Source organism: Vulpes vulpes, chromosome 10, assembly GCF_048418805.1.
Source record: "Vulpes vulpes isolate BD-2025 chromosome 10, VulVul3, whole genome shotgun sequence".
NCBI lineage: Eukaryota > Metazoa > Chordata > Mammalia > Carnivora > Canidae > Vulpes > Vulpes vulpes.
The window spans coordinates 25,415,166-25,663,740 of NC_132789.1; the positions used below are offsets into that span (position 1 = coordinate 25,415,166).

Consider the following 248,575-nt stretch of genomic DNA (forward strand, 5'->3'; position numbering starts at 1 on the left):
ACCCAGGGTCCTCATATCCCGCTGCTGGGAAGGTACATGCTGGGAAGGGGCAACTTTCTGAAAAGTGGTCTGGAGACATGTTTTAAAAGCCTAAGAAGGGCAGCCCTGGTGGCGCAGCGGTTTAGCACCGCCTGCAGCCCAGGGCGTGATCCTGGAGACCCTGGATTGAGTCCCACGTTGGGCTCTCTGCATGGTGCCTGCTCTCTCTCTCTGTCTCTATGAATAAATAAGTAAAATGAATAAATAAGTAAAAAATCTTTTAAAAAAAAGCCTAAGAAATATACTTACCCTTGGACCCAACAATTTCACTTGTAGGCATCTGATGAAACAAGCACAGCTGTGCTTCACAATGTAGGTTCAAGAGTGTTCGCTGGAGCACTGTTTCTACCAATGAAAACGTGAAACCCTCTATATGTCCAATAGTGGGGACCAGTTGCATGAATGAAGGTGTTGGTGCTTGGACTGAGTTAAGATTTTAGCTGAAGATTCGAGGTGCCGTGTGATTCAACCAGCAGCTCCTTCCGGTTGGATTTGTGTGGCTCAACCACACTGTGGAAAGGCAGGCTAGTCCCTGGGGTCCACTCTGGCTCAAGAATTTGGGGTGTCAGGGATGCCTGGGTGGTTCAGCGGTTGGGCATCTGGCATCGACCCCAGGGATCGAGTCCCACATCGGCTCCCTACATGGAGCCTGCTTCTCCCTCTGCCTGTGTCTCTGCCTCTCTCTGTGTATCTCTCATGAATAAATAAATAACATCTTTTAAAAAAAGAATTTGGGGTGTTAATGGTTAATGGTCATCAACCTCAATCCCATGCTGGGGTAAGGATAGGTGGAGATACAAGCAGAAGTTTGCGATTCATAGTTTACATTTACAAAAACATTGTAAAGCCCTTTGAGGTTCCTTCCTGGGATGACTCCCCAGCCCTGATCTGTGCGGACCTGACACTTCAAGATTCACGTGGAGAACCTGGAAAGCCAAGGTGATGGAGTAAATCCACATCCTCAGGACTTCAGGTCTCACTTGGTTCTGAAAATCTGTATATAGCAACTGTAGTACAGAAAATCAGCTGATGTCAGCTTCTTGTCAGACAGAGGTCTGAACCCACTCCCAGTTGTGGGATTTGAGGGAAGTTTACTTTACTTCCCAGAACCTAGGGGGTCCTTATGGGAAATTAGTGAGAATGTTATTATGCCCCGTTGTAAAGTTGTATGCAAATGCTAGCTATTTTGTTGTTATTGTTTTCAATTCAATGTTAAATATTGAATTGAATTGGGATGAGAGAATTGATGAGGGAAGCGCAGGATGAAAACTCAACTCAGGGATGATAAAACTCAGTCTAGGGGAGCAGGCAAGCCTCCTACAGGACGCCACTGACACATTCTGAATGGGAAAGGATAAGGGCCCAGGGTACTTCTTTTCTAGATCATTCTGAAGGAGAATGTAGCACATTCCAATACCAGGAGATTCCCAAACCTGGCTGGGGTGGGGATGAGAAGGTGAAGGGGTTGGGGTGGCGAGTTACAGCTGGGGAACTGCTGTTCCATTCTATGAGAGGCCCCTGGCAAGGCTTTCGACCTTCACCTCAGGCCTGAGGACTCCTAGTTCTCTGGTCCATGGCTTGTTCTCCAAAAGATACACAGAACTGGGAATTGTACCTGAAAACCAGCTGGGGTCTCCAGTCTTTGCGACCCCAGCTAAGTCCCTTCTCTCTAGGGTTCAGTTTGCAACCTTGTAGAACATGCTGGTCAAACTCCCATCCCCCCGAGACCCCCAGGTAACCTGGTGAAGTATGTGGACCCACTGGGGGCTCCAGGGCTGAGGAGGATACTGCAGAAAGAGGCAGCCAGAGTCCAGCCAACTGTGGGGATGTAGGCCCATTGTCGTCAGGTCTTCCTGTTTCTCATGAAAATCTAGAAATTTGAAAACCTCTTGTTTTTAAATGTTTGGTAACTGGTCCAAGCTTTTCAATAAACATTGTGCTAGCCAAATGAAACAGGCCTCTTGGCCAAAGTAGTCTTCCAGCCCCCAATTTATCATCCCTGGATGGCTCTTCTCAGAGTCCACTCATTCACAGTTTGCCATTTTATGTGCCTGGAAATTGTTCTCGGGATTCCTGGGTGGGTCTTTCTCCGCCGATAGTATATAGTGGCTGACCTTGGGCTGCGAGGTCAAGTGCTCTGAGTCTGCAAGCTGTACCCCCACCATAGATAGAAGCGCTCTGAGACTGGACCTGGGCCTTCAAATAAGTCCCTGGTAGCCTCACAGAAACTCAGATCTTTCTTACAAATTCCTAGAAACCCTGGCAGAGTCCCCCAGCCTTGGAAGATTCATCTAATCTATCAGACCCAGGGTGACAAATTGTAAGTCAGAACTTGGATTCACAGGGAGTAAGCCTGGACTGAGTGGTAGGTATCATCTAGTTCGATGACAGCATTTCACAGACCCAGAGTGGGAAGGAATCTGCCCCAAATCCAGAAAGGCCCAGATCCCTGAAGAAGGGACAGTGGTCACTAGTGAGTACTTAGAGGAGTCAGACAGACCCAGGTTCATTCTTTTTTTTTTTTTTTAATATTTTATTATTTATTCATGAGAGACACAAAGAGAGAGAGAGGCAGAGACACAGGCAGAGGGAGGAGCAGGCTCCCCGCAAGGAGCCTGACGCGAGATTCGATCCCAAATCGCAGGATCAGGACCTGAGCCGAAGGCAGACGCTCAACCGCTGAGCCACCCAGGCATCCCCCAGACCCAGGTTCAAATCCTGCCTTTGTCACTTGCCGGGTTCTGATGTTAGCCTTTTTTAAGATAAATAAATCTGTTCCTTAATGCACTTGTTTCTCACTTCTACATCCTTGCCTTGCTCAAATTCCTACAGGAATTCCCCTTTCCCTACATTTTTCTCTCTTTTTTTTAAAATATTTTATTTATTTATTCATGCGGGACACAGAGAGAGAGAGAGAGAGAGGCAGAGATACAGGCAGAGGGAGAAGCAGGCTCCATGCAGGGAGCCCGACATGGGACTTGATCCCGGGTCTTCAGGATCAGGCCCTGGGCTGAAGGTGGTGATAAACCACTGAGCCACCCCGGGCGGCCCCACATTTTTCTCTTAAAAAAAAATCCTTGTAATTTTTCTTTTTTTTTTTTAATTTTTATTTATTTATGATAGTCACAGAGAGAGAGAGAGGCAGAGACACAGGCAGAGGGAGAAGCAGGCTCCATGCACCGGGAGCCCGATGTGGGATTCGATCCCGGGTCTCCAGGATCGCGCCTTGGGCCAAAGGCAGGCGCCAAACCGCTACGCCACCCAGGGATCCCCCCTTGTAATTTTTCAATAGTCTGTTCAGATTTCACCACCTCTCTGAAGGCATTCACCGATCTATTCATTTGAATAGGTAACATATTCACAAACACATTCAAAATTCAATTGCAGTGAAATCCTTTTTGATTTCTAGCCTCTATCCCAGTGGTTTTGAGCTTTCCCACCATTAAGTTTCCCCAGTGTCCAGAATAGGGTTTTGCAATGAAGGAAGAATGGTTGTGAAAATAAGATTCAGCTCTGGGAGGAAATCCTATGCAGCCATTAAAAATGAAATGGACAGATTGGGGAAAATATTTGCAAATTGTTGCTGAGTTGAAAGAGTTGGTTACCCCTTCCTGAAAAACAGTAGGATTCTAATTTTGCCAGGCAAAAAAAGACCTAACTTATGGCTTTTAATCAGAGGCAGAATTATAGTTTTTTTCTATTTCCTTTTAAAAAAAAGATTTTATTTATTTATTCATGAGAGACACAGACTGAGAGAGAGAGAGAGAGAGAGAGGCAGAGACATAGGCAGAGGGAGAAGCAGGCTCCTTCCGGGGAGCCTGATGCAGGACTCAATCCCGGATCCCCGGGATCATGCCCTGAGCCAAAGGCAGATGCTCAACCGCTGAGCCACACATGCATCCCTCTACTTCTCTTTTCATGTTTTCTTTATTTTCAGAATTTTATACATAACCATGTATTCACTTTGTAGTCATAAAATAACTTCTCTACATCATTGAGTCTCTTATACTCTGTGATCACCCAACAACTCCAGTGATCAGTAAGGTGAGGACTGGTATCCCCATTTTACAGGTGCAGAGACCAAGATTGGTAAGGGACCGAGGGCTTGCCCAAAGCCTAAAGCTAAGATGCATAGCCACAACGGAAACCCAGATCATCCCAAGTCCTATTCTTTGCTTTCTTAAGGGAAACCCCCCAGTCACTTCCTGCATTCTCTTAGCCGTGCACATGTGGCATCTAACGATTGTGCAAGGGGCAGAGAGGCTGGTAAAAACAGACATGAAGTCACATCTTGTAATAGGGCCAGAGGAGTTTTGTCCAGTGTTAACTTTCACAAACAAGTGAGCATATGTCGATACCTTTGTTGATGCAAATGTGTTTTGGTCAAAGCTCTTTTGGAAGAAACAGCAAAGACCTATTTCAACTAGCTTAAGTGAATAGAATATGAACTTACTGGAAGGGCACTGTCAAATCTTACGGATCCCAAATGTAATGGGGTCTCAGAGGCCTAGAGAGAGACAGAGGAAGGAGTCAGGAGTCTTGACAATCTGTTAGAGCTCTCTTGGGTGCAGGTAACAAAGTCAATTCAAACTTGGTAAATGAAAAAGGACTCTATTTGAAAGACACCAGGGTGTTTTCTAGAACAAAATAGGAATGCCAGAGTTCCAGAAGGAGGGACAAGAGCACTCTGGGGATCGAGGTTGTTCTTTCTCTCCATCATTTATCTCCAACATGCTTTTCTCAGGCTGTCGACCATTTTCTCTGCTTCTCTGGTCTCAATGGGGAATAGAACATGTGTGCCACCCCCATCAGCTCCTTGGAGTCACATGTGTAGTTCTAGCAAACAGAAAGCCTGGACGTCTCACTAAATTCCTAGGAGAAAGACTAACTGGCCAGACTTGGATCTGCTGTCACATGGATCCAGTCAGCTATGGTCAAAGGCAGGATTCTACAAACAGAGCTGCCAGGAGCCAGCTCTTGTTTCTTCTTTCCCTTGAGCATCCTTGCCCTCTACAGATTGGTTTTACAAAATTTTTTCAAATTTTGTTATGTTCCTCATCCCAGCCACACTAGAAACTGACTAGAATTGCTGAGCTCATTGCTGAAGCCCTTGGAGAGAGAACTGGATGAGTCCAACTCAGATCCCTTATCCACCCTGGTGCCAGCCTGTGGCTCGGAGAAAGGGAGGGGTCTTGTCCTACCAAATGGTTGCCCTGGCCCCCACATGCGGAGAGGGCAGTTCTCAGAAAATGTGGATTGTAATGATCTGGTCAGATACCTCACAAGATGCTGGTTCTTCCTGCTGCAATTACATCATGTTGCGCTGCTAAGCCTGAAAGCATCTTCATAAATGAGGCGCTCGCTTCATTATCTTCTCTTGAAGCCCCAGAAAAACTAGGGCATCTTTTCATTTCAAGGACACTGGCATTAGAAACCTTTGTGCACAGCAACTAATTCAATTTGGCCAACATATTGAGCGCCTACCTTAAGCTAGGCGCTGTGCCAGGCCCTGACCATCCAAAGACCATCAAATATCATCTCTGCTCAGTAGATTCCTCCCTCTGCCCCCATTATTGTGTTTATATCAGTCAAGCTCATTTAGAAATCTGTTATTTCCGACACAGCTGCTTTGGAACTTCCATCTGACTGCATTAGGAGGCACTAAATTGCATGAATTCATCTGAGAGTCAAGATCACAGGAACTAATAATGTACTTGATCTCCTTACTCCGAATCATCATTTTTTAAAACAAAAATATCATGAAGGCCATTGACAGTGGTGAAATTAATATCCGTTTGGGATTTCCCAAGCAGCCGTGGAGGCCCATCATTATGGAGTGGAATCTGGGCCAGACACACTCGTGATGCTCTCCAGTGTCTGAGTTGGCTTGTTGTGGTATGAATGGTTCGGCTGAAAGAAAGCATGAGGGGAACACACACAATACGGTAGGCAGAGCTCTCTGGATGTAAGTCCTGACTCTTCTATGTATTAGCTGGGTCACTGTGGATGGTTCATGCCCTCTGTCTGAGCCTCGGCCACCATCTGTCTGGAAGAGGGCACAGAACCACAGATTAGCTGCTGATTCTTCTGGGAGGAGTGGAAATTCCAGTGAGCAGCAAAAGGAAATTTTCACATACTGCTTCATCAGATGTTGTCTGAATTAACTACACAGAGCTGCTGTTTCTGTGAACATTTTCAAAACAAATTTTTATTTTTATTATTTTTAAAATATCTTATTTATTTATTCATGTGAGACACACACACACACACACACACACACACAGAGAGAGAGAGAGAGAGAGGCAGAGGGAGAAAGGGAGGGGTCTTGTCCTACCAAATGGCTCTCCTGGCCAGGGAGCCTGACATGGGACTCGATCCCGGAACCCGAGGATCATGCCCTGGGCCGAAGGCAGTGCTAAACCACTACGCCACCCAGGGATCCCCTTGAAACAAATTTTAAAAACTCAAAGTAAGATAGACAAAGGTAGGTTTTAAAAAAAAAAGTTGCATATCAGCTTTTTTTTTGTTTTCTTATGAATTGGGTAGCATCCCATGCAGCAAACGGAGAGATACTCTCTACATATTCGCTTTTAACATGTCTAGACACAGATTGCTGCTAATCTCATCTTGTACTCAAGCCAGATAAATGGTGCTGCTGCTTCAGCTGGGCTTTTTCTTTTACCTTGAGCATCTCACTCAATGGCAGAGATCCTAGGATTTCTTGGATCTCAGCTGCCCCCAGGGCTGGCTATATAATTTGTGGGATCCTATGCAAAATTAAAACGTGGGTCCCCTTGTACAAAAAGCAGAGAAAAGTGCTATTAAAGGTAATAATACACACACACACACACACGCACACACAAAATAAGAACACGTACAGTCTTTTCCTTTCTTCTGCAATCTCTCTCCACTGTTGTTTCCTATTTATTTGCTATTAATGTCCTTCTCAGGAAAAAAAAATTAAGTTATTAGCATGAATTTAACCACTCATGTTTTATGGCATGTGGTGCTGGTTTCAAACACAAAAAATATGAGAATTTAACTCATGTGTGGAATCACCAGATTTACACAATTGACGTAACTTGCAATGCATTTGTATTTTGCTCTAGCTGCAGTAGTGGAAATGCTGCACAAAATAAACTCAACTTTTTTTTTCTTAAGATTTTTTTTTTCTTAAAAAAAAGATTTTTTTTCTTAAGATTTTTATTCATTTATTCATGAGAGACACAGAGAGAGAGAGAGGCAGAGACATAGGCAGAGGGAGAAGCAGGCTCCCTCTCAGGAGCCCGATGTGGGACTTGATCCTGGGACCCCGAGATCATGACCTGAGCGGAAGGCGGACGCTCAACCACTGAGCCACCTACCCGCCCCAAACTTAACTGTTTTATTTCACTTCTTGATACATCTACATTCTACCAATACTCTCAGTTCACCAATGAGTGCGCAAAGATTGAAAGGAAAAGCAACTATGCGTTGTCTATCTCTCCCTTTTATTCTGGCATTATCAGCATAAGTAGTTAGCTAATACGGATAAGGCACATGTGTAAAAAAGAATATGATAGAGTTCTTTGGTCATTCATGTTCTTTTTGTTGTTGTTGTTGTTGTTTTAAGATTTTAAGAGAGTGCGTGCAGGAACAATGGGGGAGGGGCAAAGAGGGAAGCAAGCTTCCCACTGAGCAGGGGGGAGCCCAACACAGGGCTTCATCCCAGGACTCCAAGATCATGACCTGAGCTAAAGGTAGATGTTTAATCAACTGAGCCACCCTGTTGTCCCAGTCATTCATGTTTCTAGGAGCATTAGTGACTTCTTTCTGTGTTCAAACAAGTTCTGATTCAACCGAAGGGCATGTCTTCTCAGGGCTGTGCCCCCACTTACTCAGTCTTTGAGCACCCCATCTACCTTGTACTTGCTTTGAGTCTTGCTGAATTCCCATGCTGTTGGGGGGTTCACTGGAATTCTGTGCTCATGGGACATCAAGAATGCTATGACCATTCTTGATATATAAGTGTATATAGTTAGATATAAGAACATGGGGAAAAAAAAAGAACATGGGTATTGTACTTATCTCCTTTGCTCCATCTTCCCATGTGATTTAACTTATAAAATGCCATTTCAAAGATAAAATTATTAAGAATTTCTGGGGCGCCGGAGTTGGCTCAGTTGGTTAAGTGTCTGCCTTCGGCTCAGGTCATGATCCTGGGGTCCAGGGATTGAGCCTCACATCAGGCTCTCTGCTCAGAGAGGAGCCTGTTTCTCCCTCTCCCTCTGTGGCTCCCCCTGCTTGTGCTTGCTCGCTCTCTCTCTCTGTCAGATGAATAAATAAAATCTTTTTTAAAAAACATGAGTTGAAAAGAATTTCAAGATGGTGACAGCAGAGCATTACATCCCAAGCTCAAGGCCTTTCTACATGAGGAGCCCTGTGGGACTGCATAGGTTGCACACCCATGATGCCAGCATTGGCTGTCCCCTCCTCAGCACAGTGGAATCCACACACTACATGGGCCACCATCAAAACTTTGGGTGGAGAGTTAGGAGTCACATTCTGGCTCTAGAAATGCTGCTTGTTTGGGCAGGAACTTGGATTAAATATCTTTACTTTATCAGCTTCCGGATAAACCTAGAAGATTATTCCTCTGCTAGCTCCAAAGCCTACCCCTGCCTCCTCTTGGTTTTGGGTCTCAGTTCAAATGTCATGTCCTTACAAAAGCTTCCCTGGACTATCCAAACAAATCCTGCCCCCCACATTGTTTTTATCTCTACACCCTCTTTTTAGTTCCTTCAGAACATGTTCTCCAAATTGTGATTATTTAATGATTTGTGTGTTTGTTTTTTTTCTACCTCCTTTACCAGAGTGGAAACTCTACCAGCCCAGGTAATGTGTTGGGTTGGTTTCTGGTTATAGCACAGAGCAGGTGCTCAGTTAATATCTGCTTGAATGAGAGTTTAACTCCAGAAGCATTTCTGCACAGGGATTCTAATGAGCCAAAAACTGTTAATGAAGATAAAAAATGTTCATGATATAATATTGAGTTCAAAGAAATAGGGGTACGAAACTGGTTATGAAAAAATGATCCCCTGGTGGTTTCCAGAAGGAAGGCAGTAGGAGGATAGGTGAAATAGGTAAAGGGAATTAAGAGGCATAAACTTCCAATTACAAAATAAATAAGTCATGGGGAAGAAAAGCACAGCATCGGGAGCATAGTCAATAATACTGTGATAACTTTATATGGTGACAGAAGGTAATTACACTTCTTAATGTATGGAATAGTTGAATTACTGTGTTGTATACCTGAAGTGAATATAATATTGTATATAAACTATATTTTGACTAAAAATAAAAGTTCCAAAAAAAGAAGAATGATCTCCAATTTTTTTTTTTTATTTATGATAGTCCCACAGAGAGAGAGAGGCAGAGACACAGGCAGAGGGAGAAGCAGGCTCCATGCACCAGGAGCCTGACGTGGGATTTGATCCCGGGTCTCCAGGATCGCGCCCTGGGCCAAAGGCAGGCGGTAAACCGCTGCGCCACCCAAGGATCCCTGATCTCCAATTTTGTGCAGGCTGCAGGCTACATGTGATCTTCATCTTCTTTTTGGGTATCTGTGTTTTCTAAAGTTTCTGTACTGAACATTTATTACTTTTGTAATAAGAAAAAATTAAATCTGAGCTACTACATGTGCATTGAAAGAAGGCTTATAAGAAAACATACAAAAACTATGATAGTGGATGGTGCAGTTGTAGGTGTTTTACTTTCCTTTAGATTTATACCCTTGAGGTCCATCCATGCAAATGGCAAACTCTCATTCTTTTTTATGGCTGAGTAATATTCCATTACACACACACACATACACACACACAAACACACACCACATCATCTTTACCCATTCATCCAGGGTGGAATGGACACTTGGGTTGCTTCCATGTTTTGGCTATTGTAAATAATGCTGCAATGAATGTAGGGGTGCATATATCCTCTCAACCTAGTGTTTTTGTTTTCTTTGAGTAAATAGCAAGTAGTGAAATTACTGGATCATATGATAATTCTAGTTTTTATTTTTTATTTTTTTATTTTTTAATATTTATTTATTTTTAAATTCTAGTTTTTAAAAATATTTATTTCTTTATTTGAGAGAGAGAGAGAGAGAGCACAAGTGTGCACGAGCAGGTGGAGGGGAGGAGGGAAAGAGGGAGACTCTCAAGCAGACTCCTAGATGAGCATGCAGCCCTACACTGGGCTTGATCCCATGACCCTGAGACCAGGACCTGAGCTGAAACCAAGAGTCTATGCTCAACAGACTGAGCCACCCAGGTGCCCTGGTAATTCTATTTTTAATTTTTTTGTGGAATCTCCTTACTATTTTCCACATTGGCTGTACCAGTTTTCATTCCCACCAACAGTGCACGAGGGTTCTTTTTTCTCTGCATCCTCACCAAAACTTGTTGTTTCTTATGTTTTTTATTTTAGCCATTCTGACAGAGGTAAGGTGATACCTCAGTGTGGCTTTGATTTGCATTTCCCTGATGATTAGCGATACTGAGCATCTTTTCCTGTGTTTGTTGGCTGGGATCATTGGCTGTACCAGTTTACAGAAAATCTGAGGAGATGGTAGTATAGAGAGAGGTCCCATAAACTACACACCCAGTTTCCCCTATTATTAACATCTTACATTAGGATGGTACATTTATTATAGTTAATGAGCAATATTGATACGTTAACAAAGGTCCATAGTTTACGTAAGATTTCCTTGGTTTAACCTACTATCCTAGATCCTATCCAGGATACATTACGTTTAACTGTGAAGTCTCCTTAGGCTCCTCTTAGCTGTGACAGTTTTTCAGACTTGCCATGTTTTTGATAACCTTGACAGTTTTGGAGGAGTACTTATCAGGTATTTTGTAGAATGTCCCTCTATTGGAATTTCTCTGATGTTTCCCTTATAATCAGACTATTGGTTATTGGTTATTGGTTTGGGGCAGGAAGTTATTGGTTTGGAGCAGGAAGACTGTAGAGGTAAAGTGCCATTTTCATCACATCATATCAAGGGTACGTATTATCTACATGACTTACCACTGATTATTTTGATATTGACCTTGATCACCTGGCTAAGACAGAGTTTGTCAGGGTTCTCTGCCAAGGAACTCTCTGCCCACCCCCAGCCCCCATACACACTATACTCTTTAGAAGAGTCATCATGTAGAGCCCACACCTAAGTACTGGAGATTTATGTTCCCTTTCCTTGTTGATGGAGTGTCTATATAAGTTTTTATTTTACTTTATTTATTCATTCATGAGAGACACATATAGAGAGGTAGAGACAGGCAGGAGAAGCAGGCTCCCCGTGGGGAGCCCAATGAGGGACTCGATCCCAGGACTCCAGGATCACAACCTGAGCAAAAGGCAGACGCTCAACTACACATTCTAAACAACTCTTTTAAAGAAAGTAAGAAAACAGGGGCTCCTGGCTGGCTTAGTCGGTAGAGCAAATGACTCTTGATCTTGGGGTCCTGAGCTCAAGCCCCATGTTGAATGTGGAGCCTACTTAGAATAAAAAATAAAAAGAAAAGAAAACATAAAAGACAAATTTTCCAGTTTCACTGAGATATAGTGTTAACCTACAATAGAGAAGATAATTTTTAAAATATTTATCTACATATTTATCATTTCCAGTGCTCTTTATTCCTTATTGCAGATCTGAGTTTTATCTGGTATCATTTCTATTTAACCTGGAGAATTTCCTTTAGTATTTCGTATGTTTGGCAATGGACTATCTTTAACTTTTGTTTATCTGAACACGTCTTTATTTCACTCTCTCCCTCTTTTTTTTAAAGATTTTATTTATCTATTCATGAGAGACCCAGAGAGAGAGAGAGAGGCAGAAACAGGCAGAGGGAGAAGCAGGCTCCATGCAGGGAGCCCGATGTGGGACTCGATCCCAGGACTCCAGGATCATGCCCTGGACCAAAAGGCAGGCGCCACACCACTGGGCCACTAAGGCATCCCTGGATTGACACTTTCTTATTTCACCATTTTTATCTATTTTTTTAAAGCTCTCTCTCAACTCAGCGTGGGGCTCGAACTCACAACCTCAAGATCAAGACCCGCATACTCTCCTGGCTGAGCCAGCCAGGTGTCCCCCTATTTCAGCACTTTAAAGATCTTGCTTTAGTATCTTCTGGCATTTGTTTTTGTCTTTGATGAGAAGTGAATTGTCATATTTATTATTTTCTACCTCTATGTAAATGTGTCTTTACCCCTCTGGCTACTGCTTAGATTTTTCTCTTTATTTGTAGTTTCAGAGCTTTGAATTTTGTGTTCCTAAGAGTGTGTTTGTATATACCTTACTTGAAGTTTGCTGGGCTTCTTGGATCTGCAGGATGATGTTTTCTGCTAAATTTGGGCTCTTAATTGTTCCAGTGGTTTTTCTACCCCTTTATCTCTCCTTTACTTTTGGGCTCTTATTACAGATAGGTTACAGTTTGATATTGCCCTATGGGACACTAAGACTCTCTTCATTTTTTTCTCAAATTTTTTCCCTTTGTTTTTCAATTTAGATAACTTGTTTTGATCCTTCAAGCTTATTGAAGCTTTACTCTGCACTTCTTCATCTTTTGTTAATTACACATGGTGACTTTTTCATTTCAGATATTGTATTTACTTGCTCTACAGATCTCATTTTTTATATTTTCCATTTCTCTGCTGAGTGGTTACCTCATTATATTTATTTTTTTCCTTTAAATCATTGAACATGTTTATTATAGTTGTGTTAAATCCTTTTCTAATTCCAACATGTAGGTCCTCTTGGGGGTCTTTTTCCACTGACTTTCTGATTGCTTATCTCATTTTCCTTTATCTTTGCATATGTAATAATTTTTTTATTGTATGATAGGCATGAATGACACATCTAGGGAATCTGGATTTTATTGCATTCTTTTCAAGGGTTTTGAGTTTTGTTCTGGTAGGTAGTTAAATTACCGGTGGAGTCTCTCTTACCTATCAGGTTTGGTTTTAAGTTTTGTTTGCTACTGTCTCTTGGTTTTTGTCTTTGGTCCTAGGGCATGGCCCTGACTCTAGGACATAGTCCTTACTCCTATAACATGGCCTTTTGGGGGCTCAACTGAATGCCCAAAATGTTTAGGATGTCTACTCTGGTTGGGCTTAAATTCTAACATGTTCCAACATTGAGCAAACTCTGCTATCTCTGATCAGCTCTCACCCCTGAGTGAGCGGTTGTTCTCAGCTAAGCCTCACTGAGTCTCACTCTACACACACAGCCCACAGCTCAGCCTTCTTTGGCCAAACACTCAAGAATTCTGATGTAGTCTTTGGGTCTTCCCACCCCTTGTTGTGTTTATTCTCTGCTTTTCTGTATCCTGACCTGAAAATTCCTCCTGCTTCAGCACCCCCCAAATACTGATTTCTGCCTCTTAAACTCAGGAAGACCACTTCTTTGCTTGGGATTCACTGTAGTTGGGAAATTGTCCCCAGGCAGAAAGCCAGGACAAACATGGAACTCATCTAGTCTATTGCTCTTTTCTCAAAAATCATAGTGTTTGCTTCCTGTTTTCCAATGCCTGAAAACAATTATCTCCAGTTTTATAGTTGTTTAGGATTAGAGGATTAACTCATCAACACTAGAAGTGGAAGTCCCACTTTCTTTGTCTTTTCATAAACATCTTTTAGGAGGTATCATTGACATATAATACATTGTACATGTTTAAAGTGCACAATGATGAGTTTTGATTTATGCACATACCCATGGACCATCGCCACAATGAAGAAATGATAGTGAACATATCCACCACCTCAAGTTTCCTCTTGTTATTTAAAATCAAAGACGTCGAGGGGCAGCCCGGGTGGCTCAGTGATTTAGCGCTGCCTTCAGCCCAGGGCGATGTCCTGGAGACCCGGGTTCGAGTCCTATATTGGGCTCCCTGAATGGAGTCTGGCTGTGTCTCTCCCTCTCTGTGTGTCTCTCATGAATAAATAAATAAAATCTTTTAAAAAATATTAAAAATAAATAAATAAAATCAAAGACATCGGGACGCCTGGGTGGCTCAGTGGTTGAGCAGTCTGCCTTCTGCCCAGGGCGTGATCCTGGAGTCCTGGGATTGAGTCTGACGTTGGGCTCCCTGCATGGAGCCTCCTTCTCCCTTTGCCTGTGTCTCTGCCTCTCTCTCTGTGTCTGTCATGAATAAATAAATAAAATCTTACAAAAAAAAGTCGAAGACATTTCAGGCTTCCGGGCTGGCTCAGTCAGTTAAGTGTTTGCCTTTAGCTCAGGCCATAATCCCAGGATCCTAGGATGGAGTCCTGAGTCAGGCTCCTTTCTCAGTAGGAAGCCTGCTTCTCCCTCTCCCTCTGCCCCTCTTCTGCTTGTGCTCTCTCTCTGTATGTCAAATAAATAAATAAAATCTTAAAAAATAAATAAAATTGGAAATATCTCCATTGTAAAACCATCTGTACCTGATGCCTTCTTAGATAATTGATAATTACCTTTCTAGTCTCTCTCTCTCCCCCCTTTTTTAAAAAAAAGATTTATTTATTTATTCATGAGAGAAACAGACTGAGAGAGAGAGGCAGAGACATAGGTAGAGGGAAAAGCAGGCTCCCTGCAGGGAGCTTGATGCAGGACTTGATCCTGGACTCCAGGATCATGACCTGAGCCGAAGGCAGGCACCCAACAGTTGAGCCACCCAGGCATCCCTTTAGTCTCTTTTATCATTAGTTTACTTAGGCCTTCTTTCTCTTCTTGGAGTAATTACAGGTTGGGTGGGTTTTTTTTGTTTTTTGTTTTTTTTTTGTTTACCAGGAAGTTGTTATTTCCTCTAGATTTTCTAATTATTTGGCAGTGAGTTACACATACAACCTCTTTTAATTAGTGTTGTTGGTGGTTATATTTCCTTTCTTATTCATGATTGCTGTTTATCATTTTTTCTATACTTTACCCTTTATTTAGTCTTGCCAACATATTTTTCCTTTCTATTTTATCAGTCCCTTGAAATCTTTTAAACTATTTTTGACAAATTGTTGTTTTAGATTTAAATTTAGATTTAAAAAAAAATTTAGATTTTAGATTTTAATTCTTTTTGAATTTTCCTTTTCTCTTATTTTGGTTTACATGCTTTTTTTCCCTCCAAGATTCTGTTTGTCTCTTCATGAGACACACAGAGAGAGGCAGAGACACAGGAAGAGGGAGAAGTAGGCTCCCTGTGGGTAGCCTAATGCAGGACTCAATCCCAGGACCCTGGGACCACGACCTGAGCCAAAGTCAGATGCCCAACCACTGAGCCACCCAGGCACCAGGAGTTACATGGTTCTTATACTATTTTAAATTTTGAATATTCAATTCATTTATCTTTTTTTAAACAATACAAACCTTTAAGACTAAACAATTTCTTCTAACTACAGATTTAGCAGCATTCCTGTTTCATTTTCTTTTTAAGATTTTATTTATTTATTTATTTATTTATTTATTTATTTATTTATTCATGAGAGAGAGAGAGAGAGGCAGAGACACAGGCAGAGGGGAAGCGGCTCCATGCAGGGAGCCCGACGTGGGACTGGATCCTGGGTCCCCAGGATCACGCCCTGGGCCAAAGGCAGCGCTAAACCGCTGAGCCACCTGGGCTGCCAACATTCCTGTTTCATATGAGTGTTTTGTTGTTGTTGTTTTGTTTTTAAGATTTATTTATTTATTTATTTATTTATTTATTTATTTATTTATTTATTTTAGGTTGTGGAGAGAGCAGGGGGAGGAGCAGAGGGAGAGGGACAAGCAGACCCCACACTGAGTCTGAGCCTAGAGCCCTAGGAGGTGCTTGATGTGGGACTCAATTCCATGACTCTGAGATGGTGACTGGAGCTGAAACCAAGAATCGGATGCTTAAGTGACCAAGCTACCCAGGAGCTCCTGGTTTGAAGTGTTTTATTCGTAAGATTATAGATGATTTGAAAAATTACCTTTTTGTTTTTACTTTAGGGAAGTGTTTCTTATTATCCAAGTGGTTACATTTTCCTGCTGCCTTTGCTGCTGATATTTACTGGATTTTGTTCAGAGAATGCAGCCTGTGTAATCTCTACTGTTTGGAGTACTTGAAAGATTTTTTAAAACATTCTTGCCTTTTTTTTTTTTTTTTTTTTACTACATTAGCTTTCAGTGTATTTACAAGGTTATGCAGTTATCAACACAATCAAGTTTATAACATTGTCATTGCCTCAAAAATAAACCTTATACCCCTTAGCAGTCATTCCCCCCAGCACTCACCCACCAAACTGTTAGGCAACCACTAGTCTACTTTCTGTCTTTATAGATTAGTCTCTTCTGAACATTTCATATAAGTGGAGTCTTATCATATGTGATCTCTTATGGTTGGCTTTTTTCATTCAGCATAATATTTTTAAGGTTCATGCATATTATAGCATGTATCATACTTCCTTTTTCATTGTTGAATAATATTCCATTCTTCAGTTGATACACATTTAACTGATTTTCACTTTTTACCTATTATGAATAATGCTATTTGTTTTTTGTTTGCATTTATTTGGCATATACTTGACCATGTATGTATCAATTTTCATTCATTAATTCATTTTTTAAAAAGATTTTATTTATTTGACAGAGAGAGAGGGAGCACAAGCAGGGGAAACAAGAGAGAGAGAACCAGGGAGGTGGAAGTGGGGCTCGATCCCAGGACCTGGGGATCATGATCTGAGCTGAAAGCAGATTCTTAACCGACTGAGCCATCCAGGCACCCTGTTCATTCATTTTTAAAAGTAATCTCTACATGCAACATGGGTCTTGAACTTACGACCCCGAGATCAAGAGTCACATGCTCTATGGCTGAGCCAGCTAGGCACTCCCATTTGTTTATTTTTAAATTTTTAACCTTTCTTTGTCACATTGTTTAGATGGGTTATGTATATATACCATATTGAGTGTAGAGATTACTTAAAAATAAAATTCAGCTAGATTTAAGAAAAGCCAATTTGACAATATCTGTTTGAAAGGGGAATTCGACAGTTTATCGCATAACAGATATTTTGGATATTATTCCTTTCATTCTATTTTATGCTTACTATTTATTCTACATTATTATTTCCTCTTTATCCTTTTCCTTACTTTTGCTGCCTTAATCCCATTTCCTTATATCCCTGTTATTTTAGTAATCTCTGCACCCAAAGTGGGTCTCAAACTCATGACCCTGAGATCAAAATCTCATGCTCTTCTGACTGAGTCCACCAGGCACCCCCATTTTCCCTGTTATTTTAGAAGTGCTATAATGCTTTTGAATTCTACCATTGTTACCTTCCCATTGCTAACCAATGTGTATTTCTTTATTAACATACTACAATTAAATAATGACTAAGCCTTTAGGACATATTTATTTCTCTATTCTTTCTCACTCTCAATGTCTCCATTTTGCTATACTAGATTGACATGTGTAGTCTGGGTTTTTGCTTGTTTTTTATAGTCCACAGTTTTTATCTTTAGTTCATTTCTTCTATTTTGAGCATATTTAAGATCAATTAAGTTTTTCAACATTTTTACAGCTTTTTCAAAAGGTAGCTATGGAAGAAAAGTGAATTTTTTTGGTAAAATAGTATTTTGTTTTTTACTAAAAAAAAATATGCCTATGTGACCATATTGATAATTTCAGGTGAACAGGATGTGTGCTGATGTTCAAGAATAATTTTCTGGGGTATATGGGTGGCTCAGTCACTTAACTGACTGACTCTTGACTCTGGCTCAGGTCATGATCTCAGGGTTGTACGATTAAGCCCCGCGTCTGGCTCCAAGCTGAGTGAGGAGCCTGCTTAAGATTCTCCCTCTCCCTCTGCCCCTCCTCCCACACTCCACTCTTTCTCAAAAAAGAAAAATTAATAACTTTCTGTTTTGGGTCAGCATATACAATCTCATCAAGCATTTATGGAGAATCCAGATGTGTAGGGTGCCTCCCTTGACTCTGCCCTTATTCATCTAACTGGAATGTTTCCTTTCTACTATCTCCATTTCTATCTTCCCAGGCTCCTCTCTTTCAGAGCCCTTTTCTGACCCAAACCAGATATGACACTTCTTCCTTTGAACCCTACAAGGTTCCTTGTTTATATCTCTTCTGACACCTCCTTCACTGGGCCTTGTATTACTGAGGTTTGAGTATTTACATACCTTTACTTCTCCCCTCTACTCTTTCTAGAAGGAAAAAAAAGTATCTTGTCTTTGTATCACCAGTGCCTAGCACAGTCCCTGGCACATAATACATATTGAACTTAAATGACCAGAATGTACTATATGGGTCAAAGAATCGCCCACTTGGCAAAAAAAAAGCAGAGTTTGATTTATTTAAGACTTTTTAATATTTTATTTTTAAAGATTTTATTTATTTGTTTATGTGAGACACAGAGAGAGAGAGGCAGAGACATAGGCAGAGGGAGAAGCAGCCTGCTCGAGGGGAACCTGATGTGGGACTCAATCCCAGCACTCCAGGGCCATGCCCTGAGCTGAAGGTAGACGCTCAACCACTGAGCCACCCAGGCACCCCAACTTTTTTGTATTTTAATTATTTGCATCTAAGAAACAAAATGTTTGTAGAAAATTGTCTTCATCATGCCCTAAATGATACTCTTTTTTATTATTTTTTAATTTATTTTTTTAGTATTTTATTTATTTATTTATTTATTTATTTATTTATTTATTTATTTATTTATTTATTTATTTATTCATGAGAGACACAGAAAGAGAGAGAGAGAGGCAGAGACACAGGCAGAGGGAGAAGCAGGCTCCATTCAGGGAGCTTGACGTGGGACTTGATCCCAGGTCTCCAGGATTATACCCCGGGCTGAAGGTGGCGCCAAACCGCTGGGCCATCGGGGCTGCCCTTTTTAAAATGTTTTAAAAAAGGTTTTATTTGTTTATTCATGAGAGAGAGAGAGAGAGAGAGAGAGAGAGAGAGGCAGAGGGAGGAGAAGCAGGCTCCATGCTGGGAGCCCCATGAGGGACTCGATCCTGCATCCTGGGATCAGGCCCTGAGCCAAAGGCAGCCAGCCACTCAACCGCTGAGCCACCCAATCATCCCATCATACCCTAAATGAGCACATTCTCCGGAAATGTGCTCTAAAAGCAAAACATTTATCACTCACTAATAATATGAATAACCATCCTTCATCAAGGGCTTCCTAGAACTCACTACTGCTGCAGCATCCTGGGAATTTTCATCTGTTTAGAAGCTAGGCTTAAAAAAGTGGTAACATGGATTTTTCATGTGTAATCGTGTAACTTTCTCACTCCATGAACAAGAACCAGGTGTTTAGATCTTAATTACTATGGTGTCTGTATAAATGCTCATTTAGGAGGATAAAAAAAAGCAATTTAAATACCTCTTCTGCATCTTAACATTTTTTTCCTGTCTCCTTGTTTTTATTCCCATTTGTTTAATAAGTATGTTTCAAGAGCTTGGTATAGCTGCCTCCATGCTGGTGCTGGAGATATATATATTGATTCTCCCTCATGGGGTCATGGGTTAGCGGAGAATCAGACAAGCAAACAAGCAGAGTGCACTCTGATGGAGGGAAAATCTGTGACTGGAGAACCTAGAGACAGACTAAGGATGTTTCTCAATGACTAAAAGTCTCAGAAGATTATAAGGTTGAGGATGAGTTAGCTACCCTTGAGTGGGTGAAGAAGAAAAGGGTGGGAAAATAGGAGTCTGAGCAGAAAAAATAAGGGCCAGAGAACACCTCTGTACATTTGAAGAAATGCAATTATTTCAGATTGGTTGGAGTGTCCTGGCAAGAGATGAAGCTTTTTTGTGTCTTCTGTTTCATTTAAAAAAAAAAAAAAAAAAAAAAAAAAGCTTTTTTTTTTTCCTTTTTTTTTAAAGAAATGCAGTGCCAAGGCACTAGTGGTTTAGCCATACAGCAAAATAGATCCTCTGTTGCAGTTGGTATCAAGTGCTCCTGGGCTAGCTATGGCTCTTATAAGCTGAGCTTCAAGGCCTGGCCTTGGCCTCCTAACCTAGATATTTCTTAAGTGCAGAGACAGTGTCTGATTCACTCTGCTCTGTTCTTGGCCCTGATACAGTGCCAGGTAGCAGTCAGAGCTTAGTAAAAATTCTGACTGGGATGAATAAGATGGTTACCCAGAAACTTGGGGGAGATATTAACCTTTGGCACAGCTTGGGACCCCTGAGGTGGGTCCTGGGGCGTTCTTGAGCAAAGAAGTTAACTCAGCTGCAGGCCTCCTCCGACAGATTTGCTAAGGGAAACCTACTCACTGAGCAGTGATGCCCTTGACATTGTCACCCAATTAATTCCTAAGTACTTCGAGATAGGAAAGGCCTGCTGATTTGATTTCATCTGTCTTTTAAGATTGATCTATCATCATACCCCATTCCAGCTGGACTTCCTCTCCTCTTCTTCCCTCCTCCATTACCGATGGTACAGGATCTAATTACCTCATCACCCCTTAATTTATTTATGAAAACGCTGAGGTTAAAGAAAAGAAGAATGAAACTCCTGGGTCCTTTAGGGACCTTCTGGAAAAGCTTTCCTTTCCCCATTCCCTCCCTTATGCCTGATAAAACCTCTTTTTCTGTTTCTGGCAAGTTGGAATTGTTCTTACTTACAAATTTAAATAAATAAACTTCCCTCCCAGGGCTGAGTGGAGGCCAGCCCTGTGGGTTAAACCTAGCCTGTGGACTCCCAGTGGATCAATCAATCTATCAACAAGAATTCATTGATCCCACAGGAAGCCGCTTTCAAAAGCAGCACATAGCTCCTGAATATCCCGGCTTCCTCTTCACAAGACACTTGGGGAAGAGGATTCTTTTGAAATTTTAAATTTTATTATTACACGAGTAATACATAGATAACATTCATCTTTTAAGTAATTTAGAAGACACAGGTATGTAGAATAACAAGTGAAAAGTCTTTTTCCCTCTTTCCTTGCATTCCACCCCACTGTTGAGAGCCTGAGACTGTATGCTTTAATTCAGACCTTTAAACAATGCATTTTCATACGTGTACACCTATATAAACAACTAATTTAAGAAATAAAATAAGTGGGATCACAACGTAGGTGCATTTATTCTTTTTTAAGCAATATGTCCTGGACATCCTTCCAGTCAGACCACACAGATCTGCTTTAATGACTGCAATACTTTTTTTTTTTTTTACAGCACACAGGTGCCATTTATTTATCCATTTCCCTACTGATGAGCCTTAACACAGCTTCACATTTTTCAGTATTACAAGCTATGTTGCAAGCACTGGTTCTCGGGCAATTATCTAATCAATCACGCATTTACTGCAGGCTCACCATGTGCCACGCACTGTACTCAGGGCTGGGGATTAACAAAACAGACCCCTAAATATAGCTTTGAGTGACCGAAAGGGTGCATTTTCCTTTTTCAAGAGGGCCAGACAGGCTGAAGATCGGTCTCTATTCAATCCAGGAGGCCGAGGAGTCCGCCGGGGTGTCTCCCCGGGTGTCAGAAGGGGGGCTCAGGACCCCTCGCTGCCGGCGGAGCAGACTGGATCGCCTGAGAGCGCTTTCCGCTCACGCCCCGCGCCCACGCCCCGGGTCGCAGGCTGCGGGTGCAGCCGGCAGTAACCAGAAACCGCTCCTCGCACACCACGAGCCGGGCGCCGGGCGCCGAGCACTGCGTGGGCCCAGGTCCGGCGGGGCGGGGCCGAGCGGCGCGCGACCCTCCGCGCGCTCGGGGAGGTACAGACCCGGGCGGCCTCTCTGGCCCCCGCTCCCGCGGGCTCTATGACACCGCGCTGGCTCGCGGGACGGGGCGGGGTTGGCTGAGGGGGGAAGAGATCACTCCAAGCCGTACGTCTCGCGGTGAGCTGCGCCTTGAACTCTCTCGCGAGACGTAGGAAGTCCCGCGCTTGCGCGCTGCAGTACCGCCTGCTGGCCTGGGCAGGTCCGCCGGCGTTTGTGTGAGGGGTGGTCATCTGTGCGGAGGCCGCTACGCTCCCCAGCGACCTCCCAGGGACTCGCCATCATGAGCAGCACCTTAGCGAAGATCGCGGAGATCGAAGCCGAGGTAATGGGCACAGCTGGCGCTTCACTCTCCCTCGGAGTGTTCTTTCTTAGGTAGCGTTGCTCTTGCCCGTACTTTGTTCAGCCGCGTCAGGACCGGGCCTGCGTTCTCCTACTCCCCTCAGCCGGGCGCCGAGCCCCCCGACTCCCCTCAGCCGGGGCCCGCGTTCCACACCCCTGCTGCTTGGTCAGTGCCCCGTTCTAGTGTTCGGCTCCTGTCCGAATATCGCTCTTCTCAGTCTTCTTTTCTGTGAGCAGCACAGCCCCCCCCCCCCCCCCTCCTGCAGCCCTGACCCGCTCTCGCACCCCAGTATCTTTCATCATCTCCCAGAACCCGTCCCCCTTTCCCCAATCTCTCTACTCGGTAGACCGCGTCTCCCCAGAGTATTGCTCCTAGGCATGGATCTGGGATAACATCTGCGGTAGCCTGTTGATTCCACCTGAATCAGCTGTGCTTCTGTTGTCTGAAGCTCTCAGAGTTCTTTAAAATCTGGAGAGTGGTGACCTTCTGTCAGATGGAGCATACCACCTACAAGCGGTAGAAAAGGACTCCGCAGCTGAGTTTCACTCTGATTTGTGGATGTTAATTTCAGTGACCTTGGTTGGTCGTGTCCCTTCTACTTTGGGCCTCAGTTGACCTCTTTGTAATGAGGGGAATGGGCTGGGTGATGACGAGGATGAATTTTGACTCCAACTCTGACTAAAATGGGTATATTGACCTCAGATAGGATCTAGAAAAAAAAATCATTCACAGTTGGGAGAGCATTCATTCTGGATATTTTACCCTGTAAGAACTGCTTCTGATTTATGACCGTGATTCCTCCCTTGCAGATGGCTCGGACTCAAAAGAACAAGGCCACAGCACACCACCTAGGGCTGCTTAAGGCTCGCCTTGCTAAGCTTCGTAGAGAACTCATTACCCCAAAAGGTGGTGGTGGTGGTGGGCCAGGAGAAGGTTTGTGTTTTTCTTCAATATTGGTGTGTTTTTTTGGTGTAATTTCTTTCAAAATAATACAGGTGTATGGTTTAAAAAGAACTTTAAGCTGTCATATAGAAAAGTGTAGATGTGTATTTTCTAATCCTAAATTCTTGAGTGTGTTTAATTCTGCTGGTTTCAAAGGCCAATGAATGTTGTCTAAGAGATGAACTAGGGTTTTATGCTGTATTTTTTTTTTTAAGTTTATGTTTTTTACACACAACGTGGATCCCGAACTCAAGATCCTGAGATTGAGATTTACGTGCTCCTCCCAACTGAGCCAGCCAGGCACCCTTGTGTGTATCCTATGGTGATCCAAAATAGGTTTTCATTAGTTTATAGGAATACATAAATACTGTATTCCTAGAGGAGGGCCACGAATTTGGCTTTGACGTTGTTTGAGGCCATTATTTAAAAAAAAAAGAAAAGAAAAGAAAACCCGGTCAGTCACACAGTTTTTTTGTTTGTTTGTTTGTTTGTTTTTTAAAGATTTTTAAATTTATTTATTCATGAGAGTCAGAGATATAGAGAAGTAGGCTCCCTGCAAGGAGCCCAATGCGGGACTTGATCCCAGACTCTGAGACCAGGGCCTGAGCCGAAAGCAGGCGCTCCACTGCTGAGCCACCCAGGCATCCCTCCCACAGAGTTTGTAAGACAAAAAAGAAACCCATTTTTCTCTTATTTAATCTTTTAAAAGCTTTTATTTTTTACTTAAATTTGTTTTTAATTTTAGCATTGATTCAACATAGTGTTATATTACTTAGAGGTATACAGTATAGTGAACAATATAGTGATTCAACAGTTTCACTTTTTTTTTTAAAGATTTTATTTATTTGAGAAAGCGCGAGTAGGGAGGGCCAGAGGAGAGGGAGAAGCAGACTCCTCACTGAATGCAGAGTAGGGTTCAATCCTGGGACTGCAGGATCATGACCTGAACTGAAGGCAGACAGTCAATTGACTGAGCCACTCAGGCACCCAGTGATTCAAGGATTCTATACATTACCCAGTGCTCATCACAAGTGCTCTTAATCTCCTTCACCAGTTCACCTGTCTCCCCACTCACCTCTCTTCTAGTGACCATCTGTTTGTTCTCTATGTTTAAGAGTCTGATTTTTTTTTTCTCTTTTTGCTTTTGTTTCTTATATTCCAATTAGGAAGAAACTCATTTTTAAAATATTTATTTGAAAGAGTGTGTACACATACAAACAAAGGGGGGTTAGGGACAAGGACAAGCACAGAGGCTGATATTGGGCTCAGACTCTTAACCCTAAGATCATGAGCTGAGCCAAAATAAAGTCACCTGGCAGCTTAACTGACTGAGCCACCCAGGTGGACCACCCATTTTTTAGATCAGTTATTATATAATCTTTGAGTCTTAAATTCTGTGCGTACTGGAAAGGTGTATAACAGTGTAAGTAGAGGAAGAAAGTTTCTAAATAAATATTCCGGGATCCCTGGGTGGCGCAGCGGTTTGGCGCCTGCCTTTGGCCCAGGGCGCGATCCTGAAGACCCAGGATCGAATCCCACGTTGGGCTCCCGGTGCATGGAGCCTGCTTCTCCCTCTGCCTGTGTCTCTGCCTCTCTCTCTCTCTCTCTCTCTCTCTCTCTCTCTCTCTCTCTCTCTCTCTGTGTGTGACTATCATAAAAAAAAAAAAAATTCCATTGAACAATGTTAATTGCTATTTTGTGTACTTAACCTCTGTAGAGGTAACCTGTAGAAAGTTTGAGAAATATATCCTAGATGGGTAGACTACCAGAATGTGAAAGGAATTTCATGAATCTCAACACTTCAAGAGATAACTTTCCTCTTCTTTTTGATATTTATTGATGTTTTAGGTTTTGATGTGGCCAAGACAGGTGATGCTCGAATTGGGTTTGTGGGTTTTCCATCAGTGGGGAAGTCAACACTGCTTAGTAACCTGGCAGGGGTATATTCTGAGGTGGCAGCCTATGAGTTCACTACTCTGACCACTGTGCCTGGTGTCATCAGATACAAAGGTGCCAAGATCCAGGTGAGTCAGGCCTGCAGGCCACAGAAGGGAAGAAATCTATTGTTTTATTCATTTAAAAAGGACTTATTGGAAGCTTTCTGTATGCCAGGCCTGATCTTTGATCTGTGAGGCCCCTCCTGCCTAGCAAGGGAGATAGAGCAGTATATAAAGAAAGACAGTAATACAATGGGATAGTGCTTGTTAAAACACAGAGAAAGAAGGGACCGCTATTTCACCTAAGGGTATTGGGGAAACGTCTGGTAACACTAAAAAAAGCTTCATGTAGAAAATGGCAGTGCAGATGGGTCTTGAAGTTCAAGTAGAATTTCATCAGCTAGAGAAGATAAAGGGCAGTTTCAGGTAGCCATAGTGGTAAATAGCTTGCTGTGGTGCATGCTGTAGTGTAGATAGGAGTGATAAAACCGAATCAAGAAGAGTAGGTTGGAGCTGAATTATGAAGGGCCTTGTGTGCCTGGTAAGGAAGTTGAATTTTCTCTTCTGTGTAGCCAGGAACCGTCAGAACCTTTTTATTTTTACTTACTTATTTATTTTTCATCAGAACCTTTTTAATAACCTAAGATCCTTTTTATTTTTCATTTTTTTACTTTTTGATAAGTTCCTTTTTATTTTATTTTACTTTTTTAAAGATTTTATTTATTTATTCATGAGAGACAGAGAGAGAGAGAGGCACAGACACAGGTTGAGGGAGAAGCAGGCTCCATGCAGGAAGCCTGATGCAGGACTCGATCCCAGGTCTCCAGGATCGCACCCTGGGCCGAAGGCGGCGCTAAACTGCTGAGCCACCCAGGCTGCCCGATAAGTTCCTTTTTAGAAGATAATTCTTGTCTGTGAGGCCTAGTGAAATTGGTGTTTAGAGAAGTTGTTCGTAGATAGGTAGTGGGTTTAGGGCTCCCAAGTGAAGAGTCCCTTTGGGTATGAAAGAAGGTGTATGCAAGCTTTAATAGGTCATACTCTTGTTGGCTGCACAGCTAAGAAAGCAAGATTCTGAATTCCATGGCATTTGAACTTAGGCTGGAAGTTCCCAGACCTTCTCGTTTCACATCACCCTAGTGTCTCAGGAATTATTTCCTAACACCTCTTCTTGTCCTGGTAATTTTTTTATGGTGCTCCAGGCTAAAAGAAATACTGAATGATTCCATAGTTAGGTCCAAACAACTTAAATATTTATGTCCTTACAGCCATAGTTATTTATTTACCAATGGGATGTGTGCACTGTTGGATACCATATCAGTTCTCAAACCTTGGAATCAGATTGGAAACCACTACATATGTCACATTGGTTTTTATGTGGCGCTTTTTATTATAGCAACTGGTAAAAAATCTGACTTCCCAGACATTTGGATATGACGTAATTGAAAGCAATGTAGTAGGATGTAATGTTGAAATTGTGAGGTAGGGCAGCCCGGGTGGCTCAGCGGTTTAGCACCGCCTTCAGCCCAGGGCGTGATCCTGGAGACTGGGGATCGAGTCCCACATCGGGCTCCCTGCATGGAGCCTGCTTCTCCCTTTGCCTGTGTCTCTGCCTCTCTCTCTCTCTCTCTGTGTCTCTCATGAATGAATAAATAAAATCTTAAAAAAAAAAATTGTGAGCTGTGTGGAGCTAGTAGTTCTTTCATTGTCTGACATTTACCAAGAATTGCTGTTTCTTTCTTTTCTTTTCTTTTCTTTTTTTTTTTAAAGATTTTATTTATTCACGAGAGACACTGAGAGAAAGCAGAGACATAGGCAGTGAGAGAAGCAGACTCCCTGCGGGGAACCTGATGTGGGAGTCTATCCCAGGACCCTGGGATCAGGACCTGAGGCAAAGGCAGACACTCAACCACTGAGCCACCCAGGTGCCCCAAGAATATCTGTTTCTCTTGAAAATTTAGGATATCTCATGGCACCCTTAAGTTCTCTGTGGTGCCCAGAGTACCTTGGCTTGTTGTTTGAGAACTATTAGTGTAAGCATCTGTTTTCCCTCTTGCCGAACTACACAGTGAGTTGTGAGGTGCATTCATGCTTTTTCATTAATCTGAAGTAGGAAAGGACCAGTGTCCAAACATTTTCAATGTTTGTTTTTTTTCCTGCCTACACAGAGACTGCGTTGGGGTGTGGGCCTTTCAGGTACTCCTGTGTCCAAAATGTATATAACTAGAGTGAGGATGCTTAGGCATATATATCTGGACCACTGCTTGATGCCATCTGGTTTTAGCGTCTTGGTGATAATCACAGTTTTGGCAGCTCCGAGAATAACTTCTTCCCTGATGAGATGCTATTGATACCTCTTTCAGGGCTTTGAAGTATATCAGAATGGGAGCTACTTAACCCTCTCTTTTCTTGTCTTTCTCCTAAAGCATTCATTTCAGTGTCTCCTGACCTTTTAGGGGTCCCCCCCCCTTTTTTGCATGATGCTTTCTTTTCTGCCTCTGCACTCTTTCCTCCCCTTCTGACTTTCTCCAGAAACTAAGTTAAGGTGTACATAGCAGGCTGAAGATGACCACTCTTGAATATTCTTTAAATAGCTGTTTTGTGGCAGAGCACTCATCTGTGAAATGGAGGGAGAGGTATACAAAATTAGAACCATTTAGTAAGAATTAATATGGAGGGAGATTTCTGGTTTTTTGTAATGAAGGATGTGCCTAAAAATGGAAGGGTACCTCTTGAGGTAATGAATTACTGTGTCTGGAGGTGTTTAAGTAGTGACTGAATCACCACGTATTGGGGATGTTCTAAAGAAAACTGATTTTTCACACAAGTAGAGATTAGCCTGCAAGGTGGATATTCAGCTTCAAAAATATTTATGGGGCTTATTTTCACCTTGTTTGGTCCCTAGGATTTGTGTTTTCCTTTTTTTTTTTTTTTTTTTTTTGATTTGTGTTTTCCTATATAAACAATTGCACATTTAACTTAACTGCTTTAATCTCTAAAGGCATTTAGTTTGAGTTAGTTTAACATTGAATTCTTAAAATCTACAGTTTCATGATTTAAAGAAATACTTATCTCTTGGATCTAATATGACATTTAGATGCATAAAGCATGGGTTATTTTATTGAATGAAATTTAGTTGCCACGTCTACAGCTATAGCACCCTGAATGTGCCTGACACTCTCTGGAATTTAGTTGCTATGTTTAAATAGTTCCATGTAACGTTAAAAAATCTTTCCCTGTCAAGAAAAGCTAAATTTAGATTGTTTTTACTTTTGTAGAGGCTTCAATAAATTTTCCCGTTTTCAGTTGCAGTACTTAGAAAACCTGTGCTGTTTTTTCTTACACTAGGAGAAATATGGTCTTTTATAGCCATGTTCTAGGTTTAAGAGTTTTAGTTTATCCAGATGGATTTTCCTTTTTGAGTTCTTGATAACATTAGCGAGGCTTAACATACACTAAAGCCTTTTGCTGATGATATATATATATATTTTATCCTATCTCATATATATATATATATTTTTTTTTCTTAGCAGTTCTATATATATAGCAGATACATGTGTAGCAGAATGGAATTTACTAAGTGTTATAGATTCTAGAATCTTTGGGAGAGTTGAAGAGATAGACTCTAGACTTAATTTCTAGGAACAACTGATGATAAACTTTTTGTTTTTTCAGACATCTTTATTGAGGTATAATTCACATACAATAAACTGCAGATAAAGTATACAGTTTGGTAAGTTTTGACATAGCTATATACTGGTGAAAACATCATCATAATTAAGATCATGAACACACCATCCCCAAAAGTTTCTGCATGCCCCTTCCCTCCTGGTCTCCTTCATCTCCAAGCAATTACTTATTTATATTTTTTACTAAGATTAATTTATATGTTGAGTTTTACATAAATGAGACCATGTGTAAATATAAATGTATTCGCTTTTGGTTGGCTTTTTCTTTTTTTTTTCTTTTTTTTTTTTTTTTTTTAGATTTTATTTATTCATGAGAGACACAGAGAGACAAAGGCAGAGACACAGGCAGAGGGAGAAGCAGGCTCCATGCAGGAGCCGTGAACATCCTACATGATCACAGAAGTAGTATCAGGAATAGATTAAGATTGAGGCAGTCATCACTAAACTACAGACCTTATTCAGATATATATATGTATTTTTTAAGATTTATTTATTCAGAGAGAGTGAGAGAGGGATCCCTGGGTGGCGCAGCGGTTTGGCGCCTGCCTTTGGCCCAGGGCGCGATCCTGGAGGCCCGGGATCGAGTCCCACGTCAGGCTCCCGGTGCATGGAGCCTGCTTCTCCCTCTGCCTGTGTCTCTGCCTCTCTCTCTCTCTGTGACTATCATAAATAAATTAATTAAAAAAAAAAAAAAAGAGAGAGAGCGAGAGAGAGACAGAGACACAGGCAGAGGGAGAAGCAGGCTCCATGCAGGAAGCCCGATGTGGGATTCGATCCCGGGTCTCCAGGATCACACCCCGGGCTGCAGGTGGCGCTAAACCGCTGCGCCACCGGGGCTGCCCCCTTATTCATATATTACCAATTTTCCCACCAATGTCCTTTTCCAAGATTTTATCTGGGATCATCCCATGTTGCATTTGTTCTTTTTCCTTATTCTCTTGCCATCTGTAATAATACTCAGTCTTATCCTTTAAGACTTTGATGCTTAGAGTATTGATTAATTATTTTGTAGAGTATCCCTCAGTTTGGGTTTGTCAGATGTTTTCTCACAATTAGACTGAGGTATTATGTATTTTTGTCAAGAAGACACGAAATGATGGTGTATCCTCAGTGTATCTTAGAGAATTCATGACGTTGTATGTCTTAATTGGTGATGTTGACCTTCATCGGTTGGTTAGGGTGGTATCAGCAGGATTTCTCTACTGTAAAGCTACTATCTTTCTTTTTTTTTTAAATTTTCATCTTTCTTTTCATAGTTAAATACCTTGGGGAGGTACTTTGAGAAGATATAAATCCTATCTCTCAAACTTGCCCACTCATTTTAGCATTCATCTGTGGATCCTATCTGCAGCAGTTATTCTGCTTCTTGACAAATGGTGATCCTTTTTCTCTTTCTTACTACATGTTACTACACATTATTAATTTACTTATTTATTTGATAATATGTACCAGTGTGGATTTGTGGATATTTATTTTATTTTATGGGTTATAATCCAGTACTGCCATTATTTTATTGTTTTGTTCCAGCTTTGACAATTAGGAATTCCTTCAGGTTGGTTCCCATGTTCTTTCCATAAGCCCCCATCTTTGTGAGTATTTTCTTATTTGTTGGCGTGACATGATGTTCCATGCTAATCTTAGGTTTTTCCCTACTCTGGCCCTGAGGTCAACCACTTCTAAAGGAGCTCTAATTTTTTTTTTTTTAAGATTTTATTTATTCATGAGAGAGAGAGAGAGAGAGGCAGAGGGAGAAGCAGGTTCCCTACAGGGAGCCTGACATGGGACTTGATCCCGGGTCTCCAGGATCACTCCCTGGGCAGAAGGCAGGTGCTAAACCGCTGAGCCACCCAGGGATCCCCCTCCAATTTCTTTTATTAGAAAATAGTGATTAGAAATCAAGATCTGGTGTGTTCATTACTTTCCATGTATGCATTATGTGTAAATCAGTGTAACTAAAGTTTCCAAGTCAGGACTGATGTATTAACATAAATTATAAAAGGGTAGCTTAGTTTGGTGTATTAGTCTTAGAGGATATAACATTATTATGTAGTGAAGAAGAGGGAGGAACTTTGGGTAGGCTTTTGAAAGGAAAAGTTGAGTTAAGTGCCTCCTGAATTAGTTCTTTTTCATTGTGTTTATTTAATTATTTTTAAAATTTATTCATTGTAAGTAATCTCTACACCTGATGTGGGGCCCAGACTCAAGACTCAGAGATCGAGAACCAGCCAGGTGCCCTCATTGTGGTTTATTTAGTGGGAAGTATGTTTGTATAATGTCAGATAGACTTAAAGCTAAGACTAATTTGAAAGGTTTTCTTTATTCATGAGAGACACAGAGGTAGAGACACAGGCAGAGGGAGAAGCAGGCTCCCTGCAAGAAGCCCGATGTGGAAATCAATCCTGGATCCTGGGATCATGCTCTGAGCTGAAGGCAAATGCTCAACAGCTGAGCCACCCAGGCATCCCAAACTAAGGCTAATTTTATTTTATTTTATTAATTTTTTTTTTAAGATTTTACTTATGTATTCATGAGAGAGACAGAGAGAGAGAGAGAGAGGCAGAGACAAGGCAGAGAGAGAAGCAGGCTCCATTCAGGGAGCCTGACGTGGGACTCCAGGATTACACCCTGGGCTGAAGGCAGATGCTCTACTACTGAGACACCCAGGCATCCCTAAGGCTAATTTTAAATGACGTTTTGATAAGCTGCCACTCTGTTCCTGGTTCATTCATGTGGATAATTCAAGATTGGCCATATAGTGGACCCTTGGTATTTTCAGATTTTATATATGTTCTTAATTGTTGTTAGTGGCCTCTAATAGTTTGTAATTTTGCTGAGATGTGCATTTGAATTGTGTGCTGTGAAGTTGGTTTTTATGTTCACATTGTTATGTACATACACTATGACTTCTATGAAGTTTTCTGTGAAGTTTTACCTTTACTGCATTATCTGGGGAATTAAGCAGTCATTTTTCAACTGAGGACACACATCAGAGTCAGCTATGGAGCCTTGTGAAGTATAGATCAATATATGAACCCTACTTTGTCCTTTTAAGTTAGAATTTGTAGGGATGGATGAATTGTTAATGGTTTTACAGGTGATTATTATATGCTCACCTGGAATATAATATTCACCTGTAAAACTTTTGTGAATTGAGGAATTTGGAGGGTTTGCAAAAGCTCTTAATGTGTATTTTGTGAATATCAAGATCCAACCATTACCTACATTAAGGAATTGGTGTGGAGGCTCAACCTGAAAAAAAAAGGGGGGGACTATTAGAAGGTAGGTATGTATGTGTATTTATTTAGAATAGTGGAGAGGAGCAACAAATAGTGGTGAGGGAGAGCAACAATCTTAAGTAGGCTCCACGCGGAGTGTGGAACCCAGCATGGGGCCCAGTCTCACAATCCTGAGATAATGACCCGAGCCAAAATCAAGAATTGGACACCTAACTGACTGAACCACGCAGGCACCCCAGAAGAGATTAATGCAGAATAATGGGTTTGGCCCTCAAAATGTGAGTTATAATCTTACTTGATTTATTAGGACTGTGATTTTGGGCAAATCCCTTAACCTCTGTGAACCTCAGCTGATATCTCAGAGTTGTTAGGTATTTTAAACTAGGTAAAGTATATAAAAAGGTATATAAAAAACCTGACATTTAAATACACAGTAAAAGTAATATTCAAGTTATCAGGAGGTTGGATTTGGATCTTTTATACTTTGGGTACTTGAAAAATCATTCTGTTTCATCTGTTCAGATTTGTGACTTCTTTTTTCCTTCTCTCCTTACCCTGTCCTTAATTTTGCAGCTCCTGGATCTTCCAGGTATCATTGAGGGTGCCAAGGATGGGAAAGGTAGAGGCCGTCAAGTCATTGCAGGTGAGTTGTCCAAGGCTACCAGCCTGGGATATTATCCCTTTATTGAGTACTATTTCTTTAGTTGGAGACTAAAAACCTTGGACTTAGACCTTGAACTTAGAGATTTTATCACAGTGAAGGGCATAGTTTTACTTGACTTCTTACTGGAATAGAATGTCAGAACTTGAAGGGACCTCAGAAAATAACAGTCCAGATCTCCGTTTGAGGAGAAACACTAAGAAAAGGAGAAGTGAAGTGCTTTAGTCCGTTGTCACACTGGTTGTGGTTATTTAAAGTAAAATATTATAAAAGGCTAATCATAAATTGGCAACAGTCCACTACTCTACCTTTCCTCACTTCCACTGTCATTCCCCATTGGCAACTATTATTAACTTTTCAGCTGTTCCTTTTGTTATTTACCTTCAGATTTTCAAATATTGTGCTTATATTGCTATCTCATGATTAATTTTAGATATCATCTTTTGGTTTCATGTTATGGTGGAGAGTTAGCTCTCTTATACTCTATACCTTTTTACCCATTTTTTTTTAACTTTTTTTTTTTTTTTAAAGATTTATTTTTATTTATTTATGATAGTCACAGAGAGAGGGGCAGAGACACAGGCAGAGGAAGAAGCAGGCCCCATGCACCGGGAGCCGGACGTGGGACTCGATCCCGGGTCCCCAGGATCGCGCCCTGGGCCAAAGGCAGGCGCTAAACCGCTGCGCCACCCAGGGATCCCCCATTTTTTTTTTTAATTTCATTTTAAGTAATCTCTACACCCAACATGAGGCTCTCACTTAAAATCCCTAGATAAGAGTCACATGCTCCACTGACTGAGCCAACTAGGTGCTACCCCCGTTCCTTTCTTTCAAACAAATTATATCAAAATTTTTAGTTAACTTATCAGTTATAGTTTACATTATTATGTATCAAATATGTAACTTTTGTTCAGTGCTAAGATAGGTGGAATATTATGACTTGGTTTCTTTTCTCTTAAAATCTGTTTTTGAAATTTGTTTTTCATGTAGTGGTTTCTTTTTTTTGTTTTACTTTATGTATTTGCTAATATTTTTCAAATGTTCTTTTTTTTTTAAAGATTTTATTTATTTATTAATGAGAGACACACAGAGAGGCAGAGACACAGGCAGAGGGAGAAGCAGGTTCCGTGTGGGGAACCCGATATGGGACTCGATCCCGGGACCCCAGGATCACGCCCTGGGTCAAAGACAGGCACTAAGCTGCTGAGCCACCCAAGGATCCCTGTATTTTTCAAATGTTCTAAGAGATCAAATGCCTATCAGTGTTTTTCTAGATAGTTAAATAATAGCTTCAAATACAGTCTTACTGATTTCATTCTTTCCCCCACAACCCTGGCAGTATCCTCCTGTGCCTTCTTTTCTTGCTTTATTTTATATTTTTTAAAGATTTTATTTATTCACAAGAGACAGAGAGAGAGAGAGAGAGAGAGAGGCAGAGACACAGGCAGAGGGAGGAGTAGGCTCCATGCAGGGAGCCTGATATAAGATTCAATCCTGGATCCCCAGGATCACGCCCTGGGCTGAAGGTAGCACTGAACCACTGAGCCACCCGGGCTGCCCTCTTTTCTTGCTTTAATCTGGATTGGTTGCTTTCTAGATGAGCACTGTCCAATAGAAAAAATGGTCTGAATCTGTGCTCTCCAGTATGGTAGCCCATAGACATGTGTAGTTATTGAGTGCTTTAAATGTGCCTAGGGCAATTGAGGAAGTGAATTTCAAATTTTATTTCATTTTAATTAGTTAATATTTTTAAAAATGTAAACTAACCTATGTTGACAGAAAGCAGATCAGTGGTTGAATGGGAATCAAGGGGAAGGTTGATTTCAGAGGTGATGGAAATGTTCTGTATATTGCTTGTCTGTGGTATTTATACAGATATATAATATATGTTATTATTTTTTTTTAAGATTGTATTTATTTATTCATGAGAGACACACACAGAGAGAGAGAGAGAGGCAGAGACACAAGCAGACTCCATGCAGGGAGCCCGACATGGGACTCGATCCTGGGGATCCAGGCGGCACTAAACTGCGGAGCCACCCGGGCTGCCCTATGTTTGTCATTAAACTGTATTTAACATGGACACTACTTGTTTTTTGTAAATTACACTGATAAGATATATTTGTATATATACGTGATAATGCTGACAGTAAAGTTGACGAAAAATATGCCAAACAGATAGTCTTATGTTTTTAGAATTTTTATTATTTTAAATCTGACTTTTTCCGGGATTTAGGTTATTGCCTGGTTTTTGCCCTCATTCTGACTTGTTTTTCTGCTAGTCTATCTAGAAGTTAACATATCTTCTAGTTACACCAGTGGAAAACAAGGCACACGTTGCATATTGACTTCTGGCAGAGAATTTGGTAACTTTAAGAACTTGATGTGTGTCTGTGTATTTATTAAAAAAAATCCTTTGTCTTAATGGAACTCGACTGCCTCCCTCTCCCCAGCTTTTGAGTATTTGGCTTAGTAAAATCTTTATTGAGCTTTGCTTTGTATAAATTATTTTTTCCATTCTTCAGTGGCTCGAACATGTAACTTGATCCTGATTGTTCTGGATGTCCTGAAACCCTTGGGACATAAAAAGATAATTGAAAATGAGCTGGAAGGCTTTGGCATTCGTTTGAACAGCAAACCCCCCAACATTGGCTTTAAGAAGAAGGATAAAGGAGGCATTAATCTCACGGCCACTGTAAGTGGAGGCGATATGGGCCAGGCTTCTGAAGGTACTGAGGTAGAGAATAGATTGAGGTATAGGGATGTTGAACTTTGGAAATTACCTGGCTTCTGCCAGCACTAACTGAGGTAACAAAATGACCTTGTAGTGACTGACAGAGTAGGAAAAGAATTAATCTCAGCCTTAACTTCATTTCTTCTTTTGGGTTATTTGATGTGGTATGGGACCAGCCTTCATGAAGTAGATGGCTGCTAATATCTTGTGTTTTCATTCATTTAACACAGATTTATAGAGTGCCTGTCATGTGCCATGCATTCTTTTAGGCTCTTGTTTGGTAAGGGAGTAGGTTAGAAGAGAGAGCAAAATAGACAAAAGTCTCTGTCCATACATTCTATGTGGAAAAGTAGTGAACAAAACTAATGAGTTAATACAATATATTAGATGATAAATCTAAGGACAAAAACAGGGAAAAGAGTGTTGGTGGGAGAGTTGATTAGAGAAGTCTTCACTGAGGTGACATGAGGGAGTGAACAAAAGGACTGTCTTGGGGAAGAACATTCCATGTAGAGGAAACATCCAAGTGTAAAGCCCTGAGGTAGAGCATGCTTTTGCATGTTTGGGGAATAGCATAGTGAGCAAGTATGAGAGTGGTAAGAGATGAAGTCATAGCATAGGACCATACATGCTTTTACTTTGCAAGTAAAAGAAATGGATAACTCTTGGTTGGGTTCCAATTTATGGAGTGAGCATGATTTGATTTAGGTTTTGGTGGAATCAGTCTAGTTTGTTGGGAAAAGATTGAATTGGGTTAAGAACAGAAGCAACCAAAGCAGAGAAGCCATTTAAGGGGTTATTTAAAAAAAAAAAAAAGAGGTTATTTCAGTTATCCAGTCAAGAAGTGGTAGTTTTCAGAGCAGAGTTGTAACAATGGGGGAGATAAGTGGTTGATTTATCAAAAGATTTTGAAAGTAGCTGGGTAGGAATTATTTGTGGATTGGATATGAGTTGTGAGAGAGATGACTATAAGTTTTTTTTCCTGAGCTAGAAAAATAGACTCCCATTACTAAAATGGTAAGACTGAGTAGGATGAGGTTGGAGAGGAGGGGAAGATTAGGATGTTCAGTTTGAGATGCTAGTCAGACACCCAGTAGGTATATGAGGAATTATCTAGGCTTGGAGAGGTATACATTTGGTGTTTAGTAACTCTGGAGCCATGAGCTTATCTGAGATAACTAGGAAATGAGTATAAATAGAAAGTAGGTTCAAGGATTTCGCTTTATGGCCCCCCTCAGTGATTAGAGGTTGGGAGATGGGAAGAATCAGCAAATAAGACTTTTTAGACAAAGAAGAAAGAAAACCAGGAAAACCAGTTTCTTTACTTGGTTTCTAAGATTGGAGGAGTGATCAACTCTGTCCAGTGCTGCTTGCTTCTAAGTCATATAATTGAAGATTGAGAGTTTCCTGTAACATTTAACATTCTAGAAGTCCAGATGATATGACTAGCACAGAATTAAGCTGTCCTGCTGAGGAGATCTTTCTCATTATCCTTTCATAATGTTTAAATTTGAACATTTAATGTTTAATATTTCTGTATTTATTTGCTGAGGCTGCCATAGTAAAGTGCTATAGATTGGGTGGCTTAAACAATAGATACTTTTTTTTTTTTTAAAGATTTTATTTATTTATTCATGAGAGAGAGAGAGAGAGAGAGAGAGAGGCAGAGACACAGGCAGAGGGAGAAGCAGGCTCCATGCGGGGAGCCTGATGCAGGACTTGATCTCGGAACTCCAGGATCACGCCCCGGGCCGAAGGCAGGCGCTAAACTGCTGAGCCACCCAGGGATCCCCTACTTATTTTATTTTAATTCTGGAGCACTAGATATCTGAGTTCAAGATATGAGCAGGATTGGTTTCTTTGAGTTCTCTACTTGGTTTGTAGATAGCTATCATCTTCCTGTGCCTTCACACGGTTTTCCCTCTGTGGGTCTGTATCCTAGTCTCCCTTTCTTGTATGGACATTAGTGCCACTTGAATTAGGGCTTATCCATATGACTGATTTCATTTTAACGTAGTTACTTCTTTAAAGACTCTATCTTTAACCCTCACAGTCACATTATGAGATACCTGAGATTTAGGAGGTCAGCATATGAATTTGGGTAGGAGTGATTCAGTCGCTAGCATCTTCATTCGAGTTTGGAAAGATTAATAGTTTTGAAGTATTTTCTAATAAAAGTCAATTACTCTCATCCAGAATAACAGACTTTAGAAATGAATTTATACCTTAGGATTATCCAGGTATAATGATAGATACTCCTGGGAGATTTTTTTGCTCTGTGACCAGTTACTGTCTTCTCTGCACATTCAGTGCCCTCAGAGTGAGCTGGATGCTGAGACTGTGAAGAGCATTCTGGCTGAATACAAAATTCACAATGCTGATGTGACGCTGCGTAGTGATGCCACAGCAGACGACCTCATCGATGTGGTGGAAGGAAACAGGTACTGACCAAGTGTATGATCTGGTGTCTGAATTTGAATTTGAAGCCTTACAGTGGAAACAACATTGGATTATGAATCTGTAAGACATTGATTCTAACTCTAGGTCTGCTACTATCTCATAATAGTGGGCCTTGGCTTTGTTAGCTGTAAATTGGAGGGTTGGTTTTAATTTCTGACATCCTTCTTTGCTCTGAAATTTGATTATGATGGTCGAATTCCCCATTTCTTTTTTCTTTTTCTTTTTCCTTTCTTTTTTTTTTTTTTTAAGATTCTATTCATCTATTCATGGGAGACACAGAGAAGGAGAAGCAGGCTCCAGGCAGGGAGCCTGATGTGGGACTCGATCCCAGGACTCTAGGATCACACCCTGGGCCAAAGGCAGACGCCCAACCACTGAGCCACCCAGGCATCCCTAAATTCCCCATTTCTTTCTTCTTCTTCTTATTATTTTTAAAGATTTTATTTATTCATAGAGACACAGAGAGAGAGGCAGAAATACAGCAGAGGGAGAAGCAGGCTCCACATGGAGAGCCCGACGTGGAACTCGATCCAGGGTCTCCAGGATCACGCCCTTGGCTGCAGGCAGCACTAAACCGCTGTGCCACTGGGGCTGCCCAAATTCCCCATTTCTATTACTTTTTGTGAATTAGTCTGTCCCCTACCTAAGCTGTGTCATAAGATGGTGAAGAGAGTAGTTCTCAATCTGCTCTCCCAGAATCCATCTGAGAAATTCTGTAGGGTACCTATAGAATTCAGAGCATGCTGGGCTGTATATGTTCTAAGGGTAACCTAAAGATATAAACCTAAAGATAACCAAAGGCAGCTAACGTACCATGAAAAACTAGTATTAGTATTTTAAATTAAATAATAATTTAAGCCACTATTAAAGTTTTTCCTGGCATTTGAGCATAATATTTTTTTTAAAAAAAGCTTATTTATTCATGAGACACACAGACTGAGAGAGAGAGGCAGAGACATAGGCAGAGGGAGAAGCATCCTCCTGGCAGGGAGTCTGATGTGGGACTCCATCCTGGATCCCGGGATCACGACCTGAGCCGAAGGCAGGCGCCCAACTGCTGAGCCACCCAGGTGTCCCATGAGCATATTTTTTAATTGCTTTCCTGTTTATTGGATGCATTTATTCGATTCTCATTTGAAAACAAACAAAAGCCAATTCTTTGAGTTAGGCATTGTATAAATGAGGCAATTGAAGCCTGAAAAGTTTTGGCTTGCTATAAATTAATAATAACCTCAGCTGCCATATTGATAGGGACATTAGGATTGTGACATTGTTAGATGTTACATTTTTTATTTTAAAAATTGAATATATTATTAAAAATACATTTACAATTCATAAAACAACTTTGTGGGAAATTGACTCTGAGACTTGCCCAAGGGATTTAGATCTAGGAAGTAACAGAGCTGGGAGTAGGTTTTTGTGTGATTCCAAAGCTTGTGTTCTTATGATGCATCTCAATAATTAGCTGCATGGCTCAGACAGGGTTTGAGTTTTGTTACATCTCAACTCATAGTTCACTTTTTGGACATTGTACTTTATTTTGGTAGGAAGCCTTTTGGGGTCAGGGTTGAGGGGTTGATCTGCTTTTTATGATGCTTTTTATGAGTCTCTGATTTGGGGTTCTGGGCTTGGAGATGCTCATAATCACACTGACAGTCTTTTTAACAGCTCCAGACTAATGTCCTATTTTTCTTCTATTTCTGTAGAGTTTATATCCCTTGTATCTATGTGTTGAATAAGATTGATCAGATCTCCATTGAGGAATTGGATATCATCTATAAGGTGCCTCACTGTGTACCCATTTCTGCCCATCACCGCTGGAATTTTGATGACCTATTGGAAAAGATCTGGGACTATCTGAAACTAGTGAGGATGTAAGTCTTCATGGAAAGGTCATATGGTTGTAGGAATTAAAACAGTGTCCTAAAATGATACTATCTAGAGCTCATTAACACAGTTTGTTTCATCTTGGAGATATAAATAAATAAATCTGCTAGGCCATATTGAGGGCCTTCTTCCTTAATTGGAGGTTATCTGTGTCTGATAATCTCAGGGGTGATGGAGGGTTGATTTGCATTCAGTACATTAAACATTCCAAGAAGTAGGAAACCTCTGCTCCCTCTTTGTTCTAGTTACACCAAACCCAAAGGCCAGTTGCCTGATTACACATCTCCAGTGGTGCTGCCTTATTCCAGGACTACAGTGGAGGATTTCTGCATGAAGATTCATAAAAATCTTATCAAAGAATTTAAATAGTAAGTATCATGGGCATGTAGTGCCTTCTCTTCCCTGTGGGCCACTGATTCCACAAACTAGCAATTCTTAGGGTAGCATTAAGAAAATGGCATCAGGGGGTTGCTAAAATGCTTGCCTGGCTAGAATTCTGCAGTGTCTTCCTATTTATTCATTCATTCATTTGAGACATGGGCAGAGGGAAAAGCAGGCTCCCTTTGGGGAGACTCCGTCCCAGGCCTCCAGGATCATGACTAAGCCAAAGGCAGGTGCTCAACCCTGAGCCACTCAAGTGCCTCTTCAATCCTAAAACCATGCTAAATTGGAGCAAGAAGAGCTTTAGAAGCCTTGTCAGGTCAGGATGGCTGACAGTACACAGCTCTGATTTTCTCTTGTTAATTAGTTTCCCTCTTGGCAAACACAAACGTCAGTTCTTCTTGTCAGCATCATACTGGCCTCCTGTGGGTGCTGAGACCCCCTCTAGACCTTAAGCATGGGTAAATGCCCCTAAATCTCCTACATATACTTTCATTGCTGTTACAGGCTGAAAGAAATTTATAACATCTTATTTTGAGCTAATTGAGCTAATTTTATTTCATTTTTTATTTTTATTTTTATTTAAAGCTTTTATTTATTCATGAGAGAGAGAGAGAGAGAGAGAGGTAGAGACACAGGCAGAGGGAGATGCAGGCTCCATGCAGGGAGCTCCACGCGGGACTCTATCCCAGGTCTCTAGGATCACACCTCGGACTGCAGGCGGCGCCAAACCGCTGTGCCACCGGGGCTGCCCTATTTCATTTTTTAAAGATTTATTTGAGAGAGAAGTGTGCTTGTACACACATGGGTAGGGAGAGGGACAGAGAATCTCAAGCGGATTCCTTACTGAGCACAGAGCCTGACAGAGGGTTTGATCTCATGACCTTGAGACCATGACCTGAACCAAAAGCAAGAGTCAGATTCCCAACCAACTGAGCTACTTCAGGCACCCCTGAGCTAAGTTTAGATTTACAGAAAAGTTGAAAAAATAGTGCAAAGAATTTCTTTATATCCCTCACCACTCTTCTAATATTATCAGCTCACATAACTATAGTATAGTTATCAAGAACAATTTTTTGCCCATCAATTGATGAATGGATGGAGAAGATGATGTGTATATACATACAATAGAATATCAGCCATGAAAGAGAATAAAATCTTGTCATTTGCAATGACATGGATGGAGCTAGAGAGTATTATGCTAAGTGAAATAAGTCAGAAACAAAAAACATGATTTCACTTATATGTGGAATTTAAGAAACAAACGAGCACAAGGGGAAAAAGGAGAAAACAAGAAATAGACTCTTAATTATGGAGAAGGAACTGAAGGTTGCCAGAGGGGAGGTCGTTGGGATGGGTGGGATAGGTGATGGGGATTAAGGAGTGCCCTTGTGATGAGCACTGGGTGAAGCATGTTGAATCACTGTATTGTACGCTGGAACTAATACAACACTTAAGTAACTGGAATTAAGATAAAAACTTAAAAAAAATACTTGTTTCTGATCCTGAGAATACTGAAAGAGTGAAGACCTTTATTAAACTTCACATTCCTTTTATCCAAAATATCTTCTAAGTGCAGGTGCTAGTTTCCACTATCCTCAAACTGTTAAGTTTTGGCATATACTTGAATCAGTGAAGGAGAGTCTTGTAAAGTTAAATATTTTCCTTTTTCAAACCTTAAAGGTTTCTGTATAGCTCTTGCCTTCCATGGTGGCAGAACACTGACACCTCTAGAGTTGTAAGTTAATGAGGGAATTAAATGAGAAGGGAGGAAAATGTTTTAGAGAAGAGACATATCAAAGCAAATAGAATTTTATTTGGTCACTGTTTATGTTTTATTTTGTTTTGTTTTTTATCCCCATTATGGAACAAATAGCACTTTAACTATCTTAATAGAAAAACATGTAGCGGGCAGCCTGGGTGGCTCGGTGGTTCAGCACTGCTTTCGGCCCAACGTGTGATCCTGGAGACCCAGGATCGAGTCCCACGTCGGGCTCCCTGCATGGAGCCTGCTTCTCCCTCTGCCTGTGTTTCTGCTTCTCTCTCTCTCTCTCTCTCTCTCTCTCTCTCTTCCTCTCTCTTTCTCTCTTTCTCTCTTTCTCTCTTTTCTTTCTCTCTCTCTGTCTCTCTGTCTCTCATGAATAAATAAATAAAACCTTAAAAAAAAAAACCAAAAACATTTAGCTTCAGGCCTACTAATTATAACACTTGTCCTTGTTGCATTCCATTTGTGTCCTTGAATACATGCACGTCCTTTGATCATTATGTATTTTCTGTGTTAAAAGAGTCACATCATGTAATCACTTTTTTTTTTTCCTATTTGTTGCTACTTTACATAGTTTTCTTGACTTCACACAAAAACTTTTCCTTTTTAATTTCTTTAATCTGGGATTCATGATAATAAGGCCTTTGATATGTTTTGCTGCATTGCTCTCCAAAAAGGGCTGAACCTTTTTACATTGCCAGCAACAAAATGGAAGGCACTGATGTTACAGCAGGCGTTAAATATGATTGTTAAAAACTAGTTTTCTGGGCAGCCTGGGTGGCTCAGTGGTTTAACGCCGCCTTCAGTCCAGGGTGTTATCCTGGAGTCCTGGGATCGAGTCCCATGTCAGGCTCCCTGCATGGTGCCTGCTTCTCCCTCTGCCTGTGTCTCTGCCTCTCTCTGTGTGTATTATGAATAAATAAAATCTTTAAAAAAAACAAAACAACTAGTTTTCTAGTTCAATATTATAAAATGGTCACGTGCATTTATCTTGCTTGTTAATTCATTGAAAAATTTTATGTATGTTTTATTAATGCTGTTAGTAAAATGCTGTTTTATCTTTTTTGGCAAAGTGAAGTGTTCAGTGTTTTTTTTTTTGAACATAGATTTTCATCACTATTTTTTGAGATTCACTTATTTATTTTAGAGAGTGTGAGAGTAGAGGGGTGCAGAGTCCTATGTGGGGCTCTATCCCACAGCCCAGAGATCACTACCTGAGCCGAAACCATGAATCGGACTGTGCCACCTACATGCCCCAGAACATTGGTTTCTAAAGATGTTTTGTTGCAAAGGCAATATAATAACAACGTGGCTGTCATTTTCTTTCCTTTGGTATATAGTTCTTAGCCTCTGTGAGACAGATCTCAGTATCCTGTTCACCAATTTCCATCACTAGCCCAACATATTTTTAGTATTGGAGGCCTATAGATAAAAATTAATAAATTCTAAAAAATCAGGAGAACATACCAGTTAGGGTATCTTGGGAGGGAGAATTTTCCTAGCATGACTGAGGAGGAGGGCTCTATATTTATTAGTACTCATTGATGGTTTTAGAAAAACTGGTATTTATAATAGTCTATAACTGATAATGTAAGAATCAATTTCCAATCTGAATTATTTGAGTATTTTTCTATAACAAACCCATGCTTTCTTCTTTTAATTTTAAACTAGTCACATTTCTCATTTGTGTTTTTTCTCTCTGATTTTGCTAAATTGGTTCTGGAACAAGAGGAACCGCACAACTTCTAAAAGTCTTTGCCACTTTGCATCTGAGGGCTCCATTGTGCTGTACTGCAGGGGAAGCTAATGCCTTTGGGCTTTGAATGTGGTCCTTGACTGGGGAAAGGGGATGTTGCAAGCCTATGGTGCTTAAGAGCTGGAATGCTAAATCTACGCAGAAAGGTGGCACCCAGGTAGATAGAGTAGAAGCTAGGTGATTATTTACACTGACTCTTTTTTTTTGTTTTCTCCCTTCCATACAGCGCTTTGGTTTGGGGTCTGTCTGTGAAACATAATCCTCAAAAAGTGGGTAAAGACCATACGTTGGAGGACGAGGATGTCATTCAAATTGTGAAGAAGTGAAACCTTCCCTTCTGCCCATCTGCTGGGCCAACCATAGCAGCTTTTCCCGTGACCAAGCACCCTATCCCAAACCCCTTCCGGCTTTGGCAGCCAGTGGATCAGGATTCAGGGGAGGGAGATGGAGGCCCTCAAACTGGAACTTTACTTGTCTTACCTTGGTGTCCCCTTATAAATTCAACTGCATAAAGGACCTGGTAGGCCAGCCAGCTATGTGCAGCTCATGTGTCATTGTCAGAATTTGTTTGGGGATGGACTGAATGAGGATGGGTATATACAGTGAGGTAGCTGCAGAAGGGGTTACTTGGGACCCTGGTCTTAGATGTGAAATGGATTAAAATGTGACTGCAATATCTCAGTTGATGTTTAGTCCTGGGAAACTCTTCTAACTGAATGTGGCTTTCACTCTTCTCAAGTGGTCTTTCACAGGTGATACTGGAAAGAGGAAGGACATGATGTAAATTAACTGAATATTCCCTGCAAGGCTAGCCCATATGGGAGATAGTGTTGTGTGGCAGTTGTAAAGTACTCTGGCCATACACATCAAAAGTTTGAAATGCGTGGCCACTTATAATTAGCTGTGAAACCCTGCATAAATTACACAACCTCTTAACAGTTTGTTTTCTCCTGTAACGAGATAATGCACTTACCTTTTATTTATTTTTAAATGTTTTACTTTTTTTTTTTTTTTTTAAGATTTATTCATGAGAGACACAGAGGCAGAGACACAGGCAGAGAGAGAAGCAGGCTCCATGTAGGGAGCCCCATGTGGGATTCGATCGCGTGACTCCAGGATCATGCCCTGAGCCAAAGGCAGACGCTCAAATGCTGAGCCATCCAGGCGTCCCTGGCACTTCCCTTTTAGAGTGGAGTTTGTTAGTATCAAGGGAGAGGGTACTTGTAAAATCCTTAGCACAGTATCTGGCATGTAAATACTTAGTGAATGTTGGCTCTTATCTCTGGTCCTTTTCCTTTATCTGAACAGAGCAGGTTTGTGTGCAAACGTATGTATGTATGGAGGTGTGATATTAGAAGGAAAGGTGGTGTCAAGACTGTTTAAGAGGGTACTAAGGACATAATGAGAGGTTTTGGGCTGGGAATAGAGGAATATAAAGGGGTCACCCCAATACTGGGAAATTGGCAAAGCAATCTTTGTGCAGTAGACTGGGTTAGTGAGAATAATGGCAGAGGGAGGGTGTAGTCATGTATGTACAGAGAAGTCTAAACTTGGTAATTGATTGACTTGCTCTTCAGTGAAAAAGAAGTGAGAGAATTTCAGTGTGGATTACAGGGACAATAGAGAAGGGTAGTCCCTTAGAAAATCAGGAACGGAAACAGATGTGCAGCAAGACAGAGTTTGATTTTTAGATCAAGTGAGCTAGCGCTTCTAGCAGGTTGTGAGGGATGGGACTGTGGGATTATCCACATACTCAGCCTTTTTCCAGTATTTGTTATTCATGCTACCTTAGTAACAATTGTTTTTCTGATTGTCTTCCTGGAGCTTGGGTTTAGCACTATCTCCAGACCAAGGAGATAAGCCTGGTATCCCCATCACTTTGCAGGTTATAGACCTTGTATCACTGGTGCATTCATCATAGAGGCCATAATCTAGAGCCTACCCAAGCTCTTAGAAAAACATTGGCTTTCAGAGCTACGGGATTTCCAGCAAGGCTTGCTCTCCAGCCACAGCAAATTCTAGGTTTCAGGGAAATCCTCGTGCTCAAATTCACATCATTGAGCAAGAATTTAGCACTGCCAGGGTGTTGGGTAGAGGTTATTGAAATCTAGTTCATCAAGGACCTCAGGATGTGCTTTGAATAGGCCTTGCTTCCATCATTCAGCATCCTCCTCTCCCTTTGTCAGTGGCCCCCTGATACTTGAAGAGAGCATTACCCTACCTTTTAACTCTCTTTCCTTTTTGGGCTTAAACTTGTGAGTTCTGGGAGAGGAATAGTGTCTGGGATAGGACTACTAAGGAGGGGCAGTCCTACAATTAAGGCTTTCTCTTTATGAACTCTTAAAACTACAGTTCCTTGAACCATTTCTTTCCTGAGTTTTATTTATTTTTATTTATTTTTTTATTTTTAAATTTTTCTGAATTTGTTTTAAAGTTTACTTAAGCAACCTCGGGCAGCCCCGGTGGCGCAGCGGTTTAGCGCCGCCTGCAGCCCGGGGCGTGATCCTGGAGGCCCTGGATCGAGTGCCACGTTAGGCTCTCTGTATGATGCCTGCTTCTCCCTCTGCCTGTGTCTCTGCCTCTCTCTCTCTCTCTCTATGAATAAATAAAATCTTAAAAAAAAAAAAAAAGTTTACTTAAGCAACCTCTATATCCAGTGTAGGGCTCGAGCTCATGACCCTGAGATCGAGAGCTGCCTACTCTACCAGCTGAGCCACCATGTGCCCCTTTCCTGGTCTTTTTTAGCATAGCTTAACAGACTCCCAGTCCTTGTCATTAGTTAGAACACTTTTAATTTTGTTTAACAGCAAACTAACATGACCAGCTGAAGTAGAAGGAAACCTGGTCTCATGTAAGCTGTCTGGAGCTCAGATGGGCTTATGGCAGCTGAAATCCCATTGAAGATCCAAATTTTTTCTTCAGCTGACTCTGTCCACTGCAGTTCGTTGGCTTTGCTGAACACCTGGCTCCTCACAATCACAGAATGTCTGCTGCAGTCCCAGGCTTTACACCCAGCATCCAGAAGATAATAGGACTATTTCTTATCTTTTTGGGAAGGTATTTGCCAGAAACTGCCCAAATTGTCCTTGTGTCATGGCCTAAATTGGGTCACAAGCCTATTCTTGAATCAACTGTTGGTAAAGAGAATTAAGAACCAGAGTTTACTCCTATAAGTTATTTTCATTCCTGGATTTTGTGCTCATTTCTTTCATTTACAAAGAAGGGTCAGTGGACCTGGCTACCCTTCTATCTTAGCTACCAAGTATCTTTACAGAGCTCTGCTGCCTCTGTCTTTACAGGCTCTGCTGCCTCCTGAAAGAAGGGATGCGTGTACTAGCCAATTTTTTCCCCCACTTCTCACCGGTACACTGACTTCCAAAGTGAGCTAACTGCTCAGCTGCTGCTTTTGAGAGGCAGTTTTTCCCTCCTCCTACCCGGCCTCCCTCCTTAAAAGTAGGTCTTCCATGAGGTTCTTTGTGATGTTCCACTGTTGTACTTTGAGGTGGCCTTCTACATCCTTAGCTTCTTTTTTAAATTATAGTTGATGCACAATGTTACATTAGTTTCAGGTATACAGTAGTGATTCAGCAAGTCTACACATTAAGCTCACAAGTGTAGCTATCACCATACAGTACCATTTCCTATATTCCCTGTGCTGTATCTTTTATTCCCGATTCTCTTGACCTCTGTGTTGCACATTCTCCTAGACCTGATTGCTTCCAAACTCCTCTCTTGACTGTTAGACTTCCCAAAGTTGCTCCATGTACTCCTCTTAGCCAAGATATCATTTCCTCCTTCCCTGACCCTTTTATCAGGCTCTTAGCTCCTGGAAGATTGCATTAGCTTCCTCTTTTGCTTCCACTCCCTCCCCTGCACCAAATAGGTTTAAAATCTGCCTTCCTCTGTGCTAGTGTTAGCAACATTCCCTTCTTTCTAGCTCTGTCTCCCCAACCACTGGCAAATAGCTTTGCCCATTGCTTGGTGCCTACATTGTGCATTTTGGTCCCGTCAGTTTTTAGCCTGAAAAGAAGCCCTTACTGGGACGCTCCAACCCAGTTCTTCCCACCAAACACAACTTTTGGTTCAACACAAAGAGGAAGTGAAAGGAGAGGTGGAACTGGATTCAGGTGTGTGTTCTCACATTGTTACTTGAGACTGCTTTTTAGCTTCTTCCTGTGGAAACAAAGCATTTGCAAGAATTCTAAACATAGGCTTTATTTCTGAAGCTAAGGAATCCCACTGAGTGCCTGGGGAGTGGGAGGACTGATAAAGTATCAGTAAGAGACCTCATGCTCAATCCTCAAAGCCAGGTTCTGCTGAAAGGCAACCTAGTTTATGTTCCTGGAAGTACTAAGTCAGGGTGGGCAGCTCCAGGTTTATAAGTAACACACCTAACACTGAAAACTCAGGCTTTTTTTACCCTTGTAGTCAAAATCCAATTACCTTGGCCTTCACCTGTGAGAACCACCTCATTCTTTGATTCTCTAGTATGAATCAGAGTAGCTTTGGTGGACAAGTGTTGAGAACTAGGACAAACTGAGTTTGAGAAAGATTTATTACCTTAGAGTAGGACTGAAAAAACTCCAGTCAGGAGACTAAAGATCATACATACGTATAGTATTCTGGTAGAAGCCTCTTCTCTAATGCTGTGCATATGTAGTTAAGGGGAATGAAAATAACTGAGCTGAGGAAAGATATAAAACACAAGGAATCCACTAACATATCAGTCTTGAGGGCAGTTTGATATGAAAGACATTAATGGGTTGAATGAGAACTCTCAGGTCCTGTTTTTTCTTTAGAGGGAGCTTCGAGCTGGAGTACAGGATGCCAACAGACTATTCATCACTTTTACCCCAGTAAATGTGGATTTGTTTGGGAGAGACTACCATACACACGATTACCCAATAAATTGTTTTTACTAGGTGGTTTTAATCTATGATAGTACACATTATAGTCTGGTGTTAACCACAAGGCTTCCTGTAGGGTAGGTCCAGCTTAATTAAGTAGCCATTTGGGTCGATAAGGCTCAAAAAAGGCAGCCCGTGTTGCTTCCTTCTAAATGAGACCAAGAGTTCAGTTCTGAGTTTCAAAGAAAATTAAAACTTAAGATCATTTCACTACTGAACCTCACAGGTCAGCTGGTTGTAAATGAGAAGGAATGAATTCAGCAAGAAATAAACACAAGCCATTAAGTTCATTCACACACTTAGCATATGCAACTTTAATCAACCAAAAGAAAAAGTCCCAAATGTACAAGTGGAAAAAAAAAATGTTGACACAGGCTTAACTAGTATCAGCTACTTTTATGTACAGCTGTATAAGTTCAAAAAAGCTATCCTCTATGTATATACAAAAGTTGTTTATACACAAGTCTGTACATAGGGTCTATACATTTATTTCCTCAGAACCCTTAGGTGCCACCTTTTGGTGAAGACACCAACACTTCATTCACATATCTTACAAAAAAAAAAAAAAAGACTATTTCCAGGATTGATAGCAACACTGCATCCTGGATTCAGACCATGTAGGCTCCATTCACTTGGTTAAGATCCTTCTGTCAGTGCAGACCACACCAGGTGCCTGGGCTTCCCTAAATAGTTTTGCAGAGTGCTCCAAAGTGAAAGTCCGTAAACCAACCCGAGATGAGGAAGCAGAGTCCTAATCAGGGTGCCACCATAGGTCCAGGCATAGGTGAGCCTGCCTGCCCTGTTCATTGACGGTACTCCAATTCATCTACACTGATGACTTTGGCAGGCATGGAGGGCAGGGGTTGCTGTAGCACATCTGAGCCAAACCATTTGGCAAGGCCTACTGGGGAGCTGCTCCTCTGGCTGGGGCGATGTTCCAGCTGGGAGTGCACATGGGGCAGGCCTGACCTGGTGGGCACATTCTGAGGGGTTGTCTGAATGCTGACAGCTGCTGCCGGGGAACCAGAGCCTGGAGGATGAAGAACTATGGGGATAAGAAGGTTATCATTCAGAGCATGTGGGGGAAAGTAGTTCTGTATCAGGCCTTGCCTCATTTCAAATCTTATCCATAAAATTCCAAACAAAATTCTTTACTGGAGGGTTTATTCTAGGGTTTCTTTAACTCCTTTACGAAATGCCGGAATACAGTACCTTGGAAAGCAAAGCTATTCAAAAACCATCTGTATTGAGAAGCCATCCTAAATGACATGACCATTCCTTCCCACGACAAGCAGCCACATCACAGAAGTACTAACATTAGATAGTGAGAGGGCATCTACTCTGGACAGTGTCTATGCTAAACCTGTCAGGATTCTCAGCCTTCTCTAAGAGGCAGACGGCAAAAATATGCCAGAGCATAGTCAGCTCTCCCACTGTCTTTATAGGGAGAGAAATTCCAAATCCCATAGAGGTTGGTTTACTTCATCCTATTCTCTGGCTATCCCCTTACCCAATTTTGTCAGGATAAATTAAAGAATTGTGTTTCCACTGGAAATTGGTCCAAAAGCTTTAAGCCTATTCAGGCCACCCCCAGCTCCCCTGGCCCATTTCTGAACCTACCTGAGCGCTGTAGTTGCTGCTGCATCATTGCCAGATGCAGAGGTGTCCCAGGGCGAGGGTTTAGGAGAGGGTGACTAGCCGTAGGTAAAGGGTAAAAGGGTTGACTCAGGATTGGGCCAGATATTCCCTGTAAAGGAGTCAGGTCGATTCCAGGAGGAAGCACACCTGATGGGCATGGAAAAAAAAAACAAAACAAAACTGGTGAGAAGTAATCTGGAAATTTTTAACCTTTGTTGATTTACAAAGTTTAATTGACAATGCTTATGCTAGGTTCTTCACCTTTAAAGGGACAGTTTGGATTCGACCCACTGCCCATCAGAAAATTCTAGCAACACTTTTTTGAGGGATAAAAAACCTCTTACAGTATAGTATATCATCAGTTCTGGCAACTGCTGTCCTGCTAGGTGAGAAACTCACCAGCTTGGAGCAAACTTGGAAGATGCTGTGGATGTACTCCCTGGGCCAGCATCCTCTGGACCAACCCTGGGTGAAGCTGGTGAGTAGGCCGAACGATTGGGACATGGGGGACAAGGGGAACTTGGTGGACAGGTCGGAGAAAAGGTGTTCCTGGAACTGGGGATGCCAAGGTGGGGGTTTTTCTCCCAGTTGCTTTAGGTCGATAATCTTGTTCTTTGGTGTAACGGTTGGTTTGAGACAGTGGGGTAGAACACGAAGACCGCTGCAACGTTGAAAGTTTGGGATTTGTAGTAGGAGAAGAGTCACGATCAGCACTGGGCACAGAGTTAGATGACAGCAGATTCTCTGTAAGGACCCAGACAGAGAATATTTTGGTATTGGCAAACTTCTCTCAAACATGTTCTTCCCAGTGATCTAGCAAGTCTCATTTCTTAAAAAGTTTATAATCCTTATTTGATCCCCTCAGCAAATTTAGAGGATTTTATCATAGGAACCACCATATGTCTTATGAACAGGCCTAGTTAAGGTCACAGGGGTAGTTAGGGACAGAACTGGAACTAGACCCTAAGATTTCTAGTCTCCAAATACATTGCTGGAACAAAGTTTATTTTTCTTAAAAACTTCTCAACCCAGGAATAGCTATGGGCAAGTGAGCCTGGCTTAAGGCCTGGTGGTCTAATTTAGGCACCTTGCTCTGCCTGCCCATATGGTTGTGGTTCAGATCTGTGTGGGAGCTAGTTGTGCCCTGGTCAATGCCTGGGATTAACCTGCTTTTTAAGCCTAAGGGAAAGATCAAATAAAAGTATAAAATTATACAAATCCATTACAACAGAAATAATAGTCTAGTGAAGGAATGTGAACTCCTTTTAGTGGGACCAATAGGATTTCCTTTTTCCAGAAGCTTTCTCACAGCAAAAAGCTCTCAGACCAGTATTACAGACATGTGTAAACCTAACTTACTAGAACCTATTTCACATCCTTGATAGTCCCAACTCCAATTCCTAAAAACCTCATTCACGGTTTTCTATATACTTCCTTTAAAAAAGAAAAAAAAAATATTTCGTGAGAGAGGGGAGACAGAGTGCATCCAATGCCACCACACAAGCGGGGTCGGGGGGGGGGGGACGACGGTGGGCACAGGGGGAAGGAGAATCTCAAGCAAGCTTCTTGAGCTGAGCATGACCTAAGCTGAAATCAGGAGCTGGATACTTAACTGAGCCACCCAGGCGCCCTTTTCTATATACTTCCAAAAGGCTCTCCACACTTTATGCTTCACCCATTGTACAGATTTTGTTCGATACAGTCTCCATAGACTAGAGAGAATGTTTCAGAAGTAAAACTGGTTGTACCACATTAATTTGCCAAATAATTATACTAATAATTTAACTTTGAAGCCCCAATAGGGACATCTGGGTGGCTCACGGTTGGCTTCTGCCTTCAGCTCAGGTTGTGATCCTGGGGTCCTGGGATGGAGTCCCACATCAAGTTCCCCACAGGGAGCCTGCTTCTCCCTCTGCCTATGTCTCCGCCCCTCTGTCTCTCATGAATAATCTTAAGCAACAAAAAGAAGCCCCAATATAGATTCTAAACTAAAACTCACTCTTCCTCATACTAGCACTAATACCACTATTAGATTGGTCAGAATTTCAAGGGCTAAGAAATTATGAGCTGCTATAATGCTTCTCACGGTCAGACACTGAACTGTGGTCCAAAGCAGGAAGGGAGGGGCTTTGCACAGGGATTTGCAGAGAATCAGGTCAGCTGATTAACACTTAAGCCCATGCTCTATCACATACTTTCTTAGGCAGCACACCCTCAACGGCTCTGCAGTACCTTCACTAGCCTTCTGAGTGTCTTCTTTACTGTCACCAAGAGCTGCTTTTCCAGATGCCGGCTCCTCCTTGCTTTTCTCTTTGCTCTCATACATCTTACGAATCACTGAGGTAGGGGTGAAGGAAGGAGAAAGCTGCAGAGAAAAACAGTATTAGCATGTTCTCTAAATGCCTTTCCTAAAGCCAGGCTTAACTGGTTAAACTACTCAACAAAGTGAAGAATCCCCTTATTGGCTACATGTGGCAGAGACCAACTCCAATGTTCTGGTGTCTAGCTGCTGGAGGAAAAGAAACAGGGTGGGCCAAATAGATGGTGCCCCAAGTGTGTCATCCCTTGCTCACATCGCATTTTCATCAAGACCTTTAGCTCTAGCACAAAGGTAGTTAAAGCACAGAGCTTCAACCTACCCATCTATGTCTGTGGTGATAGGGGCCTACCTATGCAGTCTCTGCTTCAGTCATTTCCCCAGCCCGGGATTAGTCTGAGAACAGGGAGGAACATGGCCAGAAGTATACCCTAGAGCAAGAGTCTGCCTGCTGGGAAAGGACAGTTCAGAACAACTGCAGAACCCAAATTTCTCTTACTCTTAATGTATCCCATCTTACCTTGGCTACCAGAAAATTCAATTATCTAAATATTCTCCTCAGCCCCTAGGATTCACCATTTGGGGTCATTTGTTCCCAACTCTTCACTGCTCATTTTTACTTTGATGATTTTATTGTGCATGTGACTTTGTCACTAACCCTAAATAACTGATGGCATGAGAAAGGGCATGAATTATGAACAAAGAAACCCTTCAGATCCTGTCTTCAAAGTACTTGGTGCAAAGATCCACTTGGGGTCCTGAAGCAGAGTAACAGATTTTCCTCTTGTCTATCAGCTTTGACTAGATGATACAGGTTTCTAGGGGATAAAACTTCAAAACCAAACAAAAACAGCTAATATGCATCAGTTGTAAAACTAGATTTATCACTACAAATAAGCAAACTCCTTTGTCCTAGCTTTAATTCATATCACAGATCTGAATCTGTGAAGTCTGTACCATGTTTCACTGGATTCCGCAAGATCCAACCAGTTCACCCCATCTAGCTCACATCCTGTTTCACTCCTATCATCCTCTCCAATCTCTACTCCAATTGTTCATTTGTTTAAACGCATTATATCACCTTGTAAGTTCTAACCCATATTCCTCTATCTGGTGAAACATACTTTCCCCAATGTAGGGGCTTCACAAAAATCCTTAAGAGTTAGAATGTATCCTGAAAGGGAAATATCTAATAAATAAGCAGGTATGAAAGACTATTAGGTCAGTTATTCCTATGGAAGGCACTTATGGACATTTTGGGGTACACAGTGATAAGACACAGGCACAAGGAAATGGAGAAGCCCTGAAGTCATTCACAGAAGCAAAGGTCACTGACCATGCTTGTGATGGAGGCAGCAGGGGCAGGGGAAGAGGAATTCCCTCGGTGCACGGGTGCTGGTGACTTGGTCACTCGCTGTTGCCTGTGAACAAACCAAGTATCAGTATGAGCTCCAAGTTGCTCAAACTCCAAATCCTAAAACCAAAGACTAGAATACTCAAGAGCAGCCTAGGACTTTATTTTTTAGATTTTATTTATTTTATTCATGAGAGAGAGAGACAGAGACACAGGCAGGGGGGGAAGAAGCAGGCTCCATGCAGGGATCCCGACGTGGGACTCGATCCCGGCACTCTGGGATCAGGCCTTGAGCTGAAGGCAGACGCTCAACCACTGAGCCACCCAGGCATCCCAGCCTGGGACTTTAATATCCCATTTCCCTCATCCATTTCAATTTCCCAAGCATTTATTAAGTGCATAACATATGAAAACCACATGCTAATTTCTGAGGGAAGACAAAACCTTAAACATGATTCTGGGCCTTGCAGGAACTCTTGTCTAGTGGGGAGACACTAAGCCAGGGCAAACTAAGGCATGTACATATAAGATTAACAAGAAGATGGAATGGGAAAACGAGGTACAGGAGTGACACGAAACTCCTCCCGAAGGGACTCTGGGAAAGCTTCTCTGGGAAGGAGCTGCATTAAATTGAGTGTGACCAATGAGAAAGCTCAAGGTGGAGAATGAGGACTCTGGTAGAAGGATCAGGTACAAGGCCTTGGGAACGTAGGGTTATCCAGGGCTGGTATATGGTTTATTTGTAGATTGTGCCGGTGGGGCAGGCTAAGAGCCTTCATTCTGTGGGCAAGGCTGTGCTCCAGAGAGTAGGCAGCAATACTGACGAGCACAGGGCCTGGCACTGAACTGATGCTATGTAAGACACTGTTTCAAATTAGAGGACCAAGAGTCAAGAGTTTCAGCTATTCCAAGACCCAATCATATGCAGCATTGCCCATCACTCCTGGTCCACACACAAGGTTGATACCAGGCCTCCCAAGTTAAGCTTAAAAGAACAGACTTTCCTTTTTTCCCCATTCTAACTCATTCTCCCTTCACTTGGAGAAAACAGGAAACAATTGATGAAGATGTAAAAAGGCTGAGAGAAGAATTATAGGAGCTCACTGGCTAATGAGAATTTGCTGCATTTTAGCTGTTGGACCTTGTACCACGAGGGCCAAAGCCTTAGTCAGTGATTCTGGGAGTTCCTAAATCATAAGCAGATGAAAATCCTAAACCCATGGCTTCTTTCCAGCCTGTCCAGGTAAGCCCTGCTGCTGCCACACTGAGAATCTGAAGAGAATAGTGAGGGAGAAACAGGTCAGCAGTACTGAGAGATCTGGAGGAAATCCTCAAGTCTGGTGGTTCTGCACAACCTAGCATTTATTCCTTCGGATGAACATACTTGAGCACCTGCTATGTGCTAGACACTGGGCGAAAGCGCAAGGCATACAGCAATAAACAAAACAGACAAAAAAATCTCTGGCCTCATTTTTTTGGTTGCAGGATAGAGGGGTTACTATGGGCAGAAAGACAAAAATAAATAGTAACCCAGAAGGTGTTAATTAAAAAAAAAAAAAAAAGACAAGGAGAAAGGTAGGTCTGTTCGGGGGGATACAAGTGTACATGGGTGTTTAGGGAGGGCCCAAGAGGCTGACATTTGATGAATGAGACATTCATGAAACAGCATGAAAGTTCTGCTGACACCGACTTAGGTCTACTTATTCGTTTTGAGGAGTTCGCATTTAAAAAAAAAAAAAATCTGAGTTTCTATATCTGTAAAATGCTGTTATTTATACCATGTACCTCACAGGATTAATGCCAAAAGCAAATAAAATTCTGGATATCAAAAGTGCTTTGAAAATCAATAAACTGATTGGGTGGCTAAGGCATGGCTCCATTGGGAGCCACCTGGGTGGCTCAGCCGTTGAGCCTCTGCATTTGCCTCAGGACATGATCCCGGAGTCCTGGGATAGAGTGCAGCATTGGGCTCCCTGCATAGCTCCCTGCATAGCGTCTGTTTCTCCCTCTGCCTGTGTGTCTGCCCGCCCCTGCCCCTCATTATCTCTCATGAATAAATAATATCTTTAAAAAAAAGTCAATAAATCAAGTCAATTCTTAAACTATATTATGCTACAGAGAGACATCCAGTGAGGGACTCAGCAGACCAGACCTGAGCTCTCTGTTTAGGCTGAGAACTACTATATATAGAATATGTTTATGCAACGATACAGGGTACTTACTGGTTTCAACGTTTTCTGAAAGTGTCAGCACATAAAACCAGCTGGAGCAAGACAATGAGACACTGATATGACAGTTTTAAGAGTCATATCAAAACTAAGTACTTCTTAATTACCAGGTATACAGAATGAGAAGGACTTAATGTTCAGGGATAAACATTTTGGTGATAAAACTGAAAAGATGAAGGTGGTATTTACTTAAATTTTTTTTTTTTTTTTTAAGTAATCCATATACCCAACACGGGGCCTGAACTTACAACCCCAAGATCAAGAGTTCACATGCTTTTTTTTTGTTTTTGTTTTTAAGATTTTATTCATTTATTCATGAGAGACACACAGAGAGAGGCAGAGACATAGGCAGAGGGAGAAGCAGGCTCCAGGCAGGGAGCCTGATGCAGGACTCCATCCCAGGACCTCAGGATCATGACCTGAGCTAAAGGCAGATGCTCAACCACTAAGCCACCCAGGTGCCCAAGAGTTCACACGTTTTGACCGAGCCAGCCAAGTACCTGGATATTTACTTTTTTAAAAAAATATTTTAATATTTTTATTTTTTTGATATTTACTTTTAAAGGCTGGATGCATCTGAGGGAGGGAAGAGGTATTACTGGGACAGGGCACATAGGGAGCTTCTGGTAGCTAACAAAGGAGTTTGTCTTGTAATAAGCTATACATTTGTTTAGCGCAGTTTTCTGTTTTATTTTACAAAAAGAACAGTAGTGTCACCCCTTTCCTCTAATTTATGATTCATTTTACTACTTGCTGCATCTATAGGAAGGAAGAGGAGGAGAGTGAAGCTAGTGTTCATTTGTTAATAGCTTTGACCAACAAATAGCAAATATGCATCAAAGGACAGTTTGGTAATTAAACAAGGAATCTGTAGGGGAGGAAGCTAGGTGGAGTTTTACTTTTCATCATCTTGTAACAAGAAATAAGGAGCTATGCTAGCTAGCTACATTTGTAAAAATGAATCCTTTAAATCAAGAATATAAATAAAATTATATAGAATGAAAAGCCTATGCCCCTGCAGAATTCAATCATACTGCTTCCTCGACTGCACACTTGGAGATGGAATTCTCACCATACACTGTGCAAATGTGTCGGTGTAGTTTTACTGTGGATAACTAACTTGTTTATCTGTAGAAACTAATTTACAGATCCCCACAAGGGTAGGATTAGTTAGTAACTTACCTGTTTCTGAATCCGTCTCTGGTTCTGTCCACTTGTGGCTTGCCAAAACCAGGTTGGTAAAAGTTTGCTGCCTGCATTGCAAGGTCGTGTGGCAGGGCCAGCCCCTCCAAAGCTGCCTGTTGCAATTCTAGCTGGCTCATCTGCTGAATAGAGGGGGCACAGGAAGATCAGAAAAAAATGAGGATAGTCAATACACTTTCTACAGAGGTCTCTCTTCACTCTTAGAAAGGTATATTTAAGCAGCAGCTGAGAGAAATGAGGCACTGCGAACTTGACTAAATTGTGCTGCCATCCACTGAACAGGATTTTAATAAAGTAGGACTTTAATTGTTCACCAATTTTCTAGCATTTACTGAGCTCAAATTGTAGTTCAAAACCACTTCCAAGCATTGCAACAATTTTCCATCCCACAGTCAATAATAAGGATGAAAAGCAAGCAAAAAACTTAGAGAAAAAGTTCAGACAGACCTGGGCCGTGACAGGGCTCATGGGCTTGCGCATGCCTTGGAATGGATCTCCGAGTAGCTGCTGTGGTCCTGGTGTGAAACCTGATGGGAAAGTTGGCAGTATCAGTGAGTATCAAGACAGCACACATCCATTAGAGAGGTATTATCACTAGTACATGCTGCTGCTTATTGAACACCATCTCTTTCAAGCAAGTACTGACTCCAGGCTGACAATGTCCCTCTTCTTCTGTGCCCCTACACTGTCCTATGTGGACCTTAATTAGAGCATTAATGACCCAAATTGCTGGTGTATCCATCTACCCCATTAAGCTGTCAGCTTTGTCCCCTTCAAAACTGAGACCTCTGAGAGAAAAGTGCTTTTCTAGTCAGTGATTTGGCTCACTGTCGCCGAGCCAGCTGATAACCAAAGGAGAGTCCAGGAAGGACTACTATAAAAACTTACTCTCAAGATTGGCCTGAGCCAGAGTGGCGAGCAGCCTAAAGTGGTCCAGGGTGACAGGAACACTGAGAATCTGCACAACACTTATGCTAAGTCCAACACTTCTGGAAGTGCTTCTTCTATTCACATTCTGTATTAGCCATGAAACCTCACAATTGGTTGTGTACCAACTTCATTAGGTTGGTAGAGAGCCATTACCCTGACTTCTCCTCTATCAAGGAAAAACCTCGGAAGCCAAATTATCTTTGAATTGAATTCCCAAAATAAGGAAAAAGACTAAAGAGCTACATCCAATGTATACAATTTTGATCAATCTTACAAAAAACAAAAAACAAACAAAAAAAAAAACGCCTATATTTATCTAGAAGGGCAGCCAGATAAACTATCTTCCAATCTTGTACCTCACCTCCCGCCCCCCCCAAAAAGCACAAAAATTCACACATTTCTTTTTAAACTCTTCAAGGATGCCCATGAAAAAGACTTCACCAATTCTAGGGGACAAGTATGACCTTTGTAGAGGGTTGGGGGGAGAACGGACAGACATCTAAGCACAACATTTACCAACTGGTGATGGTATTCTAGGACGAAGGTAGTCTGCTGAGGCTGCTCGTGTTTGAAACACCTGTGACAAGGGAGGAGAGGGTGCTCTTTGGCCCAGTAAAGGTGTTGTAGGTTCCAAACTCCCCATAAGGCCACTCAGAAGATTGGAAGAAGCAGGTCTCTGAACTGGTGGACCCAGAAGTTCCTAAGGGCAGAAAAAGTCATCCCTGTGAACAAACCAAGTTCTTTTTCCTAGTCAGAGGCTGTGAATTATGGATTAACTTTTGGAAGCCAACGATGAATCTCCCTCATGCTCCACTGAAGGACTTGGCACATGTACATGCAACACACTTCTCTCATCGTTCAGGTAGCAACATTTGCTTTAAGTTAGTGCTACAAATATAGGTTAGATATTTTAAATTTCTATAGAAACTGAAACCTGTAAACTGGAAATCAAGGCTTACTTTGTTATCTTCAGCCACCTCCCCACCCCATGATGAGTTTAACAGCAACACAGAACTAGGTCTGGCAACAACACTATCTTCGATTGCCAGGCCGCACGGATCATTCTCTAAGGCCCAAAGCTGGACCACTACACAAAACCAGTTCAAAGGACTAGTGTTGGGGCAGCCCTGGTGGCTCAGCAGTTTAGCACCACCTTCAGTCCAGGGCGTGATCCTGGAGACCCGGGATTGAGTCCTGCGTCAGGCGCCCTGCATGGGGCCTGCTTCTCCCTCTGCCTGTCTCTGCCTCTCTCTGTGTCTCTCATGAATAAATAAATAAAATCTTAAAAAACAAAAAAACAAAGGACTAGTGTTCAGGACTCCAAGGCCTTGGTGTAAGATGGTGAAGTACCTGCAGGATGTTCTTAGGGACAGGCTGGCCTGGAATCTCAGCAGGGGACATCAAATGGCTTTCAAGGTTTCGCTAAAAAAGTCAAAGGAAAACTGGTTTTAACCTTCTTACACACTTAACTTACAGGTTCACCGGGGACTACAAGAAAGCATTAAAAACTCCCCAGGGAGTTGGCACTTAAGCAGAATGATATCCAAGGCACAGAAAACTAACTTAGATCCACTTGTTCCACTTGCTCATCACACAGGTCCAAAGATCTGGAAATGCAAAGAATCTTCACATGCACATACAAAGTTCACTCAGAGACTCTCAGATGGTCTTTTCCTCCCTGTGGTAACCCTAGTGCATTTCACTGTTTCTAACACTGCGACCAAAAGAAGGGAGAAAGAAAATGGTGAAATAGAGGAGCACTCCTAAGAAGCCACAAGTAGGAAACTAATTTATAGATTTTAATTTTCAAGGCAACCTTTGCTATGCATTATCTTTGAAATAAGATTTATCAACCACAGATGGCAGTTTAAAACTAGTAAATAACACAAAAGTTTGGCCAGAATTGTTATATTTCAGAGTTTCATATTTCAGGAAATTTAAACGTTATTATTTTTAAACAAGCTGTTCCAAAATGGGTCTCACAGGGCAAAATTCAGATCCTCCAGCTCTTTATTCTTTTAAAGCAGTAGCAGTTATCCAACCGAAATTAGCTCCTTCACTTTAGGACATCCTTGTGCCCATTTAGCTTTGCCTGAAGTGCTTTCTCTGGTACAGTTCGCCTTCCACTAGGTGAAGATGCAGAGGTCCACAGCAATGTCCTCAGGTGTGACAAAGAGCCCAAAGATAGCCCAGAGTTTTATTGCGGTTTTAGAATTAGGACTGCTTTTTCTTTTTCTTTCTTTCTTTCTTTTTTTTTTTTTTTGGTAAGTAGGCTTCATGCCTAGTGTGGAGCCCAATGCATGGCTTGAAATCAAGACCCTGAGATCAAGATCTGAGCGGAGATCAAGAGTCGGATGCTCAACCACCTAAGCCACCTACATATCCCCTGATTTTAATAAGCAATGTCCTCAAGAGTCATTTAATTCCACCTACAAAAATGGGCAGCTTTATACTACATGGCTTACTACATTTGGACGGCAGAGTCTCTACAATTCAATTTGAAATAGAGTTTAGATTGAACCAACATGTCCTATTTTGGTGATGAAACAGTATGATTGAACCTAAACAGATGGAGGCAGATCAGAAATAGTATACAACACACACACAGCCATAGTGATTGCAGACTTGATTTTAGAACAGACCATGACTTAACAATAACATGCAAGTCAAGCAATGTTTTGGGATAATATTGGTGTGTTTATTACATTATTTTCCTTGGTGCTTTCTTTTCTAGGTTTGTGTTACTTTTTGTGTAGCAACTTAAATTATATCATCCATCCCAAAGAGGTGTTTGAGGCTCACTGCCTTAGCCACATATATTTCAGAGCACTAAAACCTCAACATCAGTTACCCTCACAGCCCAGGATTTCAAACCCTAGCATTGTATCTGAAACAAAATATTTAAAACATCAGGTAAATTATTGAGTTCCCTTGCTCCCACTTCTCTACTCATTCACACTAAAAGAAGCTACTTACAAGATTTGACCCAAGCTGCTTACAAGCACCTAATCACCAAAACACACATGAGCAAGAAAAAAGGATAGCTTGTGATCTTTTAATCTGGTCCTCATTTGAAAATATCTATAATAATTCATTGTATGGAAATAACTCAAGTAATTCATTATGACAGTGGTTTAAGGGAAACATTCCCCTATAATTGGCATGGTGTGGTCAGATACAAAGAAATTAGTCTACTTGAGATGCCTCCTTTCAGAGGTAGATGTCGGTCCTGGCATTCAGGCCAGGAACAATGGTACCTCTGTTGGCATCTACCACCAACTGCTGGTCAAATATAAAATACCAGTTGCCTTCCTTTGGTACAAGGCACAATGAATCATGACCAACTTGTAGTTCCCAGAAGAGATGTTAGGAGAAAACAAGAGGCAAAACTCCGTTTAATAAATTTGCTGTAACTTAGCAACAAGAATAAATCTTTTTTTTAAATGTTTTTTTCAGGTTTGCCCAGTTTCCTCTCTCACCTTGTATCATCAAGGGACAGCAATACTGACACAAAGGCCATGGCTGAGAGTCACCGCTAATGTGTTATGATAAAGACCAGTATTTGATACACACCTGTGTTTATTGACATTTGGTCACCGCATAACCCAATTTCGCACCCCAAAATGTTTTTACGAGTCACAGCTCTTTTATTTAATAAATTGACAGAATGCAGCTATCCTGAAAAATACTCATCATAGGTATTTTACAAATGATACATAGAACTGCCAACTGCCTAATCAAGAAAGCAGGTAATTCCAGGTATGTAACAGTGATTTAAAAATGTGAAAAGAAAAAAAAAAAAAAAAAAAAAGTGAAAAGACTTCAATCTAAAAATATGGTGAGTTATTTTGGCTTAAGTAGCTGAATAAACAAAAAACTTTCTCTGAAGTGCACTCAAAAAGATGTTTTTATACCTTTTTAAGCAGCGACTTAAAGTTATATCCAAATCTTTCAATCTTTATACCGTCACCCATAAAACATATGGATTAACCACAGCTTGCTTTTTCTAGTAACAAATAGCACAGTAATAATTAAAGAACACACAAAAGCATTAAGGACCAAATGACTATTAAAGAACTTCCAACTTACTCAGGATACCATTTTTTAAGTCCATTTATTATAGTGGGAAATGGAATAGAAAAAGGGAAAAGGAAAAAAGGCTGGGGTTTGTGCCAAATACTTACGCTGACTTTGGGCTGAGAAGGCAAAGTTCCACTTGCCTTCATGGTGCTCACTAGTTTGTTGAATGCAGTCATATCTCCATCTTTCTTAAGCTGTCGATTGCTGGTTACAGCACTCAAGGTCTCCTCTAAGTGTTCTGCCATGAAGGGAGTCGAATTCTTCACTTGCTGGTCCACCTTCAAGCCCTTGAGCCCTGCTTCTACCTCTTCCACTGACAGCACAACTCCTGAATGCGCTGAAAGATTGAGAAAATCTACATGAAGCCAAGCAAGTGAATATGTGGTAGGAATTCTCTTTGGCTACCATGATGGTTAAAGTGAAAATAATTTATTTCACAGCTGAAGGGAGGCTGTCAGAAAAGGCTGATGTCAAAAATAGGCAAACTGAAGACTCTTAAAACCATGGCTACTCAGTGGAAATAAAGCCACAATTATGTACTTAGTAAGAGAGGGCATAAAATAAACCTAGAATGTTTAGATGCTAGAAGCTGGGGGACCACACCATTGGGTGTTGTGCTTTAAGACTTGGTAAAATCCTAATGTGCATCCTGCAGGAGGACCTCTCATAATGAGTCTTCTGTAGACCTGTTACCAGGGACAAAACTCCCAGGTAGCTCTATGTTAGCAAGACTGCTACCCTCACTATGGTCATTATGTCACTAAGGTTTATGCTGAGGGCACATGACCTAAGCAAGAACATGGCAGACTGGTGCAAAGGTGTGAGAAGCTGACAAGTTATGCCCAGGAGGACTACGGCATTGACTGGAGTGTAACAACCAGACTAGGTAAGGAGGAAGACTTGGAGGAGAAGCCCATGACCCACTGACTAGAGATTTCAAGGAGGTGGTACTGTTTGATAAAAACTATGAAACATTAAATAAAACCCATTGATTTAACTTTGAAAACAGCAGTATGTTAGAACGAACTGCCTTAAGACTGAGATGCACACTTCAAATGCCTAAAGCAGACTCTAATAAACACTTACAGCTTTCCTTAAGCTTTTCTTTATTTGCAGAAAGACTGGAAAGAAGAGGTTTTAAATCCACTTTGGCCTTCTGCAGCATTTCTAAAATATCCACTTTATTTTCAGTGTGGTCTTCCAGTGGGATAGGAGCAAAATAATTCCCCGAGTTCTGTCCAGGAGAGAGGATTGCTTGTTCCAGACCTAATATTACGAGTAAATACATTTGTAATTGATTGGTCCCAATAAAGCACTGAAATATATCAACAATATTAAATGGGCACAAATTAAAGGGTTTTCTTTTTGATATCCAGAGACCTTTTAAATCTTAATGGACCCTAACTAATGAAGATAAGATGAACCAGGTCAGAGAAAGCTTAAATCCACATTCAAAGTAAGAATTTATAGCAATTTTACCTGCTAGTCTCTCCAGTTCTTCATGTGGTGTTGACCCAAGACTGCTGGATCGGCTTCCTGATCGGCTCGGATTAGAGAACCATCTACTGAACCGACTTGCAGAGACTGATCCTTCTCCCAAAACATCTTCTATCATCTAAAGGGAAAGACAAAAGGAGCTAAGATGATGGTTTCTAGGTGAAAAGGACAACAAGATTCAAATTTTAAAAAAAGGTCACTTACTTTGAAACTTCCTTTGGTGCTGCTGACCTGAAGGTAAACACCCGCAGAATTTATGATTTTCAACATCTTTAATTTTTCTTCCCCTCCAGGGTCATTTCTGAGTAACCCAAAGGTGGGCATTACTGACCATATACTTTCTAAGCATATAATGAAAAACCTCTGTGTCACAGAGTATGTTCGGCTTTTTATCCTTTGCCTCATTAGAAAGTCCATGAACTACTTAATGTTCTCAGAGGATATAGTTTCAAAATCAAAATCAGCACCACAGTAAAGCATTCCACTGCCAAGCTGATTAGTGGCCTTCAACTAAATATCAAGTATGGAGAGATGATGAAAGAAAGCCCTTGCTTCAAACTTCAACTTTCTCAAGGTTGTGATGAACATGATAAAATTCAATGGTGAGAATTTCAGAAACTAAAAAGTAAAGCACACAGAGATCGTAATTCCAGTCAAAGTTCTGAAAGTGTCAGAATGTGAAAGATGAACTTTAACTGATCTCTAATATTTGTTTGAACTTAACAGGGAGCTTGCAGGTATTTGTTTTCTTTTAAATCCAACCTCAATAGTTTTCAGTTTGGTAAGGATAATTAATTGATGTGCTATGATCAGAAATAATTTCAACACTATTTCATAATAGTTATTTCCATGATCGATCCTTAAAAACTAGATCGATGCATTAAAAGGTGTATTTCAATTCTATTCTATCACAAATCCAGTTACATATCTAAATTGATCTTATGCAGTGTTCTTATCAATATTTAGAAAAGACAAAATAAAACAAATGTTAGTACAAAAAAATGAGGCATATCCTAACAGGCATAAACTTTCATTTTTATACCAATGATAAGCAGAAAATAAGTTTTCCTCCAAACTCGTACATAGGTGGCAAAGTTAGCAACTGTTTTATTTTTTATTTTATTTTATTTTATTTTATTTTATTTTATTTTATTTTATTTTAGCAACTGTTTTATCTAAAGACTGGAACCCACAATTTCCGGTCAAAATTCAGCAACAGGTTAAATTATTTTATTCTCATATGAATTTTCTCATAATGTACCCAAAGTAAGCCATGAAATACTTTTCTTGAACACAAGAATAAGAGATTTTAATCCATGACACTAATTCATTACTTGTGGTACTTCTATTTCCTGAGGTATTATTCAGTTTCAATTGTTCACTTGTAGACTCACACACCTTAAATAATGCTGACCTTCCAGTGTACTACTTTTATCATAATTAAAATATAAGAAGCATTACTAGCAAGTGTTTTACTGTGAAAAATTGAGAATTGTACCTAAAACATAACAACCTTAGGGATAAATAGGAATTATTTTAAAACTAAAAGCTATAGCCATGAAGAAGGTTTTAGCGTTGAAAAGAATTTGGAATTTTACAAATAGCAACAATATCTCTTTGCATTTTAATCCTTTTATTTCCTCTGATCATAGTGTATATGAAAAAAGTTAGAAGATACACAAAAAGAATGTGAATATAAAGTATCTGGACATTTTCTAAAGATATGAGAGTAAGTGTTGAGAAAGTCATTTCCATATTCTGATCAGTGACCAACTTTGTTCCTGTTAGAGCTGTTCTATTATAAGCTACAATATAAACAGTAAAAACAAAGTTACTCTTACACACATATATTGGAAATGCCAATTTCAAAAGGCTAAAGTGTTTTAAGCCCCAAAGAAATCCTAAAAAGTATTTATCTAGTCAGTCATTTTTGCCACACAGCAAAGGGATGATCTACCAGCAGTTAGGTTTCCTGTACCTTGGCTTGGTACAGAAAATGGAGGGGAGGACCTGCTGCTCTGACTTCCTTGGTCAAGACATCCTCTGCAAATGTGTTGTCAGCAGCCATCAGTTAGTCAAGAAAAGGAGCCTTATGAACTGTAATCTGGTATGTTTAAACTGTTCTTTCTACATTTTTAAATAACATTTTAAGGTAACTTATAACTGTTAGCCTGCTCCTTCAAACAAGGTCACTCAGACAAGCCATATTTTATGATTCATATTCTGTCAAACAGATACTATATTTTCTCTCAATTATTAGGTTTTACTGATCAGTGTTCTTCTAGTACCTTCCACTTTCTTTGTGTGTGTACCTTCCACTTTTATGGAAATGTCTACAGTTTTGTATTTGTTTCACTCTAGTTTGATTTTTGGGATTTGTAAAAATGTACTTAAGGCTATACATTTTCTTCTGAGCATACTTTTGATTACGCCGCCAGGATTTTTCTACGCCATGGTCTTTGTTCATCACTCTAAACAGTTTACGATTTCCACTTTCATTTCCTTTTTCTTCGTTCAACATAATAAGCACCTGTTATATGTCAGGCACTGTAATAAGACTCGTATCCTATCTAAAATAAACTTATTTTTAATTATTTAACGAAAATTACTTGCACATGTAATCCAAATGTTCAGTTTGAGATTTTTATGACTTTCAACTTCTAATGTGTAGTTATGCCAATAAACATAACCTAAAATATAATCTGTTTTTATCTATTAATACCTAACACTGGCGGAGCTTACTGAGTACCATGTACTATTTCAAACACTTTATATAATATTTGTTAAGTGATACTCAAATCCTATCTAGTTCTTACTTTTCTTAATTGGTCATTTACTGAGCATAGTATTAGAGTTAACAGCACATTCAAGGGCATTTGTTTTTAACTGATCCCAGTTTAGCTTTTAAGTGAATCATAGAATATATACCTTAATGAGCAGGACCTTCATGAGAAACATGGAGACCTCCTAACCTAGTATCAACTATTGCTCAAGCTTTAGCCAAATTTTGGTTGAGGGTGAGGGCCAGAAGATAAGATACTGTGAAGCTCCTATACCTCCTTTGATGCTTTAGTGGCAGTATAGTTATGAGGAATTAAAAACAAAGATCCTTAACTGAAACTGCATGAATCAAAATTCAGTATCTACAACCGACTAGGTTGTGTGACTTTGGCAAGTTATTTAAGCTTCTGTGCCTGTTTCCGCATCTGCAAAATGGAAACAGTAACCTAATTTACAAGGGTTTGTGAGGATTAGATGACATTATTATATGTAAAGCCTAAAGCAATCAGCACTCTATGCATGTTACCTATTATTTAAAGTTTGGTTTTGAATTCTTCCTCTATGTAGGCACATGGGTTAAGTCTCAGAGGTGCTCACATTTGGAGCTAAGAAGAGGCTTATAAATTCTGACCTTTTCCTGGGAAAACTTCACCTGAGAGAGTGAAGGGGAAAAATAAGTGACTAATGTCCCCTCAAAAGCAAAGAATTTTCCACCAAGGAAACTAAGCTTCTGTCTAAATGCAACCCTTCTGCTCCCGGTGAGCCAAAGGACTATTACTGACCAGCTGACCATAAGTGAGATATCTGGCTAGGGAGCCTTACAGCTAACATTGCTGCTAGAACTTAAGGAACAGAACCAACCACACAGCTGTCAGTTGATTTAGAGCCACATTGCACAAGCTCCTGAAGGATGCTCTAGACAAATGTACTCTTGGACAATATGGAGACAAGTTCAGAGAGTCAAAGTAAATGCTTAGAACTTTATAGCAATTTGGCACTGCCATGACTTTTGTATTTTATACTAAAGTATAGGTTCTCATGGACTGGAAATATAACTTGTGTCTCTCATCACAGAGTATTTCAAATGCTGCCCTAGAACTCACCTATAACCCTATTCCTAGCAGTGCTATGTTGTGTCTGCTCTCCTATGCTACGTGGCCATCTTTTGGGGACTGGGGCCACAAATGACAAAGGAGACGAGCCAATATTATTTTGTTGTGTCATGCCCCGTTCTCTCTGCTCATGCAATAATCAAACAAGGAGCTGCTACAGTTAAGACGAAGAGTCATTTAAATTCCACGAACCACCAATTTTAAAGGACTGTCAAATGTATTTGCTGTAATTGGTATTGTAATTGGGACCTCTATAACAGAGATGCTTTTTGGACAAATGTGGGTTTTTTGTTTTTTAAAGGGGGAGAGAGAGATGGGGAGGGGGCAGAGAGGGTATCTTAAGCAGGTTCCATGCCCAGTGTGGAGCCCCTTGTGGAGCTCAATCTCACAACCCTGAGATCATGACCTGAGCTAAAATCAAGAGTCTGATGCTTAACTGACTGAGCCATGCAGGTGCCCCAAATGTCTCCAAAAATTGTTTCATCACGATTCTATGCATTCTTTCAACAACCACAGAACAATCTCATTTCTGTATGCACAGGTCAGAGTTCTAGCTTTTCTACAACTTGTTGAGGCCACAGTAATCCCTAAGGACCAAAGAGAATATAGGCGCAAGGGCAGGTAGCAAGTGAAGATTTGGAATGTCTTACTGTTTCTACTTTGAAAGTGGAGAAAAGACTGGACCTTCACACTTTAACAGCAACACTGATAGTATTCCAAGGTATTTTTCACTAAAGGTTTTCAGAACCATCACACCACAAAGTTACCACTTAACTAGTCAACCTTACCCAAGGAATGCAGATCAGCATGATGCTAATCACCAGTTATAAAAATCCATCTCCACAGCAAGTCTTTATAACAAATACTTAACTACTTAAAAATAAAAGCAGATGATGTTCTTCACATCTGAAGAATTCTTAGTCCAACGCTACCAGCCTAGAAAAAGAGGTAACTGGTACAGAATTCTCACTTGGTCATTGCCACTAGGCCTCTCAAAGCCACGAAAACTCAAATGATACTTAGGAATAAAAGCCAAAATTCCCCAAATATCTAGCAAAACAATACTTTAAAAAGATACTTAATACTCAGGTCAAATTTAACCATAGTTGCTCCACCTCGTTTGTTAAGTGTGCTGCTACACTCACCGAAGCCAAGCCTGGCACTTTATCAAGGTTAAAGAACTCATTAAAGTCAAATTCTCCTGGGGACTGCTCAGGCAAGACGGCATCCCTTGGCACTTCCTGATCAGCAGCAGGCTCCTGTGCAAGGATGACCTCCACCTCATCCTCTTCGGCCACTCCTCCATTGCACTCGACTATGCCTGAAAGCAAAACCAGGACAAAAATAGTCTGATCAAGTGAACCGCTCTAGACTTATTGTGTGGCCTCAGCCATCATCACATGTGCAAAAGAGCCACAGACAACTTTAAAAGCAGACCTCGTGTGCCAATACAGCATGCAACAGCACGATTCCTTTCCTATGGCTAGGGGAGGAAAAAAGCCTTAATAACAAGCCAGAATGCCAGCACAGTGCAAGAAAGATGATGCACATTCTTTTTCTAATGGGATTTTTTTTTTTTAAAGATAGTTTCTGCAAGTTTCTTACTGCGTAAAAATGGAACCAAATTAATTTGCCCTTGCCTTCATCTGTGTATCTGCATTATCAATCTCAATCAGGGTTTGGCAATCTAAGGTATTCATGTGAAATCTAGCATGAGGGCAATTTTCACTTGCCTTTAGGTTGGCTGTAGCTCATACTTCAAGGCAAAGCTTCTGGGAAACCTGACCTGCCTATTCGTTTTTACCATGCCCAGAAAAATTAATCACTGCCTTCTTTATAACCTTTATGTTGTCTCTCAGAGTACGTTGTCTCTCTGAAGACAGGTAATCTGCTCTAATCAGTTTTGTTTTACTCTGTAGTGCCTGGTAAATTTAAAACCAAGTATCATTCACAGTTACTGTTAGGATATGAAGGTAGGGTGTAAGTGAAGCTACCAAGTGTTAACATTTAGGGAATCTAAGATCTTCGTTTTATCAGGAATATGGGCAAAAGGCAAAATCCTTGGGATAAAAAATGTTTTTCTTTCAAATAAATGCACTGCAAGATACTAGACTTTTTGATTTGAAGAACAGAACTCCCAAAGTCTCACCCTGCAAAACCATCTATGTAAGAGCGGCCTGTAGTTTCAAGATCTACAACAGATATGAAAGACCTTCGTGGTGGCAGAGGGGAGGGAAGGGAAGGATTGCCATCTCCCGGGCCCATCCCTTCTTAAAAGTCCCCAGTAGTTACCTCAGTCTCGTTATTAATCAGACCAAGAGATGCTAAATGCTATCAGTTGCTTTCATTCTAGTAATGCTTCAAAAGCTAGACAGCAAAACAGGAGACTAGGACTAAAGGGCTGGTCTCAATACCAGCCAAATGGCAGAAACTTCAACCCTAAGATGGCATCGATACCGTTCTACACCATGCCGTGTGTATTAAGGCAGCACCATTCCTCCACAGGGGCAGCTGCCACTTAACTACCCTGAGCCTTCTGGAGCCTAGGGCAACCAGTAAGACAAACTTTGTAAGCCACAGACAAGGCAATCAGCAGTCTCTCCATTGGGTTAGCACATGCTTACTGCCAAATAGAAGCAGATACTATTCCTTAAAGACTGACATTTATTTTTATTTATTTATTTTTTAAATAATAAATTTTTTATTGGTGTTCAATTTGCCAACATACAGAATAACACCCAGTGCTCATCCTGTCAAGTGCCCCCCTCAGTGCCTGTCACCCATTCACCCCCACCCCCCACCCTCCCCTCCCCTTCCACCACCCCTAGTTCGTTTCCCAGAGTTAGGAGTCTTTATGTTCTGTCTCCCTTTCTGATATTTACTACCCATTTCTTCTCCCTTCCCTTCTATTCCTTTTCACTATTATTTATATTCCCCAAATGAATGAGAACATATAATGTTTGTCCTTCTCCGATTGACTTATTTCACTCAGCATAATACCCTCCAGTTCCATCCACGTTGAAGCAAATGATGGGTATTTGTCATTTCTAATGGCTGAGTAAAGACTGACATTTAAACTAAAATGACTGCTTTCGTGGAGATAGTAGCCTCACTTTACAAAGAAACAGAGTCCTGGAAAAATGAACATTTCAATAGCCTGATCAATGCCCAGTGTGTATTCTTGTCCACTCGAACACTGTTTCTCCCTGACCCACTTTACCTGGCAGAAGCTGCCTGCCTACCTTAGACTAATGAGGAACATTTTGCTGCAGTTTTGGGTCCCAACTTAAGAATGAAGGGTGGAAATGAGGGTCTGTATTTGGCTCATACATTTGCAAAAGAAACTTTAATATATCTTCTATTCCTCTTATTTTGTGTTGATGTGGAACATCTCAACAGATAAATAGCTTTTGCAAGGTGTAGCAGTGTTCTATATGCAATTTTATGCCACTGTCAAGCTCTGGAAAGCAGATGGGGGCCTGTCAACTGAGAATGGGTCTAAGTTGGTAGGGATGTGTACTGGCAGACAAACACAACTGGCCATTTATGATAATACACTCAAAAGGCAGAGACCCAGGAAAGAGAACTAAGGGGAAGTTTATCATGTTCAGAAGGCCCACATACCTTCATTAGAGAGAACACAATTTTTTTTTTTTTTTTAAAGACCGAAAACATGCAAGCTGTGCAAGGAGGGGCAAAGGGAGAGAGAGAATGTTAAGCAGGCTCCATGCCCAACACAGGGCATGATTTCACAACCCTGAGATTATGACCTCAGCCAAAAGTCAAGAGTCAGACACTTAACTGACTGAGCCACCTAGGCACTCCTAAAATGTTCTTTTCAATCAATGGAGGGTTTTAACCATTTCTGACTTCTTTTTTTCCCCTGGTTACATGTGTTAGTGCATATTCAAATTGTTTTATTACCATTTATACATCACCTAGCACTGGGCCCCATGTAGAGTGAGTAGTTCATTACACATCGGTCTTAAAATCATACAGGAAAGGAATAGGTTTGCTTTGTTTACTGCTATACTCTCAGCACTAGGATGTACCTGCAGAGAATGGCTACATAAAAAAATTCCACAGAGGGGTGCTTGGGTAGTTCAGTAGGTTAAGCGTCTAATGCTTTGATTTTGGCTTAGGTCATGATCTTGGGGTTGTGAGATCAAGCCCTGAGTTGGGCTCCATGCTTGGCGGGGTGTCTACTTGAGATTCTCTGACTCTGCCCCTTGTCCTGGCCCCACTCGCTCTTAAAAAAAAAAAAAAAAAATCCATTGGAAGTTAGAATACAGATACAAAAATGGACTAAAAGGCACTCATCCCCCCCTCCCTTTCATTCTTGTAGCCAAGATGAAATAATGGGATACTGGTTTATCCTAAATACACTAGCTAAAACAGCCTGTGGACTGTCTGCAATTAACTATTGGGGTGAGTGAGCTAGGGCCCCTGGATTTCACTTGAGACTCTGCCATGAAATCCATGTGACAGGGTCTTAGGTTGTCCCCTCTTTCCAGGTCTGTCTCTGTGTGTATAAGATAAGGAGGGGACATTATCACACCATTTGGCTCATCCACTTGTTGATATAATATGAATGGGTGAAATTTAGATTACACCTCAGTTGAGAAAAACATGTGCTTTTCCCTCACATACCCAGCAGCAGCCTTATCTTTATCATTATGTGAAAGACTAATGCTTGGCTGGTACTGCTTTAGCCTGAGAATGACACAAAGGCATGTCTCAAATGCTATTTAAGAGAAATATCTCGCAAGTTACCCATCACTCTTCTGCACCACCCCAGGGAACAATGTGTAACAGCATAAAGATAATGATGATGTCTATTGTGTCTTAAAGATACTAAAAGAAAAGAAAAAAAAAAAAAAAAAAGCAAGTGATTTCTCTCTTTTCCCTAAATAAATTCCACTAGCTCACTTTCTGCTTAAATATATTTTAGCCTCATAATTTTAAGGTGGCACTGATTAAACACTTATATTAAAACAGTTTTCTACTTTTGTTGACTAGTATCAGCCAAAAGGTGTTTTCCAACTAAATCTGAAAGCTGAAGAGAACTAGAATTTACTCAAGAAGTGCCCACAAGAAACTAAGCTCTCATGTTCACATCTGAACTTTAATGCTAAGAGTAACCCTTGAAATTATGAAGTAGACACTATCTTCACCTTACAAAGAACCAAGCCCCCTATCAAGAGTTTTAGCAAAGATTATACATTTGGTAAGCAGAACTCCAATACTCAAACTCACGCTAGCCAGCCTGGCTCTTCACTACCACTTCTCAGGATCATCAGCCCAAGACTGGCCACCCTAAAGCCAGGCTACTGCCCTGAAAATGAGTAGTGGGCCCCCAGCTCTGTATCAGGCACCTCTCACATAGTAGCTCTGGCTTTTTCAGTTTGATAAGGAGATATCCCACCACATCTCATAGCTAACGGAGTCTAGAAGCCAAGTCACAAACAACACATGTAGGAAGGTCTAAAACCACGGTGAAGAAGGTGGGCTCTGAAGTACAAAAGGACTTGTTCAACTCCCAACTTGACTAATTACTTCCTCAGTGTCCACAGACAAGTCCCTCAAGCCTCTTGCGTCTCCATTCACTCAACCAAAGTACCTGCCTCACAGGGCTGTTAGAAGGATTATACAGCCAAAACACTTAGCACTGTGCCCAGTTCTCAATTAATGAGACTCCTTCACTATTTCTACCACTTTTCTGATGTCTAGGGAACCCTTTTGTGTACACAGTGCTCTTACAGGGCAACGTGAGACTTCTCTGTTTAGCACTGCAGGCAGAACAAGTTGAGGATGTAATACACACCTAGTAAATTCACCTGACACTTCCTAGCAATTGGTACAGTTATTCCTAAGTGCATAATTAAGACAATTATAAGCACATCTCATTTTAGAAGAGTAAGCTTCCCTCTCAAAGTTTTTGCTTACCTTCCTTCACGGAGGCCGTCCTTCGCCTTGTTCTCTTTCTCCCCTTGTGATCTTCTTCCAGTATCTTATCATCAAAGCCAGTCAGCTCAATGGTTTCAGATTGACTTGTGGGTCCAGCTGAGAACCATTCTGGTTCTTCTTCTGTGTAGGAATCATTTCTTCTTCGCTCACCAAAGACACGCTTACTATCCCCAAACTCCCTCTGGAAAAGTACACAATGCAAGATAAAAAAACAGGTTCTACTTAAGGCGTTTCGACCTGAGTTAAGGTCTTGATGTGTTAGGTAATGGTCAATTGATACTGCGATTGATACTGCAGATACTATGCTGCAGACATGGAGCCCCTCCCTGCCCCCAGCACTCTGAGCCTCTTTATCTGGCTTAAGAATGGGCTGTGTTCATCTGGCATCTCAAAATAACCTGCTAGAAATGAAGTGCATATGAAGTCCCTAAGCACATGTGGGGTGAAAAGATCTAGAAGACAAACCCTGAATCGCTTGTCCTTATAGTCCCTCTCTCGGTCTCTGTCTCTTAAGTCCCGCAGCTCCTTATCACTAAGACGGTGATCCTTCTCAAAGGTCCGAGCAGAGATTATCCTCCCACTGCCAATCCTTCGTCCGCCAAGCAGGCGAAGCCCATCATTTTCTTTTTCCAACGGGCTTCCTGAGTGCCGGGAACTAACAGCAGCCGTCACGTGGCAGCCCCCTCCAAAGCTTCGTCTTTGTGGGCTGAGAACAACATCTAAGTCATCTTCTTTCACGCGCTCTCGTGGATCTGGAAAAACACCAGAAAGAGAAAGTTAAGCAAACCAGCAGGGTACTTTTCCTTTCTTGGTAGTATGTCCATGATTAGTGGTGATGAGGGTTTTGGAAGAGTCACCACTGAAACAGGTACAGAATAATGTGCATATTTAAGTAAGACTGAGTCTTTTGCTTTTTCTCTCTGGAGCAATAAATGTACTTCATAATAAATGATTTTTCCATGATTGGTCTCCATAATCCCTTTATTTTTGACTAAGGCCTTATCTACATAATTACTAGAAAAATAATTTGCCAATTATAGTTGGTGTATTTGGAAAAAATAACTACCTAAAAAGCTGAAGTGTTTCTTCAAAAAATGGTATTTAACAAGTGGATATCCACATGTAAGAAAATGAACTTGAGGAGTGCCTGGGTGGCTCAGTGTTTGAGTGTCTGCCTTTGGCTCAGGTTGTGATCCTGGGGTCCTGGGATTGAGTCCCACACATCAGGCTCCCCACAAGGAGCTTGATTACCCTCCGCCTCTCTGTGTCTCTCATGAATAAATAAATAAAATCTTAAAAAAAAAAAAAAAGAACTTGAATTGATACCTGGTACCACATACAAAATGCAAAATAGATCATAGATCTAAATGATATAAAACTTCTAGAAGAAAATAAAGGAGGAAATCTTTGTGTCACTGGGTTAAGCAGAGTTTTCTTAGGCACAACACCATGACCACAATCTATTAAATGAAAAACTGGGCTTGATCAAAATTTAAAACTTCTGTTCTTTAAAAGCAAAATAAGATCTTTCAAGGATTTTATCTGACAGAGAGAGAGACAGAGAGAGAGAGAGAGACAGAAACAGAGCAAGCGCGTGCACGTGCATGCATAAAGAAGGGAAATAGTAGAGGGAGAAAGAGAAGCAGACTCTGCTGAGCAGGGAATGTCATGCAGGGCTCCATCCTTGTACCCTGAGATCATTCATGACCTGAGCCATAGGCAGATGCTTAAATGACTGAGCACCCAGGTGCCCCTGAAAGATACTCTTCTAAGAATGCAAAAACAAGCCATAGACTGGAAGAAAATATTTCAAAGTATATCTGATAAAGGAAGGACCTGTATCAGGTACATATAAAAACTCTTCAAAATTAAAAACACAATCAGATTAAAAAATGGACAGGGACACTTGGTTGGCTCAACGGTTGAGCATCTGCATTTGGCTTAGGTTGTGATCCCGGAATCATGGGATTGATCAAGCTCCCCATGGGAAGCCTGCTTCTCCCTCTGCTATGTCTCTGCCTTTCTGTGTCTCTCTTGAATAAATAAAATCTTTTTAACAAAAATAAAAAGTGGACAAATGCTTTGAACAGAGACTAGAGGATATATGGATGGCAAATAGGCATAAAAAAAGATACTCAACATTATTAGCCATTAGGGAAATGCAAATTAAACCATGATACTATTACACATCTAATAGACTGGCTAAAATCTCAAAGACTGATCATTCCAAGTGGTGACAAGGATGCAGAATGAGTGAACCTTCATACATTGTTCATACATTGCTGGTGGAAATGTAAAGTGGTATAACCATGTTGGAAAACAGCTTGGCAGTTTCTCAAAATGTTAAACATACATTTACTATAGGACTCAGCCATTCTACCCTTAGGTATTAACTCAAGAGAAAAGAAAGTATACGCCCATATAGAGACTTATACATGAATGTTCATAGTAGTTTCGGTTAATAGTCAAAAGCTAGAAACAGGGATCCCTGGGTGGTGCAGCGGTTTAGCACCTGCCTTTGGCCCAGGGCGCGATCCTGGAGACCCGGGATCGAGTCCCACGTCGGGCTCCCGGTGCATGGAGCCTGCTTCTCCCTCTGCCTGTGTCTCTGCCTCTCTCTCTTTCTCTCTCTCTCTCTGTGACTATCATAAATAAATAAAAATTAAAAAAAAAAAAAAGCTAGAAACAACCCAAATGTCCATTAACAGGATACATGGATAACCCATGGCAAATTCATAAAACGGACTACTACTAGGCAATAAAAAGGAACTATTTATACAACCAACATCATGACCAAATCTTAAAACTACTGAGTGAAAGAAGCCACCCAAAGGGTGCACACTGTAGGATTCCACTTATACTGAATTCTAGTAAATGTAAACTAATTTGTAGCGATAGAAGGCAAATCAGTGCTTGCCTGCCGGCAAATGGGTGTGTGTATGTGGGGGTGGGGGGGGGAGTATGAAGAGGGATTCAGAGGTACCAGGGAACTTTTGGGGGTGATGGAAAAGCTTATTACTTTGATCATGGTAATGGTTTCAGAGGTGTATACATCTATCAAAACATCAAATGGTACACATTATGTGCAGTCTATTGTCAATTATACTTCAATAAAGATATGAGAAAATCAAACCTGTCACCACACAAAAATCTTTCCTAGAAAAACCAGAAAACTGAAGTCCAAGTGAGAAAACTCCTTCAAACTTTTCACCAGAAACAGTAACTAAAATGGTATGTACTTTTCCAGAATTTTCACACCATGTCTCCATGTTTTCCAAAAACAAGACACAGTATGGGCGAGTTCTTAATTTACAGCTGAACAACTTAATATTTCTACATTTGGACATACCAAAGTCTACGTAACCCATTTCTACCCCTAGACATTGAGTTTGCTTACTAGTTTTCATCATTTAATAAAATCTCTGTGCACATCTTTAATGATTCTAAAATAAATTCTCTGCTCGAGGGATATCACTGTACTAAGTGTACTGTAAGATTGTATAGAAGGATCTTCTATCTCAAACTAGAGTCACACCTATCTTCTTTGCCCAGTTCCAAATTTGTTTTATAATGGGTTTTCCTCTTATCTCAAAAAAAGTTCTTGCAATAAGTTCCTTGACTAACTTCTATACTGCTAGTCCTCCACTTCACATTTCTGTATCTCTCTCTCTCTCTCTTTTTTTTTTTTTTTTTTAAGATTTTTACTTGACACAGAGAGAGGAAGACAGCACACATGGGCACACACAAGTTAAGTGGGCAGAGAAGCAAAGGGAGAGGGAGAAGCAGGCTCCCAGCTGAGCAGAGAGCCTGATGTGAGGCTCAATCCCAGGACCCTGGCATTATGACCTGAGCTGAAGGCAGACAACTGACTGAGCCACCGAGGCACCCCTCTTTTCTGGCTGAAATGGGTAAAAGTATGGAAAACCAAATTTTAGCCCAGTTTCAAACCATATCCAAACCATGTATTCAGACCATAATCCACTATTAAGAATTGTTATTTATTTATTTTTAAAGATTTTTTATTTATTCATGAGAGGCAGAGAGAGAGAGAGAGAGAGGCGCACAGAGACACAGGCAGAGAGAGAGAGAGAGAGAGAGAGAGAGAGAGAGAGAGAGAGAGGGAGGCAGAGACACAGGCAGAGGGAGAAACAGGCTCCCTGCAGGGAGCCCGACGTGGGACTCGATCCCGGGTCTCCAGGATCATGCCCTGGGCCGAAGGCGGAGGTAAACCGCTGAGTCACCGGGGCTGCCCAAGAATTGTTAGATTTATACCAGAGAACTAGTTTCACAGATGAGACTAAGCATAACTGGATTTCTAGCACAGCCTTATGCTCACTACCATGCTCCCTTATCATATTCTTACTCCGTTTCCGCTATCAATGAGGGACAGCACTACTTTTAATTCCAAAGCATACAGTCTAATGCAATCTACTTGCCACTGCTCTATAGAGGAAAGCTGATGTTTCTCTACATAGCAGGTTGATAAATCAGTTTCCTGATAATGACATTTTCTCTGAATGTCATTTCTCTGATAAAACTCTCAGCGAAGAACGAAACCAGTGGCAAAGAAATCTGCAATTCCAAAACTGGTCTCCGACTTGACTTTGCTCTCTAAAACCGCTGCCCCAACTTCTACCTCTCACCTGCTATCCTGCGCACAAGAGAAGGCCGCTCTGCATCCAACTCTTTCTTCAGACTTTCCACTGGCGAGTTCCGCCCTGAAGCTGGGTAGAGAGAGGCATGCCACTTTTCAGGGTCCCAGACACCATCACTACAAATCAAAAGGTACCAAAAGTTAGCACTTGCACCCAGGAACTACATACGTGGTCTAATTCCTAAATTTCTTTATTTTTATTTTTATTTTTTTCCTAAATTTCTTTAGGTAGTAAGTTATGGAAACCACTTTCCAATATAACACTTGTGGTTGCCATCAGAATGGTTAGTTCTTTTAAGATGAAAACAAAAAGCTACAGACAGTCCCTGACGTACAGTGGTTTAACTCAAGACGGTTCTACCTTGCAAAGGTACACAGTCAGTAGAAACCGTATTTTGTTTTTTTGTTTTTGAAAATGTGCTTTGGGGGATCCCTGGGTGGCTCAGCGGTTTAGCGCCTGCCTTTGGCCCAGGGCACGATCCTGGAGTCCTGGGATCGAGTCCCACGTCGGGCTCCCGGCATGGAGCCTACTTCTCCCTCCTCCTGTGTCTTTGCCTCTATCATAAATAAATAAATCTTAAAAAAAAAAAAAAAAAGAAAAGAAAATGTGCTTTGAATTTTGAAAGTTTGATCTTTTCCCAGGCTACCAACATCTGATACAATAACCTCTCGTGATGCTGCACAATGGCTGTGAGCTATAGCTCCCAATCGGCCACTGAAAACACAAGGGTAAACCACACCATTCTGTACCCAACTATTCTGTGTTTTACTTTCAATACAGTATTCAGTAAGTTATAAGATATTCAACACTGTATTATAAAATAGGCTTTGTGTTAGGGTGATTTTGCCCAACAGTAGGCTAGTCTAAGTGTTCTGAGCACTTTTAAGATAGCTAGGGTAAGCTATGATGTTCAACAGGCCAGATGTATTAAATGCATTTTTGACTAAATATTTTCAACTTATGATGGGTTTACTGGAACATACCCTACCGTATGCTGAGGAAGATCTGTATTAATCCAATAATATTTTGTTGTTTTTCATACAACACCAATAGTCAAAGGTGAGTCTGTGGTTTGTGTATGAATGAAACATGAGACCACAAACCCTGGGGTGCATGGGGAGTATAGTAACCATGCCTGTCCTACATAAAGAAGATGCTCCATGAATACTGGCTAGGTTACTGAAGAAAAAAAAAAAACAGTTGACTGAAGATTAGTATACAGGAGGGAGAAAAAGCTCTCACTTGAAGTAGCTCCTGGAATGCTTGATGTTTTACTTTTCCAGAATTTCTATGCATAGTCTGTTTTTCCCCACAGGCAGAACAGACAGCACTCAAGAACATAAAAATGTGTGATACGGGTTCTATTTTGTTACTCCCTAATGATAAGGTGGCAGAGTGCGCAGAGCAGAAGTTCTAGAGTCCGAAGATCTGAGATGGAATTCTAGTTTTGCCGTCACCACCAGGGACATCCTGGACAAGTTAATAAGCTAAGTCCTTGAACTCTTCTTTTGAAAGGACTTCACAACCCCCAGATCAGATCAGGCTGTGCTAAACACTATTAGAGTACTCTGTACTTGTCCTTCACAGCCTGTAATGATGAACTCTTGAGTATTTGTATCCTTCCACAGACCAATGCTCCATTAAGGCAGTATTTGATAGCATGTGACACAGTATTTGCCACAAAGCAGCAGGTACTGACTAAACATTTTTTAGGATTTTATTTATTTATGAAAAACAGAGAGATAGAGACACAACACAGGCAGAGGGAAAAGCAGGCTCCATGCAGGAAGCCCGATGCGGGACTCGACCCTGGGGCTCTGGGACCATGCCCTGATCCAAACACAGATGCTGAACCGCTGAGCCATCCAGGCATCCCTACCGACTAAACATATCTTGAATAACTGAGTCAACCTCTCAATCTCAAACTCCTCACAATAAAGGAGATATTACCCATCTTCTGGTGTGGTTGTAAGGATTACCTGGAATTTAAGAATCAAATTTTAATTCTGAGAAGAGAAATACTGGGATGGGAAGCTCTTTCCTCTTTCTTATTTTTCATTACTATTAATAGCATGTCTCCATTTCAGAATAAAAGTGGATATGTGTACCCTAATAAATTTTATTTTATGCCAAGAAGAAATAGTTGTTTTTTTTTTTTTTTAAGAAGAAATAGTTGTAACAAGAAAATTCAACTTGAGGCATAAAAAAGATGGACAGTTTTATGAAAAATAACCAAAAAACTCCCAGCTTATCTGAGACTCATGAAAAAATCCTAACCAACTGGAACAGCCATTATTCAAATACCATCTTCATCAGGGGAATGAAAGTGGTGAAGAATTGAGACTTAGCAACCTTTTGAAGAGAAGATATACAAATAAAAATAGTATGTCCTATTCAGCTAAGAAATTAAATATAATACACTTTATATGTTAAAAATTTGGGCCATATGAACTATCTACCTTGATATTTAAGAAATAACCTTAAAGTCTTAAGGTGACCATAACGAGTGCAATATAGGGTTATTGTAAAGATTTTCAGACCATAATTTAGCTCTATTCTTCTCAAAACAAAGCCTTCTAACCTCTTATAAAGCAGCCCAAGATGCAAAAGAGCTAATCTGAATAGCTGAATGGGTTTTTTGGCTAGGGGTAGGGAGTGGGGTGGAGTAATGCCACAAGGCTCAGAAACCTCCTGATCAGCCAACGCAGGGCAGGCCCTTGAAGGAACCCCAAAGAACAGTGCAAATACTACTACCGCCAGCAGAGACCCCGAAGGGACTCCTCTGTTTTTGACTATGTGCCTGAAGGGACTCCTGTGTTCAAGTCTTAATCCTCCTTTTTGACTATGTGCCTCTGACCAACTTCTTTTCTTTTTTTTTTTTTAAGATTTTATTTATTTATTTATTTATTTATTTACTTACTTACTTACTTACTTATTCATGAGAGACACAGAGAAAGAGAGAAAGGCAGAGACACAGGCAGAGGGAGAAGCAGGCTCCATGCAGGGAGCCTGACGTGGGACTCGATCCCGGGACTCCAGGATCATGCCCTGGGCTGAAGGTGGCGCTAAACCGCTGAGCCACCCGGGCTGCGCCCAACTCATTTTCCAACTTTAGTTCCATCATCAGTTCATTGAAAGGGAATTGGTTTAGTTGTCCTTAGAGTCCCATGAAGCTCAATTTTTTGAATAGTTTAAAAGCTAATTAATAATAAAACTGATGAAGACAATGCAGTAACGTGCTACTTAGTCCACAGTTTATCTGTGATGTATTTGTGCAGGAGCCCAAAGTCATTATCCCGGAAATCTCTCCACTCATCATTCCAACAAAAAGCTCCAAAACAATTCCTAAATTACCAAGTTTGGTGTAACAAGAAGTTGGACTAGAAGGAGCATACCCCTCCCCCTGCCCCCATACCTGTCATATTTTTCAGAGAGGCATGATGGTCTTTGTTTGGAATGAGGGCGTTCTTTTATATCCAAGAGCTCCTCCTACAAAGAGAAACCAAATGGTAATTTTGAAAAATATTTCTCATGCCATATATTTTCAACTTATATTTGTTGTCAGTAATGACTGGACTATCTTAAGCATGTTACATGGTTCTTATTTATTTATACTTTGACTTAGTCCAGAATTTTTGATTCTTACAAGAAGCACCTCAGGCAGAATTGGGAAATAACTTCATAGTGATCACTTTTTCTTGCTAAAACACAATTCTCCCATAAATTGCTTACCATCCAATAGCGTAGTTAGAGTCTACAACACTGAATGCTCATCGAGGTATAGAAGCTTCAGGCTTAAATAAAACCTCCAGTTAATCTTAATATTCTTAAATGCAATAGATGCCAATTTACAAGCAGATAGATTTTTAAATGTAAAGTTGCAAGAAAACAAAGCACCAAAAATATCCATTTACCTGTTTTGATTTGCCTGTTAACATTTTCTCCCATTTACTTCAGGATTTGGGCTCTCTATACCCTTTTTTTTTTTTTCTAAAGCCACAGGAAGAGTAAATTGTGAAAAGTCATGGTCCTTTACCCCCAAATATTTCAGTGCTTATTTCTCAAGAATGAGGGTATTCTTTCATAGTCTCTTGTCCAATTTCATGAGAGAATTAAGTTCTACAGAAAATAATTTGAGTGACTAGTTTTCCATTCTTCCAAGGATTATACTTGGCCAGTATCAGTGTAGATGCACAGAAGAGAAGCAAATCCATTACATACAACATATATCTTAGGGCATAAGGGCTTACTTTTGTAGAACCTGGTTGAGAAGGGCTACTAGTTTTATAAAATTAGTTACTAATATTACTTCTATCCTAATCTACCCCTCCAGATTCCAATTTGTCAACTGACCCAATGTCCTTTATATTGCTGTAGCCTCCAACAAAGTATCCAGTCTAGAATCAGATATTGTCATATTTCTTTGGAATATTTCTACAACTGGAATCTCTACAATTTCTTTTTTTTTTCTTTTTAAAGATTTTATTTATTTATTCATGAGAGACACAGAGAGAGAGAGGCAGAGACAGGCAGAGGGAGAAGCAGGCTCCATGCAGGGAGCCCGATGCGGGACTCGATCCCGGGTCTCCAGGATCACGCCCTGGGCTGAAGGTGGCGCCAAATCGCTAAGCCACCCGGGCTGCCCAATCTCTACAATTTCTTTCATGTTTTAGTACATTGACATTTCAAAGGATACAGCCTACTTCCCCCCCCCCCCCCCCCCCCCCCCCCCGGTTAGAGAACATTATTCATTTGCAGTTTAATGTTTCCTCATGACTACACTGAGGCTAAGCATCCACGGAATACTAACCTCAGAGATGTTGAGTCCATCTCCAAGCATCACCTCTGGACATCGATGACATCCATCTAGCTTTTAGTAGTGATGCTGATTTTGACCACATGGTCAGGTTGTTCTCCAGTTTCTCTGATGTTCAGTTACTACTTTCCTACTTGCAATTAGTGTGTGATCCGTGGGGAGACTACAAATATCTGGATCTTCATCAAAATTTCCCCTGAATTTAGCACCTAATGATGGATTTTGCCCCCAAACAATCCTGACTTCCCAATTCTAGGTCTCTCTCTCCACATTTACTAGTCAGCAGTTGGCATTTCACTGAGAGGGAAAACCAATGTATTTCCCCCCAATGTATTTACCTATTATTGACATGGGCTCACAGATTCCTAGTTTTTCCAGTGGCATCTAATTCATTCATATCCTTAATTATTTGGGGGTTTAAATTGCAAGCCTCTTCAAGGTGGTTCCTGTGTCCTCTGGACATGCCCTATCATTTTTTAAAAAGCACTTCCTCACTCTGTCTTATCTTACTCATCCTAGCCCTACTGTTAGCCATTTCTTGGAGAAATTGGAGTTCCTTTAAGTGAAGAATGATATCAGAAACCAAAGTCTGGGAACTAGATATCTTCATCTGCTTCTCAGTCCTTTGAGCAGAGCTGGGAAATACATGCAATTACCCATGCATGCATATACATATACACACATGTGTTTACACATATCAGCTCATACATGTGCATAGACACAAAAAGCCATGGCCGCCAACATGCACATGAGAAAATGCTCTGCATCACTTGCCATCAGGGAAATACAAATCAAAACCACAATGAGATACCACCTCACACCAGTGAGAATGGGGAAAATTAACAAGGCAGGAAACAACAAATGTTGGAGAGGATGCGGAGAAAAGGGAACCCTCTTACACTGTTGGTGGGAATGTGAACTGGTGCAGCCACTCTGGAAAACTGTGTGGAGGTTCCTCAAAGAGTTAAAAATAGACCTGCCCTACGACCCAGCAATTGCACTGTTGGGGATTTACCCCAAAGATTCAGATGCAATGAAACGTCGGGACACCTGCACCCCGATGTTTCTATCAGCAATGGCCACAATAGCCAAACTGTGGAAGGAGCCTCGGTGTCCATCGAAAGATGAATGGATAAAGAAGATGTGGTTTATGTATACAATGGAATATTACTCAGCAATTAGAAACGACAAATACCCACCATTTGCTTCAACGTGGATGGAACTGGAGGGTATTATGCTGAGTGAAATAAGTCAATCGGAGAAGGACAAACAGTGTATGTTCTCATTCATTTGGGGAATATAAATAATAGTGAAAGGGAATATAAAGGAAGGGAGAAGAAATGTTGGGAAATATCAGGAAGGGAGACAGAACATAAAGACTCCTAACTCGGGGAAATGAACTAGGGGTGGTGGAAGGGGGGAGGAGGGCGGGTGTTGGAGGGGAATGGGTGATGGGCACTGAGGTGGACACTTAACGGGATGAGCATTGGGTGTTTTTCTGTATGTTGGTAAATTGAACACCAATAAAAATTAATTAAAAAAAAAAAGCCATGGCCTCCTGTTATTTACATTTCAACAATTTCATAATAAAGTATAAAAGGCAATTCTCAACTCTTTAGTGCATAAAATGCTACAACTGCTGCACATAAAAGTATGTGACTGTGGTGTCTGTTTGATACCCCCATCACAGGCCTCACAGCAGAATGCTACTCTATTCCCATATCTTAGTATAAATATAAAGGAATAGATTTACTCTTAGCCTACAGGAATCATTGCACATAAGCATGCCATGAGTTTACTCAGTGTCTTTAGACATTTGAAGGATATAAATATTTTCTCTCTGATACCAAAATGCCCTAGGACCAGATGACATTTTAGTTTCAAAACAGGCATATCAATCATCTGCATTTTTTTTATCATCTGCATTTTTAAAGGATTTATGAATTATGCATTTTTAGTTGGGAAGAAATACCTAGAAAAATTTAGAAGTCTGAGATAAACAGAATTCCAAATACAAGAAAGTATCTAGAAACTGCCCAAAATTCTGAAAACAAAACAAAAAACTGTCAAATGACCTACAACCCAGAAATCACCAGTCAAGAGAGTCCAGTGAAATCTGCAGGACAAACAGTGTCAGCGGTGCAGGGTGGAGGGAGGGTAGATGGACCAACAGTAGTTATAACGATAGTAAATATTACAATACAGAAATCCTGAGGACAGGAAGGCTTAAAACATATTCCAGTAGAAACAGGAAGGACCTTGTAATATAGGAAATATTTATACATACACTACAGGAAAAAATACTGCAAAGCAATTTTCTATTAGAAGCAACCCAAAGATTATTTCAGACGAGATCGGGCGCATTCAGGGTGGTAAGGCCGTAGACCAAAGATTATTTCATATTCCCTTTTCCTTACCACCCTCAAATCCAAATATTAAACGAAGAAACCTTATTATACTATTAAACCAAGAGCAACATATTTTAACCTTAAGTATGTATACTCTCAATATATAAAAGTTACTAAATAATAAGGCTTTGTTTGAATCTTTTAACTCCCAAAGATAATAGAGAGCCCAGGTGATGGGTGTCTTCTATTACTACTACACCTGTTTGCTGAATCTAACAATTTTATTTCGGAGTCAACTGGAAAAGACTAACATTTTAACATAGCCATAAAACACGGATGACCAAATGTTCTTCTATTCATGGGGATCAAAAAAAATATTTTCACAAAGGTTAACAGTCTTACAAAAAGGGAAATGGGGAGACTAAGGAGAAATGACAATTCTATTTAATGTGGAATCCCAAATGAGATCCTGGGACAGAAAAAGAACACTAGGCAAAAACTAAGGACAGGTGAATAAAATGTGAACTTTAGTTAATAACAATGTATCAACACTACCAACTGTAACATATATCACTTATTAATAGGGAAAACTCTACTATGTTCCCATGTTTTCTACAAATCTCACACTGTTCTAAAAAAATAAAGTTTACTTCTATCTCATACTATATACAAAAATGAACTAGAAATATTTCAAAGACCTAGACATAAGAGTTCTAAGTATAAAACTCCTAGAAGAAAATGCAGGTGTAAAAAGTTCATGACCTCAGAATAGGCAATGTTTCTTAACTGGGACACTGAAAAAGCATAAGCAACCAAACGAAAAAAAAAATAGATATAGTGGACTTTTAAGTTTATGAACTTTTGTGCTTCAAGTGACTATCAAGAAAGTGAAAAGGCAACCCACAGAACAGGAAAAAATATTTACAAATCAGGGTCTGGTGTCTAGAATATGGAAAGAACGTGTACAACTCAATAAAAACACAGCAAACAACCCAATTTACAAACAGGTAAAAGATTTCAATAGATTTTTCTCCAAAGAAGGTACACAAAAATGGCCAGCAAGCACATCAAAGATATTCAAAATCATTAGTCATTAAGGAAATACAAGTCAAAACCACAGTGAGATGCCACTTCATGTGTACTAGGATGGCTATTAGAAAAAAGGGGGACTGGGTGGCTCAGTGGTTGAGCATCTGCCTTTGGCTCAGGGTGTGATCCTGGAATCCTGGGATCGAGCCCCACATTAGGTAGGCTTCCTGCATGGAACCTGCTTCCCCTGCCTATGTCTCTGCCTCTCTCTCTCTGTCTCTCATGAATAAATAAAATCTTTAAAGTAAAAAATAAAAAAAAATAAAAAAAGGGGAAAATAACAAATATAGACAAGGATGTAGAGAAAACTGGAACCCTTGTGCATTGTTAATGGGAATGTAAAACAGTATAGCTCCTGTGGAAAAACGGGCAATTTCTCAAAAAGTTAAGCACAGTTTACTCTATTACCCAGCAATTCCATTCCTAGGTATACATCAAAAGGAACTGAAAAAATTAAGTCCACACAAATGCTCATAGCAGCACTATTCACAATAGCAAAAAAAAAAAAAAAAAAAAAAAAAAAAAGAACCCTGTATGCCCATCAACTGATCAACAAAATGTGATAAACCCATACAACAGATTATTTGGCAACAAAAAGGAATAAAGTACTGATATATGCTATAATACAAATCTTGAAAACATGATGTTAAGTGAAAGAAGCCAGACAAAAAAGGCCATGTACACTACGATTCTAAACGCAAAGTTTGGAAAAGGTAAATCCCTGGAGTCCCCCTGCCAGGGGCTGGGGAAAGGGGATAACAGGAGTGACTACTAATGGGTACAGAGTTTGAGGTGATGAAAATATTCTAGAATTAGAGAATAGTAATGGTTGTATAACTTCGTAAATTTACTGACCACCACTGAATGGTACACTCTTAAAGGGGCGAATTTTATATGAACTATATCTTAATAAAAATTATTTTTTGGGGATCCCTGGGTGGCTCAGCGGTTTGGTGCCTGCCTTTGGCCCAGGGTGCGATCCTGGAGTCCCGGGATCGAGTCCCACGTTGGGCTCCCGGCATGGAGCCTGCTTCTCCTTCTGCCTGTGTCTCTGCCTCTCTCTCTCTCTCTCTCTGTCTCTATCATAAATAAATAAATCTTAAAAAAAATTTTTTTTGTTGTAATAATTATTTTTAAGTAAACTATAAGGTATTGTTACCAGAGGTTAGTATTTTATTTAATTTTTCTTACAGACTTACTGCTCTAATCATAGATTGATGAATGCTAACAACCCTCAGACAGGGGTTGCTCAGTTGGTAAAAATGTTTTTATTTTTTTTACCCTCCCATATTATTCCTGTTTTATTTGTTGACTTTATATGCTTGGCATATAGTAGATATGAATAAACATCCCAGCAATTGATTGTACAACAGACCTATAAAAGCACAGGGTAGAGGAGGTACCCAGTTGTACACACTGGCATTAACCATGCCAGCAGCACAAATGGTGCTGCCAAAGAAGTGCTAATGGCTGAAACAGCCCACCTGTTTGTAGAGGATAAAGAGCCATTTTCTTTGGTAACACACTGACAACTGGGAAAACAATAGTTCTTGAATAGTAAAAGCTGCTGGGAATAACTTTATTTTTATTTTTTATTTTTTTTTAAAGATTTTATTTATTTATTCATGAGAGATAGTGAGAGAGGTAGAGACACAGGCAGGGGGAGAAGCAGGCTCCATGCAGGGAGCCTGATGTGGGACTCGATCCCAGGACCCCAGGATCATGCCCTGGGCTGAAGGCAGGCTCTAAACCACTGAGCCACCCAGGGATCCCTGGGAATAACTTTAAACATCTAGGTAAAACTATACTTACTGTTCTTGAAAGCAGAGCTTCTTAAACCAATTTCATGGCTTCAACGAAACCATATGCAAAAAACTTGTGCATTTCTGCAGTGAGTATTCATACCTTCAAGAAATCTCCAATGGACCCCAAAGAGGGTAAGAAGCAGGGTTTTAAATGTATGTTTCTGAAATGTGGCCCAAAGTCCACTTGGACATTTAGGGACAATGAGAGGCCCTCTTCATGGGGTTTAGAGAGTTAAATCTGTTACCTTTCATCAATATCTGAAATTGCATAAGATGATATCCCAGGCTAAGAAGCTTCCCCACATAAGTGGGGAATAGAGAAACTATGCGCTAATACAAAAATTGCTCTTTTCATAGCTATTGAAACATTTCCTGTTGCCAGGCTCTGTATCTAGCATATGCAGATTACTCTTGGCCCCAGCCTCATGGCTCTCCAGTCTCTCAAGAGAAGTGTTCCTGAACTTGCCATCATATCAAGAGCACTTAAAAGCAAGCAATATTCCTGAAAAAGCACCCCTTTGGGATATTTTCAAAGAAAACCTTCAACTTTGGCTAAAGGCAAAATACATGGAACATGCCCACTGAGCTGGGAATGCTCCTTCCCTATGAATAGTCCAGAACGGAATTGATTACCCTTGTGTAGAGTTTTAAGAACCCACAGGAACTTACTAATTGTAAAAAAAAATTCACTACAATCACCATCTTGACAAGAAAAGAGTTAATATCTGAAACCTTATTTTTTGCACAGGTTTTAAAACCTGACTAGGTAAGAATAAGCTACTAATTGCCCAAGAGCAACACAGCCAAAAAAAGTATAAACATTTTCTTAGTTTTAGCAGCCTTCCTTAAAATTTGTCAAGGCTCCCAAAACAATCTATTTGGGACCTACTAATATGTACACCCACTTTTAGTGATTAGTATTAAAGTAGAAAGGAAATGAATCTGACTATAAGCCCAAAACAACAGTGGTTAAAATCCACATCCAGTTTCCTGTTGCAGAAATTCCATGGAGAAGCAGCTATGCATTCTGATGACATTCTGACACTATAAAAGAATTTCACATGAGTCATTCACATAAGATGAAAGGGAAATATTCTTTACCTTTGTAAGTTGAATTCAATTCATAAGAGTAAAAAGCTCAACTTTTAAAAAATTCACAGATGTTTTGTAAAAAACCCAAAGCTTTATTTCATTGTTAATAGTCAAAGCACTCTAGGAATGACCTAGTACCTTACCTGTGTGTGTGTGCGTGCGCCTGACTCTTCCTAAAGAAGGCAAATGTCCCTCAAGCAGTGTTTGGGTTGGGTCATCTGCCTTTGACCTCCTATCCCAGTCCCCACCCTCCACACACCCAGTAGCATTGGGGTTGGTCATCAAGCTCTAGGATGGTTGCTGACTGACCAGATATTCATTCTGCTGAGTCAGATGACTTTTCTGAAAGGATTAGAAAGCTGTTAAAAATAGATCACAACAGGGTAATGGTACCCTCAGATGATAGCCAATGCAATGGCGAACTAACAACATAGAGAGTACATGGGATACATTATACCATCCCCCATTAATGTTTGTTGCTATGGGCACCATTTAGAACAGCTCTTATAGGAAGATCAGGATTTGAACAATCCTGCAGAACTGTTAAGCAGAATTTCACACCTGGATTCATCTAAGCATGAATCAGTGGCTGATTTGATGCAAAGACTTTCTTCTATTAAAAGATCTGAAACTAAGGAAATGGAAACAGGGGGAAAAAAAAGTGTTTTCTCTGTTGATCTGGCCAACACAATAAAAATAAACTTTGGCTTTTAAATGTGTTTATACAACTGATAAAAACAATATAAAATGTTAAGTAGGTAAACACTAGAAGGAAATTTAGAAAAACCATTTTCAGGGTAGTGGCATTATATATTCAATAGGGCTTTCTAGTTTCATATTATTATTATTTTTTTAAAGATTTATTTATTTATTTATGAGACACACGAGAGAGAGGCAGAGACACAGGCAGAGAGAAAAGCAGTCTCCTTGCAGGGAGCCTGACGTGGGACTCAATCCTGGATCCTGGGATCAGGCCCTGAGCCGAAGGCAGACGTTCAACCACTGAGCCACTCGGGTGTCCCACTAGTTTCATATAAAAATCTAAATGGTTACTGTGACATTTAAAAAATAAATATCTTGATCTAAAGTTGGTATCTAAAGAAGGCTGTATCCTTTCTACATCATAAACAGTTTTCAGCACTTATTGTATGCCAGCCACTTTTCTAAGCACTTGATGTGCATTTTCTCATTTATTCCCCACAAAAATTCTATGAGGTTGGGATGCCTGGGTGGCTCAATTGGTTAAGCGTCTACCTTCAGCTCAGGTCATGATCTCTGGGTCCTGAAATCAGGCTTCTTGCTCAGCAGGGAGTCTGCTTCTCTCTCTCTCTCCTTCCTACTGCTTGTTCTCACTCAATTAGACCTTTATTTATTTATTTATTTTTAATTTTTATTTATTTATGATAGTCACAGAGAGATAGAGAGAGAGGCAGAGACACAGGCAGAGGGAGAAGCAGGCTCCATGCACCTGGAGCCCGACGTGGGATTCGATCCCGGGTCTCCAGGATCGCGCCCTGGGCCAAAGGCAGGCGCCAAACCGCTGCGCCACCCAGGGATCCCAAATAAGACCTTTAAATAAGATAAAATCCTATGAAGTAGATACTACTCCACCCATATTCTACAGAGGAAAAAGATGAGAATCAGAGAAGCTAAGTATATGGCTGAAGGCCACACAGAGTAAGTGGTAAAGTAGGGGATCCTAAACCAGGCAGTAGTGGGTCTCCATGCCCCTTATCCTCTCCTCTTCACTACTCCTCTTGAGAGGACAAGGGAAGGTGTCCTGCACCTGTCACTCAGGGTTGGGTTTGTCCTTGTCCAGTGGGACTACTGGGAATCCTGAATCAAAATGCCACATGCTTGGGCAGGCTGTCCTTATGCCAGCCTCCATTCATAGCACCCTTTCCTGAATCAACGGTCCTACCCACAAATTTCTATGTTAAAGGTTCCAGTTGTAAAATGACCGATTCCTTATCTAGCTAGAAGTTCCCACAATGAGCAAGTAGGAGAGGATACTCATGGGGGCAATAGCCCTGGATCCCAACTTTTCAAGATGACTTGAAATTGAAGCAGGTAGGAAACAGCAATTAGAAGACACTATCTATGGTATTGCCAGCCAACCCCCCCTCTAATAACTTCCAGTTAGCTAGGTATTCTGAACAGCTAAAACATCATACTGTATAATGATTTTTCTTACCATGATTCTCCCTTCCCAATATGCATCTTTATGTTAACTTAAGAAGTTTGTAGCAAAATATGTCACTGAAATGCCACCTGTTAGAGGTTACCTCTCAACTCAATTTTTGAAAAATAAGTTACCAAATGAGATCTCTGTATACTTAAATCTGACTATCTGACTACTGACTTCAATCTAGGATTTAAATTCTACTTCCTCTTTTCTCAGAGGCTGCCTGCAACTGATTCTTTCCAAGAAGGCTAGAATTACTTAAATCCATCCACTTCAGGTGCTTGTCTATTTTTTTAATGGTTGTAAAGCAAAGACATAACCATGGCTGTATCACTGTAACTAACTGCCCATCTGCTACAGATCAGGGTGGACTCCTCTGAAGATCCCTACAGACACTGATGACTAAAATGGTGCCAATTTATAACTAGTCAAGGCAATGAAAAGCGCACATGAAATTAAACTCAGATAATCCAATGCCAACTTTTTAGCTGGTAGATCTAACATGTATGATTAACACTGGTCAGCATCAAACTGAATGTTATGAGTGTCTCCTTTTATACCCTGTTCAACTGGCAGGTAATAACATTGAATAAGGAATTAGTGGCAAGATACAGGAGCAAAGGAGGAACAGCACCAAGAATGTATACTCTAAGAGCAGTCTGTCCATTCAAAGAAGAATGTGGATCTGAATAGAGGAACAGCCCAAAGCATTTCTACTCTGTATCTGAAGCAGAAGATGGTATCATTAACAGTAGGTGCTACACCTTAAGAATAGGTATAACAAGGACCTCTGATGAAGGTAAGTTAATGGGTCCCAAAGTTTTCCCATTAATAAGCATGACCATCTCATCTTGCTTTCTAAACCAATGGCTCTCAAATCTGAATTAGAGTCAGAATTCCCTGAAAGATTTAATACATGTGGATGGCTGGGCTCTACCTCTAGAGTCTGATCTAATACCACTGAAATGGGGCCTGAGATTTAATATTTCTAACAGGGTACCAGGTGGTGCTAAATGCTAGTTTAGGGACCATTCTTTGAGAACCACTGTCTAAAGACTTTTTTTTTTTTTTTTTTTTTTTTTTAAGATTTATTTATTTATTCATGAGAGACAGAGAGAAAGAGGCACAAAGGCAGAGGGAGAAAGCAGGCTCCATGCAGTCCCCGACATGGGACTCAATCCCAGGTCTCCAGGATCACACCCTGGGCCAAAGGCAGCGTTAAACCGCTGAGCCACCCAGGCTGCCCAAGACATTTTTAATCCATGATTTTTAGGTGAGATCTCACTCTGTAGCCTCCATAAGTCCTTCAACGTAATCCACTTTATAATGGCACATTTAAGTACCACCAAAACAGTTTTTGGTCTTAGGAATCTGGCCTGGCAAAATGGGCCTGAGTGGGCTTATAAATTAAGGGCTCAAGACTCTCAGGATAACAGGTGCATATGATAAATCCACTTATAACCATCCCAATTAACCAGCACTGAGGCCTAGGGGTAGGCCTGAAAATATCTAACATGACTCTAACTTTACTTCCTGAGACATTCATAGAAACACAATGGACACCAACTGAACCCCAAGGAGTAATTACACATCTGAGTTGCTTGACAACATCAAGATCATATGTTGTTCTGCAAGGAAGACTAAAGCCTTGCTACTCAAAGTATGGTCAGAGGACCAGCAGTATGGGCACCACCTGGGAGCAGGCTAAAAAGCTGGATTTTGAAGCCCACTCATGACCTAACAACCAAAATTCACACTTTACAAGGGTTCATAGGTGATCCCCAGACATATCAATGTTTAGGAAGAATGCTGGACTAAAGAATGTCAGAACACACATGAGACTGTGATATGTAACCCTGAAAAGCACTAGGCCAAACTTCTGAACTCCTCCACCCTTGTGGAAAAAACCCCTAGAATTCTGAACAGACCATTAATGTCATCTCATAAATCAAATGAATGCTAAACTAAGAAAGGTCAAAGGTTAAGGAGCCCTCTCATCTGGTGAATATGTTTTTTGATCTTGTAGTAAACATCCTACGTTTGCAAGTTTTCACAAAACACATCGGTTATATATAAAAATTACTGAGGACAATTTCCTTCTCTTGCTTCTAAACTTTCTAGCCCATGAACTTGAAGTGGCAGAAACATTACTAAATGCTTTATTTATTCTAATAGTTTGATCTCAAACTGGAGATAAGAAGTAGGATGGCTGAAGTATAATTCTAGTTGTGCAATACCTGACCATTTATTACAATTCTCAGAACACAGAATGGCTTCAAGCTTTCTTCAAAGAGAAAGGCTTAGTTTGCCTCAAGTTACCACGTTACTAGAGCATGAGAAACACATATATAAGAAAAAAAGCACCACCCAAAACACTGCCTAAACATGATCCTAAACACTGCCATTAACTAAATCTTCTCTAATGGAGTGGACAGTAAATGAATTTCCAACTAAATTTGGTAGAGAAGACTATTAGATCTAAGCTCCACTGTCAACCTAAAAATTGCTTTTCTTAATCATTTCTTTGAAGCACATTTATCTGAGTATGACAAAATGCTGAGAATGGACTATCAAATGGGCAATGTTGAGCTTCTTAATCTTTACTGTAGACACACATAAGTTCTAGCCTAGGAGACACCAATATCTTCCCCCAAAATGACGTAAGCCTAAATACGGATATAAAGAGGACATATACATGCTACCCTCTGATCGGTGTGAAAGTGACACGAAAGCCTCTCTGTGTGGACTCTACAAGTAGAATACTAGGAACAACTTTAATTCAAAAAGTGCTAGGAGAGTTGAAATCATAAAAGTTTATGAGAGCAGTTCAAATTAGTTCCCCTTCATTTAATAAGCTTTTCTCCATTCAGAATTCACCTGTCAACATTTTAGGTAATGAAGTTGTGAAACATATTCAAGCACTCTCAGGTTTGAGGAAAAACTACATTTGGAAAGGCCAAATCTGAATAAATACAATGCTATCGTTTTTTTAATGCTAAAAATGAATACTCCTCTGACAGCACTGGATACTTTACCAAGTAGGTACGAGCAGTGGCACTAGTACACAAACAAAACCTGACTTCAAACTTTACCCAGTCACTATTCTAGGAAATCAAGGACAATAACCACATCAGAACCCTTGAATGGGTCCATACTTAGGAAACAGAGATATGGGACCAACTAGAACATGACTCTTCTCATCAACAGTCCCAAGCACATTTTGGTACTCTGCCTATCATTTCAGGGAATAAGAAATGAACTCACACCTCACTGAGTCCTGTCAACCCCTTCAGAAACATTCAGGCACCAACAAGATACTGAAGCAATAGCTTCTGTAAATAGAAGACCTTGAATTATCTGCATGCCAAAACTGAAAATCTTATTCTATAGCATATAAGTCAGTAACATACACAGGTGCTAAAGAACATGTGTGTCAACATATGCCGATCCACAAATTCAAATGCCATCTGAGCCAATATTCCCTTCACCCAAAAGCTAATTAGAAGCAAATTCTAGTTTAAACTGCATATTCACACTTGCAGAAAAAGAAATTCAAAGCAATGCTTTACTAGATCTAGTTAATATTTAGTCTATATAGTCAGGATGAGACTCCCACTCTAGATAATACTAATGAAATACCTACACAATGTTACTAACCTCCCCACCTATAAAGAAACACTATTCCATTAGTAACAAAACTTACTTTTGTATAGCGATGGGGGGATTTGGAGGCTGGTTGCTTCTTCAGGTCAAGGAAAGCATCTCCGTTTTCTGTTTCACCAACACTTCTCCTATCCATGGTTCCTTGGTCTACAATTCTTTGCACCTGGGAGATAAATCAGCGAAACTGTCATGGAGAACAATACGTTTTCAGAAGTCTTGACCGTTTAAAACACTGACTCTCTTCTCTCTTAAAAGGACTATTTTTAAAAACAAAAACAAAGCCTCACTCAACAAAACCAGAACCCATTTGGAAATAGAACGACTGGTACTTAGCTGGGGTGCTCTAAGCATTAAAGGGGTAAGGAAGGCATAAGTGGAAGATACTCGAATCAGGGTACAGCTTTTAAGCAGATTTAAGACAAAAAGAAACCAAAATTAGCCACTGCCACCTATGAGGACGTTCAGACAGTAGTGGGGAAGTTTCCTGAGTGGGGGCAGGTAGGAGACCGGCTGGGGTTGGGGATCCGGGAAGTCGGACTGTGGTAAAGTGCCTGTCACTTGCCAATGGACGGCGCCAGCTGCCCCTTGTTATCCAGGGGCCAGGGAGTGGGGCTGCGGCCCGAGCGCCCCTCACCCAGCCGGCGGCACCTGTGGCCATGTCAGGGGCGCCCGTGGCAAAGAAGGGGCGAGCTCCGGATCCAGCTCTGAAACTCGGCTTTCCCGGGCCGCGACCCCAACCACCGGCCTCTCGCGCAGGCCCCGGCCCAGCGGCCTCCTTCGGAAGAAGGGCGGGGACTGTACTCACGGAGGCGAGGCGGGCCGGAGGGAGCGGGGAGGCCGAATCCCCCGGCCCGGCCGCTGCGAGCTGGAGCCGGCGCAGGCCCGCCGCCGTCCGCCCCGGCCCGGCCCGGCGGCTCGGGCCCCGCCAGCCCCGCCAGCCCCGGCCCGCCTGCTGCCCGCCGGCCGCCCCGCCGGCCTCGCGCCCCTGCCCGCCCCCCGCGCGCGCCCCGGCGCTCGCGCTCACGCACGCGACCCCGGGAGCAGCGCGCCCGCGCCCCTGCCCTCCCTGTGCCCTGGGCGCGCGGCGCCCGGCTCCCGCCGCCGCCGGGCCCTTACTCGGTGCCTCCGCCGCTCGGCGGCCCTTCAGCTCGGCCGCCGCTCCCCTCCTCGCCGCCCGCGCCGGTCCGAGGGCTGCTCCGCGCGGCCTTCGCTCTCGCCCCCCCACCCGCTCGGACTGTCTCTCTTCAGCCGCCGTAACCGCGGCCCAGCCCTCCGCTCCTCCTCCGAGGCCCCCTCCCCCTTAATAACTCCCTCCACGCACCCGGGCCCCAGCGCCGCTTTCGCCGCTGCGCGCCCGGATGTGAGGTGGCCGCCGCGGTGCCGGGCGGAAAAGACAGACATCGCGGCGCTCTCCCCAGGCGCCGGCCCCAGCGCGCGCCCGGCGGCGGGGAGGCGGAGGCGGAGGCGGGGACGAGATGGCGGCGGCGGGGAGCGGGCTGGCGCGGCGGCGGCGGAAGCCCTTCCCGGTGCGCACAGGCGGTCGTCCCGGGCAGCCCCGGGGAGGACGCTGCGTTCCCACGCGCGCTTCGAGGCGGGGCGGAACGGGGCGGAACGGGGCGGGCGGTGCTCGCAGCCCGGAGCCCGCGGCCCGCGGCCCGCGGCCCGCGCCCGGCGGTTCTGTCAGGAAGGCGGTGGCTTCAGCGAGGTGGGCTGGGGTCCGCGGCCGGGTGCGACTGGGGAGCGCGTCGGCTGCCGAGTTCGCCCGGTTCGCGACGGCGGGGAGCCCTGGGGCTTCGGCGGTGGCGGTCTGCGGCGAACCTGGGGCGTGTCTTTTGAGCCTGGCATTTGTGGGCTCGAGTCTCGGGTTGTTCGTTAGCAGTGCAATGTTTGGGCAAAGCCCTGACTTTTTCGGGTTTTCTCTCTCCTCCTTTCTAAAACGGCCCCTCCCTGTAAGTTTATGGGGTTGCGTATTGTCGCATTGACAAATTTGCCACGATTGCTTTTGAATGAACGGAAGGCGTCTGACAGGTGTGGGACGGCTTCCCCCGCCCACAACCCGATTCTTTCCGTAACCTGCGCGGGAAGGGGAAGTGCGAGTGTGTTCGGGTGAAACTGAGCCGGCGAACGTCAAGCGCGTAGTACGCAGTGGCGAGACCGGCGGACGGGAGCAGAGCAGTAATAGCAAACATAATTTCCCTGCTCTGAGAAATGAGAGTAAATGCCGTGCCGAGGAGGAGTGATCCGTAAAGATTTGACGGAGACCCCACGTGAGCCCGGTCTGCAGGAACATCCCCGGTCCTGGTTTTTGCCCCATGCGACCGCCCGGGGTTAGTGTGAAACGATACCTAGGCGGAGAGGGAAGCGTAAATTTTCTCACCAAGGGGTAGTGAAGTCTACATTTCTCTGAAGGGTTCTACTGTCTTTGAGCTTCACATGTAAAATCAGGGGATTGGGCATTGAGTGATCGCTAAGTTCCCTTAGGAGTCTTGGCAACCGAGAAAATTACGAAAACATTTTCCTTCTATAATATTGAATAAAAGGTGTCCCCCCCCCCTTTTTTTTTTTTTTTTGAATAAACTGTGTTTCTTACCTATTTTTGCAGGCAAGAGGCAGAGGGAAACGTTTGCAATGTGGGCCCGAGTTTGCATCCCAGCTCTACCACGCTCTACAGGCTGGGGGAGAATTAGGCCATTTCTTTCTTTGTCCTTAGCCTTGGTTTTCTAATCAGTAAAGTTGGAAAGATAACCCACTCACAGGGGCTGTTGTCAAGATTACAAAGGATAAGGTGGGTAAAAAGCCTTATACAACATCCATAAAGCTTCTGGGTGGTTGTTTTTTTAAAGCCTGTTCAGAGACATGTTGTAGGTAATGAAACAGCGCTTGTCTGAATTTAGAAATCAAGCTGCTTTTGGAATCCAGGTTCTTCCTGAGGCTGTCGAAATAGTATAATCCTTTTGCTATTAGGAATAATGAAGAAGGCCCCTTCTTTGAAGCTCTTAAACCCTGGTTCCACCCCTTGGTGTGAAACCTGAGCCAGTCATACCATCTTTCTGGACCTGTTTATTCCTCTGTCAAATAGGGATAGCAGTACCTACTTTTCAGGCTTGTCGTGGGAATTTGAGATGAGATAATATTAAAAACACTGTTCTAGTCATTTATTGCTGTGTAATAAACCCCGTCAAAACTCAGTAGCTTAACTCAATATTTTGCTCTCACACCTGCAGTTTAGGCCACTTCTAGCTGGGACACCGGGTCTCTGCTCCATTCAGATGGGTGGAAAGTTTGGGGCTAGGATCATTTAATGGCTCACATGTTTGGTGCTTGATAGTGGCTTTTGGCTGGAACATTTATATATGCCCTTTCTCTGTGGCCTGAGCTTTTCTCACAACATGGTGGCAGGATTCTAAGTGTGGCCAGTTGCTGAACTCTCTTCTAACCTAGCCTCAGAATCACTCTGTACTGCCACATGCCATATTCTATTAGAAGTTACTATGGGGAAGGGACAGACTGCTTTTATGTGGGAGAAGGGTCAAATAATTTGTAAGCATATTTTTAAATTACCACAAATACACTTAAAATCTGTTCAAGGCATTGTAGCTGGCATGATAGAGGCCTGGCCTGGAGCTAATTTCCTGGACCCTTTGGTCTTTCCTCGTTGGGATACACACTCTTCCACCAAGCTCTCCTTTAGTATCTTGTAGAACCCTGGTCTCAACTCACTTCTGTCTCAGAGACTCCATTTATTCTTATGAAAGGAGTTGCAAATTAGTACCTGGGAATAAAGGTAATAATTTACTAATGAAGAGCATCTATGAATGTCTTTCACCCGTGTCATGCAAAACCTAGATGCTTGCAAATCCTTGTTTCCTTGTAGCTTGTTTTCGGTAGGAATGACTGTAGTTCTAAATGCCCCTTTTTTGCAATTAATAGTGAATTTTCAAATATCCGTATGAGGAGCCTCTTTGAGAGAATAAGAAATTATTTACTCTTATTCTTTACTAAAGGTAAGATTTTAGTTTAGGTTCAATTGTTGGTTCAAAGTTTGGCATAAAGGAACTCCAAAGTTGAGTCAGTTGGGGAAAGCAGCAGTTCAAGAGCAGTAGAGAAGTAAATGAAAATATTGAAATCCTAGTAATTTTGAGAGCAGCCTCATCTCAGAATGTTGGGATTATACCTCAACTAGCTGGTGCCTCTCTAAATGGGCTTTTTTTTTTTTTTTTTTCTGTTCAGTTTTTCTTGCTCTTAGGGTAATCCCAGGTTCTAAGAAAATGAGATTGCAACAGTTTCACAGGTGTGTGGCATCATGTACTCAGGTTAAGGACTATAAGGAAATTAAGGGACTTTTAGAAGACCAAAAAACCAAATTCTTTGCAGAGCCCCTATACTTTCTGGTGCTTTACATGTTTGATTTTATTTATGGGAAGTATTAAAAACAGACCAAACTGAAATCATGTAAGTGCTGCTGCACTAGCTATTGTTAGTCTATACTATTATGTTCTAATCTTTCCTGACAGGAGTAATTACTTGCATTATAACTCAAGTGAAAATGTCTCTCATCCCATCCCAAATTAGTCAAAGTCGAGGGTAGTAAAGGTACATGAGAGGAATAAAGCATCAACAAATCACCTAAAAAACACAAAGTACTTATAAGAAAGACTAATTTTACGGTTAGTAAATATCAGTGTTAATTAGGACTTCGAAACTCCCTAAATTAGTCATCCCTAGAAGATTGGTTCCCGTGTCCTGCTGAAGTGGAACTTCTTTTAAACACCTGTTTTTTAGTTACAGACATTAGCATATATGGAAAACAGCAAAAATGCAAATGACCTGTTTGATTCTATTCCCGGGACATCCAACAAGTTATTTTCATATTTATGATATAAAATCTTTCAAGCATTTAAATACATAATGCTAGCCTTTGCTCTCTCCACCAGAAATCTCAAGTGCTTTTTTTTTTTTTTTTCAAGTGCTTTCAAATGTTTAACAAAGCACAGGAGAAAAGCATATGAAAGTGCCCCACCCATCTTCCCTCACCCCTATTTTAAAAAGATGATCAGAGTTTTAAAAAATTTAACTACCATTTACTAGCAATTAGTGCTTGTTAACTACATTTTTAAAGGAAGGGTTAAGAGAAGATCCCAGCCTGGGATAATTTATAAGTTCGGGGTCAGCGGAACGACCCCTCCCCCTGCCCTCCCGATTGACAACCTCCCCGATACACGCGTGCGCGCGCCCTACTCCTTAGACACCATCCCCCCCCCCCGCTCACTCGCTGAGGAACCACGGAGAACCAAGAGCCAGAGAGGCTCACGCGGGAGCCTGGGGGTGGGGGGAAGGAGGACGTTCGTCAGCGTGGGCCTCCAGACGGGAACCTCATCCCTAGACCTTGCCGCGCGAGGCGTAGCTCGGAGACACTATTCTATAAAGCTCCTGCTCTTGTCGAAGAGTAGGTGTAGGAAGCTGAGCTCTGAGAGGAGCGAGTGGGCCAGGGAGGCCGAGAGCCCACCTTCAGGCCGCTCAGACGGTGCATCCAGCTACGCTCTTTGGGGGCAACTTGGCTTTGCAGCTGCCTCTCAGCAGTAAGAGGGAGGCGTGTCGCCTACTCCACGGAGGCTGCGCGAACTGCAAGTCCCTGGAGGGGCGTTTCACACGCACGCCGCGTCGCCGTGGAGACGGGGGGCGGAGCCGGCGCGAGACTGCAGGGAGGCGCGGGAAGCGCTGAGGCGGCCGGGGGCCTTAGGGCGGGAGGAACCGGGCCGCGTCTGCCGGCTCCCGCAGGGACTTCCTGAGGCGCGAGGCCCGAGTGCTCGACTTGTCAGGTATGAGGCCCGGTCCGAATCGTCACCGGCCTCTGAGAGGCTCGTCTTCCTGGGTTTGGAGTCCGGCGGCGAGCGCGCATCCCTCCGGGCTGGGCCCTCTGCCTCTCCTCTCGGAGCCTCCGCTTCCTTCTCTAGAAGTGCAGGCGATGCCGCCTGCCCACGGACTGTGATCTGGGAGTGGAAGCGGTGTGGAGAGCGCGCGCAGGACTTGGGGAGCCCGCCTTCCTCGCCCTGCGCGGTGCTCGCGTGCTTCCCACCGACGCTGCTGCCCTTCGGCGTCTGGTCGCCCGGGCCCCAGGGGCGCCGCTTCACCCCGCGTCTGGTGCGCTGCAGCCGGGGCTCGGTGCCTGCGTGGGCGCAAGGCTCTTTAGCATGCTCGGTCCGAATCGGAAGATTCTGGGTCCCTGCTGCGTGGCCGGGTGGGGGGTGGGGGGTAGTGTGCACACCTCAGGGGTCCCATCTGAACCCAGAGGGCCCAACAGGGCAAAAACGGTGAAGTCGCCCCAGCAGTGGCAGATAAATACTTCGTTTTTATTTGTAGAACGAATGATAGGGACCTGAGTACCAGTCGTAGCCCTCCTACTTAGCTGGTGGCCTCAGATAATTCGCCTGTAAAATGAAATGGCTACCACCTGTCTGGGTGGTTGTTAAAAAGCAGGTTATTAATGAAAAATGCTAAAAAGAAAAAAAAAAGAAAAGAAAAAAAGAAAAATGCTTAGTTCTATCTATACCTGACACAGATATCGTGGTACCCGCCTAAGTACCACGAACGTATGAAGATTGGGAAGCTTCCTGGAATAAGTAGTTGAAACTTATTCTGGGGCTTAAGATAGAAATTTAAGTCTTTCCTTGCTTTTCTTTAGGAAGATCGTTGATTTTTCAGTTATTGTTAGCAGCTGCAAAATACTGTAGAAACTTCTTTAAGAAGTTAACTTCTATAATTTTTCAAGTTAACATACATGACTTTAAAAACCAGTATTAAAGGCTTATGATAGAAAACAGCCCCACATCCATTTATAATTTCCATTCTGCTAGCTGTTTCTCCTGATTTTATTCACAAATTGGAAATAAATATCCTTATGGGCGATATTTCCTGATTTTTTTAGTTTTACACATAAAGTGTTGACTGTTATTCGTGGAAGATAAGTGCTTAGTTTGAAGTTTTCCTTTTATCATCTCACCAAAGTAGTTATGTTAATTTATTGTTAAATTGATAAGTGTCATATAACATTTCACAGCCATACCAAGTCCTGCAACTGATCTTTCTTGTACATCCCATTATATTTTCTCAAAATTAATAATTGTCTTATTTTCTCATTTGCCTAGTACTCATGCACAGATCATTAAATTCTTTTTCCTGAATGTGTCAGCATTTCTCATGCCTAATTTTCTTTTTTTTTTTTTTTTTTTTTTGCAAAATTACTCTCAAAACTGGCCATTTCATCTTTTACCTGGAAATCTTCCTCTGCTCTAATCTGATTGGTGGCTTTGTACCTGCTATACTCAGTTCTAATCCAGAAACCTCTTTTACATCTATTCTGGGATTTGCTTCTTTTTGTTATTCTCTTACATTGAATTAGCTGTTGCCTGGGTTCCTTTTTTTCCCCTTAATTTGCTTCCTTGGTTTTTAGGACACATTTTCTTTTAATAACTACTGCTTCTACTTCTCCTCCTCCTCTTTTTCTTACTTTAACAGCTTTATTGCAATATAATTCACATAGAATTCAATTCACCAATTGAAAGTGTTCCATGGTTTTTACTATATTCAGTTATACGACCATCATCATAATCAATTTTAGAACATTTTCGTCACCCTGAAAACAAATCATTACTGTTAGAAGTCACTCCCCCTTTCTTTTCAATCCTTCCAGCCCTAGGCAGCCAGGAATTTACTTCATGACTCTAGATTTATCTGATCTGGACATTTCATATAAGTGGAATCATGATATATGGTCCTTTGTGATTGGCTTCTTTTACTGAGCATGTGCCAGCATGCATCCTTGTTTTATTTTAAAGATTTTATTTATTCTTGAGAGACTCACAGAGAGAGAGGCAGAGACATAGGCACAGGGAGAAGCAGGCTCCTTGCAGGAAGCCTGACATGGGACTTGATCCTGGGACTGTGGGATCACGTCACTGAGCCAAAGGCAAGTGCTCAACCCCTGAGCCACCCAGGCGTCCCTGCATCCATGTTTTAACATGTACTAGTACTGCATTTCGTTTTATGGTTGCATGATATTTCATTGTATGGATATAGCATATTTTGTTTGTCCATCCATGTGTTGGTGGACATTTGGGCTTTCGCTTTTTTGCCTGTTATGAATAATGTTGCTGTGAACACGTATAAGTTTTTGTATAGACACTTGTTTTAGGTTCTCTCATCTATGTACCTAGGAATGGATCTGCTGGATCAAATGGTAACTCTGTATTTACCTTTTTGAGGAATTGCCAGTTTTCCAAAGTGGCTGCACCATTTTACATTATCACCATAGTGTATGAGGGTTTCACTTTCTCTACATCCTCACCCAAACACATTACTATCTTCGTTTTTTTTTTTTTTTTTTTAAGTGTATTTATTGAAGTAATCTCTACATCTAGCATGGGACTGGAACTCATGACCTGGAGATCAAGAGTCACATGCTCCTCTGACTGAGCCAGCTAGGTGCCCCAATCTTTCTTTTTTATTGTAACCATACTAATTATTATCTCATTGGGATTTGATTTGCATTTCTCTGATGGGTAATGATATTGAATATCTTATATGCTTATTGGCCACTTATGTATTTTGGGGGAGCAATGTCTATTCATGTCCTTTGTCCATTTTTAAATTGGGTTGTCTTTTTATTGAGTAGCAGGAATTTTTAAAAATATAATCTAGATTTGTCACTTAGCAGATTTGCAAATATTTTTTCCCATTCAGTAAGTTGTCTTTTCACTTTCTTGATGGTGTCCTTTGAAACACAATTGTTTTTAATTTGACAACATCCAGCTTTCTGGTAACTTCTCAAGAACAAGATAGCTTAAGTTTTTTCTCCTTGCATGAGGGAAAAAAGTATTTAATCTCTAACATTTGGCCCCGTGCAGGACATCTCATCTGAGAATTTGCATCTTTCAGTTTTGAGAGACTTTCTTCATTTTTTTTTAAATTTATTTTAGAGAGTGTGTGTGTGCATGTGTGCACATGAACCTGGGGCGGGGCAGAGGGAAAGGGAGAATTTCAAGCAGACTCCGTGCTGAGCTCAGAGCCCAACACCGGGCTTGATCTTCTAACCCTTAGATCAAGACCTGAGCTAAAATCAAGAGTCGAACGCCTAACCAACTGAGCCACCTAGGCATCCTGTGTTTCATGTTTTTTGTTTGACAGTTGGTTTGTAGTTTGTTAAAAATCAAGATCCAAAATCAAAGTCCATACATTGCATTTGATTGATCTACATCTTTTTTTTTTTAAGATTTTATTTATTTATTCATGAGAGACACAGAAAGAGAGGCAGAGGAAGGAGAAGCAGGCTCCATTTAAGGAGCCCAATGTGGGACTCAATCCCAGGAATCCGGGATCAGGCCCTGAGCCAAAGGCAGATGCTCAACCACTGAGCCACCCAGGCATTCCTGATTGATCTACATCTTAAGTGTCTTTTAACATATAAGTTTTCCCCTTTCTTCTTCAGTTTATTTGTTGAAGGAACTGCGTCATTAGTCCCGTGAAGTTTCGTACATCATTGATTTTGCTGATTGCAGAATCATTTGTTCCCTGTATTTTTTGTAAGTTGGTTCTTAGTTGTAGATGAGGCTTAATGATATTTAGACTCAAGTTCTTGGCAGGAATACATCACAGACTGTGGCACTTCCTCAGATTCCTTTGTTTGTTTTGGTCTCTTTCTTGTTGGAGGTCACGTCCAAATGTCTTATAATTCTTGATTGTCTGTTCATTCTTAAGCGTCAGCAGCTGAGAAATTAGTTAGAAGGTCCCAGTATCTGGGCAGAACTTGTAGGTTTAGGAGCTTTTTTTGGGGGGCAAGCCTGCTTTTTCACTGAGGGAAGTAGAGCACAGAAGTGAGAATCTTGAGAGCTTTTAGTTCTTAGCTTCTTCTGCAAAGATTCTTCCAGTCTCCTGACTGGATAACCAATCTAATTGCCAGAATTCTGGAAGCGGTTTGTGGAGAAGAAGCTGTATACTCTGCGTGGCAGGGTTGTGAGGGAGACCAGGGGCCCCAGCCGCTCACCATATAGACTTCATTCAGTCCTCTCCTTTGTGGCCTATAGCTACAATTCTGGGAGCCATTTCTTGTTCCTTCTACTTCTGAGCTCTTCTGAGATTCTGTAGGCCTGCTTCTCATTGGTATCCCACTTTGTAGGTATTCCATAGAATCATTATAACAAGACATAAACCCAAGGCAATGACCCATTTATTATAGCAATGTTTAACCAAATATCCTTACTTGAATTATCCTTTAATTTTAATTTACAGAAATAGTCACTAAAGGAGACCTTTATTACTCGGAGTGTGATACCAGAAACACAAGGAGGAAAAATGTTTGATCTCTGTAAGGACTATTTGTTTTGTATGGATTAAGCGTTTTCTGGCGAATTCCTTCTCTGATTGTCATTGAAATATGTGACCTTCAGTATAAAGGGTGGTTTCATTTTTTTAGAATGAATATTTTATTATGAATGCCTCACAATTACTCAACATAGGACAAGTCAACCTCAATAGCTTTCCTCCACCACGTACTTAAATCTTACTTCTTGAGCAGCCCAGGTGGCTCAGCGGTTTAGCGCCGCCTTCAGCCCAGGGTGTGATCCTGGAGACCCTGGATCGAGCCTGCTTCTCCCTCTCCCTGTGTCTCTGCCTCTCTCTGTCCCACATGAATAAATAAATAAAATATTTTAAAAAATTAAATCTTTCTTCTTTTTCTTACTACTTGAATTAGTTTCCAAAGGCTGCTCAGATGAAATAGTGTAAACTTCATGGCTTATAAACAACAGAAATGTATTGTCTTTTAGTCCTGGAAGCTAGAAATCTGACATCAAGATGTCAGCAGGGCTATCCTCATCCTGAAGGCTTTAGAGGAGGGTCTGTTCCATGCATTTCTCTTCTGGTATTGCCAGCAGTCCTTGGTGTTCCTTGGCTTTACGGACACATCATTCCAGTTTCTACTTTCGTCATCATGTGTCTGTCTTTACATGGCATTGTCCTTCCTGTGTGTGTCTATCCCTCTGTCTCATCTCCTCATTTTATAAAGATGCCCATTGTATTGGATTAAGGGCCCACCTTCTTCCAGTGTGGCTTCATCTTAATTACATCTGCAAAGACTATTTCCAAATCAGGTCAATTCATAGGTACCAGAGGTTGGGACTTCAGCATATCTTTTAGGGGGACACAATCTAACCCACAACATTGCTACTCCTTGCACTAAGTAATAAATAAAAACGATGTTACTTTTTTGGTTCATAATGAATATTATCGGTAGAAATTATACCAAATGAAAATGGAAACTATATAAAGTAATTTACTATTGACCAAAAGTGCCTGGGGATTCTTCTAGGTAACATTAACAACCAAAAAAACTAATCTAGGCAAAAAAAAAAATCTTGGCCTCTACTAGTGCCCTTATGAAGGGAAGTTTAAGGTCTTAAACTTCCCGCTCCTTCCCTAGAGTACCTGGACAGGAAGAATGAGCCAGTTAGAGCTTTTTGAGTATCATTCTTTCTCCTCCCAGTTTTCTTTCTTATAAAATAACTTTTTAAAAATTCAGTTTAAAAAATTTCATAGACTTTCTATGCTCATCTAGTGTTGAATTAAGGAGAGGAGATTAGGAGGTGGCATATAGCTTTTCAGAAATGTGGCTCCTGGGGTGCCTGGATGGCTCAGTCAGTTAAGTGTCTGCCTTCAGCTCAGGTCATGATCCCAGGGCCCTGGGATGAACCCTACGTCATTGGGAAGCCTGCTTCTCCCTCTCCCTCTGCTGCTTCCCCTGCTTGTGCTCTGTCAAATAAATAAATAAAATGTTAAAAAAAAAAAAAAAAAAAAAGAAATGTGACTCCTAAAAGGCTTCAGATAATTTACTCTCCTTTTCCCTCTTTTTTCTTATGGTTTAGAAGGGGAAGATAAACTTTTTGATTCATGAAGAATTTGCTTACTAAGAAGTATATATCAAGCCACTGGCCTAATTTCCATCAAAAAAGAAGGAAGCTGAGAAAGCTGAGAATGCAGAGGAAGGTGGACTCCAGGTAAGTGATAGGACTTAAAATTAAAAAAAAAAAAAAGCAGGGGGGCCCTGGGTGGCTGAGTGGTTGAGCATTTCCCGTTGGCTCAGGTTATGATCCTGGGGTCCCAGGATTGAGTTCAGCATCAGGCTCCCTGGAGGGAGCCTGTTTCTCCCTCTGCTTATGTCTGCCTCTCTCTGTGTGTCTCCATGAATAAATAAATAAAATCTTAAAAAAAAAAAATAGCTGAAATTGTGGCCCATATAAACCTGTAAACATTTTTGTATAAAAATGATAAATAATAAAAAAGTTTCTTACTAAATCATGAGTGGTAAGAAAGGAACTTTGGGTAAGATTTTTTTGTTGATATTTTGGGTTTCTCATCTAGAGTGCAGAATATAATGCACATTTCATACATCATGTTATGGTTCAAAACCATTTTGAGTGTGTGGAAATATCATTAAACTTATGATTCTGAGCAAGAATGAGGATGATTTTGCTGAAGTTGGAAGTTCTTTTTTTTTTTTTTTTTGTCCCCTTCCCCCCCACACACACAAGTACTTTATTGAATTCAATTGCAGACTGATGTGTATATAAAATGCTGTGAGAGGAGTGACAGCCTCAGGCCATGGGCAGCTGCTAATAGCTTCCATAATGTTTTATGACCTCTGAAATTGCTTAGAAAATTATCAGTGATTCAGTGGCCAAAATAACAGTAAATGTAATGATCAGAAGGAGACCCAAGACCAGGGGCCAGATGTTCAGGCACTTGGCAATGGAGGCACAGTCTTGGGCCCGAATCCTATCACCCACCATCTTTTCTGGTCCTTAGACTTCATGGAATAGATGAATTCTGGGAATTCCGCACAAGTTCATGAAGATTTTGTTAAAGAGGGACCAGACTATATGGTTGGGGACTGAAGTCTTGCTGCAGATGTTGATCATGCTGGTAGCCACAGGAGCTGAGCTCTAGGGCACCCTGAGTACAGCCACCTTGTGCTCCTCCTTGAGCATCTCTTAGGTTGTGGAGATGCCGGTGTGGGCACTGGGGAAGAAGGGGTGGGAATTGCAGTTCATTAAACTATTAGATAGAACATGGATTCAGAAAGATGCATAAAATGTACTGTTTACTATATCATTTTGAAACAAATATGTAACCATTACAGGGTAAAGAAATAGTGTATTGTCAACACCTCAGAAGTCCCTTTTTATGTTATTTCCTAATCACTCCTGCTCCTTCCCTAAACCATCATCCTACCTTAATAGTAATCACTTTCTCAAATTTCTTTATATGTTTACATCTCAGAACAATATACTTTAGTTTAGCCCCTTTGTCTTTATATAAATGGAATCCTATTACATGTATTCTTTTTTTTTACATGTATTCTTTTGTATCTTGATTCTTTCTTTTAAGGTTTTAAGATTCCTTTATGTTGTCTGTGGTTGTAGTTCGCTCATTTTCCTGGCTCTATGATACCATGATATAAGAATATTACACAGTTTATCCATATGCAATATTGTTGATGGGCATTTGGGTGTTTCCAGTTTTTGAATGTGATGAACATCTCATATGCATAGAGTGACACTCAGTGGCTCTCAAGTTTGAGCCTGCAACAGAATGAGATTGCTGGACTCCACCATCAGAGTTTCTGATTCAGTAGATCTCGGTCAGACCCAACGGTTTGTATTTCTAGTAACTTCTAAACTGATGCTGTTGGTTCTGGGATCACACTCTGATAAGCATTATTTTGGATATATAATTGGGAATTGGTTTCTGGGCCAGAATAGAAGAGAATCTGCAATTTTGCTAGGTAATTGTTTTCTAAATTGGTGTACCAGTTTGTGCTCTGACTGGTCATGTTCGGGTGTGCTTGTTGCCCCACATCTCCCCAATACTGTGCTTCTGTGGTAGGGTTGTGGTCATAGCTCACTGTGCTTTTTATTTGTATTTCATGATTTCTGTTGTTGGTGAGTACCTGTTTTGGGGCATCTGGATTTTCTTTTTTGAAGTACATATTCAAGTCTTAAACCCACTTTTCTATTCAGTTGTATATTGAATCTTTCCCTCATTTGATATATAGAAATTTTTGTATTTCCAAATATAAATTCTTGGAACGCCTGGGTGGCTCAGAGATTGAGCATCTGCCTTTGGCTCAGGATGTGATCCATAGTCCTAGGATTGAATCCCACATTGGGCTCCCTCTGCCTACATCTCTGCCTTTCTCTTTGTGTCTCTCATGAATAAATAAATTTAAAAATCTTTAAAAAAAATACAAATTCTTTCTATATTTTATGTGTTGCAAATATCTTTTCCGTCTTTGTAGCTCACTTTTTTCATTCTGGTATCTTCTAATGAATTATAGTGTTTTAAACTTTAGTAAAAATGATCAGTCTTTTTAAATATATCTAATCTGTCATGTTTTAAGGGATCTTTTCCTTTCCTGGGGTCATGAAGGTATTCCGTATTGCCTTCAGTGTTTATTATTTTACCATTCACGTTTTTTTCTCTAGACCATTTGAAAGTGATTTTTGTGTGGCATGTGAGTTTAACTTTTTTTTTTTTTTTTTGCCTCCCATGTAGATATCCAGTTGTGCCAGCACAATTGAAAAGACTTCTCTGCAGTGCCATGTTTATCATTAATCAAAAGTCCATTCAAGCTCAGGTCTGTTTCTGGGCTTTCTACTTTGTGCCTATGGTTGGAATTGTCCTTGCCACAAAATCATGATGTCTTGATTACATAGCTTTATAATAAGTCTGAGATCTAAGTAGGGCTTTTTACCTAGTGCTTTTAAGCACTTTAGAAAAAAAGATTTTATTTTGAAGAAATCTCTACACCCAATATGGGGCTCAGCTTAACGACCCTGAGATCAAGAGTCACATGCTCTATTGACTGATCCAGCCAGGCACCCCTCATCAAGTACTTTTTAGAAAAATGACTGTAAGCTATTCTTGGTCTTTGCAGTTTCAGAATCAACTTGACAGGCCTTTTTCCCTCCCTACAAAACAAAAACTGTTGGGGTTTTAATTGGGATTACTTTGAAGCTATAGGTCAGATTGGAGGAAATAACTATTTTGGTGAGTCCTAAAATTTTCCCTACAGAAATGTTTACAACTTTTTTTTTCAGTAAGCCCTTCATCCAGTGTTGACCTTGAACTCACAATCCTAAGAGATCAAAAGTCACATGCTCTACTGACTGAGCCAGCCAGGCACCCCAAATGTTTACAACTTTTTAAAAAGATTTATTTATTTGAAAGAGAGAGAGCATGTGCATGCAAGAAAGCAGGGAGAGAGGAGACAAGCAGATTCCCCACTGTGTGTGGAGCCCTACATAGGACATGATCCCCGGACCCTGAGATCATGACCTGAGTCGATATCAAGAGTTGGGTGCTTAACCGATTGAGCCACCCAGGCACCCATACAACTTTTGTTAGATTTACTCCTGTAGTTGGTGTTTGTGGTTTGAAAATAGTATATAAATATAGTTTTATTTTTGTTGTTAGTCTATAGAAATATATACAGTTGATTCTCGTTATTTGCAGATCCTGAATTTGTGAAGTAACATAATCTCCAAAACTTATTTTATTTATTTATTCATGAGAGACACAGAGAGAGAGAGGCAGAGACACAGGCAGAGGGAGAAGCAGGCTCCATGCAGGGAGGCGGATGTGGGACTCAATCCTGGGGCTCCAGGATCACACCCTGGGCCGAAGGCGGTGCTAAACCACTAAGCCACCCGGGCTGCCCTCAAAAACTTATTTTAATCCCCAGATCTCTCAGCAATTTCTCAGTGTTCTCAGGGTCATTCTTGGACATGGGTAAAGCCTTACAAGATTTGAGTTGCTCAATAGGCACATTCTCAGCTGAGATGAAACAAGGAGTGTTCTGCCCTCCTTTTTAAAGTTTTTATTGAGGTATGATTGAGGTACAACGTTGTTAGTTTCAGGTGTGCAACATAATAATTCCGTATTTGTACATTTGTTCAGGAAATGCTCAGCACAGTAAGTCTAGTTAACGTCATTCGCCATACATCGTTACAAAATTTTTTCTTGTGAGATGGGGAAGGGCTGGATATAGATAGGAAGCCAACAACTTCTAGCTGACGGTGGACGAAGTTGTAGACTTATCCAAAGGCTTGCACCTTCTTCCTCAGTGGCAGAGTCCTTTTTTTTTTTTTTTTTTTTTTTTTTTTTTTTTTAATTCATGAGAGACACAGAGAGAGGCAGAGACATAGGCAGAGGGAGAAGCAGGCTCCCTGCCAGGATCCTGATGCAGGACTCGATCCCAGGACCCCAGGATCACCACCTGAGCTGAAGGCAGATGCTCATCCACTGAACCACTCAGGTGCCCTGAATTTTTTCTTGTGGTGTGAACTTTTAATATTTACTCTCCTAGCAACTTTCAGATATGCAATATGGTTATTAACTCTCACCATGCTGTACATTTTATCCACATAACTGACTTATTTTATAACTGGCAGTTTGTAGCTTTGATTCCCCTCAGGCATTTTGACACCCGCCCTGCCACACCCCACCTCTGGCAATCACCAATCTGTTCTTTTTGTCTGTGAACTTGTTATTTTGTTCCAAGATTCCACTATATATAAAGGAGATCATATGGTATTTGTCTTTTTCTGACCTGTTTCATTTAGCACAGTGCTGTCAAGGCCATTCATGTTGCAAATGGCAGTATTTCATTCTTTTTTATGGCTGAATATATATATATGTATATATATGTATATCACATTTTCTTTATCCATCTGTTAGTAGACACTTAGGTTGTTTCTGTATCTTAGCTATTGTAAATAATGCTGCAGTGTACATGGGGGTGTGTATATATCTTTTAGAGTTAGTGGTTTTTTTTTTCCTTCAGATAAATCCCCAGAAGTGGAATTGTGGATCATATGGTAGGTCTGTTTTTAATTTTTTGAGGAACCTCCATATTGTTTTCCATGGTGGCTGTACCAGATTGCATTCCCATCAGTAGTGTACAAGGATTCTTTCTCCACATCCTTGCTAACAGTTGTTATTTCTTATGTTTTTGACAGAGCCATTCTCAGATGTGAGGTGGTATCTCCTTGTGGTTTCAATGTGTGTTTCCCTGGGCATCTTTTCCTGTATCTGTTTACCATTTGTATGTCTTTGGAAACATGTCTATTCAGATTCTCTGCCCATTTTTAAATTGGAGTGTTTGGATTTTTTTTTTTTTTTTTTTTTTTTGCTATTATGTTGTAAGAGTTCTTTTTCTTTTTTTTTTTTTTCTTTTTTTATGATAGTCACAGAGAGAGAGAGAGAGAGAGAGAGAGAGAGGCAGAGACACAGGCAGAGGGAGAAGCAGGCTCCATGCACCGGGAGCCCGATGTGGGATTCGATCCCGGGTCTCCAGGATCGCGCCCTGGGCCAAAGGCAGGCGCCAAACCGCTGTGCCACCCAGGGATCCCTGTAAGAGTTCTTTATGTAGTTTGGATGTTAACCCCTTATCAGACATATGATTTGCAAATATTTTCTTTCACTCAGTAGATAGCTTTTTCATTTTGTCAATAGTTTCCCTTGCTGTGCAGGAAGCTTTTTAGTTGTAGTCACATGTGTTGATTTGTGCTTTTTGATTTGTTGATTTGTTGATTTGTGTTGCCTTTGCCTTTGATGTCAAATCCAAAAATTCATCACTGAGACCAATGTCAAGGAGCTTACTATCTGTTTTCTTCTGGGGTTTTATGGTTTCAGGTCTTACATTCAAGTCTTTAATTCCTTTTGAGTTAATTTCTGTGTATGGTGTAAGATAGTGGTCTAGTTTTATTCTTTTGCATGTAGCTGTCTGGTTTTTTCAATATCATTTATGAAGACTGTCCTTTGCCCACTGTGGTTTCTTTATCATAATTTTTGAAAGATTTTTGATGAGAGACCCAGAGAGGCGGAGACATAGGCAGAGGGAGAAGCAGGCTCCCTGTAGGGAGCCCGATGCAGGACTTGATCCCAGGACCCTGGGATCATGATGAGGCAAAGGCAGATGCTTAACCACTGAGCCACCCAGGTGCCCCTCTTTATCATAAAATAATTGACTAAATAAGCATGAGTTTATTTCTGGACTCTCTGTTTCATTTATCTGTGTATCTGTTTTTATACCAATGCCATATGGTTTTGAGAACTATAGCTTTGTAATATAGTTTGAGATCAGAACATAGTGTCTGCAGCTTTGTTCTTCTTTCTCAAGATTGCTTTGGCTTGGGATGCCTGGGTGGCTCAGTGGTTGAGCGTCTGCCTTCATGCTCAGGGCGTGATCCTGGGATCTGGGATGGTGTCCCACACAGGGCTCCCTTTGAGGAGCCTGCTTCTCTCTCTCTGCCTGTGTCTCTGCCTCTCTGTGTCTCTCATGAATAAATAAATCTTTTTTTTAAAAAAAAAAAAGATTGCTTTGGCTCTTCAGGGTCTTGGTTCAATACATATTTTAGGATTATTTGTTCTGTTTCTGTGAAAAATATGACTGGGATTTTCATAAGGATTGCATTGAATCTGTAGATGGCTCTGGGTGGCATGGATATTTAAACAATATTGATTCTTCTAATCCATGACAAAGAATATTTGAGGTGACCATAGACTATAATACTGGAAGTAACAAGAATTGACTATATGTATATTTTTGATATTGTCTTTGTATCAAATAGTCTTGCTAAAAACTCATACATTTTAGTAATTTACCTGTAGTCTTTTGGGTTTTCTATATGTATAATCACATTATACGCAAAATGACACTTTATTCCCCCATCTCCAGTCTTTACGACTATAGTTTCTCTTTTTAAAAATATTTTATTTATTTATTTGAGAAAGAGAGAGATAACACAAGAGAGGGGAGGGTCAGGGAAAAGTAGACTCCCTGCTGAGCAAGGAGCCCTATGTGGGGCAAAATCCTGGGACTTTGGGATTATGACCTGAACAGAAGGCAGGCACTTAACAACTGAGCCACCCCGGTGCCCCTAATTTCTCTTTTTTGCTTTACTCTGCCAGCCAGGATCTTCAGTACAGTGTTGTATAGAAGTCGTCCTGTTCATAATCTCAAAGGGGGGCACCTGGGTAGCTCAGTCAGTTAAGTGTCTGCCTTTGGCTCAGGTCATGGTCCCAGGGTCCTGGGATGGAGTCCCTCTTCTCCCTCTTCTCTGCCACTTCCCCTACTTGAGCACACTCTCTTTCTGTCAAATAAATAAATCTTTAAAAAAAAAAAAATCTCAAATGGAAAACCTTAACTATGGTCTCTGAATCAGTTTTTCTTAGGTATCCCTTATCAGGTTTCTCTTTCTAGTCCAAGACCTTTTTGTCATGAATGGGTGTTGAATAGTTTTTAATCTGTCTTTTTTTTGTATCTATTGAAATGATTATATGATTTTCTTAATGATTGATATTTCTAATGTTAATCTTCCCTTTTCATGGAATTAAGTAAGCCTCTATCATACTGTCCTTTTTCTATGTTGCTGACTTGAGTTAGCTGATATTTTGTTTAGATTTTTATATATGTATTCATTAGTGAGCTTGATGTAAATTTTCCTTTCTTAAAATGTCCTTGTTAGGTTTTGTACTAAGGTTATGGCCAGGGCAGCCCGGGTGGCTCAGCAGTTTAGTGCCACCTTCAGTCCACGGGGATCCTGGAGACCTGGGATTGAGTCCCACGTTGGGCTTCCTGCATGGAGCCTGCTTCTCCCTCTGCCGGTGTTTCTGCCTCTCTCTCACTCTCTGTGTCTCTCATGAATAAATGAATAAAAAAAAAAAATAAGGTTATGGCCAGTTTCCCCAAATTACCTGGTTTTATCTAGATTCGGGGTGGGTAGTGTTCTTTTTTTCTTTTTTTTTTCTTTTTTTTTTTTGTGTTCTTTTTTTCAAAAATAATTCTGAGGGGGTGCCTGGGTCGTTTAGTTGGTTGAGTGACTCTTAATTTTGGCTCAGCTCATGATCTCAGGGTTGTGAGATCAAGTCTCCTGTCAGGCTCCGTGCTCTACATGGAGCCTGCTTGAGAGTCTCTCCTTGTCCCTCTGCCCCTCCCCTGTTCTTTCTCTCTTTCTCCAATAATAATAATAATTTAAAAATTAAAAAAAAAAATTTAAAAGCTTTTATTTATTTATTCATGATAGACATAGAGAGAGAGAGGCAGAGACACAGGCAGAGGGAGAAGCAGGTTCCATACCGGGAGCACAACGTGGGACTCGATCCCGGGACTCCAGGATTGCACTCCGGGCCAAAGGCAGGCGCTAAACCGCTGAGCCACTCAGGGATCCCATAAAAAAGAATTCTTAAACTAGTTTATGTGAGATTGGCATGAATTTTTCCTTGCACTTTGGTAGATCTTGACAGCAAGACCATCTAGGCCTGGAGATTTTGTTGCAGGAAGGTTTTTATTACTGTTTATTTTTGCTGATGGTTAATGGACTGTTCACATTTTATACTTGTGTAGTTTGGTAAGTTTGCTTTTCTAGCTGTTTATCCATTTTACTTGTATCTTCAAATTTATTTTTATCATGTTGTTTACAGCATCTTCTTAGGATCTCTAATGATGTGTTTCCCTTTTCCCTCCTAATATTGGTTTTTGGCCTTTTCTCTCTCTCCTTGATCAGTTTCATTGACTGTTAATTTTATCTGTTTTTAAAGAACTAACTTTCCTTTTTTTATCTTCTCCATTATGTTTGTTTTCCATTCATGCAAAAAAGAATTAACATTGCAGGCCTGAGACTGTTTGCCTTAGAAAGTCCTGCTTGCAAAGTTGGCTCTTGACTGGTGTCTAGAAACTTAAACTTCGGGAAGGTTCTCATCATTTCCTGCCTCATAAGAGTAGTTAACTGTGCCTGAGCTGTTTGTACAAACAATGTGGTTTATACTGAGCACCTGCTTCATTCTAGGAATCTAAAATTTTGGTGTGTGATAGGCAGAGGATGCCTGTAGGACCAGCTCCCAGTGAGAACTTTGCCCCCCCGAGTCTCTAATAAGTTTCCCTGATAGACAACACTTCACATGTGTTCACATAATTCAATGCTGGGAGAATTAAGGATACCCTATGTGACTCCCCTGGGAGAGGACTCTTGGAAATATGCACCTAATTTCCAGCAGCCTTTGCCCCATGCCCTTTTTCTCTTTACGGATTTTGGTTTGGGTCCTCTTGCTATAATAAATCTTAGCTGCGAGTACGAGTAAATGCTGAGTCCTTTGAGTCCTATCTAATCATCACTGGGGGGGAGTAGTTTTGGGTATGGTTGACACACCATTGTGAATGGCAGGTATTTCTATCAGAGATTGAGCTGCTTATTGTTCTTGAAGCATAGTTGTTTTTTTTTTTTTTTTTGAAGCATAGTTATTATTAGTCTGAGTCCTTGAGCTTATTTTTTTTAAGATTGTATTTATTTATTCATGAGAGACACATACACAGAGAGAGAGAGGCAGAGACACAGGCAGAGGGAGAAGCAGGCCCCATGCAGGGAGCCCGACGTGGGACTCGATTCTGGGTCTCCAGGATCAGGCCCTGGGCTGAAGGAGACGCTAAACCACTGAGCCACCCAGGTGTCCTTATTTGTTTAATTTCACCCGTGTTAAAAGATATTTTAATGCAGAGATAATTTGATTCTCTCCCTTTCCCAATTGCTCCTCAAATTTAAGGTCTTTTAGGGGCGGTGCAGTTAAGAAACCTTATCCTCCAAAGATATCGGCCAACCAGAAGTCTTCTACCCTCTTGGGGATCCAGAGTAAGATACCTAGTGCCAGTCATCCAGTGCAGTGTCATGCCTCGCATGGTTGGACCCGAAAGAACCGGTTACAAGAATTGCGTATCAGGTGAGCTTATAAGTTGTCATCTGCCTGCAGTGGCTTTTCCATTGTTCTCCCTTCTTGGTTAAAATGAGGGGATGATTCTTATTGTCCTTTGTCAGTTAGTCAGAGACTTTGATGGCAGAGTGTTCAGAAGAAAAGATTTAGGAATCTGCAGACTTAAAATCTATCATTCTGTTTTCATTTACATTCTTTAATTGTGCCCACATGTATAAGCTATAAAGAGTCTTCCAGAAAAAGTCCAAACATAATTCGAGAAAAATTATCATTTCCCAATACTCTTGATTAGGTCCATCAAAGGCATTTATTTATTCATTCAACAAAAATGTATCAGGCCTTCTCTTCCTAAAGGGCTTTTTTTAAAATTAATTTTTATTTATTTATGATAGTCACACACACACAGAGAGAGAGAGAGAGAGAGGCAGAGACACAGGCAGAGGGAGAAGCAGGCTCCATGCACCGGGAGCCCGACGTGGGACTAGATCCCGGGTCTCCAGGATCACGCCCTGGGCCAAACACAGGCGCTAAACCGCTGCGCCACCCAGGGATCCCCAGGCCTTCTCTTCCTTAGAGCCTCCTGCAGAGGTGGTAGCCATACCATACTTGGTTGTCATCATAGCCTGGCTCTGACCTCTGGTGAAGCCCAAGATCATTACAAAGAGGACCAAGAAATTTATCTGCTACCAGTAAGACCGGTGTGTCAAAATTAAGCACAACTGGCAGAAATCCAGATGCATTGACAGTAGGGTGTGCATAAGATTCAAGAGCCAGATCTTTTTTTTTTTCTTCAAAAGATTTTATTTATTTGAGAGAGAATGAGAGAGAGGGTACAAGCAGGGGCAGCAGCAGAAGGATAAGAAGCAGGCTCCCCACTGAGTAAGGATCCTGATGTGGGGCTTGATCCCAGGACCCCAGGATCATGACCTGGACCGAAGGAAGATGCTTAACTGACTGAGCCACCCAGGAGCCCCTCAAGGGCCAGATCTTGATACCAAACATAGGTTATGGGAGCAACAAGAAGAAAAAACACATGCTGCCCAGAGGTTTCTGGAAGTTCCTAATCCACAGGGTCAAGGAGCTTGAAGTCCTGCAGATGTACAACAAATCCACTATGCAGAGATTGCTCACAGTATCTCCTCTAAGAACTGCAAAGCCATGTGGAAAGAGCAGCACGGTAGGCCATCAGAGTCACCAGTCCTAATGCCAGACTGTGCAGCAAAGAAAATGAATAGTCAGCTTATGTGCATATCATATTTGTGTTAAAACCATAAAACTACACAAAAAATTATCAAGTGCTTACTTGGTCAGGTGGTCTGCTCAGTGCTTGAGCATACAAGGTGAATAAGACATTCTTCGTCCATGACCTCATGAAAACTTAAAATCATGTTGGCTTGACAGACTGTTAAGTCATACCAAGAAAGCATGATAAATGCTTTAAGACAAGAGGATGTTGTACTGCAGGCTCACATAGCTAGAACAGCTCCATTAGTGTGGCCAGAGGAACTTCTGGAGGAAGTGGGGTTTAAGTTGAGTCTTAAAAGATAATGTAAGAATAAGCCAGATAAAGGGCATGAGGAAGAAGAATGTTTCAAGCTGAACCTGGAAAAGACAGACCTTGAACTGGCCAGGACAAGCCACCTTTTTTGTGTGTGTACCAGGCATTGTGCTGGGTACTTGGGATACTATAAGACATGGTCCCCGTTCTCAGGGGCTCACAGTACAGAGCCTATTGCTGAGGCTTGGTATCATAACATTATATTACAGTAAGAGTGTTGAAGATACAGAGCTACTCACTGTGTTTGGGTTGGGGAAGGTCCAAGAAGGCTTCACATGGGAGCAGGCATTAAAGATGAGCCTTGATGGATGGGTAAGTGGGCATTTGCTAGGTGTTTTAGGCAGTAAGAATAATGTGAATTAAAGCATTATCATGTACTTCCTTTCCCTCAACTCTGAAGTCTTCACTGACAAAAGACTTTATATTGAAAGTATTTTTCAAAAATAATCAACTTGGGGGGTACCTGGCTGGCTCAGTCAGTAAAGCATGTGACTCTTATCTCGGGGTTGTGAGTTGGAGCCCCACAATGGGGATAGAGATTACTTAAAAAATAAAAATAATAAAAATCATCTGCTTGATCTTGGCTTTATAAATCTGTCCCATCTTATGCTCTATTTGATGCAAGATTAGCTATAATTCACCTTTTGACTCATGCTAGCATCTCTCACCCTGGGACCTTAGTTTCCCTATACTGTTCAGAAAATTGTTGACCCAAGTCAAATGGAGTTATAAAATGTGTATATATCCTTTCTTCCCTTCTTTCAGATGCGTGGCCAGAAAGTTCTTATATTTGTGGATTCGAATGACTTTTGGAAGAGTATTTCCCTCTAAAGCCAGGTAGTATTAGCTCACACCACCAAACTTTTCTGAGTTCATTCTAGGTTTTTGTTTTGTATTAAGCCCACGTGTAACCTTCTCCTCCTACCCAGCCTCCAGCAGGCATATGATATAATGGTACTAACACATGTTAGTTTGACCGAATGAGTGTATGAAGAAATCATAAGTAAACCAGGATAGCTAAGACCATCTCTGAAAAAAAGTATTTGCCCAAAAGTAAATAATCTCTTTCAGGGCACTGTTGAGACTTGTCACATTGATTTGATCTAGGGCAGAACCTGGGGGGAAAGTTGGCGCTGGCAAGGGGCATGAAATTGTAGTTGAGAGAATGTCCCTGGGCCACAGCTTCACTGTGTTTGGGCCACTGCCCCTTGCTGCGGAGTTTGGCTAAAAGTGCTTCAGCTGCAGCATAGAGAGTGTATTGCAAGGGGAGCCAGCAGGCTCAGGGTAGTGGTTGAGCCTGCATGAGGTAGTGGGGTTGGAGGGAAGGGGTCTATTTTAGAGGAATGGTAGGGTCTATTTTAGAGGAGGACTTGGCAGCTATTGAAATGTAAGCTTTTTTTTTTTTTTTTAAATGGCAGTGTTGTGGGTTCTTAACCCCTCTACTCTTCCCTTATTACAACCTTTCTTGTTTCACTTTTCTGACATCGTGGCTTTCCTAATCTGGAACATCATCCAAATCTTTTCATTCAAAGTCATTTAAGCAAATTTGGCCTGTGGGTATCCTCTGAAATCTTTTCTCTGAATATACCACGTGGGGGGCCATGCTGTTCCCATTTCCTTTGTGTGTCTTTATAAGAGAGGCTCCCAGTGTGATAGCAATCCATCCCAGCTGCAGATGTTAGTCATAGTTCACCTCTGCTTCTCCTTCTTCTCCTGGGCCTTGGCCCTGTCCTTTTTCACTTTCTTGGCAGCTTTTCAGTGCCTTTAAATAAAGTTGGTTTTTTTTTTCATTCAGCTGAGTCTTTTATTTATCACTGCCCCCCTCCCCCCGCGTTAGCTTAGAAGTTTTATACTCCTGTTCTTTTTACTGAAAGATATGTATTTTAACATATACCCTAAAGAATATTATATATATATATATCTTTAATTTATCAGTCTAATATTAATTGGCCCTTTTGCCCTCTTCCCAAAGAAGGCAAGGTCCTTAGAACAGTTTAATTCTGTCCCCATCCTCCCTTATATGCCCTTATTGTAAGGTATTTAATTCGGTTTATATTTTAAAATCAGCAGGGCACCCAGATGGCTTAGTTGGTTGAGCATCCAACTCTTGATTTTGGCTCACCTCATGATCTCAGAGTTGTGGGATTGAGCCCCAAGTCAGGTTCCATGCTCAGTGGGGAGTCTGCTGGAGATTCTCTCCCTCTCCATCTGCCCCTCCCCCTGCTCATATGCACGTGCACTCTTGGATAAATAAATCTAAAAATATATATAAAATAAAATTTGCAAAACATTATTCTTGTTTTATATAGTTAACATTCATTTAGACTTATTCACGTATTTACCCCTCCTCTTCTTTTTCTCCCTGCATTTCCAGGTTTCCATCTGTGATTATTTTCCGTCATTGGGACATCCCTGATCATTTGCTTTAAAATAGATTTGCTTGTGATAAATTCTCTCATATTTTGTCTAAAAATGTTTTATTTCACTTTCATTTTTGAAAGATATTTCCCTGTATAGAGAAAACTGGGTTGCCAGTTTTTACCCCCAAATATTTTGAAGATATTTCATTGTCTTATGGCTTCCATTTCTAAGTTGTTAGTCTAATTATTGCTGTTTTGAAGATTCATTATCTTATTTTTCAGAGTTTTAATATGATATGCCTAAGTGTTGACTTATTTTCTTAGAGTCTTTTAGCTCATTCTGAGATAATAGGTTACAGAGTTTTGTATTTTTTGCTTTGTTTTGTGAATACATCTTTCTGGCTTACTTTCTTTGTCCATAGGCATGCTATTCTTCCTTTCCTTTCTCGTACAATAACTTTGTAAAGGATATGACCTCAAATTCTTTGTTGCTCATTTTTATGTGGAATTGATCTTCCTGAATTTTTTAAAGTGAGTCAATCAAGATCAGTTAACTTTCCTATTTCACGGATTCCCATTTCAGTTTCATTTGTAGGGTTAAAAAAATATGGCAGCTTGCTCTATGGAATATCTGGTTCTGTTTCCCTAAAACATTTGGTCTGATCCTCTATTCTTGTCTCTTTTGTCCCTCTCCTGCTCAATTTCTATTCTACTTCCAGCAGTTTTTCCTCATTTATGAAGCTGTGTCCTAAAAGGGAGCCTGGCATGTATGTTGGTTCTGGGACTGCAGGGGCTGGAATGCTCCAACTGTTTCAGTTATGTTCACATGAGCCTTGGTAACAGAGAGGAGAAAGCTCCTCCCAGGTTCAGCAGCTAGTCTCAGATGGGGCCTCTTGCACTTTGCAATGACTGTTTCGAGGTTTTCTCATTCTCATTTGAGGTAGTGTTAGATGTCACTCTCATTGCTCTTCCTTCCTCCTGTAGAAATGTAATACCTTGCAGGTCTTTTGACTATGGATGGTTTGTCCTGGCCTGCTTGCATTTTGGATTCTGGGGATACCTTGTCACCTGGTTTTGTTGTGATTGATACATGAATTTTTTATTTTGCTACCTGTTTGCTGTATTTTATGGGGATTCAGAGACTAGAAAAACTATGTTGTTCCCTCTACTCTCTTCCCCAAATTCTTTTCCTACTTAATTTTACTTAATACTTGACCCATATTTAACTAGAAATGTCTGTTTAAGTAATACCCATTTATATTCTGAGTAGCTGGAAAATGCTGATTATATTAGTTAGAAATGCATTTGACTCTAAGAGAAAGCCTGACAGTGGCTTTAACAAATTGGGATTTGCTTTTTCTCATAAGCAGTCTGGAGGTTGGTGTTGGTTTAGCTGCTCAGTGAGGCCATCAAAGACTCAATTTTATTACCTTTCTTAGTTTATCAATTTAACATATTGGCCCTTGGTCCTCAGAGATGACGCGGCATAGTTACAAAATGACTATTCTGTTTTACACAGGAAGGAGTAAGGAAGGATGGTGTCAGATCTTTCTTACTCAGAAAAACGCTTTCCTGGAAGCAATCAGCTGCATTCTGCTTCTGCCTCATTGTCCAGAGCTGTGTCACTGGCTACTTTCTGCTACAGAGCAGTCTGGGAAAGAAACCTTTCTATCCTCTGCAGGGAATACCTGTGAGGAGGCAGAGGCTTCACAGTGGGTGTTGGGTTAGCCAGTGACTGATGTCTGCTTTAAAATAACCGCTTTATACTCTTTACTTTCTTTGCTCTTCAGTGGCAGCAGGGTCTGGAGGAAAGAATACTACATTGGAATTTGGGAGACCTGAGTTTTGGCCCTAGCCCAGACCCTAGCTAATTGTTTGATCTGGGGACAATTATGGCTCTGGGCCTTAGTTTCTCAAATTGTAAAATGAGAGAGTAAAAATATTGCTTTTTCTCTAGGCATCTACCAGAATTCGAATTTTGATACTGTGTTGACTTAGAAATTTAGGATGGGGCGGTTTTTTGTTGTTTTATGTTGTAATCTCTTTTTAAATCAAGTGGGTTGTTTGTTACTTTGGGGAAAATTGGACATATTGATGTTTGCTTTTTTGTTTTGGTGTTTTTCATGTTATTTACTACTCACTTTTTGGAATATTAGAGGAGAATTATACCAGAGAATGCAGAGTAATGCTTTTATGTTCTTAGAGATTGTTTTAACTTTTATAAACTGCCATTGTTTTGTCATTAATAAACTGAACCAAAATGGCTATCAAACTAGTAGGGCAAAAATAATGCAGTATATGTCCATATATAAGATAGTCTTAAATATGAGATAGTTATTTTCCTGAAGAGATCTGAACAAAATTTTTTGGTTAACTTGGGAAGTAGGTAAAACAGTCATGTCCATTTACAGTATTTAATTCATCAAGATTTCTTCCTCAGCTAATGGCCTTGCTTCCTATTTTCTTGATAGAAACAACAGAAGAGACCCGCATGAGTTCCCTCCATCACATCCACCCACTGCCAGCATCTATCACCATGCAACCTGCTTTCCCACCATGAGGCAGGTGAACTGTCCTTGCTCTCATCTGTGGCAAAATCTTCGGCTTTTGTACCATGTTTCCTTCGTGACTCCTCAAGGCCATTACCCTAGCAATTTTTTTTTTCTCTTTTTCTGCATCAGTTTTTCACTCTTTACTGGATCGTTTGCACCAGCATATGATACCCTTATTTCTCTTATCCTAAAATTTAAAAAAATCTCTTCAACCTTATGTCTTCCTGCAGCTAGCACTCCATCTCTTTGCTCCCCTTTATATCAGTCCCCTGACAATATTCTGTGTCTCCAACACGTCTTATAGTCTCTCTTAAATCCATCCCACTAGACTTTAGATTCTACCCCTCCACCAAATTGTTTTTGTTAAGGTCACTACATTTGTCCAAACCAGTTATAAATTTGGAAACTTCTTCTTACTAGGCCTACCAGGAAGCACGAGACAGTCGTTATTCCCTTCTCCCATAAGCCCTCTCTTCTTCCAGCTTCCAGGTTACACCATCCTCCCATGGCTTGCCTTCTACCTCTTTGACTGCTCCTTCTCTCTTTTGTCGATTCCTCCTCATCTAAATATCCTGTGCTACATCTTTGCATTGCTTCTGTGTACCTCACAACTGTGATGATCTCATCAACTCTCAAAATGATTCCCAAATATATACACCCTGCCCAGACCTCTCCCTTGTCCAGACTGCTACATATGTGACAACTCCACTGTGTGTCTCATAGATGTCACAACTTAATGTGTTCAAAGCCAAAATCAAAATCATCCCCACAAACCTCTCTACCAAGCTTTCTCCCTCCCAGTGAAAGGGAACTCCAATATTTCCAGGAACTCGAGTCAGAAACATGGGAGTCACCTTTGACATTTCTTTTTCTCTCACATCCCAATTTACAATGTCAAATACCAAAATTGTGCTGACTGAGCTTTCAAAATGTATTCAGACTTCACCTCTCTTCAGTACTTCCAGTTACTAACACCCTGGTCCAACTCATCATCATGTCTCCCCTGAATGACCCTAGCAACCTTACAGCCTTCTGCCTCAGTCTATTCCCGACAGGTATTTGGAGTAGATCAAGTCATGTCACTCCTCTGCTCAGATGGCAGGTAGCTTCCCTTCTGGCTGAGATTGCATAAAAGCCATAGTCCTTGCCTTTTTGTTTTTACCTATCTATGAATCTTTTTTTTTTAATTTCTTCTGTCCTATTTTAAATTTCCAACACATCCTTTTTGTTCTTTGCATATTCCTTTATTTAAAAAATAGCATCCCAGGGACGCCTGGGTTGGTTCAGCGATTGAGTGTCTGCCTTCAGCTCAGGTCATGATCCCGAGGCCCAGGGATCCAGTTCTATATCAGGCTCCCAGTGAAGCGCCTGCTTCTCCTCCCTCTGCCTGTGTGTTTGCCTCTCTCTCTGTGTCTCTTGTGAATGAATAAATAAAATCACGAGATAATAAAATAAAATTTATTTATTCATTCATTGCAAGTTTGGCCCCTTGGAGGTGGGTAGTGGTGCCCTAAGCTTGGTTGTAGGCACAGGAGAGGGAATGTGGGCCTCGTAGAATATGTGGACTCTGCTTAAGACCTTCTCCAGAGCTCTTCCTGGTTTTCTGCAGTCCATCCAGTGCCTCTCTGTTCAGCCTCTCCAGAGAGACACCGGAGTCTCTGCTTTGGTGACTAACAGTACCTAGGGGCCTAACCATTTATGCCTAAGCTTGCAAACAATCCTGTGCTTTTATCTCCACCCAGGGCTCCCTCATTCCTTATGCCTCCTGTTCTCTGCCTTTCTGGGGTCTGTGACACCAGCTGATTGTTCCTTGATTCCCTAAGCACAGGAACACTTAGCTGTTCCTCTGCTTTCTCTGATACGCTGATTCAGACGTCACTTGCCTGTCTGCTCTCTGTCACCTAAAATTTGTTGATATCTCTTGTCTATTGTCATTGTTCCTATTCTGTCTTTGTGGGCTTACACCTTTTGAAATAATAGATGTTGGGCAGCCCTGGTGGCCCAGCAGTTTAGTGCCACCTTCAGCCAAGGGTGTGATCCTGGAGACCCGGGATCAAGTCCCACATTGGGCTCCCTGCATGGAGCCTGCTACTCCCTCTGCCTGTGTCTCTGCCTCTCTCTGTGTGTCTCTCATGAATAAATAAATAAAATCTTTAAAAAATGTAATATAGATGTTATTTTAATGGGGTTGGGGGAAGAGAAGGAGGTAAATGGATAGTGGTAGATGGTAGAAGGAAGTACCTGGAAGTGATTCTTTTCCATTAAAATTTTAAAAATCGTGAACAAAGTTGTTTAAAAATTTTTCAAACTATAGATACGTGTAATAGGAAACACCAGTCTCCTACAATCTCTCCCTGAATGATAACCACTGGTAATAGTTTGGTATACTAGAAACCTTTTCAGGCAATATGTATAATATGATTTGTAGATGTACACACAGTGCATGCATATATCCATATATATGTTTTTTATCTATGTATACAAATATGTATGTATATATTATATATAAATATATGTTAATTTGGTATGTATTTTTAAAAATTTGGTATGTATTATATTGATTCCAACATATGGGTCCTGGAAATACAAAAAGAATTAATTTTAAAAAATGGTGTCATACATACTATGAGGTAGCTTTATCATTTCACCTAACAACTTCTCTGGAACATCTCTCCATTTCAGTATCCTTAGGTCTACTTCATTAAAAATGACTCGGCAACATTGATTGAATTTAACCTATCTCCCGTTGAGGGACATTTGTTGTAATTTTCTCTCTCTCTCTCTCTCTTTTTTTTTTATTATGAACAATAGTGAAGTGAATTTCCCTTATGTATATTTTTGCTAGGTAGTCTCCTTACCATGAGTGGTAAGGAGGAAGGACATGTTAGTAACCTGCAGAACCATTAAAAGAAATTCAAAGTGATGGGCAGGCAACAGAGTTCAAATTATCTGTCACCAAAAAAAAACAAAAACAAAAACAAAAAACAAATTATCTGTCACCTTGATAGCACCTGTTAGCATCCACACAATCTGCCATTGCTCTCTTTTTCTCTTTCTTATTGCCTTTGGCCTCCTCTTTATTTCTTCTACCTATATTTTGCTGTTTTCATAACTTCTCTGGCCATATTTCAGTTAAACTGCTATACTTTGTTCCTGTAAGTACTAAGAATACCATTAGGTATTTGCTTATAACTTTTAATCTCCTATATATGTAAATGTGAAGTATAGCTACTACCGCTTTTTACTAATCAAAAATGTTTTAGTCTGATGAAGGAAAAAAACCTTGAGAATAATTTTCAACTCATTTATGGTATTTGAAAAGTCTGATTTTTATTCTACTTTAACCTCTTTAATTGGTAGAAATCTGTAGTATAACATTTTTTAGCTTTGTTTCTAGTTTAAGTAGTTCTAAGATTTTGATCTGGAAAATAACTTCTTTTATTCTGGTGTTGTCAGAGAATGAGCCACACTTTTCTATGAGAAAAGTATTGGCAGTATGAAACTAATTGGGGAATAAATATCCGTTCCCACATCATCATGGATCTCTCTGAATTTTGTTCTTTGCCAAAGGTTTTACTATGAGCAAAGAATACTACGGAAAGTCTTTGAAGAATGGAAAGAAGAGTGGTGGGTTTTCCAGCGAGAGTGGAAACTCTGTGTTCGAGCCGACTGTCACTACAGGTCAGGTTTCATGTTCTGTTACTTTAATTTTACTGCTACACATGATCAAATAGTTATTTGTTGGCATGTCTCTGGTCAGAAGGGGGAAAGTTTTTTGTCCAGAGATTTTATTGAGATATAGTTGACATACATCACTGACTGAGTTTCAGGTGTACAGCATAAAGGTTTGATTTACATATATTGTGAAATGATGATCACAATAAATTTAGTTATCCATCATCTCATACAGATTTAATAAAAAGAACTGACATAAAGAGAAAAAAGCTGGGGTGCCTGGCTGCACAGTTGGTTGAGTGTCTGACTTCAGCTGATGTCATGGTCTCAGGGTAGTGGATCCGACTGGCGTTGTGCTCCCCACTCAGCAGGGAGTCTATCCCTCTCCCTCTGCCCCTCCCCCACTCATGTGTTCTCTCTCTTACTTTAAAAAAAAAAAGCTTTTTAAAGTTATAATGGAAAGTCTTAGGATTTATTCTCTTAACAACTTCCATATATTTCATACAGCGATGGTAACTATAGTCGTCATGTTTTACATTTCATCTCCAGTACTTACCTATTTTATAATTAGAAGTTTGTACCTTTTGACCACTTTCCTCCAGTTCCCTCTCCTCCTACCTTCCCATGGCTCCCTCAGGTAACCACAAATCTGATCTTTTTCTATGAGTTTATTGTGTTTGCTTTTAGATCCACATATAAGTGAGATCTTATAGTACTTGTCTTTGTCTGACTTACTCAGCATAATGCCCTCAGTGTTTGTCCATGTTGTCACACTTGGCAAAATTACTTTTTATTCAATTATATACACACACACACACACACACACACACACACAATAACTTTATCCATTCACTCATCCATGGACACTTAAGATTGTTTCCATGTCTTGGCTATTATAAATAATGCTGCTGTGCACATGGTGGTGCAGATATCTTTTTGAGTTAGTCTTTTCATTTCCATTGAATATATTCCCAGAAGTGAAATTGCTGGATCAAGTGGTAGTTCTACTTTTAATTTTTTGTGGATCCTCCATACTGTTTTCCCTAGTGGCTGTGGCAATTGACAGTCCCACCAAGAGTGCACAAGAATCCCTTTTCTCCACTTTGACACCAGCATTTGTTATCTCTTGTCCTTCTGATGGTCATTATGTGAGATGTGTGTGATGATAGGTGTGTGATTTTCTCATTGTGGTTTTGATTTGTATTTCCCTAATGACTTAATGAGGTTGAGCATCTTTTGATGAACCTATTGGCCTTTCATGTATCTTATTTGGAAAAATATCTATTCAGATTCTTTGCCTATTTTTTATTTGGACTATTAGGGAGGATTGCTATTGAGTTGTATGTGTTTTTAATATATTTTGGATATTAACCCTGTATCAAATATATGGTCTGCAAATATTTTTGCCATTCCATAGGTTTTCTTTTTCATTTTGTTGATTGTTTCTTTTGCTGTGCATAAGTTTTTTGGTTTGATATAGTCTTGTTTATGTTTTATTTCATTGCTTTTGCTTTAGGTGTCATATCAAAAAAATCATTGCTAAGACCTATGTGAAGGAGCTCTTTTCTGGTATTTTCTTTTAGGAGTTTCATGGTTTCAGGTATATGTATGTCTTTAATCTATTGCAAGGTACATCTTGTGAATGGTTTAAGATAGGAAGCTAGTGAGTGAAATAAGTCCATCAGAAAAGGACAAACATTATATGGTCTCATTCATTTGGGGAATATAAAAATTAGTGAAAGGGAATAAAGGGAAAGGAGTGAAAATATCAGTGAGGGTGACAAAACATGAGAGACACCTAACTCTGGGAAATGAACAGGGGTAGTGGAAGGGGAAGTGGGCCGGAGGTTAGGGTGACTGGGTGATGGGCACTGAGAGGGGCACTTGGTGGGATGAGCACTGGGTGTTATGCTATATGTTGGCAAATTTAACTCCAATAAAAAAAAAAGATAGGGAGCTAGTATCATTCTTTTATATGTGAATATTGAATTTTCCCAGCACTATTTATCAAAGAGATTGTCATTTCTCCATTGAGTAGTCTTGGCGCCTTTGTCAAGTATTAGTTGGCCATATATACTTGGGTTTATTTCTTGGGCTTATTCTGTTCCATTGGCCTGCTTTTATGCCAGTACCATTCTGTTTTGATTATTATAGCTTTACAGTATAACTTTAAATCAGGAAATATGATACCTCGGGACAACTGGGTGTCTCAGTGGTTGAGCATCTGCCTTCGGCTCAGGGCGTGATCCCATGGTCCCTGGATCGAGTCCCACATTGGGCTCTCTGCGTGGAGCCTGCTTCTCCCTCTGCCTATGTCTCTGCCTGCCTCACTCTCTCTCATGAATAAATAAAATCTTAAAAAGATTTTTTAGTATTTGCAAAGATAAGTAGAGGAAAAAGTAAAAATTGGAATTATATGAAGTACACATTTTATATCTTTTATAAAATAAAATTAATGTATCTTAGATATTGTATCTTTTAAAAATAGTATTTACTCTCATAATCACTTTTTAAAAAATATTTTATTTATTTATTTGATAGAGCACAGGCAGGGGTGCAACAAGCAGAGGGAAAGGGAGAAGCAGGCTCCTCACTGAGTAGAGAGCCTGACATGGGGCTCAATTCCAGGACCCTGGGTCGTGACCTGACCCAAAGACAGTCACTTAACCAACTGAGCCACCCAGGCACCCCATAATCACTTCTTTAAATAAAGAACCTAAATAGGTTCTTTGGATCAGGGTTTCTGATTTATGGGTATTTCAGATAAAATGAAGACAATGTTTAATCATTCTATAAGCTGGTAGAGCATGAAATCAAGTCTTAGGAAATGGGATAGAGAAAATATGGAAGGGACAATCTTAATGTGTTTCCTTCTCAATACAAGGAAAAGACAAAGGAAAAGTGTCATTGACTATGTTTTGCATAGAGGAGAGGTGATGTTTTACATAATATGGATAATTAAGATGATAAAGATATGACCGTCACAGCTTTGTGAATGCTGAAGGTGAAGTTATTATCAGATAATTCAAGCTATATTTCCTCAGTGATACTGTAAGGTGAGAATGACTCTCCATCAAGGAGAGTAGGTTTCACTGTGACTATGGGAAATAAAATTTTAGCTTCAGATATAGATATGGCTTTTTTGTATCAGAAGCATCCATGTTAATTTCTGAGTACAGAATGGACTGGGTATATTGAATTAGGAGTTTTTTTAGTTTAGGGGATCCCTGGGTGGCTCAGTGGTTTAGCACCTGCCTTTGGCCCAGGGCATGATCCTAGAGTCCCAGGATTGAGTCCCACATCTGGCTCCCTGTATGGAGCCTGCTTCTCCCTCTCCCTGTGTCTCTGCCTCTCTCTCTGTGTCTCTTATGAATAAATAAATAAAATCTTGTAAAAAAAAAAAAAGTTTTTTTGTTTAAAGAAATGCCATTTGGCACACCTGGCTGGCTCAGTCTGTGGAGCATGGGACTCATCATCTCAGGGTTGTGAGTTCAAGTCCCATGTTGGGTGTAGATATTATAAATAAACTTTAGAAAATAAGTAAAGAAAGAAATGTCATTTTTTTCCCTCCTCAGATATTACTTGTACAACCTGATGTTCCAGACTTGGAGGACCTATGTGCATCAGCAGCAGGAGATGAGGAAGAAGTACATTAGAGCTGAGAATCATGGTAAGAAAAGGGAGTACATGTCTAAAGAAAATGCCTTCATTTATTTTATTTTCTTTTATAAAGACTTAACTTTTTGAGAGCAGTTTTAGTTCATAGCACAAAATTGAGGGGGAAAGACACTGATTACCCATATATACCTCTTCCTTCCCCCCCCAATGCATATTCTCTCCCACTATCAGCATCACTCATTAGAGTGGTACATCTGTTACAGTGAACCCACATTGACACATCAGAATCTCTCAAAATCCATAGTTTACACTAGGGTTCACTTTTAGTGTTGTACCTTCTGTGGGCATTTATCCATCATTATGGTATCATACAGAGTGTTTTAAGTGCACTAAAAATCTTCTGTGCTCTACCTATTTAGCTCATCTCCTCCCAGCAACTTTTTTGGGGGTAAAGATTGATTGATTGATTATTGATTGATTTTAGAGACAGCACAAGTGTACACAAATGGGAGGGAGAGAGAATTTCAAGCAGTCTCCACACAGAGCATAGAACCCGATGCAAGGGTCAGTCCCATGACCCTGAGATCATGACCTGAGCTGAAACCAAGAGTCAGACATTCAACTGACTGCACCACCTAGGCCCCCATCCACTCCACCCCCAACAACTTTTTACTGTATTCATAGTTTTGCCTTTTCCAGAGTGTCATATAGTTGAAGTCATACAGTATATAGCCATTTCAATTTGGCTTCTTTTACTTAGTAATGTGCACTTAAGTTTCCTCCATATCAAAAAAAAAAAAAGTTTCCTCCATATCTTTTGTTGTTTGATAGCTCTTTTTAGTGCTGAATAAATATTCCATTGTCTGGATGTACCACAGTTTATCCATTTTGAAGAAGGACATCTTGGTTGCTTCCAATTTTTGGCAGTTATGATTAAAACTGCTGTAAATTTCCATGTGCAAGTTTTTGTACGGACATAAGTTTTCAGGAACTTTGGATAAATACCAAGGATTGCAGTTGCTGGATCATATGGTAAGAATATGTTTAGTTCTGTGAGAAACTGCCAAACTGTCTTCCAGAGTGGCTATGCTATTTTGCATTCCCACTAGCAATGAATGAGAATGTCTGTTCCACATGCTCACCAGCATTTGGTGTTGTCAGTGTTCTGGATTTTGGCCATCCTAATAGGTATGTAGTGGTATCTTGTTTAATATGTATTCTTTGATAGTATATGACATGGAGCATCTTTTCATATACTTATTTGCCATCTGAATATTTTTGCTGAGGTGTCTTTTGCCCATTTTTAAAATTGGATTTTTTGGGATCCCTGAGTGGTGCAGCGGTTTGGCGCCTGCCTTTGGCCCAGGGCGCGATCCTGGAGACCCGGGATCGAATCCCATATCGGGCTCCCGGTGCATGGAGCCTGCTTCTCCCTCTGCCTGTGTCTCTGCCTCTCTCTCTCTCTCTCTGTGACTATCATAAAAAAAATAAATAAATAAATAAATAAATAAATAAATAAATAAATAAATAAATAAAATTGGATTTTTTTTTGTTGAGTTTTAAGAGTTCTTTTTATATTTTGGATAATAATTTTTTTTATTAAATGTGTCTTTTGCACATATTTTCTCCCAGTCTGTGGCTTGTCTTCTCATTCTCTTTTATATTGTCTTTTGCAAAGCAAAAGTTTTTTCATTGTAATAAAGTCCAGCCCATCACATTTTTCTTTAATGGATCATGTTTTTGTTGTTATATCATACCCAAAGTCATCTGAGTTTTCTCCTATGTTATTGTCTAGAAGTTTTATAGTTTTATGTTTTACATTTAGGTCAATAGTCCATTTTGAGTTAATTTTTATGAAGAATGTAAGATCTGTATCTAGATTCTTTTTTTTTTTTTTTTTTGCATGCCTAAATCCAGTTGTTCCTGCACTATTTGTTGAAAAGACTGTTTTTGCTTCATTGTATTTACCCCTGCTCCTTTGTCAAAGAGAAATTGGCTATATTACATGGGTCTGTTTCTGGGCCCTCTCTCTGTTCCATTGATCTATTTGTCAGTTCTTTCACCAGTATCATTTTATTTTGATGTCTGTAGTTTTTTAGTAAGTCTTGAAGTCATTCCTTCAATCTTGTTCTTCTTTAATATTATGTTGGCTATACTATGTCTTTCGTCTCTCTGTATAAACTTTAGAATCAGTTTGTTGATATCCACAAAATAATTTGCTGGGATTTTGTTTAGGATTGCATTGAATCTAGAGATCGAGTTGGGAAGAGTTACATCTTAATTATATTGGGTCTTCCTATCCATGAAAATGGAATATCCCTCCATTTATTTAGTTCTTTGATTTTGTTATCAGAGTTTTACAGTTTTCCCTCATATTGACATTTTATATATTTTGTTAGATTTATACATGAGAATTTCATTTTTGGGGGTGCTAATGTAAATGGCATTGTGCTTTCAATTCCAAATTCCATTTGTTCATTGCTGTTATATAGGAAAGCAATGAACTTTTGTGTATTAGCTTTGCAGCTCTCAACTTTGCTCTGGATTGTTTATTAGTTCTAGGAATTTTTTTGTTTTGTCAATTCTTTTGGGTTCTTTGCCCAGACAGGTGTGTCACTGTGCACAAAGACAGTTTTATTTCTTTCTTCCCAATCTTTATACCTTTTATTGCTTTTTCTTGTCTTGTTGCATTAGCTAGAACTTCTAGTATGATGTTGAAAAGGAGTAATTGAGGGTGCAGGCCATTAGGTGTCCAACTTTTGGTTTTGGCTCAGATCTGATCTCAGGGTTGGTTGTGAGATTGAGCCATGTCAGGTTCTGTGCTCAGCATGGAGTCTGCTTAGATTTTTCTCTCCCTTTCCATCTGCTGCTCCTCCTGCCCCCCCGGCTCGTGCTCGCACTCTCTCTCTCTCTCTCTCTCTCTCTCTCTCAAATAAGTAAAAATAAATATTTTAAGAGAAGAAAAGGAGTAGTTGAAAGGGGTCATTTCTTTTTTGTACCTGATGTTAGTAGGAAAAATTTGAGTTTCTCACCATTAAGCATGATATAGACTTTTGGTATATATTCTTTATCAAGTTGAGGAAGACCCCTCTCTTTTTCCTAGTTCACTGAGAGTCCACATTTACTTTTTCAGAAGCTCTTGGGGAAGACATTACATTACAGAGAGAGAAAATAACTCCAGGTCAAAGGGAACGTTTTTCTGATCCCCTTTCCTATTATGCAAAATGTTTATCTCTGCACAAGAACTATACAGTCATATATTTATAGTTTTCTCCATATGGCATGGTTTAGGCACCCACAACTCATTTAAGCTTGAGTTCTCTGAACCAGCTATTCTTGCCCTCCCATAGCACCCAGAGCTGTTGTCTCTCTATCTGTCAAGAGTCAAGTTGCAGGACTCACTTCTGGTCATCATTGTCCAGGTTGTTCCCTAGTGATCTTGTGGCCAGTTTAGCTCTGGTCAGTATTTGGTTCCTCTGTGAGTTGAGTCCAGAAACCCATGTTGGGAGTCTAAGAGAAAATAGCACCAAGTTTCCAAATGATCACGCAGCCTGTATTAGCAGCTGCCTCATACTCATTTCACATGCATGTCCTGCAGGCATCTCAAACTCAGCCAGTTATAAATACAGCTTGTCAGATGCCTCATATTTAGACCTGCTTTTTCTATTTTTCCTAGCTGACTGAGAAACCTTACTGAGACATGGCCTATCCATTTCTCATGCCTCAGATTATTCAGTTATCTCTGTTTATAATATGGCTCTCTGATGTGTCACTTGCATTCATCCTTTCTTTTTTTTTTTAAGATTTTATTTATTTATTCATGAGAGAAATAGAGGCAGAGACACAGGCAGAGGGAGAAGCAGGCTCCATGCATGGAGCCCGACGTGGGACTTGATTCCAGGTCTCCAGGATCATGCCCTGGGCTGAAGGCGGCGCTAAACTGCTGAGCCACCTGGGCTGCCTGCACTCATCCTTTCTTTGTCACTGCCCAACTAATTCTTATCTTTCCCCCAAAGTTTGTAAGTTCCTCTTCTTTCATCTCCCTGCATTTATTTTCTCCCCCCTTCTCCTTGTCCATATGGCTATAGTAGTGGTACGACATAGGATCGTGTCACTCCTGCACATAAAAATTCGTTTAGCTCCTCTTTGCTAATAAAGTCAACACTCCTTCGGATAGCATACAAGGTATTCACCTATTCTCTTCTGTCCCTTCCATACACCCTACACTCTATACCCTTGCCACATTGAATGTGCACTTCCATATCTTTCCATGTTTGTCCCTGCAGTTCCTCACATTTTATTTTTTTTATTTTTTTTTTGTTCCTCACATTTTAAATATCCTCTTCCCCATGTAGTGTTTTCTTCTGTCCCCCAGCACTGTGAGTTTTTACTTCCCTTGTCTGTTTGCCCAAAATGTAAGAAGCAGTTTCTGAGGCCTCTTAGTTATAGCACTGGATGCATTTTTTCAGTATTTAGCTGGCAAGTTGCTTATGTTTTGTTGTTTCCTTTATAATTTACACAAAATGTCACTCTTTTTGGTGTATAGTGGTTTTTTTTTAAAGATTTTTATTTATTCATGAGAGACACAGAGAGACAGGAGAGACATCGGCAGAGGGAGAAGCTCCTTGAGGGGAGCTTGATGGGACTCCATCCTGAGATTCTGGGACCACGCCCTGAGCTGAAGGCAGACACTTAACCTGTGCACAAAGGTGACTGGTTACCATCCAGGAGTCCCTTAGTGTATAGTTCTTTGAATTTTGAGGAATGTGTAGTTGTGTAACCACCACCACAATCAAGAAACAGAAAGTTCCATCACTCCTGATAGACTCTCTTGTGCTAACCCTCTATAGCGTCTTCCCTCTATACCAGATTCCTAGCAACCACTGATCAGTTGTCACCATTGACTTTGCTTTTCTAGAATGCAATATAAAGGGAAGCATACAGTAGGTAGCATTTTGACACTGCCTTCTTTAGCATAATGCATTTGAGATTCATCCAAGTTATTGCATATATTGGTAGTTCATTCCTATTGCTGAGTAATATCCTATATATTCCATAGCAGAAATGCATGAAAGTTTGCCATTCACTGATTGAAGAACATCTGAGTTGTTTCCAGTTTTAGAAAACAGTTATAAATAATAAATCATAAACCTTTGTGTATAGTTTTCCATGTGAATACTTTTCTTGGGTAGATTAGGCATAATTATCTAGTGTGATTAGGTGTAGGATTGCTGGGATCTTACAGTAGGTGTATATTTAACTTTATAAGAAACTGCAAACTTTCTCAAAGTGGCTGTACCATTTTGCATTCTTACCAGCAGTTTATGAGAATTCTACTTGTTTTGCATCTTATCAGCACTTGTTATTGCCATTTAAAATAAAATTTTAATGGAGTACCTGGGTGGCTTAGTCAGTTAAGCATCTGCCTTTGACCTGGGTCATGATTCCAGGGTTCTGGGATCCAGCCCAGCATCAGCATCAGGCTCTCTGCTCAGCAGGGGGTCTGCTTCTCCCTCTCCCACTCCCCTGCTTGTGTGCATGGGCTTGCTCTCCTGTGTGCTCTCTCTCTGTCAAATAAATAAATAAAATATTAAAAAAATAAAATTTTGACTATACAGATAGGTGCATGCTATTTCATTAAGGTTTTAATTTGTATTTATATAATGATTAATGATTTTGAATATCTTTTTCTATGGTTACTTATTATTTCTCTTTTTGGTGAAGAGTCTATTCAAGATCTTTTGTCCTTTTAAATTGATTGTGTTCTTGTTGAGGATTTTTAAGATCTTTTTTTTAAGATTTTTATTTATTTATTCATGGTAGACATAGAGAGAGAGAGACACAGACAGAGGGAAAAGCAGGCTCCATGCCAGGAGCCCGACGTGGGACTCGATCCTGGGACTCCAGGATCACGCCCTGGGCCAAAGGCAGGCGCTAAACCGCTGAGCCACCCAGGAATCCCCTTTTTTTAAAGATTTTATTTATTTATTCATGAGAGACAGAGAGAGAGAGAGAGGCAGAGACATAGGCAGAGGGAGAAGTAGGCTCCCTGCAGGGAGCCTGATGCGGGACTGGATTCCAGGACCCCGGGTCACGACCTGAGCCAAAGACTCAACCACTGAGCCACCCAGGTGCCCCCTCTTCTTGTTGAGTTATGCTAAAAATATATTCTGGTTATTACAAGTCTTTTGTGAGAAGCATAATTGGCTAATACTTTTCTCCCAGGATATGGCTTGTCTTTTTCATTCTCTCTCTCTCTTTTTTGTCTTTTCATTCTCTTGTCTTTACAGAGCAAAATTTTTTAATTTTTATAAAGTCTAACTTATTAATTTTTTTGTCTTATGGATCCTGTTTTTGATACTATGTCTAGGAACTCCACCTACTTCGAAGTCGCGAAGATTTTCTCCTGTTTTCTTCTTTTTTTTTTCTCCTGTTTTCTTCTAAAAGTTCTGTGGTTTTACATATGGATTCTGCAACCTTGCTAAGTTTATTAGTTATAGGAGGTTTTTTTGTAAATTCCATGGGATTTTCTAAGCAGATAGTTAAGTCATATGTGAACAGAGACAGTTTTATGCCTTCCTTTCCAAATTATTTTTATTGCACTGGCAGAGCGTCCAGGAAAATAATGGAATAGGAGTGATCCCAGTGAACATCCCCACCTTGTTCCTAAACTTAAGGGAAAAACATCCAGTGTTTAATCATAAAATATGATGTTAGCTGTAGGTTTTTTGTAGATGTCCTTTGTTGGTTAAGGAAATTCTCTTCCTAGTTTTCTGAGCATTTTATCAATAAGATGCATTAAATTTTGTCAAATGATTTTTTGTATCTATTGAGGTAATTCACCACTTTTCATTTTTAGTGCATTACTATGGTGAAGCAGCAATTTTCAAATTTTGAACCAGCCTTACATTCCTCATGTTGATGCCATTCTTTATATATTGCTAGGTTCAATTTGCTAAATTTTTTTGTTGAGGATCTTTACATCTGTGTTCATGAGGATATAGGCCTGTACTTTTCTTTTGTTATAAATGTCTTTGGTTTTGGTTCGGGATAATACTGACTTCATAGAATGAGTTGGGGATTATTTTATTGTCTTCTATTTTCTTAAAGGGATTTGTAAAATTTGTATTATTTCTTCCTGAAATATTTGGTAAAATTCTTCAGTAAACTCTTCTGGGCCTGAAGTTTTCTTTGTTAGAGACGTTTGAACTTTGAATTCAAGTTTTTGAGTAGATGTTAGACTATTTAGGTTACCTGTTCCTTCTTGAATGGGTTTGGTAATTTGTTTATCAAGGAATTGGTCCATTTTAAATATGTTGTTGAATTTCTGGTATAGAATCATTTGAAGTATTCCATTATTATAATGTTAATGTCTGCAGGGAATGTAGTGATAGCTCCTTTTTCATTTCTAATATTGATCATTTGTTTTTAGCCTTTTATGTTTGGTAAGTGTGGTTAGAGCTTTATCAGTTTTATCCACCTTTTTAAATAACGAACCTTTGTATTCATTTTCTGTTGTTTTTCTGTTTTCAAGTTCCTTGATTTCTGTTCCTGTTTTTACATTATCTCACTTCTGCAAGGTTTGGTTTTAATTTGCTTTTTCCTTTTTAGTTTCTTAAGATGCAAACTGAGATTATTGATTTGAGGCCTTTCCTTTATTTCAACACAAGCATTTGCTGTAATAAAGTTAGTTACCTTTAAGCATGAGTTTAACTGCACCCCACGGATTTTAATATTTGCAATTCTGTTTTCATTCAGTAGGAAATGTTTTCTAATTTCCGTTAAGACTTCCTTTTTCACCCACAGATTATCTAGAAGTGTGTTTAGTCCCATATTGGAGACTTTCTAATACCTTTCTATATTTATAGAAATAGTTCAAAATATCCTTACTGATTTTCTAGTTTACCCCATTATAATGAAAAAACAGACTTAGTGTGATTTCAGTTCTGTTGGTTCAGATTTATTTTTGTTTGTTTCAGAACATTTATCTTGTGAATATTCCATATTTGAGAAATGCACATTCTGTTATCTTATATTACTTGCGGTTATAATAAACATAGCTATATTATGAAATAGAACGAAAAGTCACTTGAATTCTTCAGATATAATTAGTTGTTTTTGGAGGCACCTGGGTGGCACAGTTGGTTAAGTGTCTGACTCTTGGTTCAGGTTGTGATCTCAGGGTCACGAGATAGCAGTCTGCTTAAGACTCTGCTCTCCCCCCATGCTTGTGGGTGTGTACATGTGCAGCTGTTCTCTCTCTCTCTAAAATAAATAGATAAATCTATTTATTCATGAGAGATACACACGGGGGCGGGGGGCAGAGAGAGAGAGCGGGGCGGGGGGCAGAGACACAGGTAGAGGGAGAAGCAGGCTCCTCCCAGGGAGCCCAATGTGGGACTCAATACTAGATCCTGGGATCATGCCCTGAGCTGAAGGCAGATGCTCAACCGCTGAGCCACCCAAGCGTCCCTAAATAAATCTTTAAAAAAAAAAAAATTGTTTCTGATGTATGACAGTTGTCTCAGGCCATGCCCATAGACCTCAGGGGGTATCTGTTCACTCTTGTACTGTTTTTATTTTATTTTGTTTTATTTTAATTCAGTTAATTAATATATAGTGTATTATAAGTTTCAGAGATAGAGTTCAGGTTGTATCAGTTGTAAAGAACACCCAGTGCTCATCACAACACTTGCCCTCCTTAATGCCCATCATCCAGTTACCTCGTCCCCCAACCCCTTCTCCCCTCTAGCAACCCTCAATTTGTTTCCTATGGTTAAGAGTTTGGGCTCTTTCCACAGTTTGGCTATTGTGGACATTGCTGCTATAATCATTGGGGTGCAGGTGCCCATTTGGATAATTGCATTTGTATCTTTGGGGTAAATATCTAGTAGTACAATTGCTGGGTTGTAGGGTATCTCTATTTTTAACTTCTTAAGGAACCTCCACACTGTTTTCCATTGTAGCTATACCAGCTTGCGTTCCCGCCAGCAGAGTAAGAAGGTTCCCCTTTCTCACCAACATTTGTTGTTTCCTGACTTGTTATTTTTTATCCATTCTGACTGGTGTGAGGTGGTATCTCATTGTTTTGATTTGTATTTCCCTGATGCCAAATAATGTGGAGCATTTTATCATGTGTCTGTTAGCCATTTGTATGTCTTCTCTGGAGAAATATCTGTTCAGGTCTTCTGCCCATTTCTTGACTGGATTATTATTAATTTTTTTAGGTGTTGAGTTTGTTAAGTTCTTGATAGATTTTGGATGCTAACCACTTATCTGATAAAACATTTGCAAATATCTTCTCCCATTCTGTAGGTTGTCTTTTGGTTTTGTTGACTGTTTCCTTAGCTGTGCAGCAACTTTTTATCTTGATGAAGTCCCAATAGTTCGTTTTTGCTTTTGTTTCTCTTGCCTTTGGAGACGTGTCTTGCTAGAAGTTGCTGTGGCTTAGGTCAGAGAGGTCACTGCCTGTGTTCTCCTCTAGGATTTTGATGGATTCCTGTCTCACATTTAGTCTTTCATCCATTTTGAGTCTATTTTTGTGTATGATAAAAGAAAATAGTCCAATTTCGTTCTTCTGCAGGTCTGTCCAACTTATTTGTTGTCTTTTTTTTTTTTCCATTGGATATTCTCTCCTGCTTTGTCAAAGATTAGTTGACCATAGCATTGAGGGTTCATTTCTGGATTCTCTCTTCTGTACCATAGATGTATGTGTCTGTTTTTGTGCCAGTACCATACTGTCTTGATGATCACAGCTCTGTAATATAATTTGAAGTCTGGAATTATGATGCCACCAGCTTTGGTTTTCTGTTTCTGCACTCCTCTGGCTATTCTGGGTCTTTTCTGGTTCCATACAAATTTAGAATTATTTGTTCCAGCTCTATGAAAAATGTTGATGGTATTTTGGGAAGCATAGACAATTTGACAATATTTGTTATTCTAATCCATGAGCATGGACTGTTTTTCCATTTCTTTGTGTCAAGTGTTCTATAGTTTTCAGCCACTCTTGCACTGTTTTTTATTTAACAAAGTACTTTGAAAGTAAAAGTACTTTCAGGCCTTAGGGAAGTGTGGTTCTCAGATTGCCCAGAATCATGGCAGGCACCATTAGTGTAGATTTTTGGGTACCACCCTCAGAAAATAACAGCCTGCTTTTATTAGAGACACTTTTCATCAATGATCTCATTTACTCTTGGCAAACACATCCTTAAGGAAGGTGCCATTTTGCAGATGAGAAATTTGTGCGAGGTTACTCAGCTCAATAACAAACTCAGTATTCAAACCTGGTTTGTCTTAATTCAGGAACCCAAACTCCGAACCACAGCAGGTTGCCCAAGCGGCCTGAGGAAGCTGCATGTTCTCCATATTTTGATTTGTTAATTGCTCTGAAATATAAATATAGCTCTCCTCCTACTGATCACATCTTGGAGAATGTCCTGAAAATGGTTGACATAATTTTGTTTTCTCCTTTGTATTCTAAAAAGAACAGAAATTTATTTCATTAGTGATGACTTTCATAACAAAAAATGGAATTTACCGCAAAGGGAGATCTGTGGACCTTTGCAGTTCCTATATCTAGTAAATAGAAAAGTCTCTTTTCTCCAGGATCAATATTGGTCCTTTTCATTCCGTTTTCCAAGTAGATCTAGATAGTATTCTTCTTTTTCTTATTCTACTTTAGAATTATTGTTTCAGACAGCAAGTTTATGACATGATTTCTTCTTCTGTAACTTTATACTGTGGAAAATTTTAAATTGACAAAATTGAAAGATGGAGTAATGAACCTCCATGTACCTGTCACCCAGCTGCAATACTTACTAGCTCAGACCAGGCTCACTTCTCTGCTTTTTGTTAATCAAATCATTTTATCTGTAAAAATTATAGAACATATCTCTAAAAATAAGGGCTTTAAAACAAAAGATTTCTGAATAGTGCAGTATATTGATTTCCCTGTAATTGTATTTTGTAAATGCCATCACTTAAATATCCATTCTTCACACGTATCTGCATCCTTATTTTTTTTGTAGAGCTTCACAACTTTTCCACCAGGGGGCACTTGAAGGCTGGAAGAATTTAGATATTCAAAAGGAGGGATGATTACAGAGAGTACATGAGCTTTTTATCATAACCCAGAGTAATCTCTCTCTTCCAACTCCTTTTTGAAAATCTTTTTGGTGCATCTAGATGCAAAGCAAAAGATGCGGCAGGCCTGGAAGTCCTGGCTGATCTACGTGGTTTTTCGTAGAACCAAACTTCAGATGCAGACCACCGCCCTGGAGTTTAGGCAGCAGAGTATTTTATGGTGAGTGTGCTCTTTTGCCCTGCAGATCAGCAGTCATAATTTTACCTCAGCCTTGTTTTACAAAACATGAAAACCCACCTTGAGAGCAGTGTTTCAGGGATGCCTGGTTGGCTCAGCGGTTGGGCAGCTGCCTTGGACTCAGGTCGTGATCCCAGGATCTGGGATCGAGTCCCTCACCGGGCTTCTGCAAGGAGCCTGCTTCTCTCTCTGCCTGTGTCTCTGCCTCTGTGTGTGTGTGTGTGTCTCATGAGTAAATATATAAATCTTTAAAAAAAAAAAAAAAAAGCAATGTTTCAAACATAATTGATGCTTAATAAATAGTGACTGACAGCTTTTTCAGCTATACGATCAAGTTTTCACACAATCAGAAGTAACACTAATTGAGTACTTACTGTGTTCCAAACCCTGTGTTAAGCTTGTGTGTGTTAATTTTATAATGTAAAGTCTCATTTAATCATCACTGTTTTTGTAAAGATGAAGATACATATAGAGTCTCAGAAAAGTTGAGTAACTTGTCCGAGCTCAGATGAGTTGTAACTAGCAAAAAAGGGCTCATCTACTCACCTTTCTGATGCCAAAGCCTATGTTCTTAACTGCCCCACACTGCATTTCATCAGCACTGTCCACACTTTGGAGGGACAGGAGTTAGATGACTTTGAAAGCCAGACATATATAACAGTGAGCTACTTTTTATAACGGGACTGATCCCACTGTATCTTCTCTATGGTGGTCCTTTGGCATCCTGAGTGGAACATATTAAAAGCTCAAAAGAGGTGGGCCCTCTATGTAGCATGAATTAGGGCAGAGGCTTTGCAGTTAGACTGACCTGAACTCAAATCCATGTTTCGACGTGTATTATTGGGTCCTTTCCCTCTCCACATTTCTCCTTCCTCATGTGTGAGACAGGCATACTGTTAAGTGTCTTTCAGGGCTGTTATGGGAAATAAATATGGTAATTGCTAAAGTATTTAGCACAGTGTCTTCAGAACATCAGTACACCTGAAAATTCTTTATTTTATTATTTTTTTAAGATTTAATTTATTTATTCATGAGAGACGCAGAGAGAGAGTCAGAGACATAGGTAGAGGGAGAAGCAGGCTCCCTCCGGGGAGCCTGATGTGGGACTTAATCCTGGAACTCCAGGATCAAGCCCTGAGCCGAAGGCAGACACTCAACCACTGAGCCATCCAGGGATCCCTTATTTTTAATTTTAAATAACTTAAAGAAGTTATTTTAAATAACTTAAATAAGTTTTAAGTAACTTAAAGAAGTTATTTTAAATAAGTACTTTAAGTTATTTAAAATTTACTTGGCAAATATTTTTTTAAAAGATTTTTATTTATTTGGGGGCATTAGCGGGAGGTAGGGGCAGAGGGAGAAGCAGACTCACCACTGAGCAAGTTGCTCTATGCAGGGCTACATCTCAGGACCCTGAGATCAAGACCTGAGCCAAAGAGAGGTGCTTAACAGACTAAGCCATCCAGATGCCCCTTGACAAATATTTTTAAATGCTTAATAAGTATGGGTTTCTATTAGAGTCAGTGGGGAATATTTTTACATAATTTTATTTATTGAATATATATTTCTTGGGAGCTTAAAATGTTCCTAGTACTATAGTGGGTGCTGGAACTGCATTCAGGGAACTTGTAATTCCCTAAATGCTTAAAAATATAAGTAGTAATGCAAGATAGCTTGCGATTTTTAAGGGAGTGATATAGCTAAGCCTGGCCCAGGTTCGAACAGAGAGATGTTGCTAGGTTAGAATAGCCAGGCAAAGTGAGTGTTTCTGTACAAAGCAGAGCTTGGAAACTCTCATTTCCTCATTACTGTTTTCCAATAGCTAGCTAACTATAAAATAAGCAGAAAAGAAGCCAAGATTGGAAGTCAAAAAGCCATGTTTTTTACTGATTATTCTGTAAAATCTCCTGATTTTTTAATGTTGTCAGTAATTCATAGATATATTTTTTAAACCTGTGTAGTTCCAAATAGAGCATGTCAAGGCTGCGACCTTAGGAACTATCAGTTTCCAACCCTTAATTGGGTATTTTAGAACTGTTTCTCCATCTTTTTTTTTTTCCAGCAGTGACTCCAGATGTCAATCAGGATGGCACAGTGAGGGATAGGGACTTGAGCCAAAGGTCTGAGGCCCAAGCCTCACTGCCCTTCTCTTTTCTGGGTGGCCTTTTTTGACTGGTTCTATCTTTGATTTGTTCCTTGACAGGCTCTGGTGGAGGCGGTGGAGGCAACAACTGGGACAGGTCTGTGTGGGCCATGCCCTGCATGCGTCAGCCGTGAAGCACAGGGCCCTGAGCCTCCAGCAGCAGGTGAGCACAGCTGACTGTGGCTTTGGTGTCAAGCCCCAAACCCACAGATGGTGGGGTTGGACTCCCAAGTGGAAGGCTGGCCTTCATGCTGCTGCCTCTGTCCTGGGCCCTCCCTGGGTAGGGGGTGGAAGGCAGAAGCAACATGGAAGGCTGGGCTCAGTGGGTAGGGACTGCTATTAGGAATATGCTAAGGTGATTACCAATTATATGTATAGTGTGTCTGCTAGTCATGGTGCTGGAAAGGGATTTATGAATTAGTTATAAATATGATTAAAGAAATAGCAGTATATTCTTTATTTTGTCATTACTATTTTCCTACAACAAGTTGGAAAATAATGAGGGCAGAAAAAAACTAAGTCTGTAAAGAAAGCCTGGCTTCCAAATATAATTTTGCTTGTATTAGAGGAAGCCACTAGCTTTTGGTCAATGACAAAGGCCTAACATCTGACCAAGACTATGCTGTGGTGAAGTTTTCTTATGATCTTTGATAGACTGTGAGTTTCTGTCACTTTTTTGGTCTGCTGGGTACTTCTGGATTTTCCAAGTCAGTTATAGAGAATATAACGGGGAATAGGTCAAAAAGAAGTGTCTCTTACTATACATAGGAGTAAATCTCTTTTTAATCTGACATGTTGAATGGACCATGCAAAATATATGCAGTATTGTGGAAATCACATGCATATAGCATATACAATTATCTGGGTCAGGGGTCTATAGACTAGCCCACAGGTCATATTTGGCCTGCTATCTGTTATTGCAAAAAAAGTTTTTTTGGGATGAAGTTATACGTCTTCATTTATGTATTGTCCAAGAGTGCAGCATTGAGGCTACAAGGACAGAGTTGAGTCGTTTCCATAGAGACTGTGGTGTGCAAAGCCTAAAATAGTTATGATCTGACTTTTAAGAAAAAAGTTGCTGACCTAAGAACTCAGAGACAATAGCAAGAACATTTCTTGACAATGATAATAACAGTAATAAGAATAGCAGCAACAGCAAATAACATTTATGGTGGTCTAGCTTATGCTAGGAGCTGGACTAAGTGCTTTACGTGCATTATCTCAATTAATTTTCATAATTCTTTTTTTTTTTAAGATTTTATTTATTTATTCATGAGAGATACAGAGAGATAGAGAGGCAGAGACACAGGCAGAGGAGAAGCAGGCTCCATGCAGGGAGCCTGATGTGGGACTCGATCCCGGGACTCCAGGATCACGCCTTGGGCCAGAGGCAGGCGCTAAACCGCTGAGCCACCCAGGGATCCCCCCTAATTCTTTTTTTTAAGTTTGTCTTTTTTTTTTTTTTTTTTTAGTAATCTCTATACCCAATTTGGGGCTCAAACTCATGACCCTGAGATCAAGGGTCCCATGCTCTTCTGCTGAGCCAGCCAGATGCCCCTTAATTCTTTTTTAAAATCCCATAGTACTAGGATTATGGAAACTAAGGAGGTTAAATAACTTGAATGAGAGTCAGACACCTAGCAAAGGTCAGAACCAGGGTTTAAGCCCAAGCAGCCTGACAACTACAGAACCATTCTTTTAACCATCCTGCTGCATTGTCCTTAATAGCCTTGTAATCTCAGGAAGGAGAGGGAGCTGACAAATGTGAAAGTGCTATCAACATGGAAACATAACGAGACTGATTTTCTGCTCCTGAGGGACAAGTGTTCTTTCTTTCAGAGAGCTGCTCTGAGGGCCTATAAATTAATTCTGCTGGTACTACTGTTGCTCAGAACACTTCCAGAATTCCCTTTTGACTATTGTCTTGAAAGATGGAACAGCAGATTTGATTGAATATTTCTAGTGATAAAAAAAAAAAAGAATATTTCTAGTGATAGTAGGTTTTCATGGTCAGCAGTTGGTTTTGTTTTGTTTTTTTTTAATTTTATTTATTTATGATAGTCACAGAGAGAGAGAGGCAGAGACACAGGCAGAGGGAGAAGCAGGCTCCGTGCACCAAGAGCCGACGTGGGATTCGATCCCAGGTCTCCAGGATCGCGCCCTGGGCCAAAGTCAGGCGCCAAACCGCTGCGCCACCCAGGGATCCCTCAGCAGTTGGTTTTAACATCTGAAACATCCAAGAGTCATTCAGAATCAAATCCAGTGAAAAATATGAGTCATCAAGATCATATTGATATGGACCAAAAGCTGTGTGAGACTCTAAGACCAGATTTTATTGTGTGGATTATAAGCAATAATGCCTCATGTCTGCTAAGTACCGTATGGCTTACCAAGAACTTACACATAAGTCATTTCTTTTAACCCTCACAACATCTCTGGACTAGACAGGGCAGACATCATGAATTATGGGAAATGGTTACAAATATATATACTTCAAACATAGAAACACTAAATATAATATGTTTATAAAAACATGAATAAATACCCAAGTACCCACCACCCAGATTTAAAAGGTCTTAGCATTCTCCACTCTTGCCCAGACATTGCTTAGGTGCCCCCTTCCCTCCCTCCTGCCACCAGTCCTCCTCAGAGATGGCCTCTGCAGTGATACAAGGTCATTCTCTCATCTTTTTTACTTGTAAAAATGTTCACATACATACCCACAAAGCAGAAATGTTCTGGTTTTGTGTAGTTATGACATTTGTGAATGGTGTTTCTACTGTATATGGACTTTGCACTTGCCTTTTTTATGCAACAGTGTATTTTTGAGGTTTATCCTTGTAGGTGGGTATAGATCTATTAACCTTGTACACTGCTCTTGTCTGAATAAGGCACAGGTTATCTGCTTCAATAGTAGTACTAATACTAATGATGGATTCTTGATGACTTGTACATTTTTGCAATTACTAACGGTGTTGCAGAGAGCATTTTTAAACATATATCCTTTTTTTAAAAGATTTTATTTATTTATTCATAGAGCGAGAGAAAGAGAGAGGCAGAGGGAGAAGCAGGCTTCTATGTAGGGAGACCGACACGGTACTCGATCCTGAGTCCCTAGGATCATGCTCCAGGCCGAAGGCAGCACTAAACCGCTGAGCCACCTGGGCTGCCCTTAAACATATATCCTTGTGCAAGAGTCAGAGATTCTCCAGTCTCGTTCTTAGAAGTGACATTGTTGGATCATTGGGTATTCCATCTCTCCATCCTTACTAAGGATTACCAAGTGCTTTCCAGTATTAGGCCAGTTTATGTGCTGACATTTCACTTCCCGTTTCTTTCAGCCTCTTCAGTGCTTTGCACTGCCAGACTTGGTCCTCTTCACCAACTGGATAGGTGTGGAGTGGTACTTCATTGTTGCTTTAACTTGTATTTCACTGTTGCCTACAGGGGCCCAGCATCTTTTCAGATGCTTGTTTGCATTTGGGCTTCTGCTTTTTTTTTTTTTTTTTTTAAGATTTTTATTTATTTATTCTTGAGAGAGACAGAGAGAGAGACACAGGCAGAGGGAGAAGCAGGCTCCACCCTGGGAGCCTGATATGGGACTCGATCCCAGGTCTCCAGGATCATGCCCCAGGCCGATGGCAGGCGCTAAACTGCTGAGCCACCCGGGCTGCCCTAGGACTTCTGCTTTTGAGCTTGCTTATGTCCCTCACTCTTTTTTCTGTTATTTGGCTTTCTTTTTTTTTTTTTTTAATACTTATTTGTGGACATTGTTGAAGATTCTGCTTCTTCATCTTTTAAGTGTTACATACTTTACAGATGTTTTCTTCCAGTCGATAGCTTGGATTTTGCTTTGCTTATGGAGCCTTTTTTTCCCCCATAAAGATGTTATTAATTTCAACTTAGCCTAATTAATTCTTGTATCTCCAGTTTGGTCTTTTTTTTTTTTTAAAGAAGGATGATTTTTTAAATTTTTATTTATTTATTTATGATAGTCATCACAGAGAGAGGCAGAGACACAGGCAGAAGGAGAAGCAGGCTCCATGCACCGGGAGCCCGACATGGGACTCGATCCGGGGTCTCCAGGATCGCGCCCTGGGCCAAAGGCAAGCGCTAAACCGCTGTGCCACCCAGGGATCCCATCCAGTTTGGTCTTTAATAGGTCTTGGGTTTAATTTTCAAACTGTGTGAAAAAAGTCTTAGTTTGTCACCTTCCATATGGATAATTAATTGCTGCAGCACTGTTTGGTGATTCATCCATTCTTTATCTTTTTTATACTGATTATTAATCTACCTTCATTATAGAGCAAAGTCTCATTTCGTCATGGGTCTGTCCTGGGCTCTCCATTCCACTGGTCTGTATTTCTGTCTCTAAGCCAATACCACACTGTTGTAATTGTGATTTAATGAAGCAGGTAAGGAAGAGCAGATTCTTCCATCAGACCACACAGGTTTCTGCTTCCATGGCCTATTAGCTTTGTACCTTTGAATGAGTTACTTACCTTCCCTATACCTTAGAGTTCATATCTGTAAGTAGATAATAATAGTACCTACCTCATAGGGTTGTTGAGGATTAAGTAATATACTTAAAGCATTATTAATGTAATATGTAATATAATATACTTACAACAATGCCTGGCATATGGAAAGCTCAGTAAGCGTGAGCTGTTTATTACTATCCTTACTTTAATGATCTCTCTCTTAAGTCTTTTTTTAAAGTTGTATTTATTTAAGGAACCTCCATATCCATCATGGAACTCAGACTAATGACCGCAAGATCGAGAGTCCCATGATCCTCTGACTGAGCCCGCCGGGCACCCTTATCTTTTAAGTCTTTATATATGGAAAAAGATAATCTTTTTTATGTTCTTTTTAAAATTGTCTTGGTTGTTCATCTTTACTCCTTATTAATTTTATTTTTTAAAATATTTTATTTATTTATTCATGAGAGACAGAGAGAGAGAGAGAGAGAGAGAGGCAGAGGCACAGGCAGAGGGAGAAGCAGGCTCCATGCAGGGAGCTTGATGTGGGACTCCTATCTCAGGACTCCAGGATCAGGCCCTGGGCTGAAGGTGGCGCTAAACTGCTGAGCCACCCAGGGACCCCCACTCTTTCTTAGTTTTAGTATCAACTTTCAAGTTCCACATCAAAGCCTACTAGGATTTTTATTTATTTATTTTAAAGATGTTATTTATTTATTCATGAGAGACACAGAGAGAGAGGCAGAGACATAGACAGAGGGAGAAGCAGGCTTCATGCAGGGAGCGTGATGTGGGACTGGATCCTGGGACTCCAGGATCATGCCCTGAGCCAAAGGCAGATGCTCAACCGCTGAGCCACCTATGCGTCCCCTACTGGGATTTTTAATACCGACTTTTTACTTTAGATTGGAGGAAATTGTCTTGTCTGTGATACAGTGAGTCGTCCCATCCATGAATTTGATATATCTTGTGATATCTTGAACATGAGAGAGACAGGGAGAATGGGAAGAATTAGGTCATGAGGTAACGAGGAGAGCCTAGGGCCTTGCAGGCTACGCCCATAAAAGCTTTACATTCTCATTCCAGTGGAGGTGAGAAGCTGCTGGCTTTCAGTGAGGGTGATATGACCACACTGACTTCTTAATGGAATCCTTCTGGTTCTTTGTGTGCTGCCTTTGGGGAAGAAAAGGGGTGTATGTATGTGTGCGTGCATGTGTATGCACTTATATTTTTAGGAAGATATAATGGAAAAATAAATCCAAAACTAATAAAAAGTGATTACCTATAGTGGGATGGAGGAAACAGTGGAAACAAAATACTTCTGTGAATTTACTTTGTTATACAATTTTAACTTTAGAACCATGTAAATATTCTATATAATTAAACACGCACATGCACATAAGTAAATCAAAAAGGAAAAAAGCAATTCCCAGAATTTTAAAACATACTGAAACAAACTTAAGTTCATAGCCATGACTACATAGAGAAAAACATTACTTAAAGTAATGTTTATTTTTATTTTAAGATTTATTTTTTTATTTTTTTTTAAGATTTATTTATTTATTTATTCATGAGAGACACAGAGTGTGTGTCAGAGACACAGGCAGAGGGAGAAGCAGGCTCCATGCAGGGAGCCCAATGTGGAACTCGATTTCGGGACTCCAGGATCACACCCTGGGCTGAAGGCGGCGCTAAACTGCTGAGCAACCTGGGCTGTCCTTAGAGTAACTTTAAAATACAGTATTTTGACTGTTAATCCCTAGTGGGATGCATTCTAAGGACTCAGCTGCTAGAAGATTCAAAATCTGCATTCAGTAGTCTTACTGTAAGTGGCAGGTTTAGAATTCTTATGTTGAAACTATTATAGCTACATTGAGAGATAAAGCAAGTTACTATGGCAGTGTCATTAGGAATCATGATCAATGTGAAAGAAAAGATTACAGATATAGAAAATGAAATAAAAGGGATGCCTGGGTGGCTCAGTCAGTTAAGTGTCTCCCTTCAGCCCAGGTCATGATCCTAGGGTCCTGGGATTGAGCCCCTCATTGGGCTTCCTGCTCAGGGGGGGAACCTGCTTCTCTGTCTCCCGTTCCCTCTTCCCCTGCTCAAATAAATAAATAAATAAATAAATAAATAAATAAATAAATAACTTAAAAAAAAAGAAAAGCCCTCTAATTTGAGAATGAAAATATAAATATCAATATGGATTTAGGACATTTTTAACCTTAAAAATATTTTTTTTTGGGATCCCTGGGTGGCACAGCGGTTTGGTGCCTGCCTTTGGCCCAGGGCTCGATCCTGGAGACCTGGGATCGAATCCCACGTCGGGCTCCCGGTGCATGGAGCCTGCTTCTCCCTCTGCCTGTGTCTCTGCCTCTCTCTCTCTCTGTGTGACTATCATAAATAAATAAAAATTTAAAAAAAATTTTTTTTTAAATTTTTTTAATTTTTTTTTTTAAGACTTTATATATTTATTCATGAGAGACACAGGGAGACAGAAAGAGACACAGGCAGCGGGAAAAGCAGGCTCCATGCAGGGAGCCCGATGCGGGTCTCGATCCCGGGTCTCCAGGATCACGCCCCGGGCCAAAGGCAGCACCAAACCGCTGAGCCACCTGGGCTACCCTATTTCTCATTTTATTTACTGAAAAGTTAGAAGCAGTGAGCAGCAAGAATAGATGGCATTTAGCATTCCCAGTGCCCAAGTTGTGGGCTCTGTTTTTCCCTGGCTAAAAGGAACAGAGGCTTCTTGGCGAAATAGCTGACTCCCTGTCTATAGCAAGATATGCATGCACATCATAGGTCTAGGGTATAGTCTGCTGGAGAATGAGGGATTGTCAGGAGGACTTGGGAGCCAAAGGATTCTCCTAGACTAACGATAGAACAATTGGGACATCAAGAAGAATAATGACTGCAGTGAATTGAAAACACATCCAATATATAAAAATTCATGCATGTATAATGAGGGTAAGGGAAGGAACTCACTGGTCATGTACTTGGGTTGTTAGAGCATTAACTCAATTTGAAAACTAGTGAAGGCAAAAATCATGCCTTTATCCTGCCTTTCCTGTATAAATTATATCTTTGCAAAATCCAAGGGTTAATGAGAGAGTGGACTTCTTCATAGAATCTAGTTAGTAGCTGCGGAAGGATTACTAGAATGAGAAAAGTGCTGTTTTGCCACTCCAATGAGAAAATGGACCTAAGGAGCAACCACAGAGTGCTAAGACAGTGGGGGAAATACAATGGAGGGATCAGGCTGGCGCAATCTAAAGCCACAGACGGTCTTGACATTGTTAAAAGTGTGGCAGCCAGCTGTGATGTGCCTCATGATGTGAGGTAATGAGAGGTCCCAGCACCACTTGAGAAGTGTTCTTTCCTAAAAATTTGAACATGGTTTCAACCAAGCCTAACATGAATCTGTCAGTTCCCAGAAAGTACAAGGATCAGAGGAACAAATCAAAGATAACCTTGAGGAGACATCCATCAAATCTAAAATGTGGGATATTTTATAGGATAAATGACCTAGTTTCTCAGAAAAAAAAAAAAATGGTGGCATGTGAGAGGAAAAACTGTCCTATAAAAAGGAGAGATTTAAGTGATGTAACCAAAGCAAACGAAAAAAGGATCACTCTGGCTTTGGAACCAAACAACGTGAGAGTTCATCCATGTGGTGCACAACAAGCCAATAAAAACTGACACGGGCTTTTGCCTTGAAGAAGATAGGGTGTTTATTGGTGTGGTGCCACCCAGGAGAGTAGGGAGCTAATGCTCAAAATCCCTGACTCCCTTATGACTTAACAAGCAGGGGTTTTTAAAGGGTAAAATTCAAGGTAAGGGTCTCAGGGTCTTGGATCATGCTGATTGATTAGGGTTAGGTCAGCTATAACATTTCCTTTTCTTTTTTTTCTTTCTTTCTTTCTTTTTTTTTTTTTTTAAGATTTTATTTATTTGTGAGAGACCAACACAGAGAAGCAGAGGGAGAAGTAGTACTTGATCCCAAGACTCGAAGGCAGACTTTCAACCTCTGAGCCACCCAGGTGTCCCAACATTTCCTTTCTTGATCATCTTCTCTCTTCTGGCATCTCCCTGTGTGGTTTCTGTGTGATTGTAGTGAGGTGGTCATTCTGCTTCAGGGATCTGATCGTTCCACTTTAGGGGCCTAGAGCTGTAAACCATTCTTAGCAGATTGCACCAGCAGTGTCATCTCAAGGGTACAAAGGCAAAAGTTCTACATCCTGTGACTGTCACTGAACTGCAAGTTATTATTATTTTTTCATGCAAACACAGCGCATTATGTTTGTTATCTCAGGCAGAACAGCATCCCACAGACTTTTTGAGAGGCAAGTTTATGTTTTTCCCTAAGGCACCTTTACAGGTTTTTAAAACATTAAGTAAGGGCTACATGCCTCTGGTCAGAGGCAGTTAGAAGCCATATGTCTAAATTGTGGGGCTGGGGCGGGGGGGCTTGCATTCCTGGTTTCAGCTGTTGGGTTAGGAATAGATCATAGAAGATCAAGGATGAAAGCAGGGAGAACAGTCAAGAAGTTATTACAATATCTTAAGTGAGATTCCCGACAAGGTTGATAACAAGATGGTGTTGGAGTCTGGGTATACATGGAAGGTAATGCTGACAAGACTTGCTAATAGATAGTTAAGACGTGAAGTTTCAGAAAAGAATCCAGAGTGACTCCAGGTTTCTGGCCTCAGTATCTGGAACAGTAGAGTTGCCATTTAGTAAAATGGGGAAGATGGAAGGAGAAGCAGATTTGTCGGAAAAGTTCCATTCTGAGCTCCACATCTTCAGCCTGATATTTTGAAGAACCCCAAGGAATTGCAAAGGAAGCAGTTGGATATAGGGGGAGTATGGAGAACTCATCCAGACCTAAGATGTAAATTTGGGAATCCTTGGCATGCAGCTCGTATTTACAGTCATGAGACTGTGAAAACACAAAGGGAGTGAGGGTAGCTAGCTAGTGCAGGGGTCCTGGGACTGAGCCTGGGAGAAATAATGGTGAGATTCCAGGTAACCTGGAGAATCCACAGGTCTGATTGGCCACATCAGTTGCATGTGGCAGGTCAGGGAAGGTGAGGAGTGAGATTTGATCTTTGGATTGAGCAATATGGAGATCATTGATGCACTTGGGAAGAGCAGTGTCCATAGGCCTAATGGGAAGAGGGTTCATGAGAGCTTGCCTGGGGGAAGAGAAATTAGAAAACCGACTGTTCTTTTCAGGAGTCTGGAAAGGAAAGGAAAAAACTTGAGTATTAGCTGGATGGCAGAGTGATCTAGTGGTGGTTTGCTCAAGAATCTGATTTATTCCTTTGAGAAAATATTTTTGTGACAGGAATCTTCTCCCCCCAACTTTCTATTTTTAACAAATATCAAATGATAGGAAAGGGAGATACTGTATTCTCTTCACTGATTTAACCCGTTGCTATCATCTTGCCTCATTTGCTTTCTCTAAGTATATCAATATATTTCTTAAATTTTCTGAATTGCTTTAAAGTTGCAGACATAAAAGTTGACCCTAAGTACTTGAGCTTATATCTCCTAAAAATAACGATGTTCTCCTATATAATTGCAATATCCTCTTATCCAAGACTTTCAACGTTGATATGAGAATATCCTGTCATATCGTATAGTACAGTTCATATTCTAACCATAGATAACTGCCATTTTAGTGTCAGGTCCAGGAACCAATCAGAGGTCGTGAATTGGTTTTGTTTGTCATATCCCTGAAGGGATTTGCTTTTGAGGATGGGAGAAATTGCACACTCATATGCTGATTTTAAAAACCTAGTAGAAGGTGAAAACTAGTGATGCAGAAGGGAGGAAGTTGCTAGTGATAAACTTGAGAAGGTGAGAGACGATGGGATGTATCCATTGTGGAGGTGACTTTTTTTTTTTTAAGATTTTATTTATTTATTCATGAGAGACAGAGAAAGAGAGGCAGAGACACAGGCAGAGGGAGAAGCAGGCTCCATGCAGGGAGCCTGACGTGGGACTCAATCCCGGGACTCCAGGTTCACGCCCTGGGCTGAAGGCAGCACTAAACCACAGAGCCACCGGGGTTGCCCTGTGGGGGTGACTTTTGATTGAAGGGAACATGGACACTTTGTTCAGAGTAGCCAGAGAGAAGGCAGAGTCTGTGGGCAGAGGTGGGTGGGTAGATGTGGGAGGAGCTTGAGAAAATTCTCTTTTGATTGCTTTTATTTTCTTGGCGAAATAGGAAGAATCTTATTCAGCTGAGAGGAAGGAAAGGCAAAGAGGTGTTATAGGTTTAAGAAGGTATGAAGTCATCGTATGAAACCTTCATCTTCAAACTAGGGATGAATATTGCTAAGCACACGTGAAGACTTAGCTGAGGGTGCACATTTATAGACAGTCTTAAAGGAATCCTTCTGTAGACCCTCAGCTGCTGTGGGTAACACTTCCCAGAAATGAATGTGCCTGAGACAATAGGCTTCCTCCTACTTGGAAGAAAAAGGCATTCCAGTTGTCCTGAACCAGGTGGGCGACTGTTTCAGGGGTTTTCTCTTTTGCCCAATCTCCACCTAATAAAGTTCTGAGAGCATGGAAAAGAAAGAAAGAAAGAAAGAGAGAAAGAGAAAAAAGAGAGAAAGAGAGAAAGAAGGAAAGGAGAGGAAAGAAGGAAAGAAAGGAAAGAAAGAAAGAAAAAGGCAGACCCTCACCTGTCCCAAATCTGATTTAAGTAGATCACTCCTTAGGATAGTCCCTGCTTCTTGTGTACTCATTGATTGTATTAGTCCTCTTTTTCCTTGTTGTTCTTAACCCAGGCAGGGAAAAATTACTTTCTAGAAGTAGAATGCTCTTCCTAAAGAGCCTTTCACTGCAAATTTCCATAGATCGTGATCCTTGGGGGTTGCCACTTCCTTGTTTCTACTTTGAGCTTTTCCAATGTGTCTCTCTGTTCCTCTTTTCCTTCATCCGTACCTCACCTCCTTGTTGATTATTGCCTCTTCCCTGGTTTTCAGGCTTGGTCACGGTGGTGGGAACAGTTCCTGCATGTCCAGAGGGAGAGACAAAAGATGGTCTCTGCAGTGAAACACCATCAGCACTGGCAAAAGTGGAAATCCCTGAAGGCCTGGCTCAAATATGTGCAGGTCCGCAGAGTGAAGAGGCAGCTGAACGGTGAGGAGGAATGTCCCAGGCTCTAGAGACAAAGGATCCCATCAAAATGTCCACTCTTGTGCCAGTGATGCTAATTTATTAAGGAAAGATAAAAACATATTCCACAAATGTTGGAAAAAGATTGAGGACAAACATACATCATCTTCAATTCACATTTTAAGTTATTTCCTTCTGGTCTTTTCTCCCACACATATATTTTTTTCAATAGGGTTTAATTATCCTATAAATACTGTGATTATTATGATACGAAAAACTTCGGATCTTGCTTTTTTTCCCCCTACAACTAACAACGTTTTCCTGCATCTCTAAGTAGTCTTCATAAATGTTATTTTTTATTATTTTTTTAATGTTCTTTATTATTAATGATTGCATTTGGTATTTTTCTAATGTTCTTTATTATTAATGATTGCATTTGGCACTATTATTAATGATTGCATTTGCTACCTTAATCTACCTAGCCGTTCTTTGATGGATGTTTGGATTGTTTCTGCTTCTTCCAATTAGGCAATACATGTGATTTATGATGTTGATTTTTTTTTAACACTATTCTTGTGGTTTGGTTTCCCAGTTAGTGTTCAGAACTAATAAAACATAGGTCACAGTCCTTGGTACTTTTTGTTACCTTGGTTTCTTGAGCCCTCCCAGAAGTGAGTCAAGCAGTGTGCCAGACACCAGCTGGCTTTCACCTTGGCCTCCCTGCAGAAACCTCCTGGGTTGCCAGGCCTGTACTGTCTCTCTGGAGAATTTGAATGTGTCTCTTTGAGGATAATGGTGGAGACCCCGTGTCTGGTTGCCCACGCCTGGAAGCTGCAGATATTAAGTTCTTTAGCATGATAAGCTGCAGACTAATGTGCCTCTCATTTCAGTATTTAAATTCCAGGACCAATTTCCTCCCACTTCCTGGACTTAAGTCCTCCCACTTCCTGGACTTAAGTTCCTGGGTCATTGGCTAATTAGTGCAAGTGACCCTGGCAGTCAGGAGGATCTGCCTTTGCCAAAACACCTTTGCTAGCATGGTGACCAAGTTGTAATATTGACTCAGTCTCTAAAGTCCTACCCAAGAGACATCAGTATTAAGAAGCAAAAGTAAAACAGTTGTCTTTGAAAGCAGCAGCTGCCATCCTGCTTCTCAGTAGTTAACTAAAAGCCTCAACACTTTGATATAACTGATTTTGTAGCATCCTCCCTAAAATTCTCTTTCCCTGGAGAGAAGAGGTATAGCTAAGGGCTCCTTTTTTTTTTTTTTTTTTTAAAAGCTAGGGGCTTCTAAATAGCCCTTCCATACCTGAAAAAGCTCTTATTTTAGGCTTCCTTGTAAGAATAGCCTCAAATCCCTGCTGTCTGTCAATAGTAGGATATAGCTTATCCTAAAGATGCTTTCAGTTCATCTCTCAGCCTTGCAAGGGGCAGCACGTAGTGATTTTCTCTCTTGCAGAGATGGCTGAGCGATTCCATCGGGTCACTGTGCTCCAGACACACTTCTGTGATTGGCAGTGGGCCTGGGAACGGAAGGAGAGATTGTACGCCCAGCAGGCCCGGGTGGAGGGGCTAGCCAGGAGGATGACTCTGCGACGGGCCTTTACTCACTGGAAACACTGTATCCTTTTCAGCTGCCCAGTCCTGTCCACCCCCACAGCCGGACAGCAGGAGCTCAGGAATGTATGAGACAGAGGGTGGGGGTAGATGGGAAACAGTTACTGAACAATACAAGGTGGTCCTGATGTCTGTTGATTTCTTTTTAAAAATTTCTTATTTTAACTGGAAGTATGCTTACAAAATAGTATGTATGATGTACATTTACAGTTTAATGAATAGTAATAAAATGAACAACTATGTACCAAACTTAAAAATTAGAACATTGCTAACGCCCTGTCTGCTTATCCCTGATTGCATTCCCTTTCCTCCCTCTCAGAGGTAATGCCACTGTCCTGAATTTTATGTTGTCATTTCATTGCTTTTCTCTACCTACTAGGTGGTGGAAATAGGCATGGTGGTCTTTTTTTTTTTTTTTTTCTTTCCCCAGCCCAAACATTATGATCATGGCTTCCATTTATTGGGCTTTTACTATGGGCAGACATTATGCATTATCTCTTTAATCCTCATAGCAACCCTGTGGAGTAGATGTCACTGTCCCCCATTTTACAGATAAGGAAACAGAGACTCGGGGAAGGGGGCTAAACGATTGTCAAAGTCACAGCATGTCATTGGCCGAGCCAGGAGTTTTAAAACTAGGCCTTTGACTCCAGTGTACATTGTTCTTAATCACTGCCCCTACTATATTTTTTTTCCTTTTTTAAAACATTTAAATTCAATGTAATTGATTTTTTTTTTTTAAGATTTTATTTATTTATTTATAACAGACACACAGAGAGGGAGAGAGGCAGAGACACAGGCAGAGGGAGAAGCAGGCTCCACACAGGGAGCCCGACGTGGGACTCAATCCCAGGTCTCCAGGATCCGGCCCTGGGCTGAAGGCAGCGCTTAAATCGCTGAGCCACCTGGGCTGCCCAATTTAATTGATTTAAATTAATTTAAATTCAAATCAAGGGCAGCCCCAGTGGTGCAGCAGTTTAGCGCCGCCTGCAGCCCAGGGTGTGATCCTGGAGACCTGGGATCGAGGCCCACGTCAGGCTCCCTGCATGGAGCCTGCTTCTCCCTCTGCCTGTGTCTCTGACTTTCTCTCTCTGTGTGTCTCTCATGAATAAATAAATGAAATATTTTTTAAAAATTCAATTCAACAAAAAATAAAATAAAATTCAATTCAAATAGTATAACCCCCAGTGCTCATCCCATCAAGTGTGCCCCTACTATAATATGTGCCCAGGTGTGTAGATTCAGACTGCCCTAGATGTTCATCTGCATGTTCACTTGTTCAGAAAGTTCTTGCTTTGTTTTAAGCTCCTGCCTAAGTTCTGGAATATGGGGAAACTCAAAGACGAATAGCAGTTCGTTGTCTGTTGGGGTATTCAGACATGAAAATGGGGCTTTACAGTGTGGTGTGGTAAGTGCTATCAGAAAGGTTGTATCAAAAAAAAAAAAAAAAAAAAAAAAAAAAAAAAAAAGAAAGGTTGTATCAAGTCCTGTGAATGCTGCTGTGCAGATTCAGCTGAGGAGGTGGCACTTGAGCTGACTTTGTCCTAGAAGATGACAAGGTCACCTAGCAGAGAGACTGGGAAGGGTTTTGGGTGAAACAAATGGTATTTACACAGGCACAGATGAGGAAAAGATCCAAGGACAGCGAAGGGAGTCTTTCATGAGTTGTGGGTGCGTGGACTGCAGTAGGGCAGCACAGGTAGATGCAGGCTGGGGACCAGTTTGTTGAGCCCGACATGCCGTGGTCAGGAGTTTGGACTTTCTCCTGATGGCACTGGGAATCCTCTAGAGGTATTTAAGAAGAGAAGTGATACAGCAGGTTTGTACTTAGAGAACAGATCTAGATTACAGGGGCAAAGCTGGCACAGGGGGAGCAATTATGCCAGACCCCTCCCGTCTGTGTGAGAGCAAGTCAGATGCACTACAGGGTGCTGGGGGCGGGGACAGAAGAGCAGGAGAGATTTCAGAGGAGAGCAGATGGACTTGGCAGCTCATAGATGGAGGGAGTGGGAGGAGAAGGTTTGAAAATAACTCCAAGGCTTTTAGCTGAAACATCTGACTGGGTTGTGGTGCCAAAACAGAGGATGCAGAAAGAGAGGAATGCTTTAGATAGGATGATTTGGAAATGTTTATTGTAATCTGTGGCAATTTATCTCAACTATTTTTACCGGCCATCAAATGGCACAAGAGGGGAGAAAGGCAAGGCCAGCCTGTTTGATAAGCAACTCGCAGGAGTCATCAGGATGAGACAGGTGGATCTCTGCTCACCTGGCCTGCCTGTTATCCCCCACAGCTGAGACCCTTCGGTAGGTCAGTAGGATCGCAGTGTGCGAAGGTGGGAACATTTTTGAAATGAGAAGCCTTAACTCCCTGGCAGATGTGCTGCTGTGTGCCAAAGAAGCGGCCCAGTGGAAGGTGGCAGAAGATCACAGTAGGTGCAGCTTGTTGGTAAGAGCGTGGAAGCCTCATGAGGCTTTTTTTCTTTGCAGGAACCACCCAAGTTTTAGTGTTTAATATTTAACAGCACAGTTGGCCAAGGTCCAAGATGTGAGGTTACCATGTTCAAGAAACTAAGGGGAAATGTCACTATATAAACTCTATAGTATGTGATAAGAAGAACCCACACTTTATAATAGAAAGCCTGTCTACGCATAGTAGGTGCTTCAAAAGGCCATTCTTACCAGGCTTGCCCAGGCATCCATTTTTGGAGTACCCAGGCACACATCATGCTGTTCAGGTGCATCTGGTTATAAGATTAGCTTCATTCATGAAACCCCTGTTCCATTGCAGGTATCCCTGTTTTCATTTTGGATCAGAAATGGCAATGGTGTGGGATCAGGGAGGTCTGGAGCTATAAGGGAGTCTTGGAGGTGATCTAGTCCTGCATTTTTTTTTTTTTTTTACATGGTGGGCCTCTTTTTTATTTTTTGAAGATTTTACTTTTAAGTGATCTCTACATCCAACATGGGGCTTGAAGTCACAACTCCCAGATCAAGAGTCCTATGCTCTACTGACTGACCCAGCCAGGTGCCCCTTTATTATTTGTTTCTAAGTAACCTCTACCCCACCATGGAACTTGAACTCATGACCCAGGGGCTGGCTCCCTTTTTAATATTGGGAGCCTAGTCTGTAAAATCAATCGAAGTAGAGATGCTGTGGATAAAGCAAGATCTGAGAGTAGTCCTTGTTGTACTACTGCTTTCCCCTACCCTTACCACATGAGAAGGTCCTCAAACACCTTGAGGAGCCTTTGGGGTTTCATAGAACAATATGAAAGCCCCTAATTGCTTCACTTCTGTCTCAGAAAACTGGAGCCCAGGACATTGAAGAAAAGGCTTTGTTTGGGTCACGTGTGAGGCAGTACTGATGGAGCTGGAGCCAGTCCCACATGTCTTTGCCACTACCCCAACTCCCCTACTCACCAAGGCTTCCTTCTCTTCCTTCTAGTCTATTCTTGCAAAACTGCATTTGGAATTGTAGAAGTGTGCACATTGACTGCCCCCCACCCCACAACATGGCTTAAAAAAGAAAACAGACAAACCACCATAAGTTAGAAGTCTCTATTTCTGAGAGGCAAAGTTAATGTTTTTAACAACCTTTGTCCATAGTGTTCCCATCTGGGCCACGAGGATCTCTCCTGGTCAAAGGCAAGGGCGTGTTTGTTCCTGGGCAATATCAGTGCATAGCGGGGAGCAGTTCGTCAGCTACTTATTAAGTGCCTACTGGCTTGTGTCAGGCTCCCAGCTGAATCCGAAAGCAGAGAAACAACACTCCAGGACACGGGAGCAGCTGTGAACATTCATGACCAAGCCTCTTACTGCTAGACTTGGGCACTGCTCTTCCTTGTACAGACACTGCTAATTTGTTATCTGGTTGTTCCCTCCTTCTGTTCACAGCACTTCTGTTTTCGAGCCCTAAAAGAAAATGTGACCCATGCTCATCTCCAGCAAATAAGAAGGAATCTCGCTCACCAGCAACGTGACATCACGGTGAGGGCCATCTGTATGAAGAGACCTCTGATGGCCTTTGTCATTTCTTTTAACCTTTGTGCTTGTGCCTCGAGATTTGTCCAGATCTTTTAGATGCCCAAACCTTACTGTCCATTTTCTCTAGTTAGCCATACCAGCCGACAGAGTAACTCTTGGTTTTAACTAGTTTAATCCTGTTTTTTTATCTGTTTGTGAAGAAACTTGATAGTTGACTCAGAGGTCAAGGACTGTGGATTCCAACCCTGACCTAGGGAATACACTTTGAGTCTTGCATTCCAGGCGGCTCGATTGTGTTTGCACTGTACATCTGTTGTCTTCAGTGGTTGGTTTACCTGAGGGCAACAAACATTCTATCTCTACTTACAGATCATGTTTCTGGGTATAGGAGTATGGGTGTTTTTTTGTTTTTCAGTATGAAAATGTTCAAACATACAGAAAAATATAAAGAACAGTCTAATAACCATCTGTATACCTACCATCTAAATCCAAATATTAGCCAGTTGTTAATATTTACTTTTTTTGCTGAATCGTTTCAAAGTAAATTACAGACATCGTGACACATTACACCTAAACATTCTGGCTTGCATTGCCCAAAAATAACATTTTCCTTCATAACCACAGTATCATTATCATCCCTAACAAAATGAACCATCATTCCCTAATTTTATCCAATACCCAGCCCATATTCAAATTTTCACAGTTGTCCCCAAAAGGTCTTTATAGCTGTTCCTTTTCAAACCAGGATTTGAGGCCTTATTTACTTACTGTATTTGGTTATGTCTTGTAAGGCTCTTAATAACAGTTCCACTCCACCCTTCTTTTGTTTAACACATTTTTTAATTGTGGTAAAATACATATAACAAAATTTATCATCTTAACCATAGTTAAGAGTACAGTTTAGTGACATGAAGCACATTCACATTATGCAATCCTCACCATCATCCATCTCCAGGACTTGTTTCATCTTGCAAAACTGAAATTCTGTCCCCATTAAACATTAAACTTCTCATTCTCCTCCTTTCCCCCACCTCCAGCAGCTGGCAACCACCTTTCTCCTTTCTATCTCTATGAATTTGACTACTCTTGGGACTTCATATTTACAGTACATGCCCTTTTGTGACTGACTGACTTCTAGTTTACTATATACTTTTTTTTTTCAATAACACTGATTTTTGGAAAAGGAAGGCCAACTATTTGGCCTCATACAATATTCCATATTCTCGATGTATCTGTTTCCATTTAATGACATTTGACTTTCCTTTTTTTAAATGTTGCTCTTATAAATTAGAGGTTTGATCTAAGGGCATGATTAGATTGAAGTTAAACACTTTTTTTTTTTTTTTGTAAGATTATGTCACAGAGCAGTAATTTGTGATAAGATCAATTTTAACTCTCAAAATGGTATTTTCTGTGAGGTCCAGTTTAGGAACAGCTTCATTCTGATTCCCAGAGACTGGAAAATCTATCTTTTTGCTTTTTATATTGGCCTAGAATAGCTCTGTATAGCTTAGCCATAACTATTTTGTAAGCCTGTTATATGTTGAGTATTCCAAATTGTATAATTCCACCTTTGAGGAGGCTTATAGTCTCATGATAGTAAGGATTTGTTAATAGGTTAAGAGAGATCATTTTACCTTCTGCCTTAAACTTCTGTTTCTTTTCTGTCTTGCTTCAGCTACTACACAGGTTCTGGAACCTCTGGCAGTCTCGGATTGAGCAGAGGGAAGAGAGAGAGCAGCTTCCCTCACTGTGTGCTGCCTGGGCCCACTGCAGGTAGGGACCTTGGCCTTCTCCTTAGGCTCTCCAGGGATTTAGTCACTGTTCTCTAGGAAAGAGCACTTACCCTTCCACTCATTACTAGGCAGATTCAAAAAGATCCCGCTATAAACCAGTGGTTCCTAAGCTTATGTTTTCCTTTTGGTTGATCAGATGAGAGATCAAATAAAGATGATTGTACTGGTTCTTGGTCACCATAGTTTGAAGTATGTGCCCGCTGGTCCCCTGCCTCAATCCTTTAGGCTTTAGTGATGTTCACATCTTAGAATTCAAGCATCGATAGTGTCAAAAAGAAGTCTCAGGCAGGTTGGGTATTTATGGCTTGGTCTTGAAGAGTGTAGAGTCTCCTGAATTGCAAATAAAAGCACCACATGTCTATGAGGAAAACTCAATGTATAGGAAAGTAGGTATAAAGTGAAAAATAAAAGTTGCCTGGATCCCTCCCGCTGATCACTTAGGCTTATTCTTCAGAGGTAACCACTCTTCACTTTATTGCTGCCAGAAATGTTCAATATACCCTCCTCCCACCTAATGATATAATCAATTTAATTTACATAGTTATAGGTCCCATTTTGGAGCCCTTTTTTTAACGAGTCAGTGAGAATCTCAATATTTAATTAAATTTGGAATTATCAGGGTCTATCATTATTCTAAATCCTGGTTTACAGAACTGAATGTGGTTCTCACTCTCATATCACTATTAGAAAGGAGCTTGTCACAGACCCAGGTGGTCCCACACAAGGCTCAGAGTTTCGTCATAAAACCAGCAAGTTCAGGATAGTTAGAAGATTTTATACATACTACCTTAATTAAGTTCCAGAGACATGGTGCTTGGTGGTCTAATTAGGTTTATAAGAGAGTTGTCAAAATTTGGGGCAGGCCATAGCTCCAAATAGGGGCTGACAGATTTTGCATTGAATAATAGGTTCTTACTTCCCTGTTTCCTAGAGTAAAACCAGTGAGGTGCCTTTAACGCTGCAGATGTAACTGCACTCAGATTTTCTGGCCTTAAAAACAAACAACATTTTAAAAACTCTAAACCTGAAAGTACGACAGGCAGTATGTGTTATGTGTTTGATTTCAGAATGACATTGCTACGCAAGTGTATCAAATCATGGTTACAGTATACTCAGAAGAGGCGGTACAAGCAGGTAAGTAACTCATAGCAGGTGGCTCCACAGGCTGACGTTCTTGGACCCATTTGTTCTGGAGAGATTCTCAGAAAAGACCTGTGCTAAGAGGTCGTGGTAGTCTAATTTGGAAGAGAGGCTGCTGTGAAAAGCTCTAAAGTATTTCCCCAGATCCCTTTAGTGATATCAGAAAGTCTGCATAAGCCTTCCTTCATCTGCTGTGAAAATGCAGGTGCTTTCTGAGAATGATGAGCTCTTACTAGTCATTCCATTCACATCATTACTCACGTACTATATTAGCCAGCCATCAGGAAATACTGAGAAAAGTACAGAACATAAGTGCCATGTTCTCACACTGAACAGTGAAACAGGTACCCACAGCAGGTGGGAGGACGTGGGGATCAGTCTGGTGAATTAGTAAAGGCAGATTGAGAAAGGATTCGATTCCGTTTTTTTTTTAAAGTTTTATTTATTTAAGTAATCTCTACACCTGACATGGGGCTCAAACTCACAACCCTGAAGAGTCGCATGTTCTTCTGGCTGAGCCAGCCATGTGCCCTGGATTCAGTTCCATTAAAAAAGACTCATTAAGGGACGCCTGGGTGGCTCAGTGGTGGAGCGTCTGCCTTTGGCCCAGGGCATGATCCTGGAGTCCTGGGATCGAGTCCTACATTGGGCTCCCTGCATGGAGCCTGCTTCTCCCTCTGCCTCTGTCTGTCTGTCTCTCTCTCTGTGTTTCTCATGAATAAATAAATAAAAATCTTAAAAAAAAAGACTCATTGAGCAGACACTGTGCCTCAGACACTGTGCTAAGCACTGATTGTACAGTTGTGATAAAAAGCAGATAGACTTCCTGCTCCCACAGGTCTTGTATTTTAGCACCAGGATGGCAAATACATGTGATCTGGCAGGCCAGCTCTAATGATGGTGGCAGCTGTTTGAGTGGTGAACCAGGAAGGGTTTCAAGGCCACATTTAGGCTTAGGGGAATTTTGTTCCACCCATAGTGTGCACATGGGCATTGCAGTGGTTAGTGTGCTACCCATGCCTTGTTTTGGCCATCCTTGGTGAGACAGGAGACACAAAGCAAACTCCTGCCAGTTATTTCCTACTGCTCCCTCCACCCTCACCTCCATTTGCCGCTAGAGTCTAACAGGTGAATCTAAAGAATTTGGCTGCTCCCTCCTAATATTGGGAGAGAATCTGAATTTTCTAGCAGGGTCTATAAACTCCTTTGGGAGCTGGTCCCTGGTTATTTCTCCACACTTTCCTGTTACCAGCCTCTTTGTTCCTTCACAACTGTACTCTGGCCAGTTAAGTGGCCGGTTCTTCCCTAACTGCACTTCTCATTGTATTTGCAGTCTGTGTCCCTCCGACCCTTTCAGCTCAGGCTCAGATGTTACTTCGTCCTCAGACCCTGTCTCCCGTGTGGCTTTGTCAGCCTGTTCTTGGCCTAGGTGTTTCCTGGCCTGTTTCCCTGCCAGACTGTGAGCTACTTGAGGGTAGAACATGTGTCTTTCTTCTCCTTTAGCAGAGTGTTAACCGAGGGTAGATGCCAACTAATATTTTAATGAATGAATGAACAAACAAGTGAACAAACGGACTGCCACGGGTTGCTTCAGTTTTCCCTAAGGATCATCTCAGTTCTTGGTGTTTGCATGATGCCAGCCCAGGGCATGGTTTGCCTTCTCCACCTGGAAAATTCTTAGAATTGCTGCATTCTTTGACATTCCTTTGGATTATGTGGCTGTTTCTGAAAGGACGTTGCCACTTGGTCTTTTAAGCTCATTTAATGTACGCTCAACCAAAGATAGAGACCTTTTAGAAAAAAACTGAGTGCCAGGGTCGAAAGGTTGTGTTTATTCAAGGTAGAAAAGAAGCAGAGAGTCTTTTATTTTCCTCCTAGAAAAAGAGCCCCTTGACATGGGGACCCAGCATTGGTGGAAGGTCAAGGGTCAGTGTTCTTATCTCTCCACACTGCTTTTGCATGGCCTGTATGATATAGAAGATCTGAAAAATAGTAAGAGTCCTGCTTAGTTGCTGTTGTTTTTTTCAAATCTTTAGCTAACAATCTGAATGTCATCTAAGGAGATGACATCAGAGAACATCAAGTTCTTTAAAAAGAACATCAGTTCTTTCTATTTCAGGAAAAGAAAAATATTATTTATTGTGAGTTTCTTTTTAAAAAGCAATACTTAAGAATGGCAAAATGTTTGCTAATTGTTGAAACTGGATGGTAAGTTCAAGTTACACTGTTGCTTCTACTTTTATTTACATTTGAAAATGTAAATGCCCTAAAGCAATATATAGACATTATAATTTGAGAAGTGTAGGAAGAGATAAAAGAAAAAAATGAAAATACCCATAATCTTAAAATAACATTTGGTGAGTAAATTTGGTATCTTTTTCCCTCCGTGTGTGTGGGAGAATGTGTACCTTATATTCACACACACACACACACACACGCACGCACGCTCACTGTTCAGTTTTCTGTTTCCATGTTAAAAATCACCCTAAACTCAGTGGCTTAAAAGAACAACCGTGTTGTTGTACCTATGGGTTCTGTGAGTCAAAAATTGAAACAAGACATAGCAAAGATGTCAGGTCTCTTCTCCATGATTACAGGGGGCTCAGCTAGTTCTAATGGCAAGGCATTAGGATACTCTAGGAAGTTTCTTCACTCACATGGCTGGTTCCTGGACTGGAATAACTGGAAGACTGGGCTCATCTGGGACTGTTAACCGGAGAACCTATATTGGGCTTTTCTAAGAGGCTTGAATTGCCTCACAGCGTGGTGGCCTGAGGGTAGTCAGACTTCCTATGTTGTTGCTCACTCCAAAAGTGTCACAGTGAACAAGACACAAGCTGTATGGCTTTTTTTTTTTTTTATTAAGATTTTGTTTATTTATTCATGGGAGAGACACACAGAGAGAGAGGCAGAGACACAAGCAGAGGGAGAAGCAGGCCCCATGCAAGGAGCCCGATGTGGGACTCGATCCTGGGTCTCCAGGATCAGGCCCTGGGCTGAAGGTCACCCGGGCCACCCTGTATGGCTTTTATAAAGACCTAGCCTCAGAAGTCACATGGTTACTTTCACCATTCTGTTAAATGTGACTGTCAAAACAGTCACTGTCCCGCCCAGATTCAAGGGGACTTCTTAGTGAAGGAGGAAATCCAAAGAATTGGAGGTCCTGTTTTAAAAAGCCCCACACAGGGCAGCCCGGGTGGCTCAGCGGTTTAGTGCTACCTTCATCCCAGGGCCTGATCCTGGAGACCCAGGATGGAGTCCCATGTCGGGCTTCTTGCATGGAGCCTGCTTCTCTCTCTGCCTGTGTCTCTGCGCCTCTGTGTGTGTGTGTGTGTGTGTGTGTGTGTGTGTGTGTCTTATGAATAAATAATAAAATCTTTAACAAATAATAAAATAAAAGCCCCACACATATGTATATGCTTTTATTCCCCCCCCACACACACAGTTTTGGATCATGGAGGTGTACATATATTTTTATGTCAGTTGTTGGTCTTCCTACTGATAATCAGTGAAATAGTAACCTTTCATAATTACATAAAAATTTACAGAATCTTTATTACAAATAAACATCACAGGAACGCCTGCCTGGGTGTTGACATCTCATCGCCTCAGCAGTTGAGCATCTGCCTTTAGCTCAGAGTGTGATCCCAGAGTTCCAGGATCGAGTCCCACATTGGTCTCCCCACAGGGAGCCTGCTTGTCTCTCTCTCTCTGTGTCCATCATGAATAAATAAATAAAATCTTAAAAAAAAAAGAAACATAATAAAATCAAAAGATGTATTGCGGGGTGGGAACAATGTTGGTAACACATGTGACAAAGGACTAATACATTTCTTAAGGTTCAAAAAGCCCATGTATATGACTGAGTTAAATACTGGCAGTCATGGGATGCCTGTGTGGCTCAGTGGTTGAACATCTGCCTTTGGCTTGGGTTGTGATCCCGGGGTCCTGGGATCAAGTCCTGCCTCGGGCTCCCTATAGGGAGCCTGCTTCTCCCTCTGTCTATGTCTCTGCCTCTCTCTGTGTCTCTCATGAATAAATAAATAAAATCTTTAAAAATAAGTAAATAAATACTGGCAGTAAAACAGGTAATGGGTATGAACATTCACTACATAGGACGAAACGTTTAGATACATGTACATACACGTGGGTGCACACACATGAAGAGATGCTTAACCTATTTTAATTAAAGTAAAAATTTTTTCCCTATTGTATTTCATTTTTCACCTGTCATGTTGACAAAGTAAAAATAATGATTTTAATCTTTTTCTCAATTTTGTATAGAAAGCAACCGTCTGTCAGAGTGTGACCCTGAAAGGTCATTTTTTAAATAACGTAAAGTACAAATAAAGGTCATTTGTTATACTGTAGCGGCTGCGGTCCAGAGCAGACAGTCACTTCCAACAGAGAGCCCTGCCTGCGGCCTTCAACACATGGAGAAGATTCTGGCGATGGCACCAGCAGGAAAGTGTTCTCAATGCAAGAGCAGCACACTTTCACAGGTATGCGGTATGCTCCTACCTGTGCTGGCTTCTTAAGGCTGGTTTTGGTGGTTTTTTTTTTAGCCTCCCAGCCCCCTAGGCCCTGGTTCTTCCTGGTTTTTCGATTAGGTGGGCTCACTGATTTCATCTAGCAGGAAAAGCCAGCCAGTATTTCCCCTGGGAAAGCTTTTGCTCATCTTTATTGCAAGTGCTTTCAAAACAGCCTGAGTTTTATGCCCCATCCTCATTGCAAGCCAGCGTGAGCTCCATTAAAGCTGCCCATTAGCTTTCTGGATCAGAACGTGGTTAGACCTTGGCAGGCATTCTTGAGTGTGATTTCCCTGAAATGTTTGCTTCCTGTTCTACTAAACCTAGCTTTTTGAAGTCTTGAGATACAGTCATCAACAAAATTAAGACTGGCAAGGAGCAGAGCTATGTCTTTTTAGCTCCCACAGAGGCAAACTTGCCCATAGTGGGTCCTTGCCACAGGTTAGCAGAATGTAACAAAGAAATTATTAATTGCTGACTCTATGTCTGCCACTGTGGTGGGTATGGTGTGATGGGAGAAAGGAAACAAATACATAAGCTTATTCGCCTATGACGACATCACCTTCATTAATAATTTCTTTCTCACAGCAATGCTGAGAGAACAGGCTCAAAATGACTGATGACTTCCCATGTGAAACAAGCAATAAGTGGCAGAGCCAAGAGTTTAAATTTACATCTCCTTGACTCCAGGGACTTTCTGCTAGATCAAAAGGAAGATCTTTTTGATGACTTTGTAGAAACTTTCTTTGTGAGGAAGTAAGAATGATACACAAGAAACAGTTGAAGAACAGTGCCAGAGAATAGATGTGTGTCCCCAGTTTGTCAGCCCTGAGTTCTAGAGCTCAGAGCTAGTGTTGAGGGAGGTCCCTGGGGGAGGCATGCTGTGAACTGGGAGCTGAGGATGGATGGGAAGAGTGTGCAGGATGACAAGGGCCAGACTGAGGTGATTGCCTAACCCCAGAAAAAGGTAACAGATAGATGTTTGAGCAGGTATGTATAACTAGTAAAGTGATGGTTTTGGAAATTGCCCTGAGAACAGTGTCCTGTCAATTTAGGACAGAGAGATGAGAGGGAGGGATATGGGAGGGACGCTGGGAGAAGTTGCAGTGATCTTGACTTTGAAGGAGTCTGAATGCTAGTCTGAGAGGTTCAGCCAGAACTTTAGGAGTCCTTCATACAAAGTCCAAGAAGTTTGTCGGAGGCAGCCTTGGGGAGTTGGAGGCTGGCAAGGGGATAGCCCTTACCTCTGCCCTTTCTGCAGAGAGAATGACTTCACCTTTCCCTGCTTCCTGTATGAAGCCTGGTATAAGATTCTGTTTGAAAAGTGGCTTTACTACTTAACACACGCACTCCTTTGTTTCTTTTACAGACAGAGTCATGATTGGTTCTGTTGCTTCTTTTGTATTTTGGCATGCCATAGGGATTTTCAAAGGTTGAGGGTACTTTCAAAACAGCCAAGAGGAGTTTCCAAAAGGAATTTTGTTGGGAAGCATTCCTGAGACAAAGGGTGAAGGGTGAATTGGAGATGGGGAATAGCCAGGAGGCTTGAAGGGTTACCGAGGCCTGATCTGGATTTTACCTGGTTTTGGTTTAGTTGGATCTTTTTAGAAAACTTAGTTTTTTAGGTTCCTGCCTTCCTGCTCACAAGAGAGCAGAGTAATGGAGAGCCTAGCTTGGAAACTGGAGAGGCCTGAGTTCAGACCCTTGCTCTACCTGCCTGCCAGCTCTGTAACCCTGGGCAAGCTACTCAGTCTCCCTGAGCCTGTTTCCTCAAATGTAGAATGGAGATGAGTTGACAGTAGTCCTATTTCATAGGGTTGTCATGAAAGGTAAGTGAGATGATCCATGTGGAATGCAAGCAGAATGCCAGCTCAAAATGTCAGCCTTCCCCTCCCCTCCCCCCGCTAACCCCTAGAATTGATTTGTGACTCTCCTGGTAAATGAATATTAATAGGTTGGGTTTGAAGTTTAGCAAATCAGAGTTCCCCCAAAATGTGTATGTTCTATCTTTCTGTAATTCTTAGGGTATTTGTTTAATATTTTAGGAATATGGACAGAATTTAATAGTGAGATTAATGAAAAATGGTAGTTACTTCACCTACCAGTGAAATAGTATACTGAGAATGAAACAGGACTGGTTTGTTTTTTTAATTGAGCTAGAATTCATAGTGAAAGTCACAGATGTTAAGTAAACAGTTTGATGAGTTTTCACCAATGGTATACCTGGATAATCAATAGCCCAGTCAAGGTATAGGACATTTCCATCACCCCAGAAAGCTCCCTCATGCCCCCTTCTAGTCCATTCCCATGCCACCCCCTATAGGTAACTACTGCTCTGATTTCTATCATCCCAGGTTAATTTTGCATATTTTTGAACTTTAAATAATGGGATCACACAGTAGTTCTGTTGTGTCTGGCTTCTTTTAAAGTTCGGCGTAATGTTTGGAGATTGAGCCATATTGTCAGGTAGTAGTTCAGTCTCTTCTTTGCTGAGTGGTATTGTATGAATATAAAACAATGGGGACACCTGGGTGACTCAGCGGTTGAGCGTCTGCCTTCAGCTCAGGGCGTGATCCTGGGATCCAGCTTCCTCCATGGAGCCTGCTTCTCCCTCTGCCTGGGTCTCTGCCTCTCTCTCTCTCTCTCTCTCTCTCTCTCTCTCTCATCTCTCTCTCTTTCTCTCTGTCTTTCATGAATAAATAAATAAAATCTTAAAAAAAAATTAAAAAAATGTTTTGATCCATTTTAACATATAAATAGTTTCCAGTTTGAGGCCATTGTGAATAAATCTCCTATGAACATTTAAGTGGATTATGTTTTCATTTCTCTTGGACGGATACCTAGAAGCTGATTCAGGCTCACAGGGTGGGGATATGCTTCATCTTACAGGGGGTCACATCATCATACATCCACCAGCAGGTAGAATTCTAATTGTTCCACATCCTCATCAACAGAAATACAACCGATCCTGTGGTTTTGACAGTCTTTTTAATTGAACCGTTCTGGTGGATATGGAGTACCGTGTTACTTCCCTGCTAACTAATAATGCTGAGCATCTTTTTAAGGCCTAACCAGCCAGGATCAAAATCCTGTCATTTTACCAAGTCAGACTGATTGCCTTGAGGGAGGGAATTCCATAGAAATTCTGGGTTGGTGCTCCTCCTGAGGGAAAGGAATTTGTAAGTTTTGAGTTTCCACTACAAGATTCTGAAGAGAGGAAAGAGAAACAGAGATTGATTTTGGATTGGTCACTATTCCTGAGGCAAAATTGGGAGGGATGAGAAATGTGGTTCACTAGGGAATACTGTTATGTGTGCCCTTAGGAATAAGTGGAAACAACAAAGTTCGTCTGGGGCATCCTTGGTAAGGAAGCAGTAACCACTCAAAAGAGGCCCTTTTGAGTGGCATTTGACAACTGCTGCCTAGCCTTGGGAGAAACCATGTTTCCTTGTAGCTGGCCTTATCGGTGTCTGTTCTGATCTGATTAATGATTGTGCTGCTCTTTCTGAGTAAAATAGTCTGAGCTAATTTTCTTTCTTTGAATTACAGGCAGATTTTGACTGATTCAACCTTTATCATGTGCTTATCAACCATTTGTGTATCTTCTTTTGCGAAGTATCTATTTAGTTCTTTCCCCTTAGCTTTTATTTATTTATTTTTAAAAGATTTTATTTATTTATTCATGAGAATCAGAGAGAGATAGAGGCAGAGACACAGGCAGAGGGAGAAGCAGGCTCCATGCAGGGAGCCCAATGTGGGACTCGATCCTGGATCTCCAGGATCACACCCTGGGCTGAAGGCGGCACTAAACCGCTGAGCCACCAGTGCTACCCTCCGCTTAGCTTTTAAAAAAAAAAATTGGTTTTGGGAGTCTTTTTTTAAATTATTGATTTCTCAAAATTTTTTCTATATTCTTGTATTGAAAATATTTTCTTCCAGGGGCGCCTGGTTGGCTCAGTTAAGCATCTGACTCTTGGTTTCGCTCAAGTCATGATCTCAGGATTGTGAGATCTCAGAGCCCTGTCTCTGACTCCGTGCTCACCGGGGAGCCGGCTTGAGATAATCTCTCCCTCCCCACCATGCTTGCACACTCTGTGTGTGTCTCTCTCTCTCAAATAAATACATAAATAAATCGTAAAAAAAAAGAAAAATATTTTCTTCCAGTAATGTAGCTTGCATTTCCATTTTCTCAGGTATTCTTTTTCTATTGAGAGCAAAGTGGCTTTTATATATATATATATATATATATATATATATATATATATATATATATATATGTGTGTGTTGAAATGATCACAGGGAGTGGATGTATATATTGGTTATATATATATATACACATATATATAAATAAGAGTATTTTTGATGAGCAGAAATGTTCAATTTTGTTACAGTCCAGTTCATCAATATTTTTCTCTTACGATTAGTGATTTTGGGGTTTTATTCCTAAATACCTTATTTGTTTGATGCTATTGTGAATAGAATTATTTTTAAATTCATTTACCAACTGTTTTCCTAGTATATAGAAATACAGCTGAAACTTTGTGTTCTATGACCTTTCTAATATTGCTTTCCGGTGTGAGTCTTTTTTTTTTTTTTTTTAATTACATAGGCTTTTCTGCATAATCATGCCATATGCAGATAAGGACAGCTTACTTTATCCTTTCCAGTCTGTATGCTTTTTTTGTCTTTACTGCATTAGCTAGCATCTCCAATACAGTATTGAATAGAAGTAATGGGAGGACACATACTTGTCTTTTTTCCAATCTTAGGGGAAAACAAAAGCAGTCAGTATTTTACGATTGAGTATTTTTATAGATACCCTTTATTAGATTGAGAATGTTCCCTTCTATTCATAGTTTGTTGAGAGTTTTTATTATGAAGGGTGGTTAAATTTTGCCAGATGCTTTTTCTGCATTTATTGAGATGATGATATGGTTTTCCTGATTTCACATGTTCAATCAACCCTGTATTCCTGAGATAAACCCCACTTGGCCATGATATTATCTTTTTCACATGTTGTTGATTTTGTTCTGTTAATGCTTTATTAAAAAATTTTACATGTACTTTCATGAGGGATATTGGTTTGTAGTTTTCTTGTAATGTGTGTCTTTGTTATTTCTTTAAATTTTTTATGGAATTTGCTAATGAAGTTATCTGGACCTAGAGTTTCTTTTATGGAAAGGTTTTTGATTACAGATTTAATTTTGAAAATAGATATAGAGCTACCAAGAGTTTCTTTCCATGTCAGTTTTGGTACGCTGTTTCTCAAGGAATTTTTCATTCTCTTCAAGGTATCAAATATATTGGCATAAAACTGTTCAAAAAAGTGCCTTATTATTCTAATAATGTCTTTTTTTAAGATTTTATTTATTTATTCATAGACACAGAGAGAGAGGGGCAGAGACACAGACAGAGGGAGAAGCAGGCTCCACGCAGGGAGCCCAATGTGGGACTCAATCCCAGGTCCCCAGGCTGCGGGCGGTGCCAAACCGCTGCGCCACGGGGGCTGCCCTCTAATAATGTCTATAGAATCTCTGATGATACTACCTTGTGCATTCCTGATTTGGGTAATTTGTATCTTTTCTCTTTTTTTCTTGATCAGTATTGCTATGAATTATCAGGATTTTGCTTTTTTAAAAAACTTTTGCTTTGCTAATTTTCTTATTATGTATTTTTCTTATATTGATTCCACTTTTTCTTTTGTATCTCTTTCTACTTTTTTTTTTTTCTACTTACTTTGGATTTAATTTGCCTTCTTTTTCCTTTTTAACCTTCTTAAGATGGGAGCACAAATCACCGCCCCCCCCTTTATTTTAAAACAATCTTTACACCCAGTGTGGGGCTTGAACTCACAACCCTGAGATCAAGAGTTGCATGCTTCTCCAACCAGGTGCACCCACCTATTCTTTTTTTTTGTTGGTGGTAACTTTTCAATTTTAAATCTTTCTTCTTGAGAAAATTTTAAGCTGTAAGGTTTCCCTCTGCTTTAGCTTTATCCCACAAATTCTGAATTCTGTGTTTTTATCATCAACTAAAAACATATTCTAATTTCCCTTGTAACTTCTTCCTTTAGAAATATGTTATTTAGTGTTCAAATAGGAATTTCCATGGCAGCCCAGGTGGCTCAGTGGTTTAGCGTCGCCTTCAGCCCAGGGTGTGATCCTGGAGACCTGGGATTGAGTCCCATGTGAGGCTCCCTGCACGGGACCTGCTTCTCCCTTTGCCTGTATCTGTGCCCCGACCCCTCTGTGTCTCTCATGAATAAATAAATAAAATATTTTTTGAAAAATAGGAATTTCCTTGATACATTATTGTTTTTAATTCCATTGTGACTAGAAAACATACCTTATGTAATTTCAGTTTTAGAAATGTATTGACATGTTTTGTAGTTAATATATGTTGTCTGTTTTGGTGAACCTTCCATGTGCACTTTATTTTTTCCTATGTGCACTTTAAAAGAATGTTCATACTATATTTGTTGGATGTAAAGTTCTATAAATGTCTGTTAGGACAAGTTGGTAGTCATCTTCAAATTTTCTGTATCCTTACAAGTTATTTGTCTACTTGTTCTATCAATTATTAGAGAGAAATGTTAAAATTTGCTAACTATGATTATGGATTTATCTATTTTTCCTGGTAATACTGTCAGTTTTACTTCATGTGTTTAGACGCTGTTATTTGGTCCATATACAGTTGGGATAGTTACATTTTCCTCATGAATTGTCCCTTTTATCATTTTGAAATGAATCTTTATATTTTTGTTATATTTCTTTTCTCTAAGTCTGCTTTGATTTATAATAAAATATCCTCACTAGCTTTTTTTGTATTTATAGTTTATGTGGTTTACCTTTCCCACTCTGTCTTCATATTTAATAAGCTTGTCTCCTGTAAACAGCATATAGTTGTGTCTTAATTTTTTTTTTTTTTTTTTTTAAAGAGCACTGCTTTATTTATTTATTTATGATAGTCACAGAGAGAGAGAGAGAGAGGCAGAGACACAGGCAGAGGGAGAAACAGGCTCCATGCACCGGGAGCCCGATGCGGGACTCGATCCCGGGTCTCCAGGATCGCGCCCCGGGCCAAAGGCAGGCGCCAAACCGCTGCGCCACCCAGGGATCCCCGTGTCTTAATTTTTTATGTAGTCACAATCTCTGCTATTTTTAAAAAGATTTATTTATTTATTTTTAAAGATTTTATTTATTTATTCATGAGAGACAGAAAAAGAGGCAGAGACACAGGCAGAGGGAGAAGCAGACTCCATGCAGGGAGCCTGACGTGGGACTCGATCCCGGGACTCCAGGATCATGCCCTGGGCCAAAGGCAGGCGCCAAACCGCTGAGCCACCCAAGGATCCCTAAAAAAATTTATTTATTTACTTGAGAGAAAGTGGGTGAGTGAGGGAGCATGGGAGAGTGAATAAAGAGGAGAGAGTCTCCCGTGCAGTCTCCACACCAAGTGTGGAGCCCAATGCAGACCCCAATCCCATGACCCCGAGTCAGACACTCAACTGTACCACCTAGGCATCCCTGACAATCTCTGCTTTTTAATTAGAGTGTGTGATTCATTTATATTTAATGTAATTGTTGGTGCGGTTAGGCTGAAGCCTACATCTGTTTTTTGTTTCTCTGTTTCTCCTTTTCTGCCATAGTCATTTAGAATTTATTAGTATTACGGTTTTTTTTAAATTTGTATTTATTTATGATAGTCACACACACATAGAGAGAGACAGAGAGAGAGAGAGACAGAGACAGAGGGAGAAGCAGGCTCCATGCACCGGGAGCCCGACGTGGGATTCGATCCCCGGTCTCCAGGATCGCGCCCTGGGCCAAAGGCAGGCGCCAAACCGCTGCGCCACCTAGGGATCCCTAGTATTACGTTTTATTTCCTGCATTGACTTTTTAGCTCTGTACCTTTTGTATTTTTTAAATTGTTATTCTAGGAGTTAAAGTACACATTGTTAACTTTTTATAGTTCAGTTCTTTTGTACCACTTTATGTTAAATGTAAGAACATAAAAACAGTAAAATTCCTTTCCATCCTTAATGAGCTTCATTGTCACATATTTTGCCCATGTAATTTTTGCTTTAAACAGAATTCTTTTTTAAAAATTAAAAGATAAAAAATAATTTTAAAAAATAAAAATGTTTTTTATATTTACCCACATATTTTCCATATCTAGTATTCTTTGTTTCTTCCTGTAGATGTGAGTTTTCATCTGTATGCTCTTATCCTTTCAACCTGAAGATCTTTTAGCACTTTAGTCTGTAAGTCAGTTGGAGATAAATTATCCTAGTGTTTGTTTATGGTTATTTCACTCTTGCTCTCATTTTTATTTATTTTTTATTTTTATTTTTTTTAAGATTTTATTTATTTATTCATGAGAGACACAGGCAGAGGGAGAAGCAGGCTCCATGCAGAAAGCCCTATGTGGGACTCCATCCCGGAACTCTGGGATCACGCCCTGAGCCAAAGGCAGACTCTCAACCACTGAGCCACCCAAGCATCCCTTGCTCTCATTTTTGTTTTTGTTTTTGTTTTTGTTTTTTTTCCTTGCTCTCATTTTTAAAGGACCTTTTCCTGGCTATAGAAAAATTAGTTTCTCTACCCCTCATTCCTGGGTCTTTTTTTTTTTTTAAGGTTTATTTATGAGAGATTGAGAGCATGAGCAGGGGAGAGGGACACAGGGAGAGGGAGAAGCAGACTCCCTGCTAAGCAGGACCTGAACCAAAGGCAGACACTTAATAGACTAAGCCACCCAGGTGCCCCCCACCCAAGTCTTTAAAGACATTCCTTCCCTTGTCTTCTGGCCTCCATTATTTCTGCTATAAAGTTACCCATCATTTGTATTGTTCTTCCCCTGAAATGTAATCTCTCTTCGTTGCTTTTAAGATGTTTTTATTAATCTTTGATTTTTCAACAGTTTAGAGTATGATATGGTTAAGTGTAGTATTCTTGTGTTTATCCTGCTTGGGGTTAGTTGAGCTTCTTGAATCTGATGTGTTTCCCCCTCCCACCCCCCACTCCAACCAAATTTGGAAAGTCTTTTACTATTATTTCTTTCAATAATTTATCTTCCCTGGGGCAGCACCTGGGTAGCTCAGTCAGTTAAGTGTCTGACTGTTGATTTAGGCCTAGGTCATGAGATCGGGGTCCACACGTGCTTGCTCATTCTAAATTAATTAACTAGTTAATTCATTAACTTATCTGCCCTATGTTCTCTCTTCTTTCTAAGTCTCTAATTATGTTAGACCAGGTGATATTGTCCCATGGGTCACTGAGGCTCTGTTTAGTTTTTTTCTATTCTTTTTCTCTCCATTTTTCAGGTTGTATACTTTCTGTTGCTCTTTCAATAGAAAGTCTTCAGTGATCTCTTTCCTGCAGTTTCTTATTTGTGGCTCATCCAATCATTTTTCTCCTTCAGGTATGATACTTTTCAGTTCTAGAATTTTCTTTTATTCCCTCAATCATGGTAAACTATACATAACATAAAACTTACCATTTTAGTAGTTTTTCAGTACACAATTCAGTGGCATTAAGTACATTTGCAATATTAGACAGCCATCATCGCTATGCATTTCCAGCACTTTTTCATCATCCCAAACAAATTCTGTATCCATTAAACACTAACTTCCCATTTCCATCTATTCCAAGCCCCTGAGAATCTCTACTCCACTTTCTGTCTCTGAATCTGCCTATTGTGGGTATCTCCGATAAGTGGAATTGGATAATATTAGACTTTTTGTGTTTGGCTTATTTCACTTAGCATAATGTTTTCAAGGTTTATTCATGTTGTAGCATGTATCAGAATTTCATTTTTTATATGGCTGAATAATATTCCATTGTATGGATATACCACAGTTTGTTCATCTGTATGTTAATGGACATGAGTTGTTTCTACCTTTTAGAAAAATGCTGCTGTAAACATTGGTGTACATACATCTGTTTGAGTCTCTGCTTTTAATTCTTTTGGTTATATACCTAGAAGTTGGATTACTGAATCAAATGGTAATTCTATGTTTACTTTTTGAGGAGCCACCAAAACATTTGGTTCTTTTTTGTAGTTTCTCTTTCTCTGCCAAGATTCCTTGTCTGCTAACTAATTTTGTTCATCCTTCATTTAAGTACACAAGCTTATTTATAATAAGTGTTTTTTAAGTGTTTGCTGATTCCAACATTTGGGTTATTGTTTTTGCAGACAGCAGTTTTTCCTTTAAAGGGTTTTGCATTTTATTCTGGTAGGCAATGGTTGCTATTTATTCTGGTGATTCCTGTTGATTATATCAAGTGTGTTTCTATTCTTTGTGCAGGGTGTGTGTGTGTGTGTGTGTAAAATTTAATTTAATCTCTATACCCATTGTGGTGCTTGAACTTACAAACCTGAGATCAAGAGTTGCATGCTCTACCAGGCACCTCATGTGTGGGTCTTTGTGTGTGTGTGTGTGTGTGTGTGTGTGTGTGTGTGTGTGTGTGTCTTTTTAAATTTTTGTCTTCAAAGTTAAAGCATGGCTCTTATTGCTGAGGCTTTGCCTTTTTGAATTCCGGGGTTCTCAGCAAAGTCTCTCTATTCAGACTGGGCTGAAACTCCATCTTCCCAGGCCTCTCTACCCTGTGCTAATCTCTATCCAGCAATCAGCCCTTAAGAGGCCACCTTGCTAGGCCTCATGGGGCCTGCCTGTACAGCCTGACCTGTGGATTGGGCAGACTCAACATAGAATTTTGGGTACTGCCCTTGCAGTGTGTGCAAAATATGTGTGAGCATGCCTCTGGGGCAGGGCAGGTCTCTACCTGCCCGGGTTCAGGAAGGCCAGACCTTCCACTGCAGTCTTGAACTCTAATCTCTGCCTCAACTCAGTAAGACTGTCCTACTCTGCTTGAACTCTGTCCATCTGGCCCTGGTGTTCAGAAGAAAACTCAGGCAGAAAAACTGGACAGCCAGGGGGCTCACCTTGTTTCTCAATTCTAAGGATGACAATCTGTGTTGCCTCTTCTCCAGGGCCTGAAAACAGTTGCCTCATATATTTTGTCCCATTGCTTTGCTAACATACAGCTCCTAGTGACTGTTGACTAGTGGACCTGATTTTGTAGGCCTTCACGTCATTATGCTGAGTGGGGAGGCCTAAGCAAAGGTGACAGAGCAGGAGTTCTCAAATCTGTCTCCCCTGTCTACCTCACATGGAACACTCGTTTTAAATCCCGTTTCCTGGGGCCTGCTTCAGACCTGCTCAGTCAGTCCTGGAGACCTGGCATCTGGCTTTAACCACTTTCCCCAAGGAGATTTGTGTAGCAGCAGCCTGGCTGATCAGCACAGACCAGCTTTCACTACTGATTGTTGAGTACCATTGGTAATTCGGTGCAGAACTGAATTGAGGAGCCAGGGTCCTAAAGTCCGTCTTATTCATACCATGGCTGACACCAGAAATAACTTGGAAAGTACTGGGTTGTTTGGGGGGTTTTTTGGTTACTGCTGTCTGCTTTCCTTCCCCTTCTCTTTCCTTTCTCCCCATCTCAACTTACCTCTTAGTAGCTTAAGAGGAAAAATCCAATTATTTGGAACTTCTCATTGCTTTTTGTAGTAATTTTAAGTGCTTTGTTTCCCATTATTACTATTTATCTTTTTAGGGAGACGTTGGAGAAGCGAGTATTTGCTATTTGGTGGCAGAAGATGTTTCAGCATCGAGAAAACCGCTTGGTGGAGAGAATGGTAAATGGCTGTCCTTGGGCAGGACCTGCTTCCCACACTGAGGGGTTGTCCTGCCTGTGACCAGGACTCATGAGGCAGGGCAGGGTCTGGGGCACCTGTTAACTTTGTCAGTGGAGTTTACATATGGCTTCTGGGCCAGGGCAGCTGTCAATGCCCATCTCTTTAGCCTTGGTCATTATCTGTGGCTTGTAGATTCTTCCTGGCTTCTGTACCCCCAGCTACTTGACCCATTGTGTTCTCTTCCTGCCATCCTGCCCCAGGCCATCCTTCATTCAGAGCGGCAGCTTCTGCAAAGGTCCTGGTCCACGTGGCACCAGCTGGCAGCAGCACGTCACCGGGAATGGCAGCGGCAAGCAGTGGCCTGTGCCCACCACCGCCACAGACAGCTCAGGAAGGCTTTCTGCATCTGGAGGGAGACTGCCCGAGGGTTCAGAACCGAGTGAGGAGCTGCTTCTGCCTCAGAAGCTTTTCCCATCTCAGGCCATCTGTGACCATAGCAGTAGTACTTCAGTGCTGAGTGCCTGTCAAGAGGGTCATGTTAGCCTAGACTCTGGTTTCAAGTTCCAGAAATTCTGCCTAATACAGTCTGTCTAAAACCAGGGCTGTGGGATCCCTGGATGGCGCAGCGGTTTGGCGCCTGCCTTTGGCACAGGGCATGATCCTGGAGACCCGGGATCAAATCCCACATCGGGCTCCCAGTGCATGGAGCCTGCTTCTCCCTCTGCCTGTGTCTCTGCCCCTCTCTCTCTCTCTCTCTCTGTGACTATCATAAATAAATAAAAATTAAAAAAAAAATTAAAAATAAAAAAATAAAACCAGGGCTGTAGTGAGAGGATCCTGGGGGACATCATGGAGCTGCCAGCCTCAGGAACTTGACTAGGGACAGACATGCTCCATGGATCTGAGGTTCTGTCCATTGGATATATCCCGCTCACTGGCTGGGGCTCATTCACAGCGACCACAGCCAGGGAAGCCCATTTCAGGATAGCTTAACCCCCAGGACTAGCCTCTGTGGCTCGGGCACGCTGTGGCAATGTTTCCCACAGCACAAGGTTGGAGAGGTTGGCAGGGCAGACGGGCCACATGAGACACTGCAGACACTGGCCTGTTTGAATGCCTTTCTGCATCCCCTTTGTCTGTGGGGGCCTCCCCCACTCTCAGATTCTGGCCACTTTTATTATTTTATTTAAGATTTTATTCATTTATTTATGAGAGACACAGAGAGAGAGGCAGAGACATAAGCAGAGGGAGAAGCAGGCTCCATCCCCAGGCCCAAGGATCACGCCCTGAGCCAAAGGCAGATGCTCAGCCACTGAGCCACCCAGGCGTCCCTCTAGCTACATTTAATCTCCTCCCAAGTGGCCTGCACACGAATGTACTTCAGTACACTTGAGCCCTGTCAGGTTGTCTGCAAAAATTTGATTAGATGCTCCCTTTCCTGAGGGAAGATCCCAAGTCCTTTGGCAGCTCTTCAGAAAAGGTCTTTTTTTTTTTTTTTTAAGCTTTTATTTACTTATTTGAGAGACAAATGAGTGAGAGAGAAGGTGAGCAGAGGGAGAGGAGGAGACTCCCCTGCTGAGCAGGCAGCCTGATGCGGGGGCTCAATCCTAGGATCCTCAGATCATGACCTGAGCCGAAGGCAGAGGCTTAACTGACTGAGCCCCCCGGGCTTCCCCAGAGAAGGTCTTGATTCCTCCCTCCCCACCAATTTAAGCATCACTTGGCAGGGGCTAGGGATTGTGAGGGGTGCCCATCAAAGGGGTTTGGCCAGGTCCAGGCTGCTGTGCTGACTCCAAACCTCCCCACAGGAAGATGGGCCTAGTGCTGGCTGCAGAGTTCCACGCGGCCCGGCTCCTGCACTGGGCCTGGAGCCGGTGGAGGGAGGTAAGGCTGTGACACAGAGGCCACCCACATGTGGTTGTGGACAGGTGGAGCTGTGTGTCAGTGTGACTCAGAGCAGACATGGGGGCTTCTCTTCAGCCCCTCGGCAGCCACCTGCTTCTTAGCTGGGAGACAGTCTGGGCAGTAGAGGAGCAAGCACTAACCTGCTTAGTGAGGTGACTGGCTGAAAAATCCCATGTTCTTTGGATTCTTGTCCCAACTCACTGAACCTAAAATTCTTGGTCTAAGCATCGCAGGCATCCTGCTCAGAGTAAAAGTATTTAAACCACTGCCATTGCTTGGACACTTACCCTAATCAGGCACTTGCCCCATCTGATCCTCACAAGTTCCCTGAGAGATACTTATTCACAGATGAAGCCTTGGTAGGGCGGAGGGTAGGGGGGCAGTAGAAGAGGGAGGTGTGCTGAGCCCCTCCCGCCCCGGCCCCCCCTCTGTCCACAGTGCCTGGCCCTGCGCGCCGCTGAGCAGCGGAAGCTGATGCGCGCCAGCCTGCACCACCAGCAGGCCTTGCTGCATGGGACACTGCAGACCTGGGCGGTAGGGGCTGCCCTGTGCCTCCACACCTCTCCTTCCGCAGGGTGGGGGGATGCTGGGGATGATGTCTCCCTCCCTAGTTCTCCCTGCCCCTCCCAGTCATTCCACAAGCCTCACACGGAGCAAGTGTGAGGTCAGTGGGTCTTAACGGCCATGGGGCTGAGCTTTTATCCTGGCTCAGCAAAGTAGACACGAGTGCTATCTGGGGAGTACCAGCCTCCCCATCAAAGTGGCCCCTTGTCCAGGAGCCCGTTGGCTTGACTTGTTAGGTGAAGACTTAGCGAGACCATCCTCTCCCCGTTGTCCAGGTGTTCTTCTAGCCTTGGGACTTGGTGCTCCTGGCCTGTGCCCCCGTGTGGTGGGTGCTCTGGGCATCACAACACCTGTGAGGCATACCTGGGAGTAGGGAGTGGCATGGCCCCCAGGGTGGCTTCCAGTCCTCTCGGTCTCCTACAGACTTACCAGAGCCAGGTGCGGAGCATCCTCCAGGAGGTGGCAGCCAGGGAGAGCCAACACAAGAGGCGGCTGCTGCGGTGAGTCTCCCAGCGTCTCTGGGCCCTGCCTGAGGAACGGGGCACATGCTCCAGATCCAGGCAGGTCGGGGCATCCGGACCAGGGCTAGAGGGAGTGCAAGCCTGGCTCCTCCTGCTCCCAGTGTGGCTTTGGCTTCTCCAAAGCTGCTGTGTATGGAGTGGGGCCTTGGGGCAGCAGCTGTCACTTGGACCTCTGTGACAGCTCCCACTTGTCTCACTCCTCTAGACCCTTTCCCTCCCCTGCAGGATGCAGTGTCTCCCGCTCCAGAGCTGCAGTAATTCCCTTTGCTTCCCCGCCTGGCTCTCCAGGCCTGTCGCTGACCCAGAGGCAGACCCAGAGGTCTCACCCGCTCACAGCTCCAGCTCCAGCTCCAGCTGCATCAGAGCCCATCGTCCAGCTCCTGCTAAACTGGGCTCTGCACTCCCTCCTCCCCGTGGGCCGCCCTCATTCTGCCCCCCCCCCCCATTTGTTCAGCATACTGTATATGCCAGACTTCCAGTGGGTGGCAGGCCTCGTGGCCTTAACATCTCACCGTCCTTCAGGGAAGTGCCCATCCAGCCCCTCAGTGAATAAATTGGAGAGGGAATAACTGAACTTACTATGTGGTAAGCGTGTTGCTGAGGCTGGGGCGCCCTTTTGCCACCTTCCATCTCTTTGGGCCTCATGATGGCACGGCTCCCCTGTGCCGCCCCCCACCTGCTCACTGCTCTATGTCCCCCCGCGGCATATACCTGTGCCAGGCTGTGGTATTTGGTATTGTCAGCACAGTGCCCCCAGCGCTCCCCCGGTGCCTGGCACAGAGCAGATGCTCACCTACCATGTGTCGAGTGTCCACGGCAGCGTAAACACGGCTGTTGGTGAGACTGATATCCTTAGGTATGAGGAATCTGCGTTTGATTGAGGAGTGAGCTGAAAAACTGGGAGGAATCCTCAGAAACCTCACACTGTCTCTCTGCACTGGTGTCACCCCCAGCCCCTGGGCCTGTGTTCCTGCAGGAGTGTGTTCCGTCGCTGGAGAGAGAACACCCTGGCCCAAGTGAATGAAGCAAAGCAAACCTCCCGAGCAAGCACTCACTACAGGCGAACCTTGTGTTCCAAGGTGAGGCACAAAGAGCCCAGCTGGTCACCCAGGAGGGTTTGGGACCTTGCTCCTGTGAGGGAGCGGCACCAAAGATTTGCACTGAACAGGGAACCTAGGAAACGGGCTTAGTCCCCCTCCTCCATACATACATACGCCCGTGGGAGCTGCCAGGTTTTATTTATTTGTTTGTTTACTGAATTTTGAATCAATATCCATTGAAACAAAAACATGGTGAGCAAGCTGGTTATTATTAGAACCAATACTTCTACACATGTGAAATATCCCCTGGGACAAACTAAGCATGCCTTGGTCTCTTCATCTGTCAGAAGAGGATGCTCACTCCTGCTCACCATGGCCGGTTTTGCAGCTGCAGAGGCTTTCTGAAAAGTGTAGAAATCCCAGGAACAGGAGATTGTTGGGAAGTGGCCCCCAAATGCCACCACACAGTGGGGCCTGCCCTATGCAGTAGAGGAGAGAGGGCATGCCGGGACACGGCTGTGGGAAGGAGTGTTACAGAAGACTCAGCTGGGAATGTTTTAGAAAAAAGCATTTTGCCCAGAGCTCTGAACAGCAGCAGTTCACCTGCTGAAAGGCCTGGCCGGGCCTGACAACTCTGAAGCCCCCTGACGGTGAGGACAGTGACATAAAGTCAAGGCCCAGACTGTTGTCAGAGGGCTGACAACTCTGAAGCCCCCTGACGGTGAGGAACAGTGACATAAAGTCAAGGCCCAGACTGTTGTCAGAGGGCTCCAAACCAAGCCCTGGAAGGAGGGTCAGGACTCTTTGCTTGGCTTCAGGGCTCAGAGGGAGGAGGCCTTTTTTGCAGGCAATGGAGTTTGTGCCTGGGAAGCAGGTGTCCCCAGCTGCGTAGCTTCTTTTTAAAGGGTTCTGTGAGTGTGATTTTGTGTGTGTCTCAGTTTGAAAGTCTGCATGCACATAGCCTGTAATTTTGTTTAACAAATGATAATAGAACAAAAGCCCACGTGGTGACTTGACTTCTCGATGGCCTGCTAGGAAGTTTAACTCCTATAGAAGGAGATACTGGGCTTCCTGTGGGAACTGAGGCCTTGGTCCATTGCCTGAGGTTTGTGGGGCAGGCTGGCGTGTCCCAGAATGTGTGTGAGGGCCGTGTCACTGCTTGGGCTTGTTCCATGAGGAGCTGCCCATGGATCTGGGTGTCCCGGGAGGTCAGGATGTGCCGTGATCACTCTCTGCTCTGCATGTGCCCCATAGGTCCTGGTGCAGTGGCAGGAGGCTGCATCAGTGCAGATATATTACCGACAGCAGGAGGACTGTGCCATCAAGGAGGCCCAGAAGGTGCTGGAGAGGGGTAAGCGGAGCTCCTGGCCGCTGGGGCGAGGAGCGTGAGGACACAGAACTGTCTTGTGTTCCATTTGCTTCCCCTTAGTCTCTGTATTCTTCTCACGTGTGTGAGTTTCCTGTTGCTAAGATAATAGTACCGTGGACTGGAGGCTTCCACCAACACAAAATTGCTCTCTCCGCGTTCTGGAGGCCACATCTCAAATCAGGATGTCAGCAGAGCCTTGATTCCTGTGAAGCCCGGAGGGCAGGAGGCTGCCTTTGCCTCTTCCAGCCTCTGACAGCACCAGCAGGGCACCTCTTGGCTTGCAGACACATCCCTCCAGCCGCGGCCTCTGCGGGCACAGGGCTGTCTCCCCTGCATCCGTGTCTGTTCTTAGACCCCAGTCCTCCTGGATGAAGGGCTCGCCCTACTCCAGATGGAGTCAGCTGATTGCACTGACCGTCTTGCCAAACAACATCAATTCTGAGTTCGGGATGAGGTTCTGGGTTTGGGAGAGGGTGAGCATTCTCATCCCAGCCAGTGGTCAACCAGTTTATATTCAAATGCAAAAAAACGAGACTTAAAAACTGATTTTTTAAAAAGATTTTATTTATTAATGAGAAACAGAGAAAGAAGGGCAGAGACACAGGCAGAGGGAGAAGCAGACTCCATGCAGGGAGCCTGATATGGGACTCGATCCCGGGTCTCCAGGATCATGCCCTGGGCTGAAGTTGGCACTAAACCGCTGAGCCACGGGGGCCACCCTAAAAACTGATTCTTAAGGAGTCGAGGGTGGGGTGGTTTTGATGGGAAGGTCCTTCTAGGGACTGCTGCTTCTCCTCTCAGCCGTCATGTAGGGTCCTGCCTCCTTGTGTGGCCGAGCCCTGATCTGTCTAGGGAGCAGTGGCCTTGGGTGGGCAGTCTGACTCCCTGCTGCACAAACAGCCCAGGGATGATGGTCTAGACAGGAGCAGAGATTTGATGCAGGGAAACTGAGGCACATGGCCCTGCCATGGGGCCTCTGGCACTCCGAGGGCATAGCCAGGGGTTAGAATAAATGAAAATACAACCGGAAATGAAAACAAACAGAAGTGGTTTAAGTCAGACGGTAGGGAAAACACTTCAAGTTGTTGGTTTAGTTGTTTAGTTCCAGGACAGAAATTGATCAACTTTGGTTTGGTTCTGACTACAGTGTTTGTGTTGATAAACACACCTTTCTGCTCTGGATGGAACCTTGGGGTCAAACATCCCACACCTCCTCCACCCCTAATGTGCGTCTCTGTGTCCTCTCACTACCCCCGGACCTCAGAAACCAGTGCTTGTGTTTCTAGTTCACTCCCAAGAAAGAAGTGGAGGAAAAAAAAAGAAAGTGGAGGGCTTCAGGCCATCCTGTGGCCTCTGGACGGAGCTTTGGCATCCAGCGCTATAGAGACCTTGCCTATGGGGGTCATGTGGCCACAGTGGGTGTTAGAGGTGACAGGCCCGGGGTGCAGCCTGGAGCTGCTTCTCTCACAGGACCGAGGGGAAGGCAGCTTTCTGTAGAAGGGGGGCCCTGGGGTTGCTGTGTCCATTACAGGTGGTACAGAGGGTTCTCAGTGCACAGCAGGTACACGCTCAGTACCTGGGGAACCATGTCTGGGCTTAGTTGAGGCCTCGAGTCTCAGGTGCACGCTGGCAGTCTGGGGGGTGAGGCTGCGTGCTGGGGGAGGACGAGCTCAGGGTGACGTGTTGGAAGACACATTCAGCAGAGTACCTAGTACAGGCGGGGTCAGATGCTGGCTGTGCAACCTCGGCAAGGCCTCTCCGTGCCTCAGTTTCTCCGTCTATAAAATAGGGATAACAGTACCTGCCTCTTAGGGTTGTCATAAGGATCCAGTGAGATAGACACACGTGAAGCAGTACCCAGGAAGTTATTAGCACTTGGTACTAATGCTTCATCTCCAGGCATGTGAACTCTCCTTCTCTGCCCCCTCCAGCAGGTCCCAGAGGACACCCCATCTTGGCATCAGTGCACTGGTAGCAATGCTCTTCTGTTGTCTCTAAAAGAAATGTGTCTCAGGGCCTAAGAAAAGGGAAAAATGTAAAAGAAAAAAACCAAGAAACAAAAAACCAGAAGAAAATGCTTACCCTCCCTCACGAGAGAATCTGGTGACACAAACAGAATGCATGCTGTAGCCAGCCCCTGCCTGCCTGCAGAGCATAGAGTATGAGACACGGCCCGCAGACGCTGTGCCTCCTCCCAGGCCAGGCTTGAGCTGCCTGGACTCTCTAAGCCTTGATTTTGTCAAAATAGAGCCGTGCTCCCCACTCCCTCCGAGAGAGGGTCTTCTCATCTGCGTGCCCAGCAGTGTCCTGTGAGCCACCGTTCCTCAGGCCGCTGTGACACCCAGCCACCGGGGACAGGCTGGTGGTTCTGGCAGGCCCTCGGGAGCACAGTAGTCCACAGCACTGATTCCGGCCCCCTGCATGCTCACAGCCACTGAAGGTGGCCAGAGCTGTTGTCACAGTGTGTCCACTGTCCACACGTGGAGGTTTTACTGAGCGTGGGCTGACATCCAGCTCTACCCCCACATGGCCTTTTCAGCTCTCTGAACCTTGACCGTTCTAGATGGGTTTGTAGAAGCCCCCCTAAAGAGCAAACTCTGACTCTGATCTGCCCTAGGCTGTCTCAGGACGTGGTTTCGACGCTGGCGGGACCAAGGCCAGAGGGCGGCCCAGCAGAAAGTCCAGCTTAGGAGGGCGGCTGGGCATCACGGCCGGCGGCTGCTGCTGCAGACCATGGCCCGGTGGAAGGTGCACCATCTTGGCTGTGTCAGGAAGCGGGTGAGGCAGGCAGCTGCTCCCCAGGTGCCACTGTGCGGGGGCTCTCCGGGCCCAGTGACCACCACCTGGGGAAGAGGAGGGCTCTCTGCCAGAACCCATGACCACCAGGATGGGTGCTGGGTGGTTGGGGTCCAGCGGCCGCAAGGCTGCAGGAGCCTTTCTGGGAAGGCTAAGGGAAGCTGGCCTCTGGGTCGGGTCTCCCTCAGGCAGCAGATGGCCCAGCAGAGAAATGTGGCTCATTCTGAACCATGGGGTGTCAGAGCTGGGAGACATCCAGAGTCACCTAGATGCTCCTGCCCAGTGCAAGAGGCCCTTGGCTTCATCTAAGACTCCTCTTGGGGACCGGGAGGCAGGGTGAGGGGGGCAGTTCTCTGGGCCTGGAGCCTCTCACCCCGAAGCTGCTCCCAGGTGATGGGACACGGGGCCCTAATGGCTTTTCACTGCCCTCTCGCCAGCTCCTACAGAGGCAGGGCGCCCAGCTCCTGGCCCAGACTCGCAGCCGGGCCTGCTTCCACCAATGGAAACAACAGGTGGGAGCCAGCAAGAAGCCCCTTCCCCCTCCCACTGCCTCCTGAACCCACATTTAACTTTTTTTTTTTTTTTGTAACTATTTTTATTAAGTAATCTCTGTGCCCAACGTGGAGCTCAAACTCCTGACCCCAAGATCAAGAGCCCCATGCTCCACTGACCAAGCCAGCCAGGCGCCCCCACATTTAATGTTTTTAATTCCACCCTCATCCCAGGGCTCCCCCAACCCCAGTCATTTCCCAACACTGCCAGCTCCTTCTACCTGTGATGGTACAAGTCCAGGTCACTTCAGGGCCCTGTTTCCGCAGTGTCACATTAAAATATATTTTAGGGTAATATTTCAAAAATTAGTATGAAATGCATTTTAAGTTGTTGCCAAGGACTTGATAAGACACCCAGCAGCAAACCTTCCTGTGCACGTGTCTGGTGAGCGCAGCACTGGCTCCCCTTGTTCCCTCCCCCAACGCAGGGCTCTTTGCCTTTGATCTTCCCAAAGGATCACCTTCCATGGCCTCAGGGCCAGGCAGCGCTGGGCCCTTGCAAGCTGAGGGCAACAGCACCTTTCTGAACAGGGTCTCTGGTCCTGGTCAGAGTGGCCTCCCTGCAGGCAAGATTCCCATCATCTTCTCTGTCTGGCCCACAGCTGGCAAACAGGAGGCGGGAGCAGCAGGGCACAGCACGGGCCCTGTGGTTCTGGTCCTTCTCACTACAGGCAAAGGTAATGGGCGCTCCACTCGCCACCACCCCTGCCTCTCCCGGGAGAGGACTGTGCCCCTGTGAAGGGCAGGGTGGGTGGTGGGCACAGCCCCGGGGAGACCCTTAAGCAGAGAACCAGACCTCATCTTCTCCTCTCCCCGGAGGTGTGGGCCGCGTGGCTGGGCTTTGTGCTGGAAAGGCGGAGGAAGAAGGTGCGGCTGGAGCGGGCCGGGCAGGCCTACCACCAGCAGCTCCTCCGGGAGGGTGCCACTCGCCTCTTGCGGTTCGCAGGCGGCATGAAGGCCTTTAGGCAGCAGCTGCACGCCCAGCAGCAGGAGCAGGTGAGCCCTGGGTCCCCCACCCCTCCTCACGGGCAGCAGGTGGGACACAGCATGACCTGACCAGAGGCCTGTTGCAGGCGGCTCACAGTCTCCACCGTGCAGTCCATCGCTGTGCCATGCTCTGGAAACAGAAGGTTCTGGGCCAAGGCAAGGAGCCTCGGCCCGCACCCACCATGCCCCGCAGGAGAGTGACATTTGACAGTCTCCTTCCCACCTGTGTTGCTGCTGGGGCTGGGGATGCTACCCTGGAGACCAGGAGGCCAAGAGATCCTCATGTGCCCTGGGGGGCTCTGGGCAGCCTGTCCCTGGCTGCCGGGGACCCCCAACTTCTAGAGCTGTGAGTAGCCCATCCCTCGCCTCTTGCTCCTCTTGGCCTGGAGCAAAAACTTGGCCGATACAGGAGGGAAGTCATGGCTGAGCCGCATGGATCCCTCTCTCCAGCAGGATCCTATCCCTCCCATTTCATCAGGCCCCAACGAAGGGACCCTGGCCTGTTACTGCAGAACATGGCGGGGAGAACACATAGTTTAAGAAAAAAAAAAAAAAAGGAATAGGCTACAGGGCAGCCCCCACCCTCGTGCCCCCAGACCCGCCAGTCTCCTTGCTTTGCCCCTTACAGCCAGGAAACGGGCTCCCTCTAGGAAACCCCAGTTCGTGACCTGGTCCATCCCCGCACACCGGGCTGATGCAGCTGTCCGCTCCCCAAGCGACCAGCATGGCCTGAGCTTGGTGGAGGTCCCCAGCGGGGCGGGGGACTGGCCTGCACCTTGGCCTGCTCCACTTTCCTTGCCATCCGACCCTGACAGGGCCTGACCCTGATGCTGCTCCCCCTCTGATGTGGGAGGAGCACTTCCATCGCCTGGTTTGCTGTCGAGGTCAAATGAGTGGGTGAGGCATCCCCCATGGCATCAGGCTCACTTCACTGGGATTACCGGACGTTCTCTATGGCCGAGGCCCACCCCAGGTGGTGCCCCAGGTCACCTGCCAACCTGGGGCAAGGGTCTTTCCTTCTCTGGCTGCCAGTCTCCCTGTAAGATTGGAGGGATTGGACTGGATGCCCTAGGCAGCTGAGAGAACAGGCCTGCATTTCTTCCCAGAAATGGTACCCGCTTGGTAAGAAAGCAGCCTCGACGTCCACATTTCCTGCTGGAGCCTGTGCAGAGCCAGAGGCCCCAGGGGTGTGGCAGCCTCAGGGGGAAAGGGTATGTTGTGTGGGCTAAGGTGGGTGGCCTCCTTTCCTTCCTGCTCCTCATGGGGGGACCTTGGCCTGACCAGCTCCTGCCTCCTGCTTAGGTCTGAGGCACCTCAGGAGTGTGACCGAGGCCCGGTCTGGCCAGCAGGCCCTTCCCTGATGAGGCCTTTCCCACCAGAGGCCTGGATGGCACTGATCCCAAGCAGCCCTTCACCCCAGCCCAGGGCCCTGCTGGGTCGCCCTGGCCTGAAGCTGCCCCCCACATTAAAGACAGGCCCAGAGCTGCTGCCCCCTTCATCCTTCATGCCGTGTGGAGTGGAAGCACCTGCCAGGGTGAGTCCTCCCGGTCACCTGGGGGTCATTCTTTGGTTGGGCCTTCGGTGCTTTTCCTCAGGTACTCGGTGCTGCTGCCACAGCTGAACTCTGCTGCCAGAGCTACCCGCGCCGGAGGGCGCAGGGAAGGCACTCGCGTTCACCACATGCAGGTGGTGCCTCCGTCCTAGGGACACGGTATGGAAAGGCTGCCCAGGCCCCCACTTGGGAAGCTTCTATCCTAGAGGTGGAGCCCCAGACACTGCAGACCGTGGAGGGTCCTGCGGGCCCTGAGGAAGCATCTGGATTTTAAGAAAAGTAGGAAATGGTGGGGGCTGGTTTGGCCCACTCTGCACCCATGGCCCAGCAGGTGCTGGGAGCCAGGAGTAGGTGGTGGCTATGGTGCGGGCAGATCCCATCATGGGCTGGTTTGGCCCACTCTGCACCCATGGCCCAGCAGGTGCTGGGAGCCAGGAGTAGGTGGTGGCTGTGGTGCGGGCAGATCCCATCGTGGGAGGCCGAATAGGCAGGACCTGCTCCGATGGGTCTGATAAGGGTGAGGAAGGAATCCAGGATGGCTCCTGGGTTTATGGCCTGAGAAACTCCAGGAATAATGAGTTCTTTTACTGTAAGAGGGAAGACGGGGGCTCAAGGGCTTGTTTGGGGTAAAGCCTGGAGAGTCTGTCTTGAGCCTGTCAAATTTGAGATAAAGTAACAAGGTTCTGAGTGTGGCCTTCAGAGAGCAAGTCAGGGCTGGAGAGCAAGAGAGTCTGCAATGTACACTGAAGGTTAACTCCTGGGAACCAAAGAGGTCACCTGGGAGGAAAGGGGTGGTGGCTCCCTGGGGCAGGTGACATCCAGGTGGAGGAGTCCAGGCTGGGATGGCACGGTGGTACGGGAGGCCCACGTGCTCAGAGAGAAGACAGCGGCAGGGTTGGGCCATGCCAAGAGCTGGTGCTGAGGGGAGCTGGTCACTGTCACTGGAAGGTACTGGAGGGTTGTAGATGTGTGGTCTGACCAGGACGATTGCCTTTGACCACCTTTCCTCACTGATGTGCAGGGTCACGGTTCAGATCAGGGTCAGGGTAAAACCGCTGCTTGGAGAGGTGCTGAGCCAGGCCCTGGAGCAGGGGTGGGACTAGACTGCACAGGTGAGGGGTGTACCTTGGGCTCCTTCGGGACTTCCTCCCTTGTGTCGGGTCTGAAGAAAGGGGCAGGGGTCAGGACTAGACTGGGTGAGCTGGTCAGGTCAAGTCCTACAGCCTCACCTCCCCATGCCCTGCAGTGGGCAGCCTGGGTGCCTCCCCCAGCCTTCCTCCCAGCTTCTGTGCTCACCCGTCCTCCCTTTCCAGGCCTCTGCACAGCCCACCACCCCTGGGCTCACACTTCAGGCCTCACCATCCCCAGCCAGTGTCCCTCAGTCCCGCCTGCTGCTTCCTGGGGACTTCATGGGCACTGGGTGCAGCTCTGGAACCATGGGTGTGCACCCAAAGCCTGTCAGCACTGCGAGTACTCGGGCCGCTCCTGGTGCCTGGGCTCCCTCCACTCAGCCTTGGCCTAGCCGAGAGGGGGGTCAAGATCAAGCCTGTTCTCCTATCACCGTGGGCCACAACGACCTGGAGGCTGAGCTTGAGAGCATCCAGCAGCAACTGCAGGACTACCAGACCATGAAGCAGAACCTCTCGTAAGACCCAGAAAACCTCAGCTGTTTCCCCACAGCTGGCTTTGGGGTGGGGGTATCCTTGGGCAACTTGGGCCCACCCAAGTTGCTTGCTGAGCTGGGTGGTGGAGGACAGAAGAACACAGCCACCCTCCCCTGGAGGTGCTGCCAGGGGCCGGCCAGGCCAGCAGCAGGTGTCTCACTCCCTCAGGTCCTGCCAGCGGCAAGCAAGAAGCCTGCGCAGGTGGCTGGAGCTGAGCCAGGAGGAGCCCAGGCCTGAGGACCAGGAAGCAGAGCAGCAGGTGCAGGAAGAACTACAGGAGGTGAGGCCGTAGGCAGCCCTGGAACAGCTTTCTCCCCTCCCCTCCCCCCGCTTTGTCTCAGCTCAGCCTCCTGCCCCTCCCCCCTGTCCCCAGGTGGAGCTGCAGATCCAGCAGCTGGCCTCTGAGCTCCAGGCCCAGCGCCAGCCCATCCGCGCCTGCATCGCCCGTGTCCAGGCCCTGCGGCGGGCTCTGTGCTAGTCACTGCCCCCGGGAGGCCTCAGCCCACCTCCAGGAACAGAACACAAAGCTGCGATGAGTTTTATTTTTTTATTTCAAAATGTTGCAATTAAATGAATTACTGTTCAGAAGTCTCCTACTTTTCATACAAAAATACTGTGCTACTGATACAGTTGAAAGAGTTCAAATGGCTTCTCCTGCAGGAGAAATTCACAGCGTCCCCAGGAAACCTGAATCCTGGCCCCACTGTCAGCGGCTCCCTAAGGACTGTGTACCTATTACCTGGGGACAGGTGTTGTAGGCACTGACCTGCCCCCCCTTCCCAATACACCAAGGCTCCTTGGCCTCCAACACCAGCCCCTGAATCAATAGCAGCAACTTACCATGTTTCTGTAGGTCTGGGTAGGAGGGGAGGATGAGCTTCCCCCGGCCCCTCCTAGGCCACCACTACCTGCCTGTCCATTCACTCGGGACACCATTCAGGGGGCTCAGTAATTGGTCCTGCCACTGGAAAGAGGACTCGCCAGCTCTGGAGAGTCCCTCACTGGGGCCTGTAAAGCGCCATGCCATGGTGTCCCCCCCAGAAGATGCTGGCGGAGCCAAGGATGATGTGTTCAGCCACAAGTGCAAAGAGACAGCTTTTCTCAAACGAGCAGGGTGGGTGAATTGGGAACAGAAAGGGTTGTGTTAAAGGCCACATGGTGCTGCTCTGGGGGCAGCACAGCCCAGTCGGTGCAGGCGAGGCAGATGGGGAGGCTGGAAAGCAATGATGAGAGCAGCAAGAACACACATAACCACTTTTCTGTCTTACAACAGAAATCAAGACCAACGGGACATCCAGCCAGGAGACGTAGGGTCTCCAATTTATACAATAGGTTAAAAAATCTCCAAAAGGGAATTTGAGATCATCTTGGCCTGCACATTCTCTCTTTTTAGGGTAGGAAGAGGGAACGACGTAGGTCCAGGGTCAACAGGGACTCTGACCTCATCTACACCTCGGGGACGGCAGGAAGCAGTCACCCAGGTCCTGCCTGGTTGGACCCCACAGGCTTGAGGCTGTCCCCTTCCCAGACAGCCGTGGAGGCTCCTCCTAAAAGACCCTCCCGTTTCTGTCTGAAAAAGCTCCCTCAGTAGCCGTTGCCAGGAAGGAGGCCCTAGAGTGAGCCCAGAGCCTCTCCGAACCGGATCTTCTGTCCCGCTTTCAGCTTAAAGTTGAAATCCTTGGGGGCCTCAAAGATGAGCACGATGGTGGAGCCCAGGTTGAACTCGCCCAGGTGCTCGCCCTTGCGCATGGGGATGCCCTCCTTGTTGGCGTGGGTCACGAAGCTGAAGTCATTGTAGGAGCCCTTGCTATAGCGTGGGCTGTTTGTGTGCAGGTCCTGCAGGAGGTCAGGGGCAGAGTGTGGAGTCTGCTCCTGGACTCGGAACACACCTCTGCTGCCTGTCCCCAACCCAGCCTGGAGACGGAGCTGGGGACAGTGACTTGGCCCATAAGCCAAGTCTAACAAGACAGTCCCGAGACCCAGCTGTGAACTAGGACATGGGGGCCACAGAGGAATCAAACCCCAATCTTCTCCAGCACCCAGAGCTGGCCAGAGGCAGTCGCAAGCTGCCACTAAGAAGGGCGGGCACCAGCCGCCCTTCCCATCCGTTATGCCCCACCCTGAGCTTGACATTCCCCCTGGGTTCCCCCTCCAGCCATCTCTAGCCAAGCAAGTAACAGCACATCTGGCATGGGGACTGGCAGAGTGGGAACCCAGGGCCCAGCCCCTCCTTGGGGCAGCCACTCCACAGAATGAGGCCTGGCAGGGGACGTGCCCTTCTAGAACTCACAGTACCGACGGACCTGGCTCCATGGGGAAGGGGGTGGGGGAACCCCACGTGTCTCAGCTCTTGGGCCTGGCTCTGCTTACCCGGTCAAAGTAGATGCGTATAGAGCCCACGTTGGTGGCCCCCACGGCCGTCAGCGAGAAGAAGCCGTGTTTCCAGTCCCCAGTGAGGACCACCCGCTCGTTGTGGCAGAAGAGCTCTTTGATCCAGCGGGCCATGCCAGGGTTCACGGACATCAGGGAGCCTATGGGGACAGGGACACTGCCATTTCCCACCCGCAGGGAGACCAGGCCCCCCCGGAGCCCTACGTCCACCCCCTGCTGCCCACACCCGGCCAGACTAAAGCAGTTGCCTTCTGGCCTCTGCACCCCGAACGTGGAGCCTCTGGCCGACCTGGGAAATGGCGCCGGTGGGAAACGGTCCAGTCGGTGGGAGAGTGGAAGCAGTGGTAGTCCCCAGGGGCCAGGTAGATGACACAGTGGTAGAGCTCATTCCCTTCTCGAGTGACCAGCTGGTTCCTGAAGGAGCCGCAGGGTGTGGCTGCGGGAGGCAGACACAAGCACCAGGCTCTCAGATGGGTGCCTGAGCCTGTGCAGCCTCCCCGTGGGCTTCCAGGAGCCCCAAAGCTCCACGCGGCCATTCCATTCCTCCCCATGCCCCCATCCTCCTTCCTGACGACCAGCCCAGCCACACCAAAACAGGGCCCCAAGGCCACCACCAGGCCGCAACCCACCTGGTGCAAAGGGCAGGTCATCTGTGGACGTGCGCGGACCCAGGAAGGACTCCAGTGAGTAGGTGACCCCCTTCACCTGCTCGACCTCACAGTTCTTCACCTGCCCGAAGTTCAAGATCTTTCCATCTGAAGGGCTGATCTGGAAGGGCCGAGAAAGGCTTGCTGCTAGGGAGGCAGGGGGACTTGGGGCCCAGCCTGGGAGGAGGACCCACGGGCCAGGCCACCCGTGGAGACTGCCGGGACAGGTTCCCAAAGGCCCAGGTAAGAATCCCACTTCTGGAGGAGGGAACACAGGGCAGGGTGGGGCCTCACCACGCTGTGCAAGCCACACACAGGCCGGGCCTGCGGCTTCAGCTTGCGCCGGAAGAACTCGCTGAGGTTGCGGTAGTGGTGCAGGTCCTCCACGGCGGCCTCCTTCATGTTCACCCCGAAGGTCCAGATATACAGGCTGTAGACAGGCCGGCGCAGCCAGTGCGGCAGCTCCACCTGGTTGAGGCGGCCCCAGGCCCGCGACAGCAGGCGCGTGGGCACCGACTTGTACAGGGCCACCTGCAGGCCACGAACAGGCAGGTGAGCGCACCGGCCTGCATGCCCCCCAACACCTCTGCCCCAGGAGGCCTAGGCACCCCTCGATGGCTTTGTGATGTGGTTGCTTCCCACTAGGAACCAGACTGAGCTTCCTAAACACTCACAAAGCGAGTACTGGCCAAGACTGACACAGTTGCTTAAACTCAGGTGCCTCAGTCATTTTACATACTGGTCCAGTAGCAAGAGTCCCAGGCCCCAAGGGGGGAATGCCAGCACGGTCTCCCTTCTTTAGGAAGGCAGGGTGTCAATGGCTCTGCTACCTGCACAGAGAGGCTGTGGCCCAAAGGGTACACAGGCCAGCCTACAGCCCAGAGCACATGTTCTGGCCTGAACAGGACGCAGAGGAACCCCCTCCACACTAGGTCAGGGACTACGGCGTGCACAGTACCACTGTCACCAGAGCCGGCACTCCCGGCCTGGCCACCGAGCTGTGTGCACCTGGGGCTACTCCCTGGAGGTAGAGGGGAATCGGCCCCCTGGCCTCCCCCCACCTCCCTGCCGCTGTCTGCTGGCACCCCCAGCCAAACTCTCAGGGCCAGGAGACCTGGAAGTGGATGCCTCTTAAACCTCGGGTGCCACCACCACAGCAGGACCTGCCTCTAACCAGTGGCTGCGGCTGTCAGCCCGACCTAGACATCAAGTCCCCAGGGTGTAAAGGTAATTTCATTCCAACTTTAAACACCTCTACAGTGTACTGAGTGGTGCCCCAAACTCCTCCCAACTGACACCCATCGGAGCCCAGGGGTCCTGGCTTGAGGTCAGCCTGCCCAGAGACCCCAGGGAGCTAGGCAGCCCTTCCCCAGCCCTGCCTGGGGCTCTAGGTCCATCCACACCAAAGGGGCGCAAACAGGCCCCGGCCTTCCAAAATCATCCCCTGGTATCCAGGAATTAATTTGCACTCTTCTCAAAATCACCCCTAAGCTCTCTTCTGTCTGAACATGGGAAATCAGACACCATTTTCTGAATGCCCAGCATGGGTTCCTCCCAGAAGCAGAACCCCCAAATGACACAAATACAGGCAAGGAAAACAGGCAGCATAGACTGCAAGCCCTCAAGGCTACCAACCAGCCCGTCAGGGTGACCGTCCCAGAGGGCTCAGCACCCCCATCACCTCCAATCTGACAAATGTCTCCTCCGCTTCTGTGTCCTGGGTTGGGGGGGCGGGTGGTCGGGAGGGGTGAAGGCCGGGCCAACAGCCTGTGCACTTACCCTGCTCACGGGCCTCCATCCCACCCGGCTGAGCGGTCGGAGGGCACCGAAGGGCAGGAGGTAGTAGAGGACCGTCAGGGGCCAGGAGCGCAGTTTCAGGGCAGGTCTGGACATACAGCTCAACTGTCCCAGCCTCCGCCTCAGGGCCAGCTGGGGGAAGTGCAACCTGCAGAGCAGATGTCCATGCATGGCCAGGTCAGCGGTCAGGGGCTGGGAGGCCCCGCCCCACCCTCCACAAGTCTGCCTCTCCACGGAGTCCAGCAGCACTGGCTGTGGCCCCTCCACCCAACACCGTGCTGCACTGGGGGCTTGGCTGCCTTTGTTCGGCCCACTTCCATCCCAGTCTCGCCCACCTGCCTACCAGCTGAGGAGGACTGGGAATCAGAGGCAGCACCGGGAAGATGGGGTGTGCAGCCTGCATCACAGCCCCCCACTCCCGGGATCAGCTCTTCCCGCAGAGGCACCAGGGAGACAGTCTGATCTGGAGCTCCAGCCGAGCAACAGCACAGAGTGGTGGGGAGTTACTGCAGCCATTGCACTGCAGGTTCTTGGCAAACCTCTTTATGGCACCAGGCCTCATCTCCTCATCTGATAAACTAAAGGGTTGGGCCTGACAAGATCCCAAAGGGAACCCTCCACGAGCATGTACCAGCTGAAGTTCCATCCACCTGCCTGGTCTTTTTACCTCAGATCAGGTGTCCAAAAACAGACCCAGAGCCTGATGTGGGGAGCCTCCCCACCAACCCTCAGACCACCCCCCAGGTCTGCTGGGGCTACACACACACCTGAGCCATGCCCCTTCTTTCGGTAAAGGTAGTGAGTCTTTCCCCATACCCCACCAGCCCAAATTTAGTGCATCCAGCCTTGTGGGGATCCTAGAGGCTGGGTGGGCCTTTCCACCAGAACCTTGGCCTCCTGACACCCAAGTCCCCTGGTCTCAATGCCAGGCACTAGAAAATGCTCCTGAGGGGCAGCCCGGGTGGCTCAGCGGTTTAGCACCACCTTCAGCCCAGGGCGTGATCCTGGAGTCCCAGGATCGAGTCCCACGTCAGGCTCCCTGCATGGAGCCTGCTTCTCCCTCTGCCTGTGTCTCTGCCTCTCTCTCTCTCTCTGTGTCTCTCATGAATAAATAAAATCTTAAAAAAAAAAAAAGAAATAAAGAAAACGAAAATGCTCCTGAGGCCCAGTGCGGCCACCAGGAGACCATATTCCTACCCACTCTGGGACGGTTCCTAGGCCTCAGTTTCCTCATCTGCAAAAAGACTGCATTCAACTGGAAAAATCTAAGGCTCCCTTCTGCACCTTTGTGCTCTCAGAGGAGCCACGTCCTCTTGCCCCCCAGTTACTGAATAAACCAAGGAACAAAGAGGTATCTCAGCTGATACTAAAAAAGAAAAAAATAGGAGAGCCAAGCTGATGGCCGGGCACCTGCTGTTCAATGATGGCACAGCTCTCCAGACTCCCTCCCTGTGTTCCTTGTCTCCCACCCCGCCCCATCCCATCATGTTTACAAAAGGTCTGGGAAGGTGGTAGGGGCTAAGCAAAGCTGAACAAATCCCCACTGTCCCCAGGGCTTCCCCCACCGGCCCTGATCACTGCAGAAGCTCAGGGACCAATCCCAGAAGAGCAGCAGCTTTCCCCAAGTGGGGGGGGGCACCCGGGGTGGGGGCCTGGGTGCAGCAGACACTAGGCCACCAGCCCGCTCCGCCTCCCCAGGTACCTGAAGCGGGCTCTCCGACTCAGGCCCCCGGGGCCAGGCCCCTCCAGCCTCGGGGGCTGATCCCCTGGCCCCCTGCTGCCACTTCCACGGCGGGGCCGCTGGACGTGAACTCTGACCTTCCGGAGGTCGTGGCGGGGCACAGTGGGGTTAGGACGGGGCCGGCGGCATCTCACCATTTCGCCGCTCCGAGCTCAGGTCCTCGCCGTGCCTCTGACTGACACATGGTGGGCGGCGCCAGGCACACTCGCCTTTGTTTCTCCTCCTTCCTCCCTTCCCCCCAGCCAGGAGCTCCTGCGCTGTCACCACTCCTCGGGCTGGCAGCCTGGTGGCTGGTGGGCGGCTTCCCAGCTTGGTTGGGTCCGGGCCAGCTCAGGGGGCGCAGGTTAAAGGTCGGGGCTATTGCAAAGACAGGCACTGGTCACACATGCTCGGGAAGCGGCGGGAGCCCGGGACACAAGCCCCTGCCCTCTGCCCACTCTGTCCCCAGGCTCAGCCACCTGCCCACTCCAGTGAGCTGATGGCAGGGAAGGGACCGGTGCCTGTGAGCCCAAGAAGCACAAGTGGGAATCTGAGCCCGGTGCTCCAGGCGGGCACCCAGCGTCAGCCTGTCTGTGGCTGGGCAGCCCCTCCCTCGCCAGGACCTGACCCATTTTTCCATTCAGGTGACGAAGTAGCATCCAAGGAATGAGGGAGCAGGAAGGCAGGAGAGGCACAGGGGGTTAGACGCTGGACACCTACCTGCTCCAGCTCTTTCCTTACTGTCCCCCTGGGGCTCAGAGCCGCCCATCCCTGGTACCAGCCCTCCCCCCGCCGCCCGCAAGGCCTCCTCAGATGAGCACACATATGACCTGACCTGAGGGAAAACCAACCAGGACTGAAGCCCAAAGCAGCCCCCCCTCCCCATCTTTGCTTTGGACAGCACTTTGGCCCTGCCTGGTGATCTGGGAGGACACGCCCAGCCTCCACAAGGCCCTCACAGATAACAGGGAAGGAGAACAAACATTCCACAGTTGCTGCTGTCTAAGCCCAGGGACAGTCAAGGCCCCACCCAGCCTGGCCTCCAATCCCAACTGCAAGCCACAGGGGACAGGCGCCTGCCACCGTTTTTAGATGCAAAGATTCCGGCTCTGAGGGAAACTCCCAAGGCAGAGAATGGACCCAGCCAAGGACTCAGTCCCAGGCCAGCGCTGACCCTCACACAGCCAACTGACTGACCGAGCAAAAGGCCCCACTCAGACATGGCTCCACTCACACCAGGGTGAAATGTCCGATGCCCAGGCAAAGCCACCTCAGCCAGAAGTGAAGATCCCAGCCCCTGGAGAGTCAAGTCCCTGGGAGTGCAGTGTGCAGTGGGAGCCAAGGCTGACTAAGGTCGGGAGGTCAGCATGGATTTCCAGCCGTGACCAAGGAAGTGGCAAGGCCTGGGCTACCCCGGGCCTAGACCCCTCAGGCAGAGATCATCTCCCCAGGCCACTAGCCTGAGTGGCAGGACAGCTCACTGTGGGTGAGCCAGGACCATGCCCATCCACCCAGCCTCACCCAGAAGCAGCTATGTACACAAGTCTCCTCTGTCCCAAGGGCCAGGCCCAGGGACCCATGGACAGCCCCATGTCTATCCTCCACCCATGCTGAGCCTCCTGCTAACTTCCTCATCCGTGACAGGTCACCTCATCTATATCGCTCATGTACTGAGCACACACCCTGCCACTCCATGGCCCACCAGGCCATGGCGCCCCACATGGACCTTCTGTCAGCATCCTGGGGAAACTGGCCCAGAGGGGTTAAGGGCCGGCAGGGTTGGGCACAGCACCTGGCTTCCAGGACAAGGCTTTTCCCCCCACTCTAGAACGCTCAGACTGAGTACATGAGATTCGCAGTGGGGCAGTGAGGCCTTATGGGAGAGGACAGGAGCCCCAGTCTCCTCTTGCCCATCTCCCTCACTATCCTACCACATGGGGCAGTGACCACGCAGCATGCAGCCAGAAAGGCATGTGCTGGAGCACCCTAGCTTGGCCCAAAACTTCAGGTCCTCAAAGCAAATTCCTGTGTGTGCCTCTGCCATTTCACTCAACCTAGGGCCTCCAGTCCAGGGACTTAGCCAGGCCACAGCCTAGGAGAGCAAGGTGAGCCCTCACCCTTCCTCCTGCAGTGCAGGGTGCTCGAGGGGCGCACAGCTTCTAGACTCTAGAAACTGCCCCAAAAGGCTGGAAGGATGTCCCCTGTCTCCATCACCACTCTACTTCCACTTCCAAAATGGGACCAGAACCAGACTGTCAGGCTTCTTTCAAATCACCATGCATGCCCCCAAAGGTTCCCAGGGAGCAGACATGAATTCACCTGTCCCCCCAGCCAACAGGCCTGGCACCCTCTGTCCAGCTCAAAGCTGCAGGATGGAGGGAAAGGGATCCCTAAGGATCATTCATTCCTTCTTGCTTCCCAAAGGCTGAGCCACTTCCTAGGCCAACAGTGCTCCTGCCCTCCCCATCTCAGTGCCCCACTCTCCCCCACACTTGTGATGACCCTTAGAGCCCAAGCCAGAACTTTCTCCTCTCAGGCTCCCTAGAGTGGGACTAGGGGCTCAGGCCAGATGAGGAACCTACAAGGAGGTCACCCTGAGGCGGGGAAGTACAGACACCTTCCCTCTGTCCCCAGTCTCAAGGACACTGTAGAGAAGAGCTGTGAGCTGTGACCAGTAGGAACTTAAAGTTATCACAAGGCCTAAGGGCCAGCCACGATGAACAGGAGAGTTCAGAGGCTTTTGTAGGGGACGGGGACAATCCAGTTACTGCAATCCTAGCTGCCTTGCTGGCCCTGAGAGCTGGTACAGGCCTTGCAAGTCACAGGTGCTCTGTGGCTACCAGTTTCCTCATCTGAAAAACGGGAAGGGTCACTCCTCCTGCTCACCCCCTCGAGGCTCAGATCATAGCAGTGACCTTGGTCCAGAACTCTACTCTGTTCAGAAATACCACGCCTCACTTCCACCGAAGACCTTGGTGCAGCCTCATCCCCTGGACCAAATTCCTAACACCTCACCTTCATTTCCAAACCCACACTCTGGGAGGAGAGAGGTTTGCTCCCAAAGGCAAGATTGAAGGCACAGAGTAGAGGCAGCAGTTCTGGAAGAGCCCAAACCCAATGGCCCTAAAGGACCAAGTAAAAGGGTCACCTTTGTCTGGATGTCCTGTTCCCGAGCGGTGTTCAACATCCCCAAGTACCCCTCATAGCTTGTGATGAAGGCAACACTACCCCTCAGTGGAATGGAACATTCCAACTGAAGTTAGATGGATGGACCCAGGCCAGTTACCAGTTACAAGAGGTGTGGGGGCAGGGAAATTGCGGGAGGCACGTTCCTGCCTGGTTCTCTCAGACATTGGTGGATTTAGGTGTGAGTTCTGGCAAGGCCAGGAAGGCAGGAACAGAGTCAGGACTGTGGGCCCACACCTCCCCCCCATTACCCCCAATTCCCTGAGCACCAAGGGCCTTGCATCCAGGTCCATGTCCTGCCAGAGACAACCTGAGAAATTTGCTCTTGCTCCCTGAGCAGAACTCTCCCTGGGTGCCAGGATCACTCCTCCTGAAGCCTCAGCTGAAAGCCTCGGAGTCCCCAAGTCCTATGTGCACCTGCCTGCCTTTCTGAGCCCACTTCCACCCTGGAAGGCAGGGCTACTTTCCTCCCCCAGCTCACCTGAAGCACGACACAGGCACCTGTGTCCAGGGGGACCAATCACCCCTTCCTCCCTGTGTTCCAGGGCCAGAAGCAGACAAACCTCAAATACAGGGAACAGGGAAAATGGATTCTCCCCAGGAGAAATGGGTGAGCCATCTTGGGGAAGCCCTCAGCAAGAGAAGAGGAAGCAAAGAGAAGGGCCCAGAGACGTTTCTTTCAAGCCGGTGGCCGGGGAAGGGCGGGTGAAGGATGGGATAGTACTCCCCACAGCTCAGGGCTTCCTTAAATATCCCAAAGGAAGGGAACCTTCTCAGAGATGGGGCTCTGCACAGAGCAGCGTGTCACCCCCGCTAGGCCCCTGAGGTGAGGAACTGGGAACACCTCCGGTCCCCACCCAGGAACATGGCACTTCCCTCCCCGACTGGTGCCGCCCGCCCCGCAGGCAGCACTGAGGAAATGGCCCGGAGCTCTCAGCGCAGGAGGGGACAGGAGCCCCAGCCCAGCATTTCCCCTTTCCCCGCGGGAGGGCAGAGGGGGGATCCGCAGGAGATGCTACTCGACGCGGCGGAAATGAGCTCATCCGGCACAGCCCGTGACCCACCATGTGGGGCAGGGGAAGCCCGCAACAGGATGGAGACGGTGGGGGGGGCTCTCGGCCCAGTGCCCCGCAGCTCCGAGGGGCGAGCAGCACCCAGCGCGGCCGGCTCCGGCCCCAGCGCTCGCGGGCTCACTCACCGGCAGGTGGTTCTGTCCCTCCGGGCTTCGGGCACTGACTCTCAGGGAGACTCTCAGGGAGGCACCGCTCGGGGAGGAAGCCTCAGCGGGCGGGGATTCGCTCGGGCCACTCAGACTGCCCAGGGGCGGGGGCAGAGGGCGGACACCAGACACCGGCAGACAGACATGCTCCGCCCTCGGGCCCAGGCCCGGCCACCGCACCCAGGGCCCCTTTAAGAGGAGGGGCTGCGGCCAGGGGACCTGCCCCACAGGTCACGGGATTTCTCGGCAACACCTCCTGGGCCAGGGGGCTGTCCTCCCTGCCCACCTCCACCCCAGGGTAGTCCCAGGCCCCCACATGTGGGTGACATCTCCCAGGATCAGCTTCCTGGGACTGAGCGGAAAGCCACCTCCAGCCACCTTTTCTAGCCCTTGAAATACAAAGGCCTCTAAGTCCTGGATCCTTCCCACACCCCATCCTGAAGGTACAGGCTGCCCCCAGCCCCACCCTCGCCCCCGCTCCTCCTACCACACTATATCTGGTGTAGACCAAGGGACCAGAACCAGTAAGTAAGGGCCCCTCCAACCTTGGGCTGCGAAGAACTTGTGCAGTGATTCGTGCAGTGTTTTTCTTCCCTGCTAGATGGCAGGGCCCAGCCTAGGGGTCAGCACCTTATTCCCATGCCCACCAAGCACTCTTGCTCCACAAGGGATAGAGAAAGAAGAAACCTGCTTAACATTTTCTAGATGAGACAGTGTGTCTGACCAGAACACAAAAGAAAGAGTGTGGAATTCAGGAGCCGGATTAACATCTGGCTGGGTAGGTCAGTACCCCCTCCAACAGTCAGACTGCCTCAGAAGGCTCAGTCTTCTACTCTAGACTACTGATCAAGAGTAGGAAGTTAGGGAGTAACTTCCTAACTTCCTCTGACCACTGAGAATTTGGTTTCTAAAGCAACATCTGGAACAGGAAGAAAGGGCCTTTTGGCTTGTGAAGAGATGGGCAGCTGAGCACAGGCAGCCTGGAACAGGACATGGTGCTGTGCAAAGGCCCCCACACCTGCCCTCATCTGGATCCACCCCAGCAAGTGACAAGCTACAAAACTGGGATGCCGCAGCATGGAGAAGGCCAGAAGACAATTAAGGTCCCTCCTCATGGACTTCTAGAATACTGGACACCCACAATGCAGAGTAGGAACAGGGCAGCAGCACTATGTAGAGTTCCAGCCCTCTGGGGTTCGGGTTCCAGGACATAGCTGGTGAATATCTGACATGGGCTACACTTCAAAGTCTCCTAGCCTGGGCCCACTGGATTCTCTGAGCCTTAGTGAGACTTAAGATCCATTCTTACCCCAGAGCTCCAAGCAAACACACTGTGAGAAGGATAAAAATGAGTTAAAGCAAAGGGAGTTAACACAGAATCCAGGTAACACTAAATTCCAGAATCAGAGAGATCCTGGAGGACCATTCTAACTTCCTCAAAGCTGCCAGTGTTTCCAGATCAGGCTCAGTCCAAGTTACCCTAGAGAGAGAAAAACTAAAGCCCGGGTTCTGATTTGCTGAGCAGCCTTTGAAGCACCAATGCTCTTCCTGTAAAATGAGCAACAGGGCCCCTCCACATCTACCAGAGTTCCTTTATAACCATTCTAAGCTTCTCAGGCAGATTGGTGTTTAGAAAACTCATAAATTCAGGATCCCTGGGTGGCTCAGTGGTTGAGCATCTGTCTTCGCCCCAGGGCGTGATCCTGGAGTCCTAGGATGAGTCCCGCATGGGGCTCCCTACAGGGAGCCTGCTTCTCCCTCTGCCTGTGTCTCTGCCTCTCTCTGTTTCTCATGAATAAATAAATAAAATATTAAAAAAAAATAAAACTCATAAACCAGCCCTAAGTCTGTCTTGACATCAGCCTTCTAACCTGACTTCCACCACGTATGTTTCAGTAAGGAAATGCCTTCTAGATTCCAGACAATAGTTAAAAATGACCTCTGGGAAAAACAAAAGCCCTTTGGTAAGTTTACATTCCCACCCTCAATCCGGTCCCATATTACTGGGACACCCCTGTGTGGGAGTGCCACCTAGCGCCACTTCAAGGCTCTGCAGGCCCCAGGCCATTTGGCCACCAGCATCTGTGAAGGGGCGTCCCAGGTCAGTGAAGCCACTGTAGCTCCCTGCTGAAGGGATTTCAGGCACTACTTTGCCAGGGGATGAAGGTAACGGTGGGGCAAGGGTGGCAGGTGCTGTCTGCTAATTCCCATTCCCTGGGGGCCAGTAGAGGCCTCCTGAGGAAGACTGGTGATGGCTGGTGTCTCATGGCTGGCACAAGAAGCCATGGGCAAGTTAGCCTCTCAAAAGTCTGGGCAAGGAGCCAGAACAAGCATGACATGTCCTCAGGAGATTTCCTCATCTGAAAGCTTCTCCCAGCCCTTGCCAAATTCCCCCCTCAAATCTATGCATGTTTGTTAGTTCCACCAACAGCTCCTGGAGGAGGGGTGGTCTGCAGCATGATAAAGGAAACAAAGTGATCTTTGGCAGAAGAGCCTAGCAGAAAGCTCCACACAGGGCCCTGAAGGTGTCTGAGCCACCCTGGACTCCTTCCAGCCCCAGAGCTCAGCTTTGTCTTGTTCCTCCTCTTCTTCGGGCAGAGTCCTGGCTCTCCCACACACTGGTTGCCCAAAACCTTGGGAGGCAAGTTGTTCCCGAGAGGTGAAGGATACAGACAAAGAGCTGTCCTGGGCTGGAGAAGGCAGGGAAGAGGTAAAGGCCCGAGGAGGCAGGCCTGGGGCTGGCTGTACTCCGGCAGAGCCTGAGTGACCTGGAGGAGTGGCTGCCACAGCTCCTCGCGGGGAGGGGCCCTGAGGACCCTGAGATACCCTCCTGCCCTTGAACGAGCCCAAGATCCTCTGAGGACAGAGCTGGGCTGTAAACTATACCTGAGCGGGCGAGAGGGATCTACTTCTCTGCCAACTTGACTGTTTGCCCACTTCAACATCCACATTTCCTCAACACCTCTTAGGTAAGAAGTAAAACAGTCTAGGCATACCTTGGAGATATTGCTGGTTTGGTTTCAGCCTACTGCAATAAAGCAAATACCGCAATAAAGCAAGTCAAATGAACTTTTGGATTTTCCAGTGCATGTCAAAGTTATGTTTTACATTTATACCATATATTAATATATTAAACACGCAACAGCATTGTGTCTAAAAAGCAATGTACACGGGCACCTGGGTGGCTCACCACATTGGGCTCCCGGCTCAGTGAGGAGCCTACTTCTCCGTCTCCCTCTGACTCTCCCACCCTGGCTCATGCTCTCTCTTTCCCTCAAATAAATAAATAAATAAAATCTTAAAAACAACAAAAAAGCAATGTATGTAATTTTAAAATATGGCTAAAAAATGTTAGCCACCATCTGAGCTTTTAGCAAGTTGTAGTCACTGATCACAGATCACTGTAACAAATATAATAATGAAAACATTTGAAATATTGCAAGAATTACCAAAATATGACACAAAGTGAGCAAATGCTGTCGGAAAAATGGCACTGACAGACTTGCTAGCCTCAGAGACTCAGGGTTGCCACCAACCTTCTATTTGTAAAAAGAACCCAATTATGTTTGAAGTGCAATAAAGCAAAATGCAAAAATGAGGTGTGCCTGTATGTACTGAATCTCTACTCCCTGCCAGCATGGGATGAGGTATCTACACATACATCTTTCTCATTTAATAACCTTATGAGGGAGTTAATAGCAGCCTGTTTACAGATGAGAAGAACAAAGCTATAGTAATTATATAAAGTTGTAAAAAGTGCAGAACATGTTCAATACTGTTCAGGGTCCCAGACACCATAGCACAGAGGAGTATGCCAAGTGCAGGCCAATGGGGCTCCAGGTGGGTGGGCAGGACACAGGGACAATGGGCACAGGACAATGTGTGGGCACAGGCTGATCTGTCCTCATTCCTTTTCACAAACTGGAATGCAGCACCATATATTTTTTACGGTTCTAAACTAAGGCTGGAAATAAGAAAGCAGTGCTAATGCAGGGCATGAGCGTTTATACGCACCCAGCTGCTCCTGACTGAGGCCTATTGTCTACGCTGCTGGTCCCTGAACACCTCCTTGCCACAAGCCCCATGGCCAGTCCGAAAATGAACAACAAAACTAAGCTGTTGTTATGCTTAAATACAAACTGCAGCATTTAGAATTGAAGTTTCATAATGACTGCAATGTACTTTCAAACATTTCAGAGAAAAATAAAAAATATATATACACATACACAGAGATAAAGTAGATATGATAAAGGTGTGTATGTGGGTATAACTTTATTCTCTCAATTTTCCTACTCTGTTCTAAAGTGTTCACATTATAAGAGTTGGAAGAGTTTGCTTTAAACCACAGAAAACACTTAAAATTCTGTTACTGGGTAGAAAAACCCAAGACCACATTCCACATGCAGAGCTTCTACTGCTCTTAGTGAGACAGTACAGCCAGGCCCATTCTCAGCATCCACTGCGGCTGCTTCACACTGAGGACCTCAGGACTGAACCACTTACTTGCTGCCCACTCAGTCCAGGTATATTCATCACCCTCAAGTGCCTGGCTCCACGCTGGGTGCTGGTGCTGGGTACTGGTGTTCAAGGCGAGAGCCCTTTGCACATAACAGAAGAGGCCAGATGCCAATCATGGCTCGCTCTGCAGCCATCAGTCCATCCCTCTCTGTGGAGTCACTTCAGAGGCTGGCAGGAAGAGGGACAGGAGGATTGCTTCCTCCCCAACGGGCCCATCATTTCCATCAGGCCAGCTTTCCCACCATATGTATCTTTGTTCTTAGGTCCAATAGTCAAGGAAAAAAGGACACCTTAGAAATGCTAGACCAAGGAGTCTATCACCAGATGTCAACCTGCATGGAACTCAAATCACCTTGGGTGTTCACAGGAAACCCTGGAGGCGGCAGGCTGCACAGCTATGCACTCCCCTCAACCCCCACCCACACACCTGACATCCGATGTTACCTGGTAACTTTAGGTTCATAGGTGTGACACACCTTCCACCCCTCTTGTTAAGAAGTGCCTATGAAGGTTTTGGTTCCCTTTTTGACGAGGACAAAAGAACAATGAGGACATAAAAATGCGTACCCGCAATCACAACTGCGACACAAACTCAGAACACATGACAGCTCCAGGCACACCTGGTTGGCTTCTATCCTCTGTGCTGTTCACTCAAAGCCAGCTCTCTGTGGAGATCCGTGTCAACCACCCTCCTTTCAAGGCCAAACATCAGACCTGCACAGTCTAACTGAACAGGCACTCTGACCACAAACCCAGAGCTTTTCCAGGACATCATGGGTTCTTGAAAAGAAACTCCTGGAAGCAGCTCTACTCCAGGCTCTCTGACCACCTCAGCTCCTGCTCTAAGGGCAGGGAGTCTTCATGGTTTGACAAGGCTGGGAGCCCTGTTTCTGGAGGAGCATGGATTCCTTGTTCCATGCCATTCAGTGTAAATGTTAAATTTACAAGTACTCTGAGCCAGGATAAACATAGAACAAATGTGAAAAATGCTGAAGTGGACTTGCATTTAAGAAAAGCAAGTTACTGGGCAGCCCTGGTGGCTCAGTGGGGGAAGCCCTGGTGGCTCAGCGGGTTTAACGCCACCTCCAGCCCAGGGCGTGATCCCGGAGACCCGGATCGAGTTCCACATCAGGCTCCCTGCATGGAGCCTGCTTCTCCCTCTGCCTGTGTCTCTGCCTCTCTCTCTCTGTCTCTATGAATAAATAAATAAAATGCTTAAAAAAAAAAAAAGAAAGAAAGAAAAGCAAGTTACAAACTGAATTAAGGCACCAGGGTCTAGCTGCTCCCTATTTTTTCTACAGCTCTATGTGAAGAGAGCTACTCTACCTCTCCATCCGCTCAAGTCAGAAATCATGAGTCATTTCCCATTTCCCCCCAACCAATCCCTCAGTGCATCCTGTCCACTCTCCCCTCAAAATACACCCAGAATCAAGCCCTTCCCCTACTCCCAGCTCCCACTCTGACCCAAGCCACCACCTTCCCTTGCTGGGATACTATAAGATCCTCCCCCCAGCCCTCCTGCCTCCACCCCAGCCTTCCCTCAATGTATTTCCTCAGCAGCCAGAGCAACCAGATCAGAACATGCATCATTCAACCCTCACTCAGAGAACAGGCCCAGAGTGATACAGTCCTCCAGGGCTTGTACTGCTCTGCCCTCTGCACCTCCAGTCACAAAGGCTCTTGCTCTTCTTCAACAGTAACAAGTATACTGTCCATCTCAAGACTCTGCCTGGACTGCTCTCCTCTCAGATGCCCCTTGGCTCACCCTTCTGCTCCTTCAGTCGCCATTCAGGGGACACTAAGCAACGCACCTTCAACACACCTACTACCTACCTACCAACCTACTTCCTTTCTTCCCTCCCTCCCTCCCTTCCTTCCTTCCCTGAAAGCCTCAGACCAAGCATGGCTCTACCCAACCCAGATATCTGTGCCCACTACCTGTTTAAGCCTTCTACATGGCATTTGAACCACTGGACATGTCCATGTGTCCATTTGTTTCTTATTTGTCTCACTCACTAATAAGGGAAGATCTGAGGACAGAAGCTCTGGTTCTACTCACTAGTGTATCTCCAGTATCTCAACAAGGCTTAGTGTATAGATGGAACACAAAAATCTGTTGAATGAATGAGTGATTTTAAAGGGAATCATGTTCATCTATGACAACTTCTGTTTTGCTAATACCCAATGTGGTTCATATACTCAACAATGCCAACTACAAATAAGTACAATAATTTTAGAAGCCACACACATACCACAATCCATGGTAGGCATCCAGAGAGAGCAATTCTATACATAGGCATTTGCCCTAATGAGAAAGCCTATGTGTGAGGATGTGCTCTACAACATTATTCATAATGGCAAAATCTACCAGTGCACCACAATCCACTGTGAAAATACTTAAGATTCTTTCATGCCACCCTGCAAAATCATCCCATATAGCAATGCATATAAGGCAAAAAGGCATAACACAAAACAGGTGTATCTACTTACAGAGAGACAAAAAGTGAATGTATGAAAAATAAAGCCCAAGGTTATGCACTCATTGTCATATGGTGGGAATGAGAGGGGATCATGACTGTCCTGTTTTCCAACATTCTCTCATAGCGTTATATCATCTCTGTCATTTTTTTAAAAAGATTTTATTTATTTATTCATGAAAAACACAGGGAGAGAGGCAGAGACACAGGCGGAGGGAGAAGCAGGCTCCATGCAGGGAGCCCGACATGGGACTCGATCCCAGGTCTCCAGGATCACAGCCTGGGCTGAAGGTGGTGCTAAACCACTGAGCCACCTGGCCTGCCCTCATCTGTCATTTAAAAGAGGAGAGAGGGGGCAGCTGGGGTGGCTCAGCGGTTTAGCACCTGCCTTCAGCCCAGGGTGTGATCCTGGAGACCAGGGATCGAGTCCCGCGTCAGGCTCCCTGCATGGAGCCTGCTTCTCCCTCTGTCTGTCTATCTGTCTCTCTGTGTCTCTCATGAATAAATAAATAAAATCTTAAAAAATAAATAAATAAAAGAGGAGAGAGGCACCTGGATGGCTCAGCTGGTTACAGAATGGACTCTATCTTAGCTCTGGTCATAATCTCAGAGTTGTGAGATCAAGCCCCATGTCAAGCTCTACACTGAGCATGGAGCCTGCTTAAGATTTTCCCTCTCCTTCTGCTCCTGCCCCCCTAAATAAAATAAAATTAAATGAAATAAAAGAGGAGATGGATTTTCACAAGTGTGCCAAGATGATCCAATGGGAAAATGAGTCTTCCCAACAAATGGTGCTGAGAAAACTGATATCCACATGCAAAACAATGAAACTGGAGCCTTTCTTACTTTACACCATTAAAACGTATCAAAAACCTAAACATAAGACCTAGAATTTTTCTTAGAAAAATCTAATTTTTTTCTTAGAAAAAGTGGGAAAAGAGTTCTACAATATTAGATTCAACAATGACTTCCTAGATAGGACACCAAAAACAAAGGCAATAAAAGTAAAAATAGATAAACTGGGCCTCATCAAAATTAAAAACTTTTGTGTATCAAAACATACTATCAAGAGAGTGAAAATACAATATACAGGAGAAAATATCTGCAAATACATATATCTGGTAAGGGTCTAGTATTCAGAACATACAAAGAACTTCTACAACTCAACAAAAGAAAGCAAATCATCCAATGGAAAAACGGGCAAAGGACTCGAATAAACATTTCTTCAAAGAAGATACAAGCATGTGAAAAAGATGCACAACATCACTAATCATTAGGGAATGCAAATCAAAACCACACTGAGGGCAGCCCCAGTAGCGCAGCGGTTTAGCGCCGCCTGCAGCCCAGGGCGTGATCCTGGAGACCCTGGACTGAGTCCCACGTCGGGCTCTCTGCAAGGAGCCTGCTTCTCCCTCTGCCTGTGTCTCTGCCTCTGTGTGTGTGTGTGTGTGTCTATGAATAAATAAATAAAATCTTAAAAAAAAAAAAAACTTAAAACAAAACCACACTGAGATTCCACTTCACAGCCATTAAAATGGTTATTATCAAAAGTGCGTAAGTGTTGGTGAGATGTGGAGAAACCATAATTCTTCTGTATCGCTAGTGTAAATGTAAAATGGTACAGCCACTGTGGGAAAGTCTGGCAGTCCTTCTGAAAGTGAAACACTTATGACCATATGATCCAGCAATTCTACTCCTAGGTATATACCCAAAAGAACTGAAAGCAATGACTCAAGCAGATACTTGTATACCAGTGTTCACAGCAACACTATTCACAAAAGCCAACTACCCAGTGGAAATGACCAAGTATGGATAAATAAAATGTGGTATAAATCCATACAATGCAGTATTATTCAACCTTAAAAAGAAATGAAACTCCAACAGATGCTACAAAATAGGTAACTCTTGAAAAACATAGGGCAAATGTATGATTCCACTGATATGAAATATCCAGAATAGGCAAATATGAAATACCCAGAAACAGTGGTGATTAAGGGCTGCAGAGGTGGGGGGCAGGAGAACAATACAGTATTGTTTAATGGGTACAAAGTTTCTGCTTGGGACAATGAAAACGTTCTAGAAATAGTGGTAATGGAATGTACTTAATGCCACTGAATTATGTACATTTAAAAGTGATTAAAATGGGAAATTTTATGTCAATCTCCCACCAAAATTCGTATGTTGAAGTCCTAACTCTCAAAGGGAAGGTGTCTGGAGATGGGGCCTTTGGAAGATAATTAGGTCATGAGGGTAGAGACCTTCTGATTTGATTAGTGCCCTTATAAGAAGAGACAGGGGAGAGCTTGTTCCCTCTCTCTCTCTGGCATGTGAGGACACAGTCTACAAGGAAGAGGGCTCTCATCAGAACCTGACTATACTAATAACCACCCTGATCTCAGACTTTCCAGCACCCAGAACTGGGACACAGTAAATTTCTTCTATTTAAGCCACCCCTGTCCATGGTATTTTGTTACAGCAGGCTGAGCTAAGACAGACCATTTTATCAAAAGTGAGAAAAGAGAAAGAATCTTTTCTTTCTCAAAAAAGAGAAAGAATAAAGAGACCAAGACTGTGGGTAAATACACAACACCAAAATATTCTGGAATGGTTTCTGTGAGGAGAGGAAGAGAGGGTACCGTTAGAACAAACAGCAAAATGACTCAGAAGAAGCTGATGAGAAGGGAAAGATGCCAGAGGGGGTTGAGGAGAGCACATGGACCAACACAAAGACAGACACATACACAGAGGGTAGAGGCAATGAGGATACACGGTGTACAACAGGAGCAACATGAGGAGTAAGGGTGGTCCCCATATCCCTCTCCTTTAGCTGCGCTCCCCAGAAATCACGGATCATCAGTTTCACGTTAATATGACCTTGATCTCTCCTTTCCTCCCAAATACTTCTCTCAGCCAGTGAGGAAAGTGAAGTCCCTGTTACACATGTAAGGGACTTGCTGGATGGCTGCAGCATAGGGAATGGGACTCTAGCTGAGCTCAGAGTACAGGAGCAGAAGGGCAGCCGGTGCCTTATCACCCCAATAAAGGGGCAGAAGAGCCTTAAACGGTGGTAACAGCTTCTATAAGCAGTCATTCCTGAAATATGAGTGATATTGTGATTTGTAAAAAATATATATTTGGTCATTCATTTGAGCAAAACATATTTGTTAATAACAATTGGTCATGGTTCCTGGCTCATAGCTCCCCAAACCTGTGGAATTTCCTGAGTGACAAGAACAGTGGAAGCATCCACTGTTATACCATGTAGTCTTTTGTCCTCAGCTCCTAAAATCAGTTCAGAGCCATAAAGGTAAAATGGGTGTCCTCTGTTATTCATAAAATTCCCTTTCTATCACTACTGGGTTTATGTTAACAAGCTGACTTTGGGAAATCCTGTAAGGATAGGGAACCAACAACTAAAGAGGGGGGAACTTTCAGTTGCAACCCCTGACCTGGGAGAGGGGTGGGGAACTGGATGTGGAATCAATCACCATTCGCCAATGGTTTAATTAATCATTCATGTGTATGTAATGAAACTTCCATAAAAACCCAAAAAGATGAGGTTCTGACTGCTTCCAGGTTGGGGAACCAGAAGACTTCCATGTACCACTGGGCAGAGGCCCAAACTCCATGAGAACAGAAGCTCCTTTGCATGGGACATGACCCCAGGTATCTCTGTATCTGGCTGTTGACTGGTTATCCTTTAATATCCTTTGTGACGAACTGGTAATCTAGCAAGTAAAATGTTTCTCTAAGCCCTGTGAGCTGCTCAGCAAATTAGGTGAACCTCTTTTTTTTTTTTAATTTTTTCTTAAAGACTTTATTTATTCATAGAGACAGAGAGAGAGAGAGAGAGAGAGAGAGAGAGAGAGAGAGAGGGAGGCAAAGACACAGGTAGAGGGAGAAACAGGCACCATGCAGAGAGCCTGACGTGGGACTTGATCCAGGGTCTCCAGGATCACGCCCTGGGCTGCAGGCGGCACTAAACTGCTGTGCCACCAGGGCTGCCCAAATTAAGTGAACCTAAGAAGGCAGCGGAAACCTCTGATTTACAGCCATTCAACCAAAAACACCAGGACTAGGAAACCTGGGAGGCTCAGTGACTGAGCATCTGCCTTTGGCTCAGGTCATGATCCCCAGGTCCTGGGAACGAGTCCCACACTGGGCTCCCCACAGGGAGTCTGCTTCCTGCTATGTCTCTGCCTCTCTGTATCTCTCATGAATAAATAAATAAAATCTTAAAAAAAAAAAAAAAAAACAACAAGACTTGCAATTGCCATCCAAAGGGGGTAAGGGTAGCAGGGTTGTAGGACTGCGTTCTTAAGCTATAACTCAAGGAGGGGGTGGTTGGAACCTCCAATCTATAGCTAGTCGGTCAGAAGCACAGGTGACAACTTTTGATGGCATCTGAAGGTGGAGGGTGGGGCAGAACAGACGACAGTCTTGTAGGACTTGAGCCCTTAACCTGTAAAATCTGATGCGAGCTCTGGGCAGATAGTGTCAGAACTGAGTTGAACTGTAGGACACCTGGTTGGTGTCAAGAGAACTGCTTGTTGGTGTAGGAGACACAATCCCCCATTCACAATCACATATGCTGGAATTGGTTCTAGAACCCTTTAATGATAAAATAGACCCCTCCAAATGTCCCTGCTGAAATGAGTTTTGCTTATTTGTAATGAAACCAAAGTTACTATGTCAATAAATAGCTAGGTTCTCTAAGGTGGAGAAAGGAGGGAGCTATCCAGAGAACTTCATAAATCTACAGAGGAGTCTGGAATCCCTGGCTGAGGATTAAGCAATGAGTGTATCTAGGGTTAAATTCCATGAGACACAAAAAATGATCAGAGAGCTATAAGGCAAATGATTCCCAGAGCTCACACAAGACAGGAGACACTTTCAACCAGCTAGATGGAAAGTACTCACTGAATACTCCGGAGATTTAAGAGATAGCCCAAAAGGGTCATACTTTAGTATACGCAGTAGGGCTAGACTAGTCCAGAGTAAAGGCTATGTATCCTAACAAAGCATCAAAACAAGCCTAAAAGGATCAAAGTGATCCACAAATCAGTTAACTACCTTCTAAAATAAAATCTATCAGTATTTGATGGAAAACAACAAAATCGAGCATTTGACAAAGTAAAACTCACAATGTATAGTACTGAATAAAAATTACTACACACGTAAAGAAGGAACAACCAGGAAGGGGGGAAAAATCAGCCAGTAGAAGGAGACCCAGAAATAACACAAGATGATGAAATCAGGAGAAAAGGACTTTGAGACATCTATCTAAACAAGCACAATAAGCTCAAGGACTTGTAGGAAAATGAGCATAATGAGAAAAACAGAAGACATAAAAAAGAACCACTTCTAAAATGAAAAGTGGTATATCTAAAATGAATTTTTCTACCAAAAAGCTTCTAGAATAAGTGATCTTAGCAAGATCACAAATTCTCACATATTGCTAATTGGGAATACAAAGTGGTTCAATTACTTTCAAAATAGTTTTTTAATTTCTTATGAAGTTAAATATATATACTTCCCTATGACCAAATAATTGTACTTTTAGGTATTTACACAAGGGAAATGAAAAAAAGATGCCCATATAACATGTATACACAATAGTCAAAAGCTGCAAACCACCCAAATGTCCACAAATAGTCAAAAGCTGCAAACCACCCAAATGTCCACCAACAGAAGAATTAAAAACAATTTGGGTGATAGTCACCCAATAAGAAACTAGTTAGCAATAAAAATGAATGAAATCCCAAAAAATGCAATAACATGGATAAATCTCCACTTCATGCTATGAAATAAACCACATATTAAAGTATATTCCATTTATTAAAATTTCTTAAAAGACAAATCTAATCCATGGTGACAGAAAGCAGATGAGTGATTGTCTTGGAACCATGAGTGGATACTGACTACAAAGGGGTACAATGTTCTTCTCTATTTCAAGTATGGTAGTGATTACACAGTATATGTACTGTGTACAAATTTATCAAAAAAACCAATGAAATGACACATATATGAATGGCACAGAACAGAGAGTCCAGAAATAAACCCACCCTTACACAGTCAATCTACAATAAAGGAGATAATAAACAATGGAGGAAGACCATCTCTTTAAATAGTGCTGAGAAAACTAGACAGCCTCATGCAAAAGAATGAAATCGGCCCATTTCATTATACCATATACAAAAATAAACTCAAAATAAATAAATCCTACAAGTAAGACCTAAATCCATAAAACTCCTAAAAGAAAACATAGGCAGTAAACTCTTAAATGTTAGTCTCAGCAATATTTTTTTTTAATCTGTCTCCTCAGGCCAGGGCAACAAAAGCAAAATTAAACTGGGACTACATCAAACTAAAAATCTTTTGCATACCAAAAGGAACCATCAACAAAAAAGAAAAGGCAACCTACTGAATGGGAGAAGATATTTGCAAATGATATTCCTGGTAAATACATAAAGAATCCCTATGACTCAACACCAAAAAAAAAAATAAAATAAAAAATCAACCAATTAAAAAATGGTCAGAAATCAAGATCATTAGTCATCAGGGAAATGCAAATCAAAACCACATGAGATATCATCACCTCACACCTGCCAGAATGGCTAGTATCAAAACAACAAGAAATAAATGTTAGCAAGGATGTGGAGAAAAGGGAACCCTCATGCACTGTGAAATGTAGAAATGTAAATTGGTGCAGCCACTGTAAAAAACAGTATGAGGATTCCTCAAAAAGTTAAAAATAGAACTACCAGGGCACCTGGGTGGCTCCATAGCTGAGTGTCTATCTTTGGCTCAGGTCATGATCCCGGGATCCTGGGATTGAGTCCCACCTCAGTCTCCCCCACATGGAGGTGCTTCTCCCTCTGCCTATGTCTCTGTCTCTCTCTCTCTCATGAATAAATTTAAAAATAATACATACATACATACATACATACATAGCTACCATACAACCCAGAAATTCCAACCCTGGGTATTTATCTGAAGAAAACAAAAAAAACACTAATTCAACAAGATATATGCATCCCCATGTTCACTGTAGCAGTATTTATAATACCTAAGATATGAAAGCCACTTAATTGTCCACAGACAAATGAATGGATAAAGATGTAGTATATACACACAGTGGAATATTATTATTCAGCCACAAAACAGAGTGAAACTCTTGCCATTGTGACAACATGGATGGGCATGCAAGGTATTATGTTAAGAGAAATAGAGACAATATCATACAATTTCACTTATATGTAGAATCTAAAACACAAAGGAAAGGAAAAGAGAAACAGACTCATAAATACAGAGAACAAAGTAGTGTTTGTCAGGGGGCAGGAGGCTTGGGGGATAGGTGCAATAGGTGAAGGGAATTAAGAGGTGTAACAATTAGGGATGCCTGGGTGGCTCAGTGGTTGAGCATCTGCCTTTGGCTCAGGGCATGATCCTGGGTCCTGGGTTCGAGTCCACCATGGGGCTCCCCACAGGGAGCCTGCTTCTCCCTCTGCCTATGTCTCTGCCTCTCTCTGTGTCTCTCATGAATAAATAAAAAAAAGTTTAATATTAAATAAGTCAGGTAGAGCAGAAAGAACAGTCAATAATTTTGTATGGTGACAGATGGTAACTTAGTAGGCACTTATTTTGGAATATACATAAATGTCAAACCATGCTATATGTACAACACTAATATAATATTTTATGTCAACTATATTTTAAAAGCAACAATGAGGGCAGCCCCGGTGGCACAGTGGTTTAGCGCCGCCTGCAGCCCAGGGCGTGATCCTGGAGACCCTGGATCAAGCCCCGTGTCAGGCTCTCTGTATGGTGCCTGCTTCTCCCTCTGCCTGTGTCTCTGCCTCTCTCTCTCTCTCTCTCTCTCTCTCTGTCTCTATGAATAAATAAATAAATAATCTTTAAAAATAAAAAATAAATAAAATAAAAGCAACAATGAACTGTATATTTAAAAAGGGTATGTTTTACTGTATGGAAATAATACCTCACTAAAGCGGACTTTAAAAATTAAAGCATTGGGTATCCCTGGGTGGCGCAGCGGTTTAGCGCCTGCCTTTGGCCCGGGGTGCAATCCTGGAGACCCGGGATCGAGTCCCACGTCAGGCTCCCGGTGCATGGAGCCTGTTTCTCCCTCTGCCTGTGTCTCTGCCTCTCTCTCTCTCTCTGTGACTATCATAAATAAATAAATAAAATTTTTTAAAAATTTAAATAAATAAATAAATAAAAATTAAAGCATTATTTACAGTGGCCAAGACATGGAAACAACCTAAGTGTCCAACAGATAAACAAGTTGTGTGTGTGTGATACATATACACATGCACAGGACATATATACATACATACATACAATAGAATATTATTCAGACAGGAAAAAATGAGGAAATCCTACACTTGCAACAACATGGATGTACTCCAAAGGCATTATGCTAAGTGAATTAAGTCACGCAGAGAAAGACAAATACTGTATGATTTATTTATATGTAGAATCTAAAAAAAACAAAAACAAATAAAAGGTAAAAAAAGAAAAGAAAAGAAAAAAAGAAAAAGAAAAAGAAAAAGGAAAAGAAAAAAACCAAACTCAGAGGAAAAGAGATCAGACTATATAGAGTGAGGGGAGAAAGGGAACTAGAAGGACAAAAGGTACAAATTTTCAGTTATAAAAGAAATAAGTACTAGAGATGGAATGTACAACATGATGCCAATAGCTAGCACTGCTGTCTATCACACAGGAAAATAAGAGAGGTAATTCTAAGAGTTCTCATCATAGAAGAAAATTTTCCTTTTCCTTTCTTTTTAAAATCCTATCTATAGGGATACCCAGGTGGCTCAGTGGTTAAGTGCCTGCCTGCGGCTCATGAGTATGATCCCAGGGTTCTGGGATCAAGTCCCACACTGGGCTCCCTACAGGGAGCCTGCTTCTTCCTTTGCTTATGTCTCTGCCTCTCTCTGTGTCTCTCATGAATAAAAAAATAAAATCTTTTAAAAATTAAATTAAAATTTAAAAAAAATCCTATCTATAGAGATGACGGATGCTAGCTGAATCTATTCTGGTAATCATTTCAAAATATATGTAAATCAAACCAACATGCTGTATACCTTAAACTTACATAGTGAAGTATATCAATTATTTTTCAGTAAAACTGAAAAAAAATTAAATCAGTTTTGAATAGCCAAAAAATATATAAGTAGAGTGAGACATTCTGGAAAGACATACTAATGTTAAAAATGCTTGCTTGCTTCTGGAGAGTGCAGATGGGATTAGTAGGTGAGGCAGAGAGTGGAAGACTTTTTTATGTAAACCCTTCTTCGTTAGTATTTGAATTTTTACATGCTTGTGTTTCATTAAAAAATTTTAAAACTATCTCATTAAAAATAAAAATTAACAATACATATTCCTAAACACCCAAAAGCCCAGAAGGGTAAGTTCCTCAAAATATGAACTGTGGTTTCCTGTGCATTGTCGGATCCTGGGTCATCACTGTTTCGTCTTCATATTTTGCAACGCTTTCTGGTTTTCAAAAAATGAGCATTGCCTGGGTGGCTCAGAGGTTGAGCATCTTGTCTGCTTTGGCTCAAGGCATGATCCTGGGGTCCTGGGATCGAGTCCCACATTGGGCTCCCCATAGGGAGCCTGCTTCTCCCTCTGCCTATGTCTCTGCCTCTCTCTCTGTCTCTCATGAATAAACAAAATCTTTAAAAAATAAATAAATAAAAATTAAAAATAAAAATGAGCATTTATCTTTATAAGAAGATAAATGACAAAGCTATTTCTACACTGAGGAAAGTGATGCCATATATACATAAAGAGAAAAAGAGTGGAGCTGCTGGAACCTGGATGCCTCTCAACAGGCTACTTCTTACTTTGCTGCTAGTTACAGAACTCCCTTCATAGGTTTCATTTCTACTCAGCCAACTGCATGAGCTTTTTTCCCTAATATGAAAAGAACATGACTCTTAGAGCAAAGAACTTAAAAATATTTTCTTAGGGACACCTGGGTGGCTCAGCGATTGAGCGTCTGCCTTTGGCTCAGTGTGTGATCCTGGGATCCGGGATCAAGTCCCACATCGGGCTCCCTGTGAGAAGCCTGCTTCTCCCTCTGCCTATGTCTCTGTGTCTCTCATGAATAAATAAATAAATCTTTAAAATATATTTTTTTTCTTAAATGTATAAAAAAACAGAAATCAGGAAGATGAAACAGCTCACCCAGTGCCACAGCTGAGCTCAAGTCTCCTCACACCGTGTCCCACACCCACCTGCCCGATGCCCCTCTGCAAGAGCTGTGCCCTCTCCCCACACCCCGAGTAGAACCTGCAGTGAGTAAAAGTGGCACAGATTTTGGAGTTATGGTTTCTTCTATACTGTTGGGAAGGGAGGAGAAGGGAGAAGGCAGAAGACAAGGCAAGACAACACAAGGCAAGGCGGGAGAAAGAAAGGTAGGAAGGAAGGGAGGAAGGACTGACAGACTTAAATTGAAATAAGGGAAGATATGGGCATAAATCCTTAGCCCCAGGGGCTCATCTCGGCACAACTACCAATCTGTCCCCTCTCTTGAGCTCTTGAGATGCCAGACTTGACTGAGGGATATGAAGAGATTATATTCCAGCAAAATCACCAGAATTTTCATTTGCCCCTTAAAAACACAGCCCTGACAGAAACCTTACAGCTCTTCTGTCCATGGTTCCTAAATCTGGCTTATCAGAATCACCAAAGGGACTTTTTAAAAACAAAGATCTTGAGCCTTGCCCAAACTTTCTAAATCTCCAGGGGTGAGACCAAAGAATCCATAGTTTTTAAAGCTCCCCAACAATTCTGATGATCAACCAGATTGGGGTACTCTCATTTTTCCTGAGAAGAACAGTGATTTGGTGGGGGCAGGGGTGGGACTAGGATCCAGCCTGCAACTGCCAATCAGCACTCTCCCTTCTCCTGACCTGCTGCCCCTCCTGAAATCCTACAATGTCTACTCAGAATCCAGACCATTTCCCTTTCATAAAGTGAAATGCTGGCATCCTGCCTATAAATCCAGCAGTCCTGTGGCCATTTTACTCAACCAAAAGAAAAATATCTAACTTAAACCCGGCTCTTAACCAGTAGAGGCTTCTGATTTCACGCTGAACTAGGCCACTCTGATCCAGTGTTCTATTACTATCCAGGCCCTAGAGTTTATAAGCCAATCAACCCCATCCTCTTTACAAACCATCATCTTTCAGGTATTGACTCATACAAAGCAGTAATCCTAATTATACAAATGGTGAATGCTAAATACTACTGACATTGGTCTTTTATGATTTTGGAAATCACAGATTTCTTCCAAATGTAGATTCTTTTGGAGACCTTTGAAATTGGTGGGAGTGTGCTGAAAGCATTGATGGGCTTAAATACAATGGAAATTTAACGGACTTATATCTTATTTGGACTCATTTTCCCCATCCTGAATTTAATGAATAAAAGAAATTTGACATGGGATGCCTGGGTGGCTCAGCGGTTGAGCATCTGCCTTTTGGCTCAGGGCGTGATCCCAGGTCCTGGGATCGAGTCCCACATTGGGCTCCCAGCAGAGAGCCTGCTTCTCCCTCTGCCTATGTCTCTGCCTCTCTCTGTGTCTCTCATGAATAAATAAAATCTTTTTTAAAAAAAGAAAGAAAGAAATTTGACACATTAAAAAAATAAAATAAAATAAAAAAGTATGACTCACATACTACACAATTATCCTTCACCAAAAGGATTTTGTCATATACTACCAGAAGACAGAAGGCTTTTTTTTCTCTTGGTCTGACATAGGCTATTATAAAGCCCAAGGCATATGAAAAGGCTAAAAAAATAAAAAAGGGCAGATATATATGGGCAAGCAAAAAGGGATTTCTTCGGGTAACAGTCACATCTGGATCTTTATGCCCAGCTGACTAAATCAGTTTTACAGGACTACTAGAAATCAGATAAAATCTTTACAGTGGATTCTACTGGAGGAAGAGGGTCAAAACCAAAATCCAAAACAAGTCTTTGGGAGGAAGCCTATAATGTAGCACATAATGCCAATGCCAACAAATATTCCTAGATATACTATGCTAAAGCTAGAAGGAGTCTCAGATGGGTTCCAATCCAACCGGCTTTATAATTGTTTATGCTATTTATAGCATAGTCACACACAGAAGACCAGATGGCAAGTGACAGGTTCAAGATCACAAGGCTCCTAAAGAACATGGTTGGGACTTGCCTTCAGGACCCACATGCTCTGGCCACTGGATTCAGCTGAGCGAGATTACCAATATGGAGAGGCTCATGAGGAAACCCAAACACATCATTCCAAATGCCATAAAGTCTCAACTTTCACCACCACCCCTTTTGCCCAGGCTATCGGATCTACTGATATTTCACACTTTTCATTTGTTAAATTATGGCTGAAAAGAAGGCATTTTTAAATTTACACCTTAATATTCAATTTCAACATTTACTGAATGTCTACTCTAAGTTAGGTATCATCCTGGGCCCCTGGAGGGCAACTGAGTAACAGAGTTCATTGTACGTCATAACATGGTTCAACAACATTAAAGCCTGCCTCTACTGTGTGGCCCTGTTGTGGGGGTAGCATTTTGAGCAATAGCAATAAAAGAATTTGATTATTTCAGTCTGGTTCCTGGTAAGAACTCCTCCACATCACAAAAGTCCAACAGCTTCAGCTTATTAGAGCAGTACATGAACAAGTAGGATACCAGCCCCAACATAAGGCATGAACTCTGAGGATTTCAATAGCAGATAACTTCTCAGAGCTCTTGGGGAAATCAAGGGTAGGTCTGGATGCAGAAGGGAAGCCCAACATAATGCCAAAGACATAACATCTGTGTCTGGCCAAAAACCCACAGAAGACATGAGCTCCAAAAAAGCACATTTCACTTTTTCAAACATTTCAACTCTGGGGCAATTTAAAAAATGACAGATTAATTGTGCTAAATGAGAACTCAAGGTGGTTCCACCTTGGTCCTACCTCCCAGTGACCAGCAAGTTTGGGTGGAATCTCCAACCCCAGCTTCTCCAGCTCTCGTTCCCTGTACTTCTCATACTGCCGGTAACCTGCATAGCCACTGCCTGTCACCAACAATATCGGCAGGGGCCGTAGCAGGAACAAGGTGCGGGCAGAGGCAGTGTGGACTCTTCTGGCATCTGTAACAAAAAACAGAACATTTTGAAACTGGGAGAAGGGACAGGGATGGATCATACAAGCAGCACTAAAACAAGACCCAGGATATGTCAGTGCACCTCCAAAGTCCTCATTAAAGGTTACTGGACCCTGAAGGGGTTTGACAGGTGGCTGCAACCTTGAGTCACTATTAAGACCCTTCTGGAAAAAAAAAAAAAAAAGACCCTTCTGTTTTCAAATTCTACCAGTAAGTAAGAGACAAGCATCTTTCCTATCAAATTACAATGCACCTCAACTGCCACCATAGCCAGAGAATTTAAGATGAAAACACTGAATCACAAAGAGGTCAAGTAACTAATCAAGGTTGCCCAGCTGGCTACCACCCAGTCCAGGATAAGAAGTCAGGGACCATTTCTCATTCAGGACTCTCTAATCTTACTTTTACAATCCAGGCCCAATTCTGACTAGACACTAGTATTCTCAAATGCAAACTCCCATAAACTCTTACAATTCTATAATAAAAAAGACAATCCAATTTAAAAATATACAAAGGTGGGGGCGTCTGAGTGGCTCAGTCGGTTAAGCATCTGACTCTTGATATCGGCTTAGATCATCATGTCGGGCTCTGTGCTCAGCAGAGGGTCTAAGGATTATCTCTCCCTCTCTCTCTCTCCCTCCCTGGCTCATGCTCGTTCTCATGCTCTCTCTCTCTAAAATAAATAAATAAATCTTTAAAAATTAATTAATAAATAAAATATACAAAGGATCTGAATAGACATTTCTCTAAAGAAGATACAGAAATGGCCAATGAGCACATGGAAAGATGCTCAACATCTATTATGGGTTGAACTGTGTCCCACCCCCCCTCCAAATTCATATGCTGAGTCCTAACTCCCAGTAATACAGAATGTGACCTTACTTGGATATAGGGTCTCTAAAAAGGTAAACAAGATAAAATACGGTCATCATGGTAGGCCCGAATCTGATATAACTGGTATCTTTAAAAAAAAGAAAAATTTGGAGACAGACATGCTCATAAAGAGAATGCTGTGTGAAGATGAAGGCAGAGATCAGGATGATGCTTCTACAAGCCAAAGAAGCCAAAGATTGCCAGCAAACCATTAGAAGCTAGACCAGAGATATGGAACAGATTCTCCCTCACAACCCTCAGAAGGAAGCAACACTGTGACATCTTGATCTCAGACCTCTAATCTCCAGAATTTGAGTAAGTTTCTACTACTTAAGCCACTCGGTGGTACTTTGTTAGAGAAGCCATAGCAAACCAATACAACATCGTTAGTAATCAGGGAAATCCAAATCAAAACCACAGTGAGATACCACTTCACACTCACTACAATGGTTATAATCAAAAAGACAACTAGGTGTTGGCAAAGATATAAAGAAAGTAGACACTCATGCACTGCTTGAGGGATTGAAAAATGGGGCAGCCACTTTGAAAAAGTCTGAATGGTAAATTCCTCAAAATGTTAAACATAAAATTACCATTATGACCCAGCAACTCTGCTACTAAGGATATTCTTGAGAGAAATGAAAACTACATCTACACAAAAACTTGTACAAGAATGTTCAATAGCGGTCAAAAAGTAGAAACAACCTAAATGTCCATCAACAGGTGAATGGATAAATAAAATGCTGTATATCCATACAATGGAGTATTATTTGATAATACAAAGGAATGAAGAACCTTGAAAACATTATGTGAAAGAAGCCAGCCACAAAAGGCTGCATATTGTAAGATTTCATTCACATGAAGTGTCCAGCATAGGAAACATACTACAGACACATAGATTAGTGGTTGCCAGGGGCAAGATTAGTGGTAGGGAGAAATGGGGAGTGATGGTTTAATGAGTCAAGTGTTGTTACTGGCTTGGGGAGGGAGCGTGGGGAAAGAGTGAAAATGTTCTAAAATTTAATAGAGATGATGGTTGCACAACTCTGAATATACTACAAACCACTGAACTGCACTTTAAAAAGATGAATTTTATGGTATGCAGATTATATCTCAATAATGCTGTTATTAAAATCTGAAGAGCTGGGCAGCCCGGGTGGCTCAGCAGTTTAGCACCACCTTCAGTCCAGGACATGATCCTGGAGACCCGGGATCAAGTCCCATGTCGGGCTCTCTGCATGGAGCCTGCTTCTCCCTCTGCCTGTGCCTCTGCCTCTCTCTCTGTGTGTCTCTCATGAATGAATAAATAAAATATTAAAAAAAAAATCTCAAGAGCTAAATTAAAAAAAAAAAAAGGCTAAATTCCCAGTAGCCTATACTAAACCAAAGTATACCCTTCTTACTGCATCTTGACTTCCAATGGGAGGAAACCTTCCTTTTTTTTTTTTATTTTTTTTTTGGGGGGGGGGGAGGAAACCTTCCTGTTCCCAACATCACTATCCCCCTACCACATTTTGGCTGTTGCTGTTTCTTCTTTTAATGAGCAAGTATGGATGTCACTAATCTCTCCCATCTTCTAATTATTCCTAATGAACTCTTACTATTTCACAACTAAATATTATACCTCTGACCAAGAAAGACTGACCAAACAGCAAATTTTTTTCCACTTTCTGAAATATTTGCTGACAAGAGATCTGTTATACCCTCCTCACTGCAGTGAGCCACTATCCTAGACTGACTAGTCACACTCTACTGAATGCTGTCTGCTACACTAGCCCCTTCTTCAGTTATATCTCTCACCTTCTCAAAGGCTTACACTTTGCCTCTCCAAAAAGTAGTAAGTAGAGAGAGCCCTCCACTACTGACCACCCCTCCGCTGGGCTTATCACTTTATAAATACACAGCTTCTCTGCAGATCCAAGACCATGGCTCAATTTCTGAGGGTGCCTCCCTTCTATCCTTCATGTGATTCCTACATGCTCCAGGATGCAAATCCTAACTAAATAAGTAGCACCCAGATGTGCTATTAACTACCATAATAAACATTTGGTTTTTGCTCTCTTTAACCAATTTATTTTACTTCCAAGGTACTCTCACTAGACAATTCAAAATGCCTTCTGGTATGATCGAATAAAAAGGATATCTAGATAAAGATGACAGAAGATTTTTGTACGGATTTAAATGGCTGCTTACAAAACCAAAAAAGTTCATAATCTACAATTTTGATGAGGGTATGGGGAACTGATGTACTCACGAGCACTTTCTGCTCATATGCATGTAAGCTGGGACAACCTCTCTGAAGAACAATTTGGCCTAAATACCAACTTGTAAAATACATAAATCTTTTGATCCAGCAATTCCAGCTCTATAAATCTGTCCTAAAGCTATGCCAAGATATGTTACCACAGAAATGTCTATAGTACAAAAAGCCTAGAGACAAACTTAAATGTCCAACACCAAATGGCAGTCATTCAACAGAACACTATGCAGCCAATAAAAATGATGAGGTAATAATCATTAGCACTTCAGTGATAACTACATGCCAGACACTCTAAGCACCCCACAGATATAAAATCATTTAATTCTAATAACAATCCTGTGAAATAGGAGCTGTTTATCCCAGTATACCAAGAAGCAGACTGAAGCACAGAGAGGCCAGCACCACCTTTAATTAATACTTACTTGTATAGAAGGCTCTGACAGGAAGCTTCCTTAAGGGCTGTAGGAAATGGCTCATGGTAGTGTTCTCACAGTGAAGGAGGCTACAATTAAGCAAAAAGAACTATTAAGCATCTATCTTAAAACAAAATTTTTTAAGTAGGCTCCACACCCACGTGGGGCCTGAACTCAAAACCCTAAGGATAAAGACCTGGGCTGAGATCAAGAGTCAACCACTTAGCCAAATAAGCCACTCCAGCACCCCTATCTTAAAAAAAAAAAAAAATTTAAGATTTTTTAAAAAATTAATTAACTTACATATTTGAGAGAGAGAAAAAGAGAGCATGAACATGCGGAGGAGTCCCTTTCCCACTTGTGCTCTCTCTCCCTCTCCAATAAATTTTTTTAAAAAATTACTAAAAAAAATACGATGGGGTGCCTGAGTGTCAGTCGGTTAAATGGCTGACTTTGGCTTGGGTCATGATCCCAGGGTCCTGGGATCAAGCCCTACATCAGGCTCCCCACTCATGTTCTCTCTCAAATAAATAAAATCTTTAAAAATATTTTTAAAATGTGCATCAATTGGCAAAACTTGGACACAATGTATAAATTCAGTAATAGTCTTTATCAATGTTAATTTCTTAGTTTTGACCACTGTACTGTGGTTGTGTGAGAAAATGATCTTGTGGGAAAAAGGCTGAAATAGTTCATAGAAAAGGGGTATGTTTGTAATTTTCTCTCAAGTGTTTCAGAAAAAAAAAATACACATAAAGAGAGGAGAGGGAGAAGAAGGGAGAATGGTAAAGCAAATATAGTCGACATTTGGGGAATCTTCGTAAAGGGTATTTGGGAATTCTATTATTTTTATAACTTTTCTGTAAGTCTGAAACAATTTCACAATAAAGTCATTTTTCTTAATGAAGCCCAAGATCATAGTAGCCAGTACTCTTACTCAAAGCCACATGTTTCTATACCACAAAAGAACCGTATGCAGTCTTGTAAACATTTAGCCCCTACTGGTTAAAGAATCTTTTTTTTTTTTTTTTTTTTTTTAAATTTATGATAGTCATAGAGAGAGAGAGAGAGAGAGAGAGAGAGAGAGAGAGGCAGAGACACAGGCAGAGGGAGAAGCAGGCTCCATGCACCGGGAGCCCGACGTGGGACTCGATCCCGGGTCTCCAGGATCGCGCCCTGGGCCAAAGGCAGGCACCAAACCGCTGCGCCACCCAGGGATCCCTGGTTAAAGAATCTAATACTGGCAGCTGAAATTTTAAATTTTAAATGTTTGACCTGGAAAAAAAAATGACACAAACAAACCACATGGAACTATTCTAATTTACGTCAAGACACCTGATATAGAATTTTTTTTTTTTTTAAGAAATAAGAACATAATTTTTTTTTTTAAGATTTTATTTAAGGGCACCTAGGTGGCTCAGCGCTTGAGCGTCCACCTTTGGCTCAGGTCATGATCCTGGGATAGAGTCCTGCACTGGGCTCCCCGCAAGGAGCCTGCTTCTCCCTCTGCCTGTGTCTCTACCTTTCTCTGTGTCTCTCATGAATGAATGAATGAATGAATGAATGAATGAATGAATAAATAAATAAATAAATAATTTTTAAAAAAATATTTTTTTTATTTATTCATGAGACACACACACACAGAGAGAGAGAGAGAGAGAGAGAGAGGCAGAGACACAGGCAGAGGGAGAAGCAGGCTCCATGCAGGGAGCCCGAGCCCGACATGGTACCCGATCCCGGGACTCCAGGATCATGCCCTGGGCCGAAGGCAGATGCTAAACTGCTGAGCCACCCAGGGATTCCCCAAAATATTTTTTAAAATAAACAAAAATAAAGGTTTTATTTATTTGACAGAGAGAACACAAGCAGGAGGAACAGCAGAGGGAGAGGGAAAAGCAGACTCCCTGCTAAGCTGGGAGCCCAATGTGGGGCTCAGTCCTAGGACCTCAGGATCATGACCTGAGCCAAAGGCAGATGCTTAACTGACTGAGCTACCCAGGCATCCCTGATTTGGAATTTTTGAATTCTTCTTTGTGGTTACTTCGCTATTCTGTTAAGCTACTTTGACAGCCTTCTCAGAAAGAAACTACCAATGACTTTTACAGCTTTCCATTCTGAGAAAACATTATTTCTGATTTCAGTTTGTTTCTGTGTTTCACCTTCAACCAGGGAAGGACATCTTCCCAGAGGCAGTAAGAAAGGACTGCCAGAAAGGAAAGCATTCATGAACTTTTACTTAATAACTGGATCTCTCCTAATCAAAGAGCAAACATCTCTCTTTCAATTCAGATAGCATTTTGGTTTCCCCAAATTTTGTGTTTTGTTTTTTTAAGATTTTATTTGTTCATAAGAGACACAAAGAGAGAGGCAGAGACATAGGCTGAGGGAGAAGCAGGCTCCAGACAGGGAGCCTGATACAGGACTGGATCCCAGGACCCCAGGATCACAACCTGAGCAGAAGGCAGAGACTCAACCACTGACCCACCCCCCCGAGCCCCTCCCCAAATTTTGACCTAAAATCTTAAGTAAAGGGACTATGTCCTTGTCAGTAAGTGTTTCTGTTTTAACTAGAGCCCTTTATGATAGAAGCAATAATTTAATAAAACTGTCTACATTGCTACTTTTTTGGAAAATAGAACTGCATTTATGACCTTCATGCAATAATATTTACTTTCATTACTTTCATGGATATTTAGTAGTTACACCTTACACAGATACCCTGCAAACAAGATCAGATTTAGGCATCTTCATTTTTTTTTTTTTAACTTGAAATTGACTTAAAAACACCCTCACAGCACAGCGCTAATAGGGCTAATGTGATGAATCTGATTCTCTGATTGGCAAGTCAGGTCTGTATGGTGAAAAAGTATGGGACCATGATAATCACCCCACTAAGGCCAGAGAGACATACAACTATTAACACAAAGAGGGTAATGTTTCAGTATATGAATGTTCTTTCAGCACTGAACAATGCTCATCTCTTAGACTGGAAACTCCCACTATAAAAGCTAAAAGCCTCCAACCCTGCTTTCCAAACAGAATTAGAACAAGATATATAAAAACTGACTAAAGGTACATTGTTGTGCTCTGTACACTGCTGTATTATGTCTTCCAGAATGAATGCTGAACCCAACTAAAAGAATGCTTGCAAACTTTTGAATAAGGCTTTTTTCCCCTTTGGCTGGGGGAGGTATGAATGAGAGATAATTGTCTATCCACTGCAACCAGACACACAGCACTCAGGTGGTTTCTCTTGCATGTGGGTCTTCCCCCTTGGCCGCCCTGTCCCAGAACAGATTGCTTGGCTTTCTTGTATACCACTGTAGCCCCAACTCCTAGAAAAAAATGCCGGCAAATGCATCATTACACCAACTTGTCTTTTACTACTGGATCTCTTCTATCTTCATATAAATGCTGTACTTTCTCCAATCTTACATAAACTCTGTCTACCATGTATCCTCCTCCAGCTTCCACGCTACTTTTCTTTCTCTCCTTCATAATAAGCTCACTGTCAACCATAAAAATCCTAGAAGAGAACACATGCAGCAACTCTGTTCTAGATAGGTCCTCTGAGGTGAGGGAAACAAAAGCAGAAATAAACTACTGAGACTACATCAAAATAAAAAACTTCTGCATAGTAGAGGAAACAATCAACAAAACTAAAAGGCAACCTATAGAATGGGAGAAGATATTTGCAAATAACATATCCAATAAAGGGTTGCTATCCAAAATATATAAACTTATAAAACTCAACACTCAAACAACAAATAATCCAAATAAAAAACGGGCAGAAGACATCAGCAGACATTTCGCCAAGAGGATATCCAGACAGCCAAAGTCACATGAAAAGGCCCTCATCGTTTGTCATCAGGAAATGCAAATCAAACCTATAATGCAGTATCACCTCACACCTATCAGGATGGCTAAAATCAACACAAGAAACAGGTGTTGGCAAGGTTGTAAAGAAAAAGGAATCTCTTGCACTGTTGGTGGAATGCAAACTGGTGTAGCCACTGTGGAAAACCGTATGGAGGTTCCTTAAGTTAAAAATAAAACTAGGGATCCCTGGGTGGCGCAGTGGTTTAGCGCCTGCCTTTGGCCCAGGGCGCGATCCTGGAGACCCAGGATCGAATCCCATGTCGGGCTCCTGGTGCATGGAGCCTGCTTCTCCCTCTGCCTATGTCTCTGTGTCTCTCATGAATTAAAAATAGAATAAAATCTTAAAAAAAAAAAAAAAAGATGTGGTATGTGTATACATAGATACATACATATAAATATATGGATAATGTATACACATATATACACACACACATATACATATAGTGGAATATTATTCAGCCATAAAAAGAATGAAATCTTGCCACTTGCAATGACATGAATGGAGCTAGAGGGTTATGAAATGTTAAGTGAAATAAGTCAGAGAAAGACAAGTAACAAATGATTTCACTCATATGTGGAATTTAAGAACCAAAACAAATGAGAAGAAAGCAAAAACGAAAGAGACAAACCAAGAAAGAAATTCCTAGAACTATAGAGAACTGATAGTCATCAGAGGGGAAGTGGGTAGAGGAATGGGTTAAAAAGGTGACAGGAATTAAGGAGTGTAGTTGTGAAGAGCACTGTGTGTTAATTGGAATTGTTGAATCACTATATTATACCTTTTTTTTTTTTAAGATTTTTTTTTTTTTTTTTAAGATTTTATTTATAGGGCAGCTGGGTGGCTCAGCGGTTTAGCGCCGCCTTCAGTCCAGGGCCTGATCCTGGAGATCCAGGGTCGAGTCTTATATCGGGATCACTATATGGAGCCTGCTTCTCCCTCTGCCTCTCTTTCTCTCTCTCTCTCTCTCTCTGTCTCTCATGAATAAATAAAATCTTTAAAAAAAAATTAAGGCAATATCCATGTACTTTAAAAAAAATTTTTTTTAAAGATTTTATTTATTTATTCATGAGAAACACACAGAGAGGCAGAGACACAGGCAGAGGGAGAAGCAGGCTCCTTGCAGGGAGCCTGATGTGGGACTCAATCCCTGAACTGGGATCATGACCTGAGCCAAAGGCAGGCACCCAACCGCTGAGCCACCCAGGCGTCCTGGGTGTCCCAATAGGCACACATGGATGGGTCAGTGGTTGAGTGTCTGCCTTCGGCTCGGGGCATGATCCTGGAGTCCCAGAATCGAGTTCCACACTGGGCTCCCTTCATGGAGCCTGCTTCTCCCTCTGCTTATGTCTCTGCCTCTCTCTGTGTGTCTCATGAATAAATAAATAAAATCTTAAAAAAAAAATAACTGGAAGTTTGTACCTCTTGATCTTCTCACCCTTCCTCCTTCCTGAAACATTCCCCTCATGTGGCTTCTGGGACCCTGATTTTCCTCCTAGCTCTCTGGTCTCTCCCCTAACTTCAAACTGTTGCCATGCCCAAGGTTTGGATCTCTTCACCAAATACACGCTCTTCCTAGAGTTGCTCATCCAGTCCCCAGCTTTTATTTATTTTTATTTTAATTCCAGTATAGTTTCAGTTGTACAGTTGTACAGTTGTTCAGTTTCAGGTGTACACTATAGTAATTCAACAATCCATAAATCACCCAGTACTCATCACAAATGCATGGCTTAATTCCCATCACCCATTTCACCCATTTCACCCATTTCACTCTCCCAGTCACCATCTTTAAATAGCCACACACTGATGATTCCCTCACTGCTCCTTCAGAGATGTCCAGATCCATTATTTTCAACTGGCTACTCAACATCCCTACTCTGCGTCATCTCAAATTGAGTTTGTCCAAAACACGATTCCCCTTCAACCTGCTCTTCCCCATAGAGGAATCCATCTGTGGTGAGACTAGTCAGGTATTTATCAAATCTACTTCATCTTCTCCCTGGACACCCAAAAACGTGGTGTTTCCCAACCTCCTTTGCAATAGGGTGTGACCAAAAAACTGCATTCTAACCAATGTGAAAACCATTCAGGTTTCCCAGGCATCCACACCCAGGCTTTCCCCTTCAGCCTGTTCTCAGCAGACAAACATGAAGAACTTGGGGAGCCATGTGCTAAAGACAGCAGGAGCATCCATGCATTACTGTTGCCCAATCAGGAGCACCCACTGGGACTTTAGAAAATCGAGACATAAATTTTTACTGTGTTGTCACTGAGATCCTGGGGTTTACCTGTTACCATAGCAGCATTACTATAATACATCATCTCAGCAAAAAGTACCACCCTCCAGACAGCTACACAAATCAAAACCCTAAGACCCATTCTCATAGAAGTCTCTTCTTTCTCACTATCCATATTCAGTCCACTAGCAAGACAGGAAGACTCTTCCTTTAAAATATATCTTTATCTGCCTAGGGGCACCTAGCTGGCTCAGTTGGAAGAGCATGCAACTTGTTCTCAGGGTCCTGAGTTCAGGTTAAGTGTAGAGATTTTTTTATTAAATAAATAAATAAACTTAAAATATGTATACGTGTATCTTTATCTGCCTATTTCTTGTTGTCATCACGCCCCAGCCCAAAACACCAGATTCTCTTACCAGATGACAGTGAAGGCCTGTTCTCCAGTTTTCACTCTTGGCCCTCTATATTCTACTCACTGCAAAACAGCCAGAATGATCTTTTCAAAACAAAAAATAAAACCAGACCCTATATACCGGTCCTTGTTGGATTCTCAAATATCCTGCTGCTTTCCCTCTCTTCCTTATTCATTCCTGTTGACACTTCTAGTACCTACCACGCCTTTGCCACTTTCCACACCTTTGCATTTGATGTTTGTTCTACTAGGCACACCCTGCTATGTGGCTCACTCCCTTATCAGCCAGTTCTCTGTTAAGAGTCTTCCTCCTCAGTTTGGCTCTCCTGAATACCATATGTCCAAGAGTTACCCCTCTCAAGCACTAACCCTTTAATTACCTTTTTTTTTTTTAAGATTTTTATTTATTCATTCATGAGAGACACACACAGAGAGAGAGGCAAAGACACAGGCAGAGGGAGAAGGAGAAGCAGGCTCCATGCAGGGAACCCAACGTGGGACTCGATCCCGGGACTCCAGGATCAGGCCCCAGGCTGAAGACAGGCGCTAAACTGCTGAGCCACCCAGCGATCCCCACCTTATTTTTTTTCATACCACTTCTCGCTACCTGGAATGAAAAGATTACATATGTATGTGTACATATATGCATATATATACATGTATATTTGTGTATCCACTTGTTTACTGTCCATATTCCTTGATGAACATAGGGGTTTGTATGCCTTCTCACTGAACTCCAATCTCAGTGGTAAGATTAAGCCCCAGAGAGATGAATGGATAAATTCAATCAGATGTCTATTCTAGGTGGTGACTCATGTGGGCATCCTGTAAGCAGGTGATTAAAGCCTATTAGTGAGCACACAAGTCTGACAGTATGGCTCATTGCCACTCACTAGCAGTATGACTTTAGAAACGTAATTAATTCTCAGCCTCAATTTCTCCACCTGTAAAAACAGAATCTACCTCATTAAGATTATGTGAGACAATCATGAAAAACTGGTACCTAGTTACATATTACTATTATTTAAAGTAACAGAGTTTATATTCAGCTGGCACACGCTGGAACACCTGTATCAATTATCTATGACTAGGGGCACTTGGCTGGCTTAGTCAGTGGAGCATGTGACTTGTGGTCTCAGAGTCGTGAGTTTGTACCCTAAGATGGGGGTATAGATTATATATAGATAGATAGATAGATAGATAGATAGATAGATTACTTTAAAAAAAAAGTTGTCTATGACCAATGTCCATGCTGATTGGTCTATGCCCATATTTCCATCATTATATAAAATAACATTATCTCTGGTGGTGAATGCTTTAACTGTAGTCTTTCTATCTCCCCTGCTTTCTGAAGCTATGAAAGCTCTCCTGAAAAGCAACTGGCAGATCTGAAGAAGGCCTTATTCCACATTCTATCTTGCATAAGTGTGGAGTGTTTTCTCTTTCTTCTACTAAACTACAAAATTCTTTAAACACAAAGCTGATTTCAAATGCTGTATCCTTTAACTCCTCTCCTCCCTCCCTTCCTCCATGGTCCCTGGCACTGTGGTTTGCAGTTGGAATGAATGTCATAAATATTTCTGAAAGTCTTGCATAAGCAACTACTCCCTACGTACTAAGTCTACACTTATATGAACCTAAGAATCATCTGGGGCACTTTCCGTCCCAACCTACTACACACCAACTAAATCTGAATTTGGCAGCAAGGTGGGGATATACCTGGGAATCTCAATTTCTAATAAACATCCACCCTATTATTTTATCAAGTTTGGAAAACATGGTCATTAATTATCACCCAAAATGTTGCTTTCTCTTTGTTCTGTCACCTGCCACACATCACCCAGTTACTGAAAACTCCCCTCCAATATGAGGCTTTCCTTTATATGTTTCACGGACATGCTTTACTTAAAACTTAAGAAAATGTCTGGGGCAGCCCTGGTGGCTCAGCGGTTTAGCACCGCCTACAGCCTAGGGCGTGATCCTGGAGACCCAGGATCGAGTACCACGTCGGGCTCCCTGCGTGGAGCCTGTTTCTCCCTCTGCCTGTCTCTGCCTGTCTCTCTGTGTGTGTCTCTTATGAATAAATAAATAAATAAAATCTTAAAAAAAAGAAAATGTTGTCTGTTTTTTGTGTGTATCAATATATGATACCTTTGAAATCAGGGGTTCTTATTGTGCCCCTAATGAGGAATGAATCCTCATTCCTTCCAACCACTACACCTAAATCCAGCCTCATTTATCTCCACTGATACTAAAATATGAGTCCCTGTTTCCAGCCCCCTTTTTAATGACGAGTGAGTACATCCTCTACATCATCATTTTAAAAAAAATATCTGAAGAGTGTCATTTTTGTGAAAATATCAGAGAGGATGACAAAACATGAGAGACTCCTAACTCTGGGAAATGAACAAGGGGTGGTGGAAGGGGAGATGCGCGGGGGGTTGGGATGACTGGGTGATGGGCACTGAGGGGGGCACTTGGCGGGATGAGCACTGGGTGTTATGCTGTATGTTGGCAAATTGAACTCCAACAAAAAAATTTTTTTAAAAAAGAGTGTCATTTTTTAGTCTTTCTAACTGACACAGTTTAAGTAAATTCACAGCTGACTCATACACAGCACAGCTGGTATTAACATGAGAGAACCAGAGACCCCTCAGTCCAAATCCTAACCGTTACCCCACACTGATGAGCCCTCTTCTGAGAGAACTACACCATTTCTGAAGAGTCAATGATAAGGGAGAAAAGCTTTCATGGTAAGGCCAATCAGTTTCTGTTCCCTCTCAGTCCAAATCCAGTGCCCTTTGACTTCCCAAAATTACAATGACAGGTCACCACCTCTGACCACAGAGCAAGTTTTGGTTAACGCTGACAAAATTAACCCTGCCAGAAAAACAAAGATAACCACGCATCTCTCAAACCCTCGCCCTTTGAAATGACACCAAGCAGCAGACTCTGAGTCATATCTACCAACATTTTAATCCATTTTCTGAGAGTCTAGATGCTCCCAAGGTATTTCTGAATAATAAATGCCCTCATGGTGGGCAGCCTGGGGGAAAGGTCCTTGCGTGACAGAGGTGGCCTACTCGGGGTCCTGGCTCTACTAACGGGCTGGGTAACACTAAGCAAGTCCCTCACACTCTCAAGGCCTCAATTTCGCCACTTCCAAAAACAGCTGGATTTAGATGACCCCTCATGTCTCTTCCAACTCTTAAGAATCTAAGAGTTGGGAGCCAGTCCCCAGAATAACCAAACTCTAATTCCTTATGGACTATTTGCGATTACCAAATCCAACCTCTTCGCTTCAAAGATCAAGAATCCAAAAGGAAAGCCCCCGACTCCCAGTTCCAAGCTCTTCCCACATCTCACCGCCCTTCCAGGAACACCAACCCCGAAAGAGGCGTGCAGTCCAGCCTCGACTCTACCGGGGGACAAGCAGCTGATTCTATCTGCTTTGTTCGTTTGGGTTGTTGGGGTTTTTTGTTGTTGCTGCTTGTCCCCTCTGCACTTCCACCTACATGGAAAGGGCAACGCGAGAGCGCTTAAGCCAGATCCTAAATAAACCCAGACCTCCCTACGCGCCGGCAGGCACACCGGCTCCCGAGCTCTAGGTGAAGGTGGATGGCTCTGCCTTCACTCGCCCCCTCCTCAGGTCGAGCCCGCAAAAAAAGAAACGATTTCTTCCTCCCGGGTTCGGCCCAGGCCTCCTCCCACCCCTAGACAGCCTCCCCAGGTAGCTATACCTGCTCCGCCACGGCGTGACCCCGCGTAGCAACCTCAGACACCGCCGCCCCACGGACGCCGCCATCTTGTCTCCTCCTTCTTGGCGGACCACGCCCCCTTTTCACACTCGTGGCGCATGCGTGTGACGTTGACGAGCCTCGAGCTCACGGGACCAATGAGGAACGCCGTGGGCTGTGGGCTGTGGGCGGAGACGCCTAAGCCCCGCCCCATCGATGCTCCCCGCCCCATCAGCCCGGCCCTTTGGGAGCCTCCAGGGCCAGGTGAGGTAGGTCAGCCTCGTGCGAAGTCAGGCCCTGGGTGGAGCGTAGCCACTCTTCCTTCTTCCTTGTGGTGTGCGTTTCCTCGTGCGCCTGAAAAATGAGTCACCCAGGATCCAAGAATGTATCAGCTTGGATGGAGAAGCTAAGACCACCCACGACTGGGATACCATTAATTCTGGGCTTTCTAAGCGCCAGGCTCCATTCTGAGCACTTTGCCTGTATGGTGTGTCGTTCTTATTTTCCCAAACTGGGGAAATACAGCTCCACTTTTTCCTCCCCCAGTCTGCTAATCATAGTTGTCTTCACCAGATATTTGATACAAGAGGGATATATTGCCTGGTGCCTGCAGTTATTTCTGTGTGGTTATTTAAGCTCAACTAGTGTACAGCCAGCCCCTCTAAGAAACCTAAGGTTTCCTGTTGGAGGGGAGGCATCACCTTCAATGGGCCTTTAAAGTATGGGGAGGGGGGGAGTATAGAATTGGTTTTACTATTCAACTAAGACTAATAACTCAAAAGGAGTGGGCGGGGTTATTTCAAAATAAAGTGCATTTGGGAAAACTGAAATATCCTCATGCAAAAAAATACGGTGGACGCTTACCTTATACCATGTATAAAAAGTAACTAAAATGAATTAAAGACCTAAACTTAAGAATTAAAACTATAAAACTCTTTTTTTTAAAGATTTTATTTATTTATTTATTTATTTATTTATTTATTTATTTATTTATTTATTTGAGAGAGCAAGAGAGGGGCACCTGGGGTGGCTCAGTAGGTAAGTAAGCATCTGCCTTCTACTCAGGTGGTAATCCTGGGGTCCTGGAATCAGCCCTCCCTCCCTCTGCTCCCCACCCCCATCAGCAGTGAGGCTGCTTTTCTCTGCACCTCCCCCCTTTCTCGTGCTCCCTCTCCTCTCTCTCTCTCAAATAAATGAATAAAATCTTTTTTTAAAAAAAAGAGACCACGGGGCAGACCTGGTGGCGCAGACTGCAGCCCTGGTTTAGCGCCGCCTGCAGCCCAGGGCGTGATCCTGGAGACTCTGGATCGAGTCCCACGTCAGGCTTTCTGTATGATGCCTGCTTCTCCCTCTGCCTGTGTCTCTGCCTCTCTCTCTCTCTGTCTCTCACGAGTAAATAAATAAAATCTTAAAAAATAAATAAAATAAAATAAAATAAAATAAAATAAAATAAAATAAATAAAATAATAAAAAGAGACCACGGAAGGGGGGGAGGGGGCAGAGGGAAAGGGAGAAGCAGACTCCCTGCTGAGCAGGGAACCCCCACAAGGGGTTCCACTCTGGGCTCATCCCAGGCCCCTGGGATCAAGATCTGAACCCAAGATAACCCTTTAATTGACTAAGCCACTCAGGCACCCCAAACTATAAAACTCAAAAAAATATAAGGGAAACCTTCATGACTTTGGACTCGGCAACGATTTTTTTAGTGTAACATCAAAACACAGGCAACAAGAACAAAATAATGTCAATTGAACTTCATCAAAATTAAACTTTTGTGCACCGAAGGACACTATCAAGAGAATTCAAAGACAACCCACAAAAAGCAAGAAAATATTTGTAAATCCTATATCTGATAAGCATCTAGTATCCAGAATATAAAAAGAACTCCTAAAACTTAATAAAAAAGGACAAAATAATGAGCAGACATTTCTCCAAGGAAGTCATACAAATGAATATAAGATGCTCAACCTCACTAGTGATTATGGAAATGCACATCAAACCACAATGAGATACCAACTTCACATACATTAGAATGATTATAAATTTTTAAAAGATTTTATTCATTTATTTGACAGAGAAAGAGAGAGAGCAAGCAGGGGGAGCAGCAGGCAAAGAGACAGGGAGAAGCTGACTGCCCAGTGAGCAAGGAGCCCAATACAGATCTCGATCCCAGGACCCTGGGATCATGACCTGAGCCAAAGGCAGATGCTTAACCAACTGAGCCACACAGGTACCCCCAATTTTTAAAAAAATGTTAAATAACAAGTGTGTGTAGGAAAACCTACAATCATTGTGCATTGCTAATGGTAAGGTAAAATAGTACAGTTCCTATGGAAAATGATTTGGTGGTTCCTCAAAAAATCAAATATAGAATTATCATATGATCCAGGAATTTCACTCCTGGTATATACCCAAAAGAACTGAAAGCAGGGACTCAGATAATTTGTACACCAATGTTCATAGCAGCATTATTCACAATAGCCAGAAAGTGGATTTATAGATGAATGAATAAACAAAATATGATATATCCATATAATGGAATTTTATTCAGCTATAAAAAGGGGTGAAGTGTCAATACATGCTACAACATCTATAAACTTTAAAAACATTATGGTAAGTAAAATTAGCCCCCCACAAAAAGACAAATATTGTATGATGCCATATGAAGTACCTAGAATAGGAAAATTTATAAACAGAAAGTAGAGTAGAAATTACCAGAGGCTAGGAAGAGAAGAGATTGGGGAGTTAATGGGTACAGAGTTTCTGTTTTGGATGATAAAAAAAAGTTCTAGAATAGTGGCAATTGTTGTCTAACATTGTGAACATACTCAATGTCACTGAATTTTACACTTAAAAATGTTCTGTATACTGTAGCAATTTTTTAAAAGTCAGTTGAGGGGTGCCTGGGTGGCTCAGTTGGTTGGGCTCTGCCTGCAGCTGGGGTCATGATCTCAGAGTCCTGGGATTGAGCCCCACATGAGGGGCTTGGCCGAGAGTCTGCCTCTCCCTCTCCCTCTGCCTCCCGCCGAGAGTCTGCCTCCCGTTCTCTCTCTCAAGTAAATAAATAAAATATTTTTAAAAATAAACAAAAAATTAAAAGTTATTTGATAACAAAAGTTGAGAAGGATATGTGTGAAGAAATCATACCCTTCATACCCTGCCAGTGGGAATGTGAAAAGATGCAGTCTCTCTGGAAAACAATCTGGCAGTACCTCAACAATTAACTGTAGAGTTACAACCATATGTCCCAGCATTTCCACTTGTAAGGAATATCCCCAAGAGAAATGAAAATCTGTGTTCCACACAAAAACCTGTACACAAATGTTTATAGCAGCATTGTTCATAAAATCCAAAAGGTAGAAACAGCACAAGTGTCCATCAAATTTACATAGACATAGAATGGATAAGCAAAATATGGTGCATCTATACAATGGAATATTATTTAACTATAAAAAATAATTAAGTACCGATACATGTTTAACATTGGTGAACCTTGAAAACATTATGCTAAGAGAAAGAACCCACTCACGAAAGAGTGGGTTCTTTGTATTATATTATTCTATTCATAAGAAATATCCAGAACAGAGAAATCTACAGAGATAGAAAGCAGATTAGTGATTACCTAGGGCTGGGGAAAAGGGAATGAAGGGATGGGGTATAAGATTTTTGAGGGGTTGATAAAAATGTTCTCAAATTGACTGTGATGACAATATACTTATCTGTGAATATACTAAAAACCACTGAAGTGTCAACTTAAAATGGGTGAATTTGGAGGTGCCTGGCTGGCTCAGTCAGTAGAACATCTGACTCTTGACCTCAGGAGCATGAGTTCCAGCCTCACATTGGACATGGAGCCTACTTAAAAAAATAATAGGGACGCCTGGGTGGCTCTGTCGGTTAAGCATCTGACTCTTGATCTCAGCTGAGGTCTTAATCTCAGCGTTTTGAGTTCTGGCTCTATGCTGGGTGTGGGGCCTACTTAAAAAAAAAAAAGAGTTCTCAGGATCCCTGGGTGGCTCAGTGGTTTGGTGCCTGCCTTCGGCCCAGAGCGTGATCCTGGAGTCCTGGGATAGAGTCCCACATCAGTCTTCCTGCATGGAGCCTGCTTCTCCTCTGTCTGTGTCTCTGCCTCTCTCTCTGTGTGTCTCTCATGAATAAATAAATAAAATATTTAAAAATAAATTTAAAAAGAGTTTTTTCTAGGTATAACTCCTTTATCAGATACATGATTTGCAAATATTTTCTTCTATTCTGTGAATTGTCTTTTCATTTCTTGAAGGTGTCTTTGAAATATGAGGTTTTTCATTTTGATAAAGTTCAATTTATCTACTTTTTCTTTTGTTGCTTATGTTTTTGATGTCATACCTAAGGATGATTCATCAAAACCAAGGTCATGAAAATTTATATCTATATCTTCTTCTAGGAGTTGTATAGTTTAAGACCGATTCATTTTGAGTTAAGTTTTATACAAGGTGTGAGGTAAGGATCCAACTTCATTCTTTTGCCTGTGGCTGTTCATTTGTCCGTTGATTGATTTCCTTAGCTTTTTTTTTTTTTTTTTTTTTGAGATTTTATCCATTTATTTGAGTGAGAGAGAAAGAGAGAGCACAAGCCAGGGGAGAGGCAGAGGGATAAGCAAACTCCCCACTGAACAGGGAGCCCAATGCTGGGCTTTATCCCAGGACCCCTGGGATCATGATCAGAGCTGAAGGCAGACACCTGACCTACTTAGCCACCCAGGCACCTGATATTCATAGTTAAATCAACCTTTCATTGGTCATAGTGTATTATCCTTTTTAATATATTGCTAGATTTAATTTGCTAATATTTTATTTAGATTTTTTGCATCTACATTGAGAGAGAGTAGACTATTATTCTTTCTCTCTCTCTCTTTCTTTCTTGCTTTTCTTATGCCTTTCTCTGGTTTTTGTTATCATAAATTAATGTGCACTTCTCTTTTTCAATTATCTGGAAAGTGTAAGATTGGTACTACCTCTTTCTTAAAATTTGGAAAAATTCATCAGCAAAGCTATATGTGTATGGAGGGAGATTCAATTATGGATTGAATAAGTTTAATAGATGTGGGGCACCTGGCTGGCTCAGTCAGTGGAGCATGCTACTCTTTTTTTTTTTTTTTAAGATTTTTATTTATTCATCAATGAGAGACACAGAGAGAGAGAGAGGCAGAGACACAGGCAGGGGGAGAAGCAGGCTCCATGCAGGGAGCCCGATGTGGAACTTGATCCCGGGACTCCAGGATCACGCCCCGGGCCAAAGGCAGGCACTAAAACGCTGAGCCACCCAGGGATCCCTGCATGCTACTCTTAATCAAGGGGTTGTGTTTGAGCCCCACATTGGGTGTAGAGATTACTTAAAAATAAAATCTTAAAAAAAAAAATTAATAGATGTAATATTTGTTCAGGTTTTCTATTCTTGTGTCGGTCTGGTAAATTGTCTTTTCTTCTAGGAATTAATTCATTTAACCTAAAATTTCAATTAAATGACACAAATTTATTCCTAACATTCTTTTATATTCTTTTTCATGCCTATAGGATTTTTAGTGGTGTACTCATGTTCTTTCCTGACATTGGTGAATTTATGAAGTCTCTCTCTTTTTCTCTTCTTGGTCATTCTTGCTAGAGGCTTAAAATGTTATTAATTTTGCAGGGGATCCTGGGTGGCGCAGTGGTTTGGCGCCTGCCTTTGGCCCAGGGCGCGATCCTGGAGACCTGGGATCGAGTCCCACATCGGGCTCCTGGTGCATGGAGCCTGCTTCTCCCTCTGCCTGTGTCTCTGCCTCTCTCTCTCTCTCTGTGACTATCATAAATAAATAAATTAAAAAATATTTTTAAAAATGTTATTAATTTTTCAAAGGACACATTTTAATTTTGATTATTTACTCTATTATACATTCATTTTTCTTATTTTATTATTATCTACTGAGCTGTATTATTTCTTTCTACTTTCTTTGGGTTTAACGTACTGTCCTATTCTAAATTTTTGAGAACACTTAGAGCATTTGTTTTTCAGTATTCTTTTCTAATATATGCATTTTATGTTTTTTTAAATTTTTTTTAATTTTTTATTTATTTATGATAGTCACAGAGAGAGAGAGAGGCAGAGACATAGGCAGAGGGAGAAGCAGGCTCCATGCCTCGGGAGCCTGATGTGGGATTCTATCCCGAGTCTCCAGGATCGCGCCCTGGGCCAAAGGCAGGCGCCAAACCACTGCACCACCCAGGGATCCCTGCATTTTATGTTTTTAAGATTTTATTTGTTTATTTATGAGAGACAGAGACAGAGAGAGGCAGAGACATGGGCAGAGGCAGAAGCAGGCTCTCCGCAGCAGCCTGATGCAGGACTCGATCCAAGACCCCGGGATCATGCCCTGAGTTAAAGGCAGACACTTAATTGCTGAGCCACCCAGGCGTCCCTAATATATGCATTTTAGGCTATTACTTATTTCTAAGTGCAGGCTTAGCTATACCTTCTATTTTGAGCTACCATGTTTTCAATATTACTCTGTTCAAAATACTTTTCTTTAAAGATTTTATTTTTAAGTAATCTCTATACCCAACGTGGGGCTTGAACTCACAACCCCGATATCAAGAATCACATGCTCCATCCACTGAGCCAGTCAGGTGCCCCTTAAAGACATTTTTAAAAAATCGTTACTTTTTTAAATTGAAGAATGATTCACACATTACATTAGTTTCAGGATTACAACACAATGATTTGATAATTCTATATGTATTAATCTCAATGTATTAAAGTACATTGTGGGGGTGCCTGGCTGGCTCAATTGGTGAAGCATGTGACTCCATCTCAGGGTTGTAAGTTTGAGCCCCATGTTAGGTATAGGGATTACTTAAAATCTTATAAGAATTCATAAAGTAGGGGCAGCCCGGTGGCACAGCGGTTTGGTGCCGCCTGCAGCCTGGGGTGTGATCCTGGAGACCTGGAATCGAGTCCCACATCGGGCTCCCTGCATGGAGCCTGCTTCTCCCTCTCCCTCTGCCTCTCTGTGTGTCTATGAATAGATAAATAAAATCTTTTAAAAAAAAGAATTCATAAAATAAATTATGATTTATTCTTTGACCCTGAAGATAACCATGTATTGCTTAATTTAAAAAAGACTTTGGGTTTATCTAGTTTTATTTTTATTTGTAACTGATATTTAACACGACTCCACTGTGTTCAGAGAATTTACTTGGAATTTCAATCCTTTGTATTTGTTGACATCTGCTTTGTGGCTCAAATATGGTTAATGTTTTTTAAAGATTTTATTTATTTATTTATTTATGATTTTATTTATTTATTCATGAGAGAGAGAGAGAGAGGCAGAGACACAGGCAAAGGGAGAAGCAGGCTCCATGCAGGAGCCTGATGTGGGACTGGATACCAGGACTCCAGGATCACGCCCTGGGCCAAAGGCAGTCACTAAACTGCTGAACCACCGAGGGATCCCCTAATTATTTATTTTAGAGAGAGAGAGAGAGAAAGAGAGCACATGAGCAGGGGGAGGAGCAGATGGAAGGAGAAAGCAGACCCTTCACTGAAAGCATAACTTGATGTGGAGCTTGATCCCACGACCTCAAGACCATGCCTGGAGCCAAAACCAAGAGTTGGCCACTCAACCAACTAAGCCACCCAGGTGGCCTGGTTAATTTTTAAAATCTCTCTCTCTCTCTCTCTTTTTAAGATTTATTTATTTATTCAGAGAGAGAGAGGCAGAGACACAGGCAGAGGGAGAAGCAGGCCCTTTCTCATGCCCTGAGCCGAAGGCAGACGCTCAACCTCTGAACCACCTAGGTGTCCCCCTGCAAAATTTTTAAATGGAATCATTTAGAGTGTTTTCAACCTCTTCTGCTTAGAATAATGTTTTTGAGATGCAAGCATGTTGTAGTAGTTCTGTTATTTTTACTACCAAGTAATATTCCATTACACATTCCATTACATCACCTCTCCTACTGATAGGCATTTGAGTTCTGGTTTGGAGTTATTATGAATAAGACTACTGTAAACTTACTTGTACAAATACTTTTGCAAACAGAAATTTTCATTTTTCTTGGGACTGGAATTTCTGCATTGTAGGGTAAATAGATATTTTATTTTATAAGAACTTAACAAAAAGTTTTCCAAAGTGGTTGTATCATTTTACATTCCTACCATCAATTAGGAATGTTAGTTTGGGGATCCCTGGGTGGCACAGTGGTTTGGCGCCTGCCTTTGGCCCAGGGCGCGATCCTGGAGACCCGGGATCGAATCCCACATCAGGCTCCCGGTGCATGGAGCCTGCTTCTCCCTCTCCCTCTCCCTCTGCCTATGTCTCTGCCTATCTCTCTCTCTCTCTCTCTGTGACTATCATAAATAAATAAAAATTAAAAAAAAATTAAGGAATGTTAGTTTGGTTGCTCCGCATTTTCACCAACATTAATTTTAACCACTCTAATGCATATGATGTGATATCTCTTTATGGTTTAAGTTGTATTATCCAGGAGATTAATAACATTGAGCACTTTTTTATGTGCTAACTGACCATTCATATATCTTTATTTGTGAAATGTCTGCTAAATCTTTTACCCATTAAAAAAATTAGGTTGGGGCACGAGGGTGGCTCAGTCAGTTAAGCAAAGGACTCTTGATTTTGGCTCAGGTCGTGATCTCAGGGTTGTGAGATGGAACCCCACATAGGGCTCTGTACTCAGCAGAGTCTGCTTGTCCCTCTCGCTTCCCCTCTGCCCCTCCCCCTGCTCATTCTCTCTCTCTCTCTCAAATAAATAAATAAAATATTTAAGAAAATTAGCTTGTTTGAATTTTTGTTATTGAGTTTTCTGGGTTGCTTATATACTCTGGATATAAGCTTCTTTTAGAGATATGTATTGCAAGTATTTCTTCTTGTATTATTAATGGAATCTCTTGATAAGCAGTTTTTAATTTTAATGGAGTTTAAGTGATTTTTTTTTCTTTAATAGGTTTTTTTTTTTAATCCTAGGAAAGGCTATAAAGATATTCTCCCACATTTTTTTCTAGAAGTTTGCAGTTTTATTTTTTATATTTTGGTGTATGGCTCACCTCAAACTAATTTATATGTATGTAATTAGGTTCATTTTTCTATAAACATCAATTTTTTAGCACCAATGCTAAAAAGATTTTTCCCTTCCCCTTTGAATTGCCTTGGCATCTTTGTCAAAATCAGCTGATCATACATAAGTGGGTCTATTTCTGGATTCCAATGATCTCCATTTGTTCTGTTGATCTGTCTTAATTACTGTTGCTTTAGTGTAAATCTTTTTTTTTTTTTTTTTTTTTTTTTTTTAGCAAACTCTGCCCAACAGGGGGCTTAAGATCAAGAGTCACAGGTTCTACTGACTGAGCCAGCTGGGTACCCCTGTTTTGGCTTTTATAGGTTCTTCATTTCCACAAAAATGTTAGAATCAGTTTGGGAATTTCAACAACAAAAAGCCTGTTGAGACTTTTATTAGGATTGTGTTGAATCCAGAGATCAATTTGGTGAATAATAATATTGAGGCTCCCAATCCATGGACCTGACAAATCTCTCCACCTTTATTTTTCACCCTCAAAAGTATGGTAAAAAGTACAAGTTAGTACTTTTATTCATTCCTAGTCAATGCAAGCATCTTAGAACATTTAAAATTCATTACCCATTTTTACCTTTTGTGTTAATGCTCTAATACACCTTTATTCCACTAGATTTTGTTTCATTTTTACAAGAATGTATATAGCAGCTATACTCATAAGGTTCCCAAACTAGAAACAACTCAAATGTCCATTACAAAAGCATTACATTGAGCAAAATAAGTCAGATACCATAGAGTAATACTGTCTGATTGCAAAGATACAAAATTCAAGAACAGACAAAACTAATCTATAGGGATGGAATACTGAGTAGTTGCTACTCTCGGGGGCAGGAGTGATTCACTGGAAGGATGAATGAAGGAACTTTCTGGGGTGATAGAAATATCTGAATGGTGGCTGGATACGTGTATACATTGGTTGAAACTCATCAA

The 248,575-nt window shown here is 42.6% G+C and overlaps 4 protein-coding genes across 70 annotated transcripts; 2 read left to right on the plus strand and 2 right to left on the minus strand.

The window, feature by feature from the left end:
• Positions 1-21,895: 21,895 nt before the first annotated feature.
• Positions 21,896-44,235, plus strand: DRG1 (developmentally regulated GTP binding protein 1). Its single transcript, XM_025985970.2, has 9 exons — positions 21,896-22,091; positions 22,919-23,042; positions 24,900-25,075; positions 32,484-32,553; positions 35,097-35,266; positions 37,616-37,746; positions 39,472-39,639; positions 39,898-40,020; positions 43,781-44,235. The coding sequence occupies exons 1-9, from the start codon at positions 22,050-22,052 to the stop codon at positions 43,878-43,880; spliced, it is 1,104 nt and encodes a 367-aa protein (XP_025841755.1). The 5' UTR covers positions 21,896-22,049; the 3' UTR covers positions 43,881-44,235.
• A 4,512-nt stretch (positions 44,236-48,747) lies between these two features.
• EIF4ENIF1 (eukaryotic translation initiation factor 4E nuclear import factor 1) lies at positions 48,748-96,772 on the minus strand. 19 transcript variants are annotated; one of them, XM_072723271.1, is made up of 19 exons: positions 96,543-96,772; positions 95,262-95,384; positions 81,639-81,712; positions 78,212-78,339; positions 74,034-74,320; positions 73,548-73,749; positions 68,747-68,922; positions 63,691-63,826; positions 63,298-63,477; positions 62,316-62,548; positions 59,482-59,553; positions 58,648-58,831; positions 57,649-57,728; positions 57,181-57,320; positions 53,753-53,837; positions 52,332-52,464; positions 50,499-50,843; positions 50,082-50,246; positions 48,748-49,506 (listed from the first exon to the last, which is right to left on the minus strand). In XM_072723271.1, the coding sequence occupies exons 2-19, from the start codon at positions 95,355-95,357 to the stop codon at positions 49,265-49,267; spliced, it is 2,958 nt and encodes a 985-aa protein (XP_072579372.1). In that variant the 5' UTR covers positions 95,358-95,384; positions 96,543-96,772; the 3' UTR covers positions 48,748-49,264. The 19 variants fall into 19 exon arrangements, with proteins under 19 accessions (XP_072579372.1, XP_072579369.1, XP_072579371.1 ...); XM_072723268.1 differs by having other exon boundaries at positions 57,181-57,323; positions 96,543-96,749; XM_072723270.1 differs by lacking the exon at positions 96,543-96,772 and adding an exon at positions 96,338-96,506.
• Positions 96,671-194,178, plus strand: SFI1 (SFI1 centrin binding protein). Of its 39 annotated transcripts, none has more exons than XM_072723252.1 (34): positions 96,679-96,747; positions 107,137-107,268; positions 109,826-109,907; positions 116,873-117,046; positions 119,361-119,432; positions 123,427-123,516; positions 127,078-127,188; positions 130,758-130,852; positions 141,985-142,102; positions 144,324-144,426; positions 155,744-155,900; positions 157,336-157,497; positions 159,871-159,941; positions 161,390-161,482; positions 163,158-163,255; positions 164,343-164,409; positions 168,787-168,917; positions 180,563-180,644; positions 180,905-181,083; positions 182,453-182,528; positions 182,988-183,083; positions 183,537-183,613; positions 184,611-184,713; positions 185,929-186,025; positions 188,661-188,821; positions 189,277-189,351; positions 189,993-190,067; positions 190,210-190,386; positions 190,464-190,723; positions 191,484-191,588; positions 191,680-191,911; positions 193,243-193,574; positions 193,762-193,873; positions 193,967-194,178. In XM_072723252.1, exons 5-34 carry the CDS (start codon positions 119,398-119,400, stop codon positions 194,069-194,071), a joined length of 3,675 nt encoding a protein of 1,224 aa, XP_072579353.1. In that variant the 5' UTR covers positions 96,679-96,747; positions 107,137-107,268; positions 109,826-109,907; positions 116,873-117,046; positions 119,361-119,397; the 3' UTR covers positions 194,072-194,178. The 39 variants fall into 39 exon arrangements, 32 of the variants coding, with proteins under 32 accessions (XP_072579363.1, XP_072579353.1, XP_025841769.2 ...); XM_072723236.1 differs by lacking the exons at positions 96,679-96,747; positions 109,826-109,907 and adding exons at positions 96,815-96,926; positions 97,824-98,006; XM_072723251.1 differs by lacking the exon at positions 96,679-96,747 and adding an exon at positions 96,835-96,926.
• PISD (phosphatidylserine decarboxylase) lies at positions 194,127-238,684 on the minus strand. Of its 11 annotated transcripts, XM_072723285.1 has the most exons (10): positions 238,548-238,650; positions 228,291-228,370; positions 224,546-224,721; positions 200,304-200,526; positions 198,411-198,576; positions 196,926-197,162; positions 196,614-196,752; positions 196,274-196,420; positions 195,964-196,124; positions 194,127-195,429 (listed from the first exon to the last, which is right to left on the minus strand). In XM_072723285.1, exons 4-10 carry the CDS (start codon positions 200,351-200,353, stop codon positions 195,205-195,207), a joined length of 1,125 nt encoding a protein of 374 aa, XP_072579386.1. In that variant the 5' UTR covers positions 200,354-200,526; positions 224,546-224,721; positions 228,291-228,370; positions 238,548-238,650; the 3' UTR covers positions 194,127-195,204. The 11 variants fall into 11 exon arrangements, with proteins under 11 accessions (XP_072579386.1, XP_072579384.1, XP_025841786.1 ...); XM_072723283.1 differs by lacking the exon at positions 200,304-200,526 and having other exon boundaries at positions 238,548-238,652; XM_025986001.2 differs by lacking the exons at positions 198,411-198,576; positions 200,304-200,526 and having other exon boundaries at positions 238,548-238,684.
• Positions 238,685-248,575: the final 9,891 nt, after the last annotated feature.

Coding starts and splice junctions, on each gene's coding strand:
- DRG1 (XM_025985970.2), top strand. CDS start 22,050: ATGAGCAGCACCTTAGCGAAGATCGCGGAGATCGAAGCCGAG. Junction 23,043..24,899: donor TGGTGGTGGGCCAGGAGAAG/GTTTGTGTTTTT, acceptor TTGATGTTTTAG/GTTTTGATGTGGCCAAGACA. Junction 40,021..43,780: donor CTTATCAAAGAATTTAAATA/GTAAGTATCATG, acceptor CCTTCCATACAG/CGCTTTGGTTTGGGGTCTGT.
- SFI1 (XM_072723237.1), top strand. CDS start 107,162: ATGAAGAATTTGCTTACTAAGAAGTATATATCAAGCCACTGGCCTAAT. Junction 168,918..180,562: donor AGAGCAGCACACTTTCACAG/GTATGCGGTATG, acceptor TTATCTTTTTAG/GGAGACGTTGGAGAAGCGAG. Junction 181,084..182,452: donor GCCCGAGGGTTCAGAACCGA/GTGAGGAGCTGC, acceptor ACCTCCCCACAG/GAAGATGGGCCTAGTGCTGG.
- PISD (XM_025985999.2), bottom strand. CDS start 201,034: ATGGGGAGGGGGGGCTGCTTTGGGCTTCAGTCCTGGTTGGTTTTCCCT. Junction 198,577..200,303: donor GAGCTCGGAGCGGCGAAATG/GTGAGATGCCGC, acceptor TCTGCTCTGCAG/GTTGCACTTCCCCCAGCTGG. Junction 196,125..196,273: donor CCACCGGCGCCATTTCCCAG/GTCGGCCAGAGG, acceptor CTGTCCCCATAG/GCTCCCTGATGTCCGTGAAC.
- EIF4ENIF1 (XM_072723280.1), bottom strand. CDS start 95,879: ATGGCCACAGGTGCCGCCGGCTGGGTGAGGGGCGCTCGGGCCGCAGCC. Junction 53,838..57,180: donor AGAGACGGATTCAGAAACAG/GTAAGTTACTAA, acceptor GTTTGTTCACAG/GCAACAGCGAGTGACCAAGT. Junction 52,465..53,752: donor CTGCCTCCATCACAAGCATG/GTCAGTGACCTT, acceptor TTTTCTCTGCAG/CTTTCTCCTTCCTTCACCCC.